The sequence below is a fragment of the Bos indicus x Bos taurus genome, chromosome 6, assembly GCF_003369695.1.
Source record: "Bos indicus x Bos taurus breed Angus x Brahman F1 hybrid chromosome 6, Bos_hybrid_MaternalHap_v2.0, whole genome shotgun sequence".
Taxonomy (NCBI): Eukaryota; Metazoa; Chordata; class Mammalia; order Artiodactyla; family Bovidae; genus Bos; species Bos indicus x Bos taurus.
Window position 1 is genome coordinate 42,098,107 of NC_040081.1, and position 288,358 is coordinate 42,386,464.

Below are 288,358 nucleotides of genomic sequence, written 5' to 3' on the forward strand. Positions count from 1 at the left end.
TAAGTAAATATTTTTTTAAAAAAGAATAGCCTACGAGTTTATGAATTAAGAGAAAAGTATCAACCAAATGAAAAGACAACCTACAGAATGAAAGAAAATATTTACAAATGATGCAACTGACAAGGATTTAATTTCCAAAATATACAAACATCTCATACAGCTCAATATGAAAGAACAAACAAAAAACCCAATCAAAAAGTGCGGAGAAGACCTAAATAGACATTTCTCCAATAAAGACCTACAGACAGCCAAAAAGCACATGAAAAGATGCTCACCATTGCTAACTATTAGAGAAATGCAAATCAAAACTACAATGAGGTAGTTTTGGCCATCATTAAAAAGACCGCAAACAATAAACGCTGGAGAAGGTGTGAAGGAAAAAGGGACCCTCCTGCACTGTTGATGGGAATGTAAATTGGTGAAGCCACTATGGAGAACAGTACGTAAGATCTTTAAAAAACTGAAAATAGAACTGCCATATGATCCTGCAATCCCACTCCTGGGCATACATCTAGAGAAAACCATAATTTGAAAAGATACATGCACTCCAATGTCCACAGCAACACTATTTACAGTAGCCAAGACACAGAAGCAACCTAAAAGTCCGTCAGTAGAGGAGTGGATAAAGAAGATATAGTACATATATACGATGGAATATTACTGAACCACAAAAGACAATGAAATAATGCCATTTACAGCAACACAAATAGACCTAGAGATTATCATACTAAATAAAATAAATCAAGTATCATATGATATTGCTTATATTTGAAATCTGAAAAAAAAAAAAAAAAACCTGACAAAAATAAACTTATTTCCAAATCCAAAAGAGGCTCACAGACATAGAAAACAAATCCATGGTTACCAAAGGGAAAAAGGGGTTGGGGAAAAGGATAAATTAGGAGGCTGGGATTAACATATATACACAACTATGTATAAAATAGTAAATAAACAAGTAGCTACTGTGTAGAACAGAAAACTATACTCAATATTTTATAACAACAGATAAGGGAAAAGAATCTGAAAAGACTATATATGTGTATGTATATATCTACAAATATATATGAATCACTGTGCTGTATACCTGAAACTTACATAATATTGTAAATCAACTCTACTTTAATTTAAAGAAAAACTGTCCAGAGGGTGAGTAATTTCTTGTGTAGGAACCAGGGACTAGGTTAATGCCTCACATGCTGCTGCTGCTGCTAAGTCCCTTCAGTCGTGTCCGACTCTGTGTGACCCCATAGATGGCAGCCCACCAGGCTCCCCCGTCCCTGGGATTCTCCAGGCAAGAACACTGGAGTGGGTTGCCATTTCCTTCTCCAATGCATGAAAGTGAAAAGTGAATGTGAAGTTGCTCAGTCGTATCCGACTCTTTGCTACCCCACGGACTGCAGCCTATTAGGCCTCCTCCATCCATGGGATTTTCCAGGCAAGAGTACTGGAGTGGGGTGCCATCGCTTTCTCCAATGCCTCACATACATAACCCCAATTAACTCTAATGTAAGAAAAAATGGCTATTATCCCCATTTTATAAATATAAATGAAATAAGACAGCTAAGACTCATGTCACGTCACAGAGCTGCCTCACTGTATTAATATAATATTCTTATCTCTAAATTTTGCAATGTCAACTGTGACATTTTCTGCTCTTAACACCTCTTTTCCATTCCCTTAATGGGTTTCAGTGTTTTTCTCTGAGACTATCCTACAGTTTTCAAGTCTATCCAGCATCTTAATATCTGTCTATATGTCTCTCACATGCATGAGCGTACATACACACATATGCGCACTCATCTGAGTACAGACGTAGAGTTCCTCATTCACTTAACAAATCCATACTGAGCACCTGTTATGCTGTGAGCTCTAGTCCAGGCATGTGAGACACGAGAAGCCTTCTTGAAGCTTGCACTTTACAGGAATAACAGATATTAAAGAAACAGCACACACAACAAAAAATCATCTTATTACATTTGTAGCAAATGTAGAACATAGTAGGAAATGACAGCTACTAACATGGGGACCTAACACTGAGAAGAAGAAAATTCCAATATCATCTTTGTTAAGAACACATTGCAGAGCTTGCTCTGTGGGAAGACCTGCCTGCTTCCTGACGGTGGGAACAAGCTCCCCTACCCTGGGTTTCCAGCTGCCTGAAGAGACTGTATGTTCTTGCTCTGTGACATTTTGTCCTCCATGACAGACCAAAGGTAACAGAAATCTCAAGGTTTTGGACAGCTTGCTGAACTGACTGGATTCTGACTGTCATGAGTCATCCTCCTATGGTAGTTTTTTAACCCATACGTATGCTGTGGCTTCTATTCTAACCCATGGATACATAGCCTGGAATTTAAGATTCTATCCTAGGTATCCTTTCTCTTAATTACCCTTACAATTTTTATGGGTAAAAATTAACACAGGAAGGTTTTCACAGCGACTTGTGATTCTCACTCTCAGCTCTCATTCATTCATTCTTTCAATTGAAAAAATATATATCAGACACCTGTTACAGGCCAGGCATTGTGTTATCTACAGGATACATATCTGGGAACAGAGCAGGCATGACGCCAGTCCTCATGGAGCATCCATACTAGACTGGTTCTTTGTCACTGTATTTACTAAGGTTTAGCAAAATGCCTAGCACTGTGAAAGACACAGAGATAGCAAAAAATAACATCTCCATCTTGCAAAACTCATGTTCTCAGGAAGGAGATACGATCAAGGCACACAAAACAACACATGAGAATACATTGTCAAAAAAGAAAAGACGATAGAGTTGAGTGTCCAGGGAAGACTCTTTGAAAAGATGAGGTTTGAAAAGTGACTTGATATTTGGCAAAACTAATACAATTATGTAAAGTTTAAAAATTAAATAAAATTTAAAAAAAAAAAAAAAAGTGACTTGAAGGAAGAGTAAACTTGGAAAACTATTTAGGAAAAAGAGGTCATCCAAGGTGAAAAATGGCACAAGATCACCTTAAAAGGTTGTGGAGAGGATGGGAAAGAGACCTGATTGTCTAGATTGCAAGCTTGCCAAAAACAAGGGAAGAGGGCCTTAAGTGCTATGATAAGTTGTTTAAAATTATTTTCACAGATAATTCAAAGTTCTCCTTTTTGTGGTACATGAAAGAGTTCTTGGATCCTTTTCTATCATTTTTATGCTACAAATGCTATTTTGAAAATATATCTGGATTTGAAGGGCAAAGGAATTAGAGGCAGGGAGACAGATGGGGACATTAATGACTTGATTTAGGTGTGATGATGTCTGTACAAGTGTGTACCCAATGGGACTAGAAGAAACAAATCCAAGAGGTGATATGTAAGTCAGAGCCACAGTCTGAACAGAAGGGATGAGGGAACGATGCAAGGTAACGTAGGCGAGGGAGTGTGGGGGATGAAAGTGTGAAAGATAAACACAAGAGAATGGCAGAGGAGTTTTGGTGAAGTTGGGTTTGTTGAATTTTACACAGTGGTTGAGCTTTTGCATGAAAATATCCAGGTCATTTAAAGTCTGGTACTTGGGTAAGAAGTCTGGCCTGAAAATTGAGAATGTCATTGAGACAGAAGTGTAGCTCTGAAAATGGATGAGCTCTATGGATGATGGGATGCAGAGACAAACCCAAACTCTCAGAAAACATTTAAAAGCTAGCAATAACTAATTATCTACTAGAAACAGAAAATAGAATAATTAGAATTCAGATGATAAGAATGTCTATGCCATCCATTAACATCAGACACTTATTACGGTTATAAATGTCTTGGGGTAAATGTAAATGCTAATTTGAAGGGGGAAAAAAATCTCTTCATTAAGTTGTCCACATTCTAATTTTGTGATTTCTAGAGAGGTCAACACTTTGGACTTGGAAGAAATCAGATTCCATAATTACCTGACAAATTCTCACAATTCCTGGGAAACTGGTAAACTCCCTATAAAGACAATGAGAAGACAGAAACTGATTTATTTCCAAAAGCCCCACAAATCATAAGAAAACTTGACAGATTCAATTAAAAACAGGAATGGCCCCCTGAAAATGTAATAAAAATGGTGGACTTTTTTTTTTTCAGATTCTTTTCACTGTTAGCTCAAGTCTCCCTAGGTTAAAAGCTTTAGTGACAGAAAATTAAATGAGATTTTATTTCTGAGACTCTTGCAAACAATTTGTGATCTTGTCATTGAGTATGTTCCATAGATACCAGATTTGCCAGTGAGTGTTCATGACCCCTTTTCTCAATCACAAACACACATATACACACACAACCCCCACAAAAGTATTTAAATTACAATTTCACTTTAAATAATACCAGAGAGTGATTTATAACTGGAAAGATACAAACCATGTGATAAACTCCTGAGTATAAACTCCAGTTCTAACACCCCAAATTTTTAAAAAATGGAAACATGTTCCAAGTGTTAGCACTCCTAGTCTGGCTAAGAGTGAAGCATATTTCAATCAATACTATGCCTACTGATCAGGAAATTATTCCCAATTGGAATATTAGCCAATTGGTACTGCCATGGTACTGCCACTTCCTTATCTTTACATTTCTCTCTCATGAGGCAATTTGGGAACAAACAACAGTTCATAGTGTTCGAATACTCCACCTTCTTGGTCTAGCAAAATCTTCAGTTCCATTCACTCACTGTCATGTCCAACTCTTTGCGACCCCATGGACTGCAGCATGCCAGGCTTCTTCCCTGTCTATCACCCAACTCCCGGAGCTTGCTCAAACTCATGTCCATCGAGTCAGTGATGCCATCCAACCATTTCATCTTCTGTTGTCCCCTCTCCTCCTGCCCTTAATATTTCCCAGCATCAGGGTCTTTTCCAATGAGTAAGTTGTTCACATCAGTTGGCCTAAGTATTGGAGCTTCAGCTTCAACATCAGTTCTTCCAATGAATATTCAGGATTGGTTTCCTTTGGGTAACAAAATCTTACCTAGTTCTTTTTTTTAGTTTAAATTTATTTATTTTAATTGGAGGCTAATTACTTTACAATATTGTATTGGTTTTGCCATACATCAACATGAATCCACCACGGGTATACACATGTTCCCAATCCTGAACCCCCTCCCACCTCCCTGCCCACCCCATCCCTCTGGGTCATCCCAGTACACCAGCCCTAAGCATCCTGTATCCTGCATCAAACCTGGACTGGCGATTTGTTTCTTATATGACATTATACATGTTTCAATGCCATTCTCCCAAATAATCCCACCCTCACCCTCTCCCACAGAGTCCAAAAGACTGTTCTATACGTCTGTGTCCCTTTTGCTGTCTCGCATACAGGGTTATCATTACCATCTTTCTAAATTCCATATATATGTGTTAGTATACTGTATTGGTGTTTTTCTTTCTGGCTTACTTCGCTCCATATAATCGGCTCCAGTTTCATCCACCTCATTAGAACTGATTCAAATGTATTCTTTTTAATGGCTAATACTCCATTGTGTATATGTACCACTGCTTTCTTATCCATTCATCTGCTGATGGACATCTAGGTTGCTTCCATGTCCTGGCTATTATAAACAGTGCTGCGATGAACACTGGGGTACACGTGTCTCTTTCAATTCTGGTTTCCTCAGTGTGTATGCCCAGCAGTGGGATTGCTGGGTCATAAGGCTAGTTCTAACATCATCTTCCCTATGAAATCATTCATTTATTCATTCAACAAATACCTAATGCTAAGCACTGGGTGGATAGAGGTCCTTGATCTTGTGAATCATATTTGAGTGTATATGTAGAAGGCAAGGGTAAGGAGGGATTGGGAAGAAAAGATAAAGAAATGATAGACTAAGATAATTTCAGATAAAAGAAAGTGTTGCAGAGAATTGAAAACAGTGAGCTGAAAGAGAGTGAGGAGGTAACTTCTGAGCTAAGATCTGCAAAAAAAAAAAAAAAAAAAAAAAACAAGGATCCCTCCATGGGAATATCTGGGGAAGAGAGTTTCATTCAGAAAGTTGGAAGTGAGAGCAAGCTCAATGTATTCAAAAATAGAAAGAAGGTTGATGTACACAGCTACATTAATATATGAAAATAATACAGTAATTAATATATCTTGTGGCAATCAATATAGTTTGCTAACTGTAAATTTCATGGCTATTACAAAGTGGAACTGAGTGGGAAAGGAAAGGAGATGAAGAAGGAAAAGAAGGCTTGGGACAAATCATGCTGGGTCTTGCAGGCCAAGGTCTGATGTTGGGTTGAATTTTAAGTGTGACAGGAAGCCACTGAAGAACTTTAGGCAATAGAATGACATCATTTGATTTATATGTTTACTGCTGTGTAGAGAATGCTTTGTAAAATGGCAAAAATGGAAGCAGGGAGGCCAAGGAAACTGGCTATTGAAAAGAACCAGAGGAGATTTGATGGGAGCTTGCATTTGAGGGGTAAAACAGTCGGGAGAGAGAAATCTTGGCAGATTTAAAAATACAGCTTAGGGGAAGGTTTGGCTGGACCATCTGGTGGACTAAACGTGGAAGATCAAGGAAAGGACTGATTCATAGATGATGCCTAGATTTTTGGCTTCAACAACTGGGAACACCCAGAGAGGAATAGGTAGTTTGGAAAAGATGCAGTAGGAAATCAAGAGATCCCTCCCCAACTCTCTCTTCTATATCAGCAGTAGCCTCCTCCACACCTTAAACACACCTTTGTTACTGTGTATACCATATGAAAATGTTAGTCTCTCAATCGTGGCCGACTTTTTGTGGCCCCATGGACTGTAGCCCATCGGGCTCCTCTGTCCATTGAATTCTCAAGGCAAGAATACTGGAGTAGGTAGCCAATCCCTTCTCCAGGGTATCTTCCTGACCCAGGGATCAAACCCAGGTCTCCTGCATTACAGGAAGATTCTTTACTATCTAAGCCAACTGTGATTTGCCTGTTTAATAGATTTTGAGTCCTTAGAGAGTAAGGATTTTGTCTTATTCATAATCCAGATTCTATCAAAGTGTCTGGCACATAGTAGGTACTAAAATATACTTATTTAATATATGTACAAATTGAAGTAAAATATTTAAAATTCAACTGCTTGCATTTTTGGAAAAGTAGCATCTTGCATAATTGAGTATATCCTTTTACTCTGATTTATGAAGTATTTTATTCACCCTGGGAAATACACGCTATATAAAATAAAAAGAGCTATGATTGCAATTTGGATGTGCCATAATTAAAAGAAACTTCTATTTATATGTAAAATAGACTGTATTTCATGTAGAGAAGAGAGCAAATAAGTTGTTTATGAACAGGAAACCTTTGGAGCCCAGTAGGGGTTTAGGCTAGTCCCTCTGAATTTAGTAGGGTTTTAATACATATTTATTTACTAAATGAGATTGAATACAATAGAGTATTTTACCTAAAAGTCTCCATTGGTCTATTAAAATTATATATGAGCAGAATCCTTGGAATAAACTATTAAAATATCAGGAATTTAATATATTGGGAGAGAAAGCCATTTATATTTAAAGGTGCTTGTAAGGAAACAGTTTTTATAAATTTATTTTTAATTGAAGGATAATTGATTTACAACGTTGTATTGGTTTCTGCCATACATCATCATGAACCAGCCATAGATAGAGATTTGTTCCCTCCCTCTTGAACCTCCCTCCCCTTTCCCTCTCCATCCCACCCCCTAGGTTGTCATGGAGCCCTGGTTTGAGTTCCCTGAGTCATACAGCAAATTCCCATTGGCTATCTATTTTACATATGGTAATACAATGTATATGTTCCAAAGCTACTCTCTCAATTGTCCCACCCTTTTCTTCCCCAACTGTGTCCACAAGTCAAACAATCACTTTTCATGTGAATTGACCACTGGAGATTGTACTTTTGGGAACCATACTGCATTTGCTATTTAGGTATGGTGTTCATCTGTGTAACTTACTGTTTTTGTTGTTGTTATACTTCACTGTATCTCTGACTTATAAGAAAAAGAAATGTTTAAACCACAAAATCCCAGGAGGTTCAGCTGACAGGTATAAAAGGCAGTGTGATACTGAAATAAATAATAAGTTAGTTTTTCATTAATGGGAGAAGTCTTGAGGTAGCATGCAACCCTGATTTTTTCCCTTTCCTGTCCTACAGTGTTCTATAAAATCCCTCTCACACAACTACTACAGAAAACAGAGAGAAATAATTACCTGACTGCAGTAGGGAACACGTTTAAAAAAATATTGGTCTTCCTTTAGTGTCAACATCACGGTAGTTAATGGACAAGAAATACAAGAGCCAAGATGGGGAAATAGGGCTGATGATGACTCTGTGGTTGAGAGTCGGAAACGTGAGTAAATCAGGCTGTGATTTACCTTTAGGCAGGCTACTTTCCTGTCTATCAGGACCTGACTGATCTACCAGGGAGTGGGCCACAGAAAAGGATGAAGGAGAAAGGAACAACCACAATGATAATAAACAGCAGCATCATTCATGAGATCTTTGTATAAACATGATCTTTGTATCATACACATCACTGTGAGCTGTGTATTTCTTATCACCAATTCCCACAATCATCCCATAAGGTAAATTTATTTCTCCCACTTTTGACTGAAAGAAACAGCAATTCAAAAATGGTGGGTAAACTTGCTCAAAACTAAATTTCTAGTAAAAGGCAGACAGAATCCAAACACAAATACACCTGGATCCAAATACAATACCCTGAAGTAGTGAATGACGCAGAAACAAATTATGTCTGAGGGCCCAAGCAACAATCAGAATAGAAACACCACCCTTAGCCACAGCTATTAAGGGTTTTACCAGTTCCTAGAAGTAAACCATCCTGAGAACAGGCATGTGCTAGAGTACTTGCTATGATTCATTTATTTATTCAGTAAATACAGTTTCCAAGTTCAGTTTCAGTTCTTCTCAACTAATCCTTGCTGTCTTTATAAGGTACCAAGTAAACCACCATTTGGGGTGTTACTGAGATGTGCACCTGAAATGAACTAACCCACCTGATCATGGCAGCTGGGTTCTTATTCCCAGACGGGCAGATCAGGTAAGCAGACCCCCTCAGTGTAACAGAGTCCACTGTTAACTGTGTGCCATATGTTTGAATGCATAGCATTATTCTTCCTCTTCACCCAAATTTAGTAAATGTCTGTAGCATTTAGCATCTATGTCTACATGTTCACAGGACTTCCCAGGTGGCATTAGTGGTAAAGAACCTGCCTGAAAATGCAAGAGATATAAGAGATATGGATTCCATCCCAGGGTTGGGAAGATCCCCTGGAGGAGGAAATGGCAACCCACTCCAGTATTCTTGCCTGGAGAATCCTATGGACAGAGGAGCCTGGAGGGCTACAGTCCATAGGGTCACAAAGAGTCAGACACGACTGAAGTGACTAAGCATGAACACGTGCACTTATGTGTTCATGGGGCTTCCCAGGTGGCTCAGTGGTAAAGAATCTGCCTAGCAATGCAAGAGATGCAGGTTCAATCCATGGGTTGGGAAGATGCCCTGGAGGAGTAAATAACAAACCACTCCAATATTTTTTGCCTGGAAAATCCCAGGGACAGAGGGTCCTGGCAAGCTACAGTCCATGAGGTCACAAAGAGTCAGATGCAACTTAGCGACTGAGCAGACATGCATACATGTTCACACCAAAATATTTTCTGTGGGAATGCATTCTCTGAGTGTGTTTCTGGTCCACTTTTCAGGTACTCCGGTTGAGAGCTATATGAGAACCATGAAGTTCAGCATTTATGGTAATTCAACAACCGTACTATTATGGGTCTTTCTAGCCCTGAAAATTTATAAATCACCCACTCTGTGCTCGTTAACTTTCTAGGTACCCTGGAGTCTATGACAAGCTTTTCTTAGAGGATTACAATCATGTTGGTGAATAAAAGCTAATGTTAAAAAGCTATACAGCACAGGGAATAAAGCCATTATTTGACAATAACTTTAAATGGAGTATCAGAACACCGAATCACTATGTTTCACATCTCAAACTTCTATCAGATTTTTTTAATGAAAAAGAAAAAGTATGAAGAAAAATGAAATTTGTTGACGATAAGGGAATACAGGAGTTTAAAGAAGGGGTAGTGGGGAAGGAGTTGGAATGATCAGAGAAGGAAGGATTTATGAAAGTAGTAAGGTTCACCTTGGCTGTGAAAAAGGGGTAGGGATGGGTGATATTATAAAGATATCAGGGGACTTTGGTTCGCTCCTTGGTGTGGGAAGATCCCACGTGGCACGGGGCAACTAAGCCCATGTGTCACAACTACTGAAGCCTGTGTGCCTATAACCTGTGCTCTGCAACAAGAAAAGTCACCGTAATGAGAAGCCCGCACATCGCAACTAGAGAGTAGCCCCCATTCGAGGCAACTAAAGAAAGCTCTCGCGACAACCAAGACCCAGCACAGCAAAAAAAAAAAAAAAAAGATGCCAACACTTACTGAGCAGCTGCTATGAACCTTCCACCTTTCTGCGCCCTTTATGTAATTTCCCTTAAATCTCACAAGGTAGTTATTACTATTCCATTTGACAGATGATGATACCGAAGTGGTGAAAATTATGACCTTGGCCAATGGTCTAATTATCTGAAATCCTTGTGCCATTTCCAGTCTTCCAGGAGGGGGCGCACTCTCGAGGCCAGGGTGATGCACTGTACCACGGCCAGCGTCAGAACCAGAGCCAACAATAAAATCCAATACACCGGAGCAGGTCTCTGGTCTTAGGTGTGCCCCTCTTTGCAGTGTGTCCTTTGCCAGGAAAGCCTTCTTCCTATTTTTCCCTTGGCTAATTTCTATTAATAACTTGTCCTTCAGGTTTCAGCTCAAGCATTGATTCATCAAGAAGTTAAACATGGAAAAAGGATGGAGCGTCAGAACATTCCTGAATTTCAAAGTGGATTAAACCCCCCTCTCATAGCCACCTGTATCTTCACAATGTATCAGGATTGAAAGTGAAAGTGAAGTCGCTCAGTCGTGTCAGACTCTCTGTGACCCCATGGACTATAGCCTACCAGGCTCCTCCGCCCATGGGATTTTCAAGGCAAGAGTACTGGAGTGGGTTACCATTTCCTTCTCTAGGGGATCTTCCCGATCCAGGGATCGAACCTAGGTCTCCCGCATTATAGACAGACGCTTTTACCCACTGAGCCACCAGAGGTAGCGCTACCCTTTGATTTGCAAGACTCTAAGATCTGCCTGTTCTCTGACCCTTTGGCTTTTCATGTGGGTAGCCAAAGGCCATAATGACTAAGCACCCAAAGGCTATGTGAAAAATTAGGCTTGATAGAAAAGGAAGCTTCCTAAATCTGATGTTTGCTGCAAGCTTGTCTAATCTAGCCTTCCAGAGATTTTAACAAGAAGTTGAGGAGAAGGTTAGGGATGCCAGTTCTGCTCAGTAAACTCTTCAGAGCCACCTGTTAACTGTTTCCTTTGAAGTGTGGCGCTCTGCTGCACCTCACCTGACTTAACTCTGTCAGGATTTAATCTGCAGGAAGAGCACCTCTCCCCTCCCCAAGCTCTGTTCTCCCCGTGCTGTGCTCTGGCCTCAGTGCATTGCTCCGGCAGGTCTTCGCTGAAATGACCACCCAGAACAACCCCAGAATTCTGAATGTTTTCCTTTTCCCTAAAGCTGCAGGCTTAGTCAGAGTGTGGTCAGTTTTCCAAGGTATCACAAGGAAGTTATGCCCACTCTGCCACAGCACATGAGGGTCACCAGCTTTCCAGCCTGCACACCTGTCCCTTCCCTCACTTTCACTGCCTGACTGCGAGTTGAGGTTGGACTTTTAGGTTAAGTTCAGAGATTCTACTCAAAGTATGGAATTCTGGATGAGGAGTATGGTGAAGGGGGGAATATTAAGGAAATCAATTAAACCAAGTTTCTTACCTTAATCTGTTATTAAGTATTGTGAATAATCTAAGGTTTTTATGCGTAACAGTCCTTTACTATAATGAAAACAACTATTCAGCATGTTTACTCCTGGTCTTCCAACGTATTTTTTCCCTCATTATCAAAAGTCCTTCCATACATTTTGTATATTTCCCCCAAATTATATTAGATCACAACCCCAAGTGTGTTTCCTGCAAATAATTCACAATACCCCCAGGAGATAAGGCTCTGAAATGTCTTCATTCCTGCGTGCAGTGTCTTTCCAGCCCTCTGCTTAACCTGGCTAAAGCCTTGAGTTTAAAATCCAATTTAGGAAAACAGCTCTTCACTTGAGGCTCAGAAGTGACCTTGAATGAATGAAAGTCGCTCAGTCATGTCTGACTCTTTGTGACCCCATGGTCACATAGAATTCAGTCCATGGAATTCTCCAGGCCAGAATACTGGAGTAGCCTTTCCCTTCTCCAGGAGATCTTTACAACTCAGGGATCAAACCCAGGTCTCCCACATTGCATGCAGATTCTTGACCTTGAGTGTTTATAAATGTGTGTGTGTTCCACTGATATCATACTGAAAAGTGATATATCTTTGTGTGTGTGTTTACTGACAGGCATTAGTCAATAAATATTTGTTGACATAATAATGAATCTCTTAATTCCAGTTTAGATGCCAAAAGAACAGATTTCAGGATTTGACCTATTTCTCCTCATTCTAGGTTTGACAATGTAGGTTTGAGTATGTCTTTTCATAGCTTGATAGGTAGGTAGGTAGGTAGGTAGACAGACAGATAGATAACTGATAAATAATAGAAGAGAGTAAGAGAGTGGGGGATGTGTGTGTGTGTGTGTGTGGCGGGGGTAGGTGTGACCTGGTTGACTCTAAATCTGGGTTGGGTCATCCTGAATGCAACTATTTTGGTGCTGAGGCTCCTGAGAATGATTCTTCTCTCACCTCTGGGTCCCTTTGAGCCATCTGACTCTGGTCGGCCTTCTTTCACTTCAAAGCAGTAGGTAGTGGTAGCAGCTCCTCTGGAAGCCTTGGCCTGCTGTTTCCTGGACTAATTTATCCTCTCTGCTTTCACCCCAGCTGTGCCCCCCACCTCCTGCTCCCTGACTCATCACCGTAACAGCAAAGGTCCGGGGCATTTCTTCTGGGAAGTCTGCTCTCAGAAGGCGCCTGGGCCCCTGAATTCCCCTAGGCCCTGCCTTTAGCTTGGCAAGTACAGCAGGCAGCAAACTGCAAACGCCAACTGCCAGGTGAGCTTCCTTTTTGGTCCAAGGCCTGTCATCTTTGCCCCTTCCCACCGTAAAATGAGTGCCATCACTTCCAAAAGACATCAAGCAGTTCCTGACGAGCCTGGGGGTTCCAGAGTAAACAACTGGAAAAGACACTGAACCACCATCTACAGCCCCTGATTCAGAAATGACTCACAGGTGAAGGCAATGGGTCAGGGACTCTACACCTCCTGGTGCTGGATGGTACATCAACTAGAGATTTATTCTTACTGACAAGCTCATAAGCGAGAACTCTATTTTACTGGTTTCTTCTAACGCAAAGCAGTTTTCATCTTCATGGAAGCAAGGAATATTGTTTAATGTGAAGAGAAGAAAACATTTGGGGATATGGGGGTATTGGAGGAAAAAAGTTTCAGTTCAGTTCAGTTCAGTCGCTCAGTCGTGTCCGACTCTTTGCGACCCCATGAATCGCAGCACACCAGGCCTCCCTGTCCATCACCAACTCCTGGAGTTCACTCAGACTCACGTCCATCGAGTCAGTGATGCCATCCAGCCATCTCATCCTCTGTCATCCCCTTCGCCTCTTGCCCCCAATCCCTCCCAGCATCAGAGTCTTTTCCATGAGTGAACTCTTCGCATGAGGTGGCCAATGTACTGGAGTTTCAGCTTCAGCATCATTCCCTCCAAAGAAATCCCAGGGCTGATCTCCTTCACAATGGACTGGTTGGATCAAAGTTTAAGTCCTGGTAAAAACTAATATAGTGCCTTTTCAGGGGATGGGGAAATAGGGATGCAGACCATCTCAGTCTTGCTGCAAAAGCTCCAGAACTCAAGTTAGCGGCAAGAGAAAGGGAATTGCGTCCTTTCGCTGTCACGGCAGTTGTTGTTGTTGTTTTTTTTTTTTTTCAGAATCAAATAAACCTCCTTTCTCATTATTTCTATTCAGATTCTTCCTCCCTCGCTCCCACTCAGGCCACTCCAGGCTCCTTGATGTCCCTCCCCTATACCAGACATGCCACCTGCCTTTGCAACATGGCTCATTTTCACCCTTTTAAGTCTTTACACAAATGTCACCCTCTTGCAAGGCCTTCTTTATCAGTCCCCATGACATGGGAAATTCCTGGGGCCCTTTCTTATTTTTCTGTTTATCACTTAGTGCTGCCTGATGTATATTTTACCTATTTTACCTGCTTATAAGCAGACTTGCATCTGCTTTGCTCCCTTCCATATTGCCAGAACCTAGAGAAGTGTTTGGCCAGAGCGATTTTTGTTTATCTCACTGCTTGTTGGCAGACTGCACGGAGGAACGCACAAATGGTGACCTGGCTGTCCACTGGGAGCCCGTATCAGAATCTGACCCCTTCCCTCTCACTTCAGACAATGTGGTCTGACTTTTCTTTTTTTCTGCTCATCAGAATCAAAGGTCAGACTCTATGATGGACCTAGAGTCTGTCATACAGAGTGAAGTTAAGTCAGAGAGAGAAAAACAAATATGATATATTAACACATATATGTGGAATCTAGAGAAATGGTGCAGACAACCTACTTGCAGGGAAGGAATAGAGAAGATGTCGAGAATGGACTTGTGGACATGGGGGCAAGGGAAAGGGGAGTATGGGATGAACTGGGAGATTAGGATTGGCATAAATACAATACCATGCATAAAATAGATTTCTAGTGGGAACCTGCAGCGATAACCTAGAGGGGTGGGAGAGTGGAGTGGGAGGGAGGTAGTTTAAGAGGGAGGGGATATATATGTTTTACAACATTGTAAAACAATTATATTCCAATAAAAAAGTAAGAAAAAAGAAACAAAAGTCACATCCTGATCACCTATTTCTAAAACCAGAGCAGGTGTCCTGTTCTGAGAACCTCAGTGTTAGACTAGACAATAAAGTGAGGGTAAAGTTGTGGATAAGACTTTGTCATTCTGGACACCTGCCAGATTCACAGGTAGTAGGGGTGAGGTCTTAAATCCCCCTGCACATTGGGTTTCAGGCCAGAGGCCCCCTGCGCTGCCTGCTGCTCCTGCAGGCATGGAGGAAAGAGAACAGTGTTGGAATGACTTTGGTGCTGGTTGGCAACACAGTGGGACCCAGAATCACCTGGGCAGCTTCTGCACCGAACACCCACCTGCCAGGATTCTGATTTCTTCTGAAAAGCAGGATTGAGATCCAGGGATTTAGAAAAACAGTACATCCCATTTCTTCACCTGCAATTCCTCCGGAACAGCTCTTTAGCTGAAGCATCGGTGTGATTTCCTATTGGGTAGGTGTGTGCATGGATGGGTGTGCCAGGCACGTGAAGCATCACCTGTGAGTATTGCAGGGGAACTGCCAAGATTCATACTTTCAGAATTCTGCTCAGAGTGGGCCCAGTGCCCAGGAAAGTGGGTTACACCATTTATAACAATCCTTTTATCTGATAAGACAATCTGCTTTCCAAACAATAAGGTCATAAAATAAATTTTGAAATAAAATCAATTTAATATTTGGGAGTTGCCTATAATACTAGGGACTTAAATTTTTAAACGCAAGTCCAATCACAGGTCAAACTGGCAGAGACGTGTGCTGACAGGTATTCTAGTCAATTTATGAACTGTTTACATTGATTTTATTGAAATATGGGCAGAAGGGATGGCTTTTAGCTTGTGTATCCCAGAGCATAGTAAGAACTTAAGCAATAGTGGCTATATCTTAAGAATGACAAAGTCCAAAACTGTGGTTAATGTCTGATGTGAACAATCTAAGACATGGTGGTGGTGTTTTTAGATATTGAACTTTGTAAAGATTTGAAATTGTTGCCCTATTTAATTACTTACATGAAAAGGTAGAGGTCTTTTTTCCTTATGCTTTCAATTTCTTTTCTGGCCTGAAATGTGATTTCTTGTGAATCTGTACTTCTTATCCTCATTTCTGAAGGAATTCCAAACTAAGGCATTTGGAGGATCCAGGTGTGTTATTTGCACTGATGGGCAGAGGTCTTCTCAATGGTCTTCACGTCTCCAGCCATAATAAGCACATCAGATACAGGTACAGCACTGGCCTTGCAGCCTGGTCTAGTGTTGGAGGCATCACTCCTCACACACACACACAGGGAAGTAGTCAGGTGCAAAATCACTGAAGAAGAGTTATTGCCATGAGATGATCTTCATTTTTGCCCTTCATTCCTCCATAGTAGATGTACACACCTTGCCATCACCATAGATCTCCAAAGGGCTTTCTCAACTTGGGAATTTCACCTTCACCACATTCCTTCTCCCTCTGGTCTCTGCATCTCTAACATGTTACCTTGGATACATATATATTTTTATAAGATAATAGGGATCATTTCATGTGAATATATGGTTTTATTTTAAATAAATTTCATTGAATATGGTTCTGTTTTTTTCCACTCAATAATACGGTTTCAAAATACATAGATATATAAAAACAACTATAACACATAGTTAAATATATAATATATATGTATATATAGATAGATAGATCGATAGCTACTTAATTATTGCTCCTAAATGCTACACAACAGATCCCTGTGTGCATCAGCCTCATTCTACCTATTATTTCCCCAGTGACAGTTTCCTCCTGTTTCCACCACTACAGAGAGTGACCGACACAGGCTACATCCTTAGACATGTTGAAGAGGAGTCTGTAACCAAGAACAGGGTTGTAGGAGTTTTAAAGGATACACAGATGTTATTTCATGAGCTATTGTCAGATTTCTCTCCCCTCAAGGTTTCTACCAATTTATACTTTCCCCATGGACCCCATGCTGCAGTCCATGGGGTCTCAAAGAGTCAGACACGACTGAGCAACTGAACTGAACTGAACACTTTCTCTAGAAGAATATGAGGGTTCCCATTTCATTACCACCACCAGTGTTTGCTAGTATCCTAATGTCTAATTACCAATCTGAGGAGTTTTAATGATGGTATCAGTATTATATCACCAATCTGAAAAGTATAAAGGATTATATGATTTTTAACTTATATTTCTCTGATTATTAATGAGGGTAAGAATCTCTTATAAGACATTCCGATTTCCTTGTTTGTGAATTATTTTCTATTTTATTTTAACTGAAGATCCAAAGGTACTCAGATATTTCTATTATGTTCTAGATAATAATCCCTTGGTTTCCAGTGTTCTGATTATGGCTCTCAGCTCCCAATTTGTCAGTTGTCTGCTATCTTCAATGTCCTTCACTGACAAACAAAACTTAAATTTAAATGTAGTCAATCCAACCTACTTTTTTTCTGAGATCCTTAATTTTTTCACATTTATATATTTACTTCATGGAAATATGTTCACAACATATTGTTAAAGAAAAAAAGTAAGTTATAAAACAGTATGCATATTATGATCCTATTTATATAAAATGACTCACAAGATCAGTAACAACTATTTCCTCATCAGTTTGGGTATAAAAAGTCATTTTTCTTTTATTGTTCAAATTATAATAGCCCCAATCCTATTCAGTGGCTCAGACAGAAATCTGTTGTAATGCAAGAGACCCAGGTTCAATCCCTGGGTCAGGAAGATCCCCTGGAGAAGGGAATGGCTACCTACTCCAATATTCTTGCCTGGAGAATTCCATGCATAGAGGAGTCTGGTGGGCTACAGACCAGGGTCATAGAGTCGGACACAGCTGAGCAACTAACACCAATAGAACATACAATTTTCCTTCTTAGGTGTCCTGTGCCAAGATTCCTCAGTGACTTTACTCAATGTCAGTTTTGCTGATCTTTTCACAGAACCAGCTCTTGGTTTCACTGCTATTTTTTCTTACTGTTTTCTATTCTCTATTTATCTATGCTTTAATCATTATTTTCTTACTTTTGCTAGTTTTGCCCAACCCACTTTTGATTGTTAGGGTTTGTGATTTAGGGGTTTATCTAAAAAAATCACAGTTTTTAAGTTTAGGTTTCTATGTGATGTAGGTTTTAAAAATACCAATGTTCATTTTTTCTACATAAAAAGCCAATGCCTTCAACAATATTAATTAAAAAGTCCTTTTGTTTCCTGTGATTCATGGTGCAATTTATAGCATTTAATAAGGACTAGATTCTGGGATCTCTATTATATTGAACTGGCCCTTTTGAATTCATTTCTTCTATTATCCATTAATTCACTTAGCAAATATTTATTGAGCACCTTTATTAAAAAGATACTATTTTGTGTACTGGGGAAACAGACAAAAGTTTCTGATTACCACAGAGCTTATCTTAGGATGGGTAGATGGTATAAAGTCTTAAAAGTCAATATAAGTATTTATTAAAATAGCAGTAACAGCTAAAACATATCCTGTATTATTTGCCAGGCAATATTCTAAGGGTTTTAAACATTTTAATTTATCTAATCCCTTCAACATACTAAAAAGCAGAGACATTACTTTACTAAAAAAGATCCATCTAGTCAAAGCTATGGTTTTTCCAGTCATGTATAGATGTGAGAGTTGGACTATAAAGAAAGCTGAGTACCGAAGAACTGATGCTTTTGAACTGTGGTGTTGGAGAAGACTCTTGAGAGTCCCTTGGACTGCAAGGAGATCCAACCAGTCCATCCTAAAGGAGATCAGTCCTGAATATTCATTGGAAGGACTGATGCTGAAAGTCCAATACTTTGGCCACCTGATGTGAAGAACTGACTCATTTGAAAAGACCCTGATGCTGGGAAAGATCAAAGGTGGGAGGAGGAGGGGACGGCAGAGGATGAGATGGTTGGATGGTCCAACATGAAGGACATGAGTCTGAGTAGGGTCTGGGAGTTGGTGATGTACAGGGAAGCCTGGAGTGCTGCAGTCCATGGAGTCGCAAAGAGTCAGACACAACTGAGCGACTGAACTGAACTGAAGCCCCTCAACAACACTGTGAGATAGTTACTACTATCATTCCTTACTTTATAGGAGAAGAAACCATGCACATACATTCATAGCTTAAGGAATTTGCCTGAGGTCATGCAGCAGGTGAGTGACAGAACTGGGATTCCAACCCAACAGTCTAATTCTAGAGCCTCTGCTCTTACACACTGCCCTGCACTGCCTTTGAGTGGGCTGGGACATAGGAGGAGAACCATGACTGATTCACATGTCAGATTTACTTTGGACACTGTGTTGAAATTAAGCTGCAAGTGGGGCAAGAGTAGGAAAAAAAAAGGCCAGTTAGGGATGATTTCAACAGGGTAAATAAGAGATGGTGGTGATCTGGATGATTTAGTAGCAATGGAAGAGGAAAGAAGGGGTCAGACTCTGGATTCATTGACAACTCATCAACTGGAATATGGGAGAGAAAGAAGGATCATTGATGATCTCAAAATTTTTATCCTGAATGACTTACAGAATCGAGTTTCCATTTACCGAATGGAAGACTACTTAACAAATTAAGGGAGAAAAATTCCCTTCATCTTTTAGATGTCTTTTTTAAAAGGGATCTAAAAGGTCATTTTAGATGTCATTAAACACTCAAGTGAGACTGGAATAGACAGTTGTATATGTGAGTCTGGAGTTCAGAGGCAAGATCTGTCTCTAAGATATAAATTTAAGTAACATTACTGTATAACTTAAAAGACTATAGTAAATCGCCAAGGAACAGAGAAAAGGGGAAAAAAGAAGTCCAAGGACTGATCCTGGTATACTCCCACATCTGTATCTCCAGAGATGCAGAGAAAATGAACAAAGATTACGAAGAGTGACAAGTGACAGTGGAGTAAACTTACAAGGTTACTATTTTGTAGAAGCCAAGTGAACAGAGGTTTAGAGGAGGAAGTAATTCATTTTATCAAATACCAATGATAGGTCAAATTAGTAAAGACCTGAAAAGTAACTACAGGATTAGCCACACAGAAGCCATTAACCATCATGGAAAGAATGGTAAAAGATTATGGATTCAGGATAAAAAGAAAGAAGAGTAATTGGAGATAGCAAGAGCAGACAGCTCTTTCAAGTTTTACTCTCAACTGTAACAATAAAATGGGATGGGAGTTAGAGGTGGATGTGCAATCAACAAACAGGATTATTCTTAAGATGTGAGCATTCATAGAATGTTTGAGAACTTTGCTGATTATTTTAAGATTTGTAAGAACTTGTAGAATGCTTGAGTTCTGGAAATATTCCAGAATGAATAAGAATAGAGAGTTGTAATCTGTTTGAATAAGTGAGAGAAATTAGAATCTGGCTCTAAAGTGGCCGTGAAACTAAATATTCATCCATGGTTAGTGGAGAAAAGGCAATGGACATATGCACAGGTGATGTTTAGCACTACTATTTGCTTTTGTGAGCTGATCATGTATTTTCAGCAACATTGCTACAAGATCTTATTAGTTATGATAATTGGACTGTCAATTTTTTTTGTATTTCTTGTCAGTTTATGTAAACACTCTTAAATCTACAAAAAAAGACAATTTTTTGTCTTCTTTTTCAGTTAATATCCTTCTGTGGTAGTTATTAGTAATATCCACCAATATTTCCATATCTTATCTCTCTGGACCTTCTTCAGTGGAACCATATGACTATTTCTGGCCAACTGAGTTCTGAGACAGGTGACATATTATCACTTTGTAATCAGAACATTTAACTGTGGATACCAGACCTTTTCATGGACAGAGGAGCCTGGTGGGCCACAGTCCATGGAATTGCAAAGAGTTGGACACGACTGAGTGACTAATACTTTCACCAGAATCTCCCAAGTTGCCCTATTCCCTCAGATACAATGACTAGCAATGTTTAAGATGGTAGCTATCCCACCAGTCTGCCTCTTTTGAGTGTCAATGAGTCCAGGCTTTCTGCCAACCCATAAAGAACATTTAGTATGAGCAAGAAATAAACTCTTGTGGCTTTTAAGCAACTAAAATGTTTAGTTATTATGACTTGTGGCATAATCTAACCTATCCTGATTGACATGTCTCTTATTTGTTTATCTTATCTGGAGCATTGGTCAGCAATTCCAATACAGTGATGAAGAGTAATGATGGAAGTGGGGGATTTTGTATTATTAAACACCAATAAGTAATGTTTACTGCTTTTTATTGAGTTATATAATTTTCCATTTATATCTAGTTGTCCAAACCTTTTAAATCACAAACAGTAATTGGATGCTATCAAATACATCTTCTATACTTCACTTTCACTTTTCACTTTCATGCATTGGAAAAGGAAATGGCAACCCACTCCAGTGTTCTTGCCTGGAGAATCCCAGGGACAGGGGAGCCTGGTGGGCTGCTGTCTATGGGGTCACACAGAGTCGGACATGACTGAAGTGACTTAGCATAGCATAGCACAGCACAGCATACCATTTTTATTTCAATTAATGTGATTTTTTTTCTTTAATCCATTAGCATAGAAACTCTGTTATTAAATCACATTTGAATCCCTAGAATAAATTCTACTTAATCATGATATGTTACATTGTTAGAGTTAATTAGTATCTTACTACATTTTAGCACTTACATTTCTAAGTGCAAGGGGCCTAAAATTTTCTTTTTCATATCATCTTCATGTTTGGAAGAATGGTTTTTCTAGCCAGTTATACTATGAATTGGGCATATATCTGCTTTCTAAAAAAAATTAGTAAGGTAGGAATTATCTTTTCCTTGATAATTTGATAAAGCTCAACAGAAAAATGATTTTATTCAATTTAAATTAATTTATATTTTAAAATGGCTAAACTCGGTTTGATTAATGTTCTATACCATTTTTACTCAATTTCATTAATTTCTGCATTTGTCTTTATTATTGTGACTCAAGTTAGTAAAACATTAGAATGGGTCAATAAATGCTACATATAAAAATTATTGTCATAATTTTAATTTTCTTGTTTACTTCTTACTCAGGCTTAACTCTTTCATACATTATTAATTCTTTCTATAGAAGACCAATCAGTTCATTTGACTTTTGTTTTTACTGTAGCAAATGTTTTAAAGCTCTAACTTTTCTACTGAATACTACCTCTAACTATATGCCATAAATTTTATCATGTAACAATTTCATATATTTGTTCAGATTATGAAATTATTAGTACTAATAATTTATGAATGATAATTCATAATGATTCTAATTATGAAATATCTACACAAGGATATTGAATGGTATGATTTTAGTTTCTAAACATGTGCCAATTTTCTATTTTTCCTTTTGCTATTGATTTCTAATCTGATTGAATTATTTTGTGTGGTATTCTTTTATTTATTGAAATTTCTTTGTCACATAGTATTTATACAGTTTTGTTAATGTTTTATGAAGATTTAACAATGCCAAAAATTTTCTATGCATATTTTACATTTCTATTTCTGTATAAATCTATTATCCTGGATATATTAACTATGTTATTCAAACTTTCTAGCTTGCTAATGTCTGTTTGATCAATAAGTTTCTAAGAAACTAGTATACTACCCCTGTCATTTTTGAAACTGAAGTAGAGTGGATTCACAACTCTATTGTCCTTTTATATGCAGTGTTGCTGTTGATCCCAATCTCTTTGCCTGCTTCTAATGTTCAGTGCTCCCAAACTAAGCTGAAATTCAGCACCATTTAAACATTACAACTTTTACTCCAAAACTAAAGATTCATACCTGTTGTTTACAAAAAACTGTACACCAAGAACCCTGCCCAAAGATGAACTGAGTCTGTGGGTTTGCAATGGTTCAGGCATAAGCAATAAGCCATCAAGTTAATAATGGTAGTTTGTTGTATTTTTTAGATTCCACATATAAGCAATATCATACAGTATTTGTTCTTCTCTGTCTGACATTTCGTTTAGCATAATGAACTCTAAGTCCATCCATGTTGATGCAAATGGCAAGATTTCATTCCTTTGTATGACTCAGTAGTATTCCATTGTCATACTGCATCTTCTTTATCTACTCATCTGTTGATACACACTTAGTTTGCTTCCATTTCATTGCCATTGTAAATAATAGTGCTATGAACATTGCGGTATATGTATCTTTTTTAATTATTATTTTTACATCTTCAGATATATACCCAGGAGTGGAGTTGCTGGATCATATGGTAGTTCTGTTTTTAGTTCTTTGAGAAACCTCTCTACTGTTTTACACAGTGACTACACCAAGTCACATCCTTACCAACAGTGAGGGAGGGTTCCCTTTCTTCCCCATCCTCCCTAATACTTGTTACATGTTCTTTCTGATGACAGCCATTCTGACAGATGTAATAACCCATTGTGGTTTTGACTTAAATTTCCTTTAGTTTTTCAGTTTCTAATACAATGTACATTCCACAATGATTCACATTCAGTGGGTCACAGTCAAATTCCAATAGGCATAGAAAGGCCTAGGAAGTAATTAAACAAAGTATTGAATAAATTTGTCTAGTACCTACTCACCCCCATAGCATCTTCAGATTTGAGTTCAGGGTAGGAAGCCAGCAGAACAGGTAAGTGCATCGATTTGTCAATACAACACTCAACAAATCCTTGTTACTTCTCAGCTGTTTCAGAGTAAGAAGATGTCTTTACTGAAATACATTTCTACACTATGGGGCCTTGGTCCATTAAATATTTCCCTTCTTTTTCTTTGCATCATAATTCTCTCTATTGGTTTCTTCTCTTCAGCCAAAAAACAAGCTCAATATTCCCTCGTTCACCTTTTTGTTCCTTACCTTTCCTCTACTGTGGGACTTCATTAAGTGATTTTTTAATGATCAACTCCACCACATCACACCTAGGACCTAGTACCCATCACCAAGGGTTAAAGCCATGGAATGGGGCCATAACAAAACCAGGGTGGCATCAGCCTCTAATGAGATACTGCAACAGTTCAAGTGGGAGTGAAAGGGAATTTGAACTGATGTGGTGGCTGTCAGGATGGAGGCCTTCAGAAAGGCCTGAAGGGCAAGAGAAAGGATTAGAGTTTAGACAATGGAGGGAACAGTATGAAATACCCATCTCAGAAAGTGACCATTGCTCAAGACAGTGAAATAAGATTTTCAGAGCAGTGTTGTGTATCCACTTGAGTTTGATGAACATGAATTTATCAATATATCAATCTAATATATTGTATGATTTCCTCTAAAAATCTCATGAAATTAGTAAATGATTTGGGAACCCATTATTGCCTAGCTATCTCTTCTAGATTAATTATCTTACATTAGTTTTGGATTTACTTACTTCACTGCAGAAATACATGCAATGGTTATCTATCCATTGCCTACAAAATAAAATCTACATATATCTTAGTCTCTCCATAATCTGGCCAAAATAAAAAATTTCAGCTTTACCTTCTCTATAGTCATATGTGTACTTAACCTGGTTAGTCAATACAATGTCCCATGGTAATATAGGGACAAGGGATCTGTTGTTTTGCTTTATTTTCTTCCAAAGTTCATCATTTCCCTTTCCTTCACCAACTGCACTTAGATTTTCCTTTGGGAAACCACCTCTCCTAGGCTATTAATCCATACAGATTCAGAGGAGCACACTTCTGGTGTGAGGAATGAATAAATAAACCAGACCATGCACAGTAATTGGTTCAGGAAGCAGATACATCACTAAAGCCATGGAAATTAGAATCTGTGAGTATCAATCCTGGAAATGTTTCTAGAAACACCGAAGAGGACAACCTCCTTACTGGTAAACAGGCAGAATGTAATTCTGAAGTTGCTAGGAGCAATCTGGCCCACATGAAGAGGACTTTGCTGAGATTAAGCTGACAGAAGAAAAAAAAAACCAAAATAAGGGAGAGAATATTTTGATAATATCATTTGCATTCTATGACAGTCATGCCAAAACTCTGCAGTTTTTAAGTTATGTCACCAGTGAACCCCCTTTGTTTCTCAAAGTCTGTGTTTGGTATTTGACTCCTGGATGTTCTATAACTTGTACAAATAGCCAACCACAACACTGGCTCCCAGCTCCAGCCCTCTGAGGCATCCACTGTGTGTAGCATTAACTTAATATTTAGGACAAAATGGGTTTTATGGTCATTTATATGGTTATGAACATTTCCTGCCTCTCCATCTAACAGCACCTTATTTGAAGGCAGTTTATTGCAGATCCTGAATCCATACTTCCTGGGATTTAAATTGAGGCTCTGCTTCTTACCTGCTGAGTGACACTGAGCAAAGGGCTCTACCTCTTTGTATTTCTGATTCATCATTCATAAGATGGTAATTAGAACAGTAGCACCTGAAAAACAAAAAAGTAAATAAATAAGAGAATGGAAGCACCCCCACAGAGTTGTTGCAAGGAGTTAATATATGTGAAGCCCTTAGGGAAGAATCTGGCACATAATATACACCATACAAGTAAGCTCTATGGGAGTGCGAGCTATTTTTGTTACTATTATCACAATGATGATGATGATCATTATTATTATTTGCAACCCCGTTGCCTACTGCAGTGCCCTTCAATTATAAAGAGTGAATCATTCTTAATTGTTGTATAAGAGGATTTTAATATAGTACTTGTTTGCCTGATCCCGCAGTTTTAACATGGATCAAACCACCAAGGCATCAGAAGGCAGTCATCTCAGCTCAGAACACTGGAAAAGTCCACCTCTTCCTCATTCCTGCTTCTTCCTTCACCTTTTCCTCAGTTTCTGCCCTTTTAGCTTCATCTTTCTCGCCCAGCATCCAATAGGCCCTGGAATTTGGTGATAGATTTCTCCTTGGTCATTTTTGCATATCAGTCTTCTGTCTTCCATCTGCTTCTCCATCTTACAGTAGGTTCTCTGCATTCCCACACCCTGGCCTTCTATCTGGAGGGTCAGCTAACACTTAAGAGAAGAACATTCACTCCATTTAAAGGCTTTAGAGTACACTCTAATCTGGATTCAATATATAATCTCCAAGACAGAGGAATTAGTTAACATGATGTATCTCAAAGGGCTTAAATATAAAAATATATCTTCAGCTAAAAATTCCCATGTCTATTTTCGTTACAAGTTCAAAGAGAATTTCTAGGTTAGGTAGCTTTATTCCATGTCAGCAGTAGTCAGTCACATAAGTAGGATTAGATGAAGATGGGGTCACATGAGTCACTTACAACTTAAGGAAGGTGACTGGAGGGAAGAGGGGCCAGTGAGTTTGCAAATCATGAGGACTATTGAGTCTATTTAAAGAATACAAGACATATTTATGACCTGGCCATTTGGAGATTTCAACACCATCACCAGTCTGGATGCAGAAGAAACTGCCATCATTCAGAATGTTACCTGAAGCAAACTGTGGGATAAATTAGCAAAAGGTACAAAGCCCATAAAAACCATCTATGATTTAAACATGAGAGGTTTCCAGTGTACTAAATTTGGAATGATGTGCTTATCTATGATCCTGCTGGAGGAAATAAAATGTTCAGCTTGGAAAATGAAGAAAAGAAACATATTAATGTTTTGCTCATAATGCTAGAAGAAATGGAATGATATGAACCATGTGAATTCAAAATGTACCCACTTAAAGCACATTTTCTATATTTAGAATATAATTTAAGAACTTAGAAAATAAAACTCCTAGAAATTCAATAGTGAAAATTTTAAGGCAATTTCTAGTTTTCATACAACGAAATGTCTATAAGTTGCACTTTTATACAGGAACACAGCAGAAAACTTTTCTTCCACGTAGTTTGCTATGAAAATTATCACAGGTAAAATCAAATCTCATAAACAGTTAAGTGATAACAGAGGGCATCCTAACATGATACTGTTGATTTTTTCCCACCTAAAATGAAGAAGGCACCATGTTAAGTATTGAAAAGAAACCATTATTTATTTTAAAGGGAAACATTAACATATTCAGTAGATTTTAATGTATCATTTTTCATATGTCAATATCCCCAGAAGCAGATCCTGAGATGAAGGTTCATATGCAAGTGATTTATCAAGGAAATCTCATTAGCGAAACCAATAAAAGGCTGAAGAAAGCAAGGAAGTGAAGGGAATGAAGTCAAATAAAGGTGGAATCTCAAAGTCCGGCACAGGGTAGCTTCAGTTTGCTCCTATGGTAAACTCTAGAGAGGAAGTTTTTTTATAAATTAATTTATTTTAATTGGAGGATAATCACTTTACAATATTGTGATGGTTTTTGCCATACATCAACATAAATTGGCCACAGGTATACGTGTGTCCTGCCCATCCTGAGCTCCCCTCCCACCTCCCTCCCCACTCCATTCTTCTAGGTTATCCCAGAGCACCAGCTTTGAATGCCCTGCTTCATGCATTGAACTCACACTGGTCACCTATTTTACATATGGTAATATACATGTTTCAATGTTATTTAGAAAGGAAGTTATTTAGAGTTATCTGAGTCAAGTGTGCTTGACTTTTAAATTCATTGGCAAAGAGTCATCAGCAAAGGTTCAACCCAGGAGGACATAAATTCCCACGTGTTTAGTCAAAGAAACCACCAGTAGATTGAAGAAAAGTCCCATCCCAAATTGCTATAGGTTATGGAATGATAGGAATAAAAGCATATTAAAGTCTGGGGATACACAGGAACAGGAAAAGAGACATTAGGGAATATGGATACAGTTCTGACATTATTTACTACTTGGTTCCAGGATGATGGAACCATGTTCCATCATGTAAATGATGTTCATTTACATGAGTAATATTTTATACCATTGTTTATTAAACTTATTATTTTAAAAATACAGGAGATGCTTTGCACAATTCAAACACATGCTATATTCCCAATATGAATGGATATGTTTAACTGCCTATATAGATCAACTCAAATGACGAGTTGGTGTCTTCATTCTGTGATCCCCCATTTTTATTTACCCAACCATTTAAAAGTATTCATTGACTGGCCACCATGGGAGTCCATTGTACATTGTTATTAATAACTTTGAAGTCACAGAGAACTTGTTTTGAAACCTGGCTCTACTGGTTACCATCTCCATGCTTTGGAGCAAAGGACTAAGTTCTCTAAGTCCCTGTTTACACATGTGTAAACTGGAGACAGTCATATTTAAAGATTAAGTGAGATAATGCATGTTATTGATTTTGCATAGTGTCTGGTATGTGCAGAAGGAAATGGCAACCTACTCTAGTGTTCTTGCCTAGGAAATCCTACGAACAGAGGAGCCTGGTAGGCTATAGTCCTTGGGGAAGCAAAAGAGTCAGACACAACTTAGTGGCTAGACACAAACAACTGGTATGTGGCAAATGCTCAGTGTTACTTAATATAACAATGAAAATTATGAAGATAATTTACAAGGCAGGGTGATAATATCTGGGATAGTATACTTGAAAGAAAAACATGATTTGGCTCTTGCCTTAAAGAGCTTATGCTCTTAGAAGGCAAGGAATGACTAAATATTTAGCATAGAAATATTTAGCATAGAAATATGGGAGAATAACGTATGACTGATACTAAATGAGATATGTTTAAAAGGATGCCCCACCTCTACTCTCTCATCCTCCACTGTGTTCTCCACACTGATACTTGAGCTCTCTAATACATAGCTCTATTGTGACACTCCTCTCCCTAAACTGTCAAAGACTCCCTTTTATCTAAATAAAGCCAACCAGATTCCATAGCATTTATCTATGATCTACGTGTTCCCCACCCCACCCCCAGTCTACCAAGGTTCACATCTGTCACTTCATCCTGGTGATCATTCTTCATCCTAGAACTGTTAAGAATTTTAGTATTTTTCTGTTTCTGTGCCACTGCTCTAGTAGTTTCATCCATGTGGAATATCTTTACTTCTTACTGTTGAAATTTCTCCATCTTTAGATGTTCGTCCAAGTGTCACCTCCTATAGAAAGCTTCCCCATCTCTGCCATTTAAATGGCTTCTCCCCACCCCTGCTCTTTTGGTAGATAGTTTTACTGCTTACAGATTTTATACTTAATTGTGTACTGCTGCTGCTGCTGCTAAGTCGCTTCAGTCATGTCCGACTCTGTGCGACCCCATAGATGGCTAGTAGATTATATAAAGGAAAATGGCTGAGGAGAAGAGGTTTATGCACTGAGACTGGGTCAGCCACTCAGCAGTGTCCATCAGAATGTTGGTTTTTACACTAGACTATGTTTCTTGAGGTCAAGGATGACCCCTAAGATTCCACAAAGGAGTTACAAAGAAAGAAAGAAAATCATCATATTACTATGTTGGAAAGGAAGATAATTTCAAGAAAAGTAGACAAGGGAATTGGTGTCAGATATTTCTGAAAAGTCAAGGAAAGCAATGAGTGAAATCGACTTGAACAGCTAAGGGCTTAATTAATTTAGGAAATGCAATTTTCCAAACATTATCATCAGATCAGATCAGTCGCTCAGTCGTGTCCGACTTTCTGAGACCCCATGAATCGCAGCACGCCAGGCCTCCCTGTCCATCACCAACTCCCGGAGTTCACTGAGACTCACGTCCATCGAGTCAGTGATGCCATCCAGCCATCTCATCCTCTGTCGTCCCCTTCTCCTCTTGCCCCCAATCCCTCCCAGCATCAGAGTCTTTTCCAATGAGTCAACTCTTCACATGAGGTGGCCAAAGTACTGGAGTTTCAGCTTTAGCATCATTCCTTCCAAAGAAATCCCAGGGCTGATCTTCAGACTGGACTGGTTGGATCTCCTTGCAGTCCAAGGGATTCTCAAGAGTCTTCTCCAACACCACAGTTCAAAAGCATCAATTCTTCAGCACTCAGCCTTCTTCACAGTCCAACTCTCACATCCATACATGACCACTGGAAAAACCATAGCCTTGACTAGACAAACCTTTGTTGGCAAAGTAATGTCTCTGTTTTTGAATATGCTATCTAGGTTGGTCATAACTTTCCTTCCAAGGAGTAAGCGTCTTTTAATTTCATATACTCCCACATTTAAGTCTATGTACAGATGTAGGAGCGAATAGTGGAAATATGAAACTCGCAGTGTGATACTAGTCATCCCAAGTGCAAATAGAAACTATGAGACATGGTTACTGGTGGTGGGAGGTTGAGATTTATGTCATGAGAAAAAAATTTGTGAGATTTTTTTAAAAGCCTGTCTTTGTTAAAGGACAAAGGGAAATGATTCATTTAAGAGGGAAATATTAAAAGTTCTAGAGAAGAATTATTTGAGCAGGAACTTTTTTTTTACTCTACTCAAAACTACTCTATAATTAATCAGTGTAGCCACCTAATTCTCATAATTCTAGACTATGGAAATTAAAAACACCCAAACTCCAGCTTGACCTTTTTGCAATGTAGCATTTTTCCAGTACGTAGGTAGATGCATATATCTGAATTGTAACAGCAATTGTCTGTTCACTGCTCCATTCTTAGGGACATCCCCACTGGCTCAATACACAACTGAGTCTGTAAGGTTGAGGTTCTCCCTTCAAACACCTAAACTCATGCAGGGTGGCCAGGTTCCCCAGCCTGTTAGCAGAAGCTTCTATGTGTCAGGGATGCTGGGGAGCAGTTTGCCTGTGGGATGGGAAGGACAGGTGTCCACAACAGATGGCGTGCTCACTGGGAGTCGTCTCCAGATGAAGGGCCTTTTCTTTCCCTCCAGCTCCGCGGACTCCCAATCTCTTCCTCCAGTTCTTTCCCTCTAGTCACCATTATGGCCTTTCCCCAGCCCCAAGCCCTCAAGCTTCTCACTGACAATATAAAAACTGACCCAAGAATCCTCCTTTAGCATTCAAGTCAATGGTAACTTTTAATCTTTTTTTCAGCATTGATATGGGCTGAAGGGGTTGGGGGAGAACCCTCATAAGACACAGAGAACAGATTGCTGGTTGCCAGAGTTGGGGGGAGGGTGAGTGAAACGAGTGAAGGGGGTCAAAATGTACACATGTGCAGTGACAGCATGAATAAGTCAGGGGGTGAAAAGTACAACACTGTGACCACAGTTATTAATACTACTGTTTGCCTGGGCTTCCCTTGTGGCTCAGCTGGCAAAGAATCTGCCTGAAATGTGGGAGACCTGGGTTTGATCCCTGGGTCGGGAAGATCCCCTGGAGAAGGGATAGGCTACCCACTCCAGTATTCTAGCCTGGAGAATTCCATGGACTATACAGTCCATGGAGTCGCAAAGAGTTGAACACGCTAAGCAATTTTCACTTTCTTTCACTTTCACTGTTTGCATAGCTGAAAGTAGCTAGGAGAATGGCTCTTGAAAGTTCTCATCACAAGGGAAAATGGTGTTGACTATGTATGGTGACAGATGCAAATTGAACTTACAGTGATCACTTTGCAATATATACAATATCATATCATAACATTATACATCTGAAATCAATGTTATGTTGTTGATTTCAATAATTTTGAAAAGAACCCTCAAGAGCAAAATGGGGTAGGGAAATACACTAAAAATGGATTAATGACTTGAAGCATAATTTTGGCATGTCATCAAATAGATTAATAATAATAATATACTAACTTTGAGTCCTATTGGCCATATATATAAAACTCAAGTAACCATCACAGCAAACCAACAAGAGAAGTGCAATTATTTTTGCTATTTTACAGATAAGAAAACTTAGGCATAGAGAAGTTATTTGTCCAAGGATATTCAGCTAAGAAGTGTGAGAACTGGAATTTTGAGTCTAGAAATTCTAGTTCCACAGCCTATACTTTTAATCATCACACCATACTTCAAGAATATATTTTTAGTTTTGCTGAAATATGGTTTCTTCTAACACAATACTTTTGGATTATATTTCAAAATACATATATAGTTTTATATTATGACCTTGTAGAGAAAGAGTATTTCATACAAGTCAGTGAATTAAAAGTCAAGATTTTTGGTTTATATATTAGTCCAGCTACAAAAGTACACAGTATAATTGTTGCTGTCAAGTGAACATAATCATAGAGAATATTTTCTGTAAGATTCTGAGTGGAACAACATTAGTACATTACTCTGATTTACATTAATGATTTATAAAACCACATGTAACTTGCTGTGGAAATGTGTACTGGGTTTAGATATATGGAGAAATGTGGGAATCAACAAAATAGATTTGTCTCAGTTGTATGACTTCAGTTTAGTTTTTAAGTAAGTGCTTTCCACATTGCTTGAGCAATTAGAAAAATTATCTGTAGATATATAGCATGGTTCTGTCATATGGGTTCTCAGGTAGGTAATTATAGGTAACCTCCCTATACATACTATAAATATTTTCAACATCCAAGTGAAGCCTTCCTGAAAAAATCATTTATGGATACAAATAGAAGAGTTCCCGGGGAAATGTTAAAAACTGGCAATTATCTCTTTGTTTCCCAAAGAATCTCTATATAGCATTCCCTTTAATGTTGGCAGAATCTGAAACAGTAGTTCTCAATCTCTTGTTTGCTCATTCAGAGCAGTTAATTGTCTTTAAAATGACATTCCCAGAGATTTTGATTCATTACTCGGGATGCAGGAAGGGGGACTTAGAGTCTGTATGTTAATTAAGCCCCTCTGGGAATTCTGATGCACATGATTCGCCCACCACAGCCTGAGAAAAGCAGATCAAAGATGTCAGAGAGTCGTACGGCTGTGTCCTGACATGGATGCTTTGCGCAGGGAGCACCTAGACAGATGGCCACGTACCTGGTTCTGCCTACTGTGCAGACCAGCCATTGACTGACAGGTAAGTCTGGGAGGACACAGTCGAGGGACCTCCCTCAATCGTTGCTGAGGGATTCAATAAAGGGATTTTGGAAACCAGTACAAGGATTAGTTAAGGACTGAATCTGAAATATGGAATGAACTTACCACTTGCCTTTTATTCAATAGTTAATGTAAGAATACATATTTACAGTAGATGTTTAGGAGCTATGCTTAATATCTAATCCCTCCTCATTCAAGGATTAATGAAAACTGTATCCAGGTGAGTTTGGGGGCATGTTTTTGTCTTGTTATGGATAAATCTTCCCCTTTCTTTGTCTTACTTTCATGGAATCTGCTGATTCCCATCTTGTCTCATAGGTGGTAATGCTGATTCTGCTGATCGCTATTGTAAAAATACTTTTAGACTATCTTAATCAATCATTAAGATCTTCCACAACTATGGATCTGTAACTCTGGTTATTCATATTTTTCTTAGCTACCGCACAAGTCTGTGTAGAATTAAAATGTGTTTGTCTTCCAATTTGGTGAACATGTTAGCCATCTCCAATGTGACCACCTGGGAACAGGTATCATCTTTGTTATGACAAAGTGAAGAGATAGCTTTGCCATTTTAGAGGAAAAGAAAGGCTGCTAAATGGAGTGATGTCTGAGTTTCCATCAATGGGCAGAAAGCTTTTACTTTAGGATGTGTCACATAATTCAGTGCCCAACTGGATGCTGCCATTTAAACATACTATAGCCTCCTCCTAATGGTATGGACTCAACAGAAGCAGAATATATTAGGAAGAGGTGGCAAGAATACACAGAAGAACTGTACAAAAAAGATCTTCACAACCAAGATAATCACGATGCTGTGATCACTCACCTAGAGCCAGACATCCTGGAATGTGAAGTCAAGTGGGCCTTAGAAAGCATCACTACAAACAAAGCTAGCAGAGGTGATGGAATTCCAGTTGAGCTATTTCAAATCCTGAAAGATGATGCTGTGAAAGTACTGCACTCGAAAACTCAGAAGTGGCCACAGGACTGGAAAAGGTCAGTTTTCATTCCAATCCCAAAGAAAGGCAATGCCAAAGAATGCTCAAACTACTGCACAATTGCACTCATCTCACACGCTAGTAGGAGAAGGCAATGGCACCCCACTCCAGTACTCTTGCTTGGAAAATCCTGTGGATGGAGGAGCCTGGAAGGCTGCAGTCCATGGGGTCACTAAGAGTCAGACACGACTGAGCGACTTCACTTTCACTTTTCACTTTCATGCATTGGAGAAGGAAATGGCAACCCACTCCAGTGTTCTCTTGCCTGGAGAACCCCAGGGATGGGGGAGCCTGGTGGGCTGCTGTCTATGGTGTCGCACAGAGTCAAACATGACTGAAGTGACGTAGCAGCTTAGCAGCACACGCTAGTAAAGTAATGCTCAAAATTCTCCAAGCCAGGCTTCAGCAATACGTGAATTGTGAACTTTCAGATGTTCAAGCTGGTTTTAGAAAAGGCAGAAGAACCAGAAATCAAATTGCCAACATCCGCTGGATCATCAAAAAAGCAAGAGAGTTCCAGAAAAACATCTACTTCTGCTTTATTGACTATGCCAAATCCTTTGACTGTGTGGACCACCACAAACTCTGGAAAATTCTTAAAGAGATGGGAATACCAGACTGCCTGACCTGCCTCTTGAGAAACCTGTATGCAGGTCAGGAAGCAACAGTTAGAACTGGACATGGAAAAACAGACTGGTTCCAAATAGGAAAAGGAGTACGTCAAGGCTGTATATATTGTCACCCTGCTTGTTTAACTTATATGCAGAGTACATCATGAGAAACGCTAGGCTGGAAGAAGCACACGCTGGAATCAAGATTGCCAGGAGAAATATCAATAACCTCAGGTATGCTGATGACACCACCCTTATGGCAGAAAGTGAAGAGGAACTAAAAAGCCTCTTGATGAAAGTCAAAGTGGAGAGTGACAAAGTTGGCTTAAAGCTCAACATTCAGAAAACGAAGGTCATGGCATCTGGTCCCATCACTTCATGGGAAATAGATGGGGAAACAGTGAAAACAGTGTCAGACTTTATCTTTTTGGGCTCCAAAATCACTGCAGATGGTGCCTGCACGCATGAAATTAAAAGACGCTTACTCCTTGGAAGGAAAGTTATGACCAATCTAGATAGCATATTCAAAAGCAGAGACATTACTTTGCCAACAAAGGTTCGTCTAGTCAAGGCTATGGTTTTTCCTGTGGTCATGTATGGATGTGAGAGTTGTACTGTGAAGAAGGCTGAGCGCCAAAGAATTGATGCTTTTGAACTGTGGTGTTGGAGAAGACTCTTGAGAGTCCCTTGGACTGCAAGGAGATCCAACCTGTCCATTCTAAAGGAGATCAGTCCTGGGTGTTCATTGGAAGGACTGATGCTAAAGCTGAAACTCCAGTACTTTGGCCACCTCATGTGAAGAGTTGACTCATTGGAAAAGACTCTGATGCTGGGAGGGATTGGGGGCAGGAGGAGAAGGGGACGACAGAGGATGAGATGGCTGGATGGCATCACTGACTCGATGGACGTGAGTCTGGGTGAACTCTGGGAGTTGGTGATGGACAGGGAGGTGTGGCGTGCTGCGATTCATGGGGTCACAAAGAGTCAGACACGACTGAGCTACTGAACTGAACTGAACTGATACCATCTTTTAGGCTAAGTTTTCAACATGCCAATACCTGTAGAGAGACAGTGATAATTTTTCAAACACTTTTTTCAGTGATAATTTAATTCTCTAGGAAAATAAATGAATCATGGGATGAAATCTTTATATCCTTCCTTGTATAGTTTTTAATTCTAAAAATTCTTACTACAGAAACAGTGCCTAAAGGAAGAGTCAGACAGTTACTCTTGTGCTCATCTGTCAAGGTGTGTCAGGTAAAGGGTGTCCAGAGAAAGACCCTTACAGAACCTGCATGCCAGGAGCCGCAGTGTGTGTGACAGGACACAAAGTCAGAAATCCTCCCCCAACAGCCTGAGAAGCTTCTGCTGCCAATCAGGAAGAATTTCCAGATTTCTCCCCCTTTCCTTAGGGGGCGACAACTGCTATGTACGCACAAAGAAAGCAAAATAAAATCTGGCTTTCCCATGGCTTTTCTATGTTTTTTAACAAATGAGCAAAAAAATAAATAAAAAGAGAAGAGGAGCAACTCTCAGCATTTTGTTGCTCTTTCCCCTCCAACACATATATTTCTCAAGTTCTACCCAGTTTTCATTTTTGAGCTATCTAATAATTCTCAAGATTCTACAGCTTTTGTCCTGCCTACTTGGCTAAAATTTGGGGAGTGAGTTTTCGCTTTTTTCCTCAAATTTTTTTGCCCAGATAGAACTCTCAGAAGCAACCGGTATTTTTATATTTTCAATAGTTACTTTCAATACAAAGGAAAGATTCCATTTGATTAAACTAAAGTCAAAGTTGAAATTTTTTCCAAAAAAAAAAAGAAGTTTGAAGGTTCAGTGGGGATATTGGTTCATTAATTGTGACAAATACCATATAATGTGAGACAGTAACACAAGGAAAAACTGGGTGTGGATATGAAGGGACTCTCTGTGCTGTCCTTGCAATTTTTTGTAAATCTAAAAGTATTTTAACAAAATATATCTTTCTAAACAAACCTCAGTGGGTACAAAGTGCAAAGATAAGAGAGGCATGAATTGTGAGACTTTACAGATTATCTGGTGGTGGAATAGCCATTAAGTTGTGTCTGACTCTTGAAACCCCATGGACTGTAGCCCACCAGGCTCCTCTGTCCATGGGATTCTGCAAGAATATGAGTGGGTAGCCATTTCCTTCTCTGGGGGATCTTCCCGACCCAGGGATCGAGCCTGGATTCTCCTGCATTGCAGGTGGATTCTTTACTGACTAAGCCACCAGGGAAGTCCTGATTATCTAGTCCAACCAACTGTTGAACATTTAAATCTTTTTATCAACATCATCTATAAAAGTTCATTCAGGCTAAATACAATTCAATTTCATTTTAATCAGAAATATCTCAAAGCCAAGACAACTTAATAAGGATATTTTTGGAGCCCCTTTAAAGAAGGTTCTTCCCGTCATAGTCTAAAGTTGTCTCTCTACAGCTTCCACTTTGACACTTTCCTTGGGGTCCTTGTAGGTCACTAGGTCAAGGGCCAGGGTCCCCCATCTCATACTATCTCACACTATCTCATACTTTCAGCTCACTGCTTGTCAATTATGAAACTAATTTAACCCCTTATGCTAGTTCTCTAGCTACCATATAAAAACACCACAGACTTAGTAGCTGGAATGGTAGTAATGTATTTTCTCATAGCTCTGGAGGTTGAGGTTCAGGATCAAGATGTTGGTAGGTTTGGTGTCTCTTGAGGCCTTGGCTTGCTGAGACCACCTTCTCGCTGTGCCTTCACATGGCTATTTCTCTGTGTGCTGACCCCTGGAATCTCTTCTTAAAAGGGCATCCGTCCTATTGGCTTAGGAACTCCACATTCATTAGCTCTTTAAAGATCCATTTCCAAACACAGTCACATTGGGGGTTAGAGGTTTGCCATATAAATTTGGGGGGAACACCATTCAGTCCTTAATACTCCATTTAAATATTAAAGCCTTTCAAATGCTGGCAAGTGTCAGTGAGATATCACAGTATACTGCATAGGAGTGTGAAGCTGGGGTAGTCCACCCGAGTTCAAACCCCAGCTCGGGCACTAGTTAACATCATGGTAACCTTGGGCAGCCATTTAACCTCATGGAGTCTTCACTGTCTCACGTGGAAAATGAGGGTAATAATGGCCATTGTTGGTATTGTGAGGCTTTCATTCATAATTCATGTAAAGCATGTAACAGTATCTAGAACATGACAGGAATCTAATTCACAACAATGATAATAACTCCACTTGATTCTCCTCTGAACTACAAAATCCTTACTTCCTATCTAGTGTTGGTTTCAGCCCCCTCAACCTAAATTGTGTGTTCTTCAAGTGATCCCCTAGTCATGTTCCTGTACATGAGTTAGACAAAGCATATCACTTCCATGGGGCTGAAAACAATATCCTAATACTAGGACCTAAGAGCCCATTTACTCTCTTGGCACTCAGATCATAATATGTTCTTATTAAGTTATCCAATAAAACCCTTGAGTTTTGTAAACCCCTAAGTCTATTTCTTTGAGGATTTCTGCTAAACCCATTCTCATTCTCAGTTTGGAAGGTCAGTTCCCTGAAACAAAGCCATAATTACATACTTATTTATATTAAATTTTACCTTGTCAGCATCTTCATCATCATTATCTTTGTGTTTACAAGTTATTTCACTTGTAAATAATATGTTTAAGATTTTACTCTAGACCCATCCAAGTTTATTGATTTGTGTAGAGGAACAGCTTTGCCCTGGCAACCTTGCAAGAACTGGTATAAACAAAGCCTGAACTGTAGATTACCTGAGTCCTGGCTGAACGCCATCCTGGAATGGAGAAAATTTTGGATGCCTCTAATGAGCTGTTAGGAAGCCATCTCCCACTTAACTCCCTACCTCCCTGAAAGGATACTATGAGACAGATTCTCATCATCTCCTGGGTTCTCATGAAGCACAGGCAACTTAGCAATGGAACACCCCAGAGATGGACTCATTGCCCCTTCCTGTTTTGGTGCAGGGGCCAAAGACTTTGGCGCCAGTTCCTCGGCTTACTCAGCTCCCTACTGTCTGTAAGTAATAGATGGTCTAATCCTAAAAGTGCCTCATTGTGTCTGGACTGGTTGATCAGTCACGTCTTGGCTTTTCCTTGTCTTCTGAGTGTGGGTAAGCTTGACAGTGTGTGGAAGATCTCACTTAAAAAAAAAATCAGAAATAAACTTACCCAACTCTGATTCTTCCTGAATTTTCTATTCCTCAGAATTCCTCAAATAGCAGTTTGATGGATTCACTCACAATTTATTTTAGTTGCCTGCATTGCAAGTCACTTTGGCCAGGAAGTTATAATTTATAGCAGCTGATTGTTGCTACTTGCCTTCTTATCTTTTCATCCTTTTGAACTTAATTTCATACCATATAGACTTTGTTGCATATGCAAACTTCACTAACCATTATACCACCAAACAAAAGGAAGAAAGGAAAATTTATAGGTTAAAAACTGCACTCAAAATAATGTGTCACAACAAACTTTTCTTATATTTGAGGCATCATGAGGATTCTACCAATCCAGGTATGAGTCTAATCAGAATTATTTTTCTCTTTCTCATGAAATCAGAAAGAAAATATTATAACTCTAAGCTAATTATTCTGTATATCATTTCTGGCTGAGTAAGGCTTACTCATAGTACTTGAATAGAAAAACTTTAGTAAAGAAAGGTATGATGATACAGATGCCTAAAAAAGAATGAAAGAAAGAAAGCTATAATGGAGGTAAATAAGTTAACTCTCAGTTAACAACTACAGCCCTTAATAGTGATTTTTCATACTTCATAGAGCAACTCTCTACCTTTGAGGTCATGTTCCTATCTCCCTCTCTGTGCCATCTGAATACACCCAGGTTTAAAATTTTCCATGTGATTCCATGAAAATTTCATGCATTCCAAAAACTGTATAGAAATAACATTTGCATCATGTTTTGATAATGCATAATCATTGTCCATTTCCCTCTAAAACTGAATATTATTATTTTTATTGAAATAACCACTTGGGGAAATTATAGTAAAATTATGAATATCCTTTCTCCCTCATTAAAATATTAACCCCTGTGAGGATGAGAGATTTATTTTATAATACTTTGTGTCCCCTAATAGGACCAACTGGATGCCTGCATATTATACTTACCCAATTAACACCGGTTGAATTGAATTTAGGATATTTACACTGTGGCCCTATTCCATGAATGCATATAAACTGGAAGTTTGCAATATATTTCAAATGAAAAGAAACTGCAACCCCATGGACTGCAGCACACCAGGCTTCCCTGTGCATCACCAACTCCTGAAGCCTCCTCAAACTCATATCCATCCAGTCAATGATGCCATCCAACCATCTCATCGTCTGTTGTTCGCTCTCCTCCTGCCCTCAATCTTTCCCAGGATCAGGGTCTTTTCAAAAGAGTCAGTTCTTCACATCAGGTGGCCAAAGTATTGGAGTTTCAGCTTCAGCATCAGTCCTTCCAAAGAATATTCAGAACTGATTTCCTTTGGATGGACTTATTGGATCTCCTTGCAGTCCAAAGGACATCAAGAGTCTTCTCCAACACCACAGTTCAAAAGCATCAATTCTTCAGCGCTCAGCTTTCTTTATAATCCAACTCTCATATCCATAAAGGACTACTGGAAAAACCATAGCCATTGACTAGATGGACCTTTGTTGGCAAAGTAATGTCTCTGCTTTTTAATATGCTGTCTAGATTTGTCATAACTTTCCTTCCTAGGAGTAAGCGTCTTTTAATTTCATGGTTGCAGTCACCATCTGCAGTGGTTTTGGAGCCCCCAAAATAAAACTCTCACTGTTTCCATTGTTTCCCCATCTATTTGCCATGAAGTGAAAGGACCAGATGCCAGGATCTTAGTTTTCTGAATGTTGAGTTTTAAGCCAACTTTTTCACTCTCCTCTCTCACTTTCATCAAGAAGCTCTTTAGTTCTTCTTCACTTTCTGCCATAAGGGTGGTGTCATCTGTGTATCTGAGGTTATTGATATTTCTCCTGGAAATTGTGGTTCCAGCTTGTGCTTCATCCAGCCTGGCATTTCACGTGATATACACTGCATATAAGTTACATAAGCAAGGTGACAATATAGAACCTTGACATACTTCTTTCTGATTTGGAACCAGTCTGTTGTTCCACGTCTGGTTCTAACTGTTGCTTCTTACCTGCACACAGATTTCTCAGGAGGCAGGTCTGGTATTCCCATCTCTTTAAGAATTTTCCAGTTTGTTGTGATCTACACAAAGGCTTTGGCATAGTCAATAAAGCAGATGTTTTTCTGGAATATCTTGCTTTTTCAATGATCCAACAGATGTTGGCAATTTTATCTCTGGTTCCTCTGCCTTTTCTAAATCCAGCTTGAACATCTGGAAGTTCATGTTTCACATACTTGAAGTCTGGCTTGGGGAATTTTGAGCATTACTTTTCTAGTGTGTGAGATGTGTGCAACTGTGCAGTAGTTTGAACATTCTTTAGCATTGTCATTCTTTGGGATTGAAATGAAAGCTGACCTTTTCCAGTCCTGTGACCATGGCCAAGTTTTTCAAATTTGCCGGCGTATTGAGTGCAGCATTTTCACAGCATCATCTTTTAGGATTTGAAATAGCTCAACTGGAATTCCATCACCTCCACTAGCTTTGTTCATAGTGATGCTTCCTAAGGCCCACTTGACTTCACATTCCAGATGTCTGGCTCTAGGTGAGTGACCACACCATCATGGTTATCTGAGTCATGAAGATCTATTTTGTATAGTTTAGTTGTTCTGTGTATTCTTGCCACCTCTTCTTAATATTTTCTGCTTCTGTTAGGTCCCTATCATTTCTGTCCTTTATTGTTCCCATCTTTGCATGGAATGTTCCCTTGGTATCTGTAATTTTCTTGAAGAGATCTCTAGTGTTTCCCATTCTGTTGTTTTCCTCTATTTCTTTGCATTGATCACTAAGGAAGACTTTCTCTCTCCTTGCTGTTCTTTGAAACTGCATTCAAATAGGTATATCTTTCCTTTTCTCCTTTGCCTTTCACTTCTCTTCACAGCTATTTGTAAGGCCCCCTGAGACAACCATTTTGCATTTTTGCATTTCTTTTTCCTGGGGATGTTCTTGATCACTGTCTACTGTACTGCTGGGAGCCAGCGTGAGGAACTCCGCCCATGGCAAAGGTCATGAGGAAGGAGGCTCGGCATATGCAAAGGCAGGATCGAGCCTCAGGAGTCCCCCTGGAAATTCTCGAGTATCTACCCTCATAACCAGAGTCTGCCTACTTTACTGCTTTGTGCTCTCACCTACACCTCTGACTTTACCGGAGGGCTGTCCCCCACCACCTCTCTCTGAAAAAGAGTTAACTTACAGCTTCATTTAATAAAGTTCCTGGGCGTGACAAGAGTGTTTCAACCTACAAACTCCTTTGGAAGTCCTCTAGCCTGCCTGAACAGGTTCTTCCGGCCACATGTGATTGTTCACAGCCTCCCAACCGTGAGAGGCATGAGATGTTCTAAACTGTCTAAATACAGATTCCTTTCAGCAGTTAAAAGATTAATTAGAAATTGTATTGGTGAAGGGTTTTTCACTTGTTGGGCAAATGTTTGCTGCTGTTTCCATATCCCTTACCTACTGTGTCCCTGGGAGTGTATTGATTAATGTAATTGGTGTATAGGAATGTAAGTAGTAGCTTTAATGTTTGCAACCTTGGACCCTTGAGTTAATTCTTTTCTTGTTATAGCCCACCACACCTTTGCCCTATAGAAATGCAACTTTATCTAATGCTTTTGGAGGGTGCACCTGACTTTAGAATAATCACCTTTAGAGAAAAATAAGTTTTCTGAAGAAAGGGTCATAAAATGTTAACAGGCCTCCTGGCCAGAAGATGATGTAAATCACCTAAACTTTTGCATATGATAAGTTTGAAAGCCTGGCTTCGATAAGGATCAAGGACTGCTGTCCTTGCATGACTCCACCCCTTCCCTTGTTGTCCTCTATGCACAACTTGAGATATAAAAACTACTTTGGAAAATAAAGTGCGGGCCTTGTTCACTGAAGCTTGGTCTCCCCATGTCGTTCTTTCTCTCACCTTCTGGCTGAATTCCCATCTGGAGCATGGAGGCTCGTCAAGCCTACTAATTATGCCTGGGCTTCTAAGATCTGACCGGGGAGGCCTTAGTGTCTCCTCTCCTTCGGGAGAACGGGAGGACACCTGCAGCCTACGTAGGTGACGCAAATTCCTTGTCTTGGAATTTCACTGGCTTTCCATGTAAACCAAGTTATTCAACCTCTTTTCTCCACTGAATTTTCTCACTGAGCTATCCTTATTTAACCACTCTTTATATTTTTAATTAACATTTAAATAAGCTATTGTTTCCTGATCGCCGACGCCGTCCCCGCTTCGAATTCCCTGGATCCACCGGGGCTGGACCCCGGCACTGTACAATGTCAAGAACCTCCTCTGTCCATAGTTCTCAGTCACTCTATCAGATCTAATCCCTTGAATCTATTTGTCACTTCCACTGTATAATCCACTACATGAAGACCTACAAGACCTTCTAGAACTAACACCCAAAAAAGATGTCTTTTTCATTATAGGGGGAGAAGGCAATGACATCCCTCTCCAGTACTCTTGCCTCAAAAATCCCATGGACAGAGAAGCCTGGTAGGCTGCAGTCCATGGGGTAGCTAAGAGTCAGACACAACTGAGCGACTTCACTTTCACTTCTCACTTTCATGCATTGGAGAAGGAAATGGCAACCCACTCCAGGGTTCTAGCCTGGAGAATCCAGGGATGGGGGAGCCTGGTGGGCTGCTGTCTATGGGGTCACAGAGTCGGACACGACTGAAGCGATTTAGCAGCAGCAGCAACAGCAGCATGCAAAAGTAGGAAGTCAAGAGATACCTGGAATAACAGGCAAATTTGGCCTTGGAGTACACAATGAATCAGGGCAAAGGTTAACAGAGTTTTGCCAAAAGAATGCACTGGTCATAGCAAACACCCTCTTCCAACAACACAAGAGAAGACTCTACACATGGGCATCACCAGATGGTAAATACTGAAATCAGATTGATTATATCTTTGCAGCCAAAGATAGAGACATTCTATTCAGTCAGCAAAAACAAGACTGGGAGCTGACTGTGGCTTAGATCATGAACTCCTTATTGCAAAATTCAGGCTTAAATTGAAGAAAGTAGGGAAAACCACTAGTCGTTCCAGGTATGACCTAAATCAAATCATTTATGACTATACAGTGGAAGTGTGAATTAATAAGTACATGAATTACAATTACAAACTGTGAGAACACATCATGAATTTCTTTACAAATCTACTATAGCTATCCAGATGGGTTACAGAGTTGGGCAAAGAGGCCATGGACACATAGCTAGTCTAATTTCCCAATTTTTGTAGTCAATGATGCAAACTTAAGGGAAGAAAAATACTAACCTGAAGAAGAACAAATGTACCCAGGTTGACTGTTGGCACCATGTTGGAGCATAAGCTAAGCAACTCTAACAGAGAAGCAAACACAATGGCTGCAACAAGACAGAAGATTCTGGCTCTGTCATATAGCAGCTCAGGTGGCAAGTGGTCCAGGGTAGGCAGGAATCTCTGTTCCACAAGGTAATATGGTGATTCAAGGTCCTTTTGTCTTGGTGTTTTGCCATTCCTGGGATGGTCCTAATCTTAATACTCAGAAGTGGCTCAGCACTTGTAGTACTGAGAGAGTTAATTCCTAGGCAGGTTGATGAGAAGTCCTGGGTCCCTGAGGAGAAGAAAGGGGTCCAGGGCCCTGGAGAAGGATAAAGGAGTCCAGGGCTCTCAAGAAGGAGAAAAAGACAAACATTTTTTTTTCTACATTGCTTGGTCTTAGTCAATATAACAATGTATCTTGCTCGAGGATTTATTTCTCCTTAACAAGAACCTTCTGACTAATCTTATCTTAAAACTTGTATACTGTGGGAATGGGTTCCCCTTCTGATGTCTATATCAGAAACTTTCTCTTTCCCTTTTTCACTTTAATAAAACTCTGTTACACAAAAGCTCTTGAGTGATCAAGCTGGTCCCTGGTCCCAAAGCTAAATCTTCTTCGGAGATTACAAATCCAACATCGTTCACCATAAGCTATCATTACCCTCGGTTTTCCAGGGAAACAGAACCAATATGATATAGATATATAGATGTATATCCATGACTATGTCTCTGTATCTCTCTAAGGGTGAGAGAGAGAAATTTATTATCAAGGATTGGTACACATGGCTGTGGAAGATGAGAAGTCCCCAAATCTGAAGATATTTACTGTATGTGCATGTCCTTTGAACATTATCTGGGTTCACTCCGCACCCTAAAAGTCATATCCATGATTTTCCCATACACGCTTCCTTGTATTGAGCCACAGGTTAAGTAACTGGGCAATTGCAGAGTGCAAAATCTGATTCTTGGCTGAATTTGTTCCTGGTTCTGGTTTCAGTTGTTCTTGGGTGATTGTGTCCGTACTAGTGGCAGCAGTGTAGAAGGTGGGTTTTTTAATATTATGGTCAGTTCATTAAGAGATTTCTATTGGGTATGAGATGACAGGGATGAGTATGATAAGAAATACAGAATCTGGGACACTTATTAGCATTTTTAATGTTTATGTTTGTTTTGTATCTTTAGTAACATCCTTTAAAGATTCTACTTGCTTTAAAATTCATACAAAAATTCTAGTCTTGTATATTTTCACTTATTAGGAGTCCAATACTGTCAAAATCTGTGAAAATACAATTTCTAAAACTAAAGATGAAAAGAAACCAAATCTCTCACAGACATTCTTTGATTTCTCTAAATGAATGAATAATTCCAAATATGTCCCCTTAGGGTCTTTAACTAAAACTAAAGAAAGGAGAGAAAAGAAATTTATATCAATTCAAATTAGTCAAATTTATCCAGAAAAGTATGTTTCTAAAAGCCATGTAAACCAAGAATTAATGAGTCCCCCTAATATAACCAAGTTCACCCTTTAAAAAATATGAAAATCAATGACATTATTATAATTCCCATAGACAACAGAAAAAAAAGTTTTGCTAAATTCAGAAGAGAATAGCAAAATTACATAGATACTCTACAGTTATGCTTCCATGACCAGTTTAATGGTACTTCATTATATGATTTTGTCTCATTAATAAAAACATTCTTGATAATTACTGAGACTTCCATTTCTACTGTAAGATCTATAGCTTTATCACAATTAGCTCCTCTGATTTTCAAAAGTTGATAAAATTTTTGCTTATGAATAGTAAATGTATTTTGAGCAGTTTGATATACCTTGGAGAAAATTTTAAAGACACTTAATAATTTCTCTTAAAAGTCTAATGGAATGAGGTCTTCCCTTCTACCTACACTAGAGTACTGGGATCAGACTCATCTACCATAATAAAGATCTAGAAAAAGGGATAAAATATGTGAAACAACTGTTTTTGGACATTAGAGAACATAAAGCATAAAACCATGACTTCCCCAAAGGAGAAAAAACAATCAAAGTGAGCAATATAGTCACCCCAGCTTTATGCCTGGAGGCACTTTACAGACCACGCTGGAAGAGAGAACCCAAGTATAGCTCAGAAGTGTCACTGTGTTCATGAAAGGAAGATGGGAATTCAGAGAGGCTCATGTGGTTCTTTCTCTGGAAAGAACCAGAGAGGAGGCTGTTACACAAAGAAAGAGCTTCAGGAATCTGCATAGGAGTCTTCTCCAGATCCTAATGCACCTAGGTTGAAATTTCACCAAATCAGGAAAGAACTGAGAAATTATCACCTCTTGTGTAGGACTAAGAGATGTTTGAGTTTAACCTGCCAGTGTAGACAGGCCACTTTGTCCACTGAGAGCTCTGCCCACTGAGAGTGGAGACCTGAGAAGTGTCACTGCTAAGTGGTAGAGGTAAAACAGCCTTACAGTAAGAGTACACTAGACACGCCCTCACAAACAACCATCTAAAGAATTGAACAAATCTACAAGCAATGTAGCTGTCTTCCAGAAAAAAAGAATGCTCCTAAAGACAAAAGAATCAGACACTCAACAGCAAAGAATCACAATGCACAACCTTCAGTTAAAATTAATAAACTGAGAAGCTGAAAAATGTACTTCAAAAACTAGGGGAAAAGTCAGTCAATAGAAAAAAAATCACGGGAGATGACTCACAGGATGGAATTACAGAGACTTAAAAGAGTTATTATAAATATAATTAATATTGTACAGAAAAACATACACAAAATGAAAAAATACAAAGAAGAATCAAATTAAATTCTGGAGATAAAATACACAGTATCTAAAATAAATAATCCACTGGATGAGTTTAAGAGAGATAGAAACTCTAGAAGAAAAAATCAGTGAACTTGAAGATAAAGCAATAGGAAATATCCAAACTGAAGAAGAGAGAGAAAAATAGACAAAAAACAAAACAAGACACAGAACTCAGGATTTGGGGGCAGTTGTGGACTAACTTATAGGTAGGACAAAGAAAAATATTCAAAGGAATAAGGCTACAGATTGTATTAGTTTTATGAAGACAATAATTGCACAAATCCAACAAATACATTCACAACAAAAACCACACCAAACATATAATAAAATTTCTGAAAACCAATGACAGAAGAAAATCATAAAAGTAATCAGAAATAAAAACATAAATATTTTATAACAAATTAATTCAAAGAACATACCAGTCTTAGTGTGTATGCACCTAATTACAAAGTTTCAAATATATTAACAACAAAATGACAGAAAGGGAAAAAGTAGACAAATCCAAAATCATGGTTAAAGATTTCAATACCTCTCTCTCAGCAAGTGATAGAACAACCAGACAGAAATCAGGAATACGGACATCTCAAATACCACCAATCTAACTAACCTAATTTACATTTATAGAATACTCTATCCAACAGCAGTAGAATGTACATTCTTTACACATGTTCATTAAATATTCAACAAGACATATGCTGAGTATAAAATAAGTCAAATTTGAAAGGACTTAAGACATACAAAGTGTGTTCTCTGATGACAAAAGAATTAAATTAGGAATATAGTAAAGATACCTGGAAAATCTCCCAACACACTTCTCTGGAACACATGGTCAAAAAAGAAATGATGAGAAATTTTTTTTTTAATTTTAAATATTTTAAACAGCTAAAAATGAAAGAAAACATAAAAATTGTGAGGAACAAGCTAAAATAAAATTTAGAAGAAACTGTAGCTCTAAATGCTTAGGAAAAAAGAAAATAATAATATCAATGAACAAAATTTCCACCTTAAGAACAGAAAGGAATAGTCTCAACTTGATAAAGGGAGCTATAAAAACTGTATACCTAACATAGTTAATGTTGAAAGACTAAATGCTTTTTCTTTATATTAGAAATGAGGCAAGAGAAAGTAAACACATACACATTAGAGTTAAAACTGTATTTGTAGGCCACATGATCATGTATATAGAAGATCTTAAGGAAGTTACTATAATTTTTAAGTAAATTTATCAAGTTTTCAGGAATATACATATAAGTACATACATACAATTTTTCTATATACTATCAATGAATGGTTAGAAAGCATTCTTTCTTTCCTCTTAACACTGTTTTGCTTTGTTCCACTGCCAATTCTCAACTGTTAATTTGTTATCCAGACTTCACATATACTGTATGCAAAACAAAACCCTCAGTTAATTATCACTCAGGAAGAGTCTCACACTACTATAGGTTACAAAAATGGACACAAATTCTTCCCATCTTTTTATTTATTTTTAATAGAAGGATAATTGCTTTACAATATTAACTCTTCTCATCTTGTATGCACACTCCTGTGAAATATGACAACGCTGTAGCTCTTTGCAACAGGAGAGGGAGTCTATTTTTGTCCCCTTAAATTTGGGCTCAGCCATATGACTTACTTTGGTGGATGGGACATTAGTAAATTGATCAAAAGGAATCAAAACCACGTCTACATTGGAGGTTACTTTCTCTTCATGCTCTTTGAACCACACTATGCAGAATCCAGTTAGTCTACTAATAGGAAAGAACATATGGTCAAACAGATCGCCCCAACTGGGGACTTCCTGCACCATCCAGCCACACACAGAGCTGCCAGCTGACCATAGAGATAAGCCAAACTGTCTCAAAACAAAAGAAATGCCCACCCAACCCACAGAATTGTGAAAAAAATTAATGCCTGTTAAGCCACTACATTCTGGCATGGTTTATTACACAGTAATAGCTACCTGATACATGTTACTTGTGTTTTATTTCGGAAGTGAAAACAAATTGCATGCCCACAACTGACTTCAATTACTAGCATATCCAACATGTTTGGGAAGCAAGATCCTAATGGATAGCAAGGATGATGCCACAAGGGTTGGGTGGTAAGTCACCTTTATTCTTTAGAGATGCAGATGTTAGAAGTAAATATCATATGATGTCTAAAAAAAGTGAAAGTGAAGTCGTGTCCAACTCTGTGGTAACATGGACTGTAGCTCACCAGGCTTGTCCGACCATGGGGTTTTCCAGGCAAGAATACTGGAGTGGGTTGCCATTTCCTTCTCCAGGGGATCTTCCCCACCCAGGGATCGAACCCAGGTCTACCTCATTGCAGGCATGTGGCTCCCTCTGAGCCACCAGGGAAGCCCAATGATGTCTATGTTTGATATAAAAATAGTCTTCATAAAATGGGCAGTAGGGATGAGGGGGTACAAAAAGGAGAAAAGTCAATGAAGGAATCATGACATTTAATGATAATTGATTTTGAGGGATGGTTAAAGAGTGGACTCATCTGCTTGGGCTGCAATAACAGAACACTCAGACCGGGAGATTTAGCAAACAGATGTCTTCTTACAATTCTGGAGGCTGGAAGTCTGAGATCAGGATGCAGCATGGTTGCTCTCTGGAGAGAGCTCTTTCTGGTTTGTGAGCAACCAACTTCTCACTGTGTTCTTACATGAATTTCCTCAGAGTATATGCAGGGGTTCAGGGGAAGAGAAAGAGGATTTTGAGACGGAGAGGGACTAAGAGAGTAAGGGAGGGAGGGGATTGCTCTTTCTCTTCATCTAAGGTCCTAAGATATTAGTCTTATGACCTCATTTAACCTTAATTACCTCTTAAAAATCCTATTTTCATATACAGTCACATTGAAGTTAGTCTTCAACATATGAATTTTGCAGGGCAGGGGAAGAGGGGACACAATTCAGTCCATCATAGAGGGAAATTCATGCTATTATTTCTAATTTTTTACATGTTTGGAAGCTTTCATAAAATTTAAAAGATGTAACTGTATTTTGTCCCCTATTGTTTGTTTACACTCTATTTGGTGAGAGACAAAACTATTCCCTGAGAGAAAACTCTAGAAGGTTCTACAGTCCCTTTATACCATGAACAACTCTTTATTAAGTAGCCAGAAAGTCCAGTTCAATATAATAAAGCTGCGAATTTGCTTTAGTGTCTAATCTACTTTCTTCTAGGTTGCTGTATGACTTCACTTTCACTTTTCACTTTCAGGCATTGGAGAAGGAAATGGCAACCCACTCCAGTGTTCTTGCCTGGAGAATCCCAGGGACGGGGGAGCCTGGGGGGCTGCCATCTATGGGGTCACACAGAGTCGGACACAACTGAAGTGACCTAGCAGCAGCAGCAGTAGGTTGCTGTAACTACAATGATTCCAAGTCAGCAATAGGAAAGGCATGGGAGACCAGTTTCTCTATTTCTGCACCTTATCTTCCCCATCTACATGAAGGTTCCTTTAGCTTCTATCAGAAATGACACGTCGGAGAAAGGGACAAGAGAAATTTTAATTGGAATTGTCATATGTTGGCCTTGAGTTGTCTGGGCCCATACTTTGTTAGTTTTGTTGATATAAAGATGCACACAGTCATTTGGAATTCCTTCCTTAATAACAGGAAGTCAACGGTATACTCCAGAATGTGCCCGCTGAAACCGCCTTGCTCCTACAGAGGGCACTATTGGATAAGTCTAATGAAAACCCCTTGCCAGATCTCTCTCCTGTGAGGTCCCCATATGGTCCATGGGAAGTATTCAGCCATCCTTCTCCCCACTTTCTGAGCCTGCTGATCTACCTTAAAGCAGCAGAACTCTGAACTCTGTCGCCGAAGCATCACTCTGTGCATTAGTTTCCTATTATCACAAATCTGTGATTTTACACTTCTGGAGGTCAGATGTCCAAAATCAGTTTCACAGAGCTAAACTCTGCTGGCAGGGCTGATACTTCTGAAGTCGGTGAGGAAACAGACAACCAGTTTCTTGCCTTTACCAGCTTCTGAAGGCCACCTGTCTTCCTTGGCTTGTGTCACACTACTTCTATCATCACACCTCCTTTGATCCTCCTGCCTCCCTTTCCAAAGGATCCTTTTAATTACACTGCACTCACATGGATTACCCAGAATAACTTCCCCATCTCAAGATCCTTAATCACACTTGCAAAGTCCTGTTTGCCATGTATAGTAACAAGTTCACTGGGGCCAGGGATTAGCATGTAGACATCTTTAGGAGGTCCATTATTTTGTTGATGCATTCTGTCTACTATGTTTCTGAGGGGCAGGGGTGAGTTGGATCCTAAAGTAGCCTTTCTAGGTTTCCTCATGGAAATCACTCCCACTAGGCTTGAAGTATAGATGGTAGCACACTCCACTCCCTGTCCAAGGATGGCAACAAGTCCTCCAAAGATCTCTTCTCCAGTCTCTTCACAAGTGCCTATCTGACCTTTTCTTTGATCCTTAGGTCTGTCAAATGGATATAGAGTTGCGGAACACATTTCTTTACAGTTCTTTAATAAAACTTACATGTGATGCTTTCATTTCATTTAGTATCCTAATTTATCAAACTGGCACCTTAGTTGAAACTGAGGCAGGGAGAGTTCCATTCTAATATCCTAAGAGTTCCATCCTAATATTCTATTTCGCTCAAGTCAAAACATGAAATTATAACCGGACCTTCAAGAATTGTTAAATTCTTAAAGCATGTCTTATTTTGTGACAGAATAAATATATTTGATGAGTCAACAGGAGCTTCAATATTCAAAGGTGAATATTAAATGAACAATGTTTAATAGAATGCAAAAATATTTTTAGGAGAGTATTTTTGCTTCTGAATAGCTTTTCAGTTATGATGTTCCTTCTTGAATTAAGAACTATCACTCAACCAATCTTCTGTTCATATGAAAAAGAATTAATTTTAGCTGGAGAGCAAATCTCACCTGCAAAATATTAAATGTGCAATGTGATGTTGGCACACTATTTTGCCTAAAGAAATGTATTTTCTCATTCTTAAACTTCTATTAGTATAATGGCTAAACTCATTTATAAAATCCACAAAATAATGGTGCCAAAATTACATTCACATTATTTTTAGGCATTTTTACTCAAATGATGAAAATGAATTAGTATTTATCCAAAAATGCAATTGCAGCTTCAGCCTTTGCTTGTCAGATCTGGAGTATTTCTTCCAAACGTTCCATCAAAAACAGATGTCTGATCTTTGAGAGCACACCAAAAAATGAGATGGAGGCTCTACTGATGTATTAGCTTGAACTCTTCTGAAATGTAAGTAACAGAAATCAACTATAGCTTCATTTAGAGTCGGATACGGTTTAGCAACTGAAAAACAAGAAAAAGAAAAAAAAAAAAAAAGGCAGTGGGAGGGGCCCAGCGGTAGAGGAACTGGGCGACAGGATGGATGTCATGGAAATCGCGGGTGTGTGTCTGACTCTCTACGGCCCCATGGACTGTAACCTGCTAGGGTCCTCTGTCCATGGAATTTTCTAGGCAAGAATACTGGAGTGGGTTGCTGTTTCCTACTCCAGGGGATCATCCCGACCCAGGAATTAGTTACTGCCTCTTGCATCTCCTGCATTGGCAGAATTCTTTACCACTAGCGCCACCTGGGAAGTAGGGAATGCAACTAGATTTCAAGATATTTCTAAACCCAGGCACTCTAAAGCCTTTGAAACTTTTTCTTTTTTTGGTCTTCATTCCCTCTGGTTTTCTGCATTGTTCTCTCTGGCAAAAGGGCTACACGGCAGAATATACAACAGCCAAAGGATCCTGAGTCTTCAAATTATCAAGGGAGGAACTTATTCATTCCAATTCCCAGGGAAGAGACTGCTTGCCCTGGCTGGGGCCATGTATCCATTTCTGGAATAATTAACTACAGGCAGATCCCACTGCATTCAGATGGTATTGATGAAATGGACGGGTGCAATAAAGACAACAATAGCAGGTCATTCCAAAAGTGTTCAGATAGAATGATGCTGAATACCTAAGTAAGAGACAGTTCACACCTGGGCAACATAAAACCTATAGGTCATTGGGTGCATGTTCTTCCATCTGCTGAAGTGGCATCCAGCAAGGCCATGTTTTTATGCTACCATCTCTTGTTGGGGAGAAGCATAGAAGAATGCAAGAAGTAAAAATATGAACACTAAAGCTATGTGGCTATCAACTTACAGAGGCAACAAACCACAGCCCAGGCCACGACTGATAAACTCCCCTGCTCTGTCTCTAAATGTGGGTGGGATTTCTTCCTGTGGATGTAGCACATTGAAGGGTTCAGCTTCGTGTACTCATCTTGGCTGCAAATCCCTATCTCTCCAAGCACCAAGCCTTCTGTCCTATCCCTATATGAATGCCAAGTCCTTCAGTGAACAAAACCAGCCAAATCTTCCAGGCCTGTCATGGTATCAGGTTGCCAATTTAACCCTGAAAGCAGTAAAATGTATGGAAATCTCATGTAGAAACCACTTCAAACACAATTTGCATTCAATGTTAGGAACACTCCAGTTGTAACATAAAATCTATATACTTGACTCTAATCAGTCTTTTCAAGTTTCCTTTTGTTGTTGATTATAATTTATAAAGTTACAGGGGTTTTTTTAGCTTCCCATAAAGCTGCTATTTCAGGTAATATTCTACATAAGATGATCTAAATGTCTCCAGAAACACAGTTAGAATTGGTCTATAGGTCTCTTAGTGTCCTGCCTATACTGAGGAGATACCCATGCAATGTATCTTCAAATAGGAGCACATTCAGGCATCTTTAAACAATGGAATAACACTCCCCACCCACCCTCCACGGTAATTTCTAACAGCATGGAAGAAAAACTACCAAAATAAGGAGTTATGAAATTTAAGGAGATAAGAGGATCCTAGGCAGGAGGGTTAAAAATAGAAATAAAGGATTAAACTTTAATAATTTCTCATTCTAAGTAGGGTAAATAGAAAGAGTAATATTTTCCTCAAAATAAACAAACAAAATAGAAAACGACATGAAGGCATTTATGTACAGTTTACAAGGTTTAGATGGATAATCTTTTGGTCTTCACAGTTTTCAAACAATGTTCATGGGGAAACGTATAGTTCTAAGTGTACATTACAGAATTAACTCCATTTAAAAAAGCTGGAGCAAGAACAGCAATGTAAGCCCCCCAAAACACGAAATAATGAATAAAAGACGGTGACAGTAGAAAGCAAGCACACAGCAGAGAAAATGGACAATGCCAGAGTTGATTTCCTGAAAAAGTTAACACAAGTGGCAAAACCTCTAGGAACATGGATTTTTTTTAATAGAGCAAACATAAAACAGCTTTATCAGAAATGAAAGATGAAATTAGTACACACCTTAAAGGGTGAGCGGATATTAGGAAGGACTTTATGATAATGAATGTGTCAACTCAGGTGAAATGGACAGATTCCATTCCATTTTCCAAAGAAAATTATACAACTCACTACAACTGAATGAGAAGATACAGAAAATCTTTATTAACTCAATACTTCTCAGAAAATTTAATGTATAATAAAAAAAACTACCCTTGAAAGAAAAACAGGCCCAGATAACGTCACTTGAAAATTCTGCCAAATTAAGACGTGTAACTAATACCAATCTTATAAAAACTCTTTCAGAGGAGCACAGTTCATCTTAAGAGGGCAGTGTAATATTCATCTAAAACCCAATAATGATTATTAAAACAAAATTATAGACCAAATTCTCTAATAAACACAGATGCAAAAAATTTAAAAATACATATGGCAATAAAACCCAGTGATATATTGGAAAGCTAATATTTTATGATCAAATAGTATTTATTCCACAAATGCAGGGTTGGTTTAACATTCAAAATTCAGTCAAGGTTTTTGACTACAGTAACAGAATAAAGAGAAAACAATTTAAATATTTCAATAGTTGAGAAAATCCAAATCTCATTCATGTTAAAACTTGGCTAATGAGGGGTAAGAAAAAAATTTTAATATCATAAAGGCTATTTACAAAATACCTAAATCCAATGGCATATCAAAAGATGAAGCATTAGAAGTCTATCAGTGTAAAAATCTGCAATAAAATACTAACAAAAAAACCAACAGCACATAAAATAGAACATACACCACTGACCAAGTACAATTTATTCCTGAAAAGAAAGGAGGATTCAATACATGAAAATCAATGTAATATATCACATTTATAAAATAAAGGGGAACAAAACAGGATCACCTCAACTGATGGAGGAAAAGCACTTGATAAAATTCAGTACCTTTTCATAAAAAACCATCAACAGACTTGGAATAAAGGAAAACTATTTCAACATAATAAAAGCCATACATGAAAAGCCCACAGATAATATCATACTTGATCATGAAAAACTTAAAGTTTCTCCTAGATCAGAGAAACTTTGATCTCCTCTTCACTTTCTGCTGCAAGGGTGGTGTCATCTGAGTATCTGAGGTTACTGATATTTCTCCTGGCTATCTTGATCAAGCTTGTGCTTCCTCCAGCCCGGCATTTCGCATGATGTACTCTGCACAGAAGTTAAATAAGCAGGGTGACAATACACAGCCTTGATGTACTCCTTTTCCTGTTTGGAACCAGTCTGTTGTTCCATGTCCAGTTCTAACTGTTGCTTACTGACCTGCATCCAGATTTCTTAGGAAACAGGTCAGGTGGTCTGGTATTCCCATTTCTTTAAGAATTTTCCAGTTTGTTGTGATCCACAGTCAAAGGCTTTGGCATAGTCAATAAAGCAGAAGCAGATGTTTTTCTGGAACTCTCTTGCTTTTTCTATGACCCTACGGATGTTGACAATTTGATCTCTGGTTCCTCTGCCTTTTCTAAATTCAGCTTGAACATCTGGAAGTTCACGTTTCATGTAGTGGTGAAGCCTGGCTTGGAGAATTTTGAGCATTACTTTGCTAGCTTGTGAGATGAGTGCAATTGTGTGGTGGTTTGAACATTCTTTGCCATTGCCTTTCTTTGGGGTTGGAATGAAAACTGACCTTTCCCAGTCATGTGGCCACTGCTGAGTTTTCCAAATTTGCTGGCATAATGAGTACAGCATTTTAACAGCATCAACTTTAGGATTTGAAATAGCTCCACTGGAATTCCATCACCTCCACTATCTTTGTTGATAGTGATGCTTCCTAAAGCCTATTTGACTTCACATTCCAGGATGTCTGGCTCTAGGTGAGTGATCACACCACTGTGGCTATCTGGGTCATGAAGATCTTTTTTGCACAGTTCTGTGTATTCTTGCCACCTCTTCTTAATATCTTCTGCTTCTGTTAGGTCCATACCATTTCTGTCCTTTATTGTTCCCATCTTTGCATGAATTGTTCCCTTGGTATCTCTAATTTTCTTGGAGAGAGCTCTAGTCTTTCCCATTCTACTGTGCTTAGTGAAAAATTAATAAATCAGAGACAGAGAAGGACCAACACTATATATTTTCACTTATCAGATCAGATCAGATCAGTCGCTCAGTCGTGTCTGACTCTTTGCGACCCCATGAATCGCAGCACGCCAGGCCTCCCTGTCCATCACCAACTCCCGGAGTTCACTCAGACTCACGTCCATTGAGTCAGTGATGCCATCCAGCCATCTCATCCTCTGTCGTCCCCTTCTCCTCTTGCCCACAATCCCTCCCAGCATCAGAGTCTTTTCCAATGAGTCAACTCTTCCCATGAGGTGGCCAAAGTACTGGAGTTTCAGCTTTAGCATCATTCCTTCCAAAGAAATCCCAGGGCTGATCTCCTTCAGAATGGACTGTTGGATCTCCTTGCAGTCCAAGGGACTCTCAAGAGTCTTCTCCAACACCACAGTTCAAAAGCATCAATTCTTCGGCGCTCAGCCTTCTTCACAGTCCAACTCTCACATCCATACATGACCACTGGAAAAACCATAGCCTTGACTAGACGGACCTTTGTTGGCAAAGTAATGTCTCTGCTTTTGAATATGCTATCTAGGTTGGTCATAACTTTCCTTCCAAGGAGTAAGCGTCTTTTAATTTCATGGCAGCAGTCACCATCTGCAGTGATTTTGGAGCCCAGAAAAATAAAGTCTGACACTGTTTCCACTGTTTCCCCATCTATTTCCCATGAAGTGATGGGACCAGATGCCATGACCTTCGTTTTCTGAATGTTGAGCTTTAAGCCAACTTTTTCACCCTCCACTTTCACTTTCGTCAAGAAGCTTTTGAGTTCCTCTTCACTTTCTGCCATAAGGGTGGTGTCATCTGCATATCTGAGGGTATTGATATTTCTCCCAGCAATCTTGATTCCAGCTTGTGTTTCTTCCAGCCCAGCATTTCTCATGATGTACTCTGCATATAAGTTAAATAAGCAGGGTGACAATATACAGCCTTGACGAACTCCTTTTCCTATTTGGAACCAGTCTGTTGTTCCATGTCCAGTTCTAATGTTGCTTCCTGACCTGCATACAAATTTCTCAAGAGACAGATCAGGTGGTCTGGTATATTCCCATCTCGTTCAGAATTTTCCACAGTTTATTGTGATCCACACAGCAAAGGCTTTGGCATAGTCAATAAAGCACAAATAGATGCTTTTCTGGAACTCTCTTGCTTTTTCCATGATCCAGAGGATGTTGGCAATTTGATCTCTGGTTCCTCTGCCTTTTTTAAAACCAGCTTGAACATTAGAAGTTCACGGTTCACATACTGCAAGAAAATCAGAGATACCAAAGGAACATTTCATGCAAAGATGGGCTCGATAAAGGACAGAAACGGTATGGACCTGACAGAAGCAGAAGATATTAAGGAGAGATGGCAAGAATACACAGAAGAACTGTACAAAAAAGATCTTCATGACTCAGATAATCACGGTGGTGTGATCACTGACCTAGAGCCAGACATCCTGGAATGTGAAGTCAAGTGTGCCTTAGAAAGCATCACTACGAACAAAGTTAGTGGAGGTGATGGAATTCCAGTTGAGCTATTCCAAATCCTGAAAGATGATGCTGTGAAAGTGCTGCACTCAATATGCCAGCAAATTTGGAAAACTCAGCAGTGGCCACAGGACTGGAAAAGGTCAGTTTTCATTCCAATTCCAAAGAAAGGCAATGCCAAGGAATGTTCAAACTACCACACAATTGCACTCATCTCACACGCTAGTAAAGTAATGCTCAAAATTTTCACTTATATGTCGAGTCTAAAAAAATAAAACAAAATGAATATAGCAAAATATAAACAAGCAGATAAAGAACAAACTAGTGGTTACCAGTGAGAAAGGGGTGGGGGAGAGGCAAATAGGGGGAGGAGATTAAGAGGTAACAAGTAGTAGTTGTAAGATACAAGGATGTAATATACAGCAGAGGATATAATGTAATTGGAATAGAGCCAATATTTCACAATAACTTTAAATGGAGTATAATCTATTAAACTCCTAAGGCAATGGCACCCTACTCCAGTACTCTTGCCTGGAAAATCCCATGGACGGAGGAGCCTGGTAGGCTGCAGTCCATGGGGTCGCTAAGAGTCAGGCATGACTGAGCGACTTCACTTTCATGCATTGGAGAAGGAAATGGCAACCCACTCCAGTGTTCTTGCCTGGAGAATCCCATGGACGGGGGAGCCTGTTGGGCTGCCGTCTATGGGGTCGCACAGAGTCGGACACGACTGAAGCGACTTAGCAGCAGCAGCAGCAGTGTGTATGTATGTATGTGTGTGTGTGTATATATATACATAGTATATATAATAGTGTATTCGATTATATTATACATATATAAAATATATAATAAAAATGTATTATATATAATATATATATAATAGTATAATCTATTAATATAAACTATTAAACTCTAGTAGTTTGGTGGTAAACAATTCACCTGCCAATGCAAGAGACGTGGGTTTGATCCCTGGGTCAGGAAGATTCCCTGGAGAAGGAAATGGCAACATACTCCAATATTCTTCCCCAGGAAATCCTATGGACAGAGAAGCCTGGCTGGCTACAGTCCACAGGGTCTCAAAAGACTCAGTAAAATTTAGGGACTAAACAACAACAATCTAAAAAAATACTGAATCACCATGCTTCACACCTGAAGGTAATATAATACTGTAAATCATCTATACTACAATAAAAAAAATTTCAGACAAAGACGCTAACTCTCATCACTTCTATTCAACATAGTACTGGAAGTCCTATCCAAAGCAGATAAGAAAGAGAAACAAAAGGTACCCAAATTCAACAGAGGTAGAAGGTACAATATCAAATCACAAAGTCAATTGTGTTTCTAATAACAATGAACAAGCCAAAAATGCTTTAAGAAGGCAATTCCATTTATAATAGCATTAAAAAGAAATACAGTTGACCCTTGGAACAAGACAACACAGGTTTAAACTGTGTGTGTCCACTTATACATGGATATTTTCCAATAAACATGTACTGTGGTACTACACCATTCTGTGGACATGGAACCACAGAGGGCTGACTATAAAGAAACAGGCAGCTTTTCAACTGCACAGAGGACACTGCCCCTACTCTGAGTCTTTCAAGGGTCAACTGTACTTAGGAATAAATTTAACCAGGGGATGAAAGACTTATATAGTAAAAACTACAAGACACTGCCCAAAGACACTAAAGAAAACACAAACGACTGGAAAGATATTCTGAGTTCATAGCTTAGAAGGCTTAGTACTACTACAATGTCAACACCACCCAAAGAGACCTACAGATTTAGTGCAGTCCCTTATTAAAATCTAAACACATTTTTGCAGAAATAGAAAAATCCATACTAAAAGTCATATGGAATCTCAAGTAATCCCAAATAACCAAAATAATTATTATGCACTTTATTATGTTCTCCAGAATTTGTTATGTTGAAGCTCTGACCCCTCAGTTCAGACTGTGACTGCATTTGGCGACAGCACCTTTAAAGAGATGAACAGAATCAGCCCTAGTCCAATCTGACTAGTGTCCTTAAAAGAGGAAATCTGGATACATTAGAGACTCCAGGATGCGCAGAAAGAAAGGAAAGACAGTGTGAGAACAGAGTACCAAGGTAGAGGACTCATAAGGAAACAATTTGCAAACTGACATGAAACCTAGCTTTTTTGCTTGGTACTCATAAAGAGATCAAATTGCCAACATCCAATGGATCATAGCAAAAGCAAGGGAATTAGGAAAAAAACATTAATTTCTGCTTCATTGACTATGCTAAAGCTTTTGTGTGAATTCTTAGAGATGGGAACAACAGACCACCTTAATCTGACTCCTGAGAAACCTGTAGGCAGGTCAAGAAGCAACAGTTAGAACTGGACATGGAACAATGGACTGGCTCCAAATTGGGAAAGGAGTACGTCAAGGCTGTATATTGTCACCCTGCTTATTTAACATATTCAGAGTACATCATGCGAAATGCCAGGCTGGGTGAAGCTCAACCTGGAATTAAAGACTGCTGGGAGAAATATCAATAACCTCAGATATGCAGATGATACCACCCTTATGGCAGAAAGTGAAGAGAAACTACAGGTGAAACTATAGGAGAGTGGAAAAGCTGGCTTAAAACTAAAGATTCAAAAAACTAAGATCATCGCATCCGGTCCCATCACTTCATGGCAAAAGGGGAAAAAGCGGAAACAATGTCGGATTTCATTTTCTTGTGGACTGTGACTGTAGCCACGAAATAAAAACATGCTTGCTCCTTGGAAGTAAAGTTATGACAAATCTAGACAGTATATTAAAAAGCAGAGACATTACTCTATTAACAAAGGTCCATATAGTCAAAGCTATGGTTTTTCCAGTAGTCATGTAAGGATGTGAGAGCTGGACAAACAGAAGGCTGAGCACCGAAGAATACTTTGGACTGTGGTTCTGGAGAAGACTCTTGAGAATCCCTGGGACTGTAAGGAGATTCAACCAGTCCATCCTAAAGGCAATCTACTCTGAACATTCTTTGGAAGGACTGGAGGTGGAGCTGAAGCTCCAATACTTTGGCCACCTGATGCAAAGAACCGACACTGGAAAAGACCCTGATGCTGGGAAAGATTGACAGCAAGAGGAGAAAGCGGCGACTGAGGATGAGATGGTTGGATGGCATCACTGACTCAATGGACATGAATTTGAGCAAACTCGGAGATAGTGAAGGACAGGGAAACCTGGTGTCCATGGGGTCACAAAGAGTCAAATATGACTTGGCAATTCAACAACAAAAACATGAAGACTAGGTAGGACTAAACTTCACTGTTATGTATACCAGGAATTTATCCCTGTGGCAATCTGATTGATCATTCACCAAACCATCTACCTTTCCTTCCTGGACACATACCTCGACTACATTTCCTGGATTCCTTGCAGTCAAGTGTGGCCACACGGTGTTCTGGCCAATGACTTGTGGACTGAAACAATATATGCCATTTCCAGGCCTGATCCTTAAAATCCTCCCATGTGCTATCCTCCATCTTCTGAGGAATTACCTGAGAGAAGGGCAGAAATTTGGGTGAGAACTCCTGGGAGAGCTGCCATACAGGAACATACATGGCAGACTATTAAGAAATTTTTATTGCATTAAGCTTCTAAAATGTTGATTTTTAAAGAGAGTTCACCCAGATTCCACATGAAAATTTTAAAAAAACTAAACAGTAAAAAAATTGTTAATCATGGTTGACCACTAAATTAACATTTTTACTCAGTTTCATAAAGGAACGAATGCTGATAACAAAATGCCTGCTTAGAACTGGAGTTCACTGCTTTCACGTGAAGTATCTTCCTAGCTGCAATCTTCAACCTGAGTTGGTACATGTGAGTATACCTGGCTTTGCAAGCAATCATAACTTGCATATGTTTGCACACAGAACATTCAATTTATCTGTACACACAAAATGTCATCAATAGTATATGCCAAGACAGAATGAACACAATGATTGCAAAACTGAAAATGTGATTAGCTGAATTATTTATTTAAACCATCTATCTGGAAATGTATCTGAAGAGCCCTCTGAAAAGATTTTGAACTTTTTGAATTGGAATACTCTGATCAAAGCCTTCATCAGTATCTGCTCAAACTAGACGGTAGTAGCAGACAACAGATTGAACTGTTTCCTTCCATTGAATACTATTTTATACACATGACAAAGAAGGACAGCATGTGTTTCAAACAAAAGTTTAACAAGGTTTTGGCCAGGAATTAATTCTAAGCATCTAACTCTATAAGCAAAGATAGGGGTCCATCGCTGACCATACAAATGGGGTTTCTTATTAATATGGTCCTGTAAGTTCACATTCAGTATCCACCTTTGAGGCACTGATGTCCCCAGTGAAGAGGCTGAAAAAAATCTATAACCACAGGCTGCCTGAGACTTCATCACACACAGAGCAGGGTATACCAGAGAAGCTAGAAATACAGGACCATTAACCTACAATGATTAAGTTAATACACCACTTTGTTTCTGAATTGGTGCCTCCAGAATTTCAAAATTACCACTGGCTTGAAGCTTCTAATGGATAGCTCTAGACTGGAAACCTGCAGGTAGGTTGGGAAGAAGATTCAATTAATATGAACTTAAAAAAGAAAATCTTATTGCAATCTCATTTTTGTCTAAAATCAAGCAACAGAGTTAGAGATTTCTTATTACCAACAAATTTATAAAATTACATATTTCTTTCAGGAGTGCTTTATTTATACAAATAAATCTATTGGTTTATTTTTATATTTCAGAGGGAAAATGTGAGTTGACCCAGATGATGGTATTAATGTAAATTTAGGGAAAATATGTCAAAATTGTCAAAACTGATAGAATGACTTAAGTCTGGAAAATATCATAAGTAGTTGTAAATAATCAAGTCATCTCTTAGCTAAGAGCTTTGAAGTGAATATTAAAGTAATTAAATTATTCTGGGAATATGAAAGGAAAAACAGAATTAACATTTGTTTTAAACTTCTGATTGCTGTGTATGCATCACTTTCATTGATGATTTAGCTTAATTCCTGCATCAAATGCATTGTTAATTTTTTTAATTCCCCAATTTTATGGTCTCAACCAACTTCAATTTGAGAATTTGAATTAAATGCCTGAAACACATAGATCTAAATGTTTTAACATTGTTATTTCTCAATGAAGAATACAACCTAAACCTCAGCATTTACACATAAATTGCCTTCTTTATAAGATTATACCTATTTATATAAGTAGATTAAACATAGATATAAATTAAGTTACATGTACAAAATAGCCTGAGATTTAGAAATTAGTTGCCTCCTAATAACCTGAAATGTTAACATTTACACACGTACATAAATCACAAAAATACTCACACACAAACCTGTTACCTAAAAATAGATTAGAATACACTAGCATAAAACATTATTTTTATATATATATATATATACACACACACACACACACACGAACCAGAGATCAAATTACCAACATCCGCTGGATCATCGAAAAAGCAAGAGAATTCTAGAAAAATATCTATTTCTGCTTTATTGACTATACCAAAGCCTTTGACTGTGTGGATCACAGTAAACTGTGGAAAATTTTGAACGAGATGGGAATAGCAGACCACCTGACCTGCCTCTTGAGAAACCTGTATGCAGGTCAGGAAGCAACAGTTACAACTGGACATGGAACAACAGACTGGTTCCAAATAGGAAAAGGAGTACGTCAAGGCTGTATATTGTCACCCTGCTTATTTAACTTCTATGCAGAGTACATCATGAGAAACGCTGGGCTGGAAGAAACACAAGCTGGAATTAAGATTGCCGGGAGAAATATCAATAACCTCAGATATGCAGATGACACCACCCTTATGGCAGAAAGTGAAGAGGAACTAAAAAGTCTCTTGATGAAAGTAAAGTGGAGAGTGAAAAAGTGGGCTTAAAGCTCAACATTCAGAAAACTAAGATCATGGCCTCTGGTCTCATCACTTCATGGGAAATAGATGGGGAAACAATGGAAACAATGTCAGACTTTATTCTGGGGGGCTCCAAAATCACTGCAGATGGTGACTGCAGCCATGAAATTAAAAGACGCTTACTCCTTGGAAGGAAAGTTATGACCAACCTAGATAGCATATTGAAAAGCAGAGACATTACTTTGCTAACAAAGGTTCGACTAGTCAAGGCTATCGTTTTTCCTGTGGTCATGTATGGATGTGAGAGTTGGACTGTGAAGAAAGCTGAGTGATGAAGAATTAATGTTTTTGAACTGTGGTGTTGGAGAAGACTCTTGAGAGTCCCTTGGACTGCAAGGAGATCCAACCAGTCCATTCTAAAGATCAGTCCTGGGTGTTCTTTGGAAGGAATGATGCTAATAAAACTCCAGTACTTTGGCCACCTCATGCGAAGAGTTGACTCATTGGAAAAGACTCTGATGCTGGGAGGGATTGAGGGCAGGAGGAGAAGGGGACAACAGAGGATGAGATGGCTGGATGGCATCACCGACTTGATGGTCATGAGTTTGAGTGAACTCCGGGAGTTGGTGATGGACAGGGAAGCCTGATGTGCTGCGATTCATGGGGTCGCAAAGAGTCAGACACGACTGAGCAACGAAGTGAAACATATATATATGTAATGTGCCTATTACATACCTTACGTATTATGTAACAGATTTTTAGAAAAAACTTTTATGAAATAAATCATATGTTTCCTTAAGTTGAATATAACCAATTATACCTTATTATGGGGCTTTCCTTGTGGCTCAGCTGGTAAAGAATCTGCCTGCAATGGCGGGAGAGCTGGATTCGATCCCTGGGTTGGGAAGATCCCCTGGAGAAGGGAAAGGCTAACCACTCCAGTTCTGGCCTGGAGAATTCCACGGACTGTATAATCCATTGGGTGGCAAAGAGTCAGACACAACTGAGCAACTTTCACTTTCACAATATGAAATTAACTCATAATAACAGGGATGAGAAAGATGTCTAGCAAAATTATAGCTAATAGACACTGTGAAGAGCAAGAGTGTTTGCCTTCACAGAAGCAGTCAATCTGCAAAACACAGTGGCCATGGCAGCAGGGAACACAGACCTGGTCCTCGATGTGGCATAACTTACTGGCATGCTCAGCAGGTCAGAAATCCTTAGAGCCTCAGCTGCTAAAAATTTTAAATGAGAAAAATGAATGACCTGATCTCTTAAGAAAGCTGAAACGTATCTTAAGACTTTATGATTCTATGAAAAATACAGAAATCTCAACTAGCAAGAAGTCAAAGATTTATCTTTTATAATATGGGGAGGATGCAATGTTTTATTTACTATTTGTAAACATCAAATTTCAATTCAAATACTAAGAATATAAGGCATTAAGTCATTGCTCATCACCTGTGATTTGTGCATCAAAACACTCTTGAATATTTTTAGTGGAATCTTCGTTTCATTCTAAATTTTCTCTCCAGTCTCCACCTCTCCAAGTTCCAGGCTTCTCTTTCTTCTGTTACCTACAAAAAGCTATGTTTCAAATTAAAAAGTGCTTACTTAAGAGTGAACACTTGCAGGTAGGGCAACTCCTCATTTCCTGCGGAGGAAGAAAAAGCAGAAAAAAGTTGTTTTTCTATTAGATCTATGGGTCAAAGATGCAGATTAAACGTTGGAATGATATATTGCAAAATAACAGAGCAAAATTTAAATAGCAATTCAAATAAATAAGAATGATTTGTTCCATTTCTTATTAGTTTGTCTTAGTCATTTCTAAACATCATCCTGCACAAATTCATGAACTTACCTGGAGACCCTGGGCCAGGAAGTAGTTAAATGAAGAGGTGCCAAATTTATCCACTCAACTGCCTTCTTTTCCCCACCAAAACGAATGTTTTTAAAACCAAGAGCTAACAAAAGGCCTATATAGAACTACCAGTTTTATTAAGACAAAATAATTTATTTCTAAGGTAGTAACTCAATGAAAAGTGAACATTTTCACCATAATGAGTGATTGCCTGTCATCCCCTGTGAGAATTACTCGATGCATGAAAATACTAAGTCTCTCAGGTTTTGAGGTTTATCAAGCTTCTTGATTTTAGCATTTCTTGAACATATACTGTGTTGGACAAAAGTTTGGTTCAGTTTTTTCCTAGGATGGCTCCAATAGTGCTTGTCTTTAACCTCATTCAAAACAATTTTGTAGGTTGTATTGTGACAGCTGTCTTATCAGCATGCATTTTACAAAAAGTTATCAAAATTTGTGGATTTTTGTGTAGCCATTTTAATATTGAAGATGGAAGAAAACAAGCAACATTTTCTGCATATTATGCTTTATTATTTCAAGAACAGTAAAAACGCAATTAAAATGCAAAACAAGATTTGTGTAGTGTATGGAGAAGGTGCTGTGACTGTGTCAAAAGTGGTTAGTGAAGCTTCATGCTGGAGATTTCTCGATAGATGATGCTCCATGGTCAGGCAGACCAGTTGAAATTGATAGCGATCGAGACATCAGTAGAAAACAATTGATATGTTATACCATGCTAGAGATAACCAACACACTCAAAATATCCAAATCAAGCACTGATAATCAGGCAAAAACTGCTACAGTTCTGATTCATCCACCATATTCACCAGACTTTGTGCCTTCAAATGTCCATTTATTTCAGTCTTTACAAAATTTTCTTAATGAAAAAAAATTTCCATTCCCTGGAAGACTGTAAAAGGCACCTGCAACAGTTCTTTGCTCAAGAAGATAAAAAATTGGGAGAAGACAGAACTGTTAAGTTGCCTGAAAAATGGCAGAAGTTAGTAGAACAAAACAGTGAATATGTTGTTTAATAAAAATTTAAAATGTGTCTTCTATTTTTACTTGAAAACCAAAGGAACTTCTTAGCCCACCCAATACTTTTGAATCTAATCTGATTCAAACCTTGAGACTGATGCCAAAAAAACAGATCTAAGCTCTGCCGACCGTTTCAGGCATTGTCTTGCGTATCAGGGGAAGCACATGCGCAAGGCAGCCGGAGAAGACCCAGGAGAAGACCCATCTGACGTTTGCAGGATGGACTGCAGTGAGACTGGAGATGAGAGACAGATAAGGACTGGGGTGCATCAACAACCAATGAGAACTTCTGGATCAGACCTGTTTCTGCCCTTTGGATGGAATTTAAAAATTAGCACTTTAACATGAACCTGAGGATCTTTACCTGTTTAAGGACAAAGTAATTGCCAACACAAAAGAATCCAAAATAAATGAATGTGAACCTTATATGATAACTCTTCTTCATTCAGGTTCATATATGGGAAGGGGATTAAGGAGGCATAAACTTCCAGTTAAAAAACAAGTAAGTTATGGGGCTGCAATGTACAGTATAGGGAATAGAATCAATAATATTTTAAGTGCTTTTATGATGACAAATGGTAGCTAGACTTACTGTGGTGATCACTGTCTTCGTAATGTATAAAAATATAAAATCCCTATGTGGTATACCTGAAACTAATATTGTAAGTCAAATTATACTTCAATTAGTAAGAAATAACAGGGATCTCATTGGTGGTCCAGTGGCTAAGACTTTTTGCTCCTAGTGCAGGGGGCTTGGGTTTGATCCTTGGCCAAGGAACTAGATCCCCACATGCCGCAACTGAAGAGTTTGTATGTCACAACTGAAGATCTTGCATGCTGGAAATGAGACCCAGCGAAGCCAAATAGCAACTAAAGATCCCACATGCCACAGCTGAGACCCAGCACAGCCAAATAAATATTTTTTTAAAAAAAAGAAAAAAAAATAACTTGTGTTTGAAAAAAAAGAATAAGTAAACCAATATATAAACCACTGAAAGCCACATAAATATAAAAAAATGGTATTAATATGACCAAAGTGATAGGGTGAAAATAAGGTAATTTAGGCAAAGTTTTTAGGCATTTGCATTTTCAAAAAAAATTGTGAGATTAAAAAAAAAACTTATAGTATTTAAAACAGTATTTACAAAATACGTCATTCCAGAAGCCATTTGATTTACATGCCATCATCAGTGAAGCTAATCATGTAAAAAATCTGATAATTGATTTATGTATAATTCTGGCTAAATTATCCCAATGCACAAACTTCATTAAATTAGAACTAAATGCTTCTGGGACTGTAAAATGTAAAAATGTAAGATTGACACAATGACAAACACCTATTTATTGTATTAAATACAAGCCTGAAACGTTAAGTAGATAGTACAGATTTCAAGAAAATTACATTTCAGATTCCCAAAATGTCTTGCTGGTGCTTTGACATGTGAAACACTGTTTTAGAGGCTTTTTCCAAAATTTATAAAAATGCAACACTTGGGGGATATAAAATACACAAAATCCAAAACTTAAAAGTTTATTCAAAATTCTTTTGAATCCCTAAGGTGGCTGTAAACAGTCTGCTTTTACATGTTCATAGCTTAAAGGAATGTGACTATCACAGTTTATATGGATTTCTTGCCCAGGAAGCCCACCAAGTCTACACAGTAGTTTCGTGTTTCCATAACCCAGTCCTCACATTGCCAGTGCTATCCGTACCCAGCAAGGGTCCCTCCTGCCCACTGCTTTTGATTGGTCCGTTCTGAATGGCCAAGTTCAGGCCATAAGACTTCTGCTGACTTTCGAGTTCAACTACAGTTGGCTTCCTTACTGCATCTTTTTTACTACTAGTTGAAACAGGCTTTTCAAAATTCCTGCTGCTTTTGGGAAGCGTACTACAGGCATCACTGCTATCTTGTTGGGGGGGGTTGTACTGTCTCTCTCTGTAGGCTAAGTACGCCCTCCGACTCCGAGAGTGTCCTTCATTACTGCCCAGCCGACTTTTCGGCAGGCCATTCTGCACACTGCCTTCCACGCTCGTGGGGACGTCGTAGGCATATTCTCTGAGGACCGTGAGTCTGCTGGCCCGGTGCCCTTTACTTCTGTTTTTATGATGGCGGCTTGGGTGCATATTTGTTCGAAATGGAACTTCTAAAGGCGCCACATGCATTTTAATATCATTGTCCATTGAATGTTCTGTCAGACTATTGTCGAGCTGAGGCGTGGCATTCAAAGGTAGGGAATTGGTGTGGCACTGGGCCGCGGCAGCCTGCAAGTTGGTTAATTTGCAGCCCTGGGAGGAGTTTTTGAAGCTCGAAGCACTCTTGTTTGTGCATGAAGACTCTGCACTGCTGTTGGTGCACTTGGGAGCCTCCCCGCTCGGCCCGCTGGAGCTGGGGGGCTGCACGTTGACCTGGACTGAATAGGTGCTCCGTCCTGGGCAGCAAGTCATGATCCATGCGAGCCGGACATCCTCCCTGTTGACACAATGGTGAACCACGATGAACGCACTGAGGCTCAAACATGTGGCTCCAAAAAAGAAGCTAAAAACCAAGTCCAAAGGGTAATACAAAGAAACAGCCAAGGCCCCAAACATCCACAGGCCGACATACAAGAGCAAGGTAAGGCTGGCCCCCAGAAGCTGAGCATGGAAGGTGTGTTCGTTTCCCAGGGCCGATGTGGAAATCAGGGACTGGGACATGGAGTCCTGATGATTGACTTCTCCGTTTTCATTGGCTGCCAGCCGCTGCTGCTCCTCGGTGGGCTCCTTCAGCTCGTATTTGCGCTCAGGGTGTCTTTTCAACTGAATAAATATGCTGAGAAAGTACATACAGTTTACGAAAGTGATGAAGCTGGCGGGCCCGTAGAAGGCTCCCAAGGAGGGTTCCCACGCCATCCAGCAACTAGGAAAGAAAATGGAGAACCAGCTCAAATGCTCCATATGTCAAGAAAGTGTTTAAAAAGTTGCAGTAAGCTTTAGTTCCTGGGAAACAGTTCAAGGAACCAACTCAGGTACAAAGAGAACACTGAATACTCACTAGGGTGCATTTGGCCGACTGCCGTAATTCTTGATGTTTGCGGCTGCAGTGATGCCACAAACTATGACGGGTATACCACCACCGATCAGGTAGAACCTAGTAGGGGCAACGATGGAAACAACAGCTCATCAATCTAATTGCTTTAGGTGTACACATTGTAGGATCTCATTTCTGCAGAAGTTATTCCTTAAAGATTAGTCACTATTTCAATAATTCAGGAGAGGTTAACATTTGCAGGCTCCTTTGTTAACAGTAACATTTTTTTTTAAGTTTTTATTTATTCTTGATTTCTTTAGTTTAAAAAAGCGGAAGATCTACCAAGTTTGAGTTGAAGGAAAGCTGATCAGCTTCTGCCACCCTGTGGGCAGGCGAAGTAACACCCAGTTCCTGCAGGTAGGGCTCTGGCTTATACTTGTTTCTTTTAGATTCAGCCAGTGGAGCAGAAAGTTAGTCCACTGCAAAATGGACTTGAAGATCCCACTGTGCCACTGTTCACACTAAAAATGTAACAACATCGTTTATTCATTAATGCCAGGCTAGACCTGCATATTAATGCTTAGCAGGACCTGCTAGATCTAATGTCCTGCTGCTATGTATGCTTATCCTCAGTCAGCTGAAATGGAGGTAAGGAAGGTACCTGGATCCCAGCTGCCCACAGCGCTTGGGCCCTTCCTCACCAACTGCCCACAGACCTGCTGGGAGGAACTGAGGGAGACGGAGTGCTAGCTGGTCCTCTGAAGAACAACTTTTGGGGCAGAGAGGAGCAGCTTCTCTGAGTGCTCTGAAAAGATCCTAGGGAACTTCCTGGCCTGGTGAGCTACCCCTGGGTACGCCAGTCTTAACTCTGCATTTGCCAAGTCCAGAGTCACAGTCAACATGCTGAATTGGCTTGATAAAGGCAATGTTCACAACGCATTTTCCCATATATTTTTTTCTTAGTCATGCTTATGGGTACTAAAAATCTTCAATATGATATTACTGCTGAAAAAGACAGCTAATTACTCCCATAAAACTATGTCTTTTATTCCACAGATTAGAGGAAGGCCAGCATTTGTGACCCTGCCCTTCTTCCTGTTGAACCAATTCATAGCTGCTTCTGACCTGACAAAGAAGCACCAGTTCACCCAAATTTGTCTCGAGTTCCACAGTACTCTCTGCCACTCCTTCCCCACCTCTACTCCAGGACTGCCTGCTACCAACTAATTCTTACTTTAAAGCTTTAAATCTACTTCTCCACTGCTTCTTCCTTCCAGCCTATGTGTATGTTCACGTTTTCTCCATCCTAAAACTTTCCTTCAACTACCACCTTCTTTCTTGCTCCCTTTGGTGACAAACACCTGGAAACAACAGCACCAACATGTGCCTCACCTTTATTGCGAGGTGACGCTGCTTCCAAGCTACCATGCTACTGAAACTGCCCTCTCTGGGGCCAGTAGACTCAGGACAAGTCCCTGCCCATCATCCATGTAGCCCAGACGCTGAGTTTCCTTAAGCTCCAGAACTCAGGGAAAGGACGGCAGCCTACAGGGTGAACCTGACCGTCTAAAGCAAAGGGTGTACCTACCAGCCACAGAGGACTACATAGGCTTTGGCGCTCAGGCTGCCTTTTACTAAACCCTTTGTGTTTTTAATCACCGAACAGAAAGGAAACCCAACAGAAACAAACAGCTGCATGAGGATGGATCCCTGTCTATTGGCCAAACACCATCACCCTCAGGTCCTTTAACACCAGTGACAGGGGTGTCAAATCGCATCCTAGAATCTGGCTGTGGCCAAGCACTCCTTCTGTCCCTTGCCGCTCACTGAACCACTCTCCCCTCAATCTTCAAATGTTCTCTTTCAGTTCTTCCCTTTATCTGCTATGGCCCATCTACTCAACACTGATATGGCCCAGGGATCATTGTTAGCTGACTTTTCCCTGGGAGAGCTCATTCCTTATCAGTGCTTCAATGAACACATGTTAACACATCTCCTGTCCTGTCAAGGGGACACAGAGTGTGTCCTCTCTGCTGAGCACTAGACTCCCCAAATGTAAAATTCCATGAGAAAGTATGGGTGAGCCCACTTCCCCTGTGCTTACCCTCCCTGGGTCCCCCCACCCACTTTTCCTCTGTGACTTTCTCAGTTGATGGATGCACCATCTGCAGAAGGACCCTAGCCAACTGGAGCAGACAACCTGCAGCCACCTTCAAATCCCCATACAGAGCTCCCAAATGCAGCTAGTCATCACTCCTAGAGAAACTGCCTCAAGTTCCTGAACACGTGTCCTCTCTAACCTCCATGCCACTGTGCCGGTGGCAGTCCTCATCTGTTGTTCAGTCACACAGTCATGTCTGACTCTTGGTGACCCCATGGACTGCAGCACACCAGGCTTCCCTGTCCTTCACCATTTCCCAGAGCTCGCTCAAACTCATGTCCATCCAGTCGTTGATGCCATCCAACCATCTCGTCCTCTGTCACCCCCTTCACCACTTGCCTTCAATCTTTTCAAGCCTCAGGGTTGTTTCTAATGAGTCCGTTCTTCACATCACGTCGCCAAAGTATTGGGAGCTTCAGCTTCAGCATCAGTCCTTCCAAAGAATATTCAGAAGTGATTTCCTTTAGGATGGACTGGTTGGATCGCCTTGCAGTCGAAGGGATTCTCCAAAGTCTTCTCCAACACCACAGTTCAAAAGCATTAACTCTTCAGCACTCAGCCTTCTTTATGGTCTAACTCTCACATCTGTACATGACTACTGGAAAAACCACAGCACTGACTACACAGACCTTTGTCGGCAAAATCTCTGCTTTTTAATATGCTGTCTAGGTTTGTCATAGCTTTTCCTCCAAGAAGCAAGCATCTTTAATTTCATGGCTGAAGTCACCATCTGCAGTGATTCTGGAGCCCAAGGAAATAAAATCTGTCACTGTTTCCATTGTTTCACCATCTATTTGCCATGAAGTGAGGGACTGGATGCCCTGATCCTAGTTTTTTGAATGTTGAGTTTTAAGCCAGTTTTTTTCACTCTCCTCTTTCACCTTCATCAAGAGGCTCTTTAGTTCTTCCTCACTTTCTGCCATAAAGGTGGTGCCATCTGTATACCTGAGGTTATTGATATTTCTCCTGGCAATCTTGATTCCAGCTTGTGCTTCATCCAGCCCAGCGTTTCTCATGATGTACTCTACATATAAATTAAATAAGCAGGGTGACAATACACAGCCTTGAAATACTCCTTTCCCAGTTTTGAAATGGGCAAAAGACCCTATGCAGTACTCATGAGGATCTCCTAATGACCTCAGCAGAATTATTTGTAGATGTCTCCTACTTTCGGGCATTCTAATGTATAGCCCACAATTTAATCTGGCCCTCTAAAACCTGAAACTCAGCTTTTACTCTGAATCACGCTACTCTACACCATAAACCCTAGGTTCCAGCCACAGTCAAACCGCACTTCTCAAATCTGTTCAGCTTGCAATATGATCCTGTATTTAAAGTGCTACCTCTGTGCTTTATGTGGTAGTCAAGCAATTCTTAATAGCCCCCCACTCTCCCTGACCCCTCAGAATTACAGTTCCTCTTTGGCGCTTTCAGAGAATGTACTTCCACTCCAGCTCTTACACAGCTACAGTAGTTCTTCTCACACCTGTCTCCTCACAGACTGTAAAGACCTCAAGGACAGGTCTTCTACCCATTGAGAATAATAATTCACTGACAACTGATTTAAATTATGATATTAGGAATAGCACGACACCAAAACTGTTTTTTCTTTCTTGGAGAATAATGACACTGATACATACTTGAGAAGACTGAAATCTACTAAACGACCTCAAGGAAATAAAAACTAATATTTTCAGAGTCTATTCCATGGCCAGTACCATCCGTCTGAAGTGCTTTACACATTAAGTCACTTATGCCTCACAACAAGTCTATGAAAGAGAATCATTCCCACTTTCTAGATGAGATAGAAAGACAAGAGAGGATACAAAACTTCACAAAGAACTCCCAGCTGCGAGGCTGCTTACAAGTCTATTCTTCCACGTTCCAAAGTTCACTCAGCAATTTTTTGTTATGGCCATACTTCATTAAATTTCATATGTGTGGACATTTAACAGAAGATAGTACACGAAGATATTAGATACCTGAGCATTGGTCTTGGTGGAGGTGGCAGCTCATCAGGGTCCTGGCATCTTTTAGCTTTTTTAGTGACTTGTTTGTAGATGTTCCGAGCTGTCACTCCCACCCATAGTACTGTAGCAAGAGTGGAATAATGAAGAATTATTCCAACCTAGAAAGAAGAATACATGAACTAAAATGAAAAAAAAAAAAAAAATTCCCCTTTACAATCAAAATATAATAATTGCCAGTAAACTTCCTCAAAAAGACTGGTTAAGTTATTCTGAATATCTGACTCAGAAACTGTACGAAGGTATATTCTAACGATCCATTCCTTTGCCCGCTAATGAACAAAGAAAGCAGTCTAAAAGGCGTATAATAAAAAAATAAATAAATAAAAGGCGTATAATAGAGACCGAATCTATAGTTGAATATAGGAGGCCCATGGACTACAACTTATACCTAAGATGACACTAAACATACCATGGAATTCACTCCTGGACAACAGTAAACCAAAGCCATGTCTCTCATAGATGCTATGCTATAAATTAGAGTCGAGTTCCTAAAGTCTATTTTAAAGAGGAATGCAGAGGTGAAGGGTAAGTGAGAGTGAAAGCGAATGCCACTCAGTCTGTCCAACTCTTTGCAACCCCACGGACTATACAGTCCACGGAATTCTCTAGGCCAGAATACTGGAGTGGGGTAGCCTTTCCCTTCTCCAGGGGATCTTCCCAACCCAGGGATCGAATCCAGGTCTCCCACACTGCAGGTTGATTCTTTACCAGCTGAGCCACAAGGGAAGCCCAAGAATACTGGAATGGGTAGCCTATCCATCCCTTCTCCAGGGGATCTTCCCGACCCAGGAATCAAACTGGGGTCTCCTGCATTGCAGGTGGATTCTTTACCAACTGAGCTATCAGGGGGACGTCAAGGGTAACTGGAGGGCAAAAGTCACAGTCAACAGAGAATAAACTTTGGAGTCAGAGACCTGAATATTTCTAATTCACAGCTTTTATGTATCAAAATGGATGGCAAGCGAGCAGTATAACAGATCGGTGATTATTTGAAATGAGTGAGCTCTGGAATTAACAATTTTGCCTGGTTTTAAAACCAGAATCTACCCCTTGTGACACCTAAGCAAACTCGCAGAATATCTCAAGCACTGTTCTCATTTGTAAACTGAGGATAATATTAAAGTACCATAAGGCTTTAAATAGGACACCCTATATAAAGCATTTAGCACTTTGCCTGGTACATTATATGTGATTAAAAATACAGCAATATCTTTATTATTATTATGAGTATGGTTTTAAGAAAATAACGTAAACATTCTTGAAATTAATGTTCCTCATGTGAATAGTAGAAAGACTATCCATCCATAAGCATCCCTAGGGGTTTTTGTAGGGACTGAAAGGGCACAATATCTGGGACATAATAAGTACTCGAAAGGTGATGGAGAACTGCAATATAGGTAAGTGATGACATTGAGTTCCTCCCAGAGGGATGATGGGGGGGCACATTCACCTTGTGAACTGTGTCTGAAGCAACAGCAGTTAGAAATAAAATTCTAGATAGACAAATATGGGGTAAGAGAGGTTTAAAATCTATTTTAAGAAAAATAAATGCATGGCGCAGCAAGGACATAATTCAATTTTCTTATCTAATTCTATCTTTTGATCCTTTCTTCTTACACAATGATTACAGGTGAACTTCTATCAATGAAATTTCCAAGGAAAAAAAAACTTTTTTTTAATTCAAAAAGGATGACTCTCCAATCTCAAGAAAATCAAATTGACATCATCAATCCTAGGTAAGTAACAGAACAATCCAGACTGCTGCCTAAGGCTCATGTTAATGAGACATGAGCCTCATTAAACTTGGTGACATGGAAGTACACAGATTATTCTGCAGGGCAAACACTAGGGTGGTCACTTGTCCAGGGAAGTCACTGTCCTCTCAATGACTGAAAGGGCTAAGAGGGTGATCCAGCCTGGCTGAACCAGAGGGTCGGAGTATCTTCATCTTTTAAAAATTTGTTTGATTTTTATTTATTTGTATTTTGGTAGTGTTTTGCAACACAAGGGATCTTAGTTCCCCAATCAGTGATCGAACCTATGTTCCCTGCAATGGAAACATGGATTCTTAACCACTGGACCACCAGGAAAGTCCTCACAATATCTTCTTCTTAAGCAGAAAACTTGCTCCATGGTTCCTATTAGTTTTACTCACTGCACTAGAAAAGCAAAGCTTACAGATGCAAGTGGAACAAAAAGCATAAAATAACCCTCTGAGCTATCTGGTGTCACATCAAATGTTGTAAATAAAAATAGTATAATTGGATTTGGTGCATAAAAACCAAAACATTCAAAACCAATCAATGATATTGACTCAAAATGGTATCCTCTGTTTCTACAGTGTTCTCCGATGTAGAGGTCAAAAGAATGAGACAAGGCTTCAAATAAGCTTCAAAACAGAAGTTAAAAATATTTTCAACACAGGAGTGCAAGATGGAGAATTTTCTTGTTTTAGATCTAATAGGTAAAACTCAACCTTTAGATTTTGAAGTGTTTCCTATGGCATTTCAAATTTGCAGAGAAGTGTTCATACTTAAAAGATACTAAAGCCTTCCAGTTAAACAATTATTACCAATAGTGGAATTTTAGGGGTCTAATGGTACCTGGTAATAGTCACATAAGCAAATCACCAAACGTTCCATAAGACAGAATAAAGGAGGCACTGAGATCTAGTCTAGCAGCAATGGTATTCCTATCTTTTGGAAAAAAGTTGCTTCCTATTTGGGGATTCCCAGGTGGCTCAGCAGTAAAGAATTCACCTGCCAATGCAGGAGACGCAAGAGACGCATGTTTGATCCCTAGGTTGGGAAGATCTCCTGGAGAAGGGAATGGCAACCTGCTCCAGCATTCTTGACTGGAAAGTCCCATGGACAGGGGAGCCTGGTGGGCTACAGTCCATGGGGTCACAAAGAGTCAGACACAACTGAGCACACATATGTGCTTCCTATTTTATTCTCCATCGGACACTTGGGCTATACTTGAAATACAACCTCTCTGTCACAATTTCTCCCAAATAAATCAGATACATGTGGGAAATTTGTAAATAGTTTGGAAATAATCTAATTTATAGGGCATGTAAATGATTCATTAAATGCAACAGATTAGAACTTAAGAAAGTCACCTTACTTCAAGATATCAATTTTCAAAGGTGCAAAATGGATACAAAAAATTATCTTGAAGAGTTGGACTTTATATGTTACCTAACCATAAACATTCACATACCAGAGATGAGACATTTTAACAGTTGGGTTTTTAACCACCAACAAAACCTATAATAATGCAGCGTACACAGCAAGTGTGCAAAAAAATCTTTAATACTCATAGTCTGATATGAATACATATAAAAATTAAGAGCATCCACTACTGAATGCTTGCTGCTGCTGCTGCTACTTCTAAGTCACTTCAGTCGTGTCCGACTCTGTGCAACCCCATAACCCCATAGACGGCCTCCTACCAGGCTCCCCCGTCCCTGGGATTCTCCAGGCAAGAACACTGGAGTGGGTTGCCATTTCCTTCTCCAATGCCTGAAAGTGAAAAGTGAAAGGGCAGTCGCTCAGTCGTGTCTGACTCTTAGCGACCTCATGGACTACAGCCCACCAGGCTCCTCCGTCCATGGATTTTCCAGGCAAGAGTATTGGAGTGGGTGCCATTGCCTTCTCCAGAATGCCTGCTATGTATGCCAAAATGTATTAGACAATTTTTTATGTGCTTCTATTTTATCCTCTTAGTGTCACAATTTGCTTACTGCTACAGACAAGGAGATGGAGGCTGAAAGAAGTTAAATCATCCTCTAGAGGCCACATGGAGAGTGGTGGGGCAGCAACTCAAACCCAAAGCCTGAGACTCTTCTATTACATCATCCTGGTCCTCAATAAGAAGAAGGCAGTGTTAAGGGTGGGGATTGGCAAGGAATACTCAGAGAGACTGTCATTTGAATCAGGGCTCTGCCACCCAAAGGCCCTAGACTTGGGGCAAGTTATTTCAATTCTCTAAGACTCAATTTCTGTACTAATAAAATATGAGTAAGAACTACCTCCTAGGGTTAATGTGAAAGTTAACATAACATACTTGCAGTAGCTGGCAAGTAGAAAGCTCTTAACATCCATGGATTGAATCTCCCTGTGTATCCTATGTGCCCGTGCAGCAGTCCTCTGGATAACAGACCAGAAGACACCTGAGAAGGTCGGCTGGCACAATAGTTAACAGATGAAATTGTGGAGTGGTAGAGCAACATGGTATCCTAAATATTTGTAGCCAAATCCTTTCACTGCATAGCTAGGAAACCAAGGACCAAAAACTAACGATCACACAGTTATCTGGCAGCACATCCTGACCCAGAACCCAGATCTCCTCCAAACCCTGTTGAGTCAACAGCCTCTTCTACTCTATCACTCAACTTCTCAGTTTCCCTTTGGCTCCTTTTGCAAAAGAAAGTTCAAGGCTACAGCATGCACCCATGGCACCACCCAGAAAGGATGACATAAGAACCAGAGTGGGAAGTCCCTGGCTGGTGGGGCCTTTAATAACCTCAGCCAATTATTTCAGGGAAGAAACTGCATTAGAACCTGTTCACACCATTCATAAAATACATGAGCTCTAAAAGGGAGATATGCCAAAGACAACACCAATCATGTGCACCTAAGAAATGCATGTAGAAGATGCACGCTTCAGGGTTCAGTTTTAGAGATGGAAGACGAGCCCACCCCATTATTTTGCAGAAGAAACATGAAGCCCCTACTAGGTTAAGGGGCTGTCCAGGTGTCTAAGTAGGTAAAGAATCTACCTGAAATGCAGGAGACCCAGGTTTGATCTCTGGGTTGGGAAGATCCCCTGGAGAAGGAAATGGCAACCCATTCCAGCATTTCTTGCCTGGGGAGTCCCATGGACAGAGGAGACTGGCAGGTACAGTCCATGGGGTCACAAGAGCCAGACACAACTGAATGAACAAACCACCACCACTAGGTTTGTTCATGACAAACATGAGCTTGAGCGAGCTCTGGGAGTTGATGATGGACAAGGAAGCCGGGAATGCTGCAGTCCATGGGTCGCAAAGAGTCGGAGATGACTGAGCAACTGAACGGAACTGAGGTTAAGAGACAAGCCACACAGGCTGTTCTGGCAGACACAGCTGGCTACTAACTGAATAAGTATTAGAAACATAAAGTGAAGCAAGTCATGTCTGAGTCAGAAATAATAAGAATGATACTATGTCTTTCACAGAGGAAGAACACTAAAAAAAACAGAAGAAAACAACATATGAAAACATCTAGAAGCCTGCCCACCTCACACTTTTTCAGGTAATTCTTTACCTAATAGACATTCATTCTTGAGGCCCTGAAAACTCAGTGTACTTTCCTATCCTTTTCATTCTAGAAATGGTATAAAATACCATTCAGGATGATGAAAGGCAGTCATTTCTACTATGGCCTCTTTCTGTTCATTTCCTTAGTGAATCAATGAGTATTTTTAGACAGAATTGAGACTATTACCACCATTGTGTGTTGAGTACTCTAATAGTCTATGTTCAAAACAACTCCAGGGTTGAATGAGTTCTACTATTTGCACACAGAGGCCATTTTTGTTCATTTACCCAGTATCTGCTGAGCACCTACTATGTGTCAGGTCTTATACTGATTTTTGGATGAACACTGGTGAATTGAATCAGTACAATCCCCATCCCTGTAGAGCTTCGAGTCCAGGGACAACAAATAGGTAAATACTAGTCAATTATAAAGTTTTGCAGGCACTATGGAATGTTAATCAGCTAGGATAATGAGGGGAAGAGGTGGAGGGACTGCATCTCTAAAACAGTAAACTGAGACCTACAAAGTAAGTGGGAGTCACCCAGGTGAAGAAGGGAGAAAACACTGAGAAAAGAGAAGCACTATCTTCTGTACACTTATTAAGTTGATTTGGGATCCATTACCTAACTTCTTGTAGGCTTCAAACAAGTTTGATTTCAGATGTATAGTAGTGGCCCTAATACAGGGGAATATTCTGCACAGCTAAGAGATAATTATACCAATAACCGTCATAATAATAGCTTACATTACTGAGCACTTACTGTATACCTGGTACTCTGGAGTCAATTAATTCTCTCAACAATTCCTATATACACACACATACATATTTGAAACTGTTTTACATGAAGAAAATATTGGATTCATCATCAGCCTTAGGTTAATGACACATTCTAATGACTGAGCCGAGCACACAAGCATGGCCTGCCTTTATTTAGTTTCTTAAATAGTTTTTTATGTGTCCACCAACCTATCAATAAGACAAAAGGCAGGATCTTGACAAAAGCCTGTATCAGCACCTAAGAACCCCTGCACCCAAGGTAATCATCACCGTTTATCCTGTGCTTATCATCCCTTTGCTTTCTTTCTTAAGATTTTACTGCACCTATGTGTTTTCATTAAAAGTATGCTGTTTCATTTTAGTTATGTTTGTCTTTATAAAGAAAAATATCAGGATGAATGTAATTTATGGGACTTAATTTTTTCACTTATATTCCTGAGACTGACTCACACTGCTACGCCTTGTTGTAATTCATTAACTTTGACTCTTGCATAATATCACCATTTATTCATTCACTCTCTCAGTGATGGGCACTTGGGTTGCTTCCAGGTTTCCGCTACGGTGTAGACTGCTGCTATGAATATTCACAGGCACTCACTCTAAGCCCTGTAGTGGGACTGTGTAAAAGTTTACCTGTATAAGGTAGAGCTCCTGGAGTCATCCACTTACATTCCTACCCAGTATGTATAAAATATGTGGATCCACGTGTTCTTCAATACTTGGCACTGCCGGGCTTAATTTTTGCTGACAGAAAAGGCATAATATGGTAGTGATCTGAATTTGCATCTCCGTCACCACCAATGCCGTGTACGCTGGTCCTGTGTCTCTTCTCTTATGAAATGCCTGTCACTCTCACCACTTCTCCAACTGGGATGTTTGTGGCATTCTCACTGATTAGTTTTTAATATATACATTTTTTAATTCTAATGCTCTGTCAGTAATTATGTATTGAGAATTCATGCTGTGATATGCTTAGTCGCGCAGCCGTGTCTGACTCTTGGAATTCTCCAGCCCAGAATACTGGAGTGAGTAGCCTTTCCCTTCTCCAGGGGATCTTCCCAACCCAGGGATTGAACCCAGGTCTCCTGCACTGCAGGCAGAGTCTTTACCATCTGAGCCACCAGGGAAGCCCATATGTACTGAAAATAGTGTCTTCTAATGTGGAACTTGTCTTTTCACTTTCCTTACGAATCTTCATTTTTTAAAGAAAAAGATATTTTTAGTCAAAAGTACATTCTTTCTTTCTAGTCATATTTAAGAAATCCCTCCTTATCCCAAGGATTATGATATTTTCTAATATAAATTTTAACACTTTCGTTTAGACTTGTAATATTTAATCTACCCAAAGCTGACTTTTTTAACATGGCATGAAGTACAGATCCACTTTAACCTTTTTTTCCACATAGATTTTCCTCAGCTCCCTTAACTGGACAATGGTCTGTCTTGACCCAGCTGATGAGACACGTAACATCTGTCTCATACCAAATCTCTGCGTGGGTCTGCTTCCAAGGCTGCTATTCTACTGTGCTGGTCCATTTATCTCTCCCTACTCTGATGCACAGTTTTAATTCCAACAGCCTCAACAGTTTGGGTGATTAGAAGACTTCCTGCTGCTGCTGCTAAGTCGCTTCAGTCGTGTCCGACTGTGCGACCCCATAGACGGCAGCCCACCAGGCTCCCCCATCCCTGGGATTCTCCAGGCAAGAACACTGGAGGGGGTTGCCATTTCTTCTCCAATGCATGTAAGTGAAAAGTGAAAGTGAAGTCGTTCAGTCGAGTCTGACTCTTCGCGACCCCATGGACTGCAGCCTACTAGGCTCCTCCGTCCATGGGGTTTTCCAGGCAAGAGTACTGGAGTGGGGTGCCATCACCTTCTCCAAGAAGAATTCCTACTCTACTGTTTTTCAGAAGTATCCTAACTATCACTGATCCTTCTTTACTTTCATATAAATTTAAGGACCATTTTATTGAGCTTCATGAAAAATTCTCTTATCTACAGATTAATTTAGGAGGAACTGCTACCTCTCTGACTTTCACTTTTCCTATCCTTAGACCTAGTGTATTTCTCCATTTATGTAGGTCTTCTTTAATATACACTAAAATTTTACCTGCAAATCTTGAATATTTTTATTATTTCTAAGTACTGGATATTTTTTGATACTACATAAATGTTACCTTCTCATTAATTATGTTTTCTCTTGGTTACATTTCTGCATACTAGCAGCACACTTTGTATATTAAACTACATAAAAAAACTACATACATAGGAAACAAGTTTTCCTATTTTTCTAATAATTTATCTGTAAATTACTTTAGCTTTTCTAATGCAAATAGTCTCATCATTTGACAACAACTCAATTATTATTCCTAACTTACAGGTGAGAAAATTGAGACACAGAAATGTTAAATATTGATATCGGGATCAAAGATAATTGTAGTCCTATGTTCACTGCAGTGTTACAACATTCAAGAGCTGCAAACAATCTAAATGTCTACTGATAGATGAATGGATAAAGAAAATGTGGTGTATGCATACAATGACATATGTATTCAGTCTTAAAAAGCAAGAAATCCTGTGACATACTACAACATGAATGAACCTTGAGGATATTATGTTAAATGAAATAAGTTAATCATGGAAGGAAAAGTACTGCATGATTCCACTGATATAAGGTATTTATGAAGTCAAGCTCACAGGTACAGAAAGTAGAATGGTGGGGCCAGGAGGTGAGGGGAAGGGATACAGGAGGTGGCCGTTTCGTAGGTCTAGTTTCAGCCACGCAAGATGAAAAAGTTCTAAAGATCTGCTGTATGTCCTTAGAGTTAAATCACCATACAACACACTTAGAAATTGGTTAAGAGGGTAGATCTCATTATCTGCAATTAAAAAAAGTTGAACAAATTGCCCATAAAAACACTGGAAAAAGCAGAACTGACATCCAAATCCACGTAATCTGAACTGTGAATTTCTATGTGACACTGTTTGCTATGATGCACATAGAAAATAATATGCAAATAAATACAATTTTATGTATTTCCTACTCATATGTTAAAAAGTTTTGTTTTTTATACTTATACTATTAGAACACTGTTTACTAATGCTATATATGTAATCATTTACTTGAAATTAAGAGTTGAAGATTTTTAAATTCTTCATATTTACCATACCTAGGAAGTTTCTTGTTTTTATATCTTATAGTTAAAATCTTTATAATTCCTGTTTCCATAAATAGATAAGATTTTTAAAATCCTGTCAGAAAATGTTACTTCTTCAGGTATATCAGAATTTTATAAATTTTTAAAATTCAACGTTTGTCATTATAACAGACATAACAAGCAGCACAAAATTCCCAAAGATAAAAAGACAAGCTCCATAAGTCATATATCCGTTGTGAAATTATAATTCAGAACTTGAAGTATACTGCTGAATTATTTAAGTAACATTCAGGTTAACTTTAATTAGCTCAGGAAAAAAAGCTTTAAAGAAACAATTTTCCTTTTACAGTCAATGAAACATATGAAATTACTTTTTAATACCAGTATATTTTTTTTATTTTACTTTTTCACTTTGACTTACAGCTTGGCAGACGCTGGCATTTCTAGTTTGACTTATTCCTCCCACAAAGACCACACAGGTCAGAAAAATATGAAAGCACAAATTCACAAGCATGTGCCAGCCTTTGAGACTGATTCTAATCAAACTGTTAAAAGAAAAGGGAAAAAATTAATACTCGGGTTAATATACTTGAAGCTGGACATCTCCAAGTTAACATACCTAATTCATACAAGGCCAAATGTAAATGTGCAAACATTTTATTAAAACATACTATCACACACACGTACAGGTTTTGAGAAATCCCTCAACACAATACAGTTTCTTAACATTTAACTTTATACACTAAAAAAGACAAGTCAAATGGAACTACTACAATCCACTAAAGGCTACACAAATTCTCCATAATAAGAAATCGTCCGCTTTTGTTAGTTATGATGTCTTATGACAGATGGATTACTTGTTTGCTTCCCAGAAATTTCTACAAGGTGCCAATCTCTATTTTTCCTGACCTACTAGGATAACACGGTCTAAACAACCAATGCATTTCCTCGTGGCCTTTCATAATGAAATGCTCAAGTCTTTCTTTCTTATATCAAAATCTCCTTGTTTCTTAACTAAATGTCAAGAAATGTCATATATGTCCAGCTTAAAGAGGAAAATACATTCTAGCAAAACCTCTTGAAAATGTATTTCTGCTTAGCAAATCCTTTCAGTTCATTATATCTTACCATAAAATAAAAATTTCTGTACCTTTGCCTCTAATTAACAAAAACCATATCCCACACTTAAATGCCACAAGCTTTCTTAAATGCCATGTGTAAAAGAGACTATCACAACAGGCAAAAATTTATGAAATAGAAATAATACCACAGTCTGGTTCAGGAAGATACCTCTGCAGGTAACCAGGCTCCACTTTGACCTCACCCTCATGCCCCACTCCCTAACACACACTTCCCATGTTCTTTGCCAGGTACAAACCCAGCAGGATGACTGGACGCTGCAGAAGATGAGTTTATCACCACGTGCACTTATTATTTATGTCTTGACTTGCATAAAGAAGGCCTGGAGGTACTCTGAAGTAACTGCCCTTACTTTGGAAGGACAGCATGGTATTAAATTAGGTATAAAATTAGGATAACATTTTATCCTAATTAAATGTGAAATAACGTCCACAGGCCTCTGCAGTCGGTTTCATTTCTTACCTGTGATGGTATATGTAACTGACGATGACTGCTAAGAGGCACAAGAGAAGAATGACAGCAGTCGTGTAGACCACAGGGTGCAGGAGATGGGCTGCCTGGGTGTAGAATTCGGATCCCGTCAGATCCTGAAGGGAAAATGAAAGCATTATTCTAGGAATGCTGCTCTGCACAAAGTTGTTGGGATTTTCTCAGGGGCTAAAATATACTGATAAAGAGAACTCTGGCCCTTGGATCTCTTCATTGTATCCAAGGGCTATGTTTCATGCCATTTTCCTCACACATTACTATGCCCTCCTAACTTGTACTGTGTTAACTACTCATGTAGTATGTATAGACACATACATGCACACATACACACACACTCTTCTTACAACAGACTATCTGCTTTATAAATGTGAACACTGACTCTCCTTTGATGGTAGTGTTGAGGGAAAGCAGTGATTTAGAAGGTCAACCACAGACTTCAGCCTTTTTAATGCCCTCGGTTTCCGTGATGGTTCAGACGGTAAAGAATGCAGGAGACCCAGGTTCGATCCCTTGGTCAGGAAGATCCCCGAGAGAAGGGAATGGCAACCCACTCCAGTATTCTTGCCTGGAGAATCCCATGAACAGAGAAGCCTGGTGGGCTACAGTCCATGGGGTTGCAAAGAGTCAGAAGTGACTGAGCGACTAGCACTTCACTTTTACCCAACGTGTCACTCTGCATATTCACCAGCTAATAAGGTACAAGACAGTAGCAGTATCTCTTAGTCAATAAAGCCTAACCTCCCGCAGTCAAGTTCAACAAATATGAAGGGACCAGACACTGTGCGAAGGACAGGGATGCAATGCTAACCCATGATTCTTGCTCTTGAAGAGCTGAGAAGTCACAGGGTCCTCAGACACACAATGAGATCACAACCATGTTTGATCAACATAAGGGCAGCCCTGTGACTGAGCGCTTAGAGATCAAATACCAGTAATAACAAATAAGAATAGCAGATCACTCACAGAGCATTTATCCTAAACCAGGCACCGTGCCAGCACCCTACACAGAATAACCCTATAAGCTAGGTATATTGTTAGTCCCATTTTATAGCTTAAAAAACTGAGGCACAAAGAGGTTAAGGGCTGGGAAGATCAGATCTGAAAGAGTTTGTGGCTGCCAAGGCTCTTCTCCCTAAAACAAAGCAGACAGTGACGTCCTAAAACGAAAACACCATTCACCTGAAGGCTTCCTTCCTGACAAAGGACTGGGGCAGGCTTGGAAGATGTCTCTCCCGGGGCCCCGGACCCCAAGCCAGACAACCAGGGTGTCAGGAGACAAAGCCACAGATTCACCAGGTCCTGTCACCAAATTCTCTTTCTAAACCGATTCTGAAAGCTAGAAAATGACAGCTGGACGTGGAAAGGAGTTCACAGTGGGATGCATCTCTAGTCAGGAAGTTATTAAGATAATTCTTAAAACTAGAAAAACCAAGATGTGAAGACAGGAAGGAATGGGTGAGACACACGAGGAAACTGACGGCTCAACAGAGGAGGAGGAGGGAGGGAAACAGCACACTTTCCTGGGGAGAATCAGTGCTCAATTGTGTATAATTACACAGCCAGAAAGATCTATCCGAACACCTTCGCAAATCCTTCATCATTAACAAATGACTAACAGAGGCCACAGAGCCTGACAAAAGTCAGAGTTAATGAGAAACTGGAGGCACAGCAGGGGAAATTCCACTCCAGCCCACGGTCAGGAGTCACAGGCCTGTACTTCATCTACGTATTTGATAAATGCCAGCTGGGTGACCACCGTGGCCAGGCACTATGCCAAGTACCAGGTATTCAGGGAAACACAGGATCTCTTGGGGGCTGACAGTCTATAAACTAAGACCCGAAAGGGAAAATACAAGACAGAAACCTACAGCCACCATTCTGAACAACCTGTCCTTGTAAGATGCCCATGGTCTATGGTACACAGTTTCAACATATCAATACTTGCATTCTGCTAAAAATCCAGAATGTTAGAAGAGAAATTCAAAGATGACTGGGGCAACAAGAGCCAGTTAGACGCTAGCTGGAGTGGACAGATTCTCCCTCGTTTCTATGAAAAGCTTCTATTCCCATGGAGAATAAATGAGGACAAACTTTCAGCGTCTAGGATGTGGTCTCTTCACTCTTTCTGTGCACTGCCTGTTTTCCAATCCTTCAGGAAATGTTCCAAGAATACTTTGCCACCACTAGCTGTATGACCTGGGGCAGTTACCCCACAGTAAAATGGAGACACCACAGTCATCTCATCTGGCAGGGTCTGGGGAAGGGGCAGAACCTGTGTATGCTTGACTTCCACAGGCCTTTGCAGAGAATAAAAAAACACAGGTGGCTGGATATTATCCAACAAAACATCAGACAAACTGCCAGTTCAGTTCAGTTCAGTCACTCAGTCATGTCCGACTCTTTGCAACCCCATGAACCGCAGCACAACAGGCCTCCCTGTCCATCACCAACTCCCGGAGTCCACCCAAACCCATGTCCATCGAGTCGGTGATGCCATCCAACCATCTCATTCTCTGTCTTCCCCTTCTCCTCCTGCCCTCAATCTTTTCCAGCATCAGGGTCTTTTCAAATGAGTCAGCTCTTCTCATCAGGTGGCCAAAGTACTGGAGTTTCAGCCCCAACATCAGTCCTTCCAAAGAACACCCAGGACTGATCTCCTTCAGAATGGACTGGTTGGATCTCCTTGCAGTCCAAGGGACTCTCAAGAGTCTTCTCCAACACCACAGTTCAAAAGCATCAATTCTTCGGCGCTCAGCCTTCTTCACAGTCCAACTCTCACATCCATACATGACCATAGGAAAAACCATAGCCTTGACTAGATGGACCTTTGTTGGCAAATTAATGTCTCTGCTTTTTAATATGCTATCTAGGTTGGTCATAACTTTTTCCAAGGAGTAAGCATCTTTTTATTTCATGGCTGCAATCACCATCTGCAGTGATTTGGGAGCCCCAAAAAATAAAGTCTGACACTGTTTCCACTGTTTCCCCATCTATTTCCCATGAAGTGATGGGACCAGATGCCATGATCTTCATTTTCTGAATGTTGAGCTTTAAGCCAACTTTTTCACTCTCCTCTTTCACTTACATTTTATACAATATTTATGGTTAAAAGAATTCAGTTTTTTCAAAAGCCAATGAATGTGACATAGCATGAGCAGGAAGCTGGATGTTGACACAGAGGACCCAGAATGTTAAAACTCCAAAGTAGTCCTGGAGGAAGGAGCAAGTACTACTGACTGTCGCACAGGGGCATTTTTGTTGTCACAATAAATAGACCTTTCTAAATGAAAGAGAACCTCTGGCAAGGTGTGAAGAGCCAGAGAGTTAAGAGCTCAAGCTTTGCAGGCCAAAGGCAAAATTGAGGTTATTATGCAGGTACTTATTAACCACTTAAAATATAATCTTTAAAACTTGGAAACCATTTCTAGCTTTCCAGCATTTAGAACATCAAACAAACAAATAAGAGCTGACTGGAACAGGCCTGTGGATCAAATATTTGCCAGGGTTTGCAGACTCCATTACTGGTGTAAAGGAGACAAATCAAGTTAATAAAAACTTGATCTTGTATCTTGATGACAAAATGTAAGAGAATTTAAGGCCATATAAGACAACTGAGAAGATCAGGATAGGAAAGAAGAGAAGTTAAAGACTAAAACAAAAGAGGTAAGGTACAAATCTTAAGTTAAAACTATTTTCAATTATATCCATCAACAAATAGAGGCTTTGTGATACTGTAACAAAAACACAGGTGAAAGGAGTCCACAAGCACCGATTTCCAAATATAGAACAAATGAAGCCCTGGCGATGCAATGTGCAGCAAGGGACTACAGTTAATAATAATACAGAAGTTTGAAAGCTGCTCAAAGAGTAAAGCTAGTTTATACCATATGAGAAAAAAATTGTAACTGTATACTGATGGATGTTAACTAGACTTATTGTGGTGATCATTTTACAATATACACAAATACTGAATCATTACATTGTATACCTGAAGCTAATAAAACGTTGTATGTCAATTATACCTCTACTGAAAAAAAATCTACCTGTTCAGAAAGACACACATCAAAAGACTTCAATCTCTTTAATTTCACAGAAACCCATGATTCTTGCTTTTATTCTCTTTTTATAAATCAAATCACTTCCATTACAAAAAAATTACCAAATACATTGTCCAAATGGCCACTAGGAGACACCCATGGAAGAAAAGTACAAAGTGTCATTCACATTTGCAATACCGTGATACATAACATAGGAAAAGTCTGCCTCTGGTGCTTATTCAACCACAGTCCATCACTAAATGGTGATCTTAGTCACTCTTACATATGGTGCAAAGTTTAAGGGCTTCCCAGATGGCGCTAGTGGTAAAGGACCCACTTGCCAAAGCAGGAGACATAAGAGACCTGTGTTCAATCCCTGGGTCAGGAAGATCCCCTGGAGGAGGGAATGGCAACCCACTCCAGTATTCTTGCCTGGAGATTCCCATGGACAGAGGAGCCTGGTGGGCTACAGTCCATGGGGTTGCAGAGTCGGACACAAATGAAGTGTTATTACTACTACTACTAAATTTAAGAAAACAGGCCAGAAAATGGAAAGTAAAGTTCACCAAAATAAACTGCACCAATTCAGAGAATATTAAAACATGTAAAAGTGTGTTAAAAACTACAAAAGTACTTATTATTAAGGAACCAAATAAACGGAAGAAGAGCTTTTGAAATTTTTATTAACCTGATAGAGATTGATACAATAGTTTTAGCCTGAGAATTACTAAATATAAGATCACTGCTGCTGCTGCTGCTGCTAAGTCGCTTCAGTTGTATCCGACTGTGTGTGACCCTGTAGACGGCAGCCCACCAGGCTCCCTTGTCCCTGGGATTCTCAAGGCAAGAACACTGGAGTGGGTTGCCATTTCCTTCTCCAATGCCTGAAAGTGAAAAGTGAAAGTGAAGTCGCTCAGTCGTGTCCGACTCTTAGCGACCCCATGGACTGCAGCCTACCAGGCTCTTCCGTCCATGGGATTTTCCAGGCAAGAGTACTGGAGTGGGGTGCACTAGCAGTTTTAAATAATTTACTGGCATCACATCAATAATAATTATAAATTAATTATGGTTTAAACTCATCAAGATCTAAACAATGGAAGGAAGACCAAAGAAAAACATCTCAGTTTCCCTCTGTCAGAGTATAAGTATTTTAAAAAGAGTTTGGCAATAAAATAAAATTTTAAACAGATTTAAAATTAAAAATGTCTTTAAAAAAATTGAGACTATGTCTGTTTAATTTTTCCCCTAAGAAACAAGGAATCATTTCAAGATTTTAATCCTCCTAACATATACCACCACCCTTATGGCAGAAAGTGAAGAGGAACTAAAAAGTCTCTTGATGAAAGTGAAAGTGGAGAGTGAAAAAGTGGGGTTAAAGCTCAACATTCAGAAAACGAAGATCATGGCATCCAGTCCCATCACTTTATGGGAAATAGATGGGGAAACAGTGGAAACAGTGTCAGATCTTATTTTTTGGGGCTCCAAAATCACTGCAGATGGTGACTGCAGCCATGAAATTAAAAGATGCTTACTCCTTGGAAGGAAAGTTATGACCAACCTAGATAGCATATTCAAAAGCAGAGACATTACTTTGCCAAAAAAGGTCCATCTAGTCAAGGCTATGGTTTTTCCTGTGGTCATGTATGGATATGAGAGTTGGACTGTGAAGAAGGCTGAGCACCGAAGAACTGATGCTTTTGAACTGTGGTGTTGGAGAAGACTCTTGAGAGTCCCTTGGACTGCAAGGAGATCCAACCAGTCCATTCTGAAGGAGATCAGCCCTGGGTATTCTTTGGAAGGAATGATGCTAAAGCTGAAACTCCAGTACTTTGGCCACCTCATGCGAAGAGTTGACTCATTGGAAAAGACTCTGATGCTGGGAGGGATTGGGGGCAGGAAGAGAAGGGGATGACAGAGGATGAGATGGTTGGATGGCATCACTGACTCGATGGATGTGAGTCTGAGTGAATTCCGAGAGTTGGTGATGGTCAGGGAGGCCTGGCGTGCTGCGATTCATGGGGTCGCAAAGAGTCGGACATAACTGAGCAACTGAACTGAACACACACCATACACAAAAGTCAGTTCCGGTTGAATCACAGACCTAAATGTGAAAGATAAAACACATTTAAAGCTTCTTAAGGCAAATAAAGGAAAATAACTTCATAATTTGGGGGTAAGCAAAGACTTCTTAAATAGGACATAAAACCCATTAACTACTAAAAAAATTTAGAAAAATTAGAAACTCTGCTTATAAAAAGACAACATTAAGAAAAAAGGGAAAAAGGCATGCCCATAGACTAAATGTTTGTGTCACCCAGCTAAAATTCACATGTTGAATCCTAACCTCCAATGTGATATTATCTTGAGGCGGTGCCTCTGAGAGGTGATTAGGTCATGAGGGCGGAGCCCTTATAAACAGGATTAGTGTCCCTTTATAAAAGAGACACCTGAGAGTTCCCATGCCCCCTCCACCACAAGAGGATACAGAGAAAGGACAGCATTTATGAAGCAGGAAGCAGGCCTTCACTAGACAAATAATCTGCTAGCTTCTTGATCATGGACTTAAGCCTCCAAAACTATCAAGACCAGCTTGACAAGCAGGGTTTTTGAAAGCTCAATACAGTCAGAGAATAAGAAACGAGACACAAGAATTTAGAGAAAAACGAGGATCAGGGGACCAACGTGGCTCCAAGGTGAAGGTCCCGAAACTGAATCCAAGGCAGCTTGATTATACTTTCAGCTGTGAATGAAAGAATAAGCGGGGAGTTAAACTATAACTCATGTGGCCTTCAGGGCCAAAGAACAAAATGATCATCAACCACTGAGTAATTACGAAACAGTAATCAATAACAAATCAGTAACTAAGACTAATATTTTTATCTATAGATTTTTTCATCAGATACACAAAACATGTGACTCTGAGACGACAGTTGAGGAACAGTCTGGGGTCAGTTTTCCGACCCCAGGATCATATCTTGTTTTCAAGGTTATGAACTGTTCCCTCTGGACTTGTTCCAAGAGTCTCATGCCTTATAGCATCCAGTTTACCAACAATTATAAATTTCTTTTGCAGCCCTTGCCAGAGGCTGCTTTTTTTTTTTTTTTTTTTAATTCTTCCTGTCTCCTACAAAAACTATGAAAAAAAAATTCTTTTTCTTCTGTTTGTAAATGACCTAGTCTGTGATATTCTGTTGTAGCAGCCTGAACTGATTAAAACAAGTCATGAACTGGGAGAAGATTTTTGCAACACATAAATCTAACAAAGAGATCCTATTCAGAGTTCATGAAGAATTCCTGTAAGCCAGTAAGAAAGCAACAGACAATCAAATTAAAAATATGTAAGATTTGAAGAATAACTTCACAAAAGGGCTACTCAAACTGTAATATGAAAATGAAGAGGTACTCAATATTATCAGTTACCAAAAAACAAAAATTTTAAGTTTTATCTTATTTAAATTTAAAAAAATTTTAAAAACTGAAAAAACTTAAAAAATTAAAACCACAATGATCTATCACAGCACAGCCACCAGAAGACCAAAACTAAAGATTGAGAATACCAAGCACTGGGAAGGATATAGAGCAATTAACGCTCATTACTGGTGAGACTCCACCAATAAAACCAGTTTGATCAATTGCATGGCATTACTTCTCACAGCATACAGATGCCTACAACTTAGCAATTCCACTCCTGTATGCACATGTCCATCAAAAAACATGTTCCTAAATTATTTTGTTGTTGTTGTTCAGTTACTCAGTCGTGTCTGACTCTTTTTGACCCCATGGACTGCAGCATGCCAAGCTTCCCTGTCCTTCACTATCTCCCAGAGTTTGCTCAAACTCATGTCCATTGAGTCAATGACGTCATCCAACCATCTCATCCTCTGTCACCTCCTTCTCCTCCTGCTCTCAATCTTTCCCAGCATCAGGGTCTTTTCCAGTGAGTTGGCTCTTCGCATCAGGTGGCCAAAGTATTAGAGCTTCAGCTTCAGTCCTTCCAATGAATATTCAGTGTTGATTTCCTTTAGGATTCACTGGTTTGATCTTCTTGCTATCCAAGGGACTCTCAAGAGACCTCTCCAGCACCACAGTTCAAAAGTATTATCAATTTTTCAGGACTCAGGACCATAATGGTCCAACTGTCACATCCATACATGACTACCGGAAAAACCATAGCTTTGACTAGACAGACCTTTGTCAGCAAAGAGATGTCTCTGCTTTTTAATTCACTGTCCAGGCTTGTCATAGCTTTCCTTCCAAAAAGCAAGTGTCTTTTAATTTCATGGCTGAAGTCACTGTCCACAAATATTTACAACAGCTTTTTCTTGATATCCAGAACCTCACAACAACTCAAAAATCCATCAATGCACAAATTCTGATATCTTCATACTATGGCCTGTGTGTATGCTAAGTCACTTCAGTCATGTCCAACTCTTTGTGACTCCAGGGACTATAGCCCACCAGGCTCCTCTGTCCATGGGATTCTCCAGGCAATAATACTGCAGTGGGTTGCTATGCCTTCCTCAGGAGATCTTCCTGACCCAGGGATTGAACCCACATCTCTTACATCTCCTGAATTGGCAGTCAGGTTCTTTTACCACTAGCACCACCTGGGAAGCCCATAAAATGGCCTACTATGAAGGAAAACGAAAAAACAATAACCTGCTACCACATGTAAAAACAAAGATGAACAGACATCATGATGGAAAAGAAACCAGACACAAAGAGTGCATGCTGTACAATTCCAATTATATGGAATTAAAGAGCAGATGAAGCTTATCTAGTGATACACATCAGAAGGCTATTTCTTCAAATGACAGTGAAAATTTACTAGAAAGAAACATATCAGAGCTTCTGAGTGCTCAAATAAAAGTCTTGATGGCAGCTAAACATGTAGGTTCACAGGTAAAAATACCATTAAGCTACATAGTTAAGATCTATGAACATCGATCAATAGCTCAATTTAATGAAAAAAGAAAAAGTTTTGATTTCCCTTTGATTATCAATTCTACTTCAGATAATTTATGATACAGATTTTCTAATGTGTAAAATCATTCTATACACAGAAATTATTATAACACAAACAATATAGAAGAATGCCCAAATAAATGATGGTGAGGTCATAAAGTAATATTCAGAGATAAAAAAGAATGAGAAAGCTCTCTAACACTAATAAGGAAGTGTTCAGAAAGGAAATTCAGTAGTGGGATTAAGAAGACATTTCTGGAGTTTGAACTCCAACTCCACACTGACTACCTTTGTCAACCTGGTCATGGTCCTTCACTTCTCTATGCCTTGGTTTCTCTATCTGGAAACTGGGGGTAATAATAGTAGCACAATAATGTAGGTAAAGATTTAAGAGAACCCAGTGCATTAAGTACTTAATAAAAATTAACCACTGCCATCACTACCCTCATATCATCCAAAGAATATCACCAACACAAGGCAGCATCATCAGTGTTAGGACATACTGTTCCATGGTTAGCATCATCCTTGTGTAAGATACACTGCTTCATGGAAACAGGAATGGTTTAGAATGTTTGCAGCATGCTACCTTCATATAAAAATGTAAGAAAATAGGATCATGTATTCATTTTGTTGTAACATACGTGAAAGTCCTTCGATAATGCGTAAAAAAAAAACTATTAAGGGTTATCTATTCTGTGGAGATGACACCACCCTTATGGCAGAAAGTGAAGAGGAACTAAAAAGCCTCTTGAAGAAAGTGAAAGAGGAGAGTAAAAGAGTTGGCTTAAAGCTCAACATTCAGAAAACGAAGATCATGGCATCCGGTCCCACCACTTCATGGGAAATGGATGGGGAAACAGTGGAAACACTGAGAGACTTTATTTTTTGGGGTTCCAAAATCACTGCAGATGGTAACTATAGCCATGAAATTAAAAGACGCTTACTCCTTGGGAGAAAAGTTATGACCAACCTAGATAGCATATTCAAAAGCAGAGACATTACTTTGCCAACAAAGGTCCATCTAGTCAAGGCTATGGTTTTTCCAGTGGTCATGTATGGATGCGAGAGTTGGATTGTGAAGAAAGCTGAGTGCTGAAGAATTGATGCTTTTGAACTGTGGGGTTGGAGAAGACTCTTGAGAGTCCCTTGGACTGCAAGGAGATCCAACCAGTCCATTCTAAAGGAGATCAGCCCTGGGTGTTCTTTGGAGGGAATGATGCTGAGGCTGAAACTCCAGTATTTTGGTCACCTCGTGTGAAGAGTTGACTCATTGGAAAAGACTGATGCTTGGAGGGATTGGGGGCAGGAGGAAAAGGGGACGACAGAGGATGAGATGGCTGGATGGCATCACCGACTCAATGGACGTTAGTCTGAGTGAACTCTGGGAGTTGGTGATGGACAGGGAGGCCTGGCGTGCTGCAGTTCATGGGGTCGCAAAGAGTCGGACATGACTGAGCGACTGAACTGAACTCAACTGATTCTGTGCAGAAGAGACAACAGAGTGTCAGGAGTTTAATTTCTCACTGTACATTAATTAGAAATAATTCAAACAATTGATCCATGTGAGTATAATACCTACTTAAGAATTATATAAACAATGCTAACATTCATGTTCAGTTATAGAGTAAATGAAACCACAGTTTGCCTTGAAAAAAACTAGAGATGTAAAAACAAATGAGTGCTCTCTGGTTTCATGTGTTTCTAGGTGAATATAGTAACAAAGGAGAATCAAGATATAGTGGTTATTTTATCTTCACTACTAATACCAATTAAGTAGTAAGTACTACCATGAATAGTCTGGCCCTCCTCATTCAGTTTTTTTGTTCCCTACTGACCTCCGGTCAATTGGTTATTTCTGATCACATAATTCAAACAAATTCTATTTCTACCTAACTTTTTTCTCTGAGAACTTAGAATATAAATGGTTATTGCAGGATGCCTACTGAACTATGTTATCTGTCTAGAACTATGACTATCTATTTGAGATTTAAAAACAAATATATTCTTTTCATTTCATTTTCTAAATACACATTATTTTTTAAACCACAGCAGGAAAAGCTTTATGAGCTAGCTGCCAATAAAGGAATTTAGACTTGCTAAATAAAATCCTACATTAAAGCAGTTCTCAAAAAAAAAAAAAAAAAAAATAGGATTTTATCTATTATTCAAAACAGTGTCAGGCAAAGAAAAAAAGATGTTGACTTCCAATTTCTAAAGCTATGTTTTCTAACTCAGACATGACTTTATTTAAGAGTAGGTATGATTTCATTAACTTTGCCTTCACATTTCATCAGCAACTCTAAAAATGCCATATACTAACTTTGACAATTTTGTCAACAATTTCAGATCCTTTTCACCTTGCTACCTCTAGGTGGCACAGTTATATTTAAGAAAAGAGAAAGGATATTCTTTGAAAACAGAAAAAAAACTTAGTGCTGTATTCTAGCTTTAAGAATTGTGTATTACATTTTTTAAAAGATTAAAAGTATGAAAGATAAAAGAATAGCTTATTTCTTCAAGAAAAGGATTATACTAATTTAAACTGTGGAGAAGAACTGCTAGGAAGTTCAAAAATAGATATTTTAACTGGTATTTAATAAAAGTTTCACATGGTACAGTATCATGTCTTGAACACTGAAGCTTATAAAATGCCTTTCGTTGTGGGTCTGCATTTCATTTCTCTTGACCAACTTCTTCTAGTTAACTACTAAAAAAATTTCAAATGATGCTGCTGCTAAGTCGCGTCCGACTCTGTGTGACCCACCAGGCTCCACCGTCCCCGGGATTCTCCAGGCAAGAACACTGGAGTGGGTTGCCATTGCCTTCTCCAACACATGAAAGTGAAAAGTGAAAATGAAGTCATTCAGTCGTGTCTGACTCTTTGTGACCCCATGGACTGCAGCCTATCAGGCTCCTCCGTCCATGGGATTTTCCAGGCAAGAGTACTAGAGTGGGTTGCCACTGCCTTCTCCTCAAATGCTGCTGCTGCTAAATCGCTTCAGTCATGTCCAATTCTGTGCGACCCCACAGACAGCAGCCCACCAGGCTCCGCCGTCCCTGGGATTTTCCAGGCAAGAGTACTGGAGTGGGGTACCATTGCCTTCTCTGCAATGCTACCTCTCTCTTATTTCTCCTTCAGTACTTCTCAGTTCCACATTATTTTATAATCAAAACCTGAATGAGAAAACACTTTTAAACTGAAAGAGCAAATGCTTCATATTTTAATTACTGCTTCAAGCATTCTTTGAAAGCTGACTACAAAACAATAAAATGTGAACTTACAGAAACCAGACTTAGACTTACAGAACTCAAACATCTATTTGTGAAGAGAATCCTACACTATTAGCACTAAACCCAAAAGGAGAGATGACTTAGATCCAAACAGCTGAGCTCTTTCCTAGTGTAGACCCCACCCACTATCTGCTGGGTTAAATAACACACACATTAATCCTTCTGCCCTGCCTGATAATCTACTTACTCCTTCACCTGTTCGGGACACTAGGTAGGTAGCGTAATTTGAGAAGTAAAGAGAAAACCAAAATACAGAGCTGAAGAAAATCTACTCCAATTAAAGCATGCTTCAAGACCATTTCCAGTGAAAATGCTCTTTTGTAGTTTTAAGAAAAGAAAATTCACTTAGAGTAAAATATATCATGTTTCAAGATTATTTGGTGCTTTGATAAAATATTATCTAGATAACAGAAGATTCAGAGCTGGTGGCAGAAATCACAACGTAGGCATCCTCACTCCCAGGCTAGCCTCAAGCCATTGCTAAGAAATGTCCTTCATGCTCATCAGTAATTTCTTCCACTCTGCTCTAAATGAATGTATACACACTTCAGGATGTTAGTATCTTAGAATAACCACAATATGCAATAAAAACTAGTACGGCTAATTTCATAATTATCAACTCAGGGATCAGATTCACATAAATGACTCATTAATAAAAAGATACGCTAATAACTAGCTATTTCACAAAAAAATTAATAAATACAAAAATAGTAAATAACAGAAAACATTAACTTGATTAGCATTAAAATTGAAGACATTTGTGTCAGTGCTGCTGCTTGCAGCAACTAAACTGAAATTATCACCATTACTCTAAATACAAAAGGAATCTAAAAAATTACGATGTGTAGTCGGAGAGGCACTAAATAGCAAAGTAGGAAAATCTCTCACTATTCATTGTGTGAATGTGAAAGTTAGTCGCTCAGTCATGCCTGACTCTGCTACCCCATGCACTGTAGCCCTCCAGGCTCCTCTGTCCACGGAATTCTGCAAGCAAGAATACTGGAATAGGTATCCATTCCTTTCTCCATGGGATCTCTTGACCCAGGGATCAAACCCACGTCTCCTGCATTGTACTCAGCTTCTTTACCATCTGAGCCACCAGGGAAGCCCCATTCACTGGGTGAGGAAGTGAAAGTTGCTCCGCCTTGTCTTCACGACCCCATGGGCTATACGGTCCATGGAATTCTCCAGGCCAGAATACTGGAGTAGGTAGCCTTTCCCTTCTCCAAGGGACCTTCCCAACCCAGGGATCGAACCCAGGTCTCCCACATTGCAGGCAGATTCTTTACCAGCTGAACCATCAGGGAAGCCCTATTTACTGTGTGTCTTTGGGCAAATGAATCACTCTTGATTAAGAGTTGGACAGCGTGTTTCCAAATTTTAAGGTCAAGGTCTAGTTGAATTGATTGGCTTAAAGTTTACTGAAAATTCCCGTACCAAATTCAATCCAATACATTTCACTTAGTAGTAACTCAATTTCCCTTTAAAATCAGAATGACACCAAATGTCACCTCTTCCTTAATTAAGGGAGCAATTTACGTTAAAAGTTAAAAAAAAAATCTTCATTTGAGCTTAACTATGCATAGGGAAGAAATTCGAATGCTTAGTGTTTATGCATTAACAACTGCCATACCATTAAAACTGCATAGTTACTAAGGGAGTAGCACTGAATGGTAGTGATATTTTCATCCGAATAGAGTATATGGCACCCATCGGACTTCCAGCCTCCTTGTCCATTCAGCAAATCGAAATCCCACTGGGCAGCCACAGCATCTGCTCCATGCGCAATTCGACGCAGTGTCACATTAACGGGGATGTGGTGGGTATCAATGTTCACACCATCTGGAGGAAAAGGGAAATAAAAATATTTCTGAAACAAATTTCATGAACAATTAAATGTCAACATACAAGAATGGGCATCTGCAAATATCTTTTTTTCTCTAGTGACTCATTAAAATGAGAAGGAACAAAAATAAGCATCTTTAGGAGCAGGGAATGATCGAGTCGTGCTGTCCAGTGACTACAGGAAGACATACGCCACAGACAAACCTATTTTGGTGAGAATCACGGGGGTAACCACTGTACGCCGTTTTCCATCATCAGCCAAATTTGTTGAATTCCCGGTGGCCGGAAAAAGCTTTCCATTGCGGAATGCGATGAGTTGCAGCTTATAGAGAGAGTCATCACTTGGTCTGACTTCTCTTTTTTGCTTTGGTGAGAAAAGGGAAGGAGGAAGCTGAATAGAAGCCTCCACAATAGTGTTCTGAAAATATATTAAAAAAAAAATAAAGAAAGAAGAGTTGACATCTTAGTAGTTTAAAACCAGAAACATTTCAGACAGTTATGAATACTGACTAGTTACATGCTGAACACAGGTTTTAAATATGAGTGAGATTTAGTAGTTAAAACAATTTATTCATTAAGTGAAATGCCTAAAGATCATATAACAGCATAGAACAAAAGCAGCAGAAAATAAAGAGAAATGCAAACTCTATTTCAAATCATTAAAGTAGTAAACAAGGGATTATTTCAAAGTGAATTTTCCCCTGATACTGTACACTGCTGAAGTAAACTGCATTAAACAGAACAAGATCTCAGCGATCACTCTGCCTATGAATTTTACAATGACAAAATATGGTGAATGAGCACAAAGGGAGCATATCGCTAATGTGAATATAATTAATTTGGGCTTGTGAAACTTTAAGGTGATTTATGATAGATTCCGACTGTCAAAGAACAGAAGAAATTACACAACAGAACTTTAGACTCAGAAACACATTGGGTTTATAAAAACACAGTCACAAAGAGGAACAAGTGAAAATGCTGGCCAGGCACTGGATGTTCTTCAGGTTATTTATTAGGGATTTTTAAAGTATAAATTATTCAGCATGTAATGAAAAATAAATCTGTACACCAAGAAGATAAATAATAATCTAAAAACTTCCCTATTTTAAGGACTCATCACAGAGCCTTTCTCTTGGCACCAACCTCTCTCTCCAACCCAATGCTCATGATGCCAACAGAATTTCCTCTTCAACAAATGTGTTGTTATCTCAGTTCAAGTAACACCTTGGCTCCCAAATGTTTAGAAAATACAGCCAAAAATTCTTAAGTATGCCATATAATTTGGCTAAAATCCTTGCCGCAAATTCATCTCCTAACACTCCCTACACCACAACCTATGACTGGGCCACAGTGAGTTTATCACTTTTTTTTTTTTGGCGGGGGGGCGGGGGGGCGGGGGGGGTGACATTGACAGAAAAATATGTATTTTTTTTAATTTATTTATTTTAATTGGAGGCTAATTACTTTACAATATTGTAGTGGTTTTTGCCATACATTCACATGAATCAGCCATGGGTGTACACGTGTCCCCCATCCTGAACCTTCTCCCACCTCCCTCCCCATCCCATCCCTCAGGGTCGTTCCAGTGCACCAGCCTGAGTGCCCTGTCTCATGCATCGAACCTGGACTGGCGATCTATTTCACATATGATAATATACACGAATCGAGTTTATCACTTTTTGACATCCCCTGCTTTTTCTTCTTTTCTTTTCTACTTATTTTTTTTTGGCTGTGCTGGCTCTTCATTGCTACACAGGCTTTTCTCCAGTTGTGGCAAGTAGGGGATACTCTCCAGTTGCAGAGCGTAGGCTTCTCACTGCAGTAGCTTCTCTTTGTTCTGGGGCACAGCCTCTATAGTGTTCAGGCTTCAGTAACCGTGGCACATGGGCTCAGTATAGCAGCTCCCGGGCTCTAGAGGACAGGCTCAGCACTTAGTTGCTCCATGGCATGTGACATCTGCCTGATCAGGGATCCAGCCCGTGTCTTCAGCATTGGCAGGCGCATTCTTTACCACTGAGCCACAAGGGAAGCCCCATCCCCTGATTCTTAAATGCCACTGTGCACATGCCAGTATCTCTGGCTGAAATGCCCCATGATTCTTTTATCTGGTAAGCTCAAACTGGTCAGATCTGATTTTTAGTAAGTTAATTCTGCTGCTTCTGCAAAGGATGGATCAGGATGAGAAAGGCTGGCAGCCAAGAAGAGAGTGACTTTGCAAGGTTTTATTAATAGGGCTTTTGGGGGTGATTAATTACATCACTGCTCCAGGTACTGCTCCCTATTCTGGGCTCAGGCAGCATTCTGCACACAGCACAGCATAACTAAAGTCCTCAAGTATCACAGTGTAACCGACTGTCTACTCCTCTTAACTAGGGTGAGAGAACTTTCGAATGCAGATAATCTCATTTATTTGGGGACTGCCTATGTTAATAATAGTTCCTGGCACTAGCATTAACAAAAGTAGCCCATTGTTTATGAAATTAATGAAAGTCTGTGTGGCATTTTTAAGGTTCTACTGAAGCAAACGATTGACTTCAGAATTAGTTCTTAACTACTGTGCTTAAAACAGTGTTGTAACACAGCAGATAACCATAAATATCTGCTGAGAGCATTTTTGAAGTTTAAATATTGATAGGTGAACATTACTTTTAAATTGCAGATAACAAGAAAATATTTAGTAGAAATATTACATCTAAGAAAACATATAATAAGGTTTCTACTATTCTTCCAAATACAACTTGATAGGCAAATAAAGATATTACCAATTCATTCACTAACGTAGTACATTTCTATTAAGCATATAAATTTATCCTAAGTATATAAAGATGCATGCCAAAATGGAAAAACATCAATAGATCAATTTAATTAGAAGGTCAAAATCCTGATGAAATGTTACATGCTGGACATTTATTAAAACTTAAGTACTTAAAAGTCCATAAAATAATTCTATTATGAACACAAAATAACTTGAAAACAAAGTACAGCTCTCTGGGAAAGTATTCCTTATGATAAATCAAATTAATTTAATAAAGAAAGTCATACTTTACTTTCTAAAAGACAGCTGAAAAAGGAAATGACAATTACAGTTTCTACAAGTCCAATTTTTTTTCTACACAAATTTAAACTGGCAAAACCAACCCAACAACAACAAATTTAAAAAACTCTGGAGTAAGGACAAATCCCTGAGAGATGAGAGCTATAAATTCAAGGCTGTTACATGCTTACAATTTATAAGATACCCTTCAAAGTTCAATAACGAGTATTGCCAAATAATAATTATAGGTCCCTTGGGGTAGCCTAGGGGAGATGGAAAAGCAAACTTCACCTGTATCAAAAATATTTTTATAGTAAATATGTTAACACTTGAATATTTAATCTCTTTAAAAGAAGTCCTGATCATTTATTACAGAAAGGTTGTAAATCTAATGAAAAAATTCACCAAGAAGGACATCCCTGGCAGTCCAGTGGTTAAAACTCTGTGCTTCCAATGCAGGGGGTGAGGGTTTGACCCCTGGGTGAGGAACTATGACTCCACATGCTATGTGGCATGTCCAAAACTAACGGACATATTTGATACATTTATTGTGACTATACATTTGCCACTTAGCCTGAAGACAAAAACACAAAGGCAATACTTTCATTCAACCATATATTCATTTTAAAATGTATGGATTACAGCAATGGAAATTGATATAAAACATATGAATTATAGCTACTAAATCAGAAAAGTTTCTTTCCAAAACCTTTGGGAAGCCCTCTTACACTGTTGGTGGGCATGTAAGTTGATGAAGTCACTATGGAAAACAGTATGGAGGTTCCTTAAGGAATTAAAAAATAGAGTTGCCATATGATCCAGCAATCCTACTCCTGGGCATATATCCCACAAAACAAAATTCAAAAAGATACCTGCACGCCTATGTTTACAGCACACTATTCCCAATAGTCAAGATGTGAAAACAACCTGAATGTCCACTGAGATGAATAAATAAAGAAGATGTGGTATATACATACAAATGAGACAGTATTCAGTCACAAAAAAATAAAATAATGCTATTTGCAGCAACAAGGAAGGATCTAGAGATTATGACACTAAGTGAAGTAAGTCAGAAAGACAAATATCATATCTATCACTTACATATGAAATCTAAAATACGACACAAATGAACTTACCTACACAACAGCACGCATACACACACACACACACACACACACACACACACACACACACACACACACACAACTGACTTAGGCTGCCAAAAGGGACTAGGGGAAGGATGGGCCGCTAATCTTCGTGTTAGCAGATGCAAACCTTTATATATAGACGAGGTAAACAAGGTCTTACTGTATAGCACAAGGAATTACATTTAATATCCTGTGATAATCATAATGGAAAGGAATATGAAAATGAATATAAATATATATATGTATTGATATAACTGAATGACTGCTGTACAGCAGAAATTACCACAAATCCACTATCCTTCAATTAAAAAAAAACAACTCTTTTGGAAAGACATGTTTTTGGGGTCTATTATAATATCTATTGAAGATTATATGCCACCCCTGAGGGGGGGAACATGGGATCTGCAACAAGAAACCACAATTTGGGTCCCAGCATCACCAGAAAGCAGTGGCTAGACACTGCAAGATTTTGTCTACCCTCTGAGTTGCATTTGTTACATATACCTAACGACCTTCCTAACAAATAGTTGTGAGGACCAAATGGGATCATAACCATGACAAGCATGAAAGGCAATGGAACTGTGGGTGGTGTTTTTATTATTATTTCAGGCATAGTTTGTTATATTGCACTTCACAGATACTGCATTTTGGGGGTGGGAGGAGTTGTTTGCTTTGATTTTAACAAATGCAATGTTTGTGGCAATCCTACACTGTCAGATGGTTAGCAATTTTTAGCAAAAAAAAAAAAAAAGTATTTTTTTATTTAAAGTATGTACATTATTTTTTCCTCTTCATGGATCATGACCTTGCCAAGGCAAAGGGGCTTGCATTATTCAACGAAGCTATGAGCCACGTCGTGCAGGGTCACCCAAGATGGACAAGTGATAGTGAGAGTTCTGAGAAAATGTGGTCCACTGGAGGAGGAAATGGAAAACCATTCCCCATGAATAATATGAAAAGGCAAAAAGATGACATCAGAAGATGAACCCCCAAAGTCGGAAAGTGTCCAATATGTTACTGGGCAAGACTGGTGGGCAATTACTAATAGCTCCAGAAAGAATGAAGAGCCTGGGCCAAAGCAGAAACGACGCTCAGCTGTGGATGCATCTGGTGGTAAAAGTAAACTCCAATGTCATCAAGAATAACACTGCACAGGAACTTGGAATGTTAGGTTCATTGTTGCTGTTCAGTCACTATGTTGTGTCCAACTCTTGAGACCCCATGAATTGCACCATGCCAGGCTCCCCAAGTTAACTGGACACGGTCAAGCAGGAGATGCCAAGAGTGAATATCAACATCTTAGGAATCAGTGAGCTACAATGGACGTGAATGGGTGAATCTTAATTCAGATGACCTACCTACTACTGTGGGCAAGAATCCCTTAGAAGAAATGTAGCAGCCACCATAGCCTACAAGAGTCTGAAATGCAGTAGCAATCTCAAAACAACAAAATGATCTTCACTTATTTCCAGGCAAACCATTCAACAGCACAGTAATCCAAGTCTATGCCCCAACCACTAAGGCCAAAGAAGCTAAAGTTGACCAGTTCCATGAAAATCTACAAAACCTACAACTAACATTAAAAAAAAAATGTCTTTTTCACCACAAGGGACTGGAATGCAAAAGTACAAGTCAAGAGACACCTGAGGTAACAGGCAAGTTTGATCTTGGAGTACAAAATGAAGCAGGGCAAAGGCTAACAGAGTTTTGTCAAGAGAGAACACTGGTCACAGCAAACATCCTCTTCCAACAACACAATGGACGGCTTTATACATGGACATCACCAAATGGTCAATACCAAAAACAGACTGATTGTATTCTTCACAGCCGAAAATGGAAAAGCTCTATAAAGTCAGCAAAAACACGACCTGAAACTGACTGTGGCTCAGATCTTCAGCTCCTTATTACACAATTAAACTGAAGAAAGTAGGAAAAACCACTAGGCCTTCCAGGTATGACCTAAATCAAATACTTTGTGATTATACAGTGGAGGTGATGACTAGATTCCAGGGATTAGATCTGGAAGACAGAGTGCCTGAAGAACTATGGACAGAGGTTCCTAACATTGTACAGGAACATAGCCATAGCAGAGAACATAGCCATCCCAAAGGAAAAGAAACTCAAGAAGGCAAAAGGGGTTGGGAGGAGGATTTACAAATAGCTGAGGAAAGAAGAGAAGTGAAAGGCAAGGGAAAAAGGGAAAGATATATCCAACTGAATGCACAGTTCCAGAGAAGAGCAGGGAGAGATAAGGCCTTCTTAAATGAACAATGCAAGTAAACAGAGGAAAACAACAGAATGGGAAAGACTAGAGGTCTCTTCAAAAAAACTGGAGTATCAAGGGAACATTTCATACAAGGATGGGCACAATAAAGGAAGGAAACAATAAGGACTTAATAAAAGTAGAAGAGATTAGGAAGAGGTGGCAAGAATACACAGAAGTACTGTCCAAAAAAGGTCTTAATGACCTAGATAGACATGATGACGTCGTTATTCACCTATAGGCAGACATCCTGGAGTGTGAAGTCAAGTGGGCCTTAGGAAGCATTACTATAAATAAAGCTAGTGGAGGTGATGGAATTCCAACTGAGCTATTTCAAATCCTAAAAGATGATGCTGTGGAAGTGCTACACTCAATATGCCAGCAAATTTGGAAAACTCAGCAGTGGCCACAGGACTGGAAAAAGTCAGTTTTCATTTAAATCCCAAAGAAGGACAATGCCAAAGACTGTTCAAACTACCGTACAACTGCGCTCATTTCACATGCTAGTAAGGTTGTGATCAAAATCCTTCAAGCTAGGTTTCAGCAGTATATGAATTGAGAACTTCCAGATATACAAGCTGGATTTAGAAAAGGAAAAAGAACCAGAGATCAAATTGCCAACATCTGCTGGATCATGGAATAACCAAAGGAATTCTAGAAAAACATCTACTTCTGCTTCACTGAATACATGAAAGCCTTGATTATGTGAATCTCAACAAACTATGGAAAATTCTTAAAGTGATCAGAACATCAAACCACCTTACCTGTCTCCTGAGAAACCTGTATGCAGGTCAAGAAGCAACAGTGAGAACCTTACATGGAACAATGAACTGGTTCAAACTTGGGAAAGGAGAATGTCAAGGCTGTATACTGTCACCCTGCTTATTTAACTTCTATGCAGAGTACATCATCCAAAATTGGCAGGCTGGATGAATCACAAGCTGGAATCAAGATTGCTGGGAAAAATATCAACAACCTCAGATATGCAGATGCTACCACTCTAATGGTAGAAAATGAAGAGGAACCAAAGAGTTTCTTAATGAGAGAGAAAGAGGAGAGTGAAAAAGCTGGCTTAAAACTCAGCATTCAAAAAACTAAGAACATGGCTTCTGGTCTCATCACTTCATAGCAAACAGAAGAGGAGAAAGTGGAAGCAGTGACCGATTTTATTTTCTTTGGTTCCAAAATCACTGTGGATGGTGACTGCAGTCATGAAATTAAGACGCTTGCTCCTTGAAAGGAAATCTATGACAAACCTAGACAGCGTATTAAAAAAAAAAGCAGAGACACTTTACCAAGAAAGGTCTGTATAGTCAAAGCTATAGTTTTTTCAGCAGTCATGTATGGATGTGAGAGTTGGACCACAGAGAAGCCTGGGCGCCAAAGAATTGAGGCTTTTGAACTATGGTTTTGGAGAAGACTCCTGAGAGTCCCTTGCCCTGCAAGGAGCTCAAACCAATCAATCCTAAATAAAATCAACCCTGAATATTCTTTGGAAGGGCTGATGCTGAAGCTCCAATACTTTGGCCACCTGATGCAAAGAGCCGACTCAGTGGAAAAGTCCCTGCTGCTGGAAAGGACTGAAGACAAAAGAAGGGGGCGACAGAAGATGAGATGATTAGACAGCATCACTGACTTAAGGGTAAGAATATGAGTAAACTCCAGGAGACAGGGGAGGACAGAGGACCCTGACATGCTGTAGTCCATAGTGTCGCAAAGAAATAGACAGGACTAAGCAACTGAAGAACAACACTATTTTTTAGGCATAATCAATCACACATTTAATAGACCACAGTATAGTGTAAATGTAACTTTTATATGCACTGGGAAACCACAAACTCATGTAACTCACTTTATTACAATATTTGTTTTACTGCAATGATCTGGAATCGAACCTACAATATTTCAAAGATCTGCTTGTACTGTTGCAGGGTAGCAGGTGTTATCTGAAGGCTGGGGAGAGAAAATGCCTTGAAGTAACTGACTTACCAACAATCATCTACAACCTCACGTTCTGACTTTCACAGTTCAGAATTAGTTTTAAATAATCAAAACTGACAAACTATAAACACACATGAAATTAATGTCATCACTGAGCTCTTATCATGAATTTATTTGCATGCATTTTTGCTTATTTAGAATGACACTACGAAGAACATGGTTAAGTATCTTAAGGGAGGTTAACTCAAATATTTCCATTAGATTTTATCATTCCTTGTGAAATCTGGACTCCAAAAACTACGTAATTGAGAAATTAAAATTTTTTGAAATCCTAATTTTGTTTAAGTCTCTAGAATTTTAACAATAAAATTAGAATGAGTCAAAGAGCTAGCTGACTGAAACAGTAATTTGTTCAAGTTTTCTTGACTATCTATTCACTGGATTTTAAACAGATAGGTGTTCAGATACATCCTAATTATTTTCTTATGTATAATTAGTTATTAACTGCATTCTATCTTTTGATTATCTCACTACTGAAGATTAACAAGGATTATGCTTGCCTTTAGAATTTTTTTAACTGACTTCACTAATTAAGTTTGGCCGTTAATTTTTATTCAATGATGTTTATTAGATGTTTCATTCCTCTACTCATGGCGCTGTGCAGAATCTGGAGATAAACAATGAAATAAGCCATGGTCCCTGACCTCAAATATTCAAAATTTAGCAAGGAAGAGACAACAACAATAATACAACAATACAAGCTTAACGTTTATTAAGTGCTAGACCTGTACACACACTGCTGTGTGTGTCTACGTATTTGCCTCATTAAACCCTCTCAATAACCTTTTGAGTTTAACACCACTTCATGATTCCTATGTAAGAGAAAGGAACTGACATTCAGAGAAGTTAAGGTACTTGCCCAAGTTTGCACAGCTTTTAAGTCGAGGAGCAGAACATGAACACATTTTAGTAGCCATATCTTCTAGCTTCTAACTCAACTCACCAGCATATCAGCTTCTATTTATTCCAGACAATGAACAAAGCACTACAAACTAATGGCCACAATGAATTCTGTCTGAGGAAAAAAAGGAAGCTGCCGTCTGAGCTGGTTCTTAGAAGAGAGTAACAGGGATTTCCCTGAGCAGGGGGGTGACTGAGGGCATGAAAAGGGGCACATGTGAAGGAAGGAAGCGTGAAGATGTACACAACTGCCTTGGAAATGAAAACTTTATTTGGGCTAAAGCCCTCGATGGGACAACAGAAACGTGAGATACATAAAGAAAACCTGATTTCCAAATTCCTGCCAAGAAAATTTTAAAGAACTAATTCCTTCTGGCTACATTAACAATTGAATTCAAAACACCAACAGTTACTAAAAGCTCTTAATATTTAACAAAAAATAGGCAATATTTTGTGATGCTAACAAATCTGACTTATGGTACCAACAGTGGAAGGAAGCATTTGGTAAAGAAAAATTTTAGATCAGGTGCTGAAAGAGTCACACCACAGGTAATTCAATCTCCAAATGGTTGAACGACTGAGGGCCAGCACTGGAGTTCATCAATGACGTAAAGAGCAGCTCTGACCTCAAGCAACCCTCAGTCCAGTGCAGGAATAAGAAGCCCATCGGGCCCCTGTGTGTAACATGCGATGACAGAGAGATGAGCAGAGTGAGGAAGAGAAATGAAGATGAGGATGGGAGAGGCAAGGATTGACCAGATGGAATTAGTTAGGATTCTCGAAGGTTACGTCTTTCTGCTGGGTGTTATCACAGAACCAAGCAGCTGGGGAAGGGAGGGGAGTAGAGAAGCAGGGATTCTAGTAGAAGAATTAGCATGAGCCTGGCCTAAGTAAAATTGGTCAGTGGTTGGAAGAAGACAACAAAGGAAGTTTTCTTTTACTAGACAAGGGCAGATAAATGCCAAATTATTAAGTTAACTGACAGCCAGCCTCCTTAAAGGACATGAAGAATTTATCGTGGGATCTGCAAGAGTCATCTCCATGTTGGACAGATCCAGGGATAACATTCACAATCAAAGAGTATGAAGAGAGGGGAAGGTCCTATAGGTCCTTGGTTCTGCAGGTCCTTCAGTTGCTAAAGGGTGGACAGACTGGAGAGTATCCAGAATGTCAGCTGTGGAGGGACTCAGGAGACGGGGGTTGGGGTGGGGGCCGGGGGTGGGGGGTGTGGCTGGCGGTGCGGGGCCACGGCACAGCTATTCACTAAAGGGTAAGGAAGCACTTCAGTATTTTACTAACTGCCATGGTTGGATTGGTATGCATTGGCTGAATGCAGACCAACCTGTATGAAAAACATGGATTTTTTTTAATCAATTTATTTTAATTAGAAGATAATTACTTTATAATATTTTGATGGATTTTGTCATATATACATCAAAATGAATTGGCCATAGGCATACATGTCTCCCCCCATATCCTGAAACCACCCCCGCAACCTCCATCCCCACCCAATCCCTCCAGGTTGTCACAGAGCACCAGTTTTGGGTGCCCTGCTTCAGAAAAGCATAGATTTTTAAGAAGAACCTGGAAACACAAGAGACTAAACAGAAGCTCACAATGGTATGGGCAATACAGAATGAAAGTCCAAACTGGGCTGTGATGGAATAAAGAGAGTAAAGACAGGACAAATAGAGATTCAAAAAATATGTAGAAAACAACTCCAGTTAGGCTCCTACAGCTAAGGACTGCCTTCTTAAGGGTTTAACTTTATATGCTAGCGTGTTCTCCCATCCAAGGGCAATACAATCAATTATGACATCTTCAGGATGTCTAGTTAGTCCACTGATGGCATTAAAAAAAAAAAAAAAAGCACAAGCAAAGAGAGTAAAAACTGCCATAATATAAAGTCTAAAATGTAAAAGTTTTCTGTTAAAATGCTAAGGCATTTTGCATTGTCAATGCAAAATTTTTTAACTGACTTTTGTATCACGAAGGATATGGTCCTTTTTCACTCGGTATAAGCATGTCCATCTATGAAGCATGAATAATAGTGTGATGCATCCTTGGTTTCTGGCCACAAGATGATCTTAAAATGATGGAACAGTATGAAATTGACAAATTTAAGAGTGTTCATTTAAAGCTTTCTACTTCAGCAGGTAGAACCCTCCTTACCCAGAGGGGTAGGTTGTGAAATTGATGAAATGTTGAGTTTCATCATTTTTAATCCCTTCCTACCAACTGTGATCATCTAAGATAGAAGGGTTCATCAATTTTAAGTGTTCCTCAATGACACACACCCCTCTCTCGTGGGCCTGTGTGTGATGCTGTTTCGATGCCTTTTGCAGTACGTTTTTACCAATACTACACTCTAAGCAAAGGAGCAGACATTAAGGAGTTGCACTGCTAGGTGCAAACACTCTCCAAGAGTCAAGAGTAATAAATACATCTTGCTAATATTCCTCTGAATATATTATCATTAGACATTCTGATATAGTTGAGATAGCTGTCTTGGGCAGTGGGAGAAGTTAAGATTATTTCTAAATTAGGCAAACTGGCTGTCCTTATGGAGGTCACAAGTGTAAAGCGTGACTCCAAACCCACTCCAGTATTCTTGTCTGGAGAATCCCACGGACAGAGGAGCCTGGCAGGTTCCCAATCCACAGGATTGCAAAAGTTGGACATGATTTAGCGACTAACCCACCATCAGACTAAACCACTCAAGTATGACAAAATATATTAATTCTTCATTTATCCATTCACTCATTCATTCAATATTCATTGCATTTCCAGTGTACCAGGACACCTAAGACCTATTTGATTATTATCAGGCATTAAGACTGGAATGGATGGAATATTGTTTACAATATAATTAAGAAACAAACTATAAAAAAAGAAAAGTACTGTGTAATTAAAAACCACCAAGAACACAATTACACATAGCCATACAAAACTCAATGAAAAAAACACAGCTCCATTAGGGTGTCAAACTGTACTTCCAACATTTGCTTCAATGTAGTTTAATAAAACACGCCTAAACCCCCAATTTTAAAAACCAATAAAAATGCTTTTAATTTTGCTTGCTGCAGTGAAGTCGCTCAGTCATGTCCGATTCTTTGCAGCCCCATGGACTGTAGTCTACCAGGCTCCTCCATCCATGGAATTTTCTAGGCAAGAGTACTGGAGTGGGTTGCCATTTCCTTCTCCAGAGGATCTTCCTGACCCAGGGCTCAAACCCTGGTCTCCCACATTGCAGGAAGATGCTTTACCATCTGAGCCACCAGGGGAGCCCCAATTTACAAACACACATGTGTGTGCACTTCTGTGCAAAAAATCTTGATATACAGATGGCTTGATTAAATGCCTGGACTTTCCCATTAGGCCCAGGAGCACAGAGCCACAGGCACCAAATACTTTTAGGAAGTCTACAGAAACGTCTTCATGTCTTTAAAATCAGCAGCATAAAAATGAACTTTAAAGTCAAAGAAAATGTCTCAATATGTAACTAATATATTCATGCTTTTACCACTCCAGTCATAAAATTTAATTTTGATATATTCATATGCAGAAAGGGGTCCAGAGGGCAAAAATGCCTAGGCCCATGAAAGCCATGATGTGTTCCTTCTTGGTCTGAATTTCTTTCAAAACAAGAACAAAGGCAATTCTAATACACTTCTCCCTCCCAACAACCTTTCATAAGATTATTTTTGCAAAGCAGAGCACTTAAGTGCAGCACCCTCCATACCCTCGAAGGACTGATTCCAGGATCCTCTCGGATACCAAAACCTGTAGATGCTCAAGTCTCTTATTTAACATGGCATAATATCTGTATATAACCTAGGCACACCCTCTGGTATACTTACTTTAAATGATGTCTAGATTACTTAAAATACCTACTGTGAGTGTTATACAAATAACTGTAAATATAATGTAAATCCTATGCAAATAGCTGCCAGCATGTAGCAAATTTAAGTTTTGCTTTTTGGAACTTTTCGGGATATTTTTTTAAATCGGATATTTTCAATCTGCAGTTTGGTTGAATCTGTAGATACAGAACCTATGGATATGGAGGTACTGTATTCTAATCTAACTACAAAGTCTTAAATGACTACAGAATATAACGTACCTTCAGAGCCAGACTTGAAAATGTATTCGAAACGTTGCACTTAAAGCTCAGCTGTTTATCCAGGTTTCCATCCAGATCTCGCCTCCCATAGTCAGAAAGGCCTGTCCGGTCAGTGGCTGCCACTTTCTGGAACACGGTACATGTCATCCCAGTGAAGCCAGTAGCCTTGATGACATAAGCTTCCAGAGCAATATTGGGTGAATACTTCAAAAGTCAATCAAACAGGAGTTACAAAAGATTTATAACATAGGGGGAAAAAGCACTTTCAAAGAGTTTAAAACACAAAATACTACATAAGCTAGAAGACAAAGCTTGAGCTCTTACTAAACAAAGACATTGTGTAGATAACTGGCAGAATCAAAAAAGATGCCAACTACAGAACGATGTCCTAAAATAGCAAGATACCCACGAAGAGGAAAAAAGTCATGAAGTATGGAAGATCAGATATAAATGAGAAGTCAATTAATAATTTGAAGAGTAGTTGCAGGAATCTATAAGTTGAAAATGGAAGTATCCTGATTAAAAAAAACAGCTGGAGAAATCAGTGGACCCCCTTAATGATCTTAGTGAAAGTGAAGTCGCTCAGTCGTGTCTGACTCTTTGGGACCCCATGGGATGTAGCCTACCAGGCTCCTCTGTCCATGGGATTTTCCAGGCAATAGTCCTGGAGTGGATTGCCATTTCCTTCTCCAGGGGATCTTCCCAACCCAGGGATCGAACCCGGGTCTCCTGCATTGTAGACAGACGCTTTACCGTCTGAGCCACCAGGGAAGTCATAATGATCTTAGTACACTTAAAAGCTGCCTTATTCAACGCTTCATAACATCTTTACACTTCTTCCTTTCACAGGAACATCAACACTTAGCATTAAGTTTCACCAATAAAATCTTTACACAGACTCATGGCAAAGTTTTCTTCAGAAAAGGAAGGGAGGTGCTAGTCCAAATAGAAATAAATGAACAGATTCTGAAGGGAGAATTAGGCCAGAAAAGTCACCTGAAAAAGATGGCACCTGTCCTCACAATGTTAAGCAATGCAAGAGTGTGACTGAACTTGCGAGTCTATCAAAACCCACGGTCTGCCGATACAAACAACCAACCACCCATGTCCAGGAGTTTCTGGCACCACTCCCGCCTGTTAGAACCACGACAGAGCTAACATAAGAAGTGACAGGCTGACCGGTTTCTTTCACATCCAGCAAGATGACAGGATGTGCGGTAAACTCCTTCCTTTAAGGATGGTAAATTCTACGTTTACTATGGAAGCAGGGCACCATTCTAAGTGCCACATGTGGACAAAGTTCTCCTTTAAACATTTTTTTTTTTTTAATATTGGACCTTCATGTAAGGTGTCCAGAATCTATCAGGAAGATTAAAATTTTTAAATATAAGAAGGTAGAATTTTTTCAAGTACCATATATATAGTAGAATATATCTGGTGGTTCCCCAAATTTTTAAGAGTAAGAAATCTTTGCATTTAGTTTTGCCCCAGAGATGACACAGTGTGAAAAATCGTACTAAATTCAATCATACTTACCAGCAAATTGTATTTGAAATTTTTTATTAATCAAAGACACATTATAATTATGATAAACATGTAAAACCTCAGTTGAAAGAAAACTGCCATTTTGAAGTGCCCTTGAAGCCATGTCCTAAGTAGATATATTGTTTCTCAGGAACTTTTTATACTTTGAAGTGGTGTACAAATACCCCCTACACCCTCTATTATACCTGTGGGTTCTCAGGAGAATGAAGGAAGCTCTTTGTGCTGAGTAATAAGCAAGGCTGAAGCATAGGATGGAAATGGGTTTAAATGATCTGGGAGGACCAAGTGTGGCCCCCAAACTGGCAAGCTCATTTCAAGTAAGGTCATAGAGAGCACCTACCCTAAACTATGTTGTCCTGACAGGAGCCAGTCTAGGCCTCCATTCTGTTTATTATTTAAGAAAGTAATACTAAACTTAAGTGAACAAAAGGATCAATAAAACACGGTCTCATCAAAAAGGTTCCATCAGTTAAAGACAGTAATTTTGAATTGTATAAAATCACAGGAGGAAGTAGAAAACATTCAACGAACCCACTAAAATAGTTAGAAAATGAAGATCATGGGCCAGAGCAGAATATGACTGCTAAAAGAATAAAATAAAGCATTATTTATCATAGTTCCCACATTTATCATATCTACATTTTAGAACAAAAAAAGCAAGCAGTACACCAAGAAACTCTACCCAAACAAAATTTAAGATTATTTAACACAGTGATCATTGCTGTTGGTTAGTCACTAAATTGTGTCCAAGTCTTTTATAACCCTCTGGACTGTAGCCCGCCAGGGTGCTCTGTCCACGGGATTTCCCAGGCAAAAATACTAGAGTGGATTGCCACTTCCTTCTCCAGGGGATCTTCCCAACCCAGAGATCGAACCCGCATCTCCTGCACTGGCAGACGGATTCTTTACCACTGAGCCACCAGGGAAGCCCAAGAGTGGTTATTACATATAAATCACTCACTTCCCCCAAAGTGGAACTGACTGAAAAATGTCAATAGGTTCACAAGAGTTGGGGGAATCCTAGCTCCCTTTTGAAATTGAAACCTGGGCAAGCAATCAAGCACTGTCTCAAAACATCCTTCAGGGCCCAGAAGACAATATCAGCTAGGATGCACGACGGGCATGTGGCAGGAGGGCAAGGCTATGGTGTTCTTATTTGTGTTGTGGAAAGTTTCAGAGGATGAGATGGTGGTAACTGTTCAAATTACAAATTAAGCCCAGTTACCAAGAAAACAGACTATTCAGAAGCAAAACTGTCTTTTTAAATGTCTGAGAACAGTAAATTCTGTAATAATCAGCAGTGACAAAATACTCACCCCATAATGGCGATGAGACCTATCTATTTTGAGGTTAGAGCTGCTTTCAATGAACCTTTTCCTTAGAAATCTAGGATAACGTGACACTTACTGTTGAATAAACATGAGCTCCGTTTGCCAGTCGGTATGTGGCGATGCGCTGCAGACACTGAACGATTCTACTGCAGGCTTTGGCCTCCCTCTGCGCCAGCCCCAGGACGCGTTCATCAGCCAACATGATGTTACTTGCAATGTCAACCATCACATCGCCAAGCTAGCAGGCATGCAGGAGAGAAAAGGAAGATCTTTAAAGCCCACACAGGAGGCTTTACATCATCAAAATCCTAATGAGACACTAAGCTGGGCATTCAGTCTAAATTTCCACAGGAAAACCCAACAGGCACTTGACTCATTTCTCATTAAGGCATCTTCAGATAGGAAGAGCACAGTCATTATAACCATTTGGTAACATTTAGCTCAAAACAGTGTATTCACGTAACCACCAAATCATCAGGGAAAAGAGTGACATGTAGTACTTAAACTGATAGGTTGGGGGGTGCAGTCAGGGAGTCGGGGGAGAAAGGCATTTATATTAATCAAGGGGAAGAAAATTACATGATTCTCAGAATAAACAGATCTCCACTCTGGAAAAACACTTATCTTCTTTTTGCATAAGTATTACTTAATATGATCAAGAAGTATCTGGCACAACATTAAATCAACTATACTTCAGTTAAATTTAATTAAAAATTAAAGAACATACTGGTGACCTCTTTAGCATCCTGTCATGTTTAAAACCCTAGGTATGTCCAACTACTGTGAGTTCTCTGTATGCGCTGGGCCATCACGTGAGTCTGTGCACACACGGTTCCCTTTATCTTTATCTTGAACAAGCTGCTTCTTCCCTGTCTCCCAACTCAAGGGATGCTTTTAGATTTACATGGTCAAAAAAACAAATGAATCCCAATAAGTGTCCACTTTTCCACTGCTTGTTTGTTTCATTTCCTGAATTATTTTCATTAGCTCAGTCCGTAACTTACAGATGTAAACATCTGTCAGGCAACACCAGTGAAATATCAATGGGCTGTCGTTGCTGGTGACTTGTATGTCTCATTTCAGAAAAGTGCACTGAACAGTCCAGGATAAGGAGAAAGCCTGTTGCCAGGAGGGTCTACTATTGAGCAAACCATTCACAAGAGCTAGAGCACACAAGCATTCTGGAGGTAGCACTGGAGGGCTGACAAGCTGGCAGGTCCTCTAACCAAGAAAAAAGCCTCAAACGCCCCAAAGCCAAGCCAGACTGCCAAGGCCATTTCAGCAGATGTCTTTTCATCACCCCAGAAGAGTCCAGCTGAGCTTTTCAACCCTGTTCTGTCTCCAATACTCTTCCCAGGGTGTGTAATTATGAGGGCTGAGGTGGGTCTGGAAAAAGATCAGTCCTTTCCACCCATGCTTCTTTTCAGGAAGAAGACAAGCCTGCGGAAATCTACCGGATTCCACCCCCGAGCCATGGAGCAGGGCTGGCACCTCCCGTACCTTCCTTTATTTGTGAAACAAGGATAATAACCATCCTGTCTTTTCTGAATGTTGTGAAGATTAAGCTCCACTAATAACTATAAGGCTCCTCAAACTATGCCTTGCACATGGCAGGCATTCAAAACACAGCTCTAATTTTACTGCTCCCTTTTTTTTTCCATTTCCATCCCAAAATAAGTCTTTCTGAGAATGACAGGCTCTAGAAGTGTTAAGAGGGGTACATTTTTAAAGTCTACATGTTCATATATAAAGAGGAACAATGTACCCAGCAAAACTGCCTCTATCTCCTCCGTAAAGCCCCATCATCTTATCCAACTCAAATACAGTTAATTGACTTCATACTGCCGTTACCATCATGTGTCACAATTCTGTCCTTATTTTAATTCCAGTATAAACATCTTGGGGGCAGGGACAGCCCCCAATGTCCTACTTATATTCATACTCATTCATTAGAGTAACTCCTCGTATAAAAGCCAACAGCTATATAATACCCATTCACTCCCTGACTAAATATTTATTGAGGACCAAGGTGAGCCAGACACTATCCCCAAGCAATGGAGATACAGCAGTGAGAGAAACATAGAAGATATATTTTGGAGTTTGTATCTATCAAGAAAATATATAACAAGCAACTAAATACATTTTTTTTAAGTGACTAGGTTGTGATACCTGCAAGAGATGAAATAAACAGAGTAATAAATGACAGATAGTAATGGAATTTAACCGCAAAACCCAATTTTAATGGACTCACATATTCTCTCAAGAGGCAACTCATTCAAACCCAAGACATGAACAAGATCAACTGACAAAGAATGAAGAAGAACCTATAATCAAACTATGTAGAATCCTGAGTCTGTTCATTTGATACAATTTATGAAAACACCAGACTTCCCTGTGGCTCAGATGGTAAAGCGTCTTCCTACAATGTAGGAGACCGGGTTCAATCCTTGGTTCAGGAAGATCTCCTGGAGAAGGAAATGGCAAACCACTTGAGTATTCTTGCCTGGAAAATCCCATGGACGGAGAAACCTGGTAGGCTACAGTCCACAGGGTCACAAAGAGTCAGACACAACTGAGCGACTTCACTTTCTTTTCACTTTCATGAAAACACCAGCACCTCATAATATATTCCTAAAAACAATAGGTATGGGGGTAAATTTCACTTTAACAGAAGTGCTTATTTCTGGAGTTATGAAGATGGGTGGTGACGCCTGCATTTGTATATCAGCCACTTATACAGCAACTGGAATAATAACTACCACCTCTTAATGGCAATTCAGAGAAGCTAGAGAATTTGGTTACATTTTTACCTCTTATTCTTACCTTTCAAATTTGTATTTTCAAAACTGTATACAAAAATAAATAAGAGATGACACTGTATGATATGTTCTATAGCTATCAGAAAAGAAATGGCCATTGCCTGTAAAAATTTAAAAGATCAAATACAAGAAAATACCAATTCTCCTCCAAGGCCCTCCTCAAATATTTATGAAGTATTCAAAAAAATCAGCAATTTTACAACTAGCTTGGAAATTTCTTTACAAGTTCTACATGTATGGGCTTTATGAAACTCTAACATGAGACCTAACTGATACATCATCTCTTTTGAAAAGCTGTTTATTTTTTAATCAAGGAACTACAGCCATGGGTCACTAGATAATGCCAGCCAAGGAATTTGACATGTGTCAATAACTGTAAAACAACAAAAAAAAAGAAGTAGTAGTAGTATCTGTAAGAAAGTATAGAGCTAATAAAAGTGGTTGCCTTAGCTGAGGATAAGCTTTTTTTTTCCCATTATTTCATTATAAAAGGCTATGAATTAAAGAAACAGTTTTGTAGCCAAAATATCCCCTATAGCAAGCAATCATGAAACACTACATGCTTCTGGAGCTTGGTTATGGAAGTAGTTCTGAATCCTTCATGGTGGCAAAAAAGGACACAAAAAGAATAACAGTACATGAAAAATTACACCGGATTAAAAAAGCATCCCTGAAATGTGACACACAGGTACAGTTTAATAACCGTGACCAATGTGCGGGGAAGCACCGTATTTCTCTTCGACCGCATTCCCTGAAGGCCACGCCAGCCACGGAAGGGTCGGAGGAGTCATGCACCTGCTCTGCCATCTGTCATACCACAGGGCGAGGATCAAACGAAAACACTGTGAACGCACTTCATCCAAGATAAAAGGGGAGAGAAATGAAAATGCCACATTAACAACAATGAAACCATTAAATGTCATCTGTGGTAAGAGGCAGAATATTTCATGCTCTTTTCAATATTTATGTTTGCAATCCCGGGCAAAACTAGATTAAAATCACCTGTAAATTTCATGAATTTCTGATGTTGGTTCACATAACACACAACACATAAACTCAACTTGATGTATTTGATTTTAATGTAACAGGAGAATAAAATAACACTGCAGCGAGTATGCTTATGTGCCTTGGACTTAAGTTCTCCTGGGTTAAGAGTTCAACCATCCCTTACAAGTTAAATGTCCATAGCAAATTATTTATCCTCTCCAAGTCTCTGTTTGCCCATTTGCAAAATGAGACCAAGAACCCTATGAAAACTGTCTTTAAGAAAGACAGAGAGAGAGAGAACAGAAGGCAAATATCTTCATTAAGCAATTCATATAGTTTTTGAGAAAAGCCAAGAAATCTAGGCCCCTTCCCACATTCTTGTTTCAAGCACAAAGTCAGCAGGGGGTACCTCAGCAATTCTAATAACTAGAGAAGCAAAAATTAGAGACACATATACCACAGGGCAGTATGCTGAGAAGTTGTCTGGGGACAGCTGAGATGGAGATGAAAAGTCCAGAACTGACACACAGTTCAAACTCGACTAAATAATAACTCAGTTGATGTCATTATTTTAGTTCAAGTAAACTTCATGGTTTTTCCTAATTATAAATAGCTGTATTGATATCATTCCCATCTCAAAGTATGCTATATGCCCTGATTACTTTAATGAAGGAATTGCTCTGTTATGAAAGTAAATTTTTAAGAATGTGTTTATGGCATTATTAACCAGCTTCAGCATCCTGAGGGCCTGGGGACCCCAACTGAACGCTGCTCAGCTTGGTAAGTAGTCAGTGTTCGAAAGGTCCAAATGTGATGGTCATCAGATGAAAGCTCTGATGTCACTCTGGTACAAAAATAAAGAGGATGGCGATGGGAAAACAAGTGGGAAGGGGAAAAGATTGAAAACAATGTCACAGGGAATAAAAGTTGCATTTATTCTCTCTTGCCTTATAGAAAGTATCTGAAATAGCCTAACAATGTTTAAAAGATAATTCTTTTTAAATTAAAACATACATAGAGAGTGAGAAAGTGTGTTAAGTCACTCAGTCATGTCCAACTCTTTGCAACCCCACAAACTGTAGCCTGCCAGGCTCCTCTGTCCACAGAATTCTCTAGGCAAGAATACTGGAGTGGGTTGCCATTTCCTTCCTTTAGGGAATCTTCACAACCCAGGGATACACCCACAGTCTCCTGCATTGTAGGCAGATTCTTGACTGTCTGAGCCACCAGGGAAGTCCTGGTGGGAAACACAGGCTTAAAAAAAGACTCAAGTTAAAATACACATCAATGGCAGAGTTAATGGGACTGGGGAAAAACTGATTCTTGACGTGTTTCTAGTCAAGGCAGTGAAGATAACCGTTCAATTATTAATGAAAAGGAGAATATTTCCTCCAAGTAGACAGTCACTTTCATAAAGAAAATTCTTAGAACACGTGAAGAACACTATTAAAGAGATACCAAGTGAAATGCTCAACATCCTCAGCCATACCTTCACAACAAATGGCAAGGCTTAACTTGTACGATCCCTCCAACTCTCCCACTGGAAGCAGATCTTGTTTTTCCGATGACAAAACTGTACATGCATCTCCCTTTCTGGAAGCATGGAGGACTAAGTACTATGGACAATTCTCCTGATAAAAGTGAAAAATGGTAAAGGAAAAAAGTTACCTTTTAAATGCACCACTGACCATTCAGAAAACAAAGGCTCCACGAGAGGCCAACAGCAAAACAACAGGAATCCGAAGCGCTCTGCGGCTGAGCTCAGCTGACCACAGACTATGCTCTGACTTCCATGTAAGACCCAGGCCCTGCCAACACAGGCTAACAGGAGAAAACCACAGCATAAAGCTGATAAGCCAAAGGGAACACCAGCAGGGTCAGGGCCAAGCAGCATTAAACCAGCCTCCTGGAAGGAAGGGAATCGCAAGGAAACTTGAAACTTGCCCATCTTGACTTTGGCACAAGCTAGGAAAGAGGTAAAAAAATCTCTTCCCTGTCCATCTGTCAACACAAGTCGACCTTCACACAGGACTGAGAACAGAGTTCTCATTTTTTCTGTGGTCTGAGAAACCTCAAGCTGAGAACTACTTCCAATGTGACCCCCTAACACTGATATAGCCCCCCAGCACCTAGCAGAAGCACATAAGTATCACATCATACCATATATCATGTCATAATAATGACACATCATACCATTCTCATGAAGACCACTTGTCACCAACACGCATCAGCATAGTTCTGGAGGTCCTCACCGACGTATAACCAGAAAAACAGGATGTGTTTTATACGGAAACAGACAAACCAACTGTTATCTACTGTCTATGGACAAAACCGTCTGTCTAGAAAATCCCACAAAACCAACTAGAAAATTATATGAATGAATTTCATAAGGAAACCAGACACAAGGTCCACATTTAAAGAAAAATCATAATCAAGGAAAACTGAACACGGATTAGATATTTTATAATATTAAGGACTTGAGTTCATTTGGGTGATATAATAACCATATCATGGTTCTATTTTAAAGTTCCTTACAATTAAAAAAAAAAAATTATGGATGAAATATGACACCTAAAATGTGCTCTTAAATGTTCCGGCATTGAAAGACAGAAAGACACAGAGTAAGACAGAGACACACAGAGACACAGGGAGAGGGGAAGAGAGAAGGAAGGAGGGGCAGAAAACATAAAAAGCGTGGACAGGAGAGATGAAGCAAGACTGATAAGTGCCGAAAACTGTCGAAATTCAGTGAAAGGTAAAACAAGAGTGTTAATAGTAATATTCCTTCTCCTACATTTTAGGAATTTTCTAATAAAAAAAAAAGTGTCTGAAAAGTTTTTAAAAAGTTAAACCCAAATAGAACATTTTTTTAAAAAGAGGTAAGAATAGGAAAGAAATATACTACAGTGGTCCTCAATGTGGGAGAACTGGGTTCAATCCCTGGGTTGGGAAGATCCCCTGGAGAACGGAAAGGCTACCCACTCCAGTATTCTGGCCTGGAGAATTCCATGGACTACAGTCCATGGGGTTGCAAAGAGTCAGACACGACTGAGGGACTTTCACTTCACTTTACTTCACAGAGGTGCTCAAAGCCTGTGCCAAAGACGTTGCCCAGTATCACCTGGAATTTAGAGGAAATACGAATCCTCAGGCTTCCCACACCCGGAACCTGGTACCAATTGTGGGCCCCATGCAAGTTTGAGAAACCATGTTCTCAGAAGGATCAAAAAGCCAGAGGCTGGGTCTTTGAAAATATAAACAGTATCAGGAAGTCTGACAAGTAAGATCAAGGAAAAAAACATTAAAAACATTGAAAATAAAAAAGAAACTCGCCAGTACAGATGTGATTATACCTTAAAGTAAATAAATGAAAGAATTTTAAAAATTCTATACATAAAAATGTGAGGTGCATGCCTTACATATTTAAGACTAGAGCACAGTAAGAAAATTATAATACATAACTAACTCTAATCTTCATAGATGTTCTCATCTTTTAAAATGGATACATGCTTGTTTCCATAAGAGAAATCACTACAGTAAATATGGAACACACACTATCTGACAGAGAACCTTCGGCTCTTTTTAAAAGACCCCAGTAAATACCTCATTTAGATCTGGCGGTTTGATAGTTTTCAGCACCCACCCTAAGACAACAAGAGTACCAGCTTGTGTTGGCTAGACTCAATCCCAGGTTGTTTATGAAAAAATCCACAGCACAACAACTTTCTGGATATAATACAAAAATCAATTTAATTGCCCAATTATGCTATATGCATTTTAAGATACCTTAGCATAATTTTATGCAGTGTTAATTAACTTAAAATGGAGCCCTTAAGCCTTATGATTTCTTCTTAACATAGCAATAAACCGGGAAAGCTCTGGCCTGCAATTTTAAGCTTCCAAAGAATCAAATGTCTGTCACTGCATCAAAGGTAATCTTACATTTATATCTCAATTGTTCAATCCTGAATAATTTCCTGTTTTTTCTATTTATACTTAATAGGTTGCCATCATTTGTTTCCAAAGATAGTTAAAATTTCACCTTCTATGTCAGCCAGTGAAAGTGACAACAATCTCCTTCAAAGTAAGTTTTTAGATAAGTAACTAAAGCAGTCTGGTGGTATTTTTTTTAAAGGACTTCTCTCTTAGCTTCTGAGATCATAAGAATGTTACTTTTCAGAGCAGACACGTGTATGCCTATGGCTGATTTATGTTGATATATGGCAAAAATCATCACAATATTGTAAGTAATTATCCTCCAATTAAAATAAATAAATTAAAAAAAAGAAATTGTGAACGGCTATGTTATATATATACAACAAAGGTCCGTATAGTCAAAGCTATGGTTTTTCCTGTAGTCATGTATGGATGTGAGAGTTGGACATAAAGAAAACTGAGTCCCAAAGAATTGATGCTTTTAAACTGTGGTGTTGGAGAGGACTCTTTTGAGTCCCTTGAACTGCAAGAAGATCAAACCAGTCTCATATAGGAAATTGTTCCTGAATATTCATTGGAAGGATTAATGTTGAATTGAAGCTCCAATATGTTGGCCACCTGGCCACCTGATGCAAAGAACTGACTCACTGGAAAAGACTCTGATGCTGGGAAAGATTGAAGGCAAGAGAAGAAGGGGACGACAGAGGATGAGATGTGTGGATGGCATAACTGACTTGATGGACATGAGTCTGAGCAAGGTCCAGGAGCTGGTGATAGACAGGGAAGCCTGGCATGGTGCAGTCCGCGGGGTTGCAAAGAATAGGACACGACTGAGCGACTGAACTGCAACTGCATGTTGTGCATCTATAACAGAAAGTATTGCACATCAATTCAACTTCAAGTAAAATAGATAGATAAATGAAAATTCCTCACAAGTACAAAAAAAATGCTAATTTCTTAACCCTAAAAAATATGTCCTAGCTTTGCAATGATAAAAATAGTTTCACCTATATTCTCTCTTGCGTAAACAGTGAGTTTAACTGCAAGTTAAACAGGGCAAGCATCATGTCTCATTTTAAAAACAAAGGGTCCATGGTTAATAACTCACAAACCAGGTCCACTTCCAGTCTTCAACAAGATGCTTCCCCCTAAGAACATGACAAAGCAACAAAGATTCAGACCATTCTTCCCACACAGCAGCAACACAATGAAACGTACACCTCAGGGCACCACACTGCTGCTCCCGACCTGGGAAGTGTACAGAAGTCCCTCACACCAGAACAGGGCAGCAAGGGGGTAAACTCTGGTCTATCACACGATGGCAGGACCTTTCCCTATGTCCAGATTCCAAATGCCATTCCAATTACTCTAGTGACCTGAAACATCCAGCCTCCATGAATGACTTCTAATCATGTGGGCAGCTAACCTGTGATTATAATCAACAAGGGAGAGCAGGATTACCACAGAGCCAGGATTCACACGGCTCCTCCCAGCACCAGAAAAATTCATCATGGGAAGCGGGCTATGGCCCAAGGACAGAATCAAGCAAAGAACAATTCATTAGGAAACTAAGGCCTGAAGATTAGATAGCAACAGTGAAATGCCATGTCATCATTAGGTGGTCTGGTGTTCTGAATCCCATTTATAAGCATGTCACTACTTTCTTTCCTTTATCAGCTACACTACAGCAAGTAAAGTACCTAATGTACAGAGCTGCAATTTCAAAATTTATCACCAAAATGCCAGATATTAATAGGTACCACATGCAAAAAACTCCCTTGGTTAAATTATGTAGAGAAACAAGGGATATTCATTGGGTTGGCCAAAAGGTTCATTTGGGTTTATCCATACCACTGTGCGTAAAAAGCTGAATGAACTTTTTAGCCAAACCAATACCACCTTTTAGCACATTAACGAATCTGAGATGCCCCACATAAAGAAATATATTAAGACTTTGTTTAGTTCAGTGTCTTCCCCACAGTACTTTTGGAATACTATGACAGAGCAAAGCTCTTCTAGAAAGTAAATATGATACAGCAGAAAACTGCTGGATTAGACAACCAAAGTTCTCGAGTTGTTTTCAGCCCTGCATAGTTTAGCTCTAAAACCTTAGAGAAATTGTTTAATTTTCTTTAGGCTTCAGTGTATGACCTAATCTAGGTTTATTCTAGCTCAAAAATTCATTCTTATATGATTCCATCACAAGAGAAACAGTTTATATAAAAGCTCTCACCTGGCTGGAAATAAAGTTTAAGAACATGTTAATCTGCAGCTAAAAACTTATTCAAATCATTATTTGCTGCTCACTGATTCTGAAAACAGTAGTTGTCAATGTCTTCCCCTAAAGGGTATCATGTGGACAGGAATATCATAGTTTGAACATGGCCTCTTTTCAAAGTCACTAAATTTTCATGCCTCGTGTATCTTAATCATTTGGAATTTTGTTTTAAAAGTGCTAAAATAGTCTTACATTTTCTCTAGGACATTCCCAAAGCAATTTAACACAAGATCTGGGGAACTAAAACTCTCACGAAGAAGGATGAACAAGTGGGAGCGTGCTGTATGACACAGGGAACCCAAAGCCAGTGCTCTGTGACAACCGGGAAGGCTGCGGTGGGGAGGGGGTGGGAAGGGACACATCTACACATATGGCTGATTCATGTTGATATATGGCAGAAACCATCCCAATATTGTAATTACCCTCTAATTTAAAATTAAATTTAAAAAAATAAATAGAAGAACAAAAAAGATTCTACTTTCTGAACATTGTAAATTGTTAAGCATACAAAGACGTCTTCAATCAATAAATTTAAGTGGTGATTTTTAAAAAAAAAACAAAGAAGAAAGATGAAAACACACCAGTGGGGAGAAGGGAAATCCCAGTCAGCCTGAGAGATGCAGCCCGACTCACATACACCATGGATGCAGAAAAAGCTGCTTTCTCACAGGCTGGTTCTGCCCTACCCTGGTACCTTATTGCCAAGAACTAACAATCCACCTCTACTCCTCCCAACAAGTTCCCATGACAGATGGAGCATAGGTTTCTCAATGACAATTCTGGAAATTAAAAGGTATATTTAGTTCAAATACAGCAAACATAAGTAGGCTTTAAAAATAGAGAGTCAGCTCTATCACACGACCATTTGCTGACATACTATATGCTACAAATCTGAACCAGAAAATACCTCTTTTGATTTTTCCTCTTTGGTAAATCTTCCAAATTTCTCTATCATTTCAGCCACAAATATAACATCCATCTTGTCCGAAAAGTTGGCTGCTTCCACAGTGTAAGCTAATAACTGTCGGGCTGTAGCCACAGCGTTGGTAAGATTGAGGGGCATCTGTATTAAAAAGGCAAAAAAGAAGCACTTAGCAAGTGAAGTGAAAGTCGCTCAGTCGTGTCCGACTCTTTGTGACACCATGGACTGTATAGTCCATGGAATTCTCCAGGCCAGAATACTGGAGTAGGTAGCCTTTCCCTTCTCCAAGGGATCTTCCCAACCCAGGGATCGAACCCAGGTGTCCCACATTGCACCTTACCTTTGCATTTCAAAACATGGCAATTTCAAAACTCTTTATCACCGATTCACTACGACCTTCGCAAAATGCTTTTTCCAAAACTAAGACAAATTTTATTGGAAACTAACTGAAGGAATTTTCTTTTTTTAACTTAGAATGAAATAAAACAGCACATAAAAACACATCAGGGAGGGACTTCCCTGGTGGTCCAGTGGTTCTAATGCAGGGGATGTGGGTTTGATCCCTGGTCAGGGAACTAAGATCCCACATGCTACAGCACAGCCAAAAGATAAAAATAACAAAGTTAAAAGTTTAAAAAGAAAAAGAAAAATCAGGGAAGCGGCCTGCACCATCTCTTCATCTGTATCTATCCAAATCCTATATATAAATTCCAATTGCCTAGTAACACCTTTCCCAAGTATTCCAGCCAGGAGGGATCAACATCTCCCCTGGAACTCCTGCCACCTGGGAGTATGAACCACTTATTTAGCACTTATCTATACTGCCATGCACGGCCTGTAATGTTTTTCATTTGTTTATTATTGACTTAAACACAACTCAGCACCAACCATTACAAAAAGTGTATACCAGGTGCAAAGAAGCGTAAGAAAATGTGTGAAAGAAACCACCTGCCAGCTGCTTATAATCGGCTATGGTTTTAAAAAAGACATAGAAGCAGAGATGAGAAAAGGCACACTAAAAAGACAAGCACGACAAGGGATCTCTTGTGACAAAGGGATTATAAAAGGAACTGAAGAGGGGGCCTCCCAGGTGCTCTTGAAGAATGGTTGGGATTCTGTTTGGGGATACAGATGCTAAGTTATTCAAGCAAAGGCATAAAGCCAGGCCATACCTGGAAAGGAAGAGTAATGCCAGAGAGGGCTGTGAATACTGGTTGAGAAGAACAGGTCTGATCCCAAAGACACAGTCCACGAAAGTATAGACACCAAATCCTTACGCTTTACTAGTAGTAAAAAAAACTTATGTATTTGGTGTGAGCACCACGTCTTATTAGCAACCTCAGAAGATCTGAAGACTTTCCAGTTACCTGATTAAACATATAAAGAACTCTAGTGACATCGTTCGCATACTGGCAGCGGGAATAATCATCATCCGCCCAAAAGCCACCTCGATCACATCTGCGCCAGGCCTTTCTCTCATCCTGTGCGTTCCCAGGGTAGATCCCACTGCCGTGGGCGTTCCGAGTACACTGCAGATACGCGGTGATGCCCGCCAGTGTTCTGGGCCACCTAGAGAGACGAAGACACGAGAGAACCTACTCTGACACAGTAACAGCAGGGGAAAATCGAGGATCAGGACGTGTCACACGGAATCAGAGGAAAATCAAGAAGAAACAGAACTCCTTTGACAATAAAGGCAAAAACAAAAAAAGCTAAAATGAACTAAAACCATTGTAAGGTATCAGCTGAATAAATTTTAATGCCATAACAGAATATTTTCCTAAAATATTCTAAATACAACCACGGAAATTGTACCTTATCAAGCAGAAAAGAAAAATGGTGCACCAAATGGTCTTATGTTTCTTTAATTACTGTTACTGTATCGTTGGCTTATACAATCATTAGGTATATAGGGTCAGAATCTTTTCCAGTATGAATAGAATTTGGCCTTTCACAGAAAGACAGTTAGTATACTTGCAGAAAGGACTGCCATCCTTAAAGTGGCCTGCCTGCAATGCTGGCCTTTCAGTGGCACCCAGGAATTTGGGGCTTTTTGTGTTCACAGTTAACTGGTAAGAGTGATTCACTTTACCTAGACAGTCTGCGGAAGCCATATGGTGTGTGCTGAGCACCTGCTTTCATCCTGAGGGTCTAAAGTTTTGGAATGAGATAGACAGAGGTTGCCTTTATGAACATTTCCCAACAGGAGTTTTGGATGCTGAGACTCCAATCGTCTTCCCTGGGCAAAAACACTATACAGAGGCTGCTGCCTTTTCAAGGCTGGAGGAGGGGTAGGCTCTGCATGAGCCTCCTGGGAGGCAGAGATAATCAAGAACTTACACACTGATCGCCCCAGAATCCATCTGTGTCTTTTCCCCTTATTATCCGGCTAGGTATATTACTACATCACTACATCTGAGCTGTGACCACAGCTGCATGCTGAGTCCTGTGAGTCCTTTCAACAAACTTTTGCACTTGGGAAGTGGTCTTGAAAACATCCAATAACATATACAACCAAATTTATCTGAGTGAAACCCAGATAAATTGCATAGGTACTGTGCAAGTGACTACACCAACCTGCTGGCGTGAAATCAGCACTAACTGGACTGGGAGAAATCTTTGTTATTTGAGCTCTATTTCTCCAAAACTGGGAATGAAAATAATGTATTTAATAAAAGCTACAGATGACTTACAACATATGAACTTCTAAATTATAATATCAGCCACACCAAAATGTAATGCATTATCAAAAACTGTATAAATAGATCAAGCAATGCTAAACTAAATTTTATTAATGCAGTGGAAGTTCTAACTGTATTATATCTTAAGGAGTGTCAAAAGATAAATAATTCATTAATCAGTTAAACAGATTCTTCTTCTATTTTTAAAAATGAAAACACTCCAAAACTATAAGTAAAGACAGATAATACACCATAAATAGAAAAAATCCTATGATTATTTAATAAAGGCATTGAATGTAACAAAATTAACAAATGGTATCTATTTCACTTCAAAGTATACTGTATAAATATTACAAGTTAACAGTTAATCCACATAAAAGACTTATCTGTTGGCAACAATAAATTATGATTTCCACGCACACATTATCCAGAAGAATTTTAAATGGGGGAGGAGAAAGGAAAGTCAAAAGGGAATTTAAAAAAAAAAATCAATGAAGAACTAGCTGAGCTAAAGTTGTCATTGCTTCTTCACCTTGGACTTGAAAGAATAACAACAAAGAGTTTTTTTCTTATCCTTAAAAATCAGACTTATAGCCACAAGGCAGCAAAAATACCAATCACAGACAGTGTAAACCAACCGTGTATTCAAAAATCTCTATGCTGCTTTAAAGAGCTACATATTTCCCTTCATTTATATTAACTATAAACTGATTATTAAAATCCTGAACATAAAGCATTTTAGGTAAATAATAAGTTTAAAGATAATGTTTTAAAGCAACTTTGAAAGACAGGGGAGTCTAAAGTAAAAGTTGTTACCGCTCACAAATTCTAAACTTTCTATTAAAAAGCAAAAACAAAACCACCGCATTTAAGTCAATCTGCTTATCCTAACAGGGTCCAACACTAGAGGCTCCCCAGCTTTCAGGCCACCCAACAGCTTTCTTTTCTCAAAGTCCCCTGATTTAATTGCTAGAAGAACCACACAGCGGAGGGAAACTGGGTGTGTGTTTCTGCTAAGTACAATGTCTACTGACTGTCTGCAGTTAAAACTGAATTAACACAACAAAACCTTCCAAAGGCCATCCAAAAAAAGCCCCTCAGAAACAGGAAATGCTGTTAACCTGTCTGAATTTCACATTATTTGAGTGGAATTTCCAAAATGTTTCTTAAGGTAGTGGTTCTTAACTACTACAACAAAACTACAAAATAAAAATAAACACTTCTGGCTCAACCTTCAGAGACTCATCAATCAATAGATCTGAGATAAAGTTCAGGCACCTGTTTTTACTTTTAGTTTCCATAAATGATTCTGAAATCACCATTCTAAAGGGCAGTCCTTAGATATATAAGGATATATATGTGAATAAAGTCAAAGTGAAGTCGCTCAGTCGTGTCCGACTCTTTGCAACCCAATGGACGGTAGCCTACCAGGCTCCGAGATCCATGGGATTTTCCAGGCAAGAATACTGGAGTGGGCTGCCATTTCCTTCTCCAGGGGATCTTCCCAACCCAGGGATCGAACCTGGGTCTTCTGTATTGCAGACAGACGCTTTACCGTCCTGAGCCACTAGAGCGATCCTATTATATATGTGAATACATTTCTCAAATTCTTACTGAAGACAGGAGACCAATTACATACATCTATACTTCCGTGGTGGCTCAGATGGTAAAGCGTCTGTCTATAATGCGGGAGACCTGGGTTCGATCCCTGGGTCAGGAAGATCCACTGGAGAAGGAAATGGCAGTCCGCTCCAGTACTACTGCCTGGAAAATCCCATGGACGGAGGAGCCTGGTAGGCTACAGTCCATGGGGTCCCAAAGAGTCAGACACGACTGAGCTACTTCACTTCCTCACTTACTTACTTATGCCTTTGAGAATAAAAAGAATTGGGGCAAATCAGCCCCTTTCAGCACTCTTCAAGTCACTGACCTGAAATCTCCTTTATTGTTCACCACCCGCTCAGGAGGACAGTACTGTGCAGAGCTTTCTAAGACCACAATATCCACGGTTCTTGTATTGTTCCCACGTTTGGTCTGGACGTGGCAGCCCCAATTTCCAGTCGATCCAGCCTGAATATTAGAAATGGTTAGGGCACTGCATGAAGAAAGAGTTTAAAGAGAGAAAATATGGTTAGGCAAGAAGGGAGACAACATGTGCTTCGATCATGCATTTAGCAAACATGAATGTGTGCTGGAGGCTAAGCGCTTGCTAGATAAAAATGAATAAAAAAAACGATCCCTCCGTTTAAGTACTTCAGCAGCAAGTCAAGAGCTGGCTGTAACATAAGAATGAATGGAGGGCAGTGGCACTGAGACTCCAGGAAAAGGGAGAGCAGGCCATGCCACAGAGGGAAACCAAGCACCAAAACAGAAACATCACAGCACTGCCTTCAGCAAAACTAATGGAGAGGCTATGTTTTCCGTTTTGTATCTAAGTTCATTCGTATCTGTTTCTTTAGATTTCACACATAAGGGATAAAAACAGAAACAGACCCACAGACATAGTAAACTAACTTATGGTTCTCAAAGGGAAAGGAGGGAAGAAGGATAAATTGAGTTTGGGATTAACATATACATACTACTACACATGAAACAGGCAACCAACAAGGACCTAGTGTATAGCACAGGAACTATACTCAATATTTTGTAATAACCTATAAGGGAAAGAATCTGGAAAATATATCTATACACACACAGGTCTAACTGAATCACTTTGTACACCTGAAACCAACACAACGTTGTAAATCAACTACACTGCAATAAGAAAAAAGAGAAAAAAAAAAAAATCAAAAGCCTAACAATTAAAAAACTAGCAGGGAAGTTACCAAGTTACATCTTGGGAATTCTAGGGAAAATATTCAAGCATGAAGGAGACTAATATAAAGTGTGTAATTAATATTTAAAATGAAATATCTTATGGAAAAGGGGGGAAACCTATTAAGTCTCTAAAAAGATTTAATAAATTACCAATTAAGGCTTTTAAAAAAGTAGCTTTTCATTTAAAAGTATACTTCAACTTCTAATAACAGCTATATTTCTGAACAGCTGTCAGAAAATTCAACTTTCAAGATGACATCATAATTCTCTAATATAAAACCTATTAATTAAGAGCAAATGGCAGAATCTTCAATTAACCTTTATTCCCCCCACATGATCTATCATACTTTGCTTTTATGTAGATACAGATAAATCATTAGACATAAAGCATGTATCATTTTAATTAACTCACTAAAGACTGTCTTGAAGTTACTATACATTTTTGTAGCTTCCTAAATCATTAATGGCTACACAACAATAAATGCTCTAATAAAGACTTTGAGGGACTGTGATTTTGAACCAAAGAAAATGTTTATCATCTTTACTAAGTTAAATACATTAACATATTAAAATAGGTATACTCAAGGTAAAACGACACAGAAGAGTTTGACATTAAATTTAAATAACCAAAACATTGCCAACTAGAATTCTACTTTATATGACTCTACTGAACCAGGAAGAAGTATATAAAAATTCTGGGCAATAAAAAGCATTCTCAAATCCAGAAGTCCCCATATTTTCTCAGTTCATGGTACCTTCACTGACTAGATAACTTTCACAGTGCCCCTAGCCTAAAAGAAACACCTCGGGTGGTTGCAATGACTACATGAAATCCTAAAACTGTGTATATATGTCCTAATACCTTACAGCCATTTGAAAAAAAAAAAAAATCAATTTAAAATAAATATTTCATTCTTACATAACCACAACTGCTTCCTAATGGGTTGCGCATGCTTACTGGGCACTCTAAAATTAATCAGATACAGATCAGACAATGATATCTCTATTTCTTATTCCACAATGATTTTCATACAGTACTTGCTTTGTACCATAGTAATTGTCAAAATACCAGTAACTAAGATGTGACACAAACAAAAGGGAGGCAGCATGATGTAATGTCAACACCCTAACTGCCCAGAGCTGGTAGCTGTGAGATGTCCAGGAATGTCCAGTATCACTATGCTCAAACACTCAAAATACCCCACAGCACCTCTGTCCACTCACTGTAGCATCCCAGAGCATGTTAGCACACGCTCTGGGGAAAATGGTCCTAACATTTTTTAAAGATAACTTTCAGCAATACCTTCAATGTCTAAAACCAATTATCAGAATAAATTTTTCAAGAATCCTCAGCACAACACATTAGGAGATTTAAGGAGAAGGGGTAGCTTCAATTTCAATGTCCAGGAAAAATACAAACTCCAGTTCTTATTAATGAAGGCTCAATGACATGCAAAGACCAATGAAGAATCAAGAGGTCTATGAGGCTACCCAATCCAATAACCACATATTTCCTTCTCCTACAACTTTCTATTATTCTGGAGCTAACTCCAGGTAAAGGACTTCCCAGTCTTCATATGAAAGACTTTCACTTTAGTAAGTATTCCTATCAACAAAAAACCATTGTGCGAAGTTGCTATCCTTTGAATTAATTTTTTTAATGCTAATGGAATTTAGATTAAGTTAAACATGACAGAGAAATGAATTTATAAAGTAAATCTGGTTACTTGTTACAAAATTGAAGAAGCCTAAATTGAAGCTCTTGGAACTATATTCAATACCCTGTGATGAACCATAATAGAAAAGAATCTGAAAAAGTGTGTGTGTATATATACATATATGTATAAGTATGTATATATATAACTGAGGCACTTTGCTATATAGCAGAAATTAACACAGCACTATAAATTAACTAAACTTCAGTAAAACTTTAAAAAATAAAGCTTTTATTCAGACAAGAGTTCTATTACATTTTTAAAGCTTTGCTACTGCTAAGTCACTTCAGTCGTGTCCGACTCTGTGCGATCCCATAGACAGCAGCCCACCAGGCTCCCCCGTCCCTGGGATTCTCCAGGCAAGAACACTGGAGTGGGTTGCCATTTCCTTCTCCAATGCATGAAAGTGAAAAGTGACAGTGAAGTTGCTCAGTCGTGTCCGACCCTCAGCTACCCCATGGACTGCAGCCTTCCAGGCTCCTCCGTCCATGGGATTTTCCAGGCAAGAGTACTGGAGTGGGGTGCATACTATATGTCAATTATTGTCTACTCAGACAATAAACTACTTCAAGTCTACAATTTGGTAACTTCTAACATATGTATACACTTGTGAAATTATCACCACAGTAAAAACAATGTAACAGACTCTTCTCACTGGGACTTAATACACTGATGCAAAGAATACACAAAACATTCCTAACAGTCTTAACCCCTAGTAAGCGAACTCTGCTTCTGGTAATAGTAGAGTGAAAGAAAGTGCGAGTTGCTCAATCATGTCTGACTCTTTGTGACCCCATGGACGGTAGCCCTCCAGGCTCCTCTGTCCGTGGAATTCTCCAGGCAAGAATACTGGAGTGGATTGACATTCCTTTCTTGGCTCCTATCAAACCACACTCCCGACATTTAACAGCTATAAGCTGTAGACAAACTACAGTCAACTATCTGAACACATGGTGAGTGATCCAAAGTGAGCAGAAGCCAAAGAGGAACTGACTTTAGAAAAAAGAGATTGGCACTGGGGAGTAACCAGGAAAATTTTTTAATGACTTTTGCCAAAGGGCAGGCATTATTCAAAAAGAAACTCAAAATCTGAGTGGTTGAAAAATCAGAGACAGAGGTGAAAGCAGCCTGGCTAGAAGCCCAAACTTGTGCATATGTAATTCACCCAGTTCTTTAACTGATCCCTGACCTACATGCAGACACAGCAAACACCAAGCAGATTTCAGTGGCTGCCTACTACACAAAAGCCAGATCCAGGAGTTTTAGCTTAACCAAAAGCTAACTGCTCAATGAAACAAAATCAGCTGTCTTTGAGAAGAATACAAAAGAATCCAGAGTCAGGGGTCAGCAAACGTTTTCTTTGAAGGCCACACAGTAAATACTTTAGGTTTTGCTGACTGAGAAGCAATACTATTTGGAAGGTATCTGTATAACCATTTGATAGGTAACCATTTAAAACTATAAAAAAAATTAATAGGCCAGATTTGTCCCATAAGCTGTACTTTGTCAGCTTCTCCACAGCAAATCATTCACAATATCTAGGATACAATCCAACATTACCAGACATATAAATAATACTTTTTAAAGTAGAAAATATAAACCATATTCATAAAAAATAAGCAGGGCGATGACCCCCATATAACCCAGATACTAAGAGGCAAGGATTTAAGGGTTTCTACTATAAAAGTTCAAAGACATAAATGAAAATATGCTTCTAAGGAAATCTCAGAAGAGAAAGAGAAATTATGAAATAGAATATTCAAACCTCAAAATTCCCAGATCTGAGACTGAACTCAGAGAACTATTAGTTTCTTGGTAGTTTTTTCATGCACTTTTGTAATACTACATAAAGTACCTCAGTAGAAAGTTATAGCTCTATCCTTAAATATTCAAGTTGAGGTCTAACGTCATAAAATTGATAAAAAGGAAAGAGAAAAACATAGAAAAGGCTTGGAGAGATACTCAGAGACAGAGGCAGAGAGCAGGAAAGAGAAAATTCAATGCCTACAGATTAACATATCACCAAAATAAAATACAATGAGTGATAACATTTATTTTTATCCTGTTTTTTGTACTTTAACTTCATTCAAACTATTGTGGCACTTGTACCAACCATGAGGTTAACAGGTAGTATACTGTTTTATACTAACAGGATGAAAAAGGCAGTATCTTAAAATGCAACATTAATCATAAGACAGTGAAAATTAGGTGATTCCTAGAAGTGAAATTCTGCGCTTATTAATAGCAGCAGGAAATAGTTGGAAATTAAGTTTGGTAAAAAAAAAGGTTACATTTTTTCCTCTTAAAACTTTAAACAAAAAGTCTCCAGCTTTTAAAGTGTTTCCCTTCTACCTTATGCTTTTTTACCTCCAAAACTAGATGGAAAAGATAAATAAAAGATAACTTTCAAAGATAAATAACAATCAGAAAAAGAAATGTCAGACATTTGCTTTTTAAATGCAAGAAGGTAAAATATTAATTTAAACGTCAACTAAACATTACAATTTCTGAGATGATAAATAAAATCTACAGAGACAATTCCTCATCTAAAAAAGTTTACCTTGCAATCAATGAGCAGTTGTGAATCATGTTCTTTTCAACAAAGATACCTTGGGATTCATCAGTTTCGACTATTCGCCCGTCTTGATACCATAACACTTGCATGTCTTGATCAATATATGAAGCCATGCACTGGAAAGGAAGGCTGTCTCCTTCAAATACAACTTGACGATGAGACGGAGTCATGTAGAAAGATGGTAATTCAAGGGGAGGGTCTAGAGACAGGAGAACAAAGACTCAGTAAACAAATACTATATTCACACTACAGAACTTAAAATTATAGAAGTTCGAATTGAAATCTTAAAAATGGAAAAACAAATTCCTCAGTAATCAGCATTCTAGTTTTACCATCAACAAAGATGTTGCTGAATTAAGAGGATCCAAGATGAAAACACCATTAAATAAAATTAAAATTAAACCATTTCACGTCACTTTTACAAAGCTGATATATTTCTTTCCAATAAGAAAAATAAAAGAAGGAAATCTTAAACTACATATGCAAAAACGTACACAAATATCACGGCCCATCAAAAACCTTTAAAATATTCGGTCTCTAACATGACAATTCTACTTTTAGTAGCAAGCTATCCTAAATAGCTAATACGTAAAAATGTACGTAAGGAAATTAATCTTGTTAATGTTTATGGAGTGAGAAATTAACAACCTAAATATGCAGTAATAAAGAAATTATTGTGGCTATATCCCTATAATGTAAAAATAAAAGTTATGGCTATATGTATATAATGAATTGGTATGCATCTTTTATATCAGTATGATGAGGAAACAAGTTTACATTATTTCAAGTTTAAAAATGATACAAAATAATATTAGAGTATGGTATTTTGGATAAAACATAATAAAAAGGTAGAAAATTGATATGTATACCAAGGTATCTTTGATGTTAGCTACCTATGAGTGATAAGAATGTTAAGTATGGATTTTGGTTTTTTTTTTCCTTCTTTCAGTTTTTTCATTTTTCCCCCCAGCTTTATGGAGGTATAATTGACAAAATTATAAGATATTTAAAGTGTACACCAAGGTGATTTCTTATCTGTACACATTATTTCTTTTCATAAATCTTTAATCCAATGAGCACACTTCACATGTGAAACAACAATAATGATGAAAATAAAAGGAAAAAACTGATAGGGTTGTTTATTTCCAAGCACAGAGACTAAACTAGAACCTCCCTCTATCATTGTAAGGACTGTTTCCTGTTTTTTCTGGTTTTTCTTTTTCATTAAACACATGGTAAATGTATTATTTCCCTCAAGTCTTCAGGTATTCTGGAAAATCATGATTTTCAACAAATATGCTATTTCATTGAATGGACTGTCATAAGTAAGCCAATGCCCTATTTTTCAGAATTTAAGATATGTTCTTATATAAAATCTGAAGATTTACACACATAGCTGATGATTTCTCAAGAATTAAGCCCTACTTGCAGAATTAGCTATATCAAGTTGTACCAATTCTCTAAGAACACTAATACTTACTGCCAAGCCACCCTTCAAAACAGCTGTATCAATTCATACCCTATCAATAAAACGCATGATTGCATCCTGAGATTTTAGCACTATCAACGTATTACTGATTTGCTACTAGAAAATATGAAGATCTATACTATTTATTGAAATTGAATTTCATTAAGAAAGCTGTTCAGAACCTAAGAACTTTAAATGCCAATTGAAAAAAACATTTTTTAATTCAACTGACTTAACTGTTGACAAAAACTGAATATTATCAAATTCATGAAGAGTGATGGCTACAATCGGTTCCAACATATAAAAAGAATTCTGAAGTTTGTCAGGAAACACATGGCAGCAAGCAAAACACAGTTAACCGTTTCTCAGCTTTTCTTCCTTACCGCATGTCAACAGCTCCTGCTTCACACCTGTGACTGGCTGGGCCTGAAGAGACTTGGGATAAACACACCGTGTGTCCCGTACCGTGATGTTTCTCTCCTTTACCCAGCGATGCATCCACAGTATGTTACAATCACACAGCAGATACTCAGTCTGAAATTCTCTGTAGCACACAAAATGCAATTTAGACAGTATGGTTAATGAATTAAATTGCACTTTTGCTTTACATTGGCTTAGTCTTTGGTGACAAGCACACAGCTGCTCAATCTCACCTAGGGCACATACTGTACCATCAACTGCTTATGGTTTCCTTCCCAGCGAGATGATGTCGAATGTCTGACCCCAAAATCCCTTCCCACCTGATCCTGGACTGACTCGGCTTTCAATCAAAGATGGTATGTGAACAAAATCGTTTCATCATCTATGAAACATACTTCTGAAGCCCAGGGTACTGGAATATCACATCCACATTCCTTTTGTCTATCAAACTTGTACGGATATGTCATCAGGGCTGTGGCACTATTACTGGAAACTGAAGCTTTCCCCATTTCTTCCAGCATCATTGCCATGTTCTTGGCTTAAATGTCTGCAAACTCTTAATTCTGACAGCATAAAGCAACATATGACTGCTTCGCATGGTTATATTCTGTTTTTCTGATTAGGATGACTAACTTCTAATTCCTAAGAACCACCTTCTGGTGAGTTTACAGCATTATCTTTTATAAACACTGACAATTTTGCTCAATTTTTGCATGAAAATACTTCTTACATTCCTGCTATCTCGGGTTTCAAAAGTCAGATCATTTTTGCAGTCTTTATTTCCTAAACTTCACAGAAATGGCTGACATAAGCCCACTAAAAGGAGATGTCTTCACTAAAAAGCAGTTTTCTGGGTAAGAATGTTAATAGTACCAAAAAGACCAGATAAGAGTTTGAGGCAGGGTGTAGGAGCCACAACTCCTAGTTGTGGCATGTGGGATCTAGTTCCCTGACTGGGGATTGAATCCAGGCCCCATGCAATGGGAACACAGACTCTTAGCCACTGGACCACCAGGGAAGTCCCAGAGCCATGGGTGATACTTGGTGGAAGTGTTTTCCAGGCAAAGGCCTCACAAGTGCAAAGGCCCTGAGGCAGAAGCATGTCTGCCTGGCATCTTGGAGGATTACTATGGAAGACGGGGACTTGACTGGACTTGAGATCAGGGAAGAGTCAGGGAACAAGATGATCCAAAGCCTGTTCACTATGGCAAGTTAGTGGCTTTTACTTTGATCTGAAAAATGATTGCAAATTTTTAAGCATATGAAAATAATACCTGTCAAAAAAATTATTTTTTATAATTATGCGATAATTATTATCTGTCTCAGAGAAAGAGAAAATCACATGACATCCCTTATTGTGAAATCTTAAAAGAAATGACACAAATGAACTTACTTTCAAAACACAAAGAGACTCAGACTTAGAAAACAGAACTCATGGTTGCTGGGGGGAAGGAATAGTTAAGGACTTTGGGAAGGTCCTGTACACACTGCTATATTTTAAATGGATAATCAACAGAGACCTATTGTATAGCATATGGAACTCTGTTCAATGTTATGTGCCAGCCTGGATGGGAGGGGAGTTTGGGGAGAATGGTTGCGTGTATATGTATGGCTGAATCCCTTCACTGTTCACCTGAAACTATCTCAACATTGTTAATCAGCTATACCTCAATAAAAAAATACTTTGGGTATTAAAAATAAAATTAAATTTAAAAAAAAGAAAAAAAAAGTTTGATGTAGGGATTCTAGAAGTACATACATATGTCTGCCATAATGGTGAGAAGCCCCTTGAGCACCTAACCCATTGGCTTTATTCCAATGAAAGCTGCTAAATGAGACTGAAATGATAAATTTACAAAACTAAAGATGAAGAGGAGGGCAGGGAAAGGAAAAAGAAAGGGGAGGGGAAGGGGGGAAAGATAAGAAGTGAGCATACATCAAACAGGCATCTGGCAGAGAAGACATCTTTCACTGGAAAAAGAGACTCAAGTCTGTATGTCACAATAAAAATTTGAAAAACCATTGTATTTAACTGTAATTCCAATAGGAATCAGTAAAAGTTATGCTTTGAGACATATTAATGCTACTGAAAATACAGTAAGCTTCGAAAGTAACTTCTAGACAATCTAATCTCTCACTTAACAAAATTGGTTTTGGGTGTAAAAAAAAAAAACTCAGCCAATTTTAAAGCTACAGAGAACTGTGTAAATATGACCATACACTGACTTCATAAAGCAGACATTCTACATAAGCATGCCTAAAAATATCAGCAATAAGCTGTGAATTCAGTTTGGGGATGGAGTCACAGGATAAAATTAATCTCTAAAACATAACATGAAGTGAAGTGTTAGTCGCTCAGTTGTGTCTGACTCCTTGTGACCCACCCCATTGACTGAGACTCTCCAGGCTCTTCTGTCCATGGGATTCTCCAAGCAAGAATACTGGAGCGGGTTGCCATTTCCTTCTCCAGAAGATCTTCCCAACCCAGGGATGGAACCCAGGTCTCCTATATTGCAGGCAGACTCTTTACCATGTAAGCCACCAGGAAAGCTCTCAAAGAACAACATAAGTCTTAACTATAAACTCTTCATAAGAAGGGAGGCTTATTTTATACTTTGGGGATTTAATTAGGTAAACAAAATATTTTCTAATTTGGAAACACAAAGAAAAATATTACCAACCTATTTAAATATAAATTAGAGAGATAAGAGTATTCTAAGAAGAAAATGGTTGCTCTAGCCTGACACACATTATTAAGGTTTATGGTATGTTTTTCAATGTGAATGCAAACTCTCAAGTGAGATTCTAATTATTGCAAAATCACAAAATTTTCCCATGAAGTCTCTTAAGCCATATAATAACTGTTTTTAATTTTCAGACACTCAGATACATTTACAAAAACAGGAAGAAAAATTCTTACTTACAAAGATCGTAATGAGCCAAGATAATCAAAAGTTCCTTGAGATAATGAAGAAAACAAGTTCCCTGAAAGGTTTCTGGAAAAAAGGAAATAACTTTACTGTAAGAAAGGCGAACAATTATATATCATTTTATATTATATTTCCTAAAACATCCTATCATTAAATACTGTTATTAAGAAGTTATGAAGGTTGTTTTAAATCTCATAGAAAGAAGTATCTAGTAAATATTTTCTCCAAAGTTGAAGAAGAAAATTAACCTTATAAAAAGCAATAAATAAAATTAATTAAAATTACTGCTGGATAAGGATTTTTCTGTTAAATAACATGTAGAACCTCCAAGTTACGTTCCTGAACCTGATTTTCAATCATGCTCTCATTGCAACTAGAACTGCTCTTCAGGAGTTCACTCAGTTTCATTTAAGGAAACAAAAATTAAAAAACAAAGAAAAGGATGGTACAAATAACCAGCAGCAGCTGACAGTCACCTACTAAAATATATTGGAAGAGTGAAACGGGTCCAGGGTTTAATCAAAGACTTGGCATAGAATTCAGTGTTGCCCTTGGGCAGATTACTTAACCTCTCTGGTTTCCCCTTGTATCGTGGCTTTAATAAATATATAAACACTTACAGAGTTTGCTATAAATTGTAGAACACCTTATGCTATTATATGAGTAGTTTGTACAAATCATTTTTTTGTGATTTCTTCCATGCTCGACTTTCATAAGCTCCAGGACAGAAAGGGCTTGTGTGTCTTATTTACTTGGATACCTCTGGAAGCCAGTAAGAAGCCAGAGTATACAGAAGGTGCTCAATTGCAGTGGCTGGCTGTTCAGGACATGGACCCCAGCTTTAGGAGCTGCTACCAAGGGCTCCAGGAAAATGGCAGGATGACCCAACCACCACCAAGATCTGTTCAGTGCCTGCTGTAGTATCAAGAATGCTATAGTCTGACCTAGAATTCTCACCGAAGAAGTCCTGAGACCCGCAGGGAGGCCTGCTTCACGTCCAGAGGCTGAGTTAAATCCTTTAAGCATGGAAAAAAGTGACACCTGAGTAGAAGGATTCCCCAGTGGGGAGAGGGAAGAGACTTGAAGAGGGCAGAGGTCAGCTGTTTCCATGACATCTGCAACGACGTATTTCTGGATGGGAAGACTTAACATTGCACAAACACCAATCCCTCAAAAGTAATATATAATGGACTTCAGTAAAAACATTATTGAATTCATTTTACATATATCTTAGGATAATTTTTTTAATAGAAAAGAGGCTGAGTAAAATAATTTTGATCTTCATAAAAGAATTGCCAAGGAACTTAAAAAATAAAAAGAATACTTTTACATTAAAGAATCATGAAAGCAATGCCTTTTTCTTTTTTGGCTTATCAGAGTGAACACCAAATGTGGATTTTGAAAAGGGTATTACAGCTGATGGAATGCAAATCATAACATTTTAAGAAAGTAACCTGGATGTAATTAAAATGAACAACTGTACTTTTATCAAGGTACCCTATGTGAAATTATAAGATTACTGGGGTTTACTGTAAATAATGTAGGTGGGAAGATAAGAGATATGATGTGGAACTAAAACAAGATAGGCTCTGAGTTGCTAAGTGTTGAAACTGACTGATGGGTACATGGAGATTCCCTGTACAATTATTTGTAATTTTTAGATGTTTGAAAGAGTGTAGTCATTGGAAATAAAAATATATATTACAAGTATAGGATTTAAGTATAAACAAAATGATTGTATCTTATAGGAACCATTAGATTCTAACTGCTAGGTAACTTTATGGTAATTATTAGGTACTATTAATTTGTTTTTCCTTGGAAATCACTGAGGAAGGAATCACATTGGAGAAAGACATGCCATCCTCCCGGTAAATCCCAACACAAAGCATATTTTTCCTCCAGTGTTGGAACAAACTGCTATTTGATTGGCTAGACACCAAGTGAAGTAACTGGCTGATGACCATAAAAATTCACATATACTTTAATACATTAAAGTGAGAGTGATGTCGCTCAGTCGTGTCCAACTCTTTGCGACCCCGTGGACTGCAGCCCACGAGGCTCCTCTGTCCATGGGATTTTCCAGGCAAGAGTATTGGAGTGGGGTGCCATTGCCTTCTCCAGGGGATCTTCCCAACCCAGGGATCGAACCTGAGTCTCCTGCATTGCAGGTAGACGCTTTACCCTCTGAACCACCAGGGAAGCCCTTAATACATTAAAAGCACATTCCAACTCTGAAATGCTTATACCAAAAAAAGCATCATGGGACTGAGAATGACAATGTTCACAGCAAAGTCACTCTCTCATGTCCTAAAACAGCTCATTGAATGGAGTGGCAGGTGAATTATCCACCCACTCCCACTCATGCTGTTTCTTACTCTCTCACTTAATTTTTATTTACTTACTTTTTGTTAAATAGATATTTGCATTCCTGTAAGTTAAATGGGTACGATGCAGCATCTGTGTATGTACAGGCATGTTTACTAGGGCAGACTTGTTAAAGGAGGAGGTAATGAATCAAATGGTACCTCCTTTAACTTAGGAATAATTGACTAAATCATACTGTTCTTTTACCTCATGGCTCAGACAGTAAAGCATCCACCTGCAGTGTGGGAGACCTGGGTTCAATCTCTGAGTTGGGAAGATCCCCCAGAGGAGGGCATGGCTATCCACTCCAGTATTCTTGCCTAGAGAATTCCCATGGACAGAGGAGCCTGGAGGGCTACAGTCCATGCGGTTGCAAAGAGTCAGACACAACTGAGCGACTAAGCACAGCGTACTGTTCTATACTTGTGGAATATTCTGTTAGCTAGTCAGAAGCATGAACAAAAACATTCTCCTGAAAAGATAACGGTATTCTCCTAAAAAGTATTCTCCTAAAAAGATAATGGTACCTTGGTAAAATTTTTTTAAGTAAGTTGTCAAGTAGAATACACTTTTTAAAGATTTTTTTTGATGTAGATCATTTTTAAAGTCTTTATTGAATTTTTTACAATACCGCTTCTATTTTATGTTTGGGGTTTTGGTCACAAGGCATGTGGGATCTTAGCTTCCCAACCACAGATCGAACCCTTTCCCCCTGAACCGAAAGGTGAAGTCTTAACCACTGGATCACCAGGGAAGTCCAGAGTATAGCACATTTTTAAAGCCCTGTGCGGATGCCTACACATTTGCAGGGGCAATAGAAAAGTCTGAGAATATATACACTGGACAGTATATGCTATCTCAGAAGGGTATGTTTGAACAGATGAAGGGGAAATTCAACTCTTTCTACATATCTCTCTATATGGCTTTATTACTTAACAACAATAATTTTTAAATTGTAGAAAGGAAGTTCTTATAAATATCACTCGATTGACAGAAAAATATTAAAGGTATAATTCTTAGAGGAAAAACACAGGTTTTAAATTGATCAAAATTCATAAAGAAAATTAAAAGCAAAGTTTTGATTTTTTTGGATCTCCTAACAACTACTCTGTAAGCTAACTTCGTAAGTGAACGACAGAGACTTCACTGGAGTCCATTATTAGTTCCATCCTTTTTCTGCCAGTTACTCCTAGGGTTAGAGTGGGAACCTCTGGGAGGATGGCTTCACTTCCCAGAACTTCTCCATCAATAAAGGCAGAGATCAATACACAGATTCAATCAATTTACCTACCACACCCAAGTCCACTGAACACTCTGACGTATGTCATTTTTCAATTTTTACACTAAATCGCCAATGAGAAGTCTGGGTGGGAATGCTACAGGCCTTCTGCCAAGGTTTCCAGGCTCCGTGGCTAAGAGGCCAAGTGAGTCTAAGGGTCCAAAGTTCCAGGGTAAGCCAAAGAGTTAAGCTGAAGAGGTAGCAGAGGAAAGAGCTAGAACAGTAATCTACTCTAGACTTATTTCTTTTGCACATTTACTCTATAGGGTGGGAAATATTAGTAATACAGAGCTTCTCTGACTCTTAACCTAAAAATGTACTGCATGTCCCTTAACTAATCAGACTCTCTTTTCCACTTGCTAGAATGAAAATGTTATTCTCCATATCTGAAATACCAAATGCTATCAGCCTTTACAAGCAACATACAACCTGGCTTAGACAGCCCAGAAAGCTATGCAGTCCACACACAACACCCATCCAAAGGTTCCTGATTCAATGCTCGAGAACTATGTCAACCCAAATGATCACAAGCAACTCCACTGCAAAGCATTCCTGAATGCTAAGAAGCTACCACAACTGCTAATTTTTCCTATGTGTTTATGTTTATGTGTTTAGTACTGATCATTTTTCTTCAGTTCAGTTCAGTCACTCAGTCGTGTCCGACTCTTTGCGACCCATGGACTGTAGCCCGCCGGGCTCCTCTGTCCATGGACTTTTCCAGGCAAGAATACTGGAGTGGGTTGCCATTTTCTTCTTCAGGGGATCTTCCCGACTCAGGGATTGAACCCATGTCTCCTGGGTCTCCTGCATTGCAGGCGGATTCTTTACCCAAAGAGCCATGCAGGAAGTCTTAATTTTTCTTAGAACAGTATTTGAAGGATATGTCAGGTATAGTTCTATACGTGCCATACTGCTGCATTTAAGAGGGCTATCATCTACTATTACATGGACTACAAAATTATCTCAATCAATCACAAAGTAGGAAACTTGGTAGTGTTATTTCTATGTTTTAATGACTCACTGGATATATGTCCGTTATGTTCTATGTCCTGTAAATTCTCGCACAGGTATCAGAGAATTGGTAAAAATGTAAGAGACAATCCAGGCTTTAAAATTTGCAACAATATTAGATTTTAAGGCAGGAGGCAAAAACAAAAAAGTGTATAGTAACCTGCTTTAATGTAAGCACTGTCCAAAACAACACTTTTGCCTAAAGAACTTCTGCTGTTGAGTCAAAAATCCCTAGACCAAAGCTATAAATCCATCTGGAACTAAAGTCAAGAAAATGGTAAACCTCAGACTCCTTCTTTCACTATTTGATTCATAACTACTCAAAAGCATAACACATTTTTCTCCATAAATGCCTCAGGTTGCCAATTCTTACACTTTCCTCAAAAACAAAAATTAAAAACTCTCGATATAATAAAGGCACTGAAACAAAACTGTAATCCACTTACAAAAAAAGAACACTGTAATAGATTTAACTGATTTCTAGCAATGAGTAAAGCTGTACACCAAGTCAATCTTTTATTTAAAAACATATACTGGGGCCATCTATCTTTCCCCCAGAGCTAAAGGGCACACTGAAAAATACGAATTTGCTGACTGAGGAGCAAGAGTACTTTGTTCTATTCTGACAAGTGAGACCCATCGCTTACTGTAGAGATGAAATAACCTCAGTACTTAAGCCCATATGGCTTTTTCAAAGTTAACTTGAACACAACAGATGAAACATCCTAAAAAGCTACAAAGGGAAAGAGCCCAGCATAGGCGATCTCAGAACTAGAACTTCTACCTCAAAATCCTGCCTTGCATGCTGCACCCTGTTTCTAGATTGCTGTTCTCTAAATCATGATTTATGCCATTTCCCCACATCAATGTCTTCCAGAGGCCTCCTAGGATTGAGTCAGTTCTAAGCTTCAGTCTGCCTTTCTTGCATAAAGCTCTATTACAGGTAACTGTCCTTACTTCTAGTTATTCTCAGATTCTTAACTTTAAAAATAAAACTAAAATATATTTGATGATATATACAAAGTTCTCCATTTATATTAGATATAAATTATAAGAAACAGGTATAGATAATTCAAATGCTAATTAATCCTTCTAATAACTTTGAGGTACTATTAATCCTACTGTACAGACAAAAAACAGAAAAGCTTGAGAGGTCACCTATAAACACAAGGTCAGAGGAGTGACTTCAATGGTCAGTCTATGCATAAGACTATCAGCTTTCACCTTGACAAACTGGCCTCGCTCTGATTTCTATCATTTGCTTGACTTCTTTTCCCTTCTAAGGATCTGGACCATTAGCTCAATATTCACCTCTTCAAAGAAATTTTCCCAAACCATCAAAGCTTTTGATCATGTGTCTCAATATGGACCTATTCTCTAGGTCCACTATGCACACATACTACATCGCGTGTGTGCATGTGTATGTGGAGCAGTGGATGTCATGCATTATTATATTCTGATGACATTATATCTCCATGATTAAATTTCCAGCTCCTTATCCCCTACCTTCAATCTTTCCCAGGGAAAGGTTGAAGGCAGGAGAAGAACAGGATGACAGAGGATGAGATGGTTGGATGGCATCACCAACTCAATGGACATGAGTTTGAGCAAGCTTTAGGAGCTGGTAATGGACAGGGAGGCCTGGCATGCTACAGTCCATGGGGTCGTAAAGAGTTGGACATGACTGAGTGACTGAACTGAACTATCCCCCTACCAGTTCTATAACCTCTACAGTTGCTATTTTAATGTTAAACATATAAGTGGTCATAAAAATGTGGGTACTGGTTCATATGCTTCCTTGTATTACAATATGGAAGACAGAGGTACTTACAGCCTAACCAGATTGGTGAGTCCTCGGAATATATCTGCATTCAGACATCCTATTCGGTTGTTTGTCAGATCCCTAAGGAGAAAGGGGAAAAGTATCTTCAATTAGTTCTCCTGGTTAATGAAGGTTTCATACATTTCATATTCAAGAATGGCACCCAGGTATCACACAAGACTTTTCTTTTAAGCATCTCTAACATATTCACCTATCTCAAGTACAGCACTGAGAGAAGAAATAATCCTTGCTTTCACTTACTTCTGGCACGTAGAAAACTAACTGCTGTTTAATTACAGTGCCCTCAATATTTAAAGCCATTTACTCCTGGAAAATGACTCAAGATAAAACCAATCTATCTTACTGCCTGTGATGATATACACAGCTCATCACGCTGGTAAGTTAGGGAACAGAGCTGATCTAAGGCAACATCCAAGAGACAACGGGTAAAAAGGTACATTATCACAATCCCCAAACTTTTATTTCCTCAAGAACAAGTGAAACTTAATGCTAACTTCATTCCTTAAATACTCAGAAGTTTTGACTGTAATGAAAAAACAACTGAGCTAGCTTTTACTTTACAGATCTGTCATTTAGGCTCCAAGCCAAATTACTTTATCACAATATCTAGGTAATGGCCCATATTTTTTCAGTCACTCCTAAACTTCTTATAGTTCCTATCAAATGTTACTTTGAAACCATTTTTTTTTTCTCCTCCTCAATGTAGGTAACTTTTTCCCTTTTATCTGTAATAAGTTTAGTATTTTGTTCTTTCCACACTATTTTTATTCATACCAAGCACAGTGAACACAATTTTATACTTCAATTAAGATTTATTTTAATTAGGAGATAACTATTTCTTCAAATAAGAGAGCATAGCTTTCATCATTTCCCATCAGTGGATTTACTATGAAAGCCCTAAAACAATGAATCTTTGTTTTTCTCAGTTATTAAGATTTGGGATTATTGGTCATTTTTTATTTCAATAAAAGAAGTAAAACAAGCTTTCTAAGCCAAACTTTAAAAAATATTTTTCTCGTATTTTCTTCACTGTCTGTATTATTCTCTGTAATAGAGAAGGACATATTCTTTGAATTTCACTGAGTTACTCTTTAGAGACTTATACCAACCATTTCTAAACTAAAACTGTCAGATTCTAAATTATACACTTGGTAATGGGGGGGGAGGTATTAGTCTGATAGAAATTACAAAGACTTCATATTTGAATTCAGTACCCACTCATTAATTTTTTCCTTTAGATATTTTAAAAGCTAGTTTAGGTAATCCCTAGTATTCAAAAATTTCATAGCTCTGTTTTCCCTTTCTTATGGCAACTTTTGATTTAAAAAAATATGTTAAGCAATACAAGTTTTTATCTACATTCATTATGCTCTAGCTCCTCAGAATATTAAAGCTAAGTATTTAATCGTGTGGGACTTTTCTTTATTCCGGCTGATTTTCCTTCTATTTCTGGGCTTTACTATTTAAGAAAATGAGGCATCATCGTGTGAAGTGTTGCTTAAACAAGCATTTTGAGTTCTATTCATTATCTTGTCTCAGTTCTGAGTTTTAAATGGTGTAATTACCATTGATTCTTTGGGAAACAATTTCATTACAGCTATACCTATTTAAAATGGAATTTAGGTACTGATAATGAGTTTTCATTTGAATTGAGAATCAGCTTGAATTTTGTTGATAAAGCAAAAGAGAAACTGAATGGGTCTAGGTTTTACCTACTTCTGATAGTTTATTCTCCAGAAAGCCACTGACTTAATCTTCCTGATCCAAATTATCTATAAAGTAAAGGTATGGGACACTGACAGAAACACTTTATATGCAGCTGCTGAGTGAGATGCACAACTGAATGATTTAAGGCCTCATAAGAAAAAGTGCCTGTAGTCAAGAAGTGACTAGCAGATACCTTTCTATCTCATGGAGTTTTCATACAGAACTCTCTCAGCTTGCAAGCTGTATACCAAGTTAGCTGTTTGGAATTAAGACCGAATTTTCTAGTGGGAAGATTATAAATGACAATTACCTTCCTAGACATGAGCACCAGAGACTACTTAATGTGTAATGCAATGAAAAAATGCTAAAGCAACATCTGGGACAATCATGGTAATTAAATTAAGTGCTACTGAACAAGAAAATTTTAAATTCATTTTGGATAGCAATATGTGAAAAACTATTTACTGAAGGATAAAGAACTGATGGAGAACACAGGCTATTTTGCAGTATGCTTGAAAGAGCCTGATGAAGCTGCTTTTTATTAAGAGTTGAGTTTCCTTCAATCTCTACCTCAACATGCAGATACTATCATATTAAGCTCCCTATTATCAGAAAGCAGAACACGGACAGTCACGTGATCAGAGAAGGTGAGAATAAGTGGACTTGTCTGGCCATATGATACCACCCTCCTCCCTCCTCTTGGAACAACTAGTTGTAGTAATTCTCCAGCTTTAGCATCAGAATCACCAGGAAGGACAGTTGAAATAAAAATGCTTTAGCCTCAGCCCCAGAGCTTGATAGGGCAGCTCTAGCAGCTACACTCCTACTCCTTCTCCCTACGTGAGGACTCACATTCCATCCAAACAAGGGGTCAGTTTGTCCCAGTAAGAAGCACAGAGAAAATGACTCATTGTTATAAATCAAGCTCAGCTGGCTGCTGCCCCTCCACTCCCTAAGGACTGTTTCTGGGGATGCATGTAGCCTGTTGATGGCCACGTTCCATGCTCCTGCTTGTGTCAGTCTGGCAAGTCCCAACAGCTTCAAAGACCCTTAACAGCTGAACACCAGCTAGGGCTCCATCTCTCTGGAAGTATATTCCAAACCCAAACCCAAGATCTTGGTTGGTGTACATAATTCCACTAGACTGCAAACCTTCCAAGCGGTTCCTGAGTTAGTTACCTTTGTATCTCTGGAGGCTGGTCACTACTGGGCACAGAGGATGAACTTGATAAATTTTTGTTGAACTGAATTGATGCCGATTTGTCCTTCCACTTCAATTACATTTCTATACGTTGATAATACTTTCACTGACGTCTAAACCCAGCTTGATCCACTGCAGCCCTGATGTCACTAATCTGATCACATCAACTCCATACTGAAAAAGTTTTGCCAGCCCTCCACTGTCTAAATAATAGATTCGAAATTCTTCAACATGGCAGGAGGTCATCAAAAGCCTGGTCTCTTTCTGACTAACCTTACATTCCAATGTTCTTTTCCCCTTTCTACTTAATGCTTTGGTCAAAGAACATGTTCTTTTCACACCTGTGTCTACTCTGCTTACAGTGCTCTTTCTGTTACTCTTCAATACATACTCACCCCTCAGGAGCAAAGTCAAGTCTAAAGGCTGGCTGCTCTCATGGAGGTCATTCCCATCTCAGGTGGTCCCTCCTTTCCCCGGCAGATTAGTAACATTATTTAGGATGTATTTTCACTATCGATTTGCCCCTAAGAGTCTGTGAGTTCTTCCAGGGAAGTCCAAGCATAATAAGCAGTCAGCACTCAATAAACGCATTCAGAAGGAATGAAGGGTAGTGGCGCAGTCCACATGGCTTAAGCACCAGGTGACCTCTAAAATATAAGCACTCTCACAAAGTAGTTGTGACAAGAACACGATAAGGAAAGCAAGAGTGCTTAGTCTCGGAAGTAATAAAAACTGGTCTTTAGATTTTGAAATAACATACAGATAAAATACATAGGAAATTGGCAAGATTTTGAAATCATTAATAGAAAGAGGCCTCAATTTTTAGGGCATTTACAATAGATTGTTTAAATGCATTCGTAAATTGAAACTCATCTACAGATCATGCCCACTGGCAAAGCCAACCATAATCATTTTATTACCATAAGAGGGATGTAACCATCTACCACCAACAAATCAAACTGCTGTATAAATAAATTGCCTTCTGAGCTACTTACTTTAAACAGTCTGCTTTTCTATCTTAGACCCGGCTAGACGAACTTCTAAAAATTATTAAAAAGCCACTTTTTTATCGTGTTAAAGTTTGAAGTACATTAACAGTTACTTAAAAAGGAATGGTTCACATTCATAAGCCAGCAATTCAAACACTTACAATCTTTTTAGCGATGACAGTCCCCAAAAGGCACCTGGGTCTATACTACTAATAAGATTGTTTCGGAGGTCCCTGTTAAAGACAAAATAAAAGTTACTTACATCTCAACACTGTAAGAACTATTTAGGCATACTGCACTTATCTGCTGTACAGAAAACAGCAATGACAGTAATAGGAATGGGAGGAAACTGAGGCCAAACAGGCTAAGCTAAAATCAGCCCAGTAGTAAGTAGAAGAGCAAGAATTCAAAATCAAGAAATCTGGTTCTGAAGCCATTTGTGTGGGGCAATATGCATCTTAGTATTACTCCAATTCCGGAGAAGGCAATGGCACCCCACTCCAGTACTCTTGCTTGGAAAATCCCATGGACGGAGGAGCCTGTTAGGCTGCAATCCATGGGGTCACTAAGAGTTGGACAGGACTAAGCGACTTCACTTTCACTTTTCACTTTCATGCACTGGAGAAGGAAATGGCAACCCACTCCAGTGTTCTTGCCTGGAGAATCCCAGGGATGGGGGAGCCTGGTGGGCTGCCACCTATGGGGTCGCACAGAGTCGGAAACAACTGAAGTGACTTAGCATAGCATAGCATTAGTCCAATTCAAAGTTATGACTAAATGACAATCTTATACATTATTTTTACAGTCTCTTCCTTAGTATGTTACACTTTAATTATTGAAATAAATCAGACTGTATTGGTGACAAGGATAATTAAATTAAAAATTTTCAAATCGTTTTCAAAACTATACACTCTAAAATTCACACCATTTGGTTGTTAATATTTCTTCCTCCCAGGACTTCTAAGGCGAGGCTTTCTATAAAACAGTGTGTTATTTCACAGTATACAGCTCAAAGCCAAGATGCACCAGTCCTCCATGCAATGGCATCTGACAGCAATCACAACGGACAGCAGTCCCCCCATCCATGTGGAATACGTTCCAAGACTCCCAGTGCACGCCTGAAACTGAAATAGTGCCGAATCCTTTATATACTATGCCTTTTTTCTATACATACATATCTATGACAAAATTTGTAAATTAGGCACAGTAAGCGATCAACAACAATTAAACAGAATTATAACAACATGATAAAAGTTTATAAAATCGGTCTTTCTCTTTCAAAATATCTTACTGTACAAATGCAATGCCTTTTCCATTTTTGCCAGTGGTATAGAACCTGCCTGCCAATACAGGAGATATAAGAGACAAAGGTTTGATCCGTGGGTCAGGAAGATCCCCAGGAAGAGGGCATGGCAACCCACTCCAGTATTCTTGCCTGGGAAATCCCACGGACAGAGGAACCTGGCAGGCTACAGTCCATAGGGTTGTACAGAGTCGGACACGACCAAGTGACTTAACATGCACGCAATGCCTTTTCCCTCAGCACTTACCACAACTGTGACCATAACTTTTGCAATGTGAGATATAACAGCAAAACGAGTACAATTTTTTTGGTCACAATTTTAGAGAAAGAGTCATTCCTACCATGGATCTTAGCAACCTCAGCATACAGTTTTTTTCTCTCCTTATTAAGTCAAGAACTTTCACCATTTAACTTAAAAGAAGTGTCATATAGCTTCTCTTCAGCACATCCAAACAGTCAGCATCAGTACTCTCGTGCTTTGGAGCTGTTACTGAATAAAATGAGGCTGACCTGAACACAAACTGAGATATCTTGACAGTGGATCTGATAACTGGAATGGCTACTAAGGGACTGAGGAGCAGGATGTGAGGGACAAAGGGTTGATTCACGCCCTGGGTGGGGTGGTGTGAGATTTCATCACACTATTCAGAATGGTGTGTAATTTAAAACATAGGAATTGTTTATTTCTGGAAGTTTCCATTTAATATTTTCCACCTGTAGTTGACCATGAGTAAATAAAACTGTGGAAACTGAAACCTCGGATGGGGTGGGGAGGCTACTGTATCCCCACTCTCCTCCAGTGCTTGGCCCTTGCATGCCAGCACACCACCACTGGGGGCAGCAGTGAGCATCACAGCCAGATCCTTCCTCCAGGGCAGATGTGGCCCATCACTAAAGGTTCTGCTTGCTTGGGCTCAGCAGGTAAAGAATCCACCTGCAATGCGGAAAACCTGGGTTCAATCCCTGGGTTGGGAAGATCAGGAGAAGGGAAAGGCTACCCACTCCAGTATTCTGGTCTGGAGAATTCCATGGACTGTATAGTCCATGGGGTTGCAAAGAGTCGGACACACCTGAGAAACTTTCACTTTCAAAGGTTCTGCTTGGGCTCAGCTGAAACTCTCCAGTCACCCCACACAAGAGTCCAGCTAACATCTGTAGAGAGTGATCCTCAGCCGCAGGAGCACTGAGAAGGAGAACAGTGGCCTGCTTCCCACAGGCCAGCCAATGGCTGGCCCACAGTTCAACTCTACTAGACACCCAAAGTGGGCCCATTCATCAGGACTCACTCATAACCTTGCCCACTGGAGGCCTGAGTGGCCTCTGGTCATCTCTCAGAGCACCTCAGGTCGACTGTGAACAGAAACCCTTCCCAACTTCTCTTCACCTGGGAGTCTTTCCCAAACAAAGGCAACATTTTCCCTTCCATGTATGTGTGAGCTTCTGACGTCAATCCTAATTATCCATCATTATTCTCATAACTGGACTTCCGAGGTAGCGCTAGTGGTAAAGAACCCGCATGCCAATGCAGTAAACATAATCCCTGGGTCAGGAAGATCCTTGGAGGAGGGCATAGCAATCCACCCCAGTATTCTTGCCTGGAGAATCCCATGGACACAGGAACCTGATGGGCTACAGTCCACAGGGTCTCAAAGAGTGGGACAAGACTAAAGTGACTTACACCCCCCACCCCCACCCCCCCCCACACACACTGAGTTGGTGAAACAATGCAAAAATGCAGAGCAAAGGGCAATACAAACCCAGGGTAGCATGTACCTCTCGGGTCCTTCAGTACCTCACTTATTTGAGAAATAAAAAGCTTTCCTGAAAGCAGATCCTGGACCACTGGTGCCGCCTGTTATCACAACACTGAGGTGACGTGTCTCTGGGATCATTTGTCACTACTGCCCTACCATGGGCAGTCTAGCCTGTGAGAAGCAGCCTAAACTACTCAACAGAAAAATACTCAGTTCACTTCCTCAGGCATCTGACCTGTTTGGTCTACTGGCGCTTAAGAAAAGGACACTGGGGAAGTCACTGCAGTGGGCTCAGATCCATGTGTTTCCTGTCATCAAGTGAGGGAGGCACGTTCAATTTTACTGACATCAGGGGATGAAAACTAACCGTTGTCTGGCCTGCTTCATAACATGCTCTTTTTCCTTAATGGCTCATTCAAACTATCAATATAGACAAAGCTGCACCACTAGGACTGGTTTGTAGGCAGGTTTCCTGGCAATTTCACAAAAACAGCCTGAAGAAACTGGCTCTCTGCTCCTCACTGCACTGGTCAGTCGCTGTTGAAAACCCACACTCTCTCCACAACCCAGTGCCATCCACACTGGCCTCCTGTGCTCTCAATGCTGTTTCATACCGGGCGATGGAAGTTGACCAGAAATTCTCAAGAACTCTTCCCTGGAGGCGCAACCAGTGACGCCTGTGCACATAAACATCCACCAACAAACCCTGTTCTGCCTTCTCCATGTCTCACACTCAACCTTATGCATTAAGCCTTCTGCTGTAAGCCAGGAGCAAAACCGCAATCCCACTCCACCCCCCCTACAAATCAGAGCCAGGTTCTTCTACATAAAACTGAACCCCCAAGTACCTTGCAAATACCTGTATTTATAAAATACAGGAAACATTCTTTTAACATAGTATAGAGTCTATTCTGGTTACCATTACTAAGTAAGTATTTCATTAATCAGAACTCAGATTTTATGTTCCACAAAGATGGGGCCTTTGGGAGGTGAATAGGTTATAAGAGTAGAGACTTCATGAATGAGGTTAATACCTTTGTAAAAGTGGCCCAGAGAGTTCCCGCTTCCCCTTCCACTACATGAGAGAAACTGCAGCAAAAAGACGGCCAAGTAGGAAGTGGGCCCTTACCAGACACCAAACCTGCCAGAGCCTTGATCTTGGATTTCTCAGCCTCCAGAACTGAGAGATATACATGTCTGCTGTTCATAAGCCACCCAGCTCATGGCATCTCGTTACAGCAGCCAGAACAGGCTGGGACAGATGATAAATGGATGGAAAAGTAAACCATGGCTGAGAGACAGGATTACACTACCTGACCCTCACCATAAAAGTCTTTTTAGTCAATTACAGCTAGCCACAAAATTATTAGGATATATTCATAGTCAGACAATGTAGAAACTGCTGCATCTCATTCATAAGCACTAATATTTCTCAATAAAAGCAGAAGGTCATGATGTCTGCAAGTGACTTTCAAATCATTCAGCAAACAAGTATATGTAGGCATACTCCAATATAAAGGAAAACAATGATGACGTGCTGTTATTAATGACTGAGTAGGTAAATTGGTAATGTGGGAGATTACTACATCATTCTTTCAATTTTTTGTATGTTGAAAATTTTAATACAAATTCTGTTCCCACTATTTTTAGTCCCATGAATTACAACTAGTCCTCAGGCTCAATTTATTAGTTCTCATCTCCCCACCCACCTCCCCCACCACAACCGACCCCAATTCTTTATTGCAAAGATACGATTTTAGGAAAAACCTGAATCAATGTTTTTGACCTATATAAGCAAAAAGTTCTGCAAAAAGAAATATACAATGTCAGTTCTATTTTTTTAATACATATGTTTCAGTTATCAGATTTTAAAGAGTATCTACAACGGGAAGTGATTTAGCTAAAGCAGTACATAAATTTGTGGTCAATGATGTACTGCATGTGTTTCTACAAAATACCTCTCATGAATAACCGAGGACTATAATATGATTTAAAGATGCACTTTTTCTTCAATAATAAAAAATCCTTGACATATTATATAATATTTAATAATAGCCATATTAATCAGGCATTGCCAAAAGATATTTATAGTCAAATTCTTTCATTTAACATTGCCCTCCCTCCCTGCCTTTACCAACCCACAACTTCCAGACTTAGTAAACACAAGTCTAAGTTGAGGATATACAGCTAAATCTGAATGTTGTATCATTAAAATATAAACGAAAAGGCACACAAGAATTGCATAAACAAAATTAAAGGAGTATCTTAACAGTTGTTAAAAGAGCTAAGTCTTTCTTCCCTGGTGGGAGAGTGGGTAAGAATCTGCATGCCAATGGAGGGGACGCGGGTTTGATCCCTAGGCTGGGAAGATGTTACACCCCGTGGGCAACTAAAGCCTGTGTGCCACAACTACTTTCTCTGAGGCAATCATCACCACCCCTCTCTAGGCTCACAACTGTATCTGTAGCCCAACCTCACCATTCCCTTGAGTTCCCTATTGCATACACAGCTGTCTAACTCAACACCTACATCTGGACATCTCACAGCCACATCAAAAACCAACACAGTATCAGGAGCTCTAGTCTGTGCTTTATCAAGTCCTCCCAAGTGATTCTACTGCACACAAAGTTGGACAACCACCAGTCCAGGTGAGGCACTAGTCTCTAAACAGAGATTATGGGCTTTAAATTACCTTAGATTTAACACTTCCCTGAAGGCTCAAAAACAAAAAGGTCTGTCTAGTCAAGGCTATTGCTTTTCCAATAGTCATGTATGGATGTGAGAGTTGGACTATGAAGAAAGCTGGGTGCCTAAGAATTGATGCTTTTGAACTGCGGTATTGGAGAAGACTCTTGAGAGTCCCTTGGACTGCAAGAAGATCCAACTAACTCATCCTAAAGGAGATCAGTCCTGCGTGTTCTTTGGAAGAACTGATGTTGAAGCTGACACTCCAATACTTTGGTCACCTAATGAGAAGAGCTGACTCATTTGAAAAGACCCTGACGCTGGGAAAGATTGAGGGCAGGAGGAGAAGGGGACGACAGAGGATGAGATGGTTGGATAGCATCACCGACACAATGGACATGAGTTTGGGTGAACTCCGGGAGTTGGTGATGGGCAGGGAGGCCTCGCATGCTGCGGTTCATGGGGTCGCAAAGAGTTGGACAGTGACTGAACTGAACTGAAAGCTCAGTTGGTAAAGAATCTGCCTGCAATGCAGCAGACCCCGTTTCGATTCCTGGGTGGGGAAGATCTGCTGGAGAAGGGATAGGCTACCCACTCCAGTATTCTTGGGCTTCTCTTGTGGCCCAGGTGGTAAAGAATCTGCCTGCAATGTGGGAGACCTGGCTTCAATCTCTGGATTGGGAAGATACCCTGGAGAAGGGAAAGGCTACCCACTCCAGTATTCTGGCCTGGAGAATTCCATGGACTGTATAGTCCATGTGGTTGCGAAAAGTCGGACACAACTGAGCAACTTTCGTTTCACTTCCCTACTTCCTCCTTATCCCAACCCCTCATTCCAGCAGCCAGAGCATCTGCTTACAGTGCGTGAGTGTTAAGTCACTTCAGTCGTGTCTGACTCTTTGAGACCCAATGGATCAAGCCTGCCAGGCGCCTCCGTCCAAGGGATTCTCCAGGTAAGAATACTGGAGTGGGTTGCTATGCCCTTCTTCAAGGGACTGTCTGGACCCAGGAATCAAATCTGCATCTCTTTCGTCTCCTGCACTGGCAAATGAGTTGTTTACCACTAGCGCCACCTGGGAAGCCCCTCTGCTCACAGTCAGTCAGTCAGTCAGTCAGTTCAGTCGCTCAGTCATGTCCGAACTCTTTGTGACCCCATGGACTGCAGCACACCAGGCCTCCCTGTCCATCACCAACCCTCAGAGCTTACTCAAACTCATGTCCATTGAGTCAGTGATGCCATCCAACCGTCTCATCCTCTGTCATCCCCTTCTCCTCCTGCCATCAATCTTTCCCAACATCAGGGTCTTTTCCAGTGAGTCAGTTCTTCCCATCAGGTGCCCAAAGTATTGGAGCTTTAGCTTCAGCATCAGTCCTTTCAATGAATATTCAGGACTGATTTCCTTTAGAATGGACTGGTTGGATGATCTTGCAGTCCAAGGGACTCTCAAGAGTCTTCTCCAACACCACAGTTCAAAATCATCAATTCTTTGGCGCTCAGCTTTCTTTATAGTCCAACTCTCACATCCATACATGACTACTGCTCACAGTAGCTCACAGTGAAAGCCAAAGTCCTTACAGTAACTCTCTAGAATCTGTCCCACCAATACCTCTTTGGCCTCACTCTGGTCTCCTTGCTGCTCCTCAAACACAAGCAACATGTTTCACAGCACAGCTTTTGCACCTACAGGTCCGGCTGCCTATAATATTCTTTCCTCAAGGCTCAATCACTTGCTCTAAGCCTTCACACTATCACCATACAAAACTCACATACATAGTGCATAGGTGCACAAACGCCACTCCCTGCTGTATGTTTCTTTACCCATAGTACAGTCATTCCTTTAGTTCCAGGACCCCCACAAACACCAATATCCAGACATTCAAGTCCTGTACGTAAAATGGTATAGTAGAGTCAGTCCTCCATACCATGCAGGATGGAACCTGGAGCAGGGGCACTTGTACTTATGCTATCAATTGGCTTGCTATGTCTATTCTATTTCTCCCCATCACAACATAAACTCTTTAAAGACAGGACCTTTGACAACAAAGGATTGGGATTCACCAATGAATCCCAATCCTAAAACAGTGTGGGCAATTAATAAATATCTGCTAAACAAATTTAGATCAGCTACTCAGGAAGGACTTAATAATGATTGAGACAATACTTGTACCAAGCCTTGATGTTAGACCATTTACCTTTTTAATGGTTTAAATTAACATGATACAATAAATCTACATCAGTTATCCATGGTACACACTTTTAAAAGAATGCCAATTAATCTTTTAAAAAAGTAGATCATCACTAGGAAACTAGTTTCCAAGATGTCAGAAAGAGGTATTATGTCCTAAAAATAAAAACCCCAAACCCTGAAGAAAAACTCAAAAGAATCTAAAAAAATAAAAGAGTGTGTATGTGTATAACTGATTCACTTTGCTGTACACCTGAAACTAACACAATGATGAAAATCAGCTATACTCAAATAAAAATTTTTAAAGACAAGCACACACACCACACACTCTGCTACTTTCTTATGAGGGACAAAAGCAAATACAAATGATGGAAAACAAGAAAGCTCCCAAACGAAAACCAAACATTTCAAAGAACAAAGCCTAAAGAAAAAGGTTCCTTTCTAGATGGAGTTTGTAAGAAGGAGTGTGTCCACCCGCACCAGTTTTACTTTGTGGAAAAAAAGAGAAAACGAATCCTCTTAAGAAATCCACTCTTCAACCCAAAAGAACTGCCAAGACTGCTTGCCTCGCGGGTTTTACTCCATCGCTGGGGCCCACGTGCCAGCTAGTTCAACCCAGCCAGCCCCTACTGTTCTACTCCAAGCACACTACCCAGCACTACTAAGCCCCTCTCTTATTCCGCATGGCCTGGCTACAGGAACTTTAAGGCCAGACTTTTACAGTTTTGGCCCTAGTCTGAATAATTCCTTGACCTACCACTTGCTTTTTATACCACATCCCATTCTGGGAAGTGTTAAAGGAATAAGTCTGCTACAGTGTTTTCAGGTAATTTTTGAAAGATTTGAATATGATGTCATTTATACAAACAAGAAGTCATTTATCCGGCTAGCTCAGTCTTAAGTTGGGTTCCCAGAACCAGCCCAGGACGCTTCTCAAGTACTTCCTGGCAACCATCAGGATTCTGCAGAGCGCGCGCCCTCTCTCTGATAACAAGCCCCAAACCTATCCTGCTGCTCCCTGAGGAAACCCTTTGACAAACCCTTCGATAAACCCTTCAATAGACGGTCCTAGCCCACACATTTCAATGGCTACACAATCAGCTCTCCTGCTCCCACGTCATGCTGGGTCCTGGGAAATCTGGGATTCTGCTTCCCCAGGAAAGAGGCCTCAGATGCCCCTTTGGATACAGAACCTTTTACTGACTTCACGTGATCTTTTTCCCTGTCTTTTCGCCTGTCTCCCCCTCATCCCAGGGAGGAACAGGGAGGAAGACAAAGACAGAGCTCTTTCCTGGGGACCCACCAGCATGTAAGCTCTATCTACACTCCCTCTAACTCCCCAATTAGCCCACAGAGTATGTATCAAGGTAAGGAATAATTTTTCACACCTACTGAAACCTCTTTTCTACACTTGGACTAAGACTTCAGGAACTCACTGGTCAAAGAGTCTTTTTTTCTGTTCTGTTATCCATTCTCCTGAGGCAGAGCAATTAGGAAACAGGTAAGGAAAATATACATGGGTTAATCTATCAGAAAACACAGATCATGGCATCTGGTCCCATCACTTCATGGGAAATAGATGGGGAAACAGTGGAAACAGTGTCAGACTTTATCTTTTTGGGCTCCGAAATCACTGCAGATGGTGACTGCAGCCATGAAATTAAGACGCTTACTCCTTGGAAGAAAAGTTATGACCAACCTAGATAGCGTATTGAAAAGCTGAGACATTACTTTGCCAACAAAGGTCCGTTTAGTCAAGGCTATGGTTTTTCCAGTGGTCATGAATGGATGTGAGTTGGACTGTGAAGAAAGCTGAGCACCCAAGAATTGATGCTTTTGAACTGTGGTGTTGGAGAAGACTCCTGAGAGTCCCCTGGACTGCAAGGAGATCCAAACAGTCCATTCTGAAGGAGATCAATCCTGGGTGTTCTTTGGAAGGAATAATACTGAAGCTGAAACTCCAGTACTTTGGCCACCTCATGCAAAGAGTTGACTCACTGGAAAAGACTCTGATTCTGGGAGGGATTGGGGGCAGGAGGAAAAGGGGACGACAGAGGATGAGATGACTGGATGGCATCACTGACTCGATGGACGTGAGTGAACTCCAGGAGATGGTGATGGACAGGGAGGCCTGGCATGCTGTGATTCATGGGGTCGCAAAGAGTTGGACACGACTGAGCAACTGAACTGAACTGAACTGAATCTATCAAAATACTACATCACTGCCACAGGCTGAATTGTGTACCCCCGGATTTTCTATGTTGAGGTCAAAACCCCCACTACCACAATGCTGTCCACACTTCTGATGTGCATGAACCACCAGAGCAATCCTGGTGCCAAAAGTAACTTATGTTTCTGAACACAAGAGACACCACAGCTCCCTGGAGTGCCCATTACCCTTCTCTTGGAAAGGGCAAACCTCACTGATCCTGCATCACTGAGCACCTATATGCAGGGCCTGATACTGTGCTGCGTGTGACAGGGTATCTGTCAGCACGATGACTTTTATTACAAGGAATAGAAAACTAAACAGGATCATGCCACCTCTTACGACTCCAACAGTCCAGAGGGAGTCCTGCTTCAGGGAGGTCGTGCCAGCTCCCCTCTACTCACCCAACGGGCCTACCCCACTCTCCTCTGTGCGTCAGCTCTGCCCAAGCCCGCAGCATGGTGGCTTCTGTACCAGAAGTCCAACCATCTTTCTGATGACAGGGAGCAAACTCCTCTCCCCAAAGCCCCAAGCAAATCTCAACTGGATTCAACTGTGTCAAATACCCATTACTGGACCAGTGACTGGACCAGAGAACCAGTGGATGGTTCTCTCAGGGAAAGGCCTGGACACGAGGTGCAGCTAGCATCCTCGGAAGCAAACGGACAATGTGGAACAAGACAGGAAGCCTCAAATGAAAACAGAAAAAAAAAAAAAAAAAATCTGAGAATTAAGCACTACTGTGTAAAGATCATTTTATAGGTGTGTATGTGTACACATGTGTGTATATACACAATTATATGTACACATGCACACATGAATGCACTGCTATATATACGTGTAAATGCATATATTACATAGGTAAATGTAAACACATTGCTGTATGTGTAAATGAGTAGAGGGGAGCTGGAAGGCCCTAATATAACCTAATTTAAAGACATTTGATCTCAATGAAAGAAAAAGACGAAGAATTTTAGATGCTATGTGCTTAAATAACACATCTGAGATCAAAGCAATGAAGTCCTGTGGGAATCAGTTGTGGGAGAAGACACCAAGGGAAACGGTCAAGGAAAGGCCAGAGTGGAGAAAAAGAAGAAATGAGAGCTAAGAAAATGAGGAAGTCTGTTATCCAACAGAAACGGAGATGCTCACTGTGTGACCAGCTCCCTGCTGTATCTGAAACGTTATCTGAAGCATATGAGTAATATGGGAATTGGAAACATGATCCTAGAGTAGCATTCAGCATACAAGCAAATTAAAGATCCACTGTGCAAAATTCACCAAGGCAAAAAATAAGTGACGCTTGTCACACTTCTGGTCAGAAGCAAAACTAGACCTAACTGTTAAGCAAAACAAAAGGATCCCATTCAAAGACGGCTGAATAAAATATTAAGTTTATACAAAAGTACTTCCCCTTGGATGAGGTTTTTTTTTTTTTTAATTTTTTTAATTCTACACACATTTCATGACAGAATTTCAAAACAGCACTGAGGCTTTAAAAGCCACACGTCATCAAACCATGCTGCACAGCCTGTTTTCTAAGCACAGTTACCTCCACACTGATTTGTGCATGTACTGTCTGTGGCTGCTTTCTCCAGACAGTGGCATAACTGGGTCACAGTGACAGAGACCACACAGCCCACAAAGCCTAAATTATTTACTATCTGGCCCTTATCAAAAGCTCGCCCTCCTCTGCTTTAATGTATTGCTTTTTAAAATTCAATTCTGAAAAAAAAAAAATTCTCATATGTTTCATAATGGGAAAACAAATTTTATTTTGAAAAGTTGATAGCTTAGTAACAGACTTACATTGGAAATGTATTAAACAAAATACCAATAAGAGATGATAATAAAAAAATACTCACAATCTTTCGAGGAGACTTAACCCAGAAAATGAGCCATTCTTCAGCTCGGATATTTTATTGTTACTCAGAATCCTAAAAATGACAAAAAAAAAAAAAGGTAAGTTGCCTAATATATGTACATCATCAATATCAAATAAATTTAGCTTGTTAAGTTTAAACTATAGGAAGTCTAAGAAGTCACTTATTACCCAAAGAATTTTTGAGATGCCTGAAAAAAATTGGAGCTTCCTTCTCTTTGAGAAACAACCCAAAATAGCTAATTTGCACATCTTGTCACATCTTAAATTGTTCTTGTCACCCTAAACCAAGACATTTGAAATAAAAAGTCAACATAAAACAGCTCTAAGTTCAGTGTAAGAATAAAGAATGTCATATACATTTACAAAATTAATTTATATAAACTGAATATCTACTTAAAAACTGGAAACTTAATACAAAAAGAGCTCTACCAAGCACTGACTTGGAAGGAAATACAGGGCTTCCCTGGTGGCTCACTGGTAAATAATCGGCCTGCCAACGCAGGGGACACTCACTGGCTTGTTCCCTAATCCAGGAGAAGCCCACATGCCATAGAGCAACTGAGCCTATGAGCCACAACTACTGAGCCTACACGTGCTCCAGAGCTCGTGCTGCACAAGAGAAGCCACCGCAATGAGCAGCCCACACACCGCATCTGGAGCAGCCCCTGCTCACTAGACAGGAGCGACACGGAAACAAAGAGCCGGCGCAGCCAATTACAGATAAATAAATAAGTAAAACAGTTTTAAAAAGAGAAATATAGTATCTTCTAGATGCCATTTCAACAATACTGAATATTATTTGCAACTTGCTAAGCTGCTAAGTCACTTCAGTCGTATCCGACTCTGTGCGACCCCATAGACGGCAGCCCACCAGGCTCCCTGGTCCCTGGGATTCTCCAAGCAAGAAACCCACTGGAGTGGGTTGCCATTTCCTTCTCCAATGCGTGAAAGTGAAGTCGCTCAGTCGTGTCTGACCCTCAGCAACCCCATGGACTGCAGCCTTCCAGGCTCCTCCGTCCATGGGATTTTCTAGGCAAGAGTACTGGAGTGGGGAGTACCACTGGAGTGGCCATTGCCTTCTCCATTTGCAACTTCAGTTCAGTTCAGTTCAGTCGACCCCATGAATCCCAGCACGCCAAGCCTCCCTGTCCATTACCAACTCCCGGAGTTCACTCAGACTCACGTCCATTGAGCCAGTGATGCCATCCAGCCATCTCATCCTCTGTCGTCCCCTTTTCCTCCTGCCCCCAATCCCTCCCAGCATCAGAGTCTTTTCCAATGAGTCAACTCTTTGCATGAGGTGGCCAAAGTACTGGAGTTTCAGCTTTAGCATCATTCCTTCCAAAGAAATCCTAGGGCTCATCTCCTTCAGAATGGACTGGTTGGATCTCCTTGCAGTCCAAGGGACTCTCAAGAGTCTTCTCCAACACCACAGTTCAAAAGCATCAATTCTTCGGCACTCGGCCTTCTTCACAATCCAACTCTCACATCCATACATGACCACAGGAAAAACCATAGCCTTGACTAGACGAACCTTTGTTGGCAAAGAAATGTCTGCTTTTGAATATGCTATCTAGGTTGGTCATAACTTTCCTTCCAAAGAGTAAGCATCTTTTAATTTCATGGCTGCAATCACCATCTGCAGTGATTTTGGAGCCCAAAAAGATAAAGTCTGACACTGTTTCCCCATCTATTTGCCATGAAATGATGGGACCAGATGCCATGATCTTCATTTTCTGAACGCTGAGCTTTAAGCCAACTTTTGCACTCTCCTCTTTCACTTTCATCAAGAGGCTCTTTAGTTCCTCTTCACTTTCTGCCATAAGGGTGGTGTCATCTGCATATCTGAGGTTATTGATATTTCTCCCGGCAATCTTGATTCTAGCTTGTGCTTCTTCCAGTCCAGTGTTTCTCATGATGTACTCTGCATATAAGTTTGTGTGAAAATATTATACTTTTTGCACACATTCACAGGCAGAAACAGGTAGCTGTATTGCAATACTACAACTCATGGATTAGGATGATGTTCTTTAAAAAAACTGGAAACAAAAAAATGATTTAAAAGAAGTCCTGGTCGAGCCACCACCGTGGCAGAACTTGCCTAAGACCAGACAATGCGCACACGGTCTTGCTTCCTCTCTAGGCTTTGTAACTATGCTCCTTTTGCATCTTGCATGCCAATAAGGAATTTCCACACAGAAGGGGGAAATGTTAAAGCTACCTTACTTGGGAGAGTGGAAATAACGAGATAAAATAAATGGAAAAAAAAAATCAAAACAGCCTTAGAAGAGTTCAATTAATGGCTCAAGACCATCCTAGGAAATGGTAGAGATGGAATAGGAACCCTGGTACACACTTCACTCCAAACCCCCTGTTCTTCAATACAGACCAATGCTGGTCAAGAGACACCCTTACTGGCATTTTAGGCAGAAAACTCTCCATCCCACAAGGTGCTGTACAACTTCAGGGGCAGACCCTTCACACTGGGTCCAGGCTGAGGGCTGCCCCCAGTCCAGAATGGGCAATACTGTACGTACAAATGTTAACAGAACACCCCTGGGTCATGGGGTTTCAGGCACTCATTTTCATTTTGTTTACTCTCATCTTTCTTTAGAACAAAAGAGTCCATTATGTGTATGAAAGCAAGCAAAAAGAAATAGCCATTTGACTGATGTTCTTTAGTTTGAAGTTAAAAAAAAAAAAAACAGCTAATGCAGATTAACATTTCACAGCATTTTTGCGATAAAGTCAAGCTTATGTGTGCTTGAAGCCCAGCTCTATCATGTTCAGTTACACTGGTCATGAGCAAGTCACTCCATTCTCTGTAACACAATTCCTCATTTATAAATGGGAAGAACAGTATCTACTGATACCTTATATAATTCTAGAAAGAAAGCAGAAAACACCTAACACGCTCAATGAGTGTAATGTTGCAAATTCTATTTCCTTGGTTCTAAGACACACATCTTCCCTCATTTTAATGTTTCTGACATCAAAATGCATCCGGCAATCAAAGCATATCATATGGAGTTATTTTCCTTCTCCTCCAACCTATTACTAAAGCAAGGATAAGGCCTGAACCACTGGAACCAAGAAAAACATGGTGATCAAGAACATGCCAATTGAAACATCATTTTATCTCATCAAAGCTGCAAAAGGACTTTAAGTAAAGTAGTAGGCGTGAGCAAAAGCAAACATGGACTTGGACAAGGCCAAGGCCACGGAGGTCACTGTAACGGCATTTCTCCGGCAGTCCATACCCAAGAGCTACCAACCTTACCTTCCTGAACAGGCAGGGGTCCTAAGCTAAGAAGTCACCAAATCCAACAAGAAATATATTCAATGATCTAATTTAAGCATGATTTATACCAAAGAGTTCAGCTTTTGTAAGAGGGGGAGTTAAACAAATGATGGTATATCAAACGACAAAATTGTGCCCATCCATTAAAGGAAACTTTTAAAGGAAACCTGATAAAAAGGAAAATGCTTATAATCAGTTAAAAAGCAAAGAACAAAACTGACACCATTGACTGGAATGAATATAATGCAGAGACAAAAAAGACTTGGAAGAAATAGATCACAATGATCACTATCTTGGTGATGAGGTTCCTACTTCTCTCTTAGTCTTTATAATCCTGAAGTATTTTGAAATATCTAGAATGATTCTTCTCTTTGAAACAGACTTTGATGATAAACATAAGAATCTTAATTACCAAGTATAGCTTCAAATTGAGCTGATTTTGAGTATATCTTAAAATAAACATTGAAGTAGGGAATACTTTATTTCTGCTGAGATTAAAAGCTCACATTTCATTATTTACATTCAAAAAAGGTTTATGTAGTGACTGCAACTTAAAAGGCAGTAAAAGTAGTGCAAAGAACAATGTGGTTGCTATCTCAGGCTTTTGAGACCTCACCAGTAATACATGACTCAGTCTCTGACAAGTCACTTCACTTTTCTACATAGACTTCTGTTTCATCATTTTTAAGACAGAAGAGATTAGGCAAGAATGATCTCCATTCTTAAAAGAAGCACCTCCCAACTTATTTTTAATTTTTTATAATTATTCATGTTGTAATGAGCAAAGCTGAAGAAACTGATGGTGACTGAGAATTTACTAGCAATGAACCAAAAGTAAGGAAATAAAGGAAAACTACACAAAGCTACCAAGCTCACTGCCACCACTATGTTGTTTCAGAATGAAGAATGAAACCTACACACAGACATATCTTGGGAAAAACTGCCAGGATGCGGACTGAATTACACTCAGTGAGACTTGGTATTGCTTCAGCAAAAGGCCTGTCATTTGCTCAGTCATAAAGGCTTTAGTATGATAAATGACAGACTTTATTGACGAGAGTAAAAGGGAAGATATTTTATCACACTTAAAAAGTTATAACTGTAACCTTAAAAATATAGTTTACAACCTCATGTTAATATATTCAGTCTACATATTACTTGATGTGTTTAAGGATTTTTGCAAGAAAACAGGATCGGTATGAATAAATCTACTCTGCAGACAGTTTTTATACTCAATTTTGAGACAGAGGGACTGTGGAACTAGCAAGTGCATAATATCATGTATCATTATAAACCTAAAACCTATTCATAATATTTTTGCTGGAACCTTTGAAATTTCAAACTTTCTAGGAGGTAACTAAATGAAAAATGTAAACTTGACCAGAGTTACAAAGCTTATATATACTCATTTCTGTTCTATACTGATGACGTTACCACCATACGATCAACAGGCAACACTCAGGAATGCTTTTATGGGTTCCTGCCTCTGGAATTCAAACACAAGAAGAGTTTGATGTCCACTGCTACCATTTAACCCAGAAACAAGTTAGTTCGGTGTGTAATTTATGCCTGAAACATGAAAAAAAGGAATAAGACACAATGTAGACATGTTTTTTTAAAATCAAAAGGTTATGGAGCAGAAAGAAATAAAAATTCAGCATTACAATTTCTCAGTTGCATGCTATTTCAACTCCAAGAATGGAATGCTGTTCATAGCATCCACATTCTGTATGGCAGAAGACACAGAATCATTTTCCTTTTAAGAGGAACTGAAAATGTATTTCAAGAGCATTAAATATTCAGAGCAAACGTTAGGAATATAACTCTTAAAATCAATATAATTTCCTGAAAGAAAAAAAACATAGTCAAAAAAGATAAATAAGAAAAAAAAAGATAAATAGGGTCATTAGAGTGGGTTGAATGGTGTTCCTCAAAACATATGAAAGTGAAAGTGTTAGTCATTCAGTCATGTCTGTCTCTTTGTCACTCCATGGTCCATAGTCCACCAGGCTTCTCTGTCCAGGGAATTTTCGAGGCAAGAATACTGGAGTGTGTTGCCCATTTCCTTCTCCAGGGGATCTTCCCAACCCAGGGATCAAATCCAGGTCTCCTGTACTGCAGGCAGACTCTACATACTGAGCCACCAGGGAAGACTCCAAAAGGTATACCAAGAACTTGTGTATGCTACCTTAATTAGAAATAAGGTATCTGCAATGAAGTTAAGGGTTTCAAGATAAAACCCATCCTGGATTAGGCTGGGCTCTAAACACAGTGACGGGTGTCCCAGAAGAGAAAGAAAAGAGGACTCAGAGGCACATGTGAAAACAAGGGCAACCTCAGAAAGAGGAAAAAGAGAAAATGGAAGATAGGCAGATATACCTAATATACAGGCATAATAATCAAAGATTTTCCAGATCTAAGGAAAAGTGTAAACAAAACTATGTTCTTAAACGTAGTGTATTTATATTTTTAAAGCTTATTTTTTTACTTTTAAAAATCCATCAGATCAGATCAGATCAGTCGCTCAGTCATGTCCGACTCTTTGCGACCCCATGAATCGCAGCACGCCAGGTCTCCCTGTCCATCACCAACTCCCAGAGTTCACTCAGACTCACGTCCATTGAGTCAGTGATGCCATCCAGCCATCTCATCTTCTGTCATCCCCTTCTCCTCCTGCCCCCAATCCCTCCCAGCATCAGAGTCTTTTCCAATGAGTCAACTCTTCACATGAGGTGGCCAAAGTACTGGAGTTTCAGCTTTAGCATCATTCCTTCCAAAGAAATCCCAGGGCTGATCTCCTTCAGAATGGACTGGTTGGATCTCCTTGCAGTCCAAGGGACTCTCAAGAGTCTTCTCCAACACCACAGTTCAGAAGCATCAATTCTTCGGTGCTCGGCCTTCTTCACAGTCCAACTCTCACATCCATACATGACCACAGGAAAACCATAGCCTTGACTAGACGAACCTTTTTTGGCAAAGAAATGTCTGCTTTTGAATATGCTATCTAGGTTGGTCATAACTTTCCTTCCAAGGAGCAAGCGTCTTTTAATTTCATGGCTGCAGTCACCATATGCAGTGATTTTGGAGCCCCAAAAAATAAAGTCTGACACTGTTTCCACTGTTTCCCCATCTATTTCCCATGAAGTGATGGGACGGGATGCCATGATCTTCGTTTTCTGAATATTGAGCTTTAAGCCAACTTTTTCACTCTCCACTTTCACTTTCATCAAGAGGCTTTTGAGTTCCTCTTCACTTTCTGCCATAAGGGTGGTGTCATCTGCATATCTGAGGTTATTGATATTTCTCCCAGCAATCTTGATTCCAGCTTGTGCTTCTTCCAGCCCAGCGTTTCTCATGATGTACTCTGCATAGAAGTTAAATAAACAGGGTGACAATATACAGCCTTGACGAACTCCTTTTCCTATTTGGAACCAGTCTGTTGTTCCATGTCCAGTTCTAACTGTTAAAAAATACATAATATTTACAACCACTATCAAAGACAAAGGACTAATTTCCCAAATGTATAAAGAGCTCTTTTAAAAAAAAATCCCCAATAGAAAATCTAGCAAAAGCTAGATAGTTCATTGAAAGTAAACACTAGTGGATCACAACCACATGAAGGGATATACAGCCTTAATTACAAAAGAAACGCAACTTAGTAAAAGAGGATGCCATAAATCACTTATCAGAATGGGGAAAATGTGGTATCACATTTGGACTCAGACGGGAATAGCCACTCACATTTAGCAATAAATTAGTACAATCACTATGGAGGGCAAAAACACAAATGCATATATAATATGTGATCCATTAATTCCCCTCCTGGAAATTTACCCAAAAGACATACTTTGTTGCTGTTGTTTAGTCCAGTAAGTCATGACTGACACTTTTGAGACTGTTGCCTACCCACCAGGCACCTCTGTCCATGGGATTTCCCAAGCAAGAATACTAAAGTGGATTGCCATTTCCTTCTCCAAAAGACATACTTGCACATGTACAAAATATAGTACATGTTAAATATTATATAATTATATATTTAGATAACAAAATTATGCATTGCTCTATTGTTTATAAAAGCTAATTACTGAATATTTAAGTTGGCCCCAGGAATATGGAATTGGTTTAAGTCCTCCATTAAATGGATACCATGCAGAATGGGGGATGGGGGCGCAGAGGTGGTGGCGAGGAAGCTTTTAGCTATTCATACAGATCAGACACACTGAAGACAGAGAGCATATATTTACATATTAAACGGTCCCATCCCTTGAGACTTTTGATTTGCTAAAATAATAATACTAATTGATTTTCTACTAGATTTATCATGTAGAAGAGCACCTGTTATTGCTACATCTTTATCAAGTGCAAGAAAAATAGACAATATGGCCAGGCTATGCTTCTGAGTCACTAACTTACACAGTGGGCACACTGCCTAAACCTTTAGGGCCACCTGTGATAAGCTAAAACCAGAAATGTTAACTCCTCAGAAGTGAATGTTTAGTACTTTGCTTCATTTATCCCATTAATGAAAACTGGTTATTTCCCATGTTCTCTTGGGGCAGCCAAATACAACCCGCCACCTGTTTTCTTGACAACCCATGGGCTCTAAGAATGGTTTTTTATGTTTTTTAATGGCTGAAAGAAAACCAAAAGAATAATACTTTATGATACATGAAAAAAATGTATGAAATCCAAATTTCAGTGTTCTTAAAGTTTTATTGCGACACGACGATGCCCATTTGTTCACATACTGTCTATGGCAGCTTTGATGCTGACAGCAGACTTGAGGAGTACTGAAGGAGACTGGCCAGGAAAGTCTAAAATATTTACTGTCTGGCCCGTTACAGAAAAAGTTTGCCAACTCTTGTCTTAGTGTACTCTGTCTCAGCTTATTCTCTGTTTCCAGGCAAATGAAAATCAAATGCTAATTTCTAAATTAATTCTTCCTACCAAGTAAGAATAAGAGTATCTACTGCATTTCAAAACTCTCCATTGATTTGAATAATCTTTATTTTAAAATCACATTTAATTCTGCAAGGCATCAGCAATTACACACATTTTGCCCCACATGTTATCTGTTCATCAGTGCATCCTTCTGTTAACTGGATGCATTCATTCATTCCTGCAGAAAGAATTCTGGGTGGTATGTTCTGTCTCTGTGGGTCAAAAAATGTTTTGTCCTCGCTCTGTCACATCATCTTGTTTTAACAGCACTTCTCACTATCTGAAATTACTCTGCTCAGATATTGGTCTATTTACATGTCTCCTATGACAAGGTAAAATCCATAAAGCGTAGGGGATCTTTTTCAACATGACTGTCACCACATCCCCACAAAAAAAGATCATGATGGTGAACACTGGAGAGAGTCTATCTTGCAGCCATTCTTTTCCATATGGATACACACTCATTTACTCCTCACAAGAACACTATGAAACAGGCACTATTGTTTTTTCAAAGACAGTAACAACAGAAAATTTGCAAGCTGGGCAACTTGCGCAGATTCATATTCAGACCAAGTAGCAGAGTGAAGAGTCAAACAGTGCCTGATACACGAGAGACTCACGGGGCTAAGGGAGGTGCAGTACTAAGATCTCCCTTCCGGACAGACCCTGTTCAGAAGAGCAGGCAACTGACCACTTCCAGCTGCGACTGTCCAGAAGATCTGCCTCAGTTCCAAGCAGAGGCCACCCACTTTGCAACAATGCCAGTCCAGGACTGAGCTCCACAGTGATAAGCAGGTTCTCCATCCCTGGTCGGTACAGACTCCACAGTGGTCCTGCTCTGCACCAGAGCTTCCTGCCGGGTGGCCAAAACCCTCTCATAGCTGCAGGTAGTCTGCACCACCCAATCATCCTTCCTTCCCACTCCTTTCACAGGTGCTAGACTTGCATCCCAATCCAGAGGCTTTCCATAACTTCTGCTTCATCTCCTTCTTCCCCTACCCCCCAAGATAGTTTCCAGAGTTATTCTTCTAACCCCACTCCGGCATGTGCTTTCCAGAGGATCCAACTGATAAGACACCTACAATTTCTGTCCGGTAAATGAGTGAAATAAAATTATGGCTGGGTTTAAAGTTCTGTGTTCAAAGATCCCTCTATAAGGGATTAATGATACAACATCTACAATATCCAAGCACCCAGTCATACAGATGAGACATAAATTTCAGTCCCATGCTCATTCCTTCTTCTCTGAGACCTACTGAAAAAAGTTTGGAGGGGACGGGGGCAGGAATAAAAAACAATCTACCAGAATACGCCTAGATTTCTTCTTCTATGTGCATGTGTGTTCAGTGGTGTCTGACTCTTTGCAACCCAATGCAGACTCGTCTGCTCATGGGATTTCCCAGGCAAAAATACTGGAGTGGGTTACCATGCCCTCCTCTAGGGGAACTTGCCAACACACAGATTGAAACCACATCTCCTGCGTGTCAGGCGGATTCTTCACCACTGAGCCACCTGGGAAGCCCCTTCCTCTTTTAATATTGCAGTAAAAGTTGTCTTAATATACTTTACCCCACATTTTAACCCTTCTAAAATTAGGAGCATCTTAAAATAGAGATTAAAAAAAAAATGTCCAGCTGCTAGAAAAAGGAATAAGTTATCAGTAGCTGTTCTTACTGGCAAATACACAAACTGTGGCTGAATGTGAAGTCTGAATCCTTAATGATGGCTTAATGTTGATACATTAAGGTTTCACCATGATACAGCACTGAAATAAAAAGTCATGTAATGGGAGACTGCGTATTATATGACAGTCAGCATAATTAAAGGCAGCAGAAATGTTAAATCTCCCAGAATTTAACATTTAGGAGAGGCTGGTGGGATTCATTCATGTGTCATGGAGAACTATCATTCAAGCAGCTCCCATCTCTCATAAGCTGCAGTGAATTTATAAGGGAAGCAGTTAAACTTCAATGAAGCATGATTCAATGGAGGTGGAGGAAGTTTGTTAAATTAACCAAATAAAAAGTACAAATAAAACCCTAATATTCCTTACAAACAGCCAAATTATACTGCCAAGGCTAAAGATGCAAAAGAAAAAGTCAAGATCACTTTTATAAAAAGCTCAGTAGTTTACAATACATGCACCATGCTGTCCAATATCTTAAAATACATTTATCATTTATACACAGAAAAGAAAAGGGGACTGGTAAAGGGGTAAAATGTTATTCATAGTCAAAACTGGCAAATCTGGGTATAAAATGAGGGTTCTGCCCATTATTCTTACTTTCAACTTTCACGTTTGAAATTATTTTCAGAGGACAGTATAAAAAGTTTTGTATTAAGATGACACTATGCATGACAAGAATGGTCAAGTGCTTCAGAAGATTTCTAAATGAGATGGCTGGGTGTCCACTTCAGTACTGAAGAAGTGGTATTTCATGGTGTGGGAAAAAAACACCGACATTTTTAGAGAAATTAGCTCCCTTAGAAAAAAGCTGTTTGGAAACAGGCATCTGACTGTTGATGGCATCTTAGCAGCAAATATTGGCTGCTTTTTTCTTCTCCATCTGTTCCTCAAGTTGGTTGGATACAGGCTCTCGTAGACCCATCCTTCACATCTCTCAATTCTTCTTCATAGTTCTTAAACCTTCTGCTTTGAATTTTAGAAGAAATCCTCGGCTCAGTTTTCCCGACCACTAATTTTCTCAGTCTGATGCAGTTCCTATTTTAATCTCGAGCCCATGTGCTGCCCCAGCCGCCACAGTCTAACATTACAACCTCACGGTTAATGTCTCCAATTGCCTCCTTTTCTCTGTAACTCCTTTCCCTCAACAGCTGTTGCTTTCTGGATTTGTCCTTCTCTTGGATCTGAGACTAGGAATTAAAAGTTTCCTGTATTAACTTCTTGATCATCCTGCTGATTTCCTCTCACATGCCTGATGACCCATGGTTGCTTGCTCATCTTTACAAATGGGGGTCTGGATCAATGCAGATTCCCCGCTGCAGGTGGTTTCTTGAGCGCACATGAAAACAATGGGGAATAAGCAGGAAAGGGGGTTGAGCAAAAAGCATTCATCTCAAGGCACAAAGTCTAATAACCCTTGGAAGGTAGGGACACAAACCTGGGGTCCTCAGTGACAAAAACTTCAACTTCTGGCTACAGTAAGCTACCAGTATTCTGCCTGGACAAATCTCCCAGCTTACTAAGAACTCCGCTGAAGGGCTTTGCTGCAGAGGTGAACCCGACCACCAAGCCTGCTGAGTCAAACTCAATGAGAGCTGGTTCCAAGCTATTCATCCCTGCCCATCACTCTCCTCACCACTTCTGCTGCCACTCCCTGGAGTTTCAATTCTTGGGAATCTTCCAGGATCCTGTGAAGAAAAATTCATTTGCGCAGTTACTCCCTCTTCTGTCTCTATTGGGTTGTAAGTTCCCGCGCCGTGCAGTTTCACCATCAGTCTGATCCCATCTGTTTTATTTATTCCACTGCATCCTCAGTGCGCCTGGAGCACTGCAGCACCTTTCTCAGTTTTCAGCCCCATTAGTTATGGGTCTGTTCATATTTTCATGTTTCTGCTGTCATTTTCAACAGAATTTTGGAAGGAAAGAAGAAAAAGTAAACAAGTGTGGTTCAATGTATATCCACTGAGGGGGTTGTAAAAGAGTCATTTCCTAAGAGTGGAGGGCTCCCTTCCTCTCCTGCATCCTCTCTCGATGCTACATGACTGGGGTCAGACTTCCTGTCTGGCCCATCCCAGCCCCGCACACAGGGAGGCTAGCCTTTCCCTTTACGTTGCCAAAACCCATAGAAAAATCTCAACCACCTTTCACCTGGAAGAAAGATGACGTTTAATCACAAGGGGACCCGCTTAAAACAATGCCTCATACGTCCACCAAAAGTAAAGCTCCAGGTGCCCTGTAAAACAATCAGGTGTCGCTGAGTAAACCCATTCATGAGTGCCACAGGCATCTGGTTCAGCATCCAACCCCCAAAGGCTAAACAAGGGTGGAGAGTCATATGGGGGGGGAGGGGGGTGTGAGAGGGAAGTTGTAATTCTGTTCCCTCACCTGGCCACTATTAAAAAACAAAGCTCAACTGAACAACTTTAAAAGCTCTTACTGGCTTTATTCGGGCTTCTCTGGCGGCTCAGATGGTGAAGAACCTGCCTGCAGTGCAGATGCTGTGCTTAGTCACTCTGTCCTGTAAAACTCTTTGTGACCCCATGGACTGTAGCCTGTCACTCTTCTCTGTCCATGGGGATTCTCCAGGCAAAAATACTGGAGTGGGTTGCCATGCCCTCTTCCAAGACATCCTCCTGACCCAGGAATCAAACCGGGGTCTCTTGCGTTGCAGGTGGATTCTTTACCAGTTGAGCTACAAGGCAAGCCCCTGCAGTGCAGGAGACCAAGATTCGACTCCCTGACCAGGGATCAAACTTGCGCCCTCTACAATGGAAGCATGAATTCTTAACCACTGGACTGGCAGGGAAGTCCCTGAATAATATTTAAAAATTAGACAGCAAGTCAAAGATATCACCAGCTAACATATTATTATAGGGTCACCATATAATTTATCACTAGACACTTGATGCTTACATTCACATTAATAATTACAGCAAGACAACAGGTGTTAACCTGGGCATATGGTTATCCTTAATACTCAAATGGTTCATTAAATAATCTTTTTAAGTTTCCAGGCATTTCTATCAAAAATCTGACATTTTAAGGCCTGCTTTTTCTTATAATTATTTCAGAATTTTTATTCAGTAGTTTTATAAATAAAAGAGCTGATCTGGTGGTTCAGATGGTAAAGGATCTGCCTGCAAAGCAGGAGACCTGAGTTTGACCACTGGGTCAGCAAGATCCCCTGGGGAAGGGAATTCTACCCACTCCAGTATTTTTGCCTGGAGAATTCCATGGATGGAGGAGGCTGGCAGGTTACAGTTCAGGGGGCTGCCACGAGCAGACTGAGCAACTTAACACTTCCACTTTTTTCCACTTTATTCAGTAGTTTTATAAATAGGAAGGAAATCTATATTTCTGTTTTTGCATTAAGCAGTAAATTCGCATGTAATCAAATGCAGCTGCTACTGCTGCTAAGTCACTTCAGTCGTGTCTGACTCTGTGCGATCCCATAGATGGCAGCCCATCAGGCTCGCCCGTCCCTGGGATTCTCCAGGCAAGAGCACTGGAGTTGGTTGCCATTTTCTTCTCCAATGCATGAAGGTGAAAACTGGAAGTGAAGTCGCTCAGTTGTGCCCTACTCTTAGCGACACCATGGACTGCAGCCTACCAGGCTCCTCCATCCATGGGATTTTCCCCACCCCACTGGAGTGGGGTGCCACTGCCTTCTCCAGTAATCAGACAGCATTTGGTTAATTAAGAAAAACTAAAGGTTTTTTTTTTTTTTTTAATGCCATACTACTGATGAGCTATGGACAGAGGTTCATGACGTTGTACACGAGACAGGAATCAAGACCATCCCCAAGAAAAAGAAATGCAAAAAAGCAAAATGGCTCTCTGAGGAGGCCTTACAAATAGCTGTGAAAAGAAGAGAAGCCAAAAGCAAAGGAGAAAAGGAAAGATATACCCATTTGAATGCAAAATTCCAAAGAATAGCAAGGAGAGATAAGAAAGCCTTCCTCAGTGACCAGTGCAAAGAAATAGAGGAAAACAATAGAATGGGAAAGAACAGAGATCTCTTCAAGAAAATTAGAGATACCAAGGGAACATTTCATGCAAAGATGAGCTCAATAAAGGACAGAAACGGTATGGACCTAACAGAAGCAATAGATATTAAGAAAAGGTGGCAAGAATACACAGAAAAACTGTACAAAAGAGATCTTCATGACCCAGATAATCACAATGGTGTGATCACTCACCTAGAGGCAGACATTCTGGAATGTGAAGTCAAGTGGGCCTTAGGAAGCATCACTACAAACAAAGCTAGTGGAGGAGAATTCCACCTGAGCTATTTCAAATCCTGAAAGATGATGCTGTGAAAGTGCTATGCTCAATATGCCAGCAAATATGGAAAACTCTGAAGTGGCCACAAGGACTGGAAAAGGTCAGTTTTCATTCCAATCCCAAAGAAAGGCAATGCCAAGAATGCTCGAACTACCGCACAATTGCACTCATCTCACATGCTAGTAAAGTAATGCTCAAATTTCTCCAAGCCAGGCTTCAACAATATGTGAACCGTGAACTTCCAGATGTTCAAGAGGAACCAGAGATCAAATTGCCAACATCTGCTGGATTATCGAAAAAGCAAGAGTTCCAGAAAAACATCTATTTCTGCTTTATTGACTGTGCCAAAGCCTTTGACTGCATGTATCACAATAAACTGGGGAAAATTCTGAAAGAGATGGGAATACCAGACCACCTGACCTGCCTCTTGAGAAATCTGTATGCAAGTCAGGAAGCAATAGTTAGAACTGAACATGAAACAACAGACTGGTTCCAAATAGGAAAAGGAGTATGTCAAGGCTATATGTCATCCTGCTTATTTAACTTATATGCAGAGTACATCATGAGAAACGCTGGGCTAGATGAAGCACAAGCTGGAATCAAGACTGCAAGGAGAAATGTCAATAACCTCAGATATGCAGATGACACAATCCTTAAGGCAGAAAGCAAAGAACTAAAAAGCCTCTGGATGAACGTGAAAGAGACTGAAAAAGTTGGCTTAAAGCTCAACATTCAGAAGACTAAGATCATGGCATCTGGTCCCATCACTTCATGGCAAATAGATGGGGAAAGAGTGGAAAGAGTGAGAGACTTTTTATTTTGGGGGGGGGGGTCTCCAAAATCACTGCATATGGTGACTGCAGCCATGAAATTAAAAGACACTTACTCCTTGGAAGGAAAGTTATGACCAACCTAGACAGCATATTGAAAAGCAGAGACATTACTTTGCCAACACAGGTCAGTCTAGTCAAAGCTATGTTCTTTCCAGTAGTCATGTATGGATGTGAGAGTTGGACTATAAAAGAAAGCTGAGTGCCAAAGAATTGATGCTTTTGAACTGTGGTGTTGCAGAAGACTCTTGAGAGTCCCTTGGACTGCAAGGAGATCCAACCAGTCCATCCCAAAGGAAATCAGTCCTGAACATTCATTGGAAGGACTGATGTTGAAGCTGCTGCTGCTACTGCTAAGTCGCTTCAGTCGTGTCCAACTCTGTGCGACCCCATAGACGGCAACCCACTAGGCTCCTCTGTCCCTGGGATTCTCCAGGCAAGAATACTGGAGTAGGTTGCCATTTCCTTCTCCAATGCATGAAAGTGAAAAGTGAAAGTGAAGTCGCTCAGTCGTGCCCAACTCTTAGCAATCCCATGGACTGCAGCCTACCAGGCTTCTCCGTCCATGGGATTTTCCAGGCAAGAGTACTGGAGTGGGTTGCCATTGCCTTCTCTGATGTTGAAGCTGAAACTCCAATACTCTGGCCACCTGATGCGAAGAACTGACTCATTTGAAAAGACCCTGATGCTGGTAAAGATTGAAGGTGTGAGGAGAAGGGAAAGAGAGAGGATGAGATGATTGGATGGCATCACCGACTCAATGGACATGAGTTTGAATAAACTCCAGGAGTTGGTGATGGACAGGGAGGCCTGGCATGCTGCAGTCCATGGGGTCACAAAAAGTCAGACACGACTGAGTGACTGAACTGAACTGATTGTTTCCAAAATGCCTAAAAATGAAAAACTGCTTATTAAATAACACTTCATTTTATTTAGGAACACATTAGCTCAATGAGAAAAGCCTATTTTTCAAGGTGTCTTTAACATCATAAAGAACACTGGACACTTAATATTTATGAATACAATAAAAACATGCTTATTTGGCATTTTAATCCAATAGAGGGCTTTCTCCTGGGAACAGAATGAGTTTCTTCTAGGATTTTGAGCCTGATTTTTAAGCTGAAATTCACAATGAACCTACTACGCATTAATTGAGTGTATTTGCGCATCTATTGTGTGCTGGGAGTTACATTAAAGGACACAATAATTGGTCTCAAGGGCTAATACAATACATGAATCTTGGTATAAAGTGCTACAAGAGGACTGTATGATTCAAAGAAAATACAGAGTTTAAATGTTGCAGAAATGCAAATGAATAAGGGAAACATTTCTGAACTTTGTTGTTAAATGAGGAAGAATTCCAAGTGCAGACAGGAAGGGGAAAATCCTTTTAAACAGAGATAAACTCTCTGTATTCTTTTGCTTCATAACGAATTACCACAAACTTAATGCTTTAAATCAATACCTATTACTTAGCACATAGCTCTGCAGGTCAGAAGCCCAGCCCAGAGTATGTGGGTTTTCTGCTCAGGGTGGGAAGTGGCTGCACAGCACCTGGGTACCAATAGAGGGGATGCTCCTAAGTTAATGAATGGAGTGGAGGGAAGGAAGGAAATGAGTGCACATATCACCTGTGAAATATTCTTGCTAGAGTCATGCTTCAATCTGAACAGGAAAAAAAAAAAAGTGATACCTTGTAATTTCCACTTCCCATTGTGAATTTGTGTTCCCTTCCTGTGAAGGTGTGAAAACGTCTTTTGATCATTATAACACACTGGTTGTTAAGTGTGAACTCTCAGGTTAGACTGCCTCAGCTCACAGCCTGGCTCCACCTCTTACTGCCCAGGTGACCTAGGGAAAATTAATGAGCTTTGCCTCCGTTGCTCAGGCACAGAAAAGGGATCATAATAATAATGACCTCATGAGGGAATTATGAGAATCAACTAATACAACACAACCCTTAAAAACACTTACGACAGGATCTGGCACACTCAACAAACATTACTGATTATTACTGGCCCATATTTCGAATGGATTATCTGTGTCTTCTCACTAATTACGATCTTCCAAAAATTCTTAGGCAGCTGGCCCAAATGCTGGGTGCCAGTCTCTGTTAGAAGATACTTAGAGTTCGGAAACTATTACCAAGGAGTGAAATCATTACTTCTGACAAGCTAAGTGCTCACTGCTAAGCAAAGAATTGTCTAATTCTTTCAGTAAGTAATCTCCTGGGACTTCCCTGGAAGTTCAATGGTTAAGAATCTGCACTTTCACTACAGGGGGCATGGGTTTGATCCCTGGGGCAGGGGGTGTCCCTTGTGGCTCAGATGGTAAAGAATACGCCAGCAATGCAGGAGACCTGCGTACAATCCCTCGGTTGGAAGATCCCAGGTGAAGGGAATATCCACCCACTCCAGTATTCTTGCCTGGAAAATCCCCATGGACAGAGGAGCCTGGCAGGCTACCATCCATGGTGTCGCAAAGAACTGGATACCACCAAGCGACTAAGACTTTCATACTTTGGGGAACAAAGATCCCACATGCCTCAAAAAAAAAAAAAAAAAGAAATCTCCTGAGACTTTTGTAAAATTCAGAGACACTCTTTCCATGTAGCTGTTGAAACTGTTATCAAACAGCAAAGAACCTGGGTATGTACAAAAACCCATATGATTCCAAGATTATAAAACCAAACAATCCAGTAATTAACAGAGTTTTGGGGTTCCAGGGCCATTGGCAAATAAGGGCATGTGTGCCACCACCTCCCTATCCTGTGCCAGAGCAGACATCTGAACTGGCACTTTCCTGATAAGCTCAGGCCACACTCCTAATGGCTGCTCCCAATTCACAGATGTTGTCATTCAAGGAATCTATTTACCATAGTGGTTCTACAACAGAAACTCTATCACAGCAATTATGACCTCAATGTACTTTTTATAACTGGTGGAGGCATCGTGACCAGGCACTGACCTGCCCACTGAAGGTGAACTGTGTATAGAGAGTCAACAGGGAAGTGCTGTGAAGTAGAATCAGTCAGAACACTGGCATCAGAGGATGCATAACAAACGTGTGGCAATTGGGCAAAGCAGTAAGGGGGTGGGGGGCATGCCGGCAAGAAAAACAATCACGTGATATAAAATCTGCAGCATATCCATACAGTCTGGAAATAAAGGGGAAAATATCCATGTGTCTGTGTATGCATAAAGTCAAAAAAAGCTCATTTTCACGTTGCTTTAACAAAGTATGCTTCTGAACTTTATGGACACTTTGTACATTCCTGTGATACTCAGGAACTCAGATAAGCAGACTGGTAGACTACCTGGGCTGGGACTTAATAATCTGTATTTATTTAACAGAGGAAAAGAATGATGATCTGCAAAAAGATAGCCAGAGTTCAGTGGATTCAGATCTAACTGAGGGACAAAACAAAACCAGCTAACAGGATGAAAGCACAAAGTTCCATGTTGGTTTAGCCCTAGGGAACAAGGGCAGGTCTCAGCCCGCAACTGATGGGCAATCAGCCTAAGAGTGGTGAGAAAAGGCATGCGGCCAGATACTAAGGACTGCACAGCCCCAACATCCGCCAAGAAAACAGCCCTGCTATTATAATGCAACAAACCCCTTCTAATACACAATTTGAGCTTCATCAAATATGCATATGAACTCTGAGGATTTTTAAAAATATCTCAGTAATCTTGAATTTCAGCAGTTAAAGAGACTTAAAGATAACCTAGTTCAAAATCTTATTTTACTCTTCAGGAAAGCGATAGCCAGAAAAATTATGATGTGTAAAGGGTCACATTCTACTCAGTGCCCCTGAACACTTTGAGTCTTGTTGCTAATTCCTCTGTATCCTGCTTTCTGAGCATTTTTGTCAAACATGGAATAGGCACGCCAGCTCCCTGCTTACTCAGGCACAACTCTGACAGGTAGATGTGAGTGCTCCCTGAGAAGACTGTGTGTGATGGATTCATGTCCCATGGAGACCTATCAAACATGCAACTACCCCCTATGATGTCATTATTGCTTTCATCTTAACAGAGCAGTAACGCCTGAGGTAGGTCATTTATGACTCGAAGATATCACTCTAGGATAAAATATTTGATCTCAGGAACACAGGTAAGAGGACTAAGTATGACGCTCTGATCGTTCCCATAACCACTTGCTGATAGCAAAACAAGACACTACGTTTGCCCTTGATTTACTAGGACACAGTAAGTACTGAAGGAGAAGTCTCAATTATTCCATTTTCCCATGTCAGCCAACTCTAAAGAAATGGTTCAGGTAAAGAAGTTCCCCATCTCTTTTGTTCTGCAAAGGCTTACCCTCAACCCCTACTGCCATCATGAGCATTTAGCTTCTCAGTGACTTTTATGAACAGAACAATAGTGAGAATTACAAGCTTAAAGGCCACATTCCAGGGCCAGAGCGTACACAGCATGTAACCTGAGAGGATCAATTTACCTGTCCACGCTCAGATGGCACAACTGAAAAATGGGGACAATGCCAAGCTTAGGAAGTTATTTTAACAACTAAGATGTGTATGTGGAGCATGTGGCACTGTACCCAGCACATGATAAATATCGCAATTAGAACCTGAGTTACTAGGACACGGTAAGTATTTAAAGTCTCAGTTATTCTATTTCCCCATCAGTCAGCCAGCTCTAAAGAAATCATGGAGTGCTGCAGTCCATGGGGTCTCAAAGAGTTGGACACGACTGAGCAACTCAACTGAACTGAACTCAAAATCAGTTAAGGGCACTTATACCCAATTGAGCCTTGAAAAACATGGCGGTTAGGGCACCTACCCTCCACTCAGTGGAAAATCCAACTTAGAGTCAGCTCTCAGTATACATGGTTCCCCCACATCTATGAATTCAACCCACCTCAGATCATGTCGTTCTATTGTTGTTGTTCAGTCACTCAGTTGTATCCAACGCTCTGCAACCCATGGACCGCAGCACACCAGGCTTCCCTGTTCTTCAGTATTTCCTGGGGTTTGCTAAAACTCATGTCCATTGGGTCCGTGATGCCATCCAACCATCTCATCCTCTGTCACCCATTCTCATGCCCTCAATCTTTCCAAGCACCAGGGTCTTTTCCAATGAGCTGGCTCTGTGCATCAGGTGGTCAAAGTATTGGAGCTTCAGCATCAGTCCTTCCAATGAATATTCAAGATTGATTTCCTTTAGGATTGATCAGTTCAATTTCCTTCCTGTCCAAGGGACTCCCAAGAGTCTTCTCCAGCACTACAATTCGAAAGCATCAATTCTTTGGAGCTCAGCCTTCTTTATGGTCCAATTCTCACATCCATACATGACTACTGGAAAAACCATACCTTTGACTAGATGAAACTTCATTGGCAAAGTGATGTCTCTGCTTTCTAATACGCTGTCTAGGTTTGTCATAGCTTTTCTCCCAAGGAGCAAGCGTCTTTTAATTTCATGGCTGTAGTCACTGTCCACAGTGGTTTTGGAGCCCAGAAAAATAAAATGTCACTGCTTCCACTTTTTCCCCATCTATCTGCCATGAAGTGATGGGACCAGATGGCATGATTTTAGTTTTTTGAATGTTGAATGCTATGTTGTACTATAGTACTTACTGAAGAACTTCCACTCATAAATGTAACCACGAAGTTCAAATTTTTGTTGTTCAAGGGTCAACTATATAAAGTTCTGGAGGCCAAGGAGTTCTACAGAGTTCTACACCTTAGTTGTGCTATTCATGGTAGTTTAAGGCAATTATCAAGCTGGTTTTGGGAGAAAGTTGAACCAGCATTAAAACAAAAGTTTTTAACCACCTACATTAGCTAACTCAATCATGGATTCTTTACAGTTACATCAGAAGTAGAAACAGCAGGTTTAACAGAAAGCTAAGAGGTTTTCTGAAATCCTATTTTTCCTAAAACAAGAAGGTTCTTCACATTGGCTTTACTATCAACCTCCCAACAGAAAAATAAACAGCTTCTTTCCATTTATAAGCTGTCACCATCTACTCTAAGATGGTGTAAGACTTAGTGAAAGTTAAGACTTAGTGTAGGAGGTCTCCAAAATCCCCCCTCATCTGTGCTCCATGCGGTGAAACCAAAACATCTGCAATTTTTAAAGTTCTATAAAACACTAAAAGGAAAAACAATGGAAACACTAACAAAGCTTAAAAAGGGAAAGTCTGACAAAGTCCTTACATCATGGCCCCAGTCTGTGGTTGCTAAGCTGTTCTAGTTAAGCTGATGGACAAGTTTTTCAACTTTATCCCTGGGGGAAGAACTCCAAGACAGTTCCCTTCCCGCCCCTAGTAAGGATCCCTGAAAAAAATCAAGCCAAGGCAGACAGTTAACTAGGTTTCTCTAAGTAGGCAATAATCTCAAGTAGACAATCTCTGTTTATGGTGGTTCAGGGTGGACAATACGCATTCCGTAGGGCTTTGCCTTCAAAAAAAACACCATCCCCTAAGGAGGTACTGCTGCCTGTGGTCATCTTGGCAGGAAACCATACAGCCAAGCTAGCCACTTCCTCATAGGAGCTGCTGAGCCCAAACCATGTCAAACTGCTGAAGTTTAATCATTAAATGAGCATGGTAACAGAGGTGGTGACCAGGAGAAGACTACACATGATGGAGGAATGAAAAGAGCTCTGAGTTTAGCTGCTTTCAGGCAAGGCACAGTGCAGAAACGAGACAATGGACTGAAACCGAAATAAGGTAAGGAAATGCCGGGGTGAATTCATGTTGCTTTTTAAGAAGCTTAACTGTGAAATAAGAAGAGTACCTACATAGTGCTGCGGTAAGGGTGGTATGAGGGAGGCGAGATTTTTGTTGTTTTTGTTTTAACAGAGGCTATGTATGCCAAGGAGAAACATCACAAACAAGGAGAGAAGCTTAAAACAGAAAAGGTAAGTGACAGTCTCTCCAAAAGTAGAAGGGAAGCAGATCAAGAAAAGGGGAGGAAAAAAAAACCCCAAATATGGGTAAGAGAGAAAGGCTTTTCATTATCAAATACAGAGTGGGAGTTTAAGCCTCGACCTTGTAGGTTGGGTATTCCGCTTTGAAGACTCTCAAGCTTATCAGTGATGGAGTCATCATCCTGTGTTAAAAATAATGCAAGATTCTTCTTCTAGTTCTACTTTAGGAAAAAAAGAAAAACAATGGGGAACATGGGCCTTATTTATACAAAGACTTACTAAGTGTTTATGTGATAGACACTGAGGATACAGAGGTAAATATCACCATCAAGAGTTTACAATCTGGTGCAGCCACTATGAAAACACTATGGAGGTTCCTCAAAAATAAAAAACAGAACCACATGATCCAGAAATGTCACAGCTGGGTATACATCTGAAGAAAACAAAGACGCTAATTTTAAAAAATACATGCACCCAACGTTCGTAGCGAGATTATTTACAATTGCCAAGATAGAGAGGTAACCTACGTGTTCAACGACAGTTGACCAGATAAAGAAGATGTGGTACATATATACAAGAACATTACTAGGCCACAAAATAGAAGGAAACTCAACAAAGTTGACAGACTTAGGGATTATCATGCTAAGACAAATAAGTCAGACACAGAAAGACAAACACTCTATGTTATCACTCATTGTTGCTCAGTCACTAAGTCAAGTCTCACTCTATGAGACCCCATGGACTGCAGCACGCCAGGCTTCCCTGTCCTTCACCATCTCCTGGAGTTTGCTCAAACTCATGTCCATTGGGTCGGTGATGCCATCCAACCATCTCTTCCTCTGTCGTCCCCTTCTCTTCCTGCCCTCAATCTTTCCAAGAATCAGGGTCTTTTCCAGTGAGTTGGCTCTTCGCATCAGGTGCCCAAAGTATAGGAGCTTAAGCATGAGTCTTTCCAATGGATAGTCAGGGTTGATTTCCATTAGGATTGACTGGTTTGATTTACAAAGGGATGGATGTAACAAAACAAAAAACAGACTTTAAGATACAGAGAACAAACCAGTGATCACCAATGGGGAGAAGGAATGGGGAGAGGGGCACAACAGGGGTAGGAAATTAAGAGATACAACCTACTATGTATAAAGTAAATTAAGCCACAGGATATATTGTACAGCACAGAGAAATATGGCCATTATTTTGTTATAGATTATACTCCATTTAAGGGCTTCTCAGGTGATGCTAGTGGTAAAGAACCCGTGAAGGAGATGTAAGAGATACGAGTTTGATCCTTGGGTTGGGAAGATCCCATGGAGGAGGGCATGGCTAGTCACACCAGTATTCTTGCCTGGAGAAACCCATAGACAGAGGAAACTGGAGGGCTACAATCCGTAAGTTTGCAAAGAGTCAGACATGACTGAAGTGACTTAGTATATACACAGGCATAGTCCATTTAAAGTTAACAAAAATACTGAATCACTATGTTGGACATTTTGAAACTAAACCAACTATACATACATCAATTTTTAAAAAAGTTCAGAGTCTGGTAAGACAGAAAGGATTGTAAATAAATAATTCCAAAGATTATGACAGCTGCAGTGATGCAAGCAAAGGATGAGGCTGGATGCGGGTACAAGGAATGGAGGAGCCAGCCTAGCACTGATTGCCAAGGTGGACTGCAAATTCCATGGTATTGGAAAGAGTTTAGAAATCTTTTTTTTTTTTTAACTTTACAATATTGTATTGGTTTTGCCATATATCAACATGAATCCGCCACAGGTATACATGTGTTCTCCATCCTGAACCCTCCTCCCTCCTCCCTCCCCATACCATCCCTCTGGGTCATTCCAGTGCACCAACCCCAAGCATCCAGTATCGTGCATCGAACCTGGACTGGCAACTCGTTTCATATATGATATTATACATGTTTCAGTGCCATTCTCCCAAATCATCCCACCCTCTCCCTCTCCCACAGAGTCCAAAAGACTGTTCTATACATCAGTGTCTCTTTTGCTGTCTCACATACAGGGTTATTGTTACCATCTTTAGAGTTGAGAAATCTAATCAAATCTTCACCAGCAAGGGAGAGTTTACACTTGGTCTTGTTTCAAACAAACAAAACGAAGGTTAAAAAAATTTTTAATCTAATAGAAAGCCCATCTGCCTTAAACATGGTACTGGAGATGAATACACCCCTAGTCAATTACTCTTTGCCTTTTCATGAGAAAAGAGTTGGGAAGAATTGCACAATAAAACAAAGAATGCTTTTAAGTCTTATCTTGATGGGAAATGAATCAATTTAATTAGACTTAGATTCAAGCAGTCTTGAAGAAAGAGAAGTTTAACAACTGCATTACAGAGTCTGTGTTACAGCTGCATCTCCAAAGCCCACTTTAAGTTTCCTTCAATTAAATCTCAGGAGGGTTTAGGCAGAAGTGTCATCCCCAACACAATTTACAACCTGCTTTCTATCCAGCTCACAATAGGAGGCGATCACAGAAATGCCAATGAAAAGCCGACCACTCTTCTAGGTGCGAGAGTGGCAGGAGGGGACAAAAAAGTCTCCAAGCTCCATTATCTAGGGGAGGCAAGATCACAGAGACGGAACTATTTACTCTAATTCAGAAATGTCTTCATATAGGGAGTGAATTTAACTCACAATCACCTACTGTATATTATGTCCCATACTGGGAGGATGCAGGGGAGAGGAGTAGGGGTGCAGCTTGGGGAGCTTAGATTACCCATAGGGGTCTTTATTTCTCCCCAGCCTGGGTGGCGGACGTGCTTGTTCCTATTCTGGGGAAACATCTTGGCCTGCAAGTACAGGAGTCCCTCCTATCCACAGGGGATACGCTTCAAGGCCCCCAGAGGACACCTCCAACTTCAGTGTCTTTTATGTACTATTTTTTTCCTTTATATACATTCTCCGATAAAGTTTAGTTTTTAAAGAAGGCACATAAGAGATTATCATCAATAAACTAAGAGAATTATGACAACATATTGTAATCAGAGTTCTATGCAGGTGGTCTCCCTCTCAAAATATCTCACTGCACAAATGAAAAAGGTCTTTTCCATCTAACTAAGCATTTATCACACACTGTGGCCATAATTTTTGCAGTCTATGGTGCAACAGCAAAATGAGCATGGATTCTTTTTTCTTCACTATTTCATGGCTAAAGATTTGTTCTTACTCTAGATCTTCGCAACCTCAGTATATATGATTATTTTTCTTTCCGTGTTAAATCTTTCACCTTTTCACTTAGAAAGCATTTTACAGATTTATCTTCGGCACCTTTGCATTGCCAGCATCAATACTCCTATACTTAAGGGCTCATTACGAAGTAAAACAAGGGTGGCTGGAACAGAAGGCACTGAGCTTCCAGGACAATCGATCTGATGACACATGACCCAGATGGCCACCAAGTGTCTAACAGGCGGATACGCTGGACAAAAGGATGATTCCCATCCCAGGCAGGAGAGAGCGAGACTTCATCATACTACTAAGAACGGTGCACACTTTAAAACTCATGAGTTATTTCTGGAATTTTCCATCTAATATTTGTGGCCCATGGTTCACCACGAGTAACTGAAGCTAGGTACAAAGGAGGATTACTGTACAATTCTTGACTAGGTGGAAGCACCGCTTTTGCTTGTAGAGCTAGCAAGCCTGCCAGAAGATTTTCTTCATGCTCATGCCACTGTCATCCAAAAGAATTTAATAAAAATAGCCTAAGAACTAGAGAGTGAGGATGACTGTCAATTGAGCCTTCTTTGTATAAAACTGCATTCCACAGGCATGCCCTTCCCCCCCATACTGATTATTCAGGAAGAAAAGATTTCAAATATGTACAATTCAACCATTACATAATTTAAACATCACAAGGCAAAATATGGGAAGGAAAAAAGGGCAAAAGATATCTTTTATTTAACCTAAGAACCAAGAATGTCAGTCATGTGAATTGATAAAGAGCTAAAAGCAACTAGCAAATGCCTGCTATATGAGTGGATTTAGCCTCTCAACAAAATCATGTACCCTGCCAGGAAATATCTCTTGTCCTCATCTGCCCAACATGCCTGTCCATTATCAAGTCAAGAACATGACAAAGGTGTCCACAATCCTGCCTCCTCAGTCCCAGCCAAAGCAGCAAGAAATAATGAAAGTACTACATTTTCAGATAATGAGTGGTCACTCAAAAAATCTAAGTGTCAACTGGGGGCTAAAAAAAACTGCTGGAAACTAAAAATGTACAGAGAAGGTGGCCAAATACAAATGACCCTTTTGCACATGTGTCAAAAATATATGAAACTTCACTTATAATGAGGATGTAAATTAAAATAAGCTCTTTTTTTTAATAACTTAGACAAGACCAAACAAAAAATTCTCAGTAGGCAGATACTTGGGGAATTGGGCCTCTCATGGATTCTCTACGCTTTCTTACTATTTTATATTAATAATGGATTATTATCAGAAATAAATCTCTATTTTAAATTTAATATACAATAAAGGATTTAAGGCAGATCAAGGAAGGGGCTATTATGTGTTTCATTGTCTGCTCCATCTGAGTATCAGGCCCCCAAATGCTGGTTTGCTGCCCTTAGACTCTCTCAGTTCATCCTTTCAGTGCCACAACGCACCTCCACAACCTTACTGTCCTTAGCCCCATGCTGTTGCTGCTGTTGTTTAGTCGCTCAGTCATGTCCGACTCTTAGCAACCCCACAGACTGTCACCCGCCAGGCTCCTCTGTCCATGGGATTTTCCAGGCAAGAATACTGGAGTGGGTTGCCATTTCCTTCTCCAGGGGAATCTTCCCAATCCAGGGATCGAACCTGCATCTTCTGCATTGCAGGCGGATTCTTTACTGCTGAGCCCTCTGGGAAGCCGTTAACCTCATGACTTGATATTAAATCCTAGTTTGGCATATCATTCCCCACTTTACATATAGTCACTTTTCTCCTCTCTTATGAATAAGGCCCCAACCTAAAGCTCTCAGTTCTCTGTCCTAAAAACATCTCCTGATTTCCATTCATCCTTGCTCCACTTGGAACAGCCCCCTTCCCTTGAGGCAGTTGTCCTCATTCTGCTCCATTCCTCTTTCTTCTACCTTCTTTTGTTGTAGCAGATGACAAGTGGTGAAGAAAACACCTAGAAAACAGATTCTTAGCCCAGGTGACAAGACAATCACCTGCAGAGCTGTGAAAAATACCAACTTCCAGGCCCCATCCTGGAACAGTCAAATCAGATCATGAGACCTGTGGCCCAGGCATCTGAGCTTTTAATGTTCCTAGGTGATTCAAAGCAAGGTGAAAAGTCTCAACAGCAAACTCAGCAACCAGGTTACAGGAAGGTGGAAATAACTGCTCCCCCAAACCCCTCCCCAAGCTGGGCTGGGATGCAGGGTCTGGCTCAGTGGGGTTCCCACCTGCGCACCCTCCACACAAACCTTAGCACTGTGTGTGTGTGTCACAACATGAAAATCCTCAGAAAGAACTGCTCTGAGTACTGGAGGTGATTATGTGCTACGGAGATCAGAGACATATGAGGTGAAAGATTCTGTGCCCAGCAGACAGATGTGAGGGGAAAGCAAAGGCGGCCACTGCCCACACGGTCTATCAGTCCCATTGGTTATGTTGTTCCTAAACCAGTCTTGCGGATATCTCTTTAGAAACCTCAACGCCTATAATAATTTTTGAAAGTCCACCAGTTCCCCCTCCCACCCCCAACCCCGGTATCTCCAGCTCTCACAGCAGAGTGTGGCGAAGGAAGAGGATGCAGGTTAAACTGTGTCACAAGGCGGCAGACCAGGGAGATGTTGTGTTTCTGGAAGGCAAGAGGTGGAGTTCCAGAAAGGAATACAAGCACACGAGCCTAGAATAAAACTGGTCTAATGGCCAAAAACAATCACACAAGCACACCTAAATTACATCGACAACAGGCCGAGTAGGCAGGAAATAACTATTTGCCGAGCGAACACAAAAGCAAGCAGTTTTAAAAACTAGGATAGGAATTACGAAGACAGCCACTAGAGAAGAGTGATTACCAAAAGTCTGGTCTTTGGAAGGCCCCTGCTGTTGTGGGAAAGCAGATTTAAACCTGGGCTTGCAACCCGCAGACAAAGGGTGCTGGGGGGAAGCTGGGTGGGCACAGGGGCATGGGGGAAGTCCTAGATGATTCTTACACCAACCCCTTCCGTTTACTCTCTTCAGGCTCTGAGGACAAGAAAAGGTTACCTGAGAGAAATGCCCACTATGTGCAAGGTGCTCAGCATGGCACTACAAGTGGTGGCCAGGACAGACCTGTCTCTTCTGTGGGGCAACAGCCACACCTCTGTTCTGTCCCATCCAACACGCAGGAGTTTCCCTCACCACACGTGCGAAATTCAATTTAAAAAAGCTTGGGGAAACTGCTTAATTTAAAACTCCCTCTTTGGACTAAAATGATCTGCACGTGAACATAAAAACAAGCTAAACCATCCATGAAGCATTAAAAATTTTATTAAAATAAATTTAGTTAGGCAACTATTAAAAACTCATTGAGCAAGTCTGCATCTACAGCTTCCTAATTTTGGCAAAAAAAAAAACTGATTTAATAAGTTACTAAAATTTTAAGAATTCTGTACTCTATTTTTTTGTCTGTTTTTGACAAAAATGTTGAGAACAATGAATTTGTTATGTTCTCTGGGACTTTCATGCGAGGGACTTCCATGGTGGCCCAGTGGTTAAGAATCCTCCCTGCAGTGCAGGGGACTCGGGTTTGATCCCTGGCAGGGGAACTGAGATCCCTCAGGCAGCAGAGCAAATGAGCCTTTAACTACTGAAGCCAGTGTTCTGTAACAGAAGTTCTGCCTGATGCAATGAATATCCTGTGTGCCACAATTAAGACTCGACACAGCTAAATAGATCTGCTATAATTTAAAAAAAAAAAAAATTCCTCCACAGGAGGAGAGCCAATACAGAAAGCAACTATTTTCAGAGACGCAACTAAATAGGAAGAAAACAAAAGTCCTAAATGCAACTCTAAGGAACTTCACCCTGTGTTGTTTTCTGAGTACTTTCAGGAGTTTTTACTTTGTTGTTTTTGCCTATTTAAAAAAAAAAAAAAAACACCTTTATAGGTTTGGAAAGTTCCTATGTCTCTTTCTAGGATTTTATTTCTGATTTATTGCCAAACCCACCATCTTCTCATCAAATACTCCTGATGCTGGAGGACTCCAAAGCAGGTAAGAAGCAACAAGATTAAGGGGCTGGGTCATGCAAAACCTCACCAGATTGGAAAAAACACTTCCCTTGTAGCTCAGTTGGAAAAGAATCTGCCTAAAATGCAGGATGCCAGGGTTTGATACCTGGGTTGGGAAGATCCCCTGGAGAAGGAAATGGCAATCCACTCCAGTATTCTTGCCTGGAGAACCCCATGGACAGAGGAGCCTGGTAGGCTACCGTCCATGGGGTCACAAGTGGGACACAACTCAGCAACTAAACCACCAGCACCAAGACTTGCATTCATAGACCAAATGCCTAAGTCTGCCCAAAATTCTTCAGTATTTCTGATCAACCTGCCGAAACACTGTTTTACGTGAGTGTTTCAGTTCAGTTAGTCACGCAGTTGGTGTCTGACTCTTTGTGACCCCATGGACGGCAGCACATCAGGCTTCCCTGTCCATCACCAACTCCCAGACCTTGCTCAAACTCATGTCCATTGACTCAAACACATGTCCATCGATGTGGTGATGCCATCCAACCATCTCATCCTCTGTTGTCCCCTTCTCTTCCTCCTTCAATCTTTCCCAGCATCAGGGTCTTTTCAAATGAGTCAGTTCTTCGCATCAGGTGGCTGAAGTACTGGAGCTTTCTCATCAGTCTTTCCAATGAATATTCAGGACTGATTTCCTTTAAGATTGAATGGTTTGATCTCCTTGCAGTCCAAGGGACTCTCAAGAGTCTTCTCCAACACCACAGTTCAAAAGCATCAATTCTTCAGTGCTCAGCTTTCTTTAGAGTCCAACTCTCACATGCATACATGACTACTGGAAAAATCATAGCTTTGACTATATGGACCTTTGTCTGCAAAGTAATGTCTCTGCTTTTGAATATGCTGTCTAGGTTGGTCATGATTTTCTTCCAAGGAGCAAATGTGTTTTAATTTCATGGCTGAAGTCACCATCTGTGGTGATTTTGGAGTCCAGAAAAATAAAGTCTCTCACTGTTTCCATTGTTTCCCCATTTACTTGCCATGAAGTGATGGGACCAAAAGCCATGATCTTCGTTTTTTCAATGTTGAGTTTTAAGCCAGATTTTTCATTCTTCTCTTTCACTTTTATCAAGAGGCTCTTTAGCTCTTCTTCGTTTTCTTCCATAAGGGTGGTGTTATCTGCATATCTGAGGTTATTAATATTTCTCTAGCAACCTTGATTCCAGCTTGTGCTTCATTCAGCCCAGCATTTCCCATGATGTACTCTGCATAGAAGTTAAAGAAGCAGGGTGACAATATACTTGACATACTCCTTTTCCAATATGGAACCAGTTCGTTGTTCGATGTCTGGTTCTAACTGTTGCTTTTTCACCTGCATATAGATTTCTCAGGAGGCAGGTAAGGTGGTCTGGTATTCCCATCTCTTTTAAGAATTTTCCACAGTTTGTTGTGATCCACAGTCAAAGGCTTTGGTGTACTCAATAAAGCAGAAGTAGATGCTTTTCTGGAACTCTCTTGCTTTTTCTATGATCCAATGGATGTTGGCAACGTGTGCTTATCACACACATAAGATCATGTAGGTCAAATGTAACTGCCCATATTTATATCTGTTCTTGAATCGGGGACCCAACAGCCATGAAATGCTGACCTAAACTAATGAAATGTTTTCACTGGCCATAAAAGAGTAAAATTTTGAATTCACATCTCTCTGCTTGTCCTGACCTCCCACCATACAGTCCTATCATTGCTGGCATTACTCTTATCAATAAAGAGTGATTACATTCCCACCCAGTGAGGTCTCAGAGCCCTTCCTTTGACAGGACATGCTTTGAGGAACGCATCAAGTATCCCATAAAGTGACATAAGAGCACAGATAAGAAGCACTTCCCAAGTTTAGAGAAGAGAAGGATCAGAGCATTGGAAGAGGTACAAAAGAGGCCACTGCAATTGGGCTAGATTAATGAGAACCCACATTTTTACCAGGAAAGGGGCGTCAGGCAAGAGTGGCAAACTTAGCCGAGGCATACAGGAAGCAAATACATAAAAATCTGCTCAGGGGACAATGAGACGCATGCTGTGGTGAAGCAGAGAATTGGGGTATATTATTGATCCTCGCAGAGAAGGCAATGGCACCCCACTCCAGTACTCTTGCCTGGAAAATCCCATGGACGGAGGAGCCTGGTAGGCTGCAGTCCATGGGGTCGCTAAAAGTCGGACATGACTGAGCGACTTCACTTTCACTTTTCACGCATTGGAGAAGGAAATGGCAACCCACTCCAGTGTTCTTGCCTGGAGAATCCCAGGGACTGGGAAGCCTGGTGGGCTGCCGTCTATGGGGTCGCAAAGAGTCAGACACGACTGAAGCGACTTAGCAGCAGCAGCAGCATTGATCCTCGGATGAAAGAATTATAGCTTATTCTAGCCATCCCTAGCACTCAGAGCCATCCCTAGCACTCAGAGTTGTGCGTACAATATTAATAGTGTCTCAATAGATGTGCACGGGGAAAAAAGGCTGTGCTGAGAATGAGAAAATATGGCTACAGAGAAGACCTTTCATTCAAAGATAAAAACCTGGATCCACATGAATTCAGACCACAGCAGCTGTCCGTGATGTTCATTGAAATCTCCCTGCTACTTCTCCTCCTCTGTTGTCCTCACCTGGCGAAGCAGCCTGGCTAATATCCACTGTTCTCATCTCTAAGCTGAAAGCAGCTGAAGAGAAGGAAAAAAAAACATGCTGACCATCTCCCTCTGAATTGGATCACAAGGCAAAAACGGACACCACTCCACCTGGGTGACACTTCTACAATCCCCAGGTCCTTTCCAAAAGGGCCACTTCACTCTTCATTCACTTCCTCTTCACACCATCTCCTCACCCTCTTCCCTCACCCAGCCTCTAGGTCTTTGAAAAAATAAATGCCAGGGGGCAGCAAAGCCCTCTTCATCCCATATGCCCTCCTCGGTGGTCTCCCACCCACCATTTTGCCCAAGCTCCCTCCAGTCACCACTTGGGGATGGAACAACCCCCCTCCATCTAAAAGCCTCACACCCCACCTGGGCTCCAGCTCCCATCATATCTCACCTTCCATCATCCATTTCTCCCTCTCCCCAACTATTGCCAACCATACTCAGCAGGATGCAAAGATTCTCTTTCCTCACACCAAACTTCTTCCTCATCAAGGTAACACCACCATCCTCACACAGTTCTCCCTTTAATCTACCACAATCTGCCTCCTGCAGCCTCTGGCCCACGGAGGGCACCAAAGCTGTCAAGTCTAGCTTGTTCTTACTGTTCCCGACCTCGCAGCATCTCTCCACTGGGGCGCCCCCATCCTGTCTTCAAACCTGAACTCCCCTTGGCTTCTTTGACCAAATACTCCCCAGTTGCTGCCCCTCAACCTCACCAGCTGCACCTTCCTTCTCAGGCCCCTCTACTGCTCCAGGGGACTTCAGCCTGGGCCCCTCCTCCTTCCCACCTGGACACACTCCCCTAACTGACCTGGACCAGCCTGGTGCTTGAAACACCACAGACAGACCAATGGTTCTGAAACCTTCCCTGCTTTTCAGCAGGGCCAGTTCATCACCACGCCTCATTTCAACTGCAGAGCACCCTCTCTCCCCTAGCTCAAAACCCAAACCTTTCCCTTCCCTCAGGCCGTGCTCAAGTCTCAACCTCTCCAGGAAAATTTTAATACCTTCCCAGGCCTCCACAGCCTCACAGCTCTCCTCTTAACAGGCTTCCTAAAGCATTTAAACAATCAGCAGTACAGAATTTATTACTTAATTACAGACATTCTGAGATTATTCCCTAGATGTCTGCTTTGCTTCGGTGCAAATCTTCCCTCTCCAACCAGACTGAAGTTTCCAAACACCAGCACTTCTTTTTGTGTACCTAGCACTGAGCCGCATACACTGGGGATGTCCAATTATCAGTCCTCTGATAGCAAAAGAACTTAACATTTTATAAAAGTAAAAACCAAACCCGAGCATTATTTTAGTCTGTTAAACAGTCTGAAAAACATCTGGATTTTGTCCCAAAGTTACTTAACAAATCATAAAATTTTTTTAAAAGAAACCTTTTATCTACAATCACCATGTAGCATCACCAGGAAAACACTATTGGAAGACCACGACTAAATCTGTGAAACTTTCTACCACTGATGTCTTCAGAATTTTTAAAACTTAATATTGAGCATTTCACATGAAACATAGAAATAGATTTCCAACAAAAGCATTAATGCAGTTAAATTTGTATTCAGTTTGTGCGTAAAATAATAAATGGAACATAATCCTTTAATGCAGAAGGTTATATAAGATACAAGGAACAAGTGTGGTCAAGCTGAGGATTTCTGCCAAACCTCTCTAGAAACATGGCTATGAAAATAAGTGTTGTTCACTAAGATCGTAGAAGAATCTGATGGAGAAGGAAATGGCAACCCACTCCTGTATTCTTGCCTAGAGAAACCTATGGACAGAGCCTGGTGGGCTGCTGTCCATGGGGTCGCACAGAGTCAGACACAACTGAAGCAACTTAGCATGCATGCATGCACTGGAGAAGGAAATGGCAACCCACTCCAGTATGCTTGCCTAGAGAATCCCAGGGACCAGGGAGCCTGGTGGGCTGCCGTCTATGGGGTCTCAGAGAGTCACACACTACTGAAGCGACTTAGCAGCAGCAGAAGGATCTGAGAAAGAAATCCACTAAGAAGAAATAATCTTATTTTTAATTAGTAAAGAGAAAGAAAACTTCAATCCTTGCCATCCTTTCAACCCCCAACTTTCCACTCGGCAGCCACATCACAACTCAGCTGAAAACATTTGGCCACACCGAAGGAATTAGAGAGCCTGCCTATCCTTGACTTGTTCCTAGAGCTCCCTGAACCCCTACCACCACCACCACCATTCCAAGCACTAGACATGTGTCCTTGACATTCCAGAAACTTCAAACACACAATTCCTCAAGCATCTCCACTATCCTGGGCCTGCCGGGGATGCCCACCTCTCATCCCCTCATTTCCTCCACAGTATCTTTCTCATACTTCTCAAATTGGCTATGGGTTCTCAGATCCTCGATCCTACCCATTATGCCCCAGAGGAACCTCGGTTGCCCTCTTATGGGTTCCTTTTGCTAATTGTGTTCCCTGATATTAGAGTGTTTACCATACTGTCCTGAGACTTCATGAAACTTTCTCCTCAAATCTGTGTGAGTTCCTAGAGAAGAAAGATAATGTTTTTGTCTGTATTCTGTATGAATTGAAAAGTGAGTGTGCCCCAAAACCAAAGGTCCAAGTTCTTACTCCTAGTACCTCTGAAAATAACGCTGCTGGGAAATAGGGTTGGTTTTTGTGGGTTTCTCTGCAGATGAAACCAAGTCATGAATCTTGAGAAAAGAGCCTCGTGGACTTCCCAGTGGACCCCTAGATTCAAAGACTGGTGTCTCATAAGAGAAAGGAGAATATTTGAAAGACACCACAGGGAAGACCACAGGAAGACAGAAACAGAGTGGAATTGAGCTGCCACAAGCCAAGGAAAGTCAGAAGCTGAAAAGAGGCAAGGATTCTCCAGAGCCTTGGCAGGAACATGGTCCTGCTTAAAACCCTTGCTTTTGGATTTTTGGCTTCCAGAATGGTGAGAGAAGAAATTTGCTGTCTTAAGGCATCAAACTAGTGATTAATCTACCACAGTCCTAGGAAAATAACACCTAGTCCAAACCTCAACATACTGCCAATGATCTAGAAATGATTTAATAAAAAAAAAAAAAAACCTGTGTTGAACTAAGGAAGATGAAGACAAGGAATGAAGATGAAAAAGCATGTGAACTGCAGGGCAAGAATCCAGGGCACGGATCCCCTCGCTATAAATTTATCATAGGAATTGGGCAAGTCACTTATCTACTATGACCATCTAATTTATTCTCTAGGAAAATGAGGAAACTGGCCCAGAACACCACACACACACACACACACACACACACACCCCCCACACACACACCCACACCCACCCACCCACCCCCATTCTGATACACTTGAAACCAACTTCATCCAGAACATCAACTTTATCTGATCCTCAATTATAATTCTTCCCATTCACTAAATTGTATTACTTTTACTTTAAAGGACTTTCAGGTGCAAAAAAAAGAATTACAATGACATTTCAAAGGCACATATTTTAATCAGTTCATTAACATTCAATGAAATAGTTTGATCATATTCTGAAAAGTTATTTTCTACAATATCAACTTTTTTCTCCCTGTGAAATCAACAATTTACAATTGTTGACAATTCAGGAAAAATCGACCTAAACTTGAATCAGCTTAAGTGCCACTGATTCAGAAGCCAAATATAGGACTAATTTCTTCAGAGTAACAGAGGATATCTCCAAAACAAAGGTTTTCTCCACTTGACTCCAGACTGTAATTACGGGCCCATACTCAAGATTTCCACTTCAAAGAATCTGGCTAAGAAATAAATACAGCTGCTGCCACTACCAAGTGGTTGAGCGTTGGTAAAGGAATCAAACAAAACAAAAACTCTTTTACCTTTTTCAGGCCTCCATAAACAGAAACACACACAGTTTTCCTGTGTTAAACCTTTCCTAATTCAAACAAATGGAAACGAAGAACAAACGTGTTAGTAATGAAATCTGTACTTACCCATAAATCCTGCTAGGGTTAATTTGGGTTAAATTAAAAACCATATTTCTGGGCTAAATTAAAAACCATATTTTAAGTTCTTTCACAGGTCACGCTGTTCCTCTTGCCTTCATGTTTTTATACTGGCAGCCTTGATTCTTTTTTAGGAAACCAACCAAAACAACACAGAGGCACACGGCGCCGAGGGACTCATATTTCAGTTCGACAAAATACCCATTAGAAACACTTTTAAACTGTCCCAAACCAATTCCTCGTTCAGAAAATAAAATCAAGAGTCACCGGGCCAAGGGTTCAGCTAGAATTGGCAAAACTGGACAGTGAATCGTAGCACAAAGTGAGTTACGAGACCAAAAATTTTTCTTTCCAGGTGGAAACTCAATCCGAAAATCCCTTGAGTTGGAAGGCTCAACAAACCCAGTTTGCAAATGTGAAGTTCTCGGCTTTAAAGATAAGCTCTCATACCCAAGAAACCGGGGGTCGAAGGTGCACGATTTCATCTCAAATATATTTCTGGGCCCTTAAAAAAAAACTCTTATTTTACAAGGTGCTCTTTAATGTAATAAAACTCAGCCGGCAAAAGCAAAGGAAACAGTCTGGAAGTTTGGAGATCACACACAGTGGCGTTCAAAGTCCCTGTGTGGCTTTAGTATCCTGAAAACTAGTGTTCGAGTAACTTAACTTGCAAGTAACTGAAGGGCTGGCCCTTCTAGCCCAGCTGTTTTCCTGCGCCCAAGCACGGATGAATGAGCTTTAACTCCGCGGCTTGCATGTTTACTTGCATCCTCACGTGGCACCGCGCAGCTAGCTTCACAAGCACTGCGCCGGGACCGCGCGGGGGAACCCTAAAACTTTTACTTTGCAAACTAGCGGAGCGACGCCGGCACACATCCGCTCGCCAGCCACAGAAACGCCTCCGGCCGAGCCCGCTCGTTCCCCAGCATCACCCCCGCCAGCGGCTCCACGCACACAAAGGCGCGGGGGTGGCGGCGGGACCCTCTTCCAAGTGGCGAGAAAGGAGAAGCAACACGACGGAAAGCGCTGGGACGGAAGAGACCGGGCGCCAGGACAGAGGGGCGCCCCGCGGGCTACTCACAGGGTAACCGTGCGGTTCGGCAGCGTGTCCGGGGGCAGGACCTGCGCGAGCTCCAGGCTGCTGCACACCACCTTGCCCTCGGCGGCGCCGGCCGCCCTCCCGGCCCCTCGGAGCCGCCCGTCGTGCTTGCAGCCTGGGGGCAGCGCCACGGCCCCGCCGCCCAGCAGCGCGAGCAGCGCCAGCGGCAGCAGCAGAAGGGGCGGCGGCGGGCGGCCCCGCGGGCGCCCGGGCCGTTCCATGCTGCGGGCCGGGCGGCCGGCCGGGGCCTGCGGGCCGAGCGACGCAGCGCTGGCCTAGCGGGCCGCCCTGGTGCCCCGGCGGACTGGAGCGCAGCGCGGGCCCGGTGGCGCCCGGAGTCTCGTGGTGGCCGGAGGACGCGCCCTCCTCGGCGCCGACATGCTCCTTTGTCCGCAGCTGCCGCGCTCGGCCTCCGGGGAGCCGCGGGGTCACAGCCGCGTGGGTCCCAGCGCCGCTCTACGGCGGGGCGGGAGTGCCGCCGCTTCCTCCACCTCCTCCTCAGTCGCCGCCGCCTCCCCCGGCCACTGCCCGCGGCGGCTCCTCCCAGCCCGCCGCCCCCGCCCCTTCCCCTCCGCCACCTCCTCCACCTCCTCCTCCTCCTCTACCTTGTCGTCTCCGCTCCCCTCGCCGCCCGCGGCTCCGGGAAGGAGGGGCGTGCGTGGGGACCTGCGCCGCCCGCCGCGGAGCCGGACCCCCGGTACCTAGGCGCTCCCGGCTTCTGGGCCGGAGTTGTGGGTCAGCGGGAGTACCGTACCCGTAGGGAGGGCGGAAGAAAGTTCTAGTCCAAACTCCAGCCACGGTGGCCACTCTCGCACGCTTCTCTACTCTTCCACCGCAATCCTCCAGACAAAGGCGCCCCGTGTGTCCCTGGGAGCCGCGCGTTCCGCCTGGCGAGCCCCAGTCCTGGGCTTGGGGAAGGGGAGGAGAGCAAGGTTCAGTTTCTTTGGAGCACCCAAGAAAGAAGAGAGTGCCCCCAAACTAACAGTCTTCAAAGGAATCGCCTTCCCTCCTCTCTGCAGACATCTCGAACCTCCTTCTAGACACTCCGTAGTCTCATTTGTCCCAGATACATCCGAGCTGGGAACAGGGTCCTGTCCCAGAAAAAGGACCCCCCAAAGCCGTTTCTGGCCTTCAGCAATTCCACTTATAACCACTGCAAAGGATGCAGTGGGGCCTCGATGGACCGGCAGCCTTTGGCAAAGGAAATTTCCCTCTGGTATCCAAAGATACCTCAGATATAACCGGTTAGATCAATTGCGAGCAAACCAGCCAAGAAACTCAAGCGGAATCTATTTTTCTTCTAGGCAGTGCTGCCAACCCCACGCTAACAGTCCCAACACCGGGGCTCACCTACCCTATATTTAAATATTTACAAGGAGTATGTCAGACCTTCAAAAATATATATATTCTGTGCTCCCATCTTGAGAAATACTCCTTAATAACAACCTGGAATGCCAGGTGTGTGTACCGAGCTCTCAAATACCTTGGAGTTACACCTCATAAGTGGTAGGTCCCAGCACTTGGTCTACACACTTATGTGACTTTAACTTCCTGTGCCCGCACCATTCATGAACAAGAGGAGCTTTCTGCACACCTCTCAACGAAGCTTCATGCACACCCTCAAGTGGTATTGGCAGCCCTTCAGGCCTAGGAATGCAAATACCAGTTGTTTGGCCCTCCCTGAAGAGGAAAATTCTGGAAAGAGGCCTGCTCAAGCCCTTATAGAGCTTCCCAGGTGGCAGTAGGGGCAAAGAATCTACCAGCAATGTAGGAGACGCGAGAGAAGCGGCTTCGATCCCAAGGTGGAGAAGATCCCCTGTAGGAGGGCATGGCAACCCAACCCAGTATTCTTGCCTGGAGAATGGCATGGCTAGAGGAGCATGACGGGCTATAGTCCATATGGTCGCAAAGAGTTGAACTGGACTGAAGCGATTTAGCACACAGGCCCCGGAAGTAGCATTGGGAATTTTCAGTCATTGAATTCCAGGGGCCTGGGCTCCTTGGACAAGGTCTAGTGACAGAAAGAGGACACAGGCTCTTAGGGAATAAGTCCCTTGGCCCTGGAGATTTTTCACCCTTTGGGGAGGAGAGCTTGGTTGGTGCCCTCTAAAACGCAGACTCAGGGACTTGCCTGGTGGTCCAGCAGTTAAGACTCCTGGCTTCTACTGCAGGAGGCACAGGTTCAATCCCTGGTTGGGGAAGTAAGATTGCATATGCTGCCAGGTGCAGCTAAAAAATAAAAATAAAGCCAAAAATAAAATAACATGCAGAGCTAGAAAGGGGTTTTTCTTCACCAAGTCTGAGGTCATTACTGACTAAGGCCCCTACAGAATCTATCTTAGGCACCAGTTCCTAGGAATCTCTTTATATGACTAAAACTTTCTCGATAGTAAATAAATGATGTCTATTTAACAGACACTGTTGCATTAAATTGAATAGTGCTTCATTTGATCAACATTTTTTGAAAACCAACGATGTGAACCTGAAGGTGTCTATTGCTAACAGTGCATTCTGAAATAAGATATTCTAGATCTGCACTGTCCAGTATGGTGGCTATTTAATACTTGAAAAGTAGCTAGTGTGAGGTCAGAAGAGAATTTTTCACTTTACCTTTAATTAATTTAATTCAAATTTCAAGTCCAAGGTGCTTAGTGACTACCTTGTTGAACTGTGCAGTTCTTGACACTGATGGATGGAAAAAGTGGGATATCATCATCACCATTAAGTAGCTTTAAACCTATAAATAAGCTTAAGTGGTATAATTAAATAAATTCTTTTGAATTTATTTAAAGAATTCTTATTCCCTAACAAAATCATCATTGTTGTCATCAGTTTTCTCTATAAAGATGAAAACTTCATAGCTAAATGGAAGTTTATTAGCCATGTTACTGTTGTCAGAGCCGCAACTGTCATGTGAACTCAGAATCTGTATCTTCACACACTCTACTTCAGCCTATGGTTGAAATAAATTTGCATGTCTGTTTTGAAATTTGTTTACCGTATTAACACCAATTTGATACATATCCTCTTTTTTACCTCACTGTAGTTGAGAAAGCTGTAGAAAGCACAGAATTATCACAGAGATATCTCAAGTAATATCCTGAATCCAAGGAAAACTATGAAGGACATGTTTTAATACATGGATGATTTCAAACATTCTGGCACAGAAATCACTGTCTTTGAAAAAAATCACTACAAGTCACAAAATAATAATATAGTATATTAAAACTTGAAAAGGCTTTAGAAAGTCTATCTTTCAACCCTGTAGTCCTTGGAAAGCACACAACCCTGGGTTATCATTCTGTACCAGCATGGGTTCATAAGGACATGGCAGATGATCCTTTCCCCAGTTACGAAGATCTCTGAGGATGACACTGTCTGAAACTTACCATCTTTAACCCTCAGTCACACCAAAATCTTCGCTTTAATTAAGCTACCCCAGCCCTGACAGTCTCTTGTCAGACAGGTCTATCTACTGCTGATCCCCCCTCAGGCATCAAGAACATTATACCTTTTGAAGTTACTTTAATAGGTCCTTTCAAAGTCTTCACTGTGTTGCTGATTATCCCACTTTAGAACATCCTATAGGAACTGTTTGAGAAATCACTCATTAACCATAATTCCTGTACACATAGTCCTGTAAAGTTGTATTGTGTCAACTGTTGCTTTAAGGGTGGTAGATGGACCACATTCCAAGGCTTCTATGCTGCGAATCCTGTCTTGCTATGTTATGTAAAGCTTGTAGGAGATACCAGGGAAACATTCAAAGATGCTTTGTTTATCCTTCTAGTGTAGACTCTGTATTAGCTATGTACATGAGTAAATACATATGTACATATATTTACTATGCAATAAATACATGGATTTATATATGTAAATAACACCCTATTTATTAACAATTTAATTTTATATGGCTGTCTTCCTTTTCTACCAGACGATGAACTTCTTGAGATTTTTCCCACCCCTTCTTAAATTACTCCCTCCCACCTTCAATTACTCCCTATTACATCACTCTAAAATCTAGACCAGTCATCTAGACTGAATCTAGATAACATGGCTTGTTCCAACCTGAAGATAGCTACCTTTAAAAGTTTGTTTATACTTTTATGTTAGCCTCCCCCATTACAATACCAGCTCTATGACACTTTGTCTTATTTACTTTTTAAGGCAGACTCTGTTCGTTTCTGGGCTTCCCTGGGGGCTCAGATGGTAAAGAATCTGGATGCACTGCTGTAGACCTGGGTTCAATCCCTGGGTTGGGAAGATCCTTGGGAGAAGGGAATGGCAACCCACTCCAGTATTCTTGCCTGGGGAGTTCCATGGACAGAAGAGCCTGGTGGGCTACAGTCCATGGGGGTCGAAAAAAGTCAAACACAACTCAATGACTAGCAGTTTCACTTTCTTCTGTTAGTAACTGCCAAAGAGCCTTTCCTCAACTTTTTCTCCCTTGGAGGCTGAAAAAGCTACGCAATCATTGTCCCTTGGAGGGAAAGAATTGGACACAACTGAGTGACTAACAGTTTCACTTTCTTCTGTTAGTTGCTGCCAAAGAGCCATTCCCCAACTTTTTCTCCTTTGGAGGCTGAAAAAGCTACGCAATATGGGAACTACTGGTGGCCATATTGTAGTTCTACCCAGAAAGAGTCAAAGGCAGTGTTGTCCAATATGGTAGACATTAGACACATGTATTTAAATTTTAAACTCAAATTAATTAAAATTAAATGAAACGAAAAATTCTATTCCTTAGTCACACTAGTCATAATTCAAGTGCTCACTACCCATACGTGGCTGGTAGATACCATTTTGGGTAGCACAAATTATGAAAGAGTTTCAACTCACAGAAAGTTCTACTCTTCAACACAATTCTGAGGGGAGTTTGCCAAGAAACTTCAGGATAGAAATTTTGTGATGATAAATAGAGACCTACAAGAGAAGATCTGTCTCACCACCCTCATCCTTCTTGCTTTGGAAATGGTATTGTGAGAACGTGAGGCATGGAGCTGAAGCAAGGCCTTTTGAAACCACAAGCAAAAGGAACAAAGGAAAATTCTGAAATAATAGGAGGAAATGGAAAGACAGAGGTCCCCAAGGTCATCGCTGAGCTGCCTCTCAAACCTCTGGACTTATTTTTATTATGAATGTTCTCTGGTTTAAGACACTTGTTTTGGTTTTCTAGTGCCTACAACAGTGCCTGGCACATGGAAGGGAGTCTGAAGTGTTGATTCTCACAGTTTATACCTTACTCATTTTTATGTGGCAAACATCTAACACAGTTCTTCAAATATATTAGCTAGTGAGTGTTGAGAAGATTGACTAATGTCCTGTCTTCCAGAATCAAAGGGGAATGTGTAATGTCATGATTAAACTGACATGGGAAGAACAGCAATTTTTAGCACTTGAAATGTCTCAGTGACACCTCTATAAACCCTGTTAATAAACAGACATTCTCTGTTTATTTTTGCATCATTTAATGTTAATCTATTAGTTGTGACAGCTGTAGTTTATATTTTTAGTCATTACATGGCATGTGCTGGAATGCATGCTTGGTTATTACCCAGGACCCAGCTAGAAGCAGCAGTAGCTCAAATAACCCCATAACGTCTTCAGACAGCATTGGCTCCTGTTCTGCCTTACTAGTTACTAGAAATAGTGACCTTCAGCAAGTCACTAAATCTCGTCTTTCTGAAATGAGAATTTGAACTGGAACCAGCTTTAAAGTGCTCTGACTTGATCCTGCTAAACCATGAATTCTTCTATTGTTTGTCTGCTGCAGCCAGACTATTATTGGAATGTATCCCTGTGACAGTTAAATGCTCTTTTTAGATGACCAAATATCTTTCTGAAATGGTATATTCTCTACCCACTGCAGTGTAATTACCATCAGTTGTAAATATAAAGAAGAAATATGAGGCAAAAATTGGCCAGCAGTGCCATGTGGGGAATTACCTTGATGTAATAGGAGTCTCCAAGTACATGACCAGGCAGGTTAGCACAGAGGTGGTGGAACAGGAAGGCTCACAGTGCAAATTAAGATGCTCAAATCACACAGTTTATTATATCCATTTAAAACACATGGACCAGTGAGAAGCAGGGAAAGAGTTGGGCTAGGTTAACCCACAAGGATTAGGATGCAAACAGAAGAAAGACCTATCACCTCAACGTATACAATGCACATATGAACTGAGTTAGTCCATCGGTCTATCTTCCAACTCAGACACGTCAACTTTCCCCACTGCTGATGTAGTTCCAAGGACCACAGCTGAACTTTAAGCAAGGTGACCTAACAGATTTAAGATGTCTGGGACCAACATCTCACTGCTTTGTTAGAGATGCAGGGGCAGTTATACCTGGCCATGACTATAACTCGCCCAATAAGCAGCTATGGACTTTATTTGTGCTTCCTGGACAGAGGGAACATGGGGCCAAATCTGATGTCACAAATGAGCAGCTGTTTTTCAATCCGATATATATTGAGTGTCTCATATGCCATATGCACATTTAGTGAATCATAAATATTTATCTTTCATCCTTTTCTAAATATTTATCCTTTCATCTTGTTCTCTTTTGTCCCATCATATTTATCTGCTCATCCCACATGTACTCTACTTTCTTTTTCTCTGTCTACCATGTCTCACACAGTCTTTGCTTCTCTATTTAGTGTCATCAATTCTCCTTCCTTTTTGCCTATTATTTTTATAGCAGAATTACATGTTTTAAAATATTTAAAACATAGTGCATAACATAAAACATGGTACATAATAGAGGAAACAGCAGACTCTGGGGAAATTTAGAAATACAGTCCACACCAGAGATGTATATTGCTTTCCCAAATAGCAGTATTTCCTAAATATTTATCTCCCAAATATGATGTATGTCTTGTTATATCAGCTATGCTATTATACATTGTATTCCTATGTGCCAATATAATGATTAAAATCTATCAACCAACTAATAATTATTAATGGTAGACACAATAGCAGATATACCAATCATGAAACTTCCATCTAAAGTTTTTTTTAAAAATAGTAGTCTTCTTCCTTCTTAGGGTCAGTTAACATATTAAAATCCATTCATGGAGCTGAACAGAATGAGAATCTATATTTGAAATTATGCATTTCTCAATCAAGAATTCACTACTTTGACTCAGTCTCTGAATCTGTATGTTGATAACACATGGAATATCTTGCTGTTTGGATTTCTGTAATATGTTTTAAAACACATTCCCATGTCACTCAGAAACCTCAAAACACTAGTAAGTCAAGCAATTTGATTATATAAACTCAGTCAAACTTTAAAATTTCAATTTAGATATATTAATTATTTTACTCGTGTGTATTTTGGGTAATAGGAATACTTTAGCTTATAAATCAATAAATCAAAGCTCATATACATTTTTCTATAATTGTATATAATGCTAAAATATGGAGGAAAGTGTGAAAGTATAGAGGGAAAAGCACTGATTTTTTTAAGTCAGGAGATAGGATTAATATATTAATCTAAATTAATAAATTTTAATTAGTTTAATTAATGTATTTTAATTTATATTTAAATTAATTTAAATTATTTTGATTTAAATTAATTATTATTGATACAAATTAGTTCTTTGACTTAAGCAAGCTGCCAAATTTCTTGGGGCCTAGGTTTGTTAACCTGTTATAGGGTTTAATTTAAAATTTAATATGAATTATTATGATTACATTGAAAGTTCCTAACATACGACTTGCACATAGTAAGTACTTGTTGAAGGTTAGCTGATCCTGAATCTAGCCCATTGCCTCATATTCCAGATGAAGCTGAAATCTAAGGAGGTTAAATGAATCTCAAATCAAACCCTTTGTGCACATGAAAGCCTGAACCAGAGAGCTGGGAAAACTTTGCAGGTGTAGTTGGTTTCCCTTATAAACCTGTAACCAAGCTTTCTTATAAATCTGGTTAAGAGTTATGATTTAAACATCACTTGCTAAATATCTATTTCCCTACCTGCAAAATTGAGAAACTAATAATTGTCCCCCCCACACATACACACACATTCCAGTATTATTGGAAATGTAAAGAAGTGATGTGTGATGTGTGAAGGAAATCACTGGGAAAAACATTCCATGTAATTATAGCATATCATTATAAACATTATAAGCTACAAAAGCATTTCATCTTTAATAACACTACAATTATATATGTATCAATTCCTTTCATCTCTGGAGCTCTGAATTCCTCCAAAATAAACACTGTGAACACTCAGACAATGCTTCTACTAGGAAGACAAAATGGAGAATCGAGATAATCATACAGAAAATTCAGGAGGAAGCCAGCCGACTTTCTTCATCCTACCCGGCTTTTACAGTTCTATTTGTCCAATAATTACCTCAGTCATCCTCATCCCTTTGCAAGTGAATACCCTTCACTGTACAGATTAATGGGCCTCCCTGATGGCTCAGCGGAAGCGGCCTGCAAGGCAGGAGAATTGAGAGACTTAATTCAATCCCCTGGAGAAGGAAATGGCAACCCACTCCAGTGTTCTTGCCTGAAAAATTCAATGGACAGAGGAGCCTGTAGGACTACAGGCCAAAGGGTCACAAAGAATTGGACATGACAGTTAGAACTGGACATGGAACAACAGACTGGTTCCAAATAGGAAAAGGAGTACACCAAGGCTGTATATTGTCACCCTGCTTATTTAACTTCTATGTAGAGTATATCATGAGAAACGCTGGGCTGGAAGAAGCACAAGCTGGAATCAAGATTGCTGGGAGAAATATCAATAACCTCAGATATGCAGATGACACCACCCTTATGGCAGAAAGTGAAGAGGAACTAAAAAGCCTCTTGATGAAAGTGAAAGAGGAGAGTGAAAAAGTGGGCTTAAAGCTCAACATTCAGAAAACGAAGATCATGGCATCCGGTCCCATCACTTCATGGCAAATAGATGGGGAAACAGTGGAAACAGTGTCAGACTTTATTTTTTTGGGCTCCAAAATCACTGCAGATGGTGACTGCAGCCATGAAATTAAAAGATGCTTACTCATTGGAAGGAAAGTTATGACCAACCTAGATAGCATATTCAAAAGCAGAGACATTACTTTGCCAACAAAGGTTCATCTAGTCAAGGCTATGGTTTTTCCTGTGGTCATGTATGGATGTGAGAGTTGGACTGTGAAGAGGGCTGAGCACCGAAGAATTGATGCTTTTGAACTGTGGTGTTGGAGAAGACTCTTGAGAGTCCCTTGGACTGCAAGGAGATCCAACCAGTCCATTCTGAAGGAGATCAGCCCTGGGATTTCTTTGGAAGGAATGATGCTAAAGCTGAAACTCCAGTACTTTGTCCACCTCATGCAAAGAGTTGGCTCATTGGAAAAGACTCTGATGCTGGGAGGGATTGGGGGCAGGAGGAGAAGGGGACGACAGAGGATGAGATGGCTGGATGACATCACTGACTCGATGAACGTGAGTCTGAGTGAACTCCAGGAGTTGGTGATGGACAGGGAGGCCTGGCATGCTGCGATTCATCGGGTCGCAAAGAGTCGAACATGACTGAGCGACTGAACTGAACTGAACTGAGCAACTAAGCACACACACATACAGATTAATGTATGTATATTCTAAGTTCAGTTCAGTATAATCAAGATGCTTCTTTAGGTACTTGCTATGAAGGGAAAGCTTTTGCCTTGTTTATTACTGTATCCTAGCACCTTGAACAGTGCCGCACATGCAATAGGCACTCCATAAATATTTGTTGAATGAATAATGAATGAGTGAACAAAAGAAGAGGTAATATTTCTCCACTGATTAATTTGTCTTTTCATGACTGCCAAATAACCATAACTTATTTGCCATATGGTAAGTCAAGCAAAACTTATATTTATGAACTCATCTCTTGGCTCAATTGGCTGCATTGAAATTTCTCATACTTGCACTTACTCCTTAAGTGAATGTTTGATGATATAGATTATAAATGTTAAAAACCCCAACAGTCTGACTTCAGTCTTTCCCCATCAGGAAACTCACTCATATGAAGCCTATTTGGCTGTGAAAGCTTTGTATATAAATTCTAAATTCACTTAATTAGCTTCTCTAATCTTCATTATATAAAACTCAGCCCCTTCTGATGGGCATATGTAATAAAACAGCCTCTCTGGCAACTAATAATGCAAGACACAAAGAATCTTAAGGGGAGAGAGTGATTCTATTCCATACTGTATTTCACCCTGCTTGAGCCTTTCAGGGTTACTCATTACTCAGTTGGCTAAGAATATTTCCTGCTTTTATTTCGTTTTGTGTGCATATTCATTCCCCTCCTTTCCTTCTTGCACTCAAACTCTGAAAGGAGGGAGTCAAGAGTCAGGCATTCATAGATCCTTTGCCAAAGCACCATGAAATGCTATCAAAACTAGTCTTATGTTAGTCAAAACCATTTCAGATGAAAGTGACAGAAACACCATTCCAAATAGTTTATACACAAAAAGAAATATATTCGTTCATGTAGCTAGAATGTTGCTTCAGGCATAGCTGGATCAAGGAGCTGAAATGATGTCCCCAGTTTTCTCTCTTCATTTCTTAGCACTTTATTGGCTTCGTTCTCTGGCAAGAATTACTCATAATTGGAGAGTCACAGGCAGCTTCACCTTTACATCATCCTCACATTGTAAAATCCTAGCAAAAAGATAAAAATAACAACAGAAAACAACAATCCCCCCTCCACACACAGGGTTCCCAGTGAGGGATATGACTGGCCTGTCTGTGTCACACATCCCTGAAGAAGGGGCGGGGACAATGAAGTCCTCTGACTGCCTGGTCTGAATTGAAAACATACCTCTGAAACAGGTGTAGAATCAGCTGAATTCTCCAAATACATTCTTTTTTTTTTTTTGGCTGTGTGCTGAGGCTTGTGGAGTCTTAGTTCCCCAACCAGGAATAGAACCCACACCCCCAACAGTGGAAACTTGGAGTCCTAACCACTGGATCGCCAGGGAATTCTCTCCAAATATGTTATTAAAGGTAGGGAAAAAAACCCATGGAGAAGCAGGTAGCTTAGTTGCGCCTGTACAGAAAGTTTGGCTCAGCCTTTACTTAACTCTAATCACCCTTCACCTCTCCCCACACCTCAGCTTTATCCCATAAATACCCAAAGACCCTTGCCTTTGAGGAGACAGATTTGAGATGCATTCTCTTTCTCCTCCATTGATTGCCTCCTGAATAAATCCTCGCTTTGAGGCAAACCTTGGCTTCTCAGTGTCTGGCTTGCTGCATTGTGCAAAAAAGCCTTTGGTAAAACCTTCAAGGCATTTGTTGTCAGATGGGGAAGACAAATATATAATCCTTTAATTACTATTGTAAAGGTCCTTAAATTCCTTCTGCAAAGGATAATTACTATTTAAAAATTACCAGCTATTATTACTCACTGCTTATCACCAAATTCCTCTCTTCTGCAACAGAGATCAAAGGTTTAAATATATAAAAATATAATCATAAAGTGTTTTAAACATTGTATTTAAATGCATATATATGATCATATAAATGTATATATGTGTGTGCACATATGTACCACATCAAGACACAAAGCTTGAATTGGTAAGTTTTATCTCATAAGGTTACAAATTCTGCCTGAACAAATACTATTAAAAAAAAATCAAAAGTCAAAAAAAAAAAAATCAAAAGTCAAGCTGCTAAAAAGCTTTGCAATGTATATGGTAGAGGAATAATTTCTTTATTATATTTACAAAGCTTACAAATCAGTAAGAAAACCTTCAATTACTTAAGAAAAATAGAGAAAAGCTATCTCACAGAAGGAAAAATAAAAGGTGTAATATGGAAGGATGTTCAGCCTCACAAAAAAGAAATGCAAGCAAACCAACCCACCAACAAAAATCTAAATACTAATTTTAGCCATCAAATTGGAAAAAATTAAATAGCATTTCGTGAAATAAATAAAATAGCATTTCATAACTTCCTTGTGTGGAGAAGTCAACGATTCCCTACATGGTTGAAGGCAATACAAATTGATAAAAAATTTTTTTTGTTCCCTCCCCACCCCTGCCAGTTTATTGACATATAATTGACACATAACATTGTGTACATTTGTGTCAACATGTTGATTTGTTACATTTATAAATTGCGAAGTGATTATTACTAAATATTAGCTACTACCTCTGTCTTTTTCAACACATAGTTACCTTTTTTTTTTTTTTGTAGTGAGAATGCTAAAGATTTAGTCTCTTGGCTGTAAAATCTATGATACATTATTATTAGCTATAATCATTATGCTCTAAATTAGTGATACAACTTGGTGCCTTTTTTATAACGGCAAATTGGAAATAATATGTCTATTAATAAATTGAATGGAAAAATGGGTTCAACAAATTATAACAAATTACAAATGGGCGGCACTTCACCTCAAGTGAAGACCTGAGGAAAGAGACTAAGATCTCTGTTTGTTGATCTGTGGAAGAAGCCATTGGTCCTCATTTCTAGAAATAATGTGTGTATGTGTGTCTATTTGTACTATGAGTATATGGAATATTTCTGGAAGGATATAAAGAAACAGTTATAAAGGCCACCTTATCTCGGAAAGGGATTGTTGCTGAGGAGACTTACATTTCATTATACTTTTTTTATTATTTGATTTTTAAAAAACCTCTGTGTGTGTGTGTGTGTGTGCACGTGCTCAGTTATGTCCCACTGTTTGTGACCCCATGGACTGTAGCCCGCCAGGCTGCTCCGTCCATGGGATTCTCCAGGCAACAATACTGGAGTGAGTTGCTGTTTCCTACTCCAGGGGATCTTCCCAACTCAAGGATCAAGTTCAAGTCTCTTGCATTTCCTACAGTGGCTGGAGGATTCTTTACCACTTTGCCACCCATTCACTCTTTAATTAAAAGGCAAGATGATTTTAAAGGTTGAGAGCAAATATGGTAAATATAACTTTTCATTCAATTTTTTTTGACATTAGTAGACTGCAAATTATCAAAGTCTGTCCTATTTTTTCCCAGTAAAAATTTCTTGAAGAAATGCTCTTAATTTTGTAAATGTAAAAATTTTGATTATGTAAGTGTAAACACTATGAAGCAAGCAGGTACCCATTGCCCCAAGGGAGGCCTTTTTCTTCTGACCAAAAGTTCTGTTTTTAATATCCCTTCAAATGTAGATCAGGTCACTGGGGGAAGGGTGAGTAAGTCTGCATAGGAACAAAGAAGATTCCTGGACACCTAGGGATACAGGCTCTTAAGACCAGTACCTTTCTGAGGCTCAGTGTGTGAAAATGTTAGTCACTCAGTCCCTTCCAACTCTTTGCAACCCCATGGACTGTAGCCCGCCAGGCTTCTCTGTCCATGGAATTCCCCAGGCAAGAATACTGGAGTGGGTGGCCATTCCCTTCTCCAAGGGATCTTTCAGACCCCGGGATCAAACCCAGGTCTCTCGCATTGCAGGCAGATTCTTTACCATCTGAGCCACCAGGGAAGTCCCTCTCTGAAGCTCAAAGGCTTTCAGTCTCTGAAGGACTTTGGTACTTTTGAGGCATTTAAGTAATACTTAGTGCAACTCAGAGGACAGAGATATGCAGAGGACAGAGATAGGCAGAGATAACCTCATATATGCAGATGACACCACCCTTAAGGCAGAAAGCAAAGAAGAACTAAAGAGCCTCTTAATGAAAGTGAAAGAGGAGGGTGAAAAAGTTGGCTTAAAACTCAACATTCAGAAAACTAAGATCATGGCATCTGGTCTCATCACTTCATGGCAAATAAATGAGGAAACAGTGGAAACAGTGACAGACTTTTTTGGGGGGCTCCAAAATCATTGCAGATGGTGATTGCAGCCATGAAATTAAAAGATGCTTGCTCCTTGGAAGGAAAGTTATGATCAACCTAAACAGCATATTAAAAAGCAGAGACATTACTTGCCAACAGAGGCAAGTCTGTGGTTTTTCCAGTAGTCATGTATGGATGTAAGAGTTGGACTATAAAGAAAGCAGAGTGCCAAAGAACTGATGCTTTTGAACTGTGGTGTTGGAGAAGACTCTTGAAAGTCCCTTGGACAGCAAGGAGATCCAACCAGTCCAATCTAAAGGAAATCAGTCCTGAATATTCATTGGAAGGACTGATGCTGAATACTTTGGCCACCTGATGCGAAGAACTGACTCATTTGAAAAGACCTTGATGCTGGGAAAGATTGAAGGCAGGATGAGAAGGGGAAGACAGAGGATAAGATGGTTGGATGGCATCACCGACTCAATGGACATGAGTTTGAGTAAACTCCGGGAGCTGGTGATGGACAGGGAGGCCTGGCATGCTGCAGTCCATGGAGTCACAAAGAGTCGGACATGACTGAGTGACTGAACTGAACTGAACTGAACTGAGAGGACAGAGACCTGCCTGTGGAAGGCTACTGCAGCTGGAAAGAAAATGGAACGTTTGGAAAAAGTTAAAAGGCAAATCTAGCAGGGCCTCAAATGGAAGGAGGAGAGCCAGCCAATGACACTGGTGAGGTAAGAAAAGGTAAGATCTGGCTGGGACTGTGGCTTTGTTCATTGAGAGAATGTTTTTCACCTTAGTAACATTTGGAAGTCATTGAAGGGTTTAAAGTGGAGGGAAGACACCATAAAAGTTGCAGTTTTATGTACTCCCTTGGAGAATGGGGAGCTGCAGAAGACTAGATTCTGGGAAATAATTAGGTGCTTTAGCCAGAGGTGAGAAATTATTCTGGTAGCTTAAGCCAAGACGTTGGGAATGGAGATGAAAAGAGGATGCATATGAATGACACTGTAATTAAGAAACCACAGGACTCACTTCTGTGGTTGTTTGGTTGGGGATATGAGGGACAGGGGTGATGTCAAAGATGCCTTCCAGGTTTTGGTTTACCCGAGTGTGTGATGATGCCATTCACCAAGACAAGAAACCCTGGAGGAAGAGCAGTTTGACTGGGAGGATCACGAGTGCTGTTGGGACATGTTGAGACCGAGGTTTGTTTTAATCATTCAGGTGGTGCTTTGAATGTGCACCTGGAGTTTTCAGCAAGGGCTGGAGAGACAAATGTATATATTTGCCACAAGAAATGGCTTGTGGGAATCTTAGTTCCCTGACAATGGATTGAACCCTTGCCATTAGTAACTAAAGCATAGAGTCCTAACCATTGGATTGCCAGGTCATTCCCACTGATTTTTTTTTTTTTAATATAAGGGAAAGTGAAAGTGTAAGTCACTCAGTGGTGTCTGATTTTTTGCAGCCTCATGGACTGTAGCCCTCAAGACACCTCTATCCATGGAATTCTCCAGGCAAGAATGTATGTGTGAATGCTAAGTCATGTCTGATTATTTGTGACCCCATGGACTATAGCTGACCAGGCTCCCCTGTCCATGGAATTCTCTGGGTAAGAATACTGAAATAGATAATCATGCCCTTCTCCAGGGATCTTCCTGATCCAGGGATTGAACCTGGGTCCCTGCATTGCAGGCAGATTCTTTCCCATTGGAGCCACCAAGGAAGCCCATAAATCAAAGCCTATAAATTTTATTAGAGGCATAGGTGAGGATGAGATTTCCTAAATAGAAAGATCAAAGTGAGAAAAGAATAGGGATTAGCAAAGAAAGTCTGCTTTTAAATATTGGGAGAGGAGGAGGCAGCAGCAGATAAGGAATAAGAAGAGCTGGCACCAGAGTAACTAGAGAAAGTCACTTGTACTGAAAAAAAAAATGCAAAATTTAAAAGTTGAGAATTATATTTCATTTGGGCTTCCCTTGTGATTCAGCTGGTAAAGAATCCATCTGCAATGAGGGAGTCCTGGGTTCGAGGAAGATCCCCTGGAGAAAGGAGAGGCTACTACCCACTCCAGTATCCTGACCTGGAGAATTCCACGGACTGTGTAGTCCATGGGGTCGCAAAGAGTTGGACACAACTGAGCAACTTTCACATTCACTTTCATGTTTCACTTGGGGCTTTACTGAGAACTATAGCCCAGGAAGAGCTTCCCTGGTAGTTCACATAGTAGTCTGCCTGCAATGTGGGAGACCCAGGTTCAATCCCTGGGTTGGGAAGATCCCCTGGAAAAGGAAATGGCAACCCATGTCAGTATTTTTGCCTGGGAAATCCCATGGACGGAGGAGCCTGGTGGGTTACACTTCAGGGGGTTGCAAAGAGTTGGACGCGACTGAGCGACTAACATGCACATAGCCCAGGAAGGTAGCCTCTCAACTCTGATGAACTGTTCCAAAAAGGTAAGAGAGGAACCAGGATACAGGAGAGTTTTTGCTGGGAAAACAAACACGTAATCCAATGTCAAAAGATTACTGCTAATCAGAAAACAGACACCTCAAGCTAATGACTTTAGAGCTTTTCTAAGTATTGGAAGATGCAAGAGTCTGGGCTCATTGAATTGTTCCTTTGATGTGTATCTTAACCATCTAAGGCCAGTATCCTGCGTTTCCACATCCAGAATTCCCCTCGGGGTGCACCATGGAGGAGGAGCTGTGGCTGATGGCTTGATGGCTGTAACATCCTTTGTTTACTGAAGAGGTGGGCGTATCAAAACTGAAGGTGTAGGTATGGGCAGGGAGGAGGGAGGAGGGTTCAGGATGGGGAACACATGTATACCTGTGGCGGATTCATTTTGATATATGGCAAAACCAATACAACATTGTAAAGTTAAAAAATAAATAAAATTGAAAAAAAAAAAAAAAAAACTGATGGTGTAGTAAGTGATTGGTGATAATTCCGTAAGGTCATTTAATTATTGTTCTACCAAGTGGTCACTTAGTGACAAATAAGATTTGAAGAAAATTTTTTCGGAGCAAGATCTACTATTTTAATTTCACCCTTCTTAAACTGCCTTCCGGAACATGAAATTAAATACCAAAGGAAAGAAACAAGACTAAAAGCACAAAATCAACTGTTCTATCTGCCAAACCCAGCAGCACTCTATCCTCCACCCCCAGTCCCACCACTGTGCTAACAGAATCCTTTACTGTTGGTGGTACAACTTTTTATGAGATTGCTCTGAGTTTTCCTAGCAAGTATGGAAATTCCAGCTGGCTTCTCTTCAGCTGTTGCAGGAATCAAGAGAATTATTATTTTTATTCTTTGCATCTCAACTCAGTTTTCTGGAGACAGAGCTAAATATTCCATGCCAGATGGTGCTCTAAGGATTCTGTTGTCATCAAGCCATAGTGGAAAAATACTTTATAATCAATCATTCAATCAGGGCCATCTTTTGCCCACTGATGTCTTTTAAAGATGAATATCTAGTCTAGTCCTTTACAAGTCTCCTGCAAATTTTTCCCTATGGACAAAAGTAGGTATAAATATTAGGGCTGATTTCCAGAAGGAGTTTTTTTCTTCAGCAGTATAGAGCAAAGGGCTTCCCTGGTGGTTCAGATAGTAAAGAATCTGCCTGCAGTTTGGGAGACATCAGTTTGATCCCTGGGACAGGACGATGGCCTGGAGAAGGGAGTGGCTAACCACTCCAGTATTCTTGCCTGGAGAATTCCAGGGACAGAGGAGCCTGGCAGGCTTCAGTCCATGGAATCACAAAGAGTCAGACACAATTGAGCGACTTAACACTAGAGCAAAGGTCTGCAAACGTTTTCTGTAAGGGCTAGATGGTAAATATCTCAGCCCGGGTCAGCTCTATAGTCTCTGTTACAACTATTGTGGTGAAAAAAAGTGATAAATAACAAATTAAAGAGCACCATGTTTCAATTAAACCATTTATGGGCACTGAAATTGGAATTTCATGCAATTTTCGTGTGTTGTGGAATATTCTTTTTTCCCCATCCATTAAAAAATGCAAAAGCCACCTTAGCTTGTGGGCACCATAAATTTGGATGATGCAGTGACCTCTGCTTTAGACGAGGACCATCACAGCAAGTCTTAACCTGAGTTGTCACCACCTCCTTCCCTTTCCACAATAATTAATTTAGAAAATTCAATTCGAGTTGTTGAAAATGGAAATGTTAAACCCTGGGGACAAAAATAAATAAATCTGGCAAATGTTGGAAACAGTTCTTCCAACATTTTTATTTAAGACAGTTTTAGTGGTCTATAACATCCAGGGGTGGCCATTTGCTTGGAGTTGATAAGACATAATGGTGACAGTTCAGATAGGGCTCCGAACTACAAGTTCTCACCACTCAAACTGAGGTTGAATCAGAACAGTTGCCTGTCAATCCATGTGTTGCGAAAACTAGCTGATTGTTGCCGCAGATGTTTGAAATGTAATTATAAGCACTTAGAGCCATTTTGGAAGGATGTCTAACCCAAGAAGTTCTTTTGGTATCTGCCTGAAAAATCAACATGAATCCTTGAAATGCATGTTAAATGCTTCCAGAGCCCTTAACCTGAAGGGACCTTGGGCCAATATAATGTCAAGTAGGATAGAATGTGATTCATCTCTTTTTACAGGCTTCCTATGATCTGTGCTTCTTCCAGGCTACCTGACATAAATTTAAGCAATGAGATCATTCAAATTTCCTTTGAACATTTACACCAAAGGTGATCTGATGATCCTCATTTAGAAAATCAACATTATTTCTCCATAAAATTCATCCTTTATGTAAAAATAACTTATGAGTTGGGATCAAGTCTTTATTTCGTATTCCCAGTCCTTACCTAATTTGAGATATACACCAAAATGGGGCCTTCTACAAAAATAATTCTGTAATAGGACCAGTCAAAAGACATAACCATTAAGAAGAGGTCCTCAGACTCTGAAGACAAGGGCATAATAAAAATCTGTAATTTCCAGACTTTCTAAGAAATATTTTCAAAATTGAACCTCAGACTAGTAGCCAGACCCCTGAAGCTAAGGAAAACTCCTTGACTGACAATATGCTAAGGAACTGCTTCCAAGAAAACTCTTCCTCAACATAGTTCGCCTTGCTCAACCTCCTTTGGTCACAGAAACTCTATTTAGGGAATTTAAGGCATAACAACTGCTGGTACCTGAAGCTGAAAGGCTACCTGAAAACAGGATGGATTTTTATCCAGTCAGTGAGCTTTGGAGACACCAGCTTGGTCTCTTTTTGTCTCTCACTTGAACTCTAGCCCATAGCCTCTGTAAGACTGAGTGCTTTCAAATTGTGCTGCTGGAGAAGACCCTTGAGAGTCCCTTGGACAGCAAAGAGATCAAATCAGTCAATCCTAAAGGAAATCAACCCTGATTATTCATTGGAAGGACTGATGCTGAAGCTGAAGTTCCAATACTTTGGCCACCTGATGTAAAGAGCTGACTCATTAGAAATGACCCTGATGTTGGGAAAGATTGAGGGCAGGAGTAGAAGGGGGCAAAAGAGGATGAGATGGTAGGATGGCATCACTGACTCAATGGACATGAGTTTGAACAAATTCTGGGAGATAGTAAAGGATAGGGAAGTCTGGTGTGCTGCAGACCAAGGGCTAGCAAAGAGTCAGACACAGCTTAGTGACTGAACAACAACTACTCTTTAAGACTAGATGTTTACTAAGTTGCTCAGTCATGTCCAGCTCTTTGTGACCCCATGGACTACAGCCTGCCAAGCTCCTCTGTCCGTGGGATTTTCCAGTCGAGAATACTGAAGTGGGTTACCATTTCCTCCTCCAGGGGATCCACCTGACTCAGGGATCAAACTCACGTCTCTTGTGTCTCCTGCATTGGCAGGTGGATTCTTTACCACTGGAGCCACCTGGAAAGCCCCTTGTAAGATTACCCTGTATAGCAAAGGAAATCTTTAAGGTCTCCTGCAGAAATCATGAGATTGCATCAGCCCTCATATTGGCAGGTAATCTCAACTGGCATCATCCACCAGAAACACAATCCTAGTAAACATGTAAAGGAGAAACAAGAATGGGAGCCAGCTCCCCCCTGGCAAGTCTCTCTATTATTGGTAAATGGACTGTTTTCAGTTCTCAATGGTTCCTCAGATTCTGGCTCAAAGTGTTGCTATTAGCCCTGATAATCATTTGCTCTTCCTGCTTGGGCCCTTGTGAAGTAATTACAACAGGTCAAGGAAGATCCCTTTCCCATCCTGCACCTTGGGAGACTCTAATCTGATTCAATCCAATATGCAGTTGACACTTGAACAACACAGGTTTGAACTTTGAGGGTCCACTTATGCATGGAATGGATTTTTCTCATTTATTTATTTTTTTGGCTCTGCTGGGTCTTCAGCACTGCGTGCAGGCTGTCTCTTGTTGCAGCGAACAGGGGCTACTCTCTAGTTGCGGTGGCTTCCCTAGTTGTGGCACACGGGTTCAGTAGGTTGTGGCACAAGGGCTTAGTTGCCTCATGGCATGTGGGATCTTCCCAGACCAGGGATTGAACCTGTGTCCCCTGCATTGGCAGGTGGATTCTTAACTTCTGGAACCACCAGGGAAATCTGGATTTTTCAATTAACACCTAGTCCAGTACTACATAGTCCAAGGTTGGTTGAATCCATATATGTGAAGTGGGGATACAGAGGGCCAAATGTGAAGTTATATGGGGAAATTTTGAGTGCATGAAGTTTGGCACCCCTGACCCCCATATTGTTCAAAGGTCCACTGTACTTCAACACTGCCAAGTTCTTCTTAAACATATTCATATTTATTCAATACATTCAGGTCAGTTCTGTCTTTCCCCTGGACATCCCACCACAGCTCTTACATGACTTTCAGGTTGGAGACCTAGTCTTCCAGAAAAGATAGCCCTGAAAGATTGAGTTTGAATCCAGGTGGAAGGGAGCCTTTATTCTCCTAATTACCAATACTGCTACAAAACTACAATTAGTATAATCTTGGGCTCATATTTCATAATTTAAAAAATACAAACCAATGACTTTGCCCTTCTTTGCTCTGTCCTTTCCCTCCTTTGCATCCTCATCACAGGAAGGGCAAACTCCTTTGTTAAGTCGGCTCAGTTTTTTCAAACTATCCCTACATTCTCCACTCATCCCCCCACCTGACACCAGGATGAACACCCAATTGTCATTCCCTTCAACACATCTCAGGGAGACTTTCCCCTTAACGATCATATTGGCATTTCAACTACGCCCATATCACCAACCTCAACCTCTCAGTAGATGCTAACTGAAACTTAATTCCCAGTGTAATTTGTGCTTCTCTTGAAGTCGCCAAGCTTCGCAGCTTTAATTCCTCAGGATGTAGGAAAAAACACACTTTTTTTTTTATCCCTAATAACCATTTTCTCCTCCACCGCTTTTCAGCCAGGCTTACAAATTTTGCTTAATTCTAAGCAAGACTCTGCCTTCCTGAGGGATATACCCAGGGATATACCCAGGAGGGTTAACCCCAGGTATTATTAATAATTTCTATCCCCCCAAGCTGTCTGTGGGCAACTCCTCCCGAGATATTACTATTTGTCAGCAAGACTACCCCTGCCTTTCCCACATATCCCAGTTTTTCCTGTGTTATTACCTTATACGGGAACTCTTTTATAGGACTTCCACTTATTCAAAATCATCAGCCCACCTGTTGATCATGTGTCCCTCTATAGATTTAAATGGTTATGTCCAGATGAGGAAACTACAGGGTATTCAGAAAAACTCCTAGGAAACGTCATCAATTCTCTCTTTATGTGTGCTGTGAGGGTCATTGTGCCCACTCTGGGAATTACACAGTTTGAAAAGGTGGTTAGAACTCTCTTATTAAGCCAGATAGGACCACAGATGGAAGCATTGCAGATAAGCCTAAACTCACTGGCCAGTGTTGTGGACAATCACAGCACTTGACTTTCTCCTTTCTAGCTTGTGAGGTGACTGCTTCATGGCCGACGCTTCCTGCTGCACTTGGATTAACGTCACAGACCAAGTAGAGTCATCCATCACTAGACTGAATGACAAGGCTACTTAACTCTCTAAGGTTGAGCCAAATGCCCAATAGGACATGTTCTCCTGGACAGGAAATGGAAAGCAGGATCTTGGCTTTGAGGTATATTGCAAAGATTATCAGTCCTTTTGCTTGTAACCTTATGCCTTGCAGTTGGGTGATGAATCTTGTTCAGAGTCCTAAGTCCTAACACTGTCGCGTAGTCATCATCTTGAAACAAAATTCAGCAGTGTATTATGATCTATCAGAGTTAAAAACAACTCCACTTTCAACTGACTTCTCATGCAGAAGCTGAATTTCAACTGATAGTTTTAATGCATCAGGATCGAAACTGGACTGACAATGGTATAGAGCTGGACGTTCCTCATCTCCTTGTTTTCAGATGTAACTATTTAAGGACAACCTATGGCTGTCTTCAACAACAGGGGAAAGAAGTATGGCAAGGCCAAACACAACTTTCCCCTATTGTCTGGACTTACTAACAAGGCAGACACAGACCTTTCCCCCTTTGCTAACTTCCCATTCGTTGTCTCATGAGTGATTAGCTAAGATTAAAACTATGTATCCTCTGCTTCCCTGGTGGTCCAGGGGATAAGATTCTGCATTGCCAGTGCAGGGGGCCTGGGTTCAATCCTTGGTTAGGGAACTAGATCCCACATGCTGCCACTAAATATCCTGCATGCTGCAATGGAGGTCGAAGATGCTTTGTGCTGCATTTGAGATCCAGCACAGGCAAATAAATACATTAAATAAAAATATTCTAAAAAAAATTGACAATTAAAAAAAAATATATATATATATATATCCTCTGAAACTAACTAGACAAGAAACATTTCCCTGTTCAGATGATTGACTTTCCTTGACTATAAAACAATTTCAGCTATAAATAACCTTCTGATACTTGCATACTACTCCTGATGAGAAGCTCTGATCTTCAGATCTGGTTGTTCTCCCTATTGCAATAGTATGAATAAAATCAATGTCCATGCTTGTCCAGTTTTTGTCTTTGACGGGTCTTAGACAAGTGTGAAGGAGCATTTCACCTTTCTTTGGCTTTGGTCTACAAAGAATCTAGTCATGCATTAGAATTAGGTTTCCAGGCAGTAAGAATAAAATGTGGCTTCCCTTGTGGCTCAGTAGTTAAGAACCTGCTTGCCAATGCAGGAGACGCTGGTTTAATCCCTGGGTCAGGAAGATCTCAAGGAGAAGGAAATGGCAATCCACTCCAGTATTCTTACCTGGGAAATCCCATGGACAGAAGAGCTTGGCGGGATACAGTCCATGGGGTTGCAAAAGAGTCTGATACAACTTAGTGACTTAACAAGACAAACAAAGAGAAAATTACCTTTGTTCCCTTGAGGCAAATCTGGGGCTAGACAGGGACTAGGAATGAGTAAAGGACTACTTTCTACAAGAAAGCCCTAGTAGAAAATAGATTATACAATAGAATATTGAGTATTTTGTAGCAAGTTACTTTTGGTATTTCTATACCTGTTTAGTACTCAGTAAATTATTTTTAATCTTTCAACATGGTTCTTGCTGTGCTATGAAGAATTAAGGGATGAGTCTTGTATTCCATCCTGGAAGAAAATGTCAAAGAGGGAGCAGCATTCTCATTAAGTGGCAGGAGAAATTAATGAGAAATCTCCAAGAACAAGACCCAAGTCTCTGAGATATGACTATCTCACCTCATCAGATATTATTCCCAAATCAACAATTTGAGGTAAGCTGAATTTGGATTTTATTACAAGTAAAAATGGTTTCCTTACACAAGAAAAGAATAGAGTTGGTGGCTCCTTACATGGAGAATTGTTTTGTTTTTTTTTTCCTTTTAAGGAAAGTCAAGACCAACCATTCAATCAGTAAGGAAAAGTCACTGATTTGGAAGCACGCTCTGAGTATTAGGGACACTGAGAGGTTGTACAGAATAAATACAGAACACAATAACTGGGAAGGTATGATCTGTTAATGGGGGTAAGAGTGTCAAGCTAGAAGCTGGTTTAGTCAGGTAAGGCAATTGAAAGGGGCTGCTGTGGGAGGCATTCACAGTAACCAGTACCTTCTTTACTGGAGGCTGTACAGTGAGTTGGTTCAGAAATCAGTAAAAGTCCCACTTTAGGAGTTAGTTCTCTCATGATTGAAGAGACTGAATCCTCCAGCTGAATTGGACTTGAAGCCAATGAATTGGACTTGAAGCCGAAATGCTAACAACTTAAGGAAAGTTTGGAATTTTCTCATTTCAAAGGTAGGTGGAATATACATTGCATGAATCTTGAATAACGGTGAACATTAACTAAAGGAAGTGACCCTGGAAATTAAAAAAAAAATTTTCCCACTCATAACTGATATGCCAAAATGATTTAGGATGTCTCAAATGTGTCTGTAATTTGTCATTTGTTGATATCAGAAATTCAGTGTAGAAATATGGGCTTGACATTAAATAGAAGCACCGAGTTCTAAGCCTTAATCTGCTGTGTTTATGCATAATGTTTGACAGTGTTAATATCCATGACATCTCAGAAGTGCTGTGCAACACAAAGGAATAAAAATACATTTCTGGGTTCTCGGTACTAAGAGCAAACTTTAGAAGGAAAGAATTAAATTAAAGATCCAACCTTTTGTTACAGTTGATGATGCATCTCCATTAACATCTGAACTTTGAGCAGGTACAGATGCAGAGATTGAAAATTTTTCTGTCAATACTGGATGTTCTTCCCAGTTGGCAAGAAGCCTCTGATGAAGGATATTGATGGTGACACCCTTGGAGACACAGAGACAAAAAATGATGGGCAGAACTCCAAAATAAAGAAGAAAGATGCCTAATGAATCATATTCAGAGGCTCTTTACTGGCATCTTAAAGAGATGGTAGATAAAACACTATATGGACTTCATTATATTAAAACAAATATGTATATAGAGAGATTCTTGATTTATCTCTCATTACATAGCTTATCTACTATCTATATCTCCTGTGGCTCAGCTGGCAAAGAATCTGCCTGCCAATGCGGAGACACAAGAGACACAGGTTCGATCCCTGGGTTGGGAAGATCCCCTGGAGAAGGAAATGGCAACCTGCTCCAGTACTCTTGCCTGGAAAATTCCATTCATAGGGAGGCCTGGCGGGCTACAGTCCATGGGGTCACAGAGTTGGACATGACTGAGTGTGCACGCATGCATGCTTCTAATTTGAAGATGAAAGTTGAGAACTGGAACTACCAACTTTTACCCACAGCTGGATGTTGAGAAATTAAAATGCTTACTCTGTATGCTCCCCACAGCTGTTTACTTTAAAATGGCCTTACTATTCCATTGCCTTCATTAGCATGACCTTCAAAAGACCCATCCATTCTACAATAGAAAGTATCAACAGACCATTTGTACTCTAAGATGCTCTCAATGTCATACCTCAGAAATCCTTGCCTTCCTGGTTTCAACAATACTGGACTGTTATATCTTACTCCTTACACAGTTCTTGCCAAATCCTCTTGCACTGAAAAACCTAAAGAACTAAACTTCAGTTCTCAATTCTTGATTAATTCTGACTTTGTTCCCCTACTGAGACATTACCAAAACTTCATGGAGGCTTGTTCTCTATTAATATGGTAAACAAAATACTTAGCTTTTCCTACTCACAAATAGTATTTGGGGACACAGGAGGAACCAGCACTGACCAACTTCTTTTCTGCTGTTTTGCATAGAGTAAGATCACACCTGTAGCTTTCAAGAACATTTGTAAATGACTGACTTGTGCTGACATCTTTAAACAATAGAGTATAGCTTCTCCCTACACACTTAAAAGCCAGCTTCCAACTGCAACAGTTGCATTATTGTAATCTTGAAAATATATAATGAATGGTTTCAGTAACCTTGGTACAGGATCTTTCAAGAATATATGGCAGGCAGTATATTTATTATTTTTGTTGGCATACCATGACCAGGATTGACCTCTTTCTTGCCCTGATGTTCATTTATTACATGGACTCTGTCTTATTGATGACCCTCTGAAGATTCACTGCTGGGTGAATGACTGAGATCACCTGAGGCCATATGACATAAACTGCTATCATGGTTCCTGAACTCTTTTCCTTAATGGAGTTTGAATAGCATGTTATCTTGTTTTGACCAAAAAATGTAGTAAACATTGTGCCTATAAAGAATTAGTATAAACTCTCAACTTGAGCAGAATTATAATTATATATATAACCATATAAGGATTATATGGTTCTATGTGCTGGTATCCTATTAGCATATTTTCGCTGCCTCTGTGTTGAAAACCATTTTTAGCATTTGTGGCTGAAATGATATGATGTCTGCAATTTGTTTCAAATGGTCTGGTGGGAGTTGGGGAGGAGGAAGGATTTATAGGAGAAATAAAATTAGCCTTGAAGATGGTAATTTGAAGCTGGGTGATAGATACAAGGAATGTTAGTGTATTGTTCTCTCTACTTTTGTATATATCTGAAAATTTTTATAATATAAAGTAGATAAAACTCTACCTGCTACTTGAAAGCTGTCCTAACAGCTATACTGTTTATGAATTATCTTACTTTGTTGAAAAGGTCAAATCTAGTATAATCAAGAGATATTGTTAAGAGATTTATTGGAATTTAAGAACAATGCTGAGGCTCTAGGGAGAAAGAGCTAAAACATTATAGGACCATTGAATTATTTATTAAATTAAAGTTTCTGAATAGAAAAGTATACCTCAGTTCAGTTCAGTTCAGTCGCTCAGTCGTGTCTGACTCTTTGTGATCCCATGAATCGCAGCACACCAGGCCTCCCTGTCCATCACCACCTCCCGGAGTTCACTCAAATTCACATCCATCGAGTCAGTGATGCCATCCAGCCATCTCATCCTCTGTCGTCCCCTTCTCCTACTGCCCCAATCCCTCCCAGCATCAGAGTCTTTTCCAATGAATCAACTCTTCACATGAGGTGGCCAAAGTACTGGAGTTTCAGCTTTAGCATCACTCCTTCCACAGAACACCCAGGGCTGATCTCCTTTAGAATGGACTGGTTGGATCTCCTTGCAGTCCAAGGGACTCTCAAGAGTCTTCTCCAAAACTACAGTTCAAAAGCATCAATTCTTCAGCACTCAGCTTTCTTCACAGTCCAACTCTCACATCCATAAATGACCACAGGAAAAACCATAGCCTTAACTAAACAGACCTTTGCTGGCAAAGTAATGTCTCTGCTTTTGAATATGCTATCTAGGTTGGTCATAACTTTCCTTCCAAGGAGTAAGCGTCTTTTAATTTCATGGCTGCAATCACCATCTGCAGTGATTTTGGAGCCCCCCAAAATAAAGTCTGACACTGTTCCCACTGTTTGCCCATCTATTTGCCATGAAGTCATGGGACCAGATGCCAGGATCTTCGTTTTCTGAATGTTGAGCTTTAAGCCAACTTTTTCACTCTCCACTTTCATTTTCATCAAGAGGCTCTTTAGTTCCTCTTCACTTTCTGCCATAAGGGTGGTGTCATCTGCATATCTGAGGTTATTGATATTTCTCCCGGCAATCTTGATTCCAGCTTGTGCTTCTTCCAGCCCAGCGTTTCTCATGATGTACTCTGCATAGAAGTTAAATAAGCAGGGTGACAGTATACAGCCTTGACGTACTCCTTTTCCTATTTGGAACCAGTCTATTGTTCCATGTCCAGTTCTAACTGTTGCTTCTTGACCTGCATACAGATTTCTCAAGAGGCAGGTCAGGTGGTCTGGTATTCCCATCTCTTTAAGAATTTTCCACAGTTTATTGTGATCCACACAATAAAGGCTTTGGCATAGTCAATAAAGCAGAAATAGATGTTTTTCTGGAACTCTCTTGCTTTTTCAATGATCCAGCGGATGTTGGCAATTTGATCTCTGGTTCCTCTGCCTTTTCTAAAACCAGCTTGAACATCAAGAAGTTCATGGTTCATGCACTGCTGAAGCCTGGCTTGGAGAATTTTGAGCATTACTCTACTAGCGTGTGAGATGAGTGCAATTGTGCGGTAGTTTGAGCATTCTTTGGCTTTGCCTTTCTTTGGGATTGGAATGAAAACTGACCTTTTCCAGTTCTGTGGCCACTGCTGAGTTTTCCAAATTTGCTGGCATATTGAGTGCAGCACTTTCACAGCATCATCTTTCAGGATTTGAAATAGCTCAACTGGAATTCCATCACCTCCACTAGCTGTGTTCATAGTGATGCTTTCTAAGGCCCACTTGACTTCACATTCCAGAATGTCTGGCTCTAGGTGAGTGATCACACCATTGTGATTATCTTGGTCATGAAGATCTTTTTTGTACAGTTCTGTGTATTCTTTCCACCTCTTCTTAATATCTTCTGCTTCTGTTAGGTCCATACCATTTCTGTCCTTTATCGAGCCCATCTTTGCATGAAATGTTCCCTTTGTATCTCTAATTTTCTTGAAGAGATCTCTAGTCTTTCCCATTCTATTGTTTTCCTCTATTTCTTTGCATTGATCACTGAGGAAGGCTTTCTTATCTCTCAGAGAGTCTCAAATTTTACCTTGTCTGCCAGTGTTAAGTGAAGGAACATTCACATCATATTTTTGGCATGAGATGGGAACCTTCAAGATTTTAAATTGAAAGAGTGTTTCACAATGGTTTATACTAGAGCAGAAGGCCCAAACTTTCTATTAAGGTGAAGATAGTAAATATTTTCTGCTTTACAGGTCATATGTTTTTTGTCACACCTGCTCAACTCTGTCATTATAGTGCAAAAATAGTCATAAACAATATGTAACAAGTGGTCTTGGCTGAATTTGGCCTGCAGGATGTAGGGTTTTGCCAAGCCCTGGATCATATATGAACTCGGGAATTAGATCTAAGTTTGTATCCTATTTTTTTACTTGTTAACTGCATGACCTTAGACAAATCATTTAACCATTGAACTCTCCTTTCTTCACCTATAAAATGAGGTATTATATTTGCTTCATGTGACTGCAGAGAGGAATTAGATGGTACATGTGAAGAACTTGTGAAGTCTCTAGGGTTCCATAAATGCTAAGGAAGTATTCTGTATTATTAATCAATCGTCCTTGGTATTGTAGAATTATTACTTATCTAGTTATCAGACATTTAACAATTTCCTCACTAAAATGCAGCAGGCGATTTTGTCATTTAAGGAATAGGGATCCAAGTATAAAATTCCTCAGGATGACAGTGTCCCAATTGACTTGTTTTGTGACCATTGTTGTCATCATCTTGTTGAGGTTCTAGTGGGATGATAACTAACACTTTTTTCTCCATCTCCAACCTTAAAAATTTCCCCCAATGACAGAGATACAAGAATCAGACTTGGATGGAGATCAGAATATCAACTTTATTGTTGGAAAAACTGAACCAAAGAGTGTGTTTCAATCTGCGGCCACCAGGGCTTCTAATCTCTACAATAGGTCATGTTACCCACCTGGTCACCATGTGGATAACATTTTGGCATTGTTGGATAATCACCTGCCTCCCCTTTGTACAAACCAAACCTGCCTGAACAAGCTTTCTTCTTGGCAGAAAAGGCGACCAGAATGCATGTGTCCTTCAATATTCTGATTCCAAAAGAGAAAAAAGAGAAGCATCTGAACTGGACAGGCCCACTTCCTTCTCCCATATACGCAAATAAGGGGAATACGGACAGGATGAGAGGCAAGGAAAATTGCTATAGCTGGTCTCTCTCCAGAGAAATAGAGAAGCAGAGAAATAGAGGATTTGCACTAACACATAACACTAAGTCATCTATGTAAGGTGCAGTAGATAGCCTGAAGACCTTCATAATAGCTCTTTGAGGCAGTATTATAAGTAAACAAGACTCAAAGAGAGTGAAGAGAATTCCCCCACAGCCCCCAGGAAGACAGTGGTAGAACCAGCATTTATATCCATGATCAGCTCTCTGCCTCCAAAACTCTTTCTAGCAAACCTGAAACTTCTGGGGAAAAAAAAAAAAGCAAAACACTAATGCAAATCACTTCAATTTAGACCATGTGTTTATAAACTCTGGCCACAGCACATCTATCACTGCATTATGTTCTAAAGGTTTAAAATGGCTGTGCTTAATGAATCCACTCTTGGATTTTGCCCACAATCTGTGTCTCTGTCTACCACTTACAAAATATATGTCTATACATATATGTGTGTATTTCTCATTTTTTAGAAAACAGAGCAACATAGAGCTGCCTTCAACTGTCTGGCTTCTACCCCTTTCTTCATGTCAAAGAGTGGTCCTGAGATTCCATCTAGAAATTCCTTCAACTTCTGAGAATGTAATTTGCTTGGTCTTAGAAACTTAAATTCACTTGAAGTGCCTATGTGCCCTTTTTACTATCTTTTCGACTATCTTGAGCTATAATTTCTTTCTTTAAATTGGACCTTTCCAACTTGAAGGAGACTGAATAGAAATATTTTAGTGTTCTATCACCTGTTAACATTATATTCTTTAAACAGTAGGCCATCCCATCATTTCTTCTTGCTCTCAACAATTGAAAACTTCCTTTCTATCATTTTTAATGTCTGTAGATACCCTGATTCACTTCGTTTTCTGCCTTGCTGAGTATTCTTAGAGGTTCTTCTTACTCTTTTATATTCACCCTCCAGCCTTAAAGTGTTACATCCTATGGTAGGTGCAAAGGTAGTTCTACACAGGGATAAATATCATACCTTTTGACCCATTTCTGATATTTGGTATTTGTATTGAAGGGCAATTTGAATCAAATTGTTAGTATCCATAAAAAAAATGAGTAAGATTTCCTGACATTTTGATAAAATGCTGTTCCCTTAAATGGCCATTACATTTTGACGTTCCATCAAAACAACTAGCAAGATTGCCTTGCGTGATTTGTTTTTATACTTTTAATTCGGTTGCTTTCCCAACAGCTACAAATTCTTCCCATGTTAAAGTTTTGCTAGATAATGTTAGTATTAGCAGAGAATACTTATCAAAATTTTGGTGCATTTAAGGAATTTGGTTTGAATTGCCCTTCAAGTACAAAATTGATGCTAACTGACCTGCCATTAGTAGGACACGAAATGTGAGTTATATCCCCTGCGCTGGTGATGGATGGTGCTGCCTGGGCCTCAGGCAGTCAGTCCCCTTCGCATTACCCATTGTGACTAATCGCAGGCATTTGCAAGATGATTAGCCAAGGTTAGGGGTACAGTCTGTGATTATGGGACCGATTTTTTTTTTCTTTTTGTGAAAAATTACTAGCTTGTAATAGCATTAAATTAATGCCTATAGTGGCGCAGAGGTAAAGAATCTGCCTGCAAGACGGGAGACATGGGTTCGATCCCTGAGTTGGGAATTCCCCTGGAAAAGGGAATGGCAACCCACTCCAGTGTTCTTGTCTGGGAAATACCAGGGACAGAGGAGCCTGGTGGGCTATAGTCCATGGGATCGCAAAGAGTCAGACGCAACTAACACTTTCTTTTTGTATCCTAATGAGTGATATGTTGTTCATAGCAATTTGTGTTCCTATGGCTATTTATGTATTGCTTGCTAGGCAGGTCCTGAGTAAAGCCCTGAGACATCCTCGTGTCTCTCCCATTAAACATTTACAACTTTCAAATGTACCAATTCTACTGCAAAAGGACCAGAAGCTTTTTTGACAAATTGAATGCTAACTATGCATTAAGCCTTGCTCTAGTGCTGGGGATATGGCAGTGAATAAATCAGTTCTTTTATTCCCGGAGCTTTTATTTTAGTAAGGGGAGATGGACGATATACTCATATACAAGTCAAGGTGTAGGCTGTTGTTATTGTTTAGTTGCTAAGTTATCTCCAACTCTTTGCAACCCCACAGACTGTAGCTCGCCAGGTTCCTCTGTCCATGAGATTTCCCAGGCAAGAGTACTGGAGTGGGTTGCCATTTCCTTCTCCAGGGGATCGTCCCAAAAGATACAGGTTACATGTTATAAATAAGTAGACAAACAGTAAAGAGGTGAGGGGTTGGTAATGGGAATGGGGACTTGGTGTTTAATGAGGACAGAGTTTCAGTTTAGGAAGGTGAAAAATTCAGATGGATGGTGGTGAGAATTGCACAGCAATGTGAACGTACTTAGTACCACTGAACTATACAGTTAAATATGGTTAAAATGCTATGTTCTGTATTATGTGACCTTACCACAATAAAAAAAATTTTTTTTTAAGTATGGAAAAAAAGTAGAACATGCCAGGGGAGGGTCATCAGGGTTGATCCTTGGTAGGGTCATCAGGGAAGGCTTTATTGGTAAGGAGACCTTGGAATAGAGACTGAAAAGACTGAAGAAGAGAAGCATGTGGATATTTGAAAAGCCTTCCAAGCAGATAAAACTACAAACGCACATACTCTGAAATAGTGCGGATGATTGCATGTTCAAAAATAGCCAGGAGGTCAGTGTGAAGCAAAGACAAGAGAAAGACTCCTAGGAGATACAGTCACAGATACAGTCAGAGAACTAAGACTGTTAAGGAAGGAGGATCAGGTAGGATCAGGCCTGATCAGGTAGGATCATATTGGCTATTGCAGGATGTTGGCTTTTATGCCAAGTGAGATTGGAAGCCATTGAATGATTTATTTTTTCACTTTATTTCATTTTTTTATTAATTTATTTTAATTGGAGGCTAATTACAATATTGTGGGTTTTGCCATACATTGACATGAATCAGCCACAGGTGTGCATGTGTCCCCCCTTCCCAAACCCCCCTCCCACCTCCCTCCCCATCCCATCCCTCTGGGTTGTCCCAGAGTGCCCTGTTTCATGCATTGTACTTGGACTGGCCATCTATTTCACGTATATACATGTTTCAATGCTGTTCTCTCAAATCATCCCACCCTGGCTTCTCCCACAGAGTGCAAAATTCTGTTCTTTATATTTGTGTCTCTTTGCTGTCTTGCACATAAGATCATCATTACCATCTTTCTAAATTTCATATATATGCATTAATATACTGTATTGGTGTTTTTCTTTCTGACTTACTTTGTATAATAGGCTCCAGTTTTATCCACCTCATTAGAACGGATTCAAATGCATTCTTTTTAATAGCTGAGTAATATTCCATTGTGTATATGTACCACAGCTTTCTTATCCATTCGTCTGCCGATGGACATCTAGGTTGCTTCCATGTCCTGGCTATTGTAAACAGCCATCACCACTTGTTAAAGAGATTGCCTTTTCTCCATTGTATATTTTTTCCTCCGTTGTCAAAGATAAGGTGTCCATAGGTGTGTGGATTCATCTCTGGCCATTGAATGATTTTAAGTGGAGCACCTTGATATGATTTTCACAAATAGTCAGTTTGGCTGCTCCTTCAAAATTTACTTCACTGAGATTTGTTAGCTATGTAACAAATGGTCTCAAAATTTAGCAACTTAAAACAACACACATTTGTTATCACATAGATTCTAGGAGCCAGAAATTTAGACACAGCTTAGCTGTGTTCTCTGCTTTGGGGTCTCCCATGCTTGTGGTCAAGGTGTTGCCAGGGTTTCAGTAATCTCAAGGTCAACTGGGTGATGATATACTTCTAAGCTCATTCAGTGGCTGTGAGGAGAGTTCAGTTCCTCATGGGCTGTTGGAATGAGTGCCTGGGTCACTTACTGGCTGATGGCCAGAGGCCATCCTCATTTCCTTGCCAGGTAGTCCTCTCCATCAGAGCAAGCAAGCACGAAGAGCCAGAGCCAGAAATCTCAGCCAAATGGAAGCCAGAGTCTTTGTAACCTAGTCACAGAAGGAACATTCCATACCACTGCTTCTATTGTGGTTGGGGCACTCTGGTAGGTCCAGTTCACAATCAAGGGAAGGGGATTACATGTGAGCGTGGCTATCAGAAAGTGGGATCATTTGGAGCAAAGCAGCAGCTGCTGTCATAGGAGAGACAGACGCAAGGAGTTCAGTTAGGATGTTACTGGTGCATTGTTAATGGCTACTGAGATTTCTGCAATTTATGGTGTGGGGTGTTAAATAGTTCCCAAAGCTCTACTTCTCATGCAGATTTTGAATTTATTTTGAAATTCAAACTAATAATATTTACTGAGGCATTGGCTATGGATTGTGAGAGAAAGACAAATCAAGGATGGCTTTTTTAGTATGAGCCACTGTGAAGATGGACTTATCATTTTCTGAGTTATTAATGGAAAAGACTCTGCGAGGAGAAGAGTTTGAAGAAGGAGGAAGGAATCAGGAGATAAGTTTTGGATATGTTGACTCTGAGATGCCTCTTTGACATCCAAGTGAGGTGTTGATTTGGCAGTGGGATATAGGAGTCTGGAGCTTATGTAGAAGTTTGGACTGTAAATAAAAATTTGAAAATCATCACTATTTACATTGTATTCAAAGCCATGATACTAGGTGTGAACCCTAAGTGAGAGTGTGTGCCTGAAGTTCTATAGACTGTGCTAACCTAGGGAAAAACATTTTTGTGTTAAATTCACAGATGAAAAAGACCAAAAGTGAAGTGTGAGTTGCTCAGTCATGTCTGACTCCTCGTGACCCCATGGACTGGGACTTGCCAGGCTCTTCTGTCCATAGGATTCTCCAGGCAAGAATACTGGAGTGAATTGCCATTTCCTCCTCCAGGAGATCTTCCCGAACCAGGGACCAAACCTAGGTCTCCTGCATTGCAGTCAGACTCTTTACAGTGTAAGCCACCAGGGAAGCTCTCTCAGAAAATTTCACCAGGTCCTCTAGTTTCTACTTGCAGGGCTTTAGGTACGGGGCCTTTTGAATTCTCAGTGATGCCAAATCAGAAGGGTAAGAGAAAATGGTAAATGTGCATGGAGAGGGTTGTATCCAGATATTGGAGGCAACTTGGTAAACTTCAAGATTCATTCCTGCTTTCAGGTTAAGAACAACACACAAAGGAAAGCAAATAGCACCAGAATCTCCTATTCAGAAGTGTGCATCCCCGTTTCATGGAAACATCATTTGGGCCCCTTAAGGAACGTATAAAAATAACTATTGCCAAGGAGATAAGAATCTTCACTGAGAGTTTCTGAAATCTGGAAGGACCAGGTAGGGAGAAAAAGATAAATGACTCCATTCTGCTGCCAGGGGTATTAAGTGACCAAATGGATGTCCATCTTTCAAAATTAAAAATTTAAAAGTTGTGTTCTTTTGGTCGTTTGTTTTTCCTTGTATCTGGAAAGCAAAAGATTTAACAGTAGATCCTATTTTCTTTTTCTTCTGTCTATCTGTCCATCTCTTACTTTTCACTCAGGTTAAGGGATTTAAAAAAAAAAATGAAGTAGAGTTGATTTACAGAATCATGTTAGTTTTGGGTTTTCAGATTCTTTTCCCTTATAGGTTAATACAAAGTATAATTTCCTGTGTTATATAGTAGGTGCTTGTTGATTATCTATTTTATGTATCGTTATGTGTATATGTTCCTCCCAACCTCCTAAATTTCCCGCCCTGCCCCTATTTCACATTCAATTCTATTTTAGACAAAAAGTCATACATTTTATCATCCTACTTATCAGTTCATGCAATCCCATGGAAGTTTTCCTTGTTCTTCTTGGAGTCCAATTTTTTCGTCGGTTCTGTACACGTGATCTGATGATTGAGGGTGATTGGAAGAGTGATGGTTCCAAAAAATTTTGCAAAAGAAGGCTCCTAGGATTTGCCCAGTGAAGTGGGTGTCTTGATCACTGGAGACTGCGGAAGGTATACCCCAAGTAGCAAACACTGTTGACTTTTAGTTGTTGTTGTTATTGTCTATTTGGTTTTTAAAGCTTGCAATAAGGGTGGGAAGGCTTCAATCCACACAGAAAGCATACCTACCATACCAAGACTGTTTGAATGACCCTCTTACTAAATGGCGGTTGAATGAAGTCCAGCGGCCAGGGTTCAGAGGGTCCAGAAAAAGAGGAGGTCTGAGGTCTTTGGGGACAAAAATAATCCCCTCCCCACCCCAGGGTTACCGGAATGACAGGTCAGACTGAAGAAATCTTCCTGTCAATGCCTATTTACAATCAGAGTCATCTTAAAGGCACCACGTCTGGTGAAAGTGAAGGAAGGCAGGGAGGAGTGGCTGGGTATGAGGGTGGGTCAGTGGGGAGAGAGTTTGGCTGAGTAGAATGGAGACCGCCTGAGTGGCTGGCCCAGCAGCCATATCGGAGCCTCCCATAGCCCCAACCATTTGTTGAATGGACAGAACGAACTTGATGCATGCGCGCCCTCTTCCCCCAATAATCATCTTTGAAGAAGCTGTTGTTGCTGCCTTGGCATGAAGGTTAGTTTGGACATCTCCTTGATACCGGGTTCGGTCCCTTTCTTGTGAGGCTCAGTTTCACTTGAGCTATTTCGGGGGCTGTCTGTATCCTATCTCAAGGTGCATTCTAAGTCAACGACTTCCCACCTTTCATTCGACTTGGGGTGGGGAGGTAGTGTTTCCAAACTATCCAAAAGATTGTAAAGCTCTAGCCAGCTCACTGTGAAAGAAGGCCTCATTGGCCACATCACCTACATCCAGAGATAAGACTTGCTAGGCAAAGAGAGACCATTCTTCAGTTCAGTGGCATATCAGGCTCTTCGAATATTGAGAGGACTCAGTTGATGAGAAGAGTCCTCCAAGACCAAAAGTGGCCCACTAGGCACTTGCATTCCATGCCCAACTCCATGCCAGTGAGCCGGGCTTCTTACCCATTTAAAGTTTGAGAATAGGTTGAGATCGTTTGGGCCCCAAGACCTCTAATCATTCGCTTAATCGGATAAACTGTATGGTTCATGCGAGAGTGCCAGCTATCCTGAGGGAGACTTCAGAGGGAACCAGATACTGGATGGTTCGATTAGTCTTTTGCCGCTATATCCAAGTCAGGCAACTGATTTGCAACTTAGGACCACTACAGAGTTTCCTCTGAAGAAAAAGACCACGTGGCACTCTATTTATCTCTGCATTCATCTCTTTGCACCCAACTAGGACAACTTTTTACATTACACAGCTCAGTCTGGCTTCTTAAGGGCCTGAACTACCAGAACACGGCTTTAGCTCCACTTTCGCATTTTTTTCTAGCTAGTAGTTACCCAAACTGAGAGTCTGGATTCCCTAAAGGCAAAAGCAAGCCTATGCTAATATAAAATGAAGTTTTGAAGTAACAGACCTTTCTTAAAGAACTTCATAGATAATTTTTGGAGGGGGTGGGACTCAAGGTCATATAACATAAGCTTAGTTCACAAAATACCTTTCTAGCTATTTCTTCTTTCTTTGACAAGCTTTATCCATTACTTCCACTTAAAACATTATATACACACTGATAAATTTTAGAAACAGTATTTTAAATCTCATGCTTTCTTTCCCAAGTTTCTGGCCCATGTTAATAACTATGCCTGGGCACCTCAACCTGGAGTCCTACAGAGAATGGAAACAATTCAGTCTTATTTTCAAGAACTTGTTCTATCACTTTTTAAGTTCCTGACCTTAGCATCCATTCTTCTGTCAAAAACCTAGAAGGCATCCCAGAATTTCCTTCTGTCTCATACTATGATTAATAATCATAATAAAACTAATGATATGGAGGAGATTTATAAATATTATATTTAATCACAATAAACCATTGAGAGGTATGGTTATATCTAACTTATAAGTAATAAGGGTAAAATAATTTATGAGGTCAAAAAATACTAATGGCAGAACCTGAAGTCAACTCAGGTCTCCTACGCTGCAAATCTAGTGTTCTTTTTTTTCTACTCAATGTTCCTTTTTCGTTCATTCACCAAGTCTTATTAGCTGTAAATTCAGAAGCATCTCTGCATTCTAATCTCCCTTTGCTGAACTCTTCCATGGACTTAATGCAGAACTGGGTGATCTCTCACCTAAATTTTAAAAATTGGCCCTGGCTGGTCTCCATTCTTACTACAGTTGACAGTCACACTCCACTGGGGTCATCCTTAAAAGCAAAACCAATTGTACCATTTCCTTCTTAAACACTTTATTGACACTCACTGCATGTAAAATCAAATCTCAAGCCTTAATGTTTTGACACTTGATGTCTTTTTTTTTCTTGTACAAAAAAGATCTTCAGGACCCAGAAAATCACGATGGTATGATCACTCACCTAGAGCCAGACACCCTGGAACGTGAAGTCAAGTGGGCCTTAGAAAGCATCACTACAAACAAAGCTAATGAAGGTGATGGAATTCCAGTTGAGCTATTTCAAATATTAAAAGATGATGCTGTGAGAGTGCTGCACTCAATATGCCAGCAAATTTGGAAAACTCAGCAGTGGCCACAGGAATGGAAAAGGTCAGTTTTCATTCCAATCCCAAAGAAAGGCAATGCCAAAGAATGCTCAAACTACCACACAGTTGCACTCATCTCACACTCTAGTAAAGTAATGCTCAAAATTCTCCAAGCCAGGCTTCAGCAGTACCTGAACTGTGAACGTCCAGATGTTCAAGCTGGATTTAGAAAAGGCAGAGGAGCCAGAGATCAAATTGCCAACATCTGCTGGATCATTGAAAAAGCAAGAGAGTTCCAGAAAAACATCTACTGCTTTATTGACTATGCCAAAGCCTTTGACTGTGTGGATTACAATAAACTGTGGAAAATTCTTAAAAAGATGGGAATACCAGACCACCTGACCTACCTCTTGAGAAACCTATATGCAGGTCACGAGGCAACAGTTAGAACTGGACATGGAACAACAGACTGGTTCCAAACAGGAAAAGGAGTACGTCAAGGCTGTATATTGTTACCTGTTTATTTAACTTATATGCAGAGTATGTCATGTGAAATGCTGGGCTGGAAGAAGCACAAGCTGGAATCAAGATTGCTGGGAGAAATATCAATAACCTCAGATATGCAGATAACACCACCCTTAAGCAGAAAGCAAAGAAGAACTAAAAAGCCTCTTGATGAAAGTGAAAGAGGAGAGTGAAAAAGCTGGCTTAAAACTCAACATTCAGAAAACTAAGATCATGGCATCCAGTCCCATCATTTCATAGCAAATAGATGAGGAAACAATGGAAACAGTGAGAGACTTTATTTTTGGGGGCTCCAAAATCACTGCAAATGGTGACTGCAGCCATGAAATTAAAAGATGCTTACTCTTTGGAAGAGAAGTTGTGACCAACCTAGATAGCATATTCAAAAGCAGAGACCTTGCCAAAAAAGGTCCATCTAGTGAAAGCTAGTAATAATATTTCGATAGTCATATATAGATGTGAGAGTTGGACTATGAAGAAAGCTAAGCACTGAACAATTGATGCTTTTGAACTCTGGTGTTGGAGAAAACTCTTGAGAGTCCCGTGGGCTGCAAGGAGATCCAACCAGTCCATCCTAAAGGAAATCAGTCCTAAATATTCATTGTAAGGACTGATGCTGAAGCTGAAACTCCAATTCTTTGACCACCGGATGCAAACTGACACTGGAAAAGACCCTGATGCTGGGAAAGATTGAAGGTAGGAGAAGGGGATGACAGAGGATGAGATGGTTGGATGGCATCACCTGAGTTTGAGTTAGCTCTGGGTGCTGGTGATGAACAGTAAAGCCTGGCGTGCTGCAGTCCATGGGGTCACAAAGTTGGCCATGACTGAGAGACTGAACCGACCTGTCTTTTTCAGATTCCAATATAATTCAGTGCTCAGAAATCTCCAAGGACCCTTTGCTGCAGAAATTTCAGACTTTCCCTTTTCTTTGCCTGCATTTGTCTTTTTTCTTAGAATGCCCTGCCTTCCTTCTCCCTTCTTACTGCAAAAGTCTTACCCATACTTTAAGACCTAGTTCAAGTGTTACCTCCTCTGTGTGGCTTTTATAAATTTAGGTAAATCTAATCTCTTCATGATGCTTTCTAAGGCCCTAGGTGAGTAATCACACCATCGTGACTATCTTGGTCGTGAAGATCTTTTTTGTATAGTTCTTCTGTGTATTCCTGCCACCTCTTCTTAATATCTTCTGCTTCTGTTAGGTCCATACTATTTCTGTCCTTTATCGAGCCCATCTTTGCATGAAATGTTCCCTTGGTATCTCTAATTTTCTTGAAGAGATCTCTAGTCTTTCCCATTCTGTTGTTTTCCTCTATTTCTTTGCATTGATCGCTGAGGAAGACTTTCTTCTTATCTCTTCTTGCTATTCTTTGGAACTCTGCATTCAGATGCTTGTATCTTTCCTGTGAAAGTGTTGCACTCAATATGCCAGCAAATTTGGAAAACTCAGCAGTGGCCACAGGACTGGAAAAGGTCAGTTTTCATTCCAATCCCAAAGAAAGGTAATGCCAAAGAATGCTCAAACTACTGCACAATTGCACTCATCTCACACGCTAGTAAAGTAATGCTCAAAATTCTCCAAGCCAGGCTTCAGCAATACGTGAACCATGAACTTCCAGATGTTCAAGCTGGTTTTAGAGAAGGCAGAGGAACCAGAGATCAAATTGCCAATATCTGCTGGATCATGGAAAAAGCAAGAGAGTTCCAGAAAAACATCTATTTCTGCTTTATTGACTATGCCAAAGCCTTTGACTGTGCGGATCACAATAAACTGTGGAAAATTCTTAAAGAGATGGGAATACCAGACCACCTGTCCTGCCTCTTGAGAAACCTATATGCAGGTCAGGAAGCAACAGTTAGAACTGGACATGGAACAACAGACTGGTTCCAAATAGGAAAAGGAGTACGTCAAGGCTGTCTATTGTCACCCTGCTTATTTAACTTCTATGCAGAATACACCATGAGAAACGCTGGGCTGGAAGAAGCACAAGCTGGAATCAAGATTGCTGGGAGAAATATCAATAACCTCAGATATGCAGATGACACCACCCTTATGGCAGAAAGTGAAGAGGAACTAAAAAGCCTCTTGATGAAAGTGAAAAAGGAGAGTGAAAAAGTTGGCTTAGAGCTCAACATTCAGAAAACTAAGATCATGGCATCTGGTCCCATCACTTCATGGGAAATAGATGGGCAAACAGTGGAAACAGTGTCAGACTTTATTTTTGGGGGCTCCAAAATCAATGCAGATGGTGACTGCAGCCATGAAATTAAAAGACGCTTACTCCTTGGAAGGAAAGTTATGACCAACCTAGATAGCATATTCAAAAGCAGAGACATTACTTTGCCAACAAAGGTCTGTCTAGTCAAGGTTTTTCCTGTGGTCATGTATGGATGTGAGAGTTGGACTGTAAGAAGGCTGAGCACCGAAGAATTGATGCTTTTGAACTGTGGCGTTGGAGAAGACTCTTGAGAGTCCCTTGGACTGCAAGGAGATCCAACTAGTCCATTCTGAAGGAGATCAGCCCTGGGATTTCTTTGGAAGGCATGATGCTAAAGCTGAAACTCCAGTACTTTGGCCACCTCATGCGAAGAGTTGACTCATTGGAAAAGACTCTGATGCTGGGAGGGATTGGGGGCAGGAGGAGAAGGGGATGACAGAGAATGAGATGGCTGGATGGTATCGCTGACTTGATGGACATGAGTCTGAGTGAACTCCGGGAGTTGGTGATGGACAGGGAGGCCTGGCGTGCTGTGATTCATGGGGTCGCAAAGAGTCGGACACGACTGAGCGACTGATCTGATCTGAATAAAGACATTATGGAGGTCTTGAGGCTGTTCCTTTAATTTTTCTTGCCTTACATACTGCAAACATCATATGCTACTTATTTTTGTTCAACTCTGTACATAGATAAATCCACATACAATTGACACTGTCATCTATTGAGTATTTCAAGTCATCGCTCATCACCAACTTATTTTTAGCAGTGGAAGCAACTGAGATACTTTTGAAGTTGCTATAATCCTATTTACATTAATTTATCCAATAATACTTTAACAATTTAAAGGTTTTTCCCCCAGAAAATAATTACAATGATGACGTGCTTTGTAATTTGTTGATGGCAAAGGCATTTTCCTTAAAAAGAGTTGTACATTACTTTAAATGTACAACTTTAAAGATGTACATTACTTTAAATATGGTTCTGAAATAGTGGTTGTGCAAAATGCATTGTACTAATTAAGCAAGCTAGAAGTAGTCAGAGAGTTTGTGATTATTATGCTAATTTCTGGACCAAATTACAAAGTGCAGTCAATTCTTTATTACCTGATTTATTTGATAGTTACAGCTGCCTCTCCAGTACCCATTCACCTCTTCTCAGTAACTCCTGATTTCTGTTTGGGATTCCGTGCAGTTTTAGGAAAGATGATAACTCCATCCATCAGCTTTAAGAATAGAGCACATCACCTTGACCAAGACAGTTGGAATAATGCACTGCCCTCGCCACCAAGATTGGCTCAGGAGTTGGCATATGACCAAAGCTAGTATAATTAAAGAGAGAGAATGCTGGGAAAACTAAGACTTTCTTTTCCTTTGGATGAAATGACCCATAGATACAAAGTCTAGAACTCTGGAAGCCATATTGTTTCCTTAGTAAAGATTCTGTGCCGATCAGAAGGATATATAGAGAAAGAAAGAGTAAAGGAATCACAGTAAAACTGAGATATAGACTGATAACATTTTAATCAAACCATAACTACTCTAAATGACAGACCAGAAGCCTAACTCCTGGTTAAAAATCAATGTGTGATTTTTCATGCCTGCTGCTACCGCTGCTAAGTCACCTCAGTCGTGTCCGACTCTGTGTGACCCCATAGACGGCAGCTCACCAGGCTGCCCCTTCCCTGGGATTCTCTAGGCAAGAACACTGGAGTGGGTTGCCATTTCCTTCTCCAGTGCATGAAAGTGAAAAGCGAAAGTGAAGTCACTCAGTCGTGTCCGACTCTTAGCGGCCCCATGGACTGCAGCCTACCAGGCTCCTCCGTCCATGCGATTTTCCAGGCAAGAGTACTGGAGTGGGGTTTCATTGCCTTCTCATAGCCAATTACAAAGGTCCTATTTAGTGGGTCTCAGAGAGGGAGAGCTGCCCTCCACACACTAGACTTGATGCATGGCCATTGCACTCTGTGAAGGGAGTTGCAGTCAAGAACTCAGTCATGCTTTTACTCTTAGTTTGTCTGAACTTTTAGTTCAGGCTTGTATATTCCAGGCTGCAAATGTGATGGTCTGTCATTTACAGCAGTTAAAAAATTTCCTTATTACTTTGGTCACTTTGTGTGTGTGTATATGTTTTGCCTGCACTATAAAGGCAGCATGTGGATTGAACTGGCACTCCCTGCAATGGAACACAGAGTCTTAACCATTGGATGGTTAGGGAAATCCCTGTGTTTTCTTTTACTTGAGACCAAAACCATTCTGACATATTCATATTAATGTGTGGCAGAGAAGGTAAGATTCTGTGACTACAAGAAATATGTCTTAGTATTTATGTTTGAATACAAATGTGTTTGATCCATAGTATTGCAAGATAAGTAATAAAGCCACACTAGGAAATCTCACTGACTTTATTTTTCTGGGCTCCAAAATCACTGTAGATGGTGATTGCAGCCATGAAATTAAAAGACGCTTACTACTTGGAAGGAAAGTTATGACCAACCTAGATAGCATATTCAAAAGCAGAGACATTACTTTGCCAACAAAGGTCTGTCTAGTCAAGGCTATGGTTTTTCCAGTAGTCATGTATGGATGTGAGAGTTGGACAATAAAGAAAGCTGAGCACCGAAGAATTGATGCTTTTGAACTGTGGTGTTGGAGAAGACTCTTGAGAGTCCCTTGGACTGCAAGGAGATCCAACCAGTCCATCCTAAAGGAAATCAGTCCTGAATATTCATTGGAAGGACTGATGCTGAAGCTGAAACTCCAATACTTTGGCCACCTGATGCCAAGAGCTGACTCATTTGAAAAGACCCTGATGCTGGGAAAGATTGAGGGCAGGAGGAGAAGGGGACGACAGAGGATGAGATGGTTGGATGGCATCACCGACTTGATGGACGTGGGTTTGGGTAGACTTGGGGAGTTGGTGATGGACAGGGAGGCCTGGTGTGCTGTGGTTCATGGGGTTGCAAAGAGTCAGACATGACTGAGCGACTGAACTGAACCTAACTGAAGAAATCTCAACTCCATAGACTATGTGCCCAGGTTTGCTCATCATAAGCTCTTGCTCAGTGTCCATTCTGGTATATTTATTGGGAAGACTCACCCTTGACAAACTCGAGTAAAGGATGTTCAAGTTGATTTAATAATGTTGCTTATGTTATATAATAACCCGAATGCCCCAAGATATCAGAAGCTCAATTGAGCTGGGAAAAAGAGAGCTGAGCTTGTAGGTATCAGAGTAACCAATTTAAGGCAGCAAGGAAAGATAAAAGAGTTGTCTTTAACTAGTTTCTGAGATAATGTAAGCAAAGAGGCTAAAATCAGAGAAATTGCCAACTTCTCCTGTTCCATTTTCCCTACGAATTGGTGCAATGGTCCAGAGCCGAGTGGAAGGGACTACTGTTAAGGAAGCCCTGAACAAAAAGGCTCTATCGTTTTTATAAACCTCAGGGGGGAAATTACTGAATACTAAGAGTAAATAAAATGGCTTCAAGGCTTCCTTTTCACTCCATAAGAAGACCTTGGAAGAGGCACCCTAAAAGGACCTCAGCCCAAGGCTTCAAACAAAGAAGCCTAGGAATATAGGAGCCTGGTCTAAGAATGCAGATAAACATAAGAGCATGACCAACCAGAGGGTGCCTGTGTTTTTGACTATAACTCCTTTGAAAGATGGCAGTGCACTGGCTGTGCACCGAGTCTGGAGTGGGGCAGGCGGCTCTCCCCCACGAGACCTGCCAGGTAGGACCTTTATAATTGGCTATGATGAGAACTGAAAAATCACACATTGATTTTTAACCAGGAGTTGGACTCCTCAAGAGGGAAGCCAGATTATTTTTTATTCTAAGACCCTAAGTATTATCATGGACCCTATTTAATGTAGTATTTGAGTACCTAATATATCACATGAATCAGATTTCAGTTATACATTGTTTGAGTACTCCTGCATTTGTTGGTTTTAATATTCCATGTTGGAAGCCTTTGGGTTCAAAGACTTTTAAGTAGGTTACAATTAACATGGCAGAAGTGAAACTCAACAGATAACACTCAAGAGAAAATCAACCACTCTATAATCAAAAAACTTGGTGTCACATATTCTAAAATTTAAAAAGCACAAAGAATAAAGAGATCCCTAATTATTTGCTCCCTGAACAGTCATGCAACTCCTAAATCTTCAATATTTTATTTCAGTGGGCAAATACTATAATCCCTTTACAGATCCTGTTTTACTTAATAAGTATTATACAGTTCTCCAAATATATGCCAACAGTCCTTTCAAATGGTCTTTTGAAGTTTAAAAGCGCTTGTGACAATAAGTTCTTTCCCCATCCCTTGCTGAATGCCACAAAATCTCAACCTTCTGAGGGTCATGGGGTCTCCTCCTCTGCTGATTACAAGGCAGATCTAAAAGGGAGTGGGACTTCTTGACTACACTGGGTATTAGAAAAATCCCCAAAACCAAACAAACAAAAATAATTTAGCTTTGAAGTGTTAAACTGGGATGTGAATTGAGGTATACACGTGGTAAGATGCTGTTTCTCTGACACAAAATCAATAGTAAATTGTTTTTAAAACAGTATTCTATTTTTCTCACAGAATTTTAAACTCAAACATGATAAATTTAACTTTTGGCAGCTAAAAATAAACCATACAGTAACTAATGGATAAAAGGTTTGACTGAAAGTCAGGGTCACACAAGGAATGAAAAAATGATGCTTTAAAATCTTGTCTAGATAAAGATGGTAAATTTTAACACTATGTGTATTAATGAAAAAAAAAGAGAAAACCATCTTACCTCATAGCAGAAAGTCCAGATTTTAGAATGAAAGGTGGGGAAAGGGGCGTGTTGAATTAAACCAACTTTCTTTTTGGTTAAATAACTCATTTTTGAATCTCTTTTATTTTCTACAACTAGTACTTCAACTTTGGATACTTGGAAAAATATGTTTTATATTAATATTTCAAAATCTGATTTAAAATATTGGGAAATTTATTGGTGTTATAGTGGTAAGTACAGTTACTACAGAATGTGTTTTATCAGCCCAAACAAACCAACACTGAATAATTGAATGAAATGGACACTGATTTATAATGCTGCCTGGATGTCTGAGGCCAGCTTTGTCTACCTTTTGGACGTCTGGCTATTCCCACGTGGTCTTTCCATGAATTCCCAGACCTTCATTCCTGTCCTCACCCAGGCATTCAAGCTAGTGGCACCCATAGGCAGAGATAAGACAACAGAAGAAGGAGAAGATGATTGATCTAGGCCTGGCTCTTCCGATATATGTGCATACTACCCAACTTTTGCTGCATGTAACTCAGAGAAACCAGACCAAAGCTTATGCAGAAACCATTGGGAAGGTAGGTAGGATTCCTTATCCACCTACAAACTGACTTGACTAATGTTCCCTAGTAGGTTGGATACTCCCATGTCCTAGTTATCACATACCTGTTCTCTGAGTGGCCAGAATTTTCTTGTCAAAAAGCAAGTGCCTTAGTGTAGGGGGAAAAAAACAAAACTCCAAGAATACTTGCTGGAGTTTCTTGTAACATAGTCCAAGACCAAGATTTTCATTTTAATGGTAAATTTTCCATAAATATGTACATAGACCCAAAAGATAATTTTTAACTATGTACCTCATACTACCCTAAAAACTCTGATAAAGTAGAATAGAGAAACCATGATATTAAGAAAGGACTGTGACTTGTTGTTGGTTAAAAATGTTTTCCTCAAAGATATCGGGTCTTGATTCCTGAAACCTGTAAATGTTACTTATTGTAGCAAAGTCTGTGCCAATGGGATGATATGAAGAATCTTGAGGTGAGGAGAGAATCCTAGGTTATCCAGGTGGACTCTAAATACAATCATGTGTACCCTTGGAAGAAGGAGGCAGGTGGAGATTTTATTACACACAGAGCAAAGCTGTGTGATCAAAGCAGAGAGGGCATTGAAGATGCTGGCCATAAAGCTGGTGATGTGGTTCAAGACAAGGCATACTGGCAGGTACCAGAAACCGAAAGAGACAAGAACAGATTCTCCCCTCTAACTTCTGGAGGGAAAAGGGCCCTGAAGACACTTTGATTTTGACCCAGTGCAACTGATTTTTAACTGCTGGCCTCCAGAGCCATAAGAGAGAAATTTCTGCTGTAGACACAGTTTATTGCAAATTTATGACAGCAACCATAGGAAACAAAGTAACTTTGCAAACAAACAAACAAACAAAAAAAACTGTAAAAGGCTTGAAGCACTTCCAACTAACATGGTGAACATGGGAAATGCAATTCAAGGGACTATGGGCCTCAGACTATATGAAATCATCACCAGATGGGCCTCAGCATGTATTCCCACTATTTCCCTCCAACAACTGGCAGGCAGGTTGTGGCCCCTGTCAAACATGCATTGTCATTCCAAGTTCATTTTCAGCATGTGAGTGGGTTGGCCAACCCTGAACTCCAATTTGACACATGTCTGCAGCCAAGGTCTATGTCAGTAAAAATTCCAGAGATATACCTGCCTTGCCCTGGGTCAGCTGGGCCCTATGAACTCCCAGAACTATATAGTGTAGCTGATCGTGCCTGTGGATGCATAAATTTCATCGAAAGTCTGCTCTGTGTGATGAGCAAGAAAGTCATGGAAAGTGAGGAAAATTATGTTACCACTACTTGGCTTCCCTTAATGGCTCAGACGGTAAAGAATCAACCTGCAATATGGGAGACCTGGGTTCAGTCAGTGGGTTGGGAGGATTCCCTGGAGAAGGGCATGGCAACCCACTCCAGTATTCTTGCCTGAAGAATTGCATGGACAGAGGAGCCTGGCGGGCTACAGTCCACGGGTCACAAAGAGTCAGACACGACTGAGCGACTAAGCACACACACACACATGTTACAACCACCACCAAAACAATATGCAAATAAAAAATAACTTTTATGACCTCCAAACTTTAGAAGGGAATTGTTTTGCCCCTAACATTTTGGGATCCTGGTCCAGAGGCACAATTTTAGTTCTACTTACCATAGGTTCAATCATGTCCGACTCCGTGCGACCCCATAGACGGCAGCTCACCAGGCTCCCCCATCCCTGGGATTCTCCAGGCAAGAATTCTGGAGTGGGTTGCCATTTCCTTCTCCAATGCATGAAAGTGCAGTGAAAGTGAAGTCCCTCAGTTGTGTCCAACTCCTAGCGACCCCATGGATTGCAGCCTACCAGGCTCCTCCGTCCATGGGATTTTCCAGGCAAGAGTACTGGAGTGGGGTGCCATTGCCTTCTCCGACCATAGGTTTAAAGATTTAAAAGTCCTAAATTAAGCCAACCAGCTATATTATGTAAAACATGTTCTAAATGCCTATCTCAACAAATACACTTTTCTAATAAGAAGCAAATATATGTGTAAAACTATAGTTTTTATGTGATTTTAGCCACAGAGTGAAAACAACTCAATTTAACTATTAATTGTATGTGTCTAGGTGTTATGCTGATTGAATGGTGATTTCGGATGACTGAATAAATTAAAACTTACAAATTATTATAAACTTCTTCCATGAAATTTCTTTCTTTTGCCTCCATTTCAGCAATATCAATAATTATGTTATTATAATAATTATTTCTCCCTTGAGTTATAGTCTGTTAATAGCAGTTAAATAAAAGATTAAATAATTCTATTGTACCCTGATAGTTCAGTTGGTAAAGAATCCACCTGCAGTGCAGGAGACCCCGCTTTGATTCCTCGGTTGGGAAAGTCCTCTGGAGAAGGGATAGGCTACTCACTCCAGTATTCTGGCCTGGATATAGTCCGTGGGGTCGCAAAGAGTCGGACACGACTGAGCGACTTTCACTTTCGTTATATCCAAAATGGATATATTTCAATATATTTTCTTATTAATAAAAAATAAGTATCAAATATTTTAAATAATTTTCATAAGTTTTCAAAAAGTTACTTTAGGCTTAGATTATTTAAAACCAAAATACAAATTCAAATAACAATAAGCATCAATATTTTAACTCAAAATTACTAAAGTTGAAATGTATTAATTTTTGAAAATATAATCATGTTAAATACATTTATAAAAATGAAACTATTCACATTCCTTATGTTCACTGTCTATCAAATTTTTAATATAAAGTTGTCAAGCTTCACACATTTGAGTCTCAAATTATATAATGCAATTTTGAGAGCAGTATTAATTACTATTACAAAATGTCCATCAGCTGCCTTGTGCAATGTTGCAAATACTATGCTAATTAATTCCTGGGTACTTCCTGAAGCACATATTGGAACACCGATTGGAAATGGTACTTTGCTATGGGAGTATCTATGGCATTCACACTGAGAGGAAGAATCTGATAGATTAATTTGATTCCCTGAGAGGAAATCCTTCCTGCACACTGAAGCATTGTCTGTCTTCAATATCATCAGCTTTACAATCGCAAATTTTCATCCTTATCCCTACCATCAAGAACACAAAGGAAGAAGTACATAAAAGTGTTTTCCTGGGCCCTGAGCAGTGTTACTCACAAGAGAGGCTGCTGAGCATCTAAGCAGTAGTAAGACTCTGGTTCTAAGTGAGGCAGGACCCACGTTCTCTTTCATTCTTTTAGGGGTTTGAGTGTTTTATAGTCATCTTCTAAACCATGAAACATAGGGCAAGGGCCCTACTGCCCCGGTCTAAGGCCAATACTGGAGGGAACGCCCACATTTCACTTCTCTGTAGCACATAGCTCTAGCCTCGAAGAAAGGCTGCCAGGTGGTTACCCCAGCTTTCAAAGACCTACCTGTTGATGAAGCAGAATTAACCTCAGAACTACTTTATTTATTTTTTCAATCTTAATTCTTAAAAACTTCATTTTATTTATCTGTGTTTGGCTGTGCTGGGTCTCCTTTGCCTCATGGGCTTTTCTCTGGTTGTGGAGAGTAGGGGCTACTCTAGTTGCGGTGTGCGGGCTTCTTATTGCAGTGGCTTCTCTTGTTGCAGGGCATGGGCTCTAGCGTATATGGGCTTCAGTGGCTGTGGCACATGGGCTCAGAAGTTGCGGCTCCCAGACTCTGGAGCCACAGGTTCAGTAGTTGGGGTGCAAGGGCTTAGTTCCTCTGCAGCACGAGGGATCTTTCTGGATCAGGGATCAAACCTGTGTCTCCTGCATTGGCAGGTGGATTCCTATCCGCTGCACCACCAGAGGAGCCCCCTACAACTACTTTAGAAAACCCCTGGAGATGTCATGATGTGTCTTTACCTTGCTTGTGTTTGAAGTTTGCTGCTCCCTACAGAAACATTCCCCCCTACCACCTCTTGCCATGCCCAATTTCCTCAAGTTACATTTAAAATGATAGTGAGAAACGACAGTGCTTTGAAAGACATATTTACAGTTAAAGAATATATAGAAAAAAAGAATATACGGTGAAATATGTGTATCTGTACACCTCCAGCGGGGAGATTGACAGGGTTATCAGAACTCTCATAAACAACAGAGTTACAAATAGAATACTTGAAAATCTCAAATAACAAAAAGAGTAACAATTTTACTCCCCTGGACAAATCCTGTGACTTCTTGCAAATCTATGTTAAAATCATCCTTTTGAAATCAGATAATTTGGGGGGATATGATTAACTTTCCCTTTCCCTGATACGCATCAGAGTATCTCAGAGACCCTCTCTCTTGTGGAGTACAAGACAGATGTTGAAGAGGGTCTTGGACATACTAAGGTACTAAAAAAAAGTTTATAATTTTGGTGTGTTCAAAAACTAGGAGATGGTCATGGATAAGCATTTTCCTTCTTCAATGCTATTCTTGGAAATGGGACAAATCAATCACAAATGTTTTAAAATTTTATTTTAATTTTTAACAGCTTTATTGAGATATAATTTACAGATCATACAATTCATACATTTAATGTGCAAAACTAAGTGGCTTTTATTATGTTCACAGAGTTGGGAAACTATTCCCAGAATCAATCTTGGAACGTTTTTGTCTTCCTAGAAAGAAATTCCTTCCCTATAGCAATCACTTCCCATTCCCTTCCAACCCACCTCTGCCCTAGGCAATCATTGGTCTACTTTCTGTCTATAAATTTGCCTGTTCTGAACATCTCATATAAATAGAATTGTGCAATAAGTGTCTTTTGAGACTGATTCTTTTCACTTAACATACATTTTCAAGATTCCTCTATTGTAGCATGTGTCAGTATTCTGGTCCTTTTTATTTCTGAATACTCTTTTATCATATAGATGCATTTATTTCATTTATCCATTCATCAGTTGATGTAAATTAGAGTTGTTTTCCATTTATTGCTCTCATGAATAATGCTGCCATAGACATTTGTGTGAATGTATTTAGGAATGGAATTTCTGGGTCACCTGGTATAACTTCATATTTAAATTTTGAGGAATGCCAAACTGCATCATTTTGCGCTCCCACGAGTGCTTCCATTGTGGCTCAGCTGGTAAAGAGTCTGCCTGCAATGTGGGAGACCTGGGTTTGATCCCTGGGTTGGGAAGATCCCCTGGAGAAGGGAAAGGCTACCCACTCCAGTATTCTGACCTGGAGAATTCCATGGACTGTATGGTCCATGGGGTTGTAAGGAGTTGGACACGACTGAGCAACTTTCACTTTCATAGCAATTTATGAAAGTTCCAAATTCTTCACATCCTCTCCAACTCTTGTTTTTATTTTTATTGTTTTACTTTTACTTTTTTATAGCCATCCTAGCAGGACATGACTGAGCGACTTCACTTTCACTTTTCACTTTCATGCATGAGAGAAGGAAATGGCAACCCACTCCAGTGTTCTTGCCTGAAGAATCCCAGGGATGGGGGAGCCTGGTGGGCTGCCGTCTATGGGGTCGCACAGAGTCAGACACAACTGAAGCGACTTAGCAGCAGTAGCAGCAGCAGGTGTAAATGATTCACTGGTAAAGAACCCACTTGCCAATGCAGGCGATGCAGGTTTGTTTTCTGGGTCAGGAAGATGCCTTGGAGAAGGAAATGGCACTCCACTCCAGTATTCTTGCATGGGGAATCCCATGGACAGAAGAGTCTGACATGGGGTTTGCAAAAGCAATGGACATGACTTAGCAACTGAACAACAACAAAAGTAGCTATAAAATATCACATTGTAGTTTTGATTTGCATTTTCCCTAATGGCTAATATTGTTGATCATCTTTTCATGAGCTAACTGGACACTTGTATATCTAATTTGGAAAACTATCTGTTCAGATACTTTGCCTATTTTTAATCTTGTTTTTTATTATTGCATTAATAGAGTTCTTTATGGATTTAAACACCTTTATCAGAGATATGATTTGCAAATATTTTCTTTAATTTTCTTTGATTTCTCTCATCTTTTGCTTCCTTAATTTAATGTTTATAGCACAAAAATTTTTAATTTCAATAAAGTATATGTGATGGTTAATACCATATCAACTTAACTAGGTCATGGTGGAGGGGTTGCCCAGATATTTGGTCAAACATTCTGAGACTGATAAAAGCAGATTACCCTCTTTACTGTGAGTGAAACTGAAAGTTGCTCAGTCACACCCAACTCTTTGTGATCCCATGGACAGTCCATGGAATTCTCCAGGCCAGAATACTGGAGTGGGTAGCCTTTCCCTTCTCCAGGGGATCTTCCCATCCCAGGGATCAAACCCAGGTCTCCCACATTTGCAGGCAGATTCTTTACCAGCCGAGGCAAAAGGGAAGCCCAAGAATACTGGAGTGGGTAGCCTATCCCTTCTCCAGCAGATCTTGCTGACCCAGGAATCAAACCAGGGTCTCCTGCGTTGCAATCGGATTCTTTACCAACTGAGCTATCAGGGAAAAGCTTTACTGTGAGTGGGCCTCATCTAATCAGTTGAAGACCTAAATAGAACAAAAACCTCACCCTCCTTTGAGTAAAAGGAACTCCTCTTGCCTAACTGTTTGTGCTGGTGCATTAATCTTTCTCTGCCTTTGGACTCAAACCAAAACAGCATTGTTCTGGGGTCTCAAGCATATGAGCTATTGGAACTTAACTCATCTATTCTCCAGATTCTCTGGATTGCTGACTGAAAATCTTTATACTTCTTAGTCTTTATAATTTCATGAGCCAATGTTTTTCTCTTTCTATGTATGTATAGAAATATCTTTCTATATGTGTATATATCTTGTCAGTTATATTTCTCCAGAGAATCCTGAGTAATGCAGTCTAATTTATTTCTTTTTTCATTGCTTGTGATTTTGATGTCATATTTAAGAAGGCTTTTCCTAACTCAAGGTCCTACATTATATTTTAGTAATATTATAGTTTTAGCTCTTACCTTTAGGATTGTGATCCACTTTGAGTTAATTTTTCTATATGGTGTGAAGAATGGTTCCAACCTCATTCATTTACATTTGGGTGTCCAGTTCAATATCCATTGAATTGTCTTGGCACCCTTATTAGAAATCAATTGACCACTAATATAGGTGTCCATTTATTTTGACTTCCTATTCTATTCCAAGAACATACATGTCTACTGTGACATTATCACATTGTCTTGATCACTACAGTTTCATAATAAGTTTGAAATTAGGAATTGTGAGTGTGATGATTTGATATACCATCATTAAGTATGATGTTAGTTGTGATTTTATTGTAGGTACCCTTTACTTAGTTAAGGGAGTTACCCTCTATTCCTAGTTTGTTGGTTTCTCCTTATGAGAAATGGCTGATTTTTGTGAAATGACTTTTCTATGTCTATGGAAATGCCTGCTTGGTTTTTGTCTTTAATTATATTGATAGGCTGTATTACATTAACTAAGTTTTGGATGATACATCAACCTTGCAACCTGGGGCAAGTCTTGTTTTAAAGTTCTGAACCTGTGTGTTTTTGACACTACAATGCCGAAACATCAGTAATACCAGCTGCTATAATAATGTAGGAGAATGTTTTCTATAATGCATGGATTGTTGAGCCTTTCCAGTCTGAACGTAGGATATATTTGATAATCCAACTGTGAATTGAGATTCATTTGATGGTGAAGAATTTCCCTGCAATGCAGGAGACCCAGGTTCAACCCCTGGGTTCGGAAGATCCCCTAGAGGAGGGCATGGCAAACCCACTCCAGTATTCTTGCCTGGAGAATTCCATGGATAGAGAAGCCTGGCAGGCCCCATGGGGTCGCAAAGAGTCAGAGACAACTGAGTGACTAACACTTTCACTTGAGCGACTAACGCTTTCACTTTTCCTAACATTCTGATTTTTTTCTTTTCTGGTATAATGAATCTTCAATGCAAATGAAAACAAATCAAAATTAGAAGCTACAAAGTTACCAAGTGGAAATAACAAAAGTTAGATACTATATTAGTTTTCTAGGGCTACCATGACAAAATACCACAAACTGAGGCTTAAATAACAGACATTTATTGTCTCATGGTTCTGTAGGCCAGAATCTCAGGATCAAGGCTTTGGCAAGGTTTTTTCCTTCTGGGAGTTTTGAGGAAGAATCAGTTCCATATCTGTCCTCGAGCTTCTGGTGGTTTGCTTGGCAATCTCTAGGGTTCTTTAGCTTATAGGTGCATCACCCTGATCTCTGTGTTGATATTCATAGGGGTTCCCTGTGAATGTGGCATGTGTCTCCAAATTTCCCCTTTTTATCGGTTATGTTAGAATAGGGCTCATCCTAATGTCATTTAACTAGAGCACCTCTATAAAGACCCTATCTTCAGATAAGGTCACATTTTGAGGGACTGTGAGTTAGGACTTCAATATATGAATTTGAGGGAGGACACAACTGAACCCATAATAGCTACCTTCTGAGAAGTGAATCAAATTGCTTTCTAAAGCTTTCATGTAGAGCCTTAAAATGCACCCTAAAAATGACATCTCCATATTTTCAGTATTTAATTCTTATAATAAAGTTGAAATATGACTAATTCTGTTATTTGATTATTCTTATTGAATGCTAGAAACATTCTAGATTAGATCTGCCATATGTTCTAAGACACATTATGTCTGTGAAGATAAAGCTTTTAATTATGGAATTCTAGGAGGTCAGGCATAGTAGTTGTGGCTTAATTAAATAAGCTTTTTTGGCATTAGGAAAGAAAAGGATAAAAAGAAAGTGGAAAGTAAGAGAGGAGAAAGAATAATAGCAGCAGATAGAGGAGAGAAAGAAGAGAAACAGACAGCAACTCAGATAGATTAATTCTTCCCTGGTGATATGACTGTCAGAGACAAATGATATAGAATTACCATAGATTTTAAAGTCAGATTCAAACAAAACTGTAATAAGTCTGTGTTCGGCATGGATAAGCCTTTTAAAATGATATGTATGTATGTGTATATGTATATATTTTCCTTTTTATATTTTAGGGTGCTGTCAGAAAGGAGTCAAATCTTTTGCATCTATTTCTAAAATTTACATATTCAGCTATACTGACATTTACCTAAATGTTTTATCTTCTTCACTCCATTAAACAAATTATATTTGAGCTTGCCAAGTAGAAACTCAAGTTTAGCAATAAAAACATAAGCTAAATAAATACCAAATAATGATGAGACAATTTGTTTGAAAATTTAAAAACTAGGGCAGTAATTTAATATTCTAATTATGAACAATTATATAACTCAGAACATTTTATTGTTTCAATTATGTGTATGTAAACTAATTATCTGAACTAATATGCTAAATAAGATTGTGATTTATGGGACATTAATTTAAATGATTGTTCAAAGCATGACATTTTCCAAAGAGTCAGTTTCTTTGTATAACTCTTAAAGAGGGAAAATGTGTTAGACTATGTAAATTTACTTAATTTTAGAATTGCAGTTACTAGCTACTTGAAATGACTTTGAAATGACATATTCTCAGACTTGGCTTTAAATAGATGCATTGAGTTTTTTTTCTTCTTGTCATTTTTGGACATTGGCATTACTTGTTCATAATAGAAAATCATGCATTTATTTAAAAGAAAATCTCTATTGAAAATGATACATTCAGAGGTTCACAAAGATCAAAGTGTTAAGGTCAGCCCTTAGGACCTGCACATTTTGGAAAGTATAAATGACTCATTTACAAATCAACAGGTAAAGTTAGGATATGTACAATATACATATTTAAAAATTATAAACAAAGTAAGATTATTCCTAAAAATATTCCTCCTACCTCACAGATTTTTAAAAAATAAAATTTGAGGCTCAGGGCAATAACTCAGGATAATAGTAGGGTTATGAACCTTATTATAATTTTGTAAGCTTACAATTTGACTCAAATTTTCTGTGCAATAAATCTTGTAGACCATGAAATTAATTTTTCTTTCTTTTTTTTCTCCCTTCTTAGAGGCATAGAAGAATGTCCAGTTACAAATTAGTGCTTCTTGCTGGAGTATGGGGGATAAAGGAAGACATACAATGTTAGATGTATTCTGTGTGTGTGTGTGCTGAGTCGCTCAGTCCTGTCCAACTCTGTGACCCCATGGACTGTAGCCTGCCAGGCTCCTCTGTCCACAGGATTCTCCAGGTAAGAATACTGGAGTGAATAGCCATTCACTTCTCCAGGGGATCCTCCCAACCTAGGGATCAAACCCCAGTCTCCTGCATTGCAGGCAGACTCTTTACCATCGGAGCCACCATTAGCTAATTATTTTTCGTCTTCACAAAAATATGTTGATGTAAATAGAGCAAGTATGCTTTTCTAGGTTACAGGCTCTGAAAGATCCTCAATCCACTTTTAAGTTATTAGAGCATACATGCTGCTGCTGCTGCTAAGTTGCTTCAGTCGTGTCTGACTCTGTGCGACCCCATAGATGGCAGCCCACCAGGCTCCCCCGTCCCTGGGATTCTCCAGGCAAGTACACTGGAGTGGGTTGCCATTTCCTTCTCCAATGCGCGAAAGTGAAAAGTGAACGTGAAGTCACTCAGTCGTGTCCGACTCTGTGCAACTGCATGAACTGCAGCCCACCAGGCTCCACCGTCCATGGGATTTTCCAGTCAAGAGCATACATAGTGGATGCTTATTGTCTTACCTTTTATATAACTAAAATTATCTACTCTGACATCTGAATTAGGGTATTTGTGTGTGAGTGTGTGTGTCTTCTATTTGGAGAAGGCAATGGCACCCCACTCCAGTACTTTTGCCTGGAAAATGCCATGGATGGAGGAGCCTGGTAGGCTTCAGTCCATGGGGTCACTAAGAGTTGGACATGATTGAGCAACTTCACTTTCACTTTTCCCTTTCATGCACTGGAGAAGGAAATGGCAACCCACTCCAGTGTTCTTGTCTGGAGAATCCCAGGGACAGGGGAGCCTGGTGGGCTGCCGTCTATGGGGTTGCACAGAGTTGGACACAACTGAAGTGACTTAGCAACAGTGTGTGTCTTCTATTAGTTTCTGCATTTCTTTTTGAGACTTACGTTTTATTTGGAAGACATATTATGCAGGAGACTGCCTGCAATGCAGGAGACATGGGTTCAATCCCTGGCTTGCGAAGATCCTTGGTAGAAGGAAATGGCAACCCACTCTGGTATTCTTGCATGAAAAATCGCATGGACAGAGAAGCCTAGCGGGCTACAGTCCATGGGATCGTAGAGAGTTGGATACAAATTAGTGACTAAACCACCACCACCACTGAGGACTTTAAGCCCAGGAAGCAGCAAGTAACCCCTGAGAAAACTGCTTTGAGGAGGCAAGAGGAGACCTAAAATATATAGGAGTTTTGCAACAAAGCACAGGTAGTAGGAACAAAATATTACTTTTAATAAAAGAAAACAATATCCCAGATAAAGGAATTTAGCACTTTTCTATATGTGGGAAGATGCGAGTGCGAGTCTGGGCTCACTCCAATCATTCCTTTGGTATGTGCCTCAGCTCTTCAGGGCTGTATCCTGTGTTTTCATATCCTGAGTCTCCTCAAGACTTACTGCTGAGAGTAGCTGTAGTCTGATGGCTGCCAAATGGCAGGTATTCTTTGTTTCCTTCAAGGGTTGCCCCAGGGCTCACCAGCGGAACACTGGAGGGCTGCCATTGCTGACTGTAACGTCCTTTGCTTACTGATATGCTGGGCAATATTTTATTTCTCAGTTCCTTTTCTTGGTCCAAAATTCGACCAGTGTTTGGGAGATATTTCATGACTAATTTTTGTCCCTCGGTGCTGAGAGTCTGTCCCCAGACCAAGCAAAAATTCTTGTTGATATGCCACTCCAGGTGCCAATTTCTGGATCAAGCCCTGTTGCTAATTAAAGGTTCTCTGGACCCTCTGTCTTATTAGTCAATTATGACCCAGCAGATATTTTCCCTTTTTGCTTCTTCCTATACCTAGAACCACATTATTACAATCATTCTGTAAAAATCATAAATGTGATCTGTTTCCTCAAGATGTTTAGCCATCACCAATCCTTGGAGGTCTGATTACACATTGGGTACGATAAGGGCAAACATTCTTACAAAATAGACAGGACGTAAGTAGTACAGCTAATAACACTGACAAAGTTATAGGGCAGCAGGGAAACACTAAGCATAAACAATTTGGAAACAAACAGCAAATTAAAACAATGATTGGTATAACTAGTTGTAGTTTAGTTGCAATAAACCGTCAAGTCTACAGGTAAGCCAGGTGCATTTGTTTTACCCAAGTGATTTACTCTGGCATCATGAACCCAGCTTTCCAAGGTTTGATTTCCATCTGAAGATTTAGAGACTGCTATGGACTGAATTGGGCTTCCCAGGTGGTGCTAGTGGTAAAGAAACCACTTGCCAATGCAGGAGATGTAAGAGACATGAGTTCAATCCCTGAGTCAGGAAGATCCCCTGGAGAAGAGCACGGAAAACCCACTCCATGTTAGATAAGAGCCAACAGAAACTTTTGCCAGACAGAAGACAAGGGCATTTTTAAACATTGACAGATTTTGAACCTACAAGTCTATATTCAGTGAATATCTCCTTCAAAGGGAAGGCTAAATAAGAAAATTTTGGTTAAACAAAATGTAAAAAAATGCATTGTAGACAGACCTGCACTATAGGAAATGTTAAGTGACATTATTTAGATGGAAGATAAATGGTATCTTGTAGAAATCTGAAAATCACAAGGAAATGAAAAGCATTAAAGTGATATTTATGCGGGCAAATAATAATAAAGACATCCAGAAAAACCCTAAATATATGGAAATTCAGCCTATGCATCAAAGACTAACTCATGAAAGAAATTAGAAAATATTTTGAATGGAATGAAAAAGAAAAAAGCATACCAAAATTGATGACATGTAGTCAGTACAGTACTCATAGTGATATGTATAGTTATTAGGAAAATAGAAAGTTTTAAAATCAATGTTTTAAGCACCCTCTTAGCAACCAAGAAAAAGAACAAGTTAAACCTAAAAGAGAAGAAAACAAATACTAAAGAGTAAACGTTAATTAAAAAAATTTAAAACCCAGTGAGTGTGAAAGTGAAAAAGTTGGCTTAAAGCTCAACATTCAGAAAACGAAGATCATGGCATCTGGTCCCATCACTTCATGGGAAATAGATGGGGAAACAGTGTCAGACTTTATTTTTTGGGCTCCAAAATCACTGCAGATGGTGACTGCAGCCATGAAATTAAAAGACGCTTACTCCTTGGAAGGAAAGTTATGACCAACCTAGATAGCATATTCAAAAGCAGAGACATTACTTTGCCAACAAAGGTCTGTCTATTCAAGGTTTTTCCTGTGGTCATGTATGGATGTGAGAGTTGGACCGTGAAGAAGGCTGAGCACCGAAGAATTGATGCTTTTGAACTGTGGTGCTGGAGAAGACTCTTGAGAATCCCTTGGACTGCAAGGAGATCCAACCAGTCCATTCTGAAGAAGATCAGCCCTGGGATTTCTTTGGAAGAAATGATGTTAAAGCTGAAACTCCAGTACTTTGGCCACCTCATGCGAAGAGCTGACTCATTGGAAAAGACTCTGATGCTGGGAGGGATTGGGGGCAGGAGGAGAAGGGGACGCCAGAGGATGAGATGGCTGGATGGCATCACTGACTCGATGGACGTGAGTCTGAGTGAACTCCAGGAGTTGGTGATGGACAGGGAGGCCTGGCGTGCTGCGATTCATGGGGTTGCAAAGAGTTGGACATGACTGAGCAACTGAACTGAACTGAACTGAACTGAAAACCCAATGAAACCAAAAGTTGGTTCTTTGAATAAAAAAAAACTGATATAATTGATAAACCTCTAGCTCGAATAACCAAGAGTAAAAGAGAGAAAACACAAGAAACCAGTACAAGGATACAGACACTGAAACAAAAATAAAGGAATATTATGAATAATTTTTTGCCAATAAACTGAACAGCCCAGGCAAAATAGACAAATTCCATATTACCACAGGTTCCAGTTCAGATGGCTTCATTGGCAAATGTGATCAAGGGTTTAAGAAATAAATCCAATCTTAAAAAAAAAACTTTCAGTAAAGAAAATGAGGGAGTACTTCCTTCAGTTAAGTCAGTTCAGTCGCTCAGTTGTGTCCGACTCTTTGTGACCCCATGGACTGCAGCACACCAGGCTTCCCTGTCCATCACTGACTCCCAGAGCTTGCTCAAACTCATGTCTATTGAGTCAGTGCTCCCATCCAACCATCTTGGCCTCTGTCGTCTGCTTCTCCTTCTGCCTTCAATCTTTCCCAGCATCAGGGTGTTTTCTAATGAGTCAGCTTGTCGCACCATGTGGCCAAAGTATTGGAGCTTCACCTTCGGCATCAGTCCTCCCAATGGATATTCAGGACTGTTTTCCTTTAGGATGGGCTAGCTTGATCTCCTTGCAGTCCAAGGGACTCTCAAGAGTCTTCTCCAACACCACAGTTCAAAAGCACCAATTCTTGGGCACGTAGCTTTCTTTACAGTCCAACTCTCACATCCATATATGACTACTGGAAAAACCATAGCTTTGACTAGATAGACCTTTGTTGGCAAAGTAATGTCTCTGCTTTTTAATATGCTGTTTAGGTTGGTCATAGCTTTCCTTCCAAGGAGCATGAATCTTTTAATTTCATGGTTGTAGTCACCATCTGCAGTGATTTTGGAGCCCAAGAAAATAAAATGTCACTGCTTCCACTTTTTCCCTACCTATCTGCTATGAAGTGATGGGACCCGATGCCATGATCTTAGTTTTTTGCTTGTTGAGTTTTAAGCCAACTTTTTCACTCTCCTCTTTCACTTTCATTAAGAGGCTCTTTAGTTCTTCTTCACTTTCTGCCATAAAGGTGGTGTCATTTGTATATCTGAGATTATTGATATTTCTCCTGGCAATCTTGATTCCAGCTTGTGCTTCATCAATTTTTTTTTTTTATAAGTGAGCCACTTCATCAGCACAAAACTAGATAAAGTCCCCATAAACATGAGTTATTAGAAATATCACAACAAACCACAAATAGGAATCAGTAGAAAACAGCACAATTCAGCTGCTAAATGCTGAAGTGGCTCACTTATACTTCCTTACTCATTTTATTAAGTCAGCATTACCATGACGCCAAAGCTGCACAAAGTCATTATAAGAAAGAAAATTATATGCCAGTATCTGTCATGTACCCCTGGAGGAGGAAATGGCAACCCGCTTCAGTATTCTTGCCTGGAGAATCCCCATGGACAGAGGAAACTGGTGGGCTACACTCTAGGGGGTGGCAAAGAGCCAGACACAACTGAGCAACGAAGCACACCTATCAGGTACAAAGACAAGAAAATCCTCAACAAATTACTAGCAAAGTGAATCTAACAATATATAAAAGTACAAGATAGCATGACCCGAGTACATGGCTGATTTAACACAAAAAAAATCAATTAAATTCATCATATTAACAAAAGAGAAAAGCTGTATAATCATGTCCTTAGGTATAGGGAAAAATTTAGTGAAAATCGTACCATTTCATGCTAAAACTATCTCAGAAAATTTGGAATGAACTCCCTCAATCTGATAGAAGGCAATCTACAACAAAATCTCTTGACATCACTAATAGTAAAAGAATAAATACCCATACGCAGCATCTTAAGACTGGAAATAAGATGAGAATATTTACTTACTATTTTGATTCAACATTGTACTGAAAGTATTAGTCTAAAGGCAAAAGGCATATAAATCAGAAAAGAAATTTGTCCCATGTCATAATCATGTAGGTGGTAACTTATAAGTGCAAAGTCCAAAGGAATCTATCAAGAAGTTTCTAGAGCTAGTAAATAAGTTCAGCAAATTCTCAAGATACAGTTTAATTTATAAAAGTCAGTTATATCTTTATATCATACTAAAAATGATTAGTAATCACAATAAATATACTTTACAAAGATATGTGAAACCTTTTTAAAGTCTGTTAATCACTTTTTATAATCTCTCATTTTTTGCCTATGTCTGTGAATCTCTTTCCTGTAAGCATCTGAAAGACTCTTATGTTATATTTTTTATCTTACAGTTCAATCATATGAAGCTTTTAGGAGGTGAATTGTGCTGTTTTCTACTGATTCCTGTTTGTGGTTTGTTGTGATATTTCTAATAACTCATGTTTATGGAGCCTTAATCTAGTTTTATGCTGATGAAGTGGCTCACTTATGAAAAAAAAAGAGCCCCAATTTGTGGTGTTTGCTAATTTCTGTGGTATGAATAATCTCCACACCCCTAGCCAATTTCAGGCTATCAACCTGGTACTGTTGAATGCAGACTTGGGAAGAAATGCACATACTTGGCTTTTGTGAGTTGGCACAGGTCAGCTCCAAGCCCATTACTTTCCTTACCTATAGAAATTCAAACTTGATCATGACAGGAATCTATTCTTCAGAGGAGACTAGCCTGTATTTTAATTAGATACCTAGGACTGTTTCCAATTTCAGATCACTTTAATTTCTTAGCTCTTTTGGAACAGGCAGGTAGTTTTGAATTGGAATCCCAAATCCGTTTGAGGACTGCTTTTGTTAACAGATTCTCAGAATAAATATCTTCTTAGTTTCTTCCTTCCCTGAAGGCCAAAAATAGTTTCCCAATAATATCCCTTTGCAGGACTGACATTTTTCTATTCAGTCTCTTATTCAAGGCACAACCTGTTGGACTCCTGGCTTAATCAGCCTCTCTACTCTAATTCCCCATTTTGTGATGGCCCAAAACTTTCTCTCAGCCATTAAAACCAAGGTTCTTGCTTTTTAGAACCACTTTCCTTGGGCAGTTGCCAACTTTAGTGTTACTTACTAGTCCAGATTCATTGTGGGCGCCTTCACTTACCAATGTGTTCTTATTCTCTTGGGAGCTTAGCTACACATTTAAAATACTTTGGGGAAAGTTTTAGCCAGTATTTGCAACAAGAGGTTTTATAGGATATGTAGCTTGCACAGTACAAGCAGAGTTCCCATTTTAAATACCTAAGACTGTATCTACTTTTTCTCCTCATCTATTTCTGTGTAACAAATGTTCCAAACTTGGTGGTTTGTAAAAACAATCAGTTTATTATGCTCATGATCTGTTGGTCAGGAGTTTGGACAGGGTTCAGCTGAGTAATTCTACCCTGTATGGTCCAATTGGGCTCACTTGGAGGCTAGTCTGGTCTGGACAAGACAGTCCAAGCAGGGTTTTACTCACATCTGGAGCCTTGTTAGGGACAGCTGGAAGTCTGGGCTCAGCTGATTTGCTCTCTCCACGTAGCCTCAGGGCCTATCTTCATAATTTTTCCGTTAGAGGCATCAGGGTTCTTGCAGGGTAGGTAAAGGCTATACAAATGAGAGTTCTGAGAGACCAGGAAGTAGAAACTGCCAAGTTCCAGGTCTACAAATCAGCACATTGTCACTTTCCTCAAATTTTATTGGTCAAACAGCCGTTAGCCACCAGGACTGAACTATCTATGGGAAGGGTGTCAAAGAATCAGTGCTTTGATTTAGTTTACCACATTACTGGATTAAATCTTTAAGCCTTCTCTCTCTCTCTCTTTCAAAATATTTATTTATTTGTCTAACCGCGGCATATGGGATCTAGTTCCCTGATCAGGGATCAAACCCAGGCCCCTGCTTTGGGAGTGCAGAGTCCCAGACACTGGATAGCCAGGGAAATTCCTAAGCCTTTCTTGATTTACTCCTTTTTGGACTTACTTTTGTTGCTGCAGAAACAGAAATTAGATTGAAATGGCATGTTTAAGGCTCCTAGGGAATTGATGTACTCAGTCACCAATTTCCATTGTCATATCTTGGCATTGTTGCTTCTTTTACTTGTATAATATATTTAGTTTGTGAAATGGCTCACCTAATTTACATGGAAATGATAGGCTATAAAAGTTTTCTAAATAATTGACATTATATTACCCATATAAAGCCAATTAAAAGAAATTATTGTTTCAGTCAACATGAACTTTTAAAATATTTTTTAGTTTTACTGGTTTCAATAGGTATGAAAGAAATCCATTTTGTGAGGAATCTTTGCAGTTGATGCTTAATTTCCACTAAGCTGAAAAGAGTTTGAACATTATCTAAGGGATAGTTCAATAAACATTTCAGAAAGATAGACTGTGGTTTAGTAAAAGAAATATAAATTAAAGCATTTCAGAAATATTTACTTACCTTTATTTTCATACTATTAGAACAATATTTGGATATAGTATTTCCCCACTTAAAGAATCATTTATTTTAAATTTGAGAAAAGTTACATAGTAGCTATGATTTCCCTCATAATTGTTCAGATGCTTGGACTGTGGCAGAGACTTTTCAGTTCAGTTCAGTCGCTCAGTCGTGTCCGACTCTTTGCGACCCCATGAATCACAGCACGCCAGGCCTCCCTGTCCATCACCAGCTCCTGGAGTTACCCAGACTCACGTCCATCGAGTCAGTGATGCCATCCAGCCATCAAAGTGGCAGAGACTTTTAGCTGTCTGCAAAAGTCTGTCCTTTTCATCCATAGTGAAAGGCATGAATTTGTATTAATCTTTCTAATGGCATAGAATTCCTATTTAAACTATTCATTTTATTTATGCATTCATCCATCAGTGGACATTTGTTTGTATATCTTGGCTATTGTGTGTCATAGGCAATGAATATGAGAGTGCAAATGTCTATATGCCTTTCTATGTACAATGTTATATTATACAGCCTTAAAAAAAGGAGAGAATCCTGCCATTTGCATGAACATCAATGAACCTGAAGGACATTATGTTAACAGAAATAAGTCCAACACAGAAAGACAAATACTTGCACAATCAGACTTACTTGTGGCATCCAAAATAGTCAGTTTCATGGAAGCAGAGAGTAGAGTGATGGTGGCCCGGAGTGAGGTGAAAGGGGAAAAGGGGAGATTACTGTTTAAGATTATGAAGTTTCAGTGACTCAGGATGAATCAGTTCTGGAGATCTAATGTATGACATGGTGAATGCAGTTTAGATACACTTAACAATACTGCATTGTGCACTGGAAATCTGTGAACAGGTCACCTCCATAAAGCTGGAAAAAAGAACTCATGCCATTCTGTGGGGGAAATGTCATTTTGAGCCCTGTCCACTGACATGGCCCAGAAGCAAGGTCGTTCTGTGATGTGCTCTGATGCCAAGGAACGTCGGGCCTCTTGGAATGAAAGGTTGATTCCACGTCTGTGCTGGAGGGTTCTGTGAGAAGCTGGTGCACTAGTTGTGCCAGAAAGCTAGGAAGCCTTCGAAGATTAATGGTGTTATGTCAAAAGACCACAGGAACCAATTTAAAGTGTACTTGAGACAATTTGAGCACCAAAAAGGATAATGGCTCTGGTCAACTGACACCCATTAAATCTGAAAAACCATTAGTATATAATTTTGTACAAAAGAGAAAATGTAACTTAAAGTGTTGAGTCTTATTATTCAATCATGTTGGAGTTATTGACTAATTTGTTATATTGTTCAAGAGGATAGAACATTACAAAAAATGCAAATGCTTCAGATAAATGTATTTTCTGAGTCAAAGGGAATATGAGTAAAGTTGTGACCTTAAAGCAGACATGAAATACTCAAATTGTGTATGTATATGTTTATATCAGCAATACATAATATATAATCATATGATGTATAAGTAATATGCTTAGTCGCTCAGTCATGTCATATGACCCAAATGTACTGTAGCCCTCCAGGCTCCTCTGTCCAGGGGGATTCTCCAAGCAAGAATACTGGAGTGGGTTGCCTTTCTCTTCTCCAGGGGATCTTTCCAACCCAGGGATCAAATCCAGGTCTCCCGCATTGCAGGCAGAATCTTTACCATCTGAGCCACCAGGGAAGCCCAAGAATACTAGAATGGGTAGCCTAGCCCTTCAGGGGATCTTCCTGACCCAGGAATGGAACCAGGGTCTCCTTCATTGCACGCAGATTCTTTACCAGCTGAGCTACCAGGGAATATATGTATATTAAAACTTTAAAAAATTTTATGGTTTTAAGAATGAAAAAATGCAAGAACCATCAGATCCAAAATATTTAAAGTTCGACTTCTTAGGATCCCATCAATTGCAAAGTCTCTAAGGTTGAAAGAAGACAGACATTTTACTTAACTTGAAGTGTACTAATTCAAACACAGAAACTGTTGGTAGACTGAAGAATTAGATCATGTACATTATTTGAATCTGTGAAAGTGAGCTAACCGATCATAGAGTTATGAAATCATTGATGTAACAAGTAAAAATTGTGCTTAGCAAATCCCATCAGAGTAACAAATAACATCCTCTGGCATAAATCTCTTTTAGTCATGTTTTACTTGGTATGATCACTGTTTTCTGTAGTGTAATAATGTTTTTCCGACTTGAGAAGATTTAGAGTTCCCAGGTGCTGCTAGTGGTAAAGAACCATGAAGTCACTCAGTTGTATCCAACACTACAATCCCATGGACTACCTACCAGGCTCCTTCATCCATGAAATTTTCCAGGCAAGAGTACTGGAGTGGGTTGCCATTTCCTTCTCAGGGGATCTTCCCAATCCAGGAATTGAGCCCAGGTCTCCTGCATTGCAGGCAGACGCTTTACCGTCTGAGCTACCAGGGAAGACCTTGAACTCCTCCTGCAAATGCAGGAGACTTAAGAGACACAGGTTCGATCCCTGGATTGGGACGAGGAGGGCATGGCAACTCACTCCAGTATTCTTGCCTGGAGAATCTTGTGGACAGAGGAGCCTGGTGTACTACAGTTCATAGGGTTGCATAGAGTCTGACATGACTGCAGTTACTTAGCACACATGCACAGAGGTGTTGAAGAAAATCAGACTTTTAGGATTAGTATTGGTATTTTCATGTAGAGATGGAAGCTGTGCCTAGGGTGACTGCAGCCATGAAATTAAAAGATGCTTACTCCTTGGAAGGAAAGTTATGACCAACCTAGATAGCATATTCAAAAGCAGAGACATTACTTTGCCAACAAAGGTTTGTCTAGTCAAGGCTATGGTTTTTCCTGTGGTCATGTATGGATGTGAGAGTTGGACTGTGAAGAAGGCTGAGCACTGAAGAATTGATGCTTTTGAACTGTGGTGTTGGAGAAGACTCTTGAGAGTCCCTTGGACTGCAAGGAGATCCAACCAGTCCATTCTGAAGGAGATCAGCCCTGGGATTTCTTTGGAAGAAATGATGCTAAAGCTGAAACTCCAGTACTTTGGCCACCTCATGCAAAGAGTTGACTCATTGGAAAAGACTCTGATGCTGGGAGGGATTATGGGCAGGAGGAGAAGGGGACGCCAGAGGATGAGATGGCTGGATGGCATCACTGACTCGATGGACGTGAGTCTGAGTGAACTCCAGGAGTTGGTGATGGACAGGGAGGCCTGGCGTGCTGCAATTCATGGGGTCGCAAAGAGTCGGACATGACTGAGCGACTGATTTGATCTGATCTGATCTGATACTAATAATAAGGGCTTCTCTGGTGGCTCAGAGGTTAAAGCGTCTGCCTGGAATGAGGGAGACCTGGGTTCGATTCCTGGGTTCGGAAGATCCCCCGGAGAAGGAAATGGCAACCCACTCGAGTACTCTTGCCTGGAGAATCCCATGGAGGAAGGAGTCTGGTAGGCTACAGTCCATGGGGTCGCAAAGAGTTGGACACGACTGAGCAACTTCACTTTTCATACTAATAATAAATGGGAGAATATGGCCCAGTAGAGTGACAATCTTTTAACTAATTTGAAGTGGCTATTTAAATACTATAGTTTTATGATTTTAAGAAATAATCATGTACAGTTATGTGTCATTTAAGATATTAGGTTCACAGCATTAAAGTTTAAGTAATGAGAATTATATAACACCCAGGAAGCTTGTATTTCTTGAATTAGCCAACTGTAGTATTTAAAAGGGACAAGCTTGAGGAGATCCAGCTTCAAATACTCTTCCATCCCAGAATATCATCCTTCTACACTGTCACCTTTATTTTGTTCTCTGACACCTAAATGCCTAATCTACAAATTGGAACAAGGCTACGTTCACACAGCCGGCCATGTAGTCCTCCCTGTTCACAAACTCTGTCTGTACCCAGATAAGCTTCCCAAAGTCTCATTCCCTGCTCCTTGTCCTCATCCAGTTATTCCACTAAGTGACTCACTGGGGGATAATAGAACAACAACAACAACAGAGTGCTCTATTTCCCCCCAAAGTATGATCTCATTGTGTGCTCTGTCCCATTTCTACCACTTACAACACTGATAAAGCAGGGAAGCCAGGACAGGTGCAACAAAGGGTCCCATTGGGTGTGGTGGGGGAGATCTCTATTCACTCAGAAAATGTCTATGATTTTTCTATCCTAGGGGTTACATGCATGTCCTGCTTGTTCTGTATCTCCTCTGTGGATCAGCTGGAACTTTCCAGATGATATTAGTATAAAAAATAACTTGCTCTACAACAGGGATAGACCTACCTAGAGATTGTCATACTGAATGAAGTAAGTTAGATCAAGAAAGACAAATATCACTTGATACCACTTAGATTAGGAATCTAAAAAGAATGGTTCAAATGAAATTATTTATTAAACACATCTGATAGACTGCTTGAAGAACTATGGACAGAGTTTCATGACATTGGACAGGAGACAGTGATCAAGACCATCCCCAAGGAAAAGAAATGCAGAAAGGCAAAATGGTTGTTGTCTGAGGAGGCCTTACAAATAGCTGAGAAAAGAAAAGACTCAAAAGGCAAAGGAGAAAAAGGAAAGATATACCCATTTGAATGCAGATTTCCAAAGAATAGAGAGATAAGAAAACCTTCCTCAGTGATCAATGCAAAGAAATAGAGGAAAACAATAGAACGGGAAAGACTAGAAATCTCTTCAAGAAAATTGGAGATACCAAAGATGGGCACAATAAAGGACAGAAATGGTATGGACTTAACAGAAGCAGAAGATACTAAGAAGTGGCAAGAATACACAAAAGAACTATACAAAAAAGATCTTCATGACCCAGATAGCCACAATGGTGTGATCACTCACCTAGAGCCAGACATCCTAGAAGTAGAAGTCAAGTGGGCCTTAGGAAGAGTCACTACAAACAAAGCTAGTAGATGTGATGGAATTTCAGTTGATCTATTTCAAATCCTAAAAGATGATGCTGTGAAAGTGCTGTGCTCAGTATGCCAGCAAATTTGGAAAACTTAGCAGTGGCCACAGGACTGGAAAAGGTCAGTTTTCATTCCAATCCCAAAGAATGCTTAAACTACTGCACAATTGCACTCATCTCATACACTAGTAAAGTAATGCTCAAAATTCTCCAAGCCAGGCTTCAACAGTACATGAACTGTGAACTTCCAGAGTTCAAGCTGGATTTAGAAGGCAGAGGAACCAAAGATCAAACTGGCAACATCCGTTGGATCATCAAAAAGGCGAGAGAGTTCCAGAGAAATATCTACTTCTGCTTTATAGACTACGCCAAAGCCTTTGACTGTGGGAATCACAACAAACTGTGGGAAATTCTGAAAGAGATGGGAATACCAGACCACCTGACCTGCCTCCTGAGAAATCTATATGCAGGTCAAGAAGCAACAGTTAGAACCAGACGTGGAAAAACAGACTGGTTCCATATCAGGAAAGGAGTATGTCAAGGCTGTATGTTGTTACCCTGCTTATTTAACTTATACGTAGAGTGCATCATGATAAATGCTGGGCTGTATGAAGCACAAACTGGAATCAAGATTGCCGGGAGAAATGTCAATAACTGGAGATAGGCAGATGACACCACTCTTATGGCAAAAAGTAAAGAACTAAAGAGCCTCTTGATGAAAGTGAAAGCTGCTGCTGCTGCTAAGTCGCTTCTGTAGACTCTCTGTGACCCCACAGACGGCAGCCCACAAGGCTCTTCCATCCCTGGGATTCTCCAGGCAAGAACACTGGAGTGGGTTGCCATTTTCTTCTCCAATGCATGAAAGTGAAAAGTGAAAGTGAAGTCGCTCAGTCATGTCCGACTCTTCACAACCCCATGGACTGCAGCCTACCAGGCTCCTCCGTTCATGGGATTTTCCAGGCAAGGGTACTGGAGTGGGGTGCCATTGCCTTCTCTGGAAAGTGAAAGAGGAGAGGTGAAAGAGTTGGCTTGAAGCTCAACATTCAGAAAACTAAGATCATGGCATCCAGTCCCATCACTTAATGGCAAATAGATGGAGAAACAATGGAAACAGTGACAGACTTTATTTTCTTGGGCTCCAAAATCACCATAGATGGTGACTGCAGCCATGAAATTAAAAACGTTTGCTCCTTGGAAGAAAAGCTATGACCAACCTAGACAACATATTCAAAAGCAGAGACATTACTTTGCCAACAATGGTCTGTCTAGTCAAAGCTATGGTTTTTCCAGTAGTCATGTATGGATGTGAGAGTTGGACTATAAAGAAAGCTTTGTGCCCAAGAATTGATGCTTTTGAACTGTGGTGTTGGAGAAGACTCTTGAGAGTCCCTTGGACTGCAAGGAGATCCAACCAGTCAATCCTAAAGGAAATCAGTCCTGAATGTTCATTGGAAGGACTGATGCTGATGCTGAAACTCCAATACTTCGGCCATCTGATGAGAAGAACGGACTCATTTGAAAAGAACGTGATGATGGGAAAGATTGGAGACACGAGGACAAGAGGATGACAGAGGATGACATGGTTGGATGGCATCACCGACTGGATGGACATGAGTTTGAGCAAGCTCCAGGAGTTGGTGATGGACAGGGAAGCCTGGCCTGCTATAGTCCATGGGGTTGCAAAAAGTCGGACACGACCGAGTGACTGAACTGAACTGAACTGATAAAAGAGAAATAGAATCACAGATGCAGAAAACAAATTTATGGTTACCAGAGGGGAGAGAGGGAAGGATAAATTGGGAGACTGGGACTGACATATATACCCTACTGTATATAAAATAAATAACTAATAAAAACTTACTATATAGCACAGGGAACTCTACTCAATGCTCTGTGTTGATCTATATGGGGAAAGTATCTAAAAGAGAGTGGTTTTGAGTGGTTTCTTAAAAGGAACCAGCTATGTATAATTGATTCACTTTACTGTACACCTGAAACTAATATGCTGTTGTATTAATAAGTCAACTATACACCACTAAAAGTTAAAAAATATAACTTGCTCTAGAAGTAGGTTTATTGCTGGGGATTGTAAACTTCATTCAAGGTTCTCATATTATAGGATATGGTTTCTGTATGTATGTGAAATCCTAAATATATAAAATATCAAGCTAATTTTTTCCCTACCCGCAGTGCTCTGACAAGGTAGGGAAAGGAAACTGAGAAAGACCAAGTCATTTCTCAGTGAAGATATACGGAAGTGGCCTGCAAATTTCCCCTGATCAGGATGGATGTGTGAGCTGCAATTCTCTCCTCTGGGGTACTCAGCTTGCTGAAATCATCCTGAATGATACAAGTTACCACCTCATATTCTGTTTCTCACCAAGGGGGAGACCATGGAAGAGTCATTTACAAAGCCTTGTTCTAAGTGTGATCCTTTCTTCGTGGATGTGTGCCGTCAAGTCAATCACGTGTTCCGCAGCAATAGAGTCTTTTCAGCTGGAGACTGGATCTGTGTTACGGAATTCTGGACTAAAAGTGTTTTGCACCTGGATGGACTGTGTACCCATATATCTCATAAATCTCTCAAACACTGTAAGCCAGAGAACTGTGAACTCGAAATCTTTACTATGTCAAAATGACCTCAAAAAAAGAGGTGAATTTCTTTAAATCACAGATAGAACTTAAGATTTGGAAAGCAGAAAAGGACTCTGAGTTTTTAAACACTTGGTGCTGGCCTCGTATTTAAAATGGGAAAAGGTGAGCATCTTGCAGCCTTTGCCTCTTTCCGAGGGGAGGCCACAACATAGTCTCAAGGATTCAGAAAATGATGGGCAAATAACCTCAGGATTACTGCTGCAAACTAGAAATCCACTTGGTTATTCTGTGGCCTCCAGTAGGAAGGTCTTCTTTTCTTGGCTCGACTGTGTTCACCACCCTCAAGGGACATTTAGAGATAATGAGCAATTACAAGCTTTGGAAAGGCAGATTTATAGCCTGATAAACATCCAAGTAAAAACTGGCGGGTTCATTTATCCTGAGAGGGTGTATGATGTGGAACTCACCCCCTCCACAGTCAACAGGAATTCTTGCCGCATGCTCTAACGGTTAAAAGCAAAATCTCAGTTATCAAAAAAAATCCTTGATTTTATACATCTCTGCACAAGTAGTTGTGATCCCTTGATGCTCAGCTGTGTCCGACTCTTTGTGACCCCAGGGATTGTAGCCCACCAGGCTTCTCTGTTCACGGGGTTTTTCCTTAGGAAGCCTAAATATTTTACCAGATAAATACTTATGGCAGATAAAGACCTTTCAAAGTCCATCTTTATCTCCCTTGCTGGACATCAAAGTGTCTCATTTGCTGTGTCTGACCAGCAAGAGACCCTTCCTCTCCCTGCTGACCCCAGGGCAATGTTGGAAGGGGTTTTCAGATGTAAATGAAAACCTTTTTTATATGTTGAGCTATAGATATGTGGTAGTCTCTAGTCACAGGGTGATGAGACCTCTTCTTCCTTCTAGTAATATAATTCTTAAGTGTAGTTGCATGTTGTATTAAAATTCTTAGTCTGTGATTTTCTTTTCTATAGCACTTGTCTCCAACAATAGTTAATAACCCCCTTTTTCCAACTCCCATCTATTGCTATTACACTTCCGTCTCAGATGCTTGTAGATTTCACCTTTCAAACTCTCCCTTTCGGACTCTTCCTCTTTTATCTCTGGCTCATGTAAATATTTTCTTCTCCTTCCAGATTTCCCTTCTAGCCTTTGATTATGGAAATCACCATGAAGTCCTTTCCCTCTAACACTATGTCAGCCCCTTCTGTCCTTTTCCAGGGTGATTTTAAACAAAACTCTTGGGACTTCCCAGAGATTGAGACTTTGCCTTCCAATGTGGGTGGGGTGACGGTTGCGGGGGTTCAATCCCTGGTCTGAAAGCTAAGATTCCACATGTCTTGTGGCAAAAAAAAAAAAAAAAAAAGAACATAAATAACAGAAACAATACTGTAACAAATTCAATAAAGACTTTTAAGATGGCCCATTTCAAAAAAATCTTAAAATAACAAATAAGTAAAATAAGCAAGTGAAATTCTTTGAGGATTTTTGGACTGCCCATTTATAAACACCTTGGGATGCAGACCAATGTCAGAACTGGTTATGGTTAAACCTGTCAGGAGTGTGTTTTCCTTTTAGAGGTAGACTTCAGACAGGCAGTTTTTCTTGTAGATCCCTAAGGATATGGAATGAAAGTTTTATTTCTAGCTTATGATTCAAGATGAGGCCTTTTGGGCTTCCAGCTTTGGGAGAGAGTATTTCTTACCATTCTTCTTACTTTGGGTGGCCCTTGCTTTATTGACTATACCAGAGCCTTTGACTGTGTGGATCACAATAAACTGTGGAAAATTCTTAAAGAGATGAGAATACCAGACCACCTGACCTGCCTCTTGAGAAGTCTGTATGCAGGTCAGGAAGCAACAGTTAGAACTGGATATGGAACAACAGACTGGTTCCAAATAAGAAAAGGAGTACAGCAAGGCTGTATATTGTCACCCTGCTTATTTAACTTCCATGCAGAGTACATCATGAGAAATGCTGGACTGGAAGAAGCACAAGCTGGAATCAAGATTGCTGGGAGAAATATCAATAACCTCAGATATGCAGATGACACCACCCTTATGGCAGAAAGTGAAGAGGAACTAAAAAGCTGCTTGATGAAAGTGAAAGTGGAGAGTGAAAAAGTTGACTTAAAGCTCAACATTCAGAAAATGAAGATCATGGCATCCGGTCCCATCACTTCATGGGAAATAGATGGGGAAACAGTGGAAACAGTGTCAGACTTTATTTTTTTGGGCTCCAAAATCACTGCAGATGGTGACTGCAGCCATAAAATTAAAAGACGCTTACTCCTTGGAAGGAAAGTTATGACCAACCTAGATAGCATATTCAAAAGCAGAGATATTACTTTGCCAGCAAAGGTCCGTCTAGTCAAGGCTATGGTTTTTCCTGTGGTCATGTATGGATGTGAGAGTTGGACTGTGAAGAAGGCTGAGCGCCGAAGAATTGATGCTTTTGAACTATGCTGTTGGAGAAGGCTCTTAAGAGTCCCTTGGATTACAAGGAGATCCAACCAGTCCATTCTGAAGGAGATCAGCTCTGGGATTTCTTTTGAAGGAATGATGCTGAAGCTGAAACTCCAGTACTTTGGCCACCTCATGCGAAGAGTTGACTCATTGGAAAAGACTCTGGTGGTGGGAGGGATTGGGGGCAGGAGGAGAAGGAGATGACAGAGGATGACATGACTGGATGGCATCACTGACTCAATGGACGTGAGTCTGAGTGAACTCCAGGAGTTGGTGATGGACAGGGAGGCCTGGCGTGCTGCGATTCATGGGGTCGCAAAGAGTCAAACATGACTGAGCGACTGAACTGAACTGGGCCTTGTTTCCTACACTTGCAAGGCTGTGATAAATCAAGGATTCATTTTCTAGGATTAAGTGAATGCTCTCAGATGTAAGGCTAGCTTAAGTTCCATTGCTCAGTGGGTGCCCACTTTCTCTTAGTTTCTGGTTGGAGTGTTACTCACTTTCCATCTAGTCCTTTGAGGCTTGGAAGATGATTTTAAAAATCTGTTATCTTGAATTTTCAGTTGGTTTCGGAGGAAGCATCAGTTGGTGACCCTTATTACCTGCCTACCTGCCCAGCCCACCATCTCATCAGAAATAATTCCTGACAAGATTTTCTGAAATTCAACCAAACTCTTGTCCAAAAAAAACCCACCTTGGTCATGATGTTAGGGGAAGCACAGTGATTGAAACTGCCTACCCTGGCCAGGCACCATAGTAATCATTTGCATGAGTTGTTTTATGACAGGAGATCCTGATAAGGAATACAGAACTAATAAGCCACCACCAACTGGAAGAGTTCGGGAAAGGTCGAAAGGAGACACCCCATGTCCGTCTACTTCCCAGAATCCCTCTCGCTAGCATCGATCTTGGCTGAGCAATGCGTGCGCCACCAGGAAAGACTCTGAATTAGAATGATTGGCCAAAGACCACCCGGAAACTAATCCCATCGCCATAAAACCCGACACTGCGAGCCATGCGGCAGACCAGTTCTCCTGGGTTCCTTTACCCTACTGCTTTCCACCCGGGTGCCCTTTCCCAATAAAATCTCTTGCTTTGTCAGCACATGTGTCTCCTCGGATGATTCATTTCCGAGTGTTAGACCAGAGCCCAGTTTCGGGCCCTGGAAGGGGTCTCCCTTCCTGCAACAATGATGTCTTTTTAAAAAAAAAAAAATTCATTGCTGTATTTGATTTGCCATCATTTTGTTTGGGATTTTTGCATATGTGTTCGTATGTGAGACTTGTCTAGAATTTACCTTTCTTGAATTGTCCATGCCTAGGAGAAGGCAATGGTACCCCACTCCAGTACTCTTGCCTGGAAAATCCCATGGACAGAGGAGACTGGTAGGCTGCAGTCCATAGGGTTGCTAAGAGTCGGACACGACTGAGCGACTTTACTTTCACTTTTCACTTGCATGCGTTGGAGAAGGAAATGGCAACCCACTCCAGTGTTCTTGCCTGGAGAATCCCAGGGACGGGGGAGGCTGGTGGGCTGCCGTCTATGAGGTCACACAGAGTCGGACACGACTGAATCGACTTAGCAGCAGCAGCGGCAGTATTTGTGTCAGTCATTTAGCCTCACAAAATGATTTGGAAATTGCTCCCACTTCTTTCATTCTTTCACAGATTTTGTGTAAGATTGAAGTAAAAATTTGATAGATGATTATTGTAAAACTGACATAGTACTTCTTTGTGAAAAGATTTTAAATGAGTGATTTTATTTATTGGATTTAGGATCATTTAGATCTTCTATTTCTTTTTCAGTCAGCTCTGTCTGATAATTCAATATTTTCTAAAATTTATCTTCTCACTTGTCTTAAAATTTGTTGGTCAAGAGTTTTTAAAACCTTGTGGTGTTTTCATCCGTAATGCATCTGTGGTTGTGTCCTCTTTTAAATTTCTAGAATTATTTATCCTTTCTCTTTTTCCTGGACAATCTTTCCAGTGGTTTATCCTTTTAATTAATCTTTTCATGTAGCTTACTTTTGGCTGAGTTGAATGCCACTATTATATATTTTTCTATTTTACTAATTCCTTCTGCTATCTTTGATATTTTCTTTTCTTTTTAACTTTTTTTTTTGGCATATAGTTGATTTAAAACATTGTGTTAGTTTCAGGTGTACAGCATATTTTCTTTTTTAAAAAATTCTTTTGGGTTTATTGTAGTTTTGTCTTTCCTTTCTTATTTTAGATGCTTAAAACCTACTTTTTCAAGTTCTTTGTTTTTCTAATAGACTTGCAGTTGGGCTATTGCTATTGCTATGTCGCTTCAGTCGTGTCCAACTCTGTGCGACCCTGTAGTTGGCAGCCCACCAGGCTCCACCGTCCCTGGGATTCTCCAGGCAAGAACACTGGAGTGGGTTGCCATTTCCTTCTCCAATGCATGAAAGTGAAAAGTGAAAGTGAAGTTGCTCAGTCGTGTCTGACTCTTAGCAACCCCCTGGACTGCAGCCTACCAGGCTCCTCACCCGTGGGATTTTCCAGACAAGAGTACTGGAGTGGGGTGCCATTGCCTTCTCTGAGTTGGGCTATAAATTCCCTCTAAAAACCACTTTAGCTGTATACTTCAACTTTTGATCATTGGAAGCAGTATGTTTAAATGTTTATTCATTTCCATTTTTATTTCTTTTTGTCATTGTGGGTTTTATCTTAATTACATTCTTGTCAACTAATGCATCTTGTATGGTGTTGTTCATTAAAAAAAAAAAATATATATATATATATTTTATGATTTGGTGCCTGGGAATTTGTATAAGCATTTCATGTCTTCTCCAATTGTTAAGTACAAAGTTTTACATGTATCCATTAGGTCCAGCTTGCTAATTGTGTTGTTTAAATGTCCTATACTCATGCAATTTTTTATTTTGTTCTGTTTTGTTTTGCCTACTTTAGGTATTGTGGGGGAGGACATAGTCTTTTCCTTCTACCCATCTTGGTTCCTTGGCTGGGGCTCTGTAAATTAGACTAACAAAACACAGATTAACAAGAGAAAAAGAAATTAATTAACATGTGCATTATACCTGTTCCCTGGTAGCTCAGTGGTAAAGAATCTGCCTGCCAATGAAGAAGACACAAGAGATGACAGTTGATCCTTGGGTTGGGAAGATCCTCCGGAGGAGGAAATAGCAACCCATTCCAGTATTCTTGCCTGGAGAATTCCATGGACAGAGAAGCCTGGTGGGCTATCATCCGCAGGGTCGCAAAGAGTTGGGCATGACTGAGCATGCACCACTACATTATACATATATTTGGGAGCTTTCAGAGATGAATAACTTAAAGGGGTGATTAAAATTTGGGGTCTACGTACCTAACTTAGTAGGGGAAAAGGGAGGGGGAGAAAGGGCACTTATGGAAAGGCAAATGATTTTTTGGCAGGATAAATGCACCCTGGAAAATGAATAGAAACATGACAGCTTGTAACATGTCAGTCTGGGTGTGGTCGTCACTTTCTCTAAGGAGAGACGACTAAGAGTTACTCTAGGAAGGGTGTTTATGACACTTGAGCTCTTTTGGGAAGCTCTGCTTTTAGACATACGAGTGACTGAAGAAACTCAAAAGCCTTCAGAACAAAATAATTCTTATGTCAAAGTGTCATATTTTGAGGTGACAAATCCTGATTCTCTTTACAATCAATCATTGAAAAAGATATTTTAAAATCTTTCACTGTGACGGTGTACTTGCCAATTTTGTAAGGTAGTTGTGCCTTCTTTTACAAAAAGATTTTATAAATCTTTATTTTTCCAACTACAATAGCAATACATAATTGTTATAAAAACTCTTCAAACAATACAGAAATATATAAAAGTTGAAACTGAGTATCCCCAGTATCTTCACACAATCATTTTAACCATCTGGTGTATAATTTTTCCATAATGTTTTCAAGGTATGTGTATGTTTGTGTGTATGTGTTTTCCTGGAAAGTGCTATTATTATTTTTTAATTGAAAGGCTACATTGGGATGATGTTTTAAAAGGAATGGCTTTTGCCATTATTTCATAGAGAAAGGTAATTTTATTTTTAAATTAATTTTTATTGAAATTTAGTTGCTGTACAACACTGTTAGTTTCTATTGTACAGCAAAGTGAATCAGCTATACATATATTAACACATATAGCCCCTCCTTGAATTTTCTTCCCATTTAGGTCACCACATAGCACTGAGTAGAGAGCCCGGAGCTGTACATGCCTGACCATAACACTCTCATCCCCAGGCCATGGTTCTCCTCTATCAGCCCCTTTCCTTTCTCTTGGCCTCATAATTTCCACTGATGGCTTGCACTGCAGACACTTTGTGAAGGGCCTGTTGACTTCTCTGATATTCTCTCACATTCTATTTCTGGTATAGGCAGTTTTGTTTCTTAGTATCTGGGATCCTTTGACATCTAATGCTCTCCTGAAGTGACACACAACAGAAAATCCATTTTCCTATTCTCAAAGGCAGGGCTTCCCATTCCATCCATGGAGTCTCATAGTGACTTTAATTCTGAGTCATAGAACAATTTGTCCCAGAACACATAGTTTTGCTCAGTCACATTTTTTTACTAAGTTTGGTGGTGGACAGCACCCTGTCCTAGAAAGGGAAGGTGAGCTTAAAATTGTGCTATTGGAAAGAACTGATGAGGGGTTTTCAAATGAGAATAATATGTGACATAGCAACAATATGAGGCCAGAAAATTGCTGTATAAGAAAATGTACATACTCTACAATAAAGATTAGGTACTAACATATACCTACATATATAACCACCTAAGTGGTTTCAAATGCATTATCTAATTCAATTTTCCAAATGTAAGAGCACATTGTGTGGAGAATTTGTTTTGTGTTAAACTGGCTAAGTTGGAGCTATGTTTCCAGAATTTCCTTTCTGGTATGTAGCCCTGCATGGGTCATAATAGATTTACATATTAATTTTATCTTATCTGTAATTGTGAGTATAAATACATAACATTAAATTAACCATCTTAAACTTTTTTTTTTTGCTGCAAAAAGCTTTATTGTTTCCATTTGCTCCAAGGCTTGAGAGAGGTTTCCAGTGTGTTAAATAGCTGCCCAGTGGCAGCAGAGAGGGGTTTAGGCACAAGCTCTGATATTAGTGGGGCTCCTCAAAGGCCACAGGGCCCCAGGGGTTCCTGATCGTGCTTGAGGGTGTTTTCAAAGAGATATTCACCCACTCCAGCCTGGGGAGCAGCCAGCCTGTGGAGGTTGGTCAGGTGGTAACTCATCAATTTCACCTCCTTGTCTAGGAAGTGGCTCTCCAGGAAGTCACAGAGGTGGGGGTCTGTGCGGGCAGAGCGTAGGCCATGCAGATTCAAAAGGCCTGGTTCGGGGTCTTCTCCATGAGAAGGATGGCTTCCATGGTGTCCTGGGTTTTACCCCACTTATCTTGAGATGGCTTTTGCATGTCCAGAAAGAGGGCACAGCTGCTGCGCTGGTCTTGTATTTTCAAGAGAAGCTCCATGCCCTTGAACTTCTCCTTGGCCAATTTGCACAAAAAAGTGGTCCACACCCTCCAGAGTCACATCATTGTGGTTGAAATAGAAGCCCAGAGAGAGGTAGGTGTAGAAGGCCCTCAAATGAATGTTGACAGTGGCCTCACCTTGGTGGAATAATTCTGATGAATTTGGGAGCTCATGGTTGATCAGTAATAAGGAGTTAAGCTCAAAAAATGGTGTTGGCTGGTCCCAGTGATCTTGGACAGCTGAGTGGCTGATTTCAAATGTTGCGGCTAGAAAAAAGTTGGAGGGTGGTCGGAGGCTGGAGCAGGGGGCATCCCTGTGTCTGTTTTGACCAAGCACTGTTGAAGCAAGATATGAAGCAAGAGACAGACCTCTGAGTGCACTGCCCATCTTAAGCTTTTTTTAAGTGTACAGTTCAACAGTGGTAAGTACAGATCTTCCGCCACTTATGATGGGCTTAACATCCCCGTAAACCCTAATCTAAATTGAAAATGCATTTAATACACCTAACCTAGTGAACATTCTATTATTAGCTTAGCCTAGTCTGCTTTAAAAGTGCTCAGACACTTACCTTAGACTATAGTTGGACAAAATCATCTAACACAAAGCCTATTTTATAATAAAAATGTGCTGAATATCTCATGTACTTTATCGAAACTGTTATTGTACTGAAAGTGGAAAACAATGATCGTATGAATACAGTATGGTTGTAAGCATATTGCTTGTTTATTCTCATGATCCAGTGGTTGCTGCTGCGGGGTATTGTGAGATAGGAATGTAGTGCCTATTGCCAGTCCAGGGGAAAGGTCAAAGTCCAAATTCGAAGTATGGTTTCTGTTGGATGCATATCACTTTGGCACCATTGTAAAGTTGAGAAATCATAAGTCAAACCATCATTAAGTTGGGGAACTTCTGTACATTCATCTTGTTGTACAACAGCTCTCTAGAACTTCCTCATCCTGTGAAACTGAAATTCTATTCCTTTTAAACACTAACCGTCCTCCCATCCCCCAGTCCTTGGCAATTACTTTTCTACTTTCTATTTACATAACTTTGACTACTTTAGACATCTCATATGAGTGGACTCATACAGTATTTGTTCTTCTGTGACCAGAGTATATCACGTAGCTTAATGTCCTCAAGGTTTATCCATGTTGTAGTATGTGATAGAATCTTTTTAAGGCTGCCTAATGTTCCATTGTGTGTATATAAGACAGGTTATCCACTCACATATCAAAGGACATTTGAGTTGCTTGTCTACCTTTTGGCTCTTGTGAGTAGTGCTGCAACAAACACAAATGTGCAAACATTTCTTTGGGAACTTGCTTTTGACTTTTTTTGTTATATATCCAAAAGTGCGATTGCTAGATCATGTGGTAGTTCTATTTTTAATTTTTTTGAGGAATCTCTGTACTGCTTCTGTAGTAGTTTGTACCATTTTACATTTCTAGCAGAGTTTGCGGAGAAGGCAATGGCACCCCACTCCAGTCCTCTTGCCTGGAAAATCCCATGGACGGAGGAGCCTGGTGGGCTGCGGTCCATGGGGTCGCTAAGAGTCGGACACAACTGAGCGACTTCACTTTCACTTTTCACTTTCGTGCATTGGAGAAGGAAATGGCAGCCCACTCCAGTGTTCTTGCCTGGAGAATCCCAGGGATGGCGGAGCCTGGTGGGCTGCCATTCATGGGGTCGCACAGAGTCAGACATGACTGAAGCGATTTAGCAGCAGCAGAGGCAGCAGCAGCAGAGTTTGAGGATTCCAATTTGTCTCTATCATTACCAATATTTGTTGTTTTCTGTTCTCTTGATGGTGGTCATCCTAACTGATTTGAGGTAATGTGCTTATTTTGGTTTTGATTTGCCAAAAGAGAATTTTTGTGTGTAATTTGGAAGGTAAAAGTATAGTAGCAGTCATATTTTTATACTCTGGCAGCCAGCACATGTAGAGTTACCAGTAAAATACAGGATGCCAAATTAAGTTTGAATTTCAGATGAACAGAAATAATTTTAGTATAAATATGTCCCCGTGCTGCATGGAACATATTTATATTAAAAAGGGATTTGTATGTAATATTTGGCACATATTTATAACTAAAAAATTCACTATTATTTGCTGTTTATCTGAACTCAAATTCAACTGGGCACTCTGTGTATTTTACTTGCTAAATCTGGCAACACTAAATTCAGGGCACCCAGTACTGTTGTAGGTCATACACATTTGCGGAGGTTACACGGGTTTATTCTTTGATGTGGGAATAGGTCAAATTTGCAGAACCTCTGACAACTGCCATATCACTTCCTTCAATTTTGCTGATAGGTGTATACTTAGCTCAAGTGTTGAAAATTTCTTTCAGCTTCTCAGCTTGTATGTATGGGTAATATGACACATTTGGGAGAACCTCTATTTCTTTCATAAATGAGGTGTTTATGAAAGATATCAAGTTTTTTGTGCAGAGAACAGTTTAAATACCCTCACATTCTTAAAGGGCAGTTGTAATACTACACACTCATATGACAGTGTAACTTCCAATCCTACACTGTCTTATCTTTATTTTGTATGAGAAAGAATGGTGGGAAATCAGAGTATTTTGGTGGTCATTCTTTCATTGGTTTGGCAGTGGGAGCTTGTTGTTTGTTGTTCTTTAGTCTCTAAGTCATGTTGGACTCTTTTTAGATCCCATGGACTGTAGCCCACCAGGCTCCTGTGTTCATGGGATTACCTAGGCAAGGGTACTGGACTGGGTTGACATTTCCTTCTCCAGGGGATCTTTCCTACCCTGGGATCAAGCCCCCCATCTCCTGCATTGACAGGTGAGTTCTTTACCACTGAGCCATCTGGGAAGTCCCTGCTGCCCCCGGCAAGGAGGCAGTGCTAGCAACAGCTTATCTCTGCATGGAAGGACAGACAGTCCCTGACATATGTGTCCATTAGTGGATGAATGGAGAAAGAATATGTATCATATATAGCCAGTGGAATATTGAGGCAGCATTTTAAAAAGTGATAAAGGAGGTGGCTTATCCAGCAGGATATTCCTATCATTGATGCTGGAGGCTTGGAGACAGTGAAAGACCAGTGTTGGTTCCAGAAGGACTCGTGGATTTCCCTCAGCCTTAATGGTTCCTATATGTCCTTATTTCCCAATTTTATGCTTATCTCCTTTTCTAAACTGCTGAACTTGCAGACTTTGGGCCACAGCAGCATGTACAAAAGCAACAGACCCACTTAGATAGTCTAATCAGCTCCCACAACTGTATAAGATCAAATCTCTGAAATAAATCACCTGTCTATCTGTATATCTATATCTGCAGCTCTATCTCTATCTCCCTCTGGTAATTCTGCTTTTTTGAACAAAACCTGATTGATACAGACTGCAATGTGTTTGTATACATTTTTATATGAAGACACTGATCTTAAGATGTTAAGTATCTTGTTCAAGGTTATACAAATATCAAGTGGCAGAAAGAAGCAATATCTGATCTGGGTCTCTCTATCTCTAAAAACTATAGTCAGGCTAATCTATTTTAGGGAATACAGTGGGACAGTGACACATATGTGGAATATTAATTGATTGATGAATGTCACATTCCAAACAAGCAAGGTAATTAATCTAATTCAGCACTAGTGATTAGGTCTCATTAATACTATATTTAGTAAGTGAGCATCTAATTTCTTTTAAGAGACATAGATAAATTGGAGAAATTTTTAGAAGATCAACCAGAGAGGGCTTTAGAAGGAAGAAATGTTAATGAAATAATGCAAGCAATGAAGTATACAGCAAAGAATAGAAGTCCTGGTTGGAGCAAAAGGATCACAATACAGTTCACAGAACTGGGCAGAGAAAAGATTTAAATCCCAGAGCACTAATAAAGGATTTTTCAGAGGCTCAGGCTCCTTACACAACATCTGCCATTCTAGAGAGCTACAAAAGGTGGCTACCTTGTACAAATTATCAGCTGAATACTCAAGTGCCTTAAATTATTTCAAACAAGTAAAATGGCCAGCCCCAAGACCCAGTCCCACAACCTCTTTATTTTATCAGTTCTAAGATACATTCCCTCTTTTTCATATTTTTTTTAAATAGATTAATTTTAAGAGCAATTTTAGGGTCACAGAAAAGTTGAGGGGAAGGTACAGAAAGTTCCCACATGCCCCCTCTCCCTACACATGCAAGGTCTCTACCTCATTGTTTCCCACCAGAGTGGTATTTGTTACAAGTGATAAGCCTACATTTTCACATCATAATCACCCGAATACCATAACCTACCTTAGTGTTTATTCCCGGTATTGTACATTTTCTAGAGCAGTTTCAGAGCCCTCAACTCCTCTGTATTTCGTCTGCTCATTCTTCTCTCTTGCTGCTAAGTTGCTTGAGTCGTGTCCGACTCTGTGCAACCCCATAGACGGCAGCCCACCAGGCTCCCCCATCCCTGGGATTCTCTAGGCAAGAATACTGGAGTGGGTTGCCATTTCCTTCTCCAATGCATGAAAGTGAAAAGTCAAAGTGAAGTCACTCAGTCGTGTCCGACTTTTAGCGACCCCATGGACTGCAGCCTACCAGTCTCCTCCATCCATGGGATTTTCCAGTCAAGAGTCCTGGAGTGGGGTGCCATTGCCTTCTCCATTCTTCTCTCTTAGAAACTACCAAAACATGAAACCATGAAAACTTTTTCATGTTTTGTCATCTTGGAAACTAGAATGTGTCTTATTTTAAATTGTACTCCACGTTTCTCAGTGGAATATAAAATAATGGTGCCTCTTGCAATTGGTGATGTCTTATAATATGTTAAGTATAGTCGTTTTGTGATCTTGGGCAAATTAAACCATCTGTGCCTAAGTTTCCTTATCTCTCTCATATAAGGCTATTGTGAGGAGTAAATGAGAAAACCATATGAAGTGTTTGCAGCAGAGTAAATTATCTATTGTCATAATGATGCTGTAAGACAGACCACACCAAAAATTGGTGGCTTAAAGTAATAACCTATTATTATTTCAGCATAGTGGTTGTGGAGAGCCAGACTCCTCAAGGCTCACTCCTGCGTCTGCGGTGAGCCGTGGGTGAATTGGGAAATGGTGCTAATATCAGCTGGCCTATCTCACATTTTGAGCCTTGACTAGGACAGCTCTCTGCTTCGTGTGTTCATTCATCTTCTGGCTGGTAACCTGGGCTTGTTCTCTTGGTGGCAGTGGAGATCCAAGAGTAAGCACAGAAGTCGAGGCTCAGAGCTGGCACGTCACTATGCCTCTTGAAGTCTGTGGGGTAAAGTATGTCACAAAGCAAACCCAGATTCCAAGAGGGAGGAGATAGACTCCACCTTGGGACCAGAGCTCCAAAGATCTCCAAAGTCACATCACAAAGAGCGTGGATATGGGGTGGGGTAGAGAAACTGGGGCTGTTTGGGGGAACAATCTATAACAGTCAGAGCCTGGCACATGAAGTGAAGTGAAGTGAAGTTGCTCAGTTGTGTCTGACTCTTTTCGACCCCATGGACTATAGCCTATCAGGCTCCTCCATCCATGGGATTTTCCAGGCAAGAGTACTGGAGTGGGGTGCCGTTTCCTTCTCCAGGGGATCTTCCCTACCCAGGGATTGAACCCGGGTCTCCTGCACTGTGGGCAGATGCTTTATCCTCTAAGCCATCAGGGAAGCCTGGCACATAGTGAGTGCTGAATAAATCATACCTGTTATTACAATCGTCTTCATTAATGAAGGACATCAATAATTATAAATTGACTTGAACTGATTTAGTCCAACTTGGTCAAAGGAGAGAGCACAAGTTTACCTTATGATGAGTGCTGGATGCGGCCCAGGCTGTTGATGTGCCCATCAGTCTCAGAAGCATGTTGTTGTTTGGTCGCTCAGTCGAGTTGACTCTGTGTGACCCCATGGACTATAGCCTCCCAGATTCCTCTGTCCATGGGATTCTCCAGGCAAGAATACTGGAGTGGGGTGCCATTTCCTTCTCCAGGGGATCTTCCCAACCTGGGATCAAACCCATGTCTCCTGCATTGCAGGTGAATTCTTTACCACTGAGCCACATGGGAAGCCCCTCAAAAGCACGAGGTGTTGGAATATAAAAGATGGAACGATATTCAAGTCCAACTACTCTCTCTTTACTTCATTGTGGGCAAAAAGGAGCTCAAAGGAGATAATGCTCTGAGATGGCATAGCAGAAAAGCTTGGATGTCCAAGTCCCATACCAATGCTCTTTATCATAAAATGCTGCTTCCTTTCCAAGTATAATGGTGAGAAACAAAAAGTTCTATTTCTTTTTAAATCCACAACAAAATAAAATGAGATAAATACAAAATGTGATAAAATAAGCTCTTAAACATACAATCACAAGTGTATATTTGTTCTTTTTACCATTTGCAATGTAAGCTTTTTGTTAGAAATTGTGTTCTTTTTAATGATGTATAAATATCGTATAAATACAAAAATAATTTTCAATTTTAATGACAGTTATTTCCTATTTCATATATATGCAATAAGTAGATTTTTTATTGGACTTCAATAAAAGTGGGTAGCACATGAAATTCAGACACACTTTTAGTGGAGGAGGCAAGGATAAATTTTTCTTCGTTTAGAGACAATGAAATGAACCATTTAGTATTTAAATACTTAGTAAATCTGATTTACCATTTCAAAGGACAAAGTCTATAAGAACACTTGAAATGACTGGTCATCAAAGACATTCTGAAAATACTTTTTGTTTAAAAATAAATTGGTTTAAAATTCACAAACCCAAAATAACACTAAAATGCTCAGCAAAATGCATTTATTACTTTGTCCCCTAATAAAAACCGCACACACCACACTTGTATTTGTGTGACTATGTATATGTTACTTCCTTTACATATTCTCAAGTGTACATTAATCAGAGTTAATGGAGGGAACATTGGATTTGAATTCAAGAGACTCTGATGTGAAGTTGGAAGTTATAAAGCCCTGGTAGTCACATAAATTAGAGAAGCATATATTTTAAAGATTTCTGTGAAGGAGTTGTGTGCGTAGAGACAAACAGAAGTTCCTTGTCATTCTATAAGATGTGTTTTGTTTTTGTTTTAATCTTAATTTTTTAAAAATTGTAGTAAAATAAACACGATAGAAAAAGTATCATCTTAACTGCTTTTGCGTGACTGTTCAGTGATATTAAGTACATTCACTTTGTTGGATCATCACCATGATCCAACCATAGAACTCTTGTCATCTTGCAAAACTGGAATTCTGTACCCGTTAAACAACAATTCCCCTTTCCTGTTCTCCTAGGTCCTGGCAACTACCAGTTTGCTTTTTGTCTCTATAAATCTGACTATTCTGACTATTCATATAAGTGGAATCATACAGCATTTGTCCTTTTGTGCCTGGCTTATTTCTTTTAGCATAATGCCCTCAAGGTTCCTCCATGTGGCATGTGTCAAAAATCCCTTCTTTTTAAAGCTGAATAATCTTCTATTGTGTATATTTATCACATTTTGTTTATCCATTTGTGGACACTTGGGTTGTTTCCATCTTTCGGCTATTGAGAATACTAAATATTTTTATCTGTGACATATTAAGAGTATTCAAATTGATGTGATTCTCAGTCAATATATCCATTTTTCAATTCATTGTGATGAAACTTCCAATTCATTTTAGCAAATCTAGAGAGGCTTACAGACTGAAAACCACAATCACAGAAAACTAACCAATCTAATCACATGGACCACAGCCTTGTCTAACTCAATGAAACTATGAGCCGTGCCATGTAGGGCCACCCAAGACAGACGGGTCACGGTGGAGAGGTCTGACAAAATGTGGTCCACTGGAGAAGGGAATGGCAAACCACTTCAATATTCTTGCCTTGAGAACCCCATGAATAGTATGAAAAGGCAAAAAGAAAGGACACTGACAGATGAACTCCCCAGGTAGGTAGGTGAAAGATTGAAGGCGGGAGGCAAAGGGGATGACAGAGGATGAGATGGTTGGATGGCATCACCGAATCAGTGGACATAAGTTTGAGTAAATTCTGGGAGTCAGTGATGGACAAGGAGGCCTGGCATGCTGCAGTCCTTGGGGTCACAAAGAGTCAGACACAACTGAGCGACTGAACTGAACTGAACTGCTGCTGTTGCTGTTTAATCGCTAAGTCTCTCAAGATCAAGAAACACTTTTGGAAGCTTTCATATGCTCCCCAGAGCTGAAGAAATCTCTGTGGGTTGACTTAAGTCTTCTCTGCCAAGAAATAGCCTGCCACCTTCTCGGATGCTGCTTTACCACACAGGTGCTGCCCCTGGGTGTGGTGGTGACATCTTTATAAGTATCATTGCCAAAATGTGCTGCATTGGCTGAGGTCCTTTTACCCTAGTGAAAAGTGAAGGTGTTTGTTATTCAGTCAGGTCCGACTCTTTGTGACCTCATGGACTGTAGCCTGAGGTTACAGGTTCTTCTTTCCGTGGGATTCTCCAGGCAAGAATACTGGAATAGGTAGCCATTCCCTGTGGTTCTCACTAAACCCATCCATAATTTCTGTCATACCTTCTTTCTACTTTCCCAGCTGTGAAAGTGAAAGTCGCTCAGTCGTGTCCGACTCTTTGCGACCCCATGGACTATACAGTCCATGGAATTCTCTAGGCCAGAATACTGGTGTGGGTAGCCTTTGCCTTCTCCAGGGGATCTTCCCAACCCAGGGATCGAACCCAGGTCTCCTGCATCACAGGCAGATTCTTTACCAACTGAGCTCTCAGGGAAGCCCCTTGTCTGCCCCAATTCCCAACAGACATATACCAACAGTTGAGAGTATTTTCTTCTCTCAGAAGGACACCACACCTACTATCCAGATTGGATTCTGGTTCTTCCACTACCTGTCTTCCAATCTAGTGCTAAACATATAATCTGTGACTCAATCTTTATGAAGTGCAACTTTCTATATGTAAAGTCAAATTTTTGTGGGGTTTTTTTTTTTTTTTTTGGAAAGAGAGAAGAAAAAATCATGGGACTCATAAATTAAAATAATATAATTTCAAGTGTATTATTTAAACTATGAGGTTCAGGAGCAAATTCTGAAACTCCAAAACCAGGATAATTTTTTGTTCTCTGTATTCTTGTAATCCTCCCCCTCAGGCA

At 40.0% G+C, this 288,358-nt stretch overlaps 1 protein-coding gene and 1 pseudogene across 2 annotated transcripts; both read right to left on the reverse strand.

Annotated features, from left to right (window-relative positions):
- Positions 1 to 67,539: 67,539 nt before the first annotated feature.
- Positions 67,540 to 199,843, reverse strand: ADGRA3 (adhesion G protein-coupled receptor A3). 2 transcript variants are annotated; one of them, XM_027544170.1, is made up of 19 exons: positions 199,590 to 199,843; positions 162,708 to 162,779; positions 150,867 to 150,938; positions 146,797 to 146,868; positions 140,306 to 140,377; positions 137,345 to 137,505; positions 135,479 to 135,692; positions 130,317 to 130,481; positions 127,073 to 127,274; positions 125,691 to 125,846; positions 114,840 to 115,001; positions 111,888 to 112,091; positions 98,623 to 98,836; positions 98,207 to 98,415; positions 84,254 to 84,378; positions 83,073 to 83,196; positions 73,367 to 73,512; positions 69,248 to 69,343; positions 67,540 to 69,112 (listed from the first exon to the last, which is right to left on the reverse strand). In XM_027544170.1, the coding sequence occupies exons 1-19, from the start codon at positions 199,826 to 199,828 to the stop codon at positions 67,870 to 67,872; spliced, it is 3,948 nt and encodes a 1,315-aa protein (XP_027399971.1). In that variant the 5' UTR covers positions 199,829 to 199,843; the 3' UTR covers positions 67,540 to 67,869. The 2 variants fall into 2 exon arrangements, with proteins under 2 accessions (XP_027399971.1, XP_027399972.1); XM_027544171.1 differs by lacking the exon at positions 199,590 to 199,843 and adding an exon at positions 198,497 to 198,555.
- Positions 199,844 to 278,900: 79,057 nt separating this feature from the next.
- Positions 278,901 to 279,430, reverse strand: LOC113894606 (annotated as a pseudogene).
- Positions 279,431 to 288,358: the final 8,928 nt, after the last annotated feature.

Coding starts and splice junctions, on each gene's coding strand:
- ADGRA3 (XM_027544170.1), bottom strand. CDS start 199,828: ATGGAACGGCCCGGGCGCCCGCGGGGCCGCCCGCCGCCGCCCCTTCTG. Junction 162,780..199,589: donor CCGAACCGCACGGTTACCCT/GTGAGTAGCCCG, acceptor TGTCATTTTTAG/GATTCTGAGTAACAATAAAA. Junction 83,197..84,253: donor AGTTACATATACCATCACAG/GTAAGAAATGAA, acceptor TTCTTTTAACAG/TTTGATTAGAATCAGTCTCA.